A 288,358-nucleotide genomic window follows, 5' to 3' on the forward strand; every position below is an offset into this window, starting at 1 on the left:
GATGAACAGCAGAATGGGTGACATGAGTCCCAGCATGACGGGTGCCAGGATGCCCAGCCTAATGGGTGACATGATGCCCAGCAGGATGGGTGACATGATGCGCAGCAGGATGGGTGACATGAGTCCCAGCAGGATAAGTCACATGATGCCCAGCATGACGGGTGACATGATGCCCAGCATGACGGGTGACATGATGCACAGCAGGATGGGTGACACGATGGCGATGGTGCCAACAACTATGGACCTAACGTTTGATATTACCAAAATGTATGTTCATTGTAAGGCTTTCTTTGTTTTTCCATTTGGAGCAAAGCTATACAACTGATTCGGAGAACCCACTCTAGAGCATGCAACATTTAATTGCCCGTGGGAGAAACATGGAGATTCCAAGTTAACACCACTGCACTTGATTGACTGGCCCTGTGCCTTGTTGATCGTGATACCGAATGCCAGCCTGACCGAGAACTGTAGGGGCTTGAAACTGAACAGCATGTCTGTCAGAATGAGTGGAATGCGTGGGATGAATACATCTTCTCCTTTTCCCTTCCTGGTCAACACTGTCGCTTCAATTACATTGGGTAGAGATTTTTTAATGGTCCATTCACCTCCAATACGCCTTCGCCTCTCATACGCCAATGCTTCACCAAGCCACATATCCACAAACACATTTTGACTTAAAATGATGCAGGTAATTCCATATCTGAAAAGGAAATCTGCCGAACAGACTCCCCTTCAGGACCTGTGCTTCAATGGTTCAGCTCCTATTTTGTCTCTTGGGCTGGACACTCTTCCACTTCTCGCCATTTGCTCTACGGTGTCCTTCAAGGTTCGGTACTTTGCCCCTTAGTTTTCTCTCTCTGTACTCTCCCTCTCTCTTCCTTAATGTAGTCCTTTAACCTCTCTCACCATATTCATGCTGACGATGCTCAAATGATATTTTCCTTTTCTGCGTTTCCTCACTCTTCCTACACATTTGTGTTTTCCAGTCTCACTGCAATACTAAGCTGGATGAATGCTTACTTTCTTGGTATTAATCCATTCAAAGTAGAGGTCCCGTACATGGGACAGGAGTGCATCTAGCACGTTGAAGAGCACACAGGAGAAACAGGGTTGGGAGATACCATGCAGCTGCCCCACTGTGTGCTGGTATGTGCCTGTGGCAAGAAAGTGTAACACAGACACTACCATCAGCAAAGGGGGATGGCTGCCCGGATATGTTTGTGTCTGGCCTTTTCCCAGTCCCACCCTCTCATAACTGACCTTCCCAGGGCAGCCCTCTACCCGGCAGCCCCTGCGGCTAAGGACCCCAAGGCAAAGGGCAATGGCGGCTCCAGAAAGTGTCTGCAGATGTCTGCAGGGGAAGCCAGTGAAGCCAGCAGTGAACAGACACCAACAAAACTGTAAGTGTGGCATGGGTGGGTTGTAGAGCAATTACTCAACTCGAGAAAGCCCCCGCCACTCTACCTTACCTTTCCTTAACGTTAACTGCCATAGACTCACACCATCCATACCTAGAGAGATTTGACCACCAAGCTAAATCTATTCAAGGCATAACATACTAACATACTTACCAATGTTAACTTGTGCCACTCCCAGAGACAATGATGAAGATTAGCCAGCCTCACACCAAGACAGGTGCAACAGTGTTACCAAGAGCCACACTTAGATGGAATTGCGAATTGCAGCATGTCCCACACCTGAAAGGAATTGTGAATGGCAGCATATCCCGCACTTAGATAAACTAGTGAATGATAGCATGTGCCTCATCTAGATAGAAATACGATTGGTAGCATATAGCTCACTTAGTTGGTACTGTAAATGATAGATAGAATTGTGAATGATAGCATATCCCACACGTAGATGGAATTGTGAATGGTAGCATATCCCACACTTAGATGGAATTGTGAATGGTAGCATAGCCCACACTTAGATGGAATGTCAATGATAGCATATCCAACACGTAAATGGAATTGTGAATGATAGCATATCCCACACTTAGATGGAATTGTGAATGATAGCATATCCCACACGTAGATTGAATTGTGAATGATAGCATATCCCACACTTAGATGGAATTGTGAATGATAGCATATCCCACACGTAGATGGAATTGTGAATGATAGCATATCCCACACTTAGATGGAATTGTGAATGATAGCATATCCCACTCTTAGATGGAATTGTAGATGGAATTGTGAATGATAGCATATCCCACACTTAGATGGAATTGTGAATGATAGCATATCCCACACTTAGATGGAATTGTGAATGATAGCATATCCCACACTTAGATGGAATTGTGAATGATAGCATATCCCACTCTTAGATGGAATTGTGAATGATAGCATATCCCACACTTAGATGGAATTGTGAATGATAGCATATCCCACACTTAGATGGAATTGCGAATGATAGCATATCCCACACTTAGATGGAATTGTGAATGATAGCATGTGCCTCATCTAGATAGAATTAAGATTGTAGCATATCCCTCACTTAGTTGGAATTGTGAATGATAGCATATCCCACACTTAGATGGAATTGTGAATGATAGCATATCCCACACTTAGATGGAATTGTGAATGATAGCATATCCCTCACTTAGTTGGAAATGTGAATGATAGCATATCCCACACTTAGATGGAATTGTGAATGATAGCATATCCCACACTTAGATGGAATTGTGAATGATAGTATGTACCTCATCTAGACAGAATTATGACTGGTAGCATATAGCTCACTTAGTTGGTACTGTAAATGATAGATAGAATTGTGAATTATAGCATATCCCACACTTAGAAGGAATGGTGAATGAAAGCATATCCCACACGTAGATGGAATTGTGAATGATAGCATATCGCACACTTAGATGGAATTGTGAATGATAGCATATCCCACACGTAGATGGAATTGTGAATGATAGCATATCCCACACTTAGATGGAATTGTGAATGATAGCATATCCCACACGTAGATGGAATTGTGAATGATAGCATATCCCCCACTTAGATGGAATTGTGAATGATAGCATATCCCAAACTTAGATGGAATTGTGAACGATAGCATATCCCACACTTAGATGGAATTGTAAATGATAGCATATCCCACACGTAGATGGAATTGTGAATGATAGCATATCCCACACTTAGATGGAATTGTGAATGATAGCATATCCCACTCTTAGATGGAATTGTAGGTGGAATTGTAAATGATAGCATATCCCACACTTAGATGGAATTGCGAATGATAGCATATCCCACACTTAGATGGAATTGTGAATGATAGCATGTGCCTCATCTAGATAGAATTAGGATTGTAGCATATCCCTCACTTAGTTGGAATTGTGAATGATAGCATATCCCTCTCTTAGTTGGAATTGTGAATGATAGCATATCCCACACTTAGATGGAATTGTGAATGATAGCATATCCCACACTTAGATGGAATTGTGAATGATAGCATACCCCACTCTTAGATGGAATTGTGAATGATAGCATATCCCACACTTAGATGGAATTGTGAATAATAGCATATCCCAATCTTAGATGGAATTGTGAATGATAGCATATCCCACACTTAGATGGAATTGTGAATGATAGCATGTGCCTCATCTAGATAGAATTAGGATTGTAGCATATCCCTCACTTAGTTGGAATTGTGAATGATAGCATATCCCTCTCTTAGTTGGAATTGTGAATGATAGCATATCCCACACTTAGATGGAATTGTGAATGATAGCATATCCCACACTTAGATGGAATTGTGAATGATAGTATGTACCTCATCTAGACAGAATTATGACTGGTAGCATATAGCTCACTTAGTTGGTACTGTAAATGATAGATAGAATTGTGAATTATAGCATATCCCACACTTAGAAGGAATGGTGAATGAAAGCATATCCCACACGTAGATGGAATTGTGAATGATAGCATATCGCACACTTAGATGGAATTGTGAATGATAGCATATCCCACACGTAGATGGAATTGTGAATGATAGCATATCCCACACTTAGATGGAATTGTGAATGATAGCATATCCCACACGTAGATGGAATTGTGAATGATAGCATATCCCACACTTAGATGGAATTGTGAATGATAGCATATCCCAAACTTAGATGGAATTGTGAATGATAGCATATCCCACACTTAGATGGAATTGTAAATGATAGCATATCCCACACGTAGATGGAATTGTGAATGATAGCATATCCCACACTTAGATGGAATTGTGAATGATAGCATATCCCACTCTTAGATGGAATTGTAGGTGGAATTGTAAATGATAGCATATCCCACACTTAGATGGAATTGCGAATGATAGCATATCCCACACTTAGATGGAATTGTGAATGATAGCATGTGCCTCATCTAGATAGAATTAGGATTGTAGCATATCCCTCACTTAGTTGGAATTGTGAATGATAGCATATCCCTCTCTTAGTTGGAATTGTGAATGATAGCATATCCCACACTTAGATGGAATTGTGAATGATAGCATATCCCACACTTAGATGGAATTGTGAATGATAGCATACCCCACTCTTAGATGGAATTGTGAATGATAGCATATCCCACACTTAGATGGAATTGTGAATAATAGCATATCCCAATCTTAGATGGAATTGTGAATGATAGCATATCCCACACTTAGATGGAATTGTGAATGATAGCATGTGCCTCATCTAGATAGAATTAGGATTGTAGCATATCCCTCACTTAGTTGGAATTGTGAATGATAGCATATCCCTCTCTTAGTTGGAATTGTGAATGATAGCATATCCCACACTTAGATGGAATTGTGAATGATAGCATATCCCACACTTAGATGGAATTGTGAATGATAGCATATCCCACACTTAGATGGAATTGTGAATGATAGCATAACCCACTCTTAGATGGAATTGTGAATGATAGCATATCCCACACTTAGATGGAATTGTGAATGATAGCATATCCCACTCTTAGATGGAATTGTGAATGATAGCATATCCCACACTTAGATGGAATTGTGAATGATAGCATATCCCACACTAAGATGGAATTGCGAATGATAGCATATCCCACACTTAGATGGAATTGTGAATGATAGCATATCCCACACTTAGATGGAATTGTGAATGATAGCATATCCCACACTTAGATGGAATTGTGAATGATAGCATAACCCACTCTTAGATGGAATTGTGAATGATAGCATATCCCACACTTAGATGGAATTGTGAATGATAGCATATCCCACTCTTAGATGGAATTGTGAATGATAGCATATCCCACACTTAGATGGAATTGTGAATGATAGCATATCCCACACTTAGATGGAATTGCGAATGATAGCATATCCCACACTTAGATGGAATTGTGAATGATAGCATGCACCTCACCTAGATAGAATTAGGATTGTAGCATATCCCTCACTTAGTTGGAATTGTGAATGATAGCATATCCCACACTTAGATGGAATTGTGAATGATAGCATATCCCACACTTAGATGGAATTGTGAATGATAGCATATCCCTCACTTAGTTGGAATTGTGAATGATAGCATATCCCACACTTAGATGGAATGGTGAATGATAGCATATCCCACACGTAGATGGAATTGTGAATGATAGCATATCGCACACTTAGATGGAATTGTGAATGGTAGCATAGACCACACTTAGATGGAATTGTGAATGATAGCATATCCCACACGTAGATGGAATTGTGAATGATAGCATATCCCACACTTAGATGGAATTGTGAATGATAGCATATCCCACACGTAGATGGAATTGTGAATGATAGCATATCCCACACTTAGATGGAATTGTGAATGATAGCATATCCCAAACTTAGATGGAATTGTGAATGATAGCATATCCCACACTTAGATGGAATTGTAAATGATAGCATATCCCACACGTAGATGGAATTGTGAATGATAGCATATCCCACACTTAGATGGAATTGTGAATGATAGCATATCCCACTCTTAGATGGAATTGTAGGTGGAATTGTGAAGGATAGCATATCCCACACTTAGATGGAATTGCGAATGATAGCATATCCCACACTTAGATGGAATTGTGAATGATAGCATGTGCCTCATCTAGATAGAATTAGGATTGTAGCATATCCCTCACTTAGATGGAATTGTGAATGATAGCATATCCCTCTCTTAGTTGGAATTGTGAATGATAGCATATCCCACACTTAGATGGAATTGTGAATGATAGCATATCCCACACTTAGATGGAATTGTGAATGATAGCATATCCCACACTTAGATGGAATTGTGAATGATAGCATAACCCACTCTTAGATGGAATTGTGAATGATAGCATATCCCACACTTAGATGGAATTGTGAATGATAGCATATCCCACTCTTAGATGGAATTGTGAATGATAGCATATCCCACACTTAGATGGAATTGTGAATGATAGCATGTGCCTCATCTAGATAGAATTAGGATTGTAGCATATCCCTCACTTAGTTGGAATTGTGAATGATAGCATATCCCTCTCTTAGTTGGAATTGTGAATGATAGCATATCCCACACTTAGATGGAATTGTGAATGATAGCATATCCCACACTTAGATGGAATTGTGAATGATAGCATATCCCACACTTAGATGGAATTATGAATGATAGCATAACCCACTCTTAGATGGAATTGTGAATGATAGCATATCCCACACTTAGATGGAATTGTGAATGATAGCATATCCCACTCTTAGATGGAATTATGAATGATAGCATATCCCACACTTAGATGGAATTGTGAATGATAGCATATCCCACACTTAGATGGAATTGCAAATGATAGCATATCCCACACTTAGATGGAATTGTGAATGATAGCATGCACCTCACCTAGATAGAATTAGGATTGTAGCATATCCCTCACTTAGTTGGAATTGTGAATGATAGCATATCCCACACTTAGATGGAATTGTGAATGATAGCATATCCCACACTTAGATGGAATTGTGAATGATAGCATATCCCTCACTTAGTTGGAATTGTGAATGATAGCATATCCCACACTTAGATGGAATTGTGAATGATAGCATATCCCACACGTAGATGGAATTGTGAATGATAGCATATCGCACACTTAGATGGAATTGTGAATGATAGCATATCCCACACTTAGATGGAATTGTGAATGATAGCATATCCCACACGTAGATGGAATTGTGAATGATAGCATATCCCACACGTAGATGGAATTGTGAATGATAGCATATCCCACACTTAGATGGAATTGTGAATGATAGCATATCCCACACGTAGATGGAATTGTGAATGATAGCATATCCCACACTTAGATGGAATTGTGAATGATAGCATATCCCAAACTTAGATGGAATTGTGAATGATAGCATATCCCACACTTAGATGGAATTGTGAATGATAGCATATCCCACACGTAGATGGAATTGTGAATGATAGCACATCCCACACGTAGATGGAATTGTGAATGATAGCATATCCCACACTTAGATGGAATTGTGAATGATAGCATATCCCACACGTAGATGGAATTGTGAATGATAGCATATCCCACACTTAGATGGAATTGTGAATGATAGCATATCCCAAACTTAGATGGAATTGTGAATGATAGCATATCCCACACTTAGATGGAATTGTAAATGATAGCATATCCCACACGTAGATGGAATTGTGAATGATAGCATATCCCACACTTAGATGGAATTGTGAATGATAGCATATCCCACTCTTAGATGGAATTGTAGATGGAATTGTGAATGATAGCATATCCCACACTTAGATGGAATTGTGAATGATAGCATGTGCCTCATCTAGATAGAATTAGGATTGTAGCATATCCCTCACTTAGTTGGAATTGTGAATGATAGCATATCCCTCTCTTAGTTGGAATTGTGAATGATAGCATATCCCACACTTAGATGGAATTGTGAATGATAGCATATCCCACACTTAGATGGAATTGTGAATGATAGCATATCCCACACTTAGATGGAATTGTGAATGATAGCATAACCCACTCTTAGATGGAATTGTGAATGATAGCATATCCCACACTTAGATGGAATTGTGAATGATAGCATATCCCACTCTTAGATGGAATTGTTAATGATAGCATATCCCACACTTAGATGGAATTGTGAATGATAGCATATGCCACACTTAGATGGAATTGCGAATGATAGCATATCCCACACTTAGATGGAATTGTGAATGATAGCATGCACTTCACCTAGATAGAATTAGGATTGTAGCATATCCCTCACTTAGTTGGAATTGTGAATGATAGCATATCCCTCACTTAGTTGGAATTGTGAATGATAGCATATCCCACACTTAGATGGAATTGTGAATGATAGCATATCCCACACTTAGATGGAATTGTGAATGATAGCATGTACCTCATCTAGACAGAATTATGACTGGTAGCATATAGCTCACTTAGTTGGAATTGTGAATGGTAGCATGTGCCACACTTAGATGGAATTGTGTATGATAGCATGTGCCTCATCTAGATAGAATTAGGATTGTAGCATATCCCTCACTGAGTTGGAATTGTGAATGATAGCATATCCCACACTTAGATGGAATTGTGAATGATAGCATATCCCTCACTTAGTTGGAATTGTGAATGATAGCATATCCCACACTTAGATGGAATTGTGAATGATAGCATATCCCACACTTAGATGGAATTGTGAATGATAGCATATCCCACACTTAGATGGAATTGTGAATGATAGCATATCCCTCACTTAGTTGGAATTGTGAATGATAGCATATCCCACACTTAGATGGAATTGTGAATGATAGCATATCCCTCACTTAGTTGGAATTGTGAATGATAGCATGTACCTCATCTAGACAGAATTATGACTGGTAGCATATAGCTCACTTAGTTGGAATTGTGAATGGTAGCATGTGCCACACTTAGATGGAATTGTGAATGATAGCATATCCCACACTTAGATGGAATTGTGAATGATAGCATATCCCTCACTTAGTTGGAATTGTGAATGATAGCATATCCCACACTTAGATGGAATTGTGAATGATAGCATATCCCACACTTAGATGGAATTGTGAATGATAGCATATCCCACACTTAGATGGAATTGTGAATGATAGCATATCCCACTCTTAGATGGAATTGTGAATGATAGCATATCCCACACTTAGATGGAATTGTGAATGATAGCATATCCCACTCTTAGATGCAATTGTGAATGATAGCATATCCCACACTTAGATGGAATTGTGAATGATAGCATATCCCACACTTAGATGGAATTGCGAATGATAGCATATCCCACACTTAGATGGAATTGTGAATGATAGCATATCCCTCACTTAGTTGGAATTGCGAATGATAGCATATCCCACACTTAGATGGAATTGTGAATGATAGCATATCCCACACTTAGATGGAATTGTGAATGATAGCATATCCCTCACTTAGTTGGAATTGTGAATGATAGCATATCCCACACTTAGATGGAATTGTGAATGATAGCATATCCCACACTTAGATGGAATTGTGAATGATAGCATATCCCTCACTTAGTTGGAATTGTGAATGATAGCATATCCCACACTTAGATGGAATTGTGAATGATAGCATATCCCACACTTAGATGGAATTGTGAATGATAGCATATCCCACACTTAGATGGAATTGTGAATGATAGCATATCCCTCACTTAGTTGGAATTGTGAATGATAGCATATCCCACACTTAGATGGAATTGTGAATGATAGCATATCCCACACTTAGATGGAATTGTGAATGATAGCATATCCCACTCTTAGATGGAATTGTGAATGATAGCATATCCCACACTTAGATGGAATTGTGAATGATAGCATATCCCACTCTTAGATGCAATTGTGAATGATAGCATATCCCACACTTAGATGGAATTGTGAATGATAGCATATCCCACACTTAGATGGAATTGCGAATGATAACATATCCCACACTTAGATGGAATTGTGAATGATAGCATATCCCTCACTTAGTTGGAATTGTGAATGATAGCATATCCCACACTTAGATGGAATTGTGAATGATAGCATATCCCACACTTAGATGGAATTGTGAATGATAGCATGTACCTCATCTAGACAGAATTATGACTGGTAGCATATAGCTCACTTAGTTGGAATTGTGAATGGTAGCATGTGCCACACTTAGATGGAATTGTGAATGATAGCATGTGCCTCATCTAGATAGAATTAGGATTGTAGCATATCCCTCACTGAGTTGGAATTGTGAATGATAGCATATCCCACACTTAGATGGAATTGTGAATGATAGCATATCCCTCACTTAGTTGGAATTGTGAATGATAGCATATCCCACACTTAGATGGAATTGTGAATGATAGCATATCCCACACTTAGATGGAATTGTGAATGATAGCATGTGCCTCATCTAGATAGAATTAGGATTGTAGCATATCCCACACTTAGATGGAATTGTGAATGATAGCATATCCCACACTTAGATGGAATTGCGAATGATAGCATATCCCTCACTTAGTTGGAATTGTGAATGATAGCATATCCCACACTTAGATGGAATTGTGAATGATAGCATATCCCACACTTAGATGGAATTGTGAATGATAGCATGTACCTCATCTAGACAGAATTATGACTGGTAGCATATAGCTCACTTAGTTGGAATTGTGAATGGTAGCATGTGCCACACTTAGATGGAATTGTGAATGATAGCATGTGCCTCATCTAGATAGAATTAGGATTGTAGCATATCCCTCACTGAGTTGGAATTGTGAATGATAGCATATCCTGCACTTAGATAGACTTGTGAATGATATCATGTCTGGGTGTCTCACACTTATTTTTGAACTTAGAAATTGTGCCTAATGTACGCCCCCTGTCCTGCTCTCGTGGTTGGTCGCAGGCGCTTTACTGATAACCACCATATCACACTATTATGCTTACTCTCCCTTATACACCATCATTCAACTAGAACACAGCTGTACTATGACACATTCGGTCTAGCTGTTCTCATAATGACATGACCCCACAAACTCCACATCATCCTAATAAAACACAGCTAGCTGAGCACTTTACGGCTAACATAAGCGTCTCCTCAGGCCTAACGCAGCCAGAACTCAGTCTTGGTGTCCACCCTCCAGACTGAACACCTGATTTCATCAGCACCACACCTACCGCTAAGAAGCAGCTATCATGCTACAACCACACCAGCTGTGCACATATCCGGTGCACCCACGCACCATACCACACTCTCTCTCTCTCTACTGACTGAACTACGGTTCCCAAGGGCGTTTAACCTACCAGCGCTTTGAGATCATACCAATGATACATAAGGCACTACATAAATGCCAAATAACATAACATATTAATGAGGGTCTCCAGGTCTTCATATATCAGGTCCACTATAGTGGTGATGGTGTCCCGAGTCGGTACAGGTTGTGGATCTGACCAGAGGTGAGGTTGCATCGGGTGGCCCTTAGGCGAGGGATTGGTGGCTGCCTGCGGGGTACAACCTGCTGCACATTGGGGATTTGCTGGGCCATGATGGCCCTCCTTCTCCTCATGCGCCTCCGCTGCATCCTCTGCCTCATTGCCTCTTCAATCAGTAGCTCTGCAGGCACGTCCTCCAGCTCGAGTACTACTACAGCTAATGGTAGCATTGTGGTTCTGGAAGGGGTGTGGGGTGTGGGAGTGGTCCTTTTGTGCTATGGCACAGCACATTAGATCCACCTGTGCTGATTTTCAGCACCTGGGGCATGTTTCTGCACACCAGAATCCACTTAACGCCTGTTCCGCGATGCCGGTGTTTCTATCATCATTTTCATGTTGTTACCAGCATGCCCATGCCGGTGGTTGCGTGTCCGTGCATCTCGGAATGTGCACTTACTTACGCCATGCCGGTATCACAGGCACGGCTGCTGCATGTCTCCGCAGATACCAGTAACAGTGTTGCCGGACGCGGTAGGTCCCTTGCGAATGCCGGTGTTACCGGCGTCGCAACTCATCCTACACCGGTCCGGTAAAAGGTGCCGGTACGGATATACTGGCAACAATATTTCCAGACCGCCAAGCTTGTAATGAGGCCCAATGTGTTCTGCCTCTCCCTCACAAAACATCTGCTTACTGATGACATTCACAATAAACTATCTTCTTGTCTTTCCGCTATCAAATCCTGGATGTCCTCTGACTTCCTTACTCTTAATGCTGAAAAAACTGAACTCCTTTTCTTCCCTGCCAACTCTCTTCCTCCTCCCTCCCCTTCCCATTCTCTTTCCCCCCTCCAAGCTCTACTACTCTCCCCATGCCCGTAACCTTGGTCTTCATATTGACCCTCACCTCTCTCTATCTCACCACATATCTCTTACTGCCAAATCTTGTCGCTTTCACCTCTACAACATTTGTAAAATTCGACCCCTCCTTACCTTTCACGCTACTAAACTCTTAATCTCCTCCCTCATCTTCTCCAGACTCTTCTACTGTTCCTCCCTTCTCTTTGGACTCCCCTCCTCTCATCTCTCCCCACTCATATCTGTCTACCACTCTGCCATCCACTCACTCTGCCTTCTCTCACACCTTGATTCCATCTCCTCTTCTCTCACCTCTCTAGGTTGGCTCTCTTTTCACTCCCAGCTCAAATTCAAGTTCCTCTGTCTTGTTTTCAAGTCCCAGTATGGTCTTGCCCCCCCCACCTCTCTTCCCTTCTTACTTTCTATACCCCTTCTCGTTCTCTCTGCTCTGCTAATCTTTTCCTACTCTCTCCTCCTCCTCCACCCTGCACCCCCTCCCGCTTCCTCTCTTTTCAACTCCTCGCTCCCTTTCACTGGAACCACCTCCCCCTCCACATCCGCTCTTCTCCCTCCTACCCTTCCTTTCGCTTTTCTCTAAAATCTTATCTTTTTCACTCCCCTCCCTAACACCCTTTGCTTCCTCTCCTTCTTCTCCCACCCCCTCATTCCTCACCTCTTACTCCTGCTCTTCCTTCCCCCTCTCCATTCTCTCTACCTCCTTCCTCCCCACCCCCTGCTATCATCTAGTCTTACTCTTTCCTCTCTTCTTCCTCACACCTTCTTGCCCTCCCTCTTACTTCCGCTCTTACCTCCACTAATACCTACCATTCCCTCGCACACCTATGCCCCTCCCTACTCCCTCCTCACCTCAGCAATATTGTAAATTGTTCCTTATACTGTTTTCAAGTTGTGATTCAATTGCCATCTTATGCTTGTTGTATTTTTGCTTCTTCTCATGTAAAGCACTTTGGAATAAAGGGCTATATAAATTCAATAAAATACAAATACAAATGAATTAGAACAGGGAAATCCACTGCCGCCTAAAGGAAATCATTTTTTATTGTTGTTAGGGAATTCAAGGAATTGGCAGGCTCATGCCCAGGACCCAGAATGTCCCTGTTGTTGATCAGCAGTGGAAAACCTTTTCCAATTTGTTTTGCTGTGCCCTTTCTACATGGAAATTCGAAAGGAGACGATTATTCCGATATTGAAAGCAAAATTAACTCAATGTTGTCTGGCACTAACTTTGTTACTACAAGCAGAACTGAGTTGTCGCTTGGGCTTTCCTTACTGATTTGAGGAGGCGCTGGAGCGCAAGAAAGCCACCTGGACAATCACACCTGAATGTATTGTATGAGGGGGGACATTTCAGTCTGGTAGCAACTGTATATTTTATATGACCCATGTGTATTATCCTTATTGTATGAACTGCATTTTAATGTCGACACAGTGCTGCCATGTTGTTGTGTATAATGTTTAATGGATTTTATCCGAATAAACTTATTTTGATGATGAAATAATTAACCCTTTGACAGCAAAAAAGAAATGCTTGTAAACAAAACTGCACACATTGCATGCTTCTAGAAGAACAAGAAAATATAATAAAAAGTTAAATAAAAAAGGAACACACCACTCAACAAATGGAGTGTTTCAATCACATATCAATCATTTTTACCACCTATTTACTATTAAATGAGATGAAACATAATGGCTACTATGAATGATGCTCCTAAATTAAGTATACTAAGGGCCCGATTCATGGGAATGTGTGCAGCAATCCCGCAACGGTTGCCTGCTGAGAAGGACACTGGGCGAGCCTGTGGCTATAAAGAATGCATGCCATGCGTATTCATTAAATTTATATTGCAAAGTAACCGTAATTGCAAGTCGTGGCTGCAATGCCCCCAACACGCCCCCATGCAAAGTATAAACAGCAAGAACTGCTACTTTTGCATGCTTCCCTGGGCACGAATACGTGCACCCCTCAAACAGTGCGTGGGGTAACGCAAGCAGGCCTGTACCTCGGGGACCCTGCGCTGGGTCCTCTGTGACTGTATCCGGCACCCTGACAACATGCATTTGTAAAATCATAACTCGCTAATTACTCGGGAAATCTGCGTGAAAAGCCCATAAACCATTACTGCACACCGCTAAACTGCATACGCACACCCCTAAGTTAGATCGGAACCCTGGTTGTTGCAACCCTACCTCTGCACTGAAATTCCGATGCGCAAGTGTACTTATGTCTGCCTTCAGGTGGCGGATAGTATGAAGGAGTGGCCATTTCCCGGCTGAGAGGTTGTGCAATCAAATCCATAAATACATCTCGTGCTGCACAATTGTGGGCATGCAAGGGACAGCCTGCAGGCCCCTTGGAGCGCCCACTTTTTAGCAACTTCTTCCCCAATTTTGTTGTTCCAAGCCTTGCCTGCTCTCTGCAAGCCACGCCCACGCTCTGTGTGGTGTCTCGCGCAAGGCCCTCGACGGCTCGCAGATATTAGGTAAGATTTGCCTTATGTGTAATATTCCCTCCATTTATGGACAACCCACACTTTTTGCTTTTGTTTGGCCAGCCTATCCTGAACCTTTACCAGTGGAGCCCAGCCTTCAGCTGTACTCCCATGGGCTTTTGCTCACTTGTTATGGGGAAACTGACACATCTTTCAGACTATCAGTGCTGGGAAACTATGCTTCCCTTAGTCTTTGACTATGTTGCCAATTCTTGGTTACTGTTTAGCAGTGCACAATGTACCTTTCAGTACCGTGCGCTGGGGTCCTTTTTGCTTTATTGACAACTTTGAAGGATTTCTGGGTGATTGTACGAGTGTGCCTGGGACAAACTGGTGGCAGCAGTTACTTTTTATAAATGTTTTACTTCTATTTACTGAATCACATTGCATTTACCGCAATTGGTTCAAGACTGTGGCCAGGTACGAAAATGGCCGAGCCACAAAGTCTTTCGTTCTGTCCCATGGCCATTTTGTCCCTTGCCTTCACCCAGGTCGAGTTACCTGGGTTTCGCTTTTTTGGGCATACAGCCTCCCGCGAAAACAGATCTCTTTTGCAGGCTTCTGCCTGTCACGTGTGTACGCCTAGGAAGTCCCAAGCCACACTACTGGTGCCAGGATGTCTGGAGTGCCTGAATGACTGAGATCACCCTGGAATGTGATTGGACCATGACGGGGATGCCTGATGAGAGCAGATATTAGATTGGAAGTACTCAATTTTGGCGCAAAGCTAATCTTGTTTAAGAGAATGGGCTCTGCATCCATTCCAGGTCAATCACCTGAGTTCTCACCGAACTACAGAAGGAGTCAAGTATCCTGCACGAAGAAACAGACTTGTGAAACCGTTAGAGATGCTTTGGAAGGTTTTGGCACCCTTCGCCCTCTGCTGTCCCGTTGGACCCCTGCTTTCTTCTTCGATTAAGAAGACCTGCCAAAGTGCTTCACCCCTTTGGAGTAATCGGAACAACCACTCCCGTCGCCCGCTGCTTGCCTACCAAACGAGCCCCTTCGGAAGTGTTCATGGGCCATCCAGTGAACTGTCCAGCTGCACCTCAGGGTATCCTGCCGAACTGCCGCTGTCTCGAGTTCAAATCCAGGACTGGGACATTGCTTACTCCCACCTGTGAATTCTCCCACCAAATTTCACAGGTCCTAGCTCCTGTGGGACACGAATTAGGAGAGTGCGTAACGCGGCCCGCATCTGTGATTCCTGCATCACTACCTGTAGGTGCCTTGCTGTTCTGCTTTCCTGTCCCCTGAAGCCTGCTGCACCGGAATTGTCTTCATACCATCTTCAGAAGTTGAGAAAAGGCAACTGTCCCCTTACAGACAATTGATTTCCTACGCAGCCGCTGAGGGCCGGATTGCTGCAAAACTGCAGTACTCGAACCTACTAGCAATCTCGACTAAACTGGCAAAGTTTGGTGTGGACTGTGCCGAGGATCGGTGAGCATTTGTATCACTTACCGGTGGCCCCCGGCACAACCGATCACTTTTCTTGCTCGAGTATCCCTTAAAGGTATTCGATCTTGGCTGGGTTAGCTCACTAGCTATTCTCATAGACCCTACTCCAATAGTGGAAACCAAGTCTTCATACCCTCAAGCACCTTCCTGACTTGCTACAGCCCTCCCAAGAAGACCCGCTTTTTGTGCTACTTGTGCGATGGTTCCTTTTTAAGCTCAACTGTACTGTTGAGCACAAGGCTGGCTCCACTCTTCTTAGGGCTGGACTCAAAAGTTGGGGACTCTGATGAATTGCCTAATGCTCCTAGTGTGTTAGCTCAACCCTCTCTTCACAGGTTGTGCTGTGTCGCATTATATATGCTTTTTAGTACAAGGATTTTGTGTGGTAACTGTTTTTGCATAACTACATTTTACTTGTGTCTATTGGTCCAGCCGACAATAAATGTATAGACATTTTTCATATACACTTGTCTAAGAGTAATTTGTGGTTTGTTACTGTGTGTGCTCATTGGAGGCTTCCGATCAATCTCACTCCTCCTGAGACTTAGTCTTGACCACCTGCTAAGCTACCTAGATTGGCTTGGCTTGTCCAGAAGGTTCCCCTGTTTCACTAAATTGAAGGTGGTCTCCTAAACTTCTGCCTGCCAAGTCAGAGTTTAGAAATCCATCATAACAGCAGAGAATTGCCGAGCCTGCGTGAACTCCATGCACGTCGGGAAAAGACCAGCACATTAGATTCCATGAATCGACAAGTGTGGATGTAAGTGCAGTTTGGCACGCAAGTACTCTATTTTCCACGCACATAATTCCATGGCGTGTTACAGTCTGTGCAGTGTGCACAGTATTTTTTCTATTCCTTTTGACATCAGCAGTGAAGGAGGAGCCACTCCAACAAAATCACACTGAACCGCGGAGTGGAGTTGGAACGAGTGAACCAGTCTGTGCAGTCTGTGTCTGCCGAGAGACTTCACTGAGGATACCCGATCTCTTGAGACAGGAAAGCTTGCTTCTGCTGCAGGCAGGAGGTAAGGAGGCAGGAGGCAAGTAAAAGGCATGTTTGCATTTCACATTGTCATCCCCATGAAATGACTGTCTTCTGATCCTACCCTGATTTATGAACCGCCAAGTCACACGCTTGCATACGTTGCTTCTCAATTCAAAACCCACTGCCTCTCCACCCTTGCTAAACCCGAATCCTCAATGCGCAGGAAAACCCAGTCACCAGAGAAAGCAGAGAAAGCATTCGTCCTCATTTCTCCGAGTTTGTAAAGTAGCCCCGCTCCCCCCAGGCGCATCAGCGGTGGGCCTTGTGCCTTTGAGCGGCACCAGGTCCGAAGCAGCACTGAAACGCTTTTCCATTTGAAACCTTTGAAAGAACTTTCCTGACTTTATCAGTTGAGACTGTAGATGTATCTATGCTCTTCCCAGGTGCAGCGACTGCAGGCCTTGCACCTTTGAGCTGCACCGGGTCCGACACAGCAGTAAACGCCTTACCCTCCAGCCATAACAAAGAACATCTTCATTTCTTAACGATTTGAAGTGGCAAATATTCCTTTCCTCCTCCAAGTGGAGCAACTGTGGGCTCTGTGCCTTTGAGATGCACCATAGTTGGACTAATAGCGCAACGCTGCCTGGTCAACTACCCATTAAGTGACGCAAATCCAAAACATTTACCAGAGTTATCTGACTCGCCAAGTTGGCAGAGGTCAACAATTGTAACCTGAAAACATCCAGATAGTGAACTCATAGAACATCTATAGCAGACAAATGGTTCTGCTGTACCGCTTGATCGTGAGGTGTTCCTTTCTTCTTCCTCCTCCTCCCGGGACTTTGCGCCAGTGCTTGTGGGCTGTGTGCGTTTTAGCCCCAACCCACGGGGTGTGGCCAAAAACAGTGGCGAACAAGGAAGAAATAAATAAAAACGAAATAAATTAAAAATAAATCTATGGACCATAGGGGGACCTATCTTCTATGGAGCCTGGGTTGACTTATCACAGGCGTTCAATGCCATTACCAGATAACGCCTGTGAAACAAACGCAAAGCCTGGGGAATACCCATGTCCCTCCTTGCAACCATAATCTCGCTTCATAATTTATCAAAACTCCAAGTTAGATTGAAATTGGAAGGGCACTTAACCCAGGACATTATCACCGAAAGGGGAGTCCGGCAAGGCTGCATCAAATCCTCCCTTTTATTCAATCTTTATTTAGCAGATCAGGGAGAGGCTTTGGGTCCTGCTGCCTTAAGTAGCCCTAGAATTGGGGGTGGGAGCCCTAAATTGGATCACATACACAGATGACCTGGTCCTCCTAGATTACAAACCAATTGGACTTCAAAGAATGTTAAATGCCCTGGCGAACTATGCGAACATTAATGATATATCCATCAATCCCGCAAAATCTAACATAGTCAAATTCAAAAGGTCACATAGACAATCTCCGAAATGTACTTGGAAATAATCATATCATTCCAATTGTCAAAGAAATTGCCTATGTGGGCTTCAAATTGATGGCTCATCCCACAGTGGCTGAATTCGACCTGACTCTAGACACTAGACAGATCAATTAAGATGCCAAATGAAAAAGTTGCTCTTCTCCTTCTGTAGTTTTACTCTTCTTCAACTGGACAGGTTTTACAAATCAAAGGTAACTCCATCTTTACTATATGGTGTTGAAGTCAACCACTTGACTAAACACTTGGATTGGGCCCGGCTAGAAGGCCGAAAGTGGAAGAAACCCTCGGCTTAGCCATGAGCCTTCAAATCTCCAGCCTAAGATACGAGTTGGGTCTCCCCTCCATGCAATTCAAATATGTCACGACCCACTTCCTAAACCCCCCCAAGCAGGCCCGTGGACCAGGAGGGGTCTCGGTTCGGGCCCCCAACAAGCTTAGGCATCCTTTGCCTAGGCCCTCTTGGGGCCAGTCCTGGCGCCTTTGGCGCCAGGCTCATTCTTAATGAAGACTTTGTGCTTTGGAACTACTTTATTCGATGCCAGTCAACATGGAGGCATCCACATAGCTTGGCTCCTGAGAACCAAGCTATGTGGTATAGTGTTTTGGGTGTGGTAGCCTAGGGACTATTTTACCTGGACTATTTTCTTGAGGCTATTTAAACCACACCCGATTGGAAGAACACACTTCGCGTTACTTTGCGATCCAGCAACGTGACGCTCACCGTGTCCTGCAGCATCTGCAAACCTCGGATGAACCGCACCTGAAAGACAAAAGGACATTGTTTTTTTTTTTATTTATTTTTATTTTCAATAAAACCAAACAAAATAACACACATTACAACTGTTTAGGACGTACATAATCAGCATCAAACCATCACATTATACAGTATAATTCTCCGTCCTCCCCCCTCCCACCCCACAAACTAGAGCCGGCTCACTCATGTCATCTATGGGAGCATTATCAGGTATCGCAGTGCTTGTGCACTCATCAGAGTCCTCTGATTCGCTATTGTCTCGGTGAGGGTTTGCCATAGAGGTCACCAATTGCCGCCAGGCCAACAAGGGCCCTACTTCCTCCTCTCCCCCCCTAGTAACCGCTTCAAACCAAACTACGGATTCCGCTTCCGCCCATCTGAGGAGGTCCGTCCACCATAGCTCCACCTTGGGTCTGTGGGCCGCCTTCCAACCCATTGCGATCCTGCGCTTGGCCAGGATGTAGGCTAACTCCTTCATTTTGCTTATGTGCTCTAAATCCCGTGGCCTGGGAAAAAACCCGAGCATGCATGGCCAAGCTGATCCCACGTCCAGCTCCACTCCCCCACCACCCTATTTAGTTTTAATCATGTCCCAAAATCTGTGCACCTCCGGGCAAGTCCAGAACATGTGTAGCAGCCCCGCTTCCACCTCCCCACACCTGGGGCATTTCTGCGTAGCCGAGCCTCCAAACCTTGCAATTTTCCCAGGAGTCAAATAAGCCCTTTGGGTGACATACAATTGGAGTTGTTGGAGTCTCGCATTCCGGGATACCTTTTTATGGTACCTTTGGGCTCTCTCCCATTGCCCATCTGTCATGGGTCCTCCTACTTCCTCCTCGTAGTCCTGCCTCAATTGAAGCAGCTCCTTCCCACCTTTGCTCTTAGAAGCTCATATATTCTAGATATCTCGTGCCCGCCCTCCGAAACATCATACATCATTTCCAGGGAGGCATCAGGTTCATCCGCTAGCACTGTCTCAGGCCATCTCTCCCTAACCCGTTTCATGAGCCTAGTGTAGGTTATATACTCACCTCTATGCACCCCTGTCTCTTCTTGCAACCTCTGAAATTCCAATGCCTCCCCTTCCTGCCATGTGTCCCCAAGGGTGGCCAGGCCCACCGGTTCCCAATATCTACAGACCGCTTTGAACAGTTGTGGGTCATTCCCGCATAGTGCCACTAGCGGGGCCTGCTGAGAGAACGTCTCTATGTCACCCATCATTCTCCACATTCTGCGCCAAACCTCCCAGCCCAGCCTCAACAGCCGCCCTCTTCCCACCAGTTTGTTCTTTTGTAACCACACCACTTCATTCAAAAAGTATGGGGCCGAGTCTTCCCGCAGAAGCCTGGCTTCCGCCGAGTCTTCAGTCGACAGCCACCTGGCCACATACAGCAGCTGCCCCGCCAGATAATAAAGCTCAACATTTGGCAGGCCTATGCCCCCCATGTCACATGGGTTCTGGAGTTTCCACAGGGCCACTCTGTTCCTGGAGTTACCCCATATGAAGCCGCTGCACACGCTATGAAGTCTCACAAATAGGCTCCTGGGAATCAAAAACGGGACATTCACAAAGAAGTGCAGGAGTCTGGGCAGGACCACCATTTTAAGCAAGGCCGCTCTCCCCATCATGGTCAGGGGCAATCTGGACCAAAACACCATGCTGTTCTTGACCCCCTCTATTGCTTTCTCTGTATTATGTTGGTGCTCCGCCTCGATCCTGTGGTAAATATTTACTCCCAAATACCTAAATGTCTCAGTCTGCCATGGTATCGGCAGGCTAGGCAGCCTCTGAAGCGGGACATTCCTGTATCTACCCAAGGGGAACAGACTAGACTTCCTAGGGTTCACCGATATGCCCGAGAGGGTGGCATATCGGTCCATCACCTCTAGCACATACTGCAAGTTCTCCTCCGGATAGCGCAGATAAAGGAGCATGTCATCTGCGTACAGCGATACCAGGTGTCTACCACTTACTGTACTAATCCCCACCTCCCCGTATTGTTGCCTCAGACATATTGCCAGCGGCTCTAATGCCAGAATGTATAGAATGGGTGACCAGGGGCATCCCTGTCTGGTCCCCCTGCTGAGTTGCCAAGTATCTGAGATTATGGATCCTGTTTTAACTGTCACCACCGGGGGTGCTGTATAACAACTGAACCCACCTGATATACCAGGTCCGTATCCCCTCAGGGCTGCTTTCAACCACGGCCATCGCACCGAGTCAAAGGCTTTGACCGCGTCTAGCAACACGATGGCCAGCTCACCCATATCTTCCTCAGTGTGGTCAATGATGTGGTGTAGCTTCCTATGGTTATCTGTGATGTTCCTGCCGGGGACATATCCCGTCTGGTCTGGGTGTATCAGCTTACCGATCACCCTCTTCAGCCTATTGGCCAGCACTGCCGTAAGTATTTTGCTGTCCTGATTCAGCATGGACAAGGGTCTGTAAGACCCACACTCCGCGGCCGGCTTGCTTGGTTTTAGGAGTGGGATGATCATCGCCTTGCGAAGGGACAATGGCAGCTCCCCCTGCTCGTAGGCCTCGTTGAACATAGCAAGCAGTGGCTGAAGCAGATCCTGTTTGTATGTCTTGTAAAACTCGCTAGGCAACCCGTCCATCCCGGGTGCCTTACACGTGGGCAAATGTTGGATCGCCACCTCCAGCTCTTCCGAGGTGATAGGGGCGTCCAATTCTGCGCGTTCTAGGTCGTCCAGGGTGGGCAGCTCTATGTCCTCTAACGTGTCCAGTATGTCTTGGCTCCTATCCTCCCCTGCGTCCTCATATAAGTGTCTGTAAAACTTGAGGAACTCCTCGTTCACCCCCTCCTGGGTATTACAGATGCGACCTTCCTCATCCCTTATCTCACTGATCACTATGCGGGGGTCTCACTCTTATACAGCCAGGCCAGCAATCTGCCCGGCTTATCGCCCCCTGCGTGTAGCCTCGCCGTGTATTTCTTGTAATTTAGTCTACATAGCCTATCCCAGAGTCCACTGCAGGTTAACTGTAGGTCTTTTATCTTGGCGCTATTCTCCCGGGCGGTATCCTCATGTCGTGTGAGACCCTCCAGCTCCCTTTCTGTTTCCTGAAGTTCCCTTTCGATGCCCCCCTGGAGCCCTTTAGATTTCGAAATGGCTACTCCACGCACCACCACCTTGAACGCCTCCCATACTGTTCCAACCGAGCACACACTGCCCATGTTTATATCAAAATATTCCTCGATGGCCTCCCTCAAATCCTCCCGGAACCCCTCATCTTGTAATGCCTCAGTCCTAAGTCTCCATGTCGGGATCTGCGCTCTGGGGGGTTGGTGTCGCCACTCTACCACCAACAGCGAGTGGTCAGATAGTACCCTGGCCTTGTATTCCGCTCCCACCATTTCTCCCGCTATCTCAGCCGCTACAAACACATAATCTAGCCTCGTGTGCAGGTCATGTGGTGCTGCATAGTGCGAGTATTGCCTATCCATTGGATGCAACCTTCTCCACACGTCTTCTAGGCCTAGATCTTTTAACAATGTCCCCAGTGTTTTGACTGCCGACGCCGGCTTCCCCGCTTTGTCGACTGACCTATCCATTTTGGGATTCAGGGTGCAATTAAAGTCCCCTGCCCACACCACCGCACCCCCAACCAGGGGGCTAATTTTGCTGTAAAGGGATCTAAAATAAGCCGCTGTATCATGGTTGGGGGCGTACAGATTTATGATATGCACTTCCCTGTTCTCCAGGAGTCCTGTCACCGCAACCATTCTGCCCTCTGGGTCTACCGTTGAGCTAAGCACCTGGAGCAGCACGTGCAGCGCCACCCAAGTGATAACCCCTCTAGCGTATGCGGAATACATAGCCCCCACAACATGTCCCCTCCATTTTTGCCTGACAACCTCCAACTTCTCCCTTGTGAGATGAGTCTCTTGCAGCAGGGCCACATCAATGTGCATCCTTTTTAGATACAGCATCACTTTGTTACGTTTCAGATAGCTATTAAGGCCCCGTCCATTCCAGGCCACAATTCTGAGGTTGCCCGATGCCATCTACTCGGTTTGTTCCCAACCCACCTCTCCCTCCAATGCTTCCCTTGATGGTTTGTTTTCCAGCTCTCCCTCCCCCCACCAACAGTTTCTCCCTCCCTGTTCCCCAACTCCCATCCACTGCACACAACCCAGCCCCTCCCCCCACCCTGCCCTACCCCAACAAATGGCCAGCTCCATCCCTGGATCTCAGGCCCACCCGCGTCTGGTCCTGTCCCGTCGCCGAGGACTAGGACCCCGCGGGGCATCACCGATCTAACAGTGACCTAACTAAGTATATTACTATTGGGTACAAGGGATGCCTCCCAGGAGCTCCCATTTGTCTATTTTAGGATTGGTGCGTCCAGCGGGTCCAGCCAGTTGATACTACAACACACTCCCCACAAGCTTAATACAACTCTATAATCAAGTCCCAATGTCTTGGCCATGTCACCCTAGGTGCCACAGCCATCCGCTATTTATCTCCTGCAGCTCCCATCTGGACATCCGGTTCTTGAGGTCGGCCCTGCATGTCCAGCCAGTCCATTCCCTCGGTCGGCGTCTCGAAAAAAAGGGATCTGTTCTTATAAAACACTTTCAACTTGGCTGGATAGAGCAACATGTAGCGATGGCCTGCGTCCTTCAGCCTCCTTTTCACCGATCCGAAGTTCATCCTACTACGCTGTACAAGCAGCGTGTAGTCCGGGTAGGCCGTGATTTTTGCAGAACCCTTTTCAATCGTTCCTCCCCTCCTGAAAAATTTGAGGATCTTCTCCCAATCCCGATAGTTCAGGATCTTTGCGATCAGCGGCCGCGGGGGAGCTCCAGGGGGCGGTCTCCTTGTCAAGGCCCTGTGCGCCCTTTCAACCGCAAACCCCTGGGTCAGCACCCCACCTGTTATCTCCTGTAAAAGCATGGATTCCACGTATTCTGTGGGGTTTGACCCTTCCATACCTTCCGGCAGGCCCACTATACGGATGTTATTGCGTCTGGCGCGCCCTTCTGCTTGCTCAGATCTGTCCTCCAGATTGCCCACCCGTTGCACGAGGGCATGAAGCTCCTTTTCATGTGCGGCGCTCACCTCCGTGTTCAGGGCCATCTCCTTCTCCAAGGCCCCAGTGCGCTCCGCAATTGTTCGCACGTCCTGTCTCAGCAGGTTCACCTCCTCCTGGACCGCTCCGATCTTGAGGTCCAGGCCCTCCCGCAGCTCTTTCATTGCCTGGCCCAACTTAGTCTCCCAGGCCACCTTTAAGTATGCGATCGCTGCCAGCACCTCCTGGATCGTGCCCAGTGTTTACGCCGCTGCCGTGGGGGTCTCCTTGCTCTTGCCCCCCTCTGCTTCTGGGGGCAACCTGGCGTAGGTCTCCATTGTGGACTGTCGGATCCTGGGTCTAACCACTTTAGAGGACATCCTGCTATGTTAGCTGGGCGAGGGCCTGCCGTGCTTCCCTCCGCACAAAGGTCCGGACCACTCTCAGCAGGCCAAGCATGTACTTCTCTTGTCTCTTGTCTCTTCTCTCGCACCCAAAGTGGGCCGTCTCCTCCCATGTGCTCGTACCTTCTTGGTGTCGTGGCCCGGTCTCGGTCGTGTTCCTTCCGTGGCCAGTGCTCGAGTGCGCTCACCTATTCGCCGCACTCCCTTTGTTCCCCCTCTTCCGCGATCACAAGGCCATCCGGCCCACAATGCCCAGGCCCAGAGGGGCCGCTCTAAGTGCAAGGGATCAGCAATTGTCTCGCATCGGCCCCAACCACTGGCCTGCGCCGATGTTTCGTCTAACTCTATGGGATTTCTCCCATCATCCCGTGTATACAGAGTTAATACTCTGCGCTGTGGAAAACCGCTCTTCGGAGAGACGTATTGGTGACTAAAGAGCACACCGAAGACATTAGCAGGCAAGTCTTGCAATCCCAAGCGGGTCAGACGCCTTTACCTGGGAGCAATCCACCAATGCAAAATCCTAGTATGTCAAACACAGCCTCACCTCTGGTACAAGTCGTGTTACCAGGTAGTGTTCCTTTGGCACCACCGGAGAGGTTTGCTGGAGATCCACGAAAATATGCAACTTTCATGAATCAATGTCGCCTCCATTTTCTCTGCAGACCGGGAGCATTTCCAAATCACCAAGCACGGGTGGCTTTTGTTTTATCATACCTAAGTGGCAGTGCCGCGGATTGGTCGGTACCGTTGGTATCCCATGATGATCCCTTATTACATAACTTTGGGAACTTCCAGAGGGAAATGGAAAAACTCTTTGCACGCCATACCCGAGAGCAAGCTGTGGACAATGAACTCCTTTCCCTCAGACAGGGGAATCAGGACCTGTTAACATATATCGCCACGTTCAACCGATTGGTTGCTGAAGCGAGGTGGCCCAAAAATAAAAGAACCACGCTGTTTCATCGGGGCCTACGAGGCAAATTAAAAGACGTCCTAGCTCAAGTGGTTGACCCCCCCAGGGATTGTTCAGAATTTATAGACTTGGTTGTGCAACTGGACCACCGGTTGCAAGATCGAAAGGCAGACAGTTCGAAAATAGACCTACGGCCAGTGTATGCTAGGCCTAGAGACAATGTACCTCGACTACAAGAGAATTCCGTGGAACCCATGCAAATCAGAGGGGTATGACCCCCTCTAACAAAACAAGAATGAGATAAAAGGAGACAACAGCAACTATGTCTATACTGCAGAAAGTCAGGGCATTTCCTGAAGGACTGCCCAGTAAAACCTCTGAGGAGGATTGTTGGAGCCACTGAAAAGGAAGAAGAGAAGGAGAGTCAGTCGGGAAACTGCCCAGCTCGGCAAACGTAGAGGTCAGTTTGTCGAGTGAGGGAAAAGAGCCACCGACCTCACACTTTGCAATTCCGGTGATCTTAATCGATAACCAACGGTCGTCAAGAATGCATGCCATTGAAGCATACATCGACAGCGGAGTAGTTGGGAACTATATAGATCAGGACTTAGCTGCAGAGATGGGGCTTCCCCTATGTTCCAAGCCGACTACAGACAATGTGACCACAGTGGACAGAACTGAAATCGCTTCCGGACCCGTAACCCAGCGCACAGCTGAAATGACCTTTCTGTGCCAGGATGGACACCGAGAGCTTATTTCGTTTGATCTCATCAAGGCACCTCAATTCCGGCTTATACTAGGGATGCCATGGTTAGTCGCTCACAATGCTTTGATTGACTGGCGGGCAAGAAAATTAACCTTTTCCAGCAACTGTTCTCCAGCCTGTTATTACCAAGAACAGAAACCTGCTTTCAGTATCTCTACGACTCCTGAAGTTGTAACTTTGGGAGTGACCAGTACCTTGCCTGAGGAATACCAAGATTTCCAGGATGTATTCCAGAAGGACCAAGCAAACACGCTGCCGCCGCACAGGCCCTATGATTGCCAGATCGACCTTGTTCCAGGTGCTCAAGTGCCTTGCGGCAGAATCTATGCTCTCACGGAACCCGAAAACCTTCATCTGAAGGCTTATTTAGACCAGTACCTCGCAAATGGATTCATCCGCCCATCCAAGTCCCCTGCAGCCAGTCCTTTGTTCTTCGTACCGAAAGAAGAAGGGGGCCTAAGAACCTGTATTGACTACCGCGCATTAAACCAGATTACACTAAAGAACCGTTACCCCTTGCCGCTCATCCCAGAAATGCTGGACCAGGTCAAAGATGCCCAAATTTACACTAAACTAGACCTTCGAGGAGCGTACCACCTGGTGCGGGTTAGAAGCGGAGACGAATGGAAAACTGCTTTCCGCACCAAATATGGTTTTTTCGAATATCAAGTCATGCCCTTTGGGCTATGCAACGCTCCTGCAGCATTTCAGTATTTTATGAATGACGTTTTGAGAGAGTTAATTGATGTCTGCGCCCTAGTGTACATAGATGATATCTTAGTGTACTCCACTTCAAAACAGGATCACATCAAGCACGTCCTTTCAGTTCTTTCCAAGCTCCGGGAACATCGTTTATATGCAAAGCTGGAAAAGTGCTTTTTTCACGTCACCGAAGTTGAGTTTTTGGGCTTTATTCTTACTCCAGGAGGCATCAGAATGGACCTGCATAAAGTGGACGCCATTTTGAAATGGCCATCACCAATGTCAGTAAAAGGAGTGCACAGCATGTTGGGCTTTGCGAACTTCTATCGCCGGTTCATACCAGACTTCTCACAGGTCATACACCCGATCACCATTTTGCTAAGAAAAAATAACAAGAAATTTGCCTGGACCGAAGAAGCAGAAAAGGATTTCCTGGAACTCAAGAAAAGGTTCACCTCCGCGCCAATCCTGCGACATCCTTGCCCCGATCTTCCTTATATCGTGGAAACAGACGCTTCCAGCATAGCGATGGGAGCTGTCCTCTCGCAAATAGATCCATTAACAGGCCAGCTACATCCAGTGGCCTTTTGGTCGAAGAAATTCTCTCCCCCAGAGATGAATTATGCCATCACGGACAAGGAACTTTTGGCGATCAAATCCGCCTTTAAGGCCTGGCGGCACTACCTTCTGGGGGCCAGACATACCATTACAGTTATCACAGACCACCGAAACCTGAAATACCTTAAGACAGCTAAAGCCCAGTCTTCACGCCAATTGGGGTGGGCCCTTTTCTTAGCTAAATACGACTATGTCATCACTTTTCGACCAGCGGTCAAGAATTGAAAAGCTGACGCACTCTCTCGTACAGGCACCGATGACTTGGTATACACGCCCCCAGATCCAGTCCCCATCATATCATACCGGAAGACAAGCTTTTGGGCCTCACTACGGCCTTAACCCAAGTTGAACTGAGAAATAAGATTCACCGAACCATGAACCCAGATGCCTACTTAGCATGGCAAGTGCGAGGAGAACAATATTCCATTAGAGATCACTTACCCTTTTTTAAGGATCGATTGTATGTACCCACCAAAGATTTACAATAACACATTGTTGCTGGTTATCATGATTCCCAGATCGAAGGGCATCCAGGAATCACCAAGACTCTGGCCAAGGTAAAACAGGACTTCTGGTGGCCAGCCTGGCGAAAAGATGTCATCCAATATATTCAGTCCTGCGGAGTTTGTGCACAAAACAAGTTGCAAAAACAAAAACCATCCGGTCTTCTGCAACCTTTAGACATTCCTCCCACTCCCTGGCAGACTCTCTCCCTCGACTTCATCACTGACCTACCTCCCAGTCATGGATTTAACACCATCCTGGTAGTCGTGGACTTATTCTCAAAGATGGCGTACTTTTTTCCACTCAAAGGTCTCCCTGACGCATCCACTCTAGCCAAGGTGTTCCTGGATGGTATTGTAAAACTACATGGCTTCCCATCAGTCCTGATCTCCGATCGAGGTAGCCAGTTCATCTCCAACATCTGGAAAAAATGTTGTGCAATGGCACAAATTGACATCAGGCTATCCACTAGCCATCACCCCCAAACTGACGGTCAGACCGAGAGGACCAACCAGACCCTCGAACAATACCTACGGTGCATGTTACACCATGAACTAAGAGACTGGAAAGATTTGTTATGGATAGCCGTGTACGCATATAACAACTCCTTGCACTCCAGTACCGGACAAACACCCTTTTATACCCTTTATGGTAGACACCCACGTACCTCAGAACTAGATGTTCCAACACATTTGGAAATGCCAGCAGTAAAAACTCTTCACACCAACATCACCCAGGCTTTCAAAAATGCCAAAGAACATCTTATTTTCGCCAAAGAAAAACAAAAGCAATTTGCCGACCAACACCGGAAAAAGGCCCCAGACTATCAGGTAGGAGACAAGGTTTGGCTGGCTGCCAAGTTTGTACCCATCAAGGGAACCCAGACCTTTCAACCCAGGTACTTAGGACCTTACACCATCAAGGCAATTATCAACCCAGCAGCCATCAAACTGGACTTACCACCTAACCTACAGATTCACCCAGTGTTTCATGTGTCCCTATTAAAACCGTTGCAACCCAGTAGACGGGTTGGGACCCCACCAAAACCCATACTTATTGACGGAGAACCAGAATTCGAAGTCAGAAGCATCTTGGATTCCAAGTATTTGAGGGGAAGGTTATATTACCTAGTCGATTGGAAAGGGTTTGGACCCCAAGACAGATCCTGGGAACCCTGTGAAAACATTCATGCATCACGTCTATCATCGCAACTTTCCAACTAAACCAGGGCCGGACAGAAGGAACTCCTTGAGAGGGGCCTTAGGGGGGGAGTACTGTCACGACCCACTTCCTAAACCCCCCCCCGGCAGGCCCATGGACCAGGAGGGGTCTCTGTTCGGGCCCCCAACAAGCTTAGGCAACCTTTGCCTAGGCCCTCTTGGGGCCAGTCCTGGCGCCTTTAGCGCCAGGCTCATTCTTAATGAAGACTTTGTGCTTTGGAACTACTTTATTCGATGCCAGTCAACATGGAGGCATCCACATAGCTTGGCTCCTGAGAACCAAGCTATGCGGTATAGTGTTTTGGGTGTGGTAGCCTAGGGACTATTTTACCTGGACTATTTTCTTGAGGCTATTTAAACCACACCCGATTGGAAGAACATGCTTTGCGTTACTTTGCGAAGCAGCAACGTGACGCTCACCGTGTCCTGCAGCATCTGCAAACCTCGGATGAACTGCACCTGAAAAGACAAAAGGACATCGTTATTAGCAGCAGCTTACCTGAGATTCCACCGTTAGCAGCTCACTGCTCCTGCGAACAGCATCCAAGGAACAGCGTGCCTCCCGGATCGTTGAACCTGCAAAAGAGAGAAAAGAGACATTAGACTTTACATTTGAGCCGGCAGCTTACCTCAAGTCCCCCCTTCAATCAGCACCGCTCTGGAACTTCTTGCTCTGGCGAACACCACAACCTCCATGAGCAAAAGACAACAGGTTAGCAAGGCAAGACATCATCATAGCGCTGCGCAAGCGCTCACCTGCCGCATCAAGGCGCTCTCGAAACACCATCACCCGCCGGTGAGTCCAAATCCAGCTAACGTTCCACAACGGACTTCCGCGCACCTAAGAGAGAAAAAGCCATTAGAAAATCAAGGAAAGGCTTACAGTACAATAGTAAGAAGACCTACCTGAGAGACTCTAGAAGGGCAGCATCAGTGAAGTAACTAGATCGCATTCGCCCGCAGAGGACAACGCACCCCTGTCAAGAAGGCAGGACGGAGAGCACGGCAAAATCCAAAACAAGGTGAGGAAAGGTCCGGGAGGGGCCGCGGGTATAACGGGTGTTGGGAGGCTCTTACCCCAGTTGCCCAGACTTGAACATTGCCCACCTGTTTTCCAGGCGGAACTTCCTGCTGATAAATCCAGGGAGCGACCGAGAGGGGTGGGAGAGTCCCGGCAGCTGGGTGGCGTCCCCGTCGATACCAGGTGAGCATAACAAAAGATGACTGAAAGGTTCTCTCCTTGTTTAGATCTATTAGGCTCTCCCGTCCGGGTTCCCTCCTTGAAAATATAAATACAGTCTATCAGTATTATAAATAATCTTGCCTCAGAAGCTTGCAAAATGTTGAGACGCAATGATTGCACTATGGACAAGCTCATAAACACTCCCCAAAATGTAAAAACAATCATGCTCAGAAATGATTGGATCAACACCATATCACAAGTTCGTAATTCCAGGGTTTCGAAACATTTGCCCGATCTTGACCAACTGTTAGGCAGAAACCTGTGCAGTTCCCTCTGGGACCACTGCAAAAGATTTAGGACTTCAGGTGTTTGGCAGTAAACCCACTTGGTAGCAGTCTGTACCACACAGATTCACTTGGTAGCTGTGGCTGAGCAGTCAGACTTCCCTCAAGAAGAGTTAGGCAGTATACAGAGTATTCACAATAGGTCAAGAGAACACAGTAGAACAAGTAAACACTGACCAGAGCTTGGTGTAAAAGAGATATAATTATTTATTTAAAACCACATCTAGAAAAACACACAGGCACTAATAGTAAGCAATTCAAAAACACGGTCACTAAAAGATATAAACTCCCTTAGAAGAATTTTAGACAAGTCTTAAGCAAAGCCCCACTTATTTTCAGACAGCAGTGAGCGCTTAACGCAGATGGCACTCTAATAATTCGTTTTAAAAGGGAGAGAAAAGCAGAGTATAATATGAAACAGATCCTAACACTTTCATAAGAACAAAACAAGAGAGGAAGGCAAGTAAAACCGTGAAGTTAGAATTCAGAAGGCCGGATCCACTTTAAGAGGATCAGAACGAAATGTGTCCAAGGTCACATGGTTGAAGTGCACAAGAGTCTTGCAAAGGTTCAAAAAGAGTTGTACCAAAAGAAAGGGACCAGTTAGAAGGTCAAGGCTGCCAGCCCAGTCCAGAAGGTTAAGGGATTATTATTACCTTGTAGCAATCTTTAGAAAGGGAGGCCTGGCGGACACAGTACCTTAAAGTGGTGAGAATACTCCAGTGGGGGCAGTTGTTCCTGGCACCAGATGCAAGTCGGTGCTTCGTCCGGGGGAAGAGAGGATCTCATCGGGGAGGAAGACAGGAGTTTGTTGCGCTGCCAGGGTAGAAACCAACCGCGGAGTTCTCATGTAAAAGGAGCGGTCCTTTTATTCGCGGTCCAGTGGTAAGTGGCTATCCTGTTGCCGGGGTGCTTGGCGCGGGCAATTCGACCACAAGACGGCCTGGGATGCGAAGAGAAGAAGGTAAACTGGTTGTGCCCACCAGTCAGGGGAAGAAGCCTCTCCAGCCGGGAGATCTTCTCTGTCGTCGGGAAGTGGTGAGTCGGTTCCGCAGGGCTCCACCGGTGGTGTCGTCGTGGTAAGTCGGCTCAGCTTTTCCCTCGTCGGATTCTCAGGTCCTGTGGCGACTTTTGAAGTTCCAGTCCCCAAAGCCCTGCTTTTATGCAGCACACCCCCATTCACTCAGCCTAGCTGTCAATCAAACATGCTAAGTGGTGAGCCGGCTGGCTCACCACTTGGGCCAATCACACAAGAGTGCGACTTGAGTTACCAAGGTAACTCAGTCCAGGGTGCCTAAACCCCCTCCCACACCCCCTGTGGTACCCAGACAGAGTGGCACTACTTTTGGAGGCTTCTGTGGAGAAGCCCGCCAAAATGTGGAACAAAGGGCTCGACTTGGGTTGGAGTCACAGAAGAGAACACAAACGCCATTTTAGAATCGAGTCCTGGCAAAAAATACCAACCGGCGAAATTAATATTAAATAAATTAACCGGCAGTATGTTCGAGGCTATGAGAATTAAATAATTAAAGTTGGTAGCCTCGAACAATGGGAAAATCCCATAGGGATATATTCGCGGTCGAATATAAAAAGTAGTATCCACTGCCACCAGCCAAAACTCGATCAGGGGGGACGGAGACGTGCCCCCTCGACTAACAGACCCCGGGGCAATCGAATTGCCCCGACCAGTACGTCCACAATAGAATGGTTTGTACTGGTTTCTGTTAATAATTTGGGACTAGTAAAGCTAATGGTGACTTAACATGCCCTGGGAGACAGTAGTCAGTCCCAGGGTATGGAGTCTATGGTGGAGTGTCACTATGACACCCCTGTGTTACTGCACGCAGGGTGCTGTGTAACACACATAGTAAAAACACATGAGACCCTATGGAGTAAAGGACCCCATAGCCCATAAAACACATTAACAGTCAAAGGAACACCATAAATCATGTCCAAGAGTGGGAGAAAAAGAGTCTCACTATTGGCAGGAGAAAAAAACAAACTCCAGAAATCCAGCAAAGTTACTGAGGGACTCACTAGGTTAGGAAATTCAGCCTAACGAGAGAATTCTCCCTAACACAAACCCAGGGGTCTTTTCACTAAATATCTTAAGTTTCCAAATTCCAGAGGCAGACTCAACTTTATAAGATTTCGCCTAAATCTACTACTGACTGGAGAAATAAGGATGATCAGAAAGTTGGTATCCTCAAAAAGAACAACATGTACATTCTGCAAATTAGACATCACACAGCCTCTGAAACGCACCATGATGGAATATGTTGGTACCAAAGAAACAAAAATCAGACCCGTAAAACGTTGTGTTCACCAAGAGGGAGGACTGTACATTTTTACGATTTTTGGGATAGATTTATTGCAGGGCACGAAATCTCTCTAACCAATTAAGTGTTAAAAGTGCTGCAAACATTCCATTTACTGCTATTTTGACTTTTTAATAATCCAGTGTGCAGATGAATTGTCCTCCATTTTCTTTTAATCTCTTATTTGCAGATTTTCTTTCTTTCATCGTTCTGCTTTGACACTGAATTATGTACCTTTAAAGTTTACATTAATGTACTTTCTGTTATGAAAAGTGGAATTGTTTAAGCTATATCATAATAAAATGTAAATAAATCCATGCATTGGGCCCTATGTCAGCAAAGAGGCAATGATATAGTCAGCAGCCTGCTGACTGTGCACTTGCTCAATGAGCCGGTACCTGATTTCTTAAAAAAAATATTTATAGTAATATAGTAATAAAAAAACAAAAGTAAACCAAAATAATCTATTTTTCTTCAAATTAAAAATGACATCAAGTTATATTTTTCAATTCAATGAGGTATCGCAGTAAAGATGGCTTTAGATGAAGAATGCCAGGTCTAGCGGCTGGCCTCTCTCTGCTCTCCAGGACACCAGGTCCAGCGGCCTGCCTCTCTCTGCTCTGCATGACACCAGGTCTAGTGGCCTGACTCTCTCTGCTCTGCATGACACCAGCTCCATGACACCAGGTCTAGCGGCTGGCCTCTCTCTGCTCTCCATGACACCAGGTCTAGTGGCTGGCCTCTGTCTGCTCTCCAGGACACCAGGTCCACCGGCCTGCCTCTCTCTGCTCTCCATGACACCAGGTCTAGCGGCCTGCCTCTGTCTGCTCTCCAGGACACCAGGTCCACCGGCCTGCCTCTCTCTGCTCTCTATGACACCAGGTCTAGCGGCCTGCCTCTTTCTGCTCTCCATGACACCAGGTCTAGTGGCCTGCCTCTTTCTGCTCTCCATGACACCAGGTCTAGTGGCCTGCCTCTCTCTGCTCTCCATGACACCAGGTCTAGCGGCTGGCCTCTCTCTGCTCTCCAGGACACCAGGTCCAGCGGTCTGCCTCTCTCTGCTCTCCATGACACTAGGTCTAGTAGCCTGCCTCTCTCTGCTCTACATTACACCAGGTCTAGTGGCCTGCCTCTTTCTGCTCTCCATGACACCAGGTCTAGTGGCCTGCCTCTTTCTGCTCTCCATGACACCAGGTCTAGTGGCCTGCCTCTCTCTGCTCCCCATGACACCAGGTCTAGCGGCTGGCCTCTCTCTGCTCTCCAGGACACCAGGTCCAGGGGCTTGCCTCTCTCTGCTCTCCATGACACCAGGTCTAGCGGCCTGCCTCTCTGTACTCTCCATGACACCAGGTGTAGCGGCCTGCCTCTCTCTGCTCTCCATGACACCAGGTCCAGCGGCCTGCCTCTCTCTGCTCTCCATGACACCAGGTCCAGCAGCCTGCCTCTCTCTGCTCTGCATGACACCAGCTCCATGACAGCAGGTATAGCGGCCTGCCTCTCTCTGCTCTCCATGACACCAGGTGTAGCGGAGACTGCCACTCTCTGCTCTCCATGACACCAGGTCTAGCGGCCTGCCTCTCTCTGCTCTCCAATGCACCAGGTCTAGCGGCCTGCCTCTCTCTGCTCTCCATGACACCAGGTCTAGCGGCCTGCCTCTCTCTGCTCTCCAATGCACCAGGTCTAGCGGACTGCCTCTCTCTACTCTCCATGACACCAGGACTAGCGGCCTGCCTCTCTCTGCTCTCCAATGCACCAGGTCTAGCGGACTGCCTCTCTCTGCTCTCCATGATACCAGGTCTAGCGGCCTGCCTCTCTCTGCTGTCCAGGACACCAGATTTAGCGGCCTGACTCTCTCTGCTGTCCATTACACCAACTCCATGACACCAGGTCTAGCGGCCTGCATCTCTCTGCTCTCCATGACACCAGGTCTAGCGGCCTGCCTCTCTCTGCTCTCTATGACACCAGATCTAGTGAAATGCCTCTCTCTGCTCTCCATGACACCAGGTCTAGTGGCCTGCCTCTCTCTGCTCTCCATGAAACCACGTGTAGCGGACTGTTCTCTCTGCTATCCATGAAACCAGGTCTAGCGGCCTGCCTCTTTCTGCTCTCCATCACACCAGGTTTAGTGGCCTGCCTCTTTCTGCTCTCCATGGCACCAGGAGTAGCGGCCTGCCTCTCTCTGCTCTCCATGACACCAGGTGTAGCAGCATGCCTCTCTCTGCTCTCCATGACACCAAGTCTAGAGGCCTGCCTCTTTCAGCTCTCCATGACACCAAGTTGAGCGGCCTGCCTCTCTCTGCTCTCCATGACATCAGGTCCAGCGGCCTGCCTCTCTCTGCTCTCCATGACACCAGGTCTAGCGCCTGCTTCCCTCTGCCTCCATGACACCGGGTCCAGCGGGCTGCCTCTCTCGGCTCCCCATGACACCAGCTCCAAGTCACCAGGTCTAGCGGTCTGCCTCTTTCTGCTCTCCATGAAACCAGGTCTAGTGGCCTGCCTCTTTCTGCTCTCCATGACACCAGGTCTAGTGGCCTGCTTCTCTCTGCTCTCCATGACACCAGGTCTAGTGGCCTGCCTCTCTCTGCTCTCCATGACACCAGGTCTAGCGGCTGGCCGCTCTCTGCTCTCCAGGACACCAGGTTCAGCGGCCTGCCTCTCTCTGCTCTCCATGACACCAGGGCTAGCGGCATGCCTCTCTCTGCTCTCCATGACACCAGGTCCAGCGGCCTGCCTCTCTCTGCTCTCCAGGACACCAGGTCCACCGGCCTGTCTCTCTCTGCTCTCCATGACACCAGGTCTAGCGGCCTGCCTCTCTCTGATCTCCATGACACCAGGTCTAGTGGCCTGCCTCTCTCTGCTCTCCATGAAACCAGGTGTAGCGGCCTGTTCTCTCTGCTATCCATGAAACCAGGTCTAGCGGCCTGCCTCTTTCTGCTCTCCATCACACCAGGTTTAGTGGCCTGCCTCTTTCTGCTCTCCATGGCACCAGGAGTAGCGGCCTGCCTCTCTCTGCTCTCCATGACACCAGGTGTAGCAGCATGCCTCTCTCTGCTCTCCATGACACCAAGTCTAGAGGCCTGCCTCTTTCAGCTCTCCATGGCACCAAGTTGAGCGGCCTGCCTCTCTCTGCTCTCCATGACATCAGGTCCAGCGGCCTGCCTCTCTCTGCTCTGCATGACACCAGCTCCATGACAGCAGGTATAGCGGCCTGCCTCTCTCTGCTCTCCATGACACCAGGTGTAGCGGAGACTGCCGCTCTCTGCTCTCCATGACACCAGGTCTAGCGGCCTGCCTCTCTCTGCTCTCCAATGCACCAGGTCTAGCGGCCTGCCTCTCTCTGCTCTCCATGACACCAGGTCTAGCGGCCTGCCTCTCTGTGCTCTCCAATGCACCAGGTCTAGCGGACTGCCTCTCTCTACTCTCCATGACACCAGGACTAGCGGCCTGCCTCTCTCTGCTCTCCAATGCACCAGGTCTAGCGGACTGCCTCTCTCTGCTCTCCATGATACCAGGTCTAGCGGCCTGCCTCTCTCTGCTGTCCAGGACACCAGATTTAGCGGCCTGACTCTCTGTGCTGTCCATTACACCAACTCCATGACACCAGGTCTAGCGGCCTGCATCTCTCTGCTCTCCATGACACCAGGTCTAGCGGCCTGCCTCTCTCTGCTCTCTATGACACCAGATCTAGTGAAATGCCTCTCTCTGCTCTCCATGACACCAGGTCTAGTGGCCTGCCTCTCTCTGCTCTCCATGAAACCAGGTGTAGCGGACTGTTCTCTCTGCTATCCATGAAACCAGGTCTAGCGGCCTGCCTCTCTCTGCTCTCCATCACACCAGGTTTAGTGGCCTGCCTCTTTCTGCTCTCCATGGCACCAGGAGTAGCGGCCTGCCTCTCTCTGCTCTCCATGACACCAGGTGTAGCAGCATGCCTCTCTCTGCTCTCCATGACACCAAGTCTAGAGGCCTGCCTCTTTCAGCTCTCCATGACACCAAGTTGAGCGGCCTGCCTCTCTCTGCTCTCCATGACATCAGGTCCAGCGGCCTGCCTCTCTCTGCTCTCCATGACACCAGGTCTAGCGCCTGCTTCCCTCTGCCTCCATGACACCGGGTCCAGCGGGCTGCCTCTCTCGGCTCCCCATGACACCAGCTCCAAGTCACCAGGTCTAGTGGTCTGCCTCTTTCTGCTCTCCATGACACCAGGTCTAGTGGCCTGCCTCTTTCTGCTCTCCATGACACCAGGTCTAGTGGCCTGCCTCTCTCTGCTCTCCATGACACCAGGTCTAGTGGCCTGCCTCTCTCTGCTCTCCATGACACCAGGTCTAGCGGCTGGCCGCTCTCTGCTCTCCAGGACACCAGGTCCAGCGGCCTGCCTCTCTCTGCTCTCCATGACACCAGGTCTAGCGGCCTGCCTCTCTGTACTCTCCATGACACCAGGTGTAGCGGCCTGCCTCTCTCTGCTCTCCATGACACCAGGTCTAGTGGCCTGCGACTCTCTGATCTGCCTGACAGCAGCTCCATGACACCACGGCTATCGATCTGCATCTCTCTGCTCTCCATGAAACCAGGGCTAGCGGCCTGCCTCTCTCTGCTCTCCATGACACCAGGTCCAGCGGCCTGCCTCTCTCTGCTCTCCAGGACACCAGGTCCACCGGCCTGCCTCTCTCTGCTCTCCATGACACCAGGTCTAGCGGCCTGCCTCTCTCTGATCTCCATGACACCAGGTCTAGTGGCCTGCCTCTCTCTGCTCTCCATGAAACCAGGTGTAGCGGCCTGTTCTCTCTGCTATCCATGAAACCAGGTCTAGCGGCCTGCCTCTTTCTGCTCTCCATCACACCAGGTTTAGTGGCCTGCCTCTTTCTGCTTTCCATGGCACCAGGAGTAGCGGCCTGCCTCTCTCTGCTCTCCATGACACCAGGTGTAGCAGCATGCCTCTCTCTGCTCTCCATGACACCAAGTCTAGAGGCCTGCCTCTTTCAGCTCTCCATGACACCAAGTTGAGCGGCCTGCCTCTCTCTGCTCTCCATGACATCAGGTCCAGCGGCCTGCCTCTCTCTGCTCTCCATGACACCAGGTCTAGTGCCTGCTTCCCTCTGCCTCCATGACACCGGGTCCAGCAGGCTGCCTCTCTCGGCTCCCCATGACACCAGCTCCAAGACACCAGGTCTAGCGGTCTGCCTCTTTCTGCTCTCCATGACACCAGGTCTAGTGGCCTGCCTCTTTCTGCTCTCCATGACACCAGGTCTAGTGGCCTGCCTCTCTCTGCTCTCCATGACACCAGGTCTAGTGGCCTGCCTCTCTCTGCTCTCCATGACACCAGGTCTAGCGGATGGCCGCTCTCTGCTCTCCAGGACACCAGGTCCAGCGGCCTGCCTCTCTCTGCTCTCCATGACATCAGGTCTAGCGGCCTGCCTCTCTGTACTCTCCATGACACCAGGTGTAGCGGCCTGCCTCTCTCTGCTCTCCATGACACCAGGTCTAGTGGCCTGCCACTCTCTGATCTGCATGACAGCAGCTCCATGACACCACGGCTAGCGATCTGCATCTCTCTGCTCTCCATGAAACCAGGGCTAGCGGCCTGCCTCTCTCTGCTCTCCATGACACCAGGTCCAGCGGCCTGCCTCTCTCTGCTCTCCATGACACCAGGTCTAGTGGCCTGCCTCTCTCTGCTCTCCATGAAACCAGGTGTAGCGGCCTGTTCTCTCTGCTATCCATGAAACCAGGTCTAGCGGCCTGCCTCTCTCTGCTCTCCATGAAACCAGGTGTAGCGGCCTGTTCTCTCTGCTATCCATGAAACCAGGTCTAGCGGCCTGCCTCTTTCTGCTCTCCATCACACCAGGTTTAGTGGCCTGCCTCTTTCTGCTCTCCATGGCACCAGGAGTAGCGGCCTGCCTCTCTCTGCTCTCCATGACACCAGGTGTAGCAGCATGCCTCTCTCTGCTCTCCATGACACCAAGTCTAGAGGCCTGCCTCTTTCAGCTCTCCATGGCACCAAGTTGAGCGGCCTGCCTCTCTCTGCTCTCCATGACATCAGGTCCAGCGGCCTGCCTCTCTCTGCTCTGCATGACACCAGCTCCATGACAGCAGGTATAGCGGCCTGCCTCTCTCTGCTCTCCATGACACCAGGTGTAGCGGAGACTGCCGCTCTCTGCTCTCCATGACACCAGGTCTAGCGGCCTGCCTCTCTCTGCTCTCCAATGCACCAGGTATAGCGGCCTGCCTCTCTCTGCTCTCCATGACACCAGGTCTAGCGGCCTGCCTCTCTGTGCTCTCCAATGCACCAGGTCTAGCGGACTGCCTCTCTCTACTCTCCATGACACCAGGACTAGCGGCCTGCCTCTCTCTGCTCTCCAATGCACCAGGTCTAGCGGACTGCCTCTCTCTGCTCTCCATGATACCAGGTCTAGCGGCCTGCCTCTCTCTGCTGTCCAGGACACCAGATTTAGCGGCCTGACTCTCTGTGCTGTCCATTACACCAACTCCATGACACCAGGTCTAGCGGCCTGCATCTCTCTGCTCTCCATGACACCAGGTCTAGCGGCCTGCCTCTCTCTGCTCTCTATGACACCAGATCTAGTGAAATGCCTCTCTCTGCTCTCCATGACACCAGGTCTAGTGGCCTGCCTCTCTCTGCTCTCTATCACACCAGGTTTAGTGGCCTGCCTCTTTCTGCTCTCCATGGCACCAGGAGTAGCGGCCTGCCTCTCTCTGCTCTCCATGACACCAGGTGTAGCAGCATGCCTCTCTCTGCTCTCCATGACACCAAGTCTAGAGGCCTGCCTCTTTCAGCTCTCCATGACACCAAGTTGAGCGGCCTGCCTCTCTCTGCTCTCCATGACATCAGGTCCAGCGGCCTGCCTCTCTCTGCTCTCCATGACACCAGGTCTAGCGCCTGCTTCCCTCTGCCTCCATGACACCGGGTCCAGCGGGCTGCCTCTCTCGGCTCCCCATGACACCAGCTCCAAGTCACCAGGTCTAGTGGTCTGCCTCTTTCTGCTCTCCATGACACCAGGTCTAGTGGCCTGCCTCTTTCTGCTCTCCATGACACCAGGTCTAGTGGCCTGCCTCTCTCTGCTCTCCATGACACCAGGTCTAGTGGCCTGCCTCTCTCTGCTCTCCATGACACCAGGTCTAGCGGCTGGCCGCTCTCTGCTCTCCAGGACACCAGGTCCAGCGGCCTGCCTCTCTCTGCTCTCCATGACACCAGGTCTAGCGGCCTGCCTCTCTGTACTCTCCATGACACCAGGTGTAGCGGCCTGCCTCTCTCTGCTCTCCATGACACCAGGTCTAGTGGCCTGCGACTCTCTGATCTGCCTGACAGCAGCTCCATGACACCACGGCTATCGATCTGCATCTCTCTGCTCTCCATGAAACCAGGGCTAGCGGCCTGCCTCTCTCTGCTCTCCATGACACCAGGTCCAGCGGCCTGCCTCTCTCTGCTCTCCAGGACACCAGGTCCACCGGCCTGCCTCTCTCTGCTCTCCATGACACCAGGTCTAGCGGCCTGCCTCTCTCTGATCTCCATGACACCAGGTCTAGTGGCCTGCCTCTCTCTGCTCTCCATGAAACCAGGTGTAGCGGCCTGTTCTCTCTGCTATCCATGAAACCAGGTCTAGCGGCCTGCCTCTTTCTGCTCTCCATCACACCAGGTTTAGTGGCCTGCCTCTTTCTGCTCTCCATGGCACCAGGAGTAGCGGCCTGCCTCTCTCTGCTCTCCATGACACCAGGTGTAGCAGCATGCCTCTCTCTGCTCTCCATGACACCAAGTCTAGAGGCCTGCCTCTTTCAGCTCTCCATGACACCAAGTTGAGCGGCCTGCCTCTCTCTGCTCTCCATGACATCAGGTCCAGCGGCCTGCCTCTCTCTGCTCTCCATGACACCAGGTCTAGCGCCTGCTTCCCTCTGCCTCCATGACACCGGGTCCAGCAGGCTGCCTCTCTCGGCTCCCCATGACACCAGCTCCAAGACACCAGGTCTAGCGGTCTGCCTCTTTCTGCTCTCCATGACACCAGGTCTAGTGGCCTGCCTCTTTCTGCTCTCCATGACACCAGGTCTAGTGGCCTGCCTCTCTCTGCTCTCCATGACACCAGGTCTAGTGGCCTGCCTCTCTCTGCTCTCCATGACACCAGGTCTAGCGGATGGCCGCTCTCTGCTCTCCAGGACACCAGGTCCAGCGGCCTGCCTCTCTCTGCTCTCCATGACATCAGGTCTAGCGGCCTGCCTCTCTGTACTCTCCATGACACCAGGTGTAGCGGCCTGCCTCTCTCTGCTCTCCATGACACCAGGTCTAGTGGCCTGCCACTCTCTGATCTGCATGACAGCAGCTCCATGACACCACGGCTAGCGATCTGCATCTCTCTGCTCTCCATGAAACCAGGGCTAGCGGCCTGCCTCTCTCTGCTCTCCATGACACCAGGTCCAGCGGCCTGCCTCTCTCTGCTCTCCATGACACCAGGTCCAGCGGCCTGCCTCTCTCTGCTCTGCATGACACCAGCTCCATGACAGCAGGTATAGCGGCCTGCCTCTCTCTGCTCTCCATGACACCAGGTGTAGCGGAGACTGCCGCTCTCTGCTCGCCATGACACCAGGTCTAGCGGCCTGCCTCTCTCTGCTCTCCAATGCACCAGGTCTAGCGGCCTGCCTCTCTCTGCTCTCCATGACACCAGGTCTAGCAGCCTGCCTCTCTCTGCTCTCCAATGCACCAGGTCTAGCGGACTGCCTCTCTCTGCTCTTCATGACACCAGGTCTAGCGGCCTGCCTGTCTCTGCTCTCCAATGCACCAGGTCTAGCGGACTGCCTCTCTCTGCTCTCCATGATACCAGGTCTAGCGGCCTGCCTCTCTCTGCTGTCCAGGATACCAGATTTAGCGGCCTGACTCTCTCTGCTGTCCATTACACCAACTCCATGACACCAGGTCTAGCGGCCTGCATCTCTCTGCTCTCCATGACACCAGGTCTAGCGGCCTGCCTCTCTCTGCTCTCTATGACACCAGATCTAGTGAAATGCCTCTCTCTGCTCTCCATGACACCAGGTCTAGTGGCCTGCCTCTCTCTGCTCTCCATGAAACCAGGTGTAGCGGCCTGCTTCTCTCTGCTAACCATGAAACCAGGTCTAGCGGCCTGCCTCTTTCTGCTCTCCATCACACCAGGTTTAGTGGCCTGCCTCTTTCTGCTCCCCATGGCACCAGGTGTAGCGGCCTGCCTCTCTCTGCTCTCCATGACACCAGGTGTAGCAGCATGCCTCTCTCTGCTCTCCATGACACCAAGTCTAGAGGCCTGCCTCTTTCAGCTCTCAATAACACCAGGTCCAGCGGCCTGCCTCTCTCTGCTCTCCATGACATCAGGTCCAGCGGCCTGCCTCTCTCTGCTCTCCATGACACCAGGTCTAGCGCCTGCTTCCCTCTGCCTCCATGACACCGGGTCCAGCGGGCTGCCTCTCTCGGCTCCCCATGACACCAGCTCCAAGACACCAGGTCTAGCGGTCTGCCTCTCTCTACTCTCCATGACACTAGGTCTAGCGGTCTGCTTCTCTCTGCTCTCTATGACACCAGGTCTAGCGGCCTGCCTCTCTCTCTGCTCTCTATGACACCAGGTCTAGTGACCTGCCTCTCTCTGCTCCATGAAACCAGGTCTAGCGGCCTGCCTCTCTCTGCTCTCCATGACACCAGGTCTAGCGGCCTGCCTCTCTCTGTTCTCCAGGACACCAGATCTAGCGGCCTGACTCTCTCTGCTCTCCATGACACCAGATCTAGCAGCCTGCTTCTCTCTGCTCTCCATGACACCAGCTCCACGACACCAGATCTAGCTGTCTGCCTCTCTCTGCTCTCCATGACACCAGGTCCAGCGGCCTGCCTATCTCTGATCTCCATGACACCAGGTCCAGTGGCCCGCCTATCTCTGCTCTCAGTGACACCAGATCTAGTGGCCTGCCTCTCTCTGTGCGCTCCATGACACCAGACCTAGCGGCCTGCATCTCTCTGCTCTCGTTGACACCAGGTCTAGCAGCCTGCCTTTCTCTGCTCTCCAATGCACCAGTTCTAGCGGCCTGCCTCTCTCTGCTCTCCATGACACCAGGTCTAGCGGCCTGCCTCTCTCTGCTCTCCAATGCACCAGGACGAGCGGCCTGCCTCTCTCTGCTCTTCATGACAACAGGTCCAGCGGCCTGCCTCTCTCTGCTCTCCATGAAACCAGCTCCACGACACCAGGTCTATTAGCCTGCCTCTCTCTGCTCTCCATGACACCAGACCTAGCGGCCTCCCTCTCTCTGCTCTCGTTGACACCAGGTCTAGCGGCCTGCTTCTCTCTGCTCTCCAATGCACCAGGTCTAGCGGCCTGCCTCTCTGCACTCCATGACACCAGGTCCAGCGGCCTGCCTCTCTCTGCTCTCCATGACACCAGCTCCACGACACCAGGTCTAGCCGTCTGCCTCTCTCTTCTCTCCATGACACCAGATCTAGCAATCTGCCTCTCTCTGGTCTCCATGACACCAGGTCTAGCGGCCTGCCTCTCTCTGCTCTCCATGACACCAGGTGCAGCGGCCTGCCTCTCTCTGATCTCCATGACACCAGCACCACGACACCAGGTCTAGCGGTCTGCATCTCTCTGCTCTCCATGACACCAGGTCTAGCGGCCTGCCTCTCTCTGCTCTCCATGACACCAGATCTACTGATCTGCCTCTCTCTGCTCTCCATGAAACCAGGTGTAGCGGCCTGCTTCTCTCTGCCATCCATGAAACCTGGTCTAGCGGCATGTCTCTCTCTGCTCTCCATGACACCAGGTCTAGTGGCCTGCCTCTTTCTGAACTCCATGACACCACGTCTAGCGGCCTGCCTCTTTCTGCTCTCCATGACACCAGGTGTAGCGGCCTGCCTCTCTCTGATCTCCATAACCCCAGGTGTAGCGGCCTGCCTCTCTCTGCTCTCCATGACACCAAGTCTAGCGGCCTGCCTCTTTCTGCTCTCCATGACACCAGGTCCAGCGGCCTGCCTCTCTCTGCTCTCCATGACACCAGGTCCAGCGGTCTGCCTCTCTCTGGTCTTCATGAAACCAGGTCTAGAGGCCTGCCTCTCTCTGCTCTCCATGACACCAGGTCTAGCAGCCTGCCTCCCTCTGCTCTCCATGACACTAGGTCTAGCGGTCTGCTTCTCTCTGCTCTCTGTGACACCAGCTCTACTGGCCTGCCTCTCTCTGCTCTCCATGACACCAAGTCTAGCGGCCTGCCTCTCTCTGCTCTCCATGAAACCAGGTCTAGTGGCCTGCCTCTCTCTGCTCTCCATGACACCAGGTCTAGCGGCCTGCCTCTCTCTGCTCTCCAGGACACCAGATCTAGCGGCCTGACTCTCTCTGCTCTGCATGACACCAGGTCTAGCAGCCTGCCTCTCTCTGCTCTCCAATGCACCAGGTCTAGCGGCCTGCCTCTCTCTGCTCTCCATGACACCAGGTCCAGCAGCCTGATTCTCTGCTCCCCATGACACCAGCTCCACGACACCAGGTCTAGCTGTCTGCCTCTCTCTGCTCTCCATGACAGCAGGTCCAGCGGCCTGCCTCTATCTGCTCTCCATGACACCAGGTCCAGCGGCCTGCCTATCTCTGCTCTCAATGACACCAGATATAGTGGCCTGCCTCTCTCTGATCTCCATGACACCAGACCTAGCGGGCTGCTTCTCTCTGCTCTTGTTGACACCAGGTCTAGCGGCCTGCCTTTCTCTGCTCTCCAATGCACCAGTTCTAGCGAACTGCCTCTCTCTGCTATCCATGACACCAGGTCTAGCGTCCTGCCTCTCTCTGCTCTCCAATGCACCAGGTCTAGGCCTGCCTCTCTCTGCTCTCCATGACACCAGGTCCAGCGGCCTGCCTCTCTCTGCTCTCCATGACACCAGCTCCACGACACCAGGTCTAGCGGTCTGCCTCTCTCTGCTCTCCACGACACCAGGTCTAGCTGTCTGCCTCTCTCTGCTCTCCATGACACCAGATCTAGCAATCTGCCTCTCTCTGCTCTCCATGACACCAGGTCTAGCGACCTGCCTCTCTCTGCTTTCCATGACACCAGGTCTAGCGGTCTGCCTCTCTCTGCTCTCCATGACACCAGGTCCAGCGGCCTGTCTCTCTCTACTCTCCATGATCCCAGGTCCAGTGGCCTACCTCTCTCTGCTCTCCATGACACCAGGTATAGTGGCCTGCCTCTCTGCTCTCCATGACACCAGGTCTAGCGGCCTGCCTATCTCTGCTCTCCATGACACCAGGTCTAGGGGCCTGACTCTCTCTGTTCTCCATGACACTAGGTCTAGCTGCCTGACTCTCTCTGCTCTCCGATACACCTGGTCTAGCGGTCTGCCTCTCTCTGCTCTCCATGACAGCAGGTCTAGCGGCCTGCCTCTCTCTGCTCTCCATGACACCAGATCTAGTGATCTGCCTCTCTCCGCTCTCCATGACACCAGGTCTAGCGGCCTGCCTCTCTTTGCTCTCCATGGCACCAGGAGTAGCGGCCTGCCTCTCTCTGCTCTCCATGACACCAGGTGTAGCAGCATGCCTCTCTCTGCTCTCCATGACACCAAGTCTAGAGGCCTGCCTCTTTCAGCTCTCCATGACACCAAGTTGAGCGGCCTGCCTCTCTCTGCTCTCCATGACATCAGGTCCAGCGGCCTGCCTCTCTCTGCTCTCCATGACACCAGGTCTAGCGCCTGCTTCCCTCTGCCTCCATGACACCGGGTCCAGCGGGCTGCCTCTCTCGGCTCCCCATGACACCAGCTCCAAGACACCAGGTCTAGCGGTCTGCCTCTTTCTGCTCTCCATGACACCAGGTCTAGTGGCCTGCCTCTTTCTGCTCTCCATGACACCAGGTCTAGTGGCCTGCCTCTCTCTGCTCTCCATGACACCAGGTCTAGTGGCCTGCCTCTCTCTGCTCTCCATGACACCAGGTCTAGCGGCTGGCCGCTCTCTGCTCTCCAGGACACCAGGTCCAGCGGCCTGCCTCTCTCTGCTCTCCATGACACCAGGTCTAGCGGCCTGCCTCTCTGTACTCTCCATGACACCAGGTGTAGCGGCCTGCCTCTCTCTGCTCTCCATGACACCAGGTCTAATGGCCTGCCACTCTCTGATCTGCATGACAGCAGCTCCATGACACCACGGCTAGCGATCTGCATCTCTCTGCTCTCCATGAAACCAGGGCTAGTGGCCTGCCTCTCTCTGCTCTCCATGACACCAGGTCCAGCGGCCTGCCTCTCTCTGCTCTCCATGACACCAGGTCCAGTGGCCTGCCTCTCTCTGCTCTGCATGACACCAGCTCCATGACAGCAGGTATAGCGGCCTGCTTCTCTCTGCTCTCCATGACACCAGGTGTAGCGGAGACTGCCGCTCTCTGCTCTCCATGACACCAGGTCTAGCGGCCTGCCTCTCTCTGCTCTCCAATGCACCAGGTCTAGCGGCCTGCCTCTCTCTGCTCTCCATGACACCAGGTCTAGCAGCCTGCCTCTCTCTGCTCTCCAATGCACCAGGTCTAGCGGACTGCCTCTCTCTGCTCTTCATGACACCAGGTCTAGGGGCCTGCCTCTCTCTGCTCTCCAATGCACCAGGTCTAGCGGACTGCCTCTCTCTGCTCTCCATGATACCAGGTCTAGCGGCCTGCCTCTCTCTGCTGTCCAGGATACCAGATTTAGCGGCCTGACTCTCTCTGCTGTCCATTACACCAACTCCATGACACCAGGTCTAGCGGCCTGTATCTCTCTGCTCTCCATGACACCAGGTCTAGCGGCCTGCCTCTCTCTGCTCTCTATGACACCAGATCTAGTGAAATGCCTCTCTCTGCTCTCCATGACACCAGGTCTAGTGGCCTGCCTCTCTCTGCTCTCCATGAAACCAGGTGTAGCGGCCTGCTTCTCTCTGCTAACCATGAAACCAGATCTAGCGGCCTGACTCTCTCTGCTCTCCATGACACCAGATCTAGCAGCCTGCTTCTCTCTGCTCTCCATGACACCAGCTCCACGACACCAGATCTAGCTGTCTGCCTCTCTCTGCTCTCCATGACACCAGGTCCAGCGGCCTGCCTATCTCTGATCTCCATGACACCAGGTCCAGTGGCCCGCCTATCTCTGCTCTCAGTGACACCAGATCTAGTGGCCTGCCTCTCTCTGTGCGCTCCATGACACCAGACCTAGCGGCCTGCATCTCTCTGCTCTCGTTGACACCAGGTCTAGCAGCCTGCCTTTCTCTGCTCTCCAATGCACCAGTTCTAGCGGCCTGCCTCTCTCTGCTCTCCATGACACCAGGTCTAGCGGCCTGCCTCTCTCTGCTCTCCAATGCACCAGGACGAGCGGCCTGCCTCTCTCTGCGCTTCATGACAACAGGTCCAGCGGCCTGCCTCTCTCTGCTCTCCATGAAACCAGCTCCACGACACCAGGTCTATTAGCCTGCCTCTCTCTGCTCTCCATGACACCAGACCTAGCGGCCTCCCTCTCTCTGCTCTCGTTGACACCAGGTCTAGCGGCCTGCTTCTCTCTGCTCTCCAATGCACCAGGTCTAGCGGCCTGCCTCTCTGCACTCCATGACACCAGGTCCAGCGGCCTGCCTCTCTCTGCTCTCCATGACACCAGCTCCACGACACCAGGTCTAGCCGTCTGCCTCTCTCTTCTCTCCATGACACCAGATCTAGCAATCTGCCTCTCTCTGGTCTCCATGACACCAGGTCTAGCGGCCTGCCTCTCTCTGCTCTCCATGACACCAGGTGCAGCGGCCTGCCTCTCTCTGATCTCCATGACACCAGCACCACGACACCAGGTCTAGCGGTCTGCATCTCTCTGCTCTCCATGACACCAGGTCTAGCGGCCTGCCTCTCTCTGCTCTCCATGACACCAGATCTACTGATCTGCCTCTCTCTGCTCTCCATGAAACCAGGTGTAGCGGCCTGCTTCTCTCTGCCATCCATGAAACCTGGTCTAGCGGCATGTCTCTCTCTGCTCTCCATGACACCAGGTCTAGTGGCCTGCCTCTTTCTGAACTCCATGACACCACGTCTAGCGGCCTGCCTCTTTCTGCTCTCCATGACACCAGGTGTAGCGGCCTGCCTCTCTCTGCTCTCCATAACCCCAGGTGTAGCGGCCTGCCTCTCTCTGCTCTCCATGACACCAAGTCTAGCGGCCTGCCTCTTTCTGCTCTCCATGACACCAGGTCCAGCGGCCTGCCTCTCTCTGCTCTCCATGACACCAGGTCCAGCGGTCTGCCTCTCTCTGGTCTTCATGAAACCAGGTCTAGAGGCCTGCCTCTCTCTGCTCTCCATGACACCAGGTCTAGCAGCCTGCCTCCCTCTGCTCTCCATGACACTAGGTCTAGCGGTCTGCTTCTCTCTGCTCTCTGTGACACCAGCTCTACTGGCCTGCCTCTCTCTGCTCTCCATGACACCAAGTCTAGCGGCCTGCCTCTCTCTGCTCTCCATGAAACCAGGTCTAGTGGCCTGCCTCTCTCTGCTCTCCATGACACCAGGTCTAGCGGCCTGCCTCTCTCTGCTCTCCAGGACACCAGATCTAGCGGCCTGACTCTCTCTGCTCTGCATGACACCAGGTCTAGCAGCCTGCCTCTCTCTGCTCTCCAATGCACCAGGTCTAGCGGCCTGCCTCTCTCTGCTCTCCATGACACCAGGTCCAGCAGCCTGATTCTCTGCTCCCCATGACACCAGCTCCACGACACCAGGTCTAGCTGTCTGCCTCTCTCTGCTCTCCATGACAGCAGGTCCAGCGGCCTGCCTCTATCTGCTCTCCATGACACCAGGTCCAGCGGCCTGCCTATCTCTGCTCTCAATGACACCAGATATAGTGGCCTGCCTCTCTCTGATCTCCATGACACCAGACCTAGCGGGCTGCTTCTCTCTGCTCTTGTTGACACCAGGTCTAGCGGCCTGCCTTTCTCTGCTCTCCAATGCACCAGTTCTAGCGACCTGCCTCTCTCTGCTATCCATGACACCAGGTCTAGCGTCCTGCCTCTCTCTGCTCTCCAATGCACCAGGTCTAGGCCTGCCTCTCTCTGCTCTCCATGACACCAGGTCCAGCGGCCTGCCTCTCTCTGCTCTCCATGACACCAGCTCCACGACACCAGGTCTAGCGGTCTGCCTCTCTCTGCTCTCCACGACACCAGGTCTAGCTGTCTGCCTCTCTCTGCTCTCCATGACACCAGATCTAGCAATCTGCCTCTCTCTGCTCTCCATGACACCAGGTCTAGCGACCTGCCTCTCTCTGCTTTCCATGACACCAGGTCTAGCGGTCTGCCTCTCTCTGCTCTCCATGACACCAGGTCCAGCGGCCTGTCTCTCTCTACTCTCCATGATCCCAGGTCCAGTGGCCTACCTCTCTCTGCTCTCCATGACACCAGGTATAGTGGCCTGCCTCTCTGCTCTCCATGACACCAGGTCTAGCGGCCTGCCTATCTCTGCTCTCCATGACACCAGGTCTAGGGGCCTGACTCTCTCTGTTCTCCATGACACTAGGTCTAGCTGCCTGACTCTCTCTGCTCTCCGATACACCTGGTCTAGCGGTCTGCCTCTCTCTGCTCTCCATGACAGCAGGTCTAGCGGCCTGCCTCTCTCTGCTCTCCATGACACCAGATCTAGTGATCTGCCTCTCTCCGCTCTCCATGACACCAGGTCTAGCGGCCTGCCTCTCTTTGCTCTCCATGGCACCAGGAGTAGCGGCCTGCCTCCCTCTGCTCTCCATGACACCAGGTGTAGCAGCATGCCTCTCTCTGCTCTCCATGACACCAAGTCTAGAGGCCTGCCTCTTTCAGCTCTCCATGACACCAAGTTGAGCGGCCTGCCTCTCTCTGCTCTCCATGACATCAGGTCCAGCGGCCTGCCTCTCTCTGCTCTCCATGACACCAGGTCTAGCGCCTGCTTCCCTCTGCCTCCATGACACCGGGTCCAGCGGGCTGCCTCTCGCGGCTCCCCATGACACCAGCTCCAAGACACCAGGTCTAGCGGTCTGCCTCTTTCTGCTCTCCATGACACCAGGTCTAGTGGCCTGCCTCTTTCTGCTCTCCATGACACCAGGTCTAGTGGCCTGCCTCTCTCTGCTCTCCATGACACCAGGTCTAGTGGCCTGCCTCTCTCTGCTCTCCATGACACCAGGTCTAGCGGCTGGCCGCTCTCTGCTCTCCAGGACACCAGGTCCAGCGGCCTGCCTCTCTCTGCTCTCCATGACACCAGGTCTAGCGGCCTGCCTCTCTGTACTCTCCATGACACCAGGTGTAGCGGCCTGCCTCTCTCTGCTCTCCATGACACCAGGTCTAATGGCCTGCCACTCTCTGATCTGCATGACAGCAGCTCCATGACACCACGGCTAGCGATCTGCATCTCTCTGCTCTCCATGAAACCAGGGCTAGTGGCCTGCCTCTCTCTGCTCTCCATGACACCAGGTCCAGCGGCCTGCCTCTCTCTGCTCTCCATGACACCAGGTCCAGTGGCCTGCCTCTCTCTGCTCTGCATGACACCAGCTCCATGACAGCAGGTATAGCGGCCTGCTTCTCTCTGCTCTCCATGACACCAGGTGTAGCGGAGACTGCCGCTCTCTGCTCTCCATGACACCAGGTCTAGCGGCCTGCCTCTCTCTGCTCTCCAATGCACCAGGTCTAGCGGCCTGCCTCTCTCTGCTCTCCATGACACCAGGTCTAGCAGCCTGCCTCTCTCTGCTCTCCAATGCACCAGGTCTAGCGGACTGCCTCTCTCTGCTCTTCATGACACCAGGTCTAGGGGCCTGCCTCTCTCTGCTCTCCAATGCACCAGGTCTAGCGGACTGCCTCTCTCTGCTCTCCATGATACCAGGTCTAGCGGCCTGCCTCTCTCTGCTGTCCAGGATACCAGATTTAGCGGCCTAACTCTCTCTGCTGTCCATTACACCAACTCCATGACACCAGGTCTAGCGGCCTGTATCTCTCTGCTCTCCATGACACCAGGTCTAGCGGCCTGCCTCTCTCTGCTCTCTATGACACCAGATCTAGTGAAATGCCTCTCTCTGCTCTCCATGACACCAGGTCTAGTGGCCTGCCTCTCTCTGCTCTCCATGAAACCAGGTGTAGCGGCCTGCTTCTCTCTGCTAACCATGAAACCAGGTCTAGCGGCCTGCCTCTTTCTGCTCTCCATCACACCAGGTTTAGTGGCCTGCCTCTTTCTGCTCCCCATGGCACCAGGTGTAGCGGCCTGCCTCTCTCTGCTCTCCATGACACCAGGTGTAGCAGCATGCCTCTCTCTGCTCTCCATGACACCAAGTCTAGAGGCCTGCCTCTTTCAGCTCTCCATGACACCAGGTCCAGCGGCCTGCCTCTCTCTGCTCTCCATGACATCAGGTCCAGCGGCCTGCCTCTCTCTGCTCTCCATGACACCAGGTCTAGCGCCTGCTTCCCTCTGCCTCCATGACACCTGGTCCAGCGGGCTGCCTCTCTCGGCTCCCCATGACACCAGCTCCAAGACACCAGGTCTAGCGGTCTGCCTCTCTCTACTCTCCATGACACTAGGTCTAGCGGTCTGCTTCTCTCTGCTCTCTATGACACCAGGTCTAGCGGCCTGCCTCTCTCTCTGCTCTCTATGACACCAGGTCTAGTGACCTGCCTCTCTCTGCTCCATGAAACCAGGTCTAGCGGCCTGCCTCTCTCTGCTCTCCATGACACCAGGTCTAGCGGCCTGCCTCTCTCTGTTCTCCAGGACACCAGATCTAGCGGCCTGACTCTCTCTGCTCTCCATGACACCAGATCTAGCAGCCTGCCTCTCTCTGCTCTCCATGACACCAGCTCCACAACACCAGATCTAGCTGTCTGCCTCTCTCTGCTCTCCATGACACCAGGTCCAGCGGCCTGCCTATCTCTGATCTCCATGACACCAGGTCCAGTGGCCCGCCTATCTCTGCTCTCAGTGACACCAGATCTAGTGGCCTGCCTCTCTCTGTGCGCTCCATAACACCAGACCTAGCGGCCTGCATCTCTCTGCTCTCGTTGACACCAGGTCTAGCAGCCTGCCTTTCTCTGCTCTCCAATGCACCAGTTCTAGCGGCCTGCCTCTCTCTGCTCTCCATGACACCAGGTCTAGCGGCCTGCCTCTCTCTGCTCTCCAATGCACCAGGACGAGCGGCCTGTCTCTCTCTGCTCTTCATGACAACAGGTCCAGCGGCCTGCCTCTCTCTGCTCTCCATGAAACCAGCTCCACGACACCAGGTCTAGTGGCCTGCCTCTCTCTGCTCTCCATGACACCAGACCTAGCGGCCTCCCTCTCTCTGCTCTCGTTGACACCAGGTCTAGCGGCCTGCTTCTCTCTGCTCTCCAATGCACCAGGTCTAGCGGCCTGCCTCTCTGCACTCCATGACACCAGGTCCAGCGGCCTGCCTCTCTCTGCTCTCCATGACACCAGCTCCACGACACCAGGTCTAGCCGTCTGCCTCTCTCTTCTCTCCATGACACCAGATCTAGCAATCTGCCTCTCTCTGGTCTCCATGACACCAGGTCTAGCGGCCTGCCTCTCTCTGCTCTCCATGACACCAGGTCCAGCGGCCTGCCTCTCTCTGATCTCCATGACACCAGCACCACGACACCAGGTCTAGCGGTCTGCATCTCTCTGCTCTCCATGACACCAGGTCTAGCGGCCTGCCTCTCTCTGCTCTCCATGACACCAGATCTACTGATCTGCCTCTCTCTGCTCTCCATGAAACCAGGTGTAGCGGCCTGCTTCTCTCTGCCATCCATGAAACCTGGTCTAGCGGCATGTCTCTCTCTGCTCTCCATGACACCAGGTCTAGTGGCCTGCCTCTTTCTGAACTCCATGACACCACGTCTAGCGGCCTGCCTCTTTCTGCTCTCTATGACACCAGGTGTAGCGGCCTGCCTCTCTCTGCTCTCCATAACACCAGGTGTAGCGGCCTGCCTCTCTCTGCTCTCCATGACACCAAGTCTAGCGGCCTGCCTCTTTCTGCTCTCCATGACACCAGGTCCAGCGGCCTGCCTCTCTCTGCTCTCCATGACACCAGGTCCAGCGGTCTGCCTCTCTCTGGTCTTCATGAAACCAGGTCTAGAGGCCTGCCTCTCTCTGCTCTCCATGACACCAGGTCTAGCAGCCTGCCTCCCTCTGCTCTCCATGACACTAGGTCTAGCGGTCTGCTTCTCTCTGCTCTCTGTGACACCAGCTCTACTGGCCTGCCTCTCTCTGCTCTCCATGACACCAAGTCTAGCGGCCTGCCTCTCTCTGCTCTCCATGAAACCAGGTCTAGTGGCCTGCCTCTCTCTGCTCTCCATGACACCAGGTCTAGCGGCCTGCCTCTCTCTGCTCTCCAGGACACCAGATCTAGCGGCCTGACTCTCTCTGCTCTGCATGACACCAGGTCTAGCAGCCTGCCTCTCTCTGCTCTCCAATGCACCAGGTCTAGCGGCCTGCCTTTCTCTGCTCTCCATGACACCAGGTCCAGCGGCCTGATTCTCTGCTCCCCATGACACCAGCTCCACGACACCAGGTCTAGCTGTCTGCCTCTCTCTGCTCTCCATGACAGCAGGTCCAGCGGCCTGCCTCTATCTGCTCTCCATGACACCAGGTCCAGCGGCCTGCCTATCTCTGCTCTCAATGACACCAGATATAGTGGCCTGCCTCTCTCTGATCTCCATGACACCAGACCTAGCGGGCTGCCTCTCTCTGCTCTTGTTGACACCAGGTCTAGCGGCCTGCCTTTCTCTGCTCTCCAATGCACCAGTTCTAGCGACCTGCCTCTCTCTGCTATCCATGACACCAGGTCTAGCGTCCTGCCTCTCTCTGCTCTCCAATGCACCAGGTCTAGGCCTGCCTCTCTCTGCTCTCCATGACACCAGGTCCAGCGGCCTGCCTCTCTCTGCTCTCCATGACACCAGCTCCACGACACCAGGTCTAGCGGTCTGCCTCTCTCTGCTCTCCACGACACCAGGTCTAGCTGTCTGCCTCTCTCTGCTCTCCATGACACCAGATCTAGCAATCTGCCTCTCTCTGCTCTCCATGACACCAGGTCTAGCGACCTGCCTCTCTCTGCTTTCCATGACACCAGGTCTAGCGGTCTGCCTCTCTCTGCTCTCCATGACACCAGGTCCAGCGGCCTGTCTCTCTCTACTCTCCATGATCCCAGGTCCAGTGGCCTACCTCTCTCTGCTCTCCATGACACCAGGTATAGTGGCCTGCCTCTCTGCTCTCCATGACACCAGGTCTACCGGCCTGCCTATCTCTGCTCTCCATGACACCAGGTCTAGGGGCCTGACTCTCTCTGTTCTCCATGACACCAGGTCTAGCTGCCTGCCTCTCTCTGCTCTCCAATACACCTGGTCTAGCGGTCTGCCTCTCTCTGCTCTCCATGACAGCAGGTCTAGCGGCCTGCCTCTCTCTGCTCTCCATGACACCAGATCTAGTGATCTGCCTCTCTCCGCTCTCCATGACACCAGGTCTAGCGGCCTGCCTCTCTCTGCTCTCCATGGCACCAGGAGTAGCGGCCTGCCTCTCTCTGCTCTCCATGACACCAGGTGTAGCAGCATGCCTCTCTCTGCTCTCCATGACACCAAGTCTAGAGGCCTGCCTCTTTCAGCTCTCCATGACACCAAGTTGAGCGGCCTGCCTCTCTCTGCTCTCCATGACATCAGGTCCAGCGGCCTGCCTCTCTCTGCTCTCCATGACACCAGGTCTAGCGCCTGCTTCCCTCTGCCTCCATGACACCGGGTCCAGCGGGCTGCCTCTCTCGGCTCCCCATGACACCAGCTCCAAGACACCAGGTCTAGCGTTCTGCCTCTTTCTGCTCTCCATGACACCAGGTCTAGTGGCCTGCCTCTTTCTGCTCTCCATGACACCAGGTCTAGTGGCCTGCCTCTCTCTGCTCTCCATGACACCAGGTCTAGTGGCCTGCCTCTCTCTGCTCTCCATGACACCAGGTCTAGCGGCTGGCCGCTCTCTGCTCTCCAGGACACCAGGTCCAGCGGCCTGCCTCTCTCTGCTCTCCATGACACCAGGTCTAGCGGCCTGCCTCTCTGTACTCTCCATGACACCAGGTGTAGCGGCCTGCCTCTCTCTGCTCTCCATGACACCAGGTCTAGTGGCCTGCCACTCTCTGATCTGCATGACAGCAGCTCCATGACACCACGGCTAGCGATCTGCATCTCTCTGCTCTCCATGAAACCAGGGCTAGCGGCCTGCCTCTCTCTGCTCTCCATGACACCAGGTCCAGCGGCCTGCCTCTCTCTGCTCTCCATGACACCAGGTCCAGCGGCCTGCCTCTCTCTGCTCTGCATGACACCAGCTCCATGACAGCAGGTATAGCGGCCTGCCTCTCTCTGCTCTCCATGACACCAGGTGTAGCGGAGACTGCCGCTCTCTGCTCTCCATGACACCAGGTCTAGAGGCCTGCCTCTCTCTGCTCTCCAATGCACCAGGTCTAGCGGCCTGCCTCTCTCTGCTCTCCATGACACCAGGTCTAGCAGCCTGCCTCTCTCTGCTCTCCAATGCACCAGGTCTAGCGGACTGCCTCTCTCTGCTCTTCATGACACCAGGTCTAGCGGCCTGCCTCTCTCTGCTCTCCAATGCACCAGGTCTAGCGGACTGCCTCTCTCTGCTCTCCATGATACCAGGTCTAGCGGCCTGCCTCTCTCTGCTGTCCAGGACACCAGATTTAGCGGCCTGACTCTCTCTACTGTCCATTACACCAACTCCATGACACCAGGTCTAGCGGCCTGCATCTCTCTGCTCTCCATGACACCAGGTCTAGCGGCCTGCCTCTCTCTGCTCTCTATGACACCAGATCTAGTGAAATGCCTCTCTCTGCTCTCCATGACACCAGGTCTAGTGGCCTGCCTCTCTCTGCTCTCCATGAAACCAGGTGTAACGGCCTGCTTCTCTCTGCTAACCATGAAACCAGGTCTAGCGGCCTGCCTCTTTCTGCTCTCCATCACACCAGGTTTAGTGGCCTGCCTCTTTCTGCTCCCCATGGCACCAGGTGTAGCGGCCTGCCTCTCTCTGCTCTCTATGACACCAGGTCTAGCGGCCTGCCTCTCTCTCTGCTCTCTATGACACCAGGTCTAGTGACCTGCCTCTCTCTGCTCTCCATGAAACCAGGTCTAGCGGCCTGCCTCTCTCTGCTCTCCATGACACCAGGTCTAGCGGCCTGCCTCTCTCTGTTCTCCAGGACACCAGATCTAGCGGCCTGACTCTCTCTGCTCTCCATGACACCAGATCTAGCAGCCTGCCTCTCTCTGCTCTCCATGACACCAGCTCCACGACACCAGATCTAGCTGTCTACCTCTCTCTGCTCTCCATGACACCAGGTCCAGCGGCCTGCCTATCTCTGATCTCCATGACACCAGGTCCAGTGGCCCGCCTATCTCTGCTCTCAGTGACACCAGATCTAGTGGCCTGCCTCTCTCTGTGCGCTCCATGACACCAGACCTAGCGGCCTGCATCTCTCTGCTCTCGTTGACACCAGTTCTAGCAGCCTGCCTTTCTCTGCTCTCCAATGCACCAGTTCTAGCGGCCTGCCTCTCTCTGCTCTCCATGACACCAGGTCTAGCGGCCTGCCTCTCTCTGCTCTCCAATGCACCAGGACGAGCGGCCTGCCTCTCTCTGCTCTTCATGACACCAGGTCCAGCGGCCTGCCTCTCTCTGCTCTCCATGACACCAGGTCCAGCAGCCTGATTCTCTGCTCCCCATGACACCAGCTCCACGACACCAGGTCTAGCTGTCTGCCTCTCTCTGCTCTCCATGACAGCAGGTCCAGCGGCCTGCCTCTATCTGCTCTCCATGACACCAGGTCCAGCGGCCTGCCTATCTCTGCTCTCAATGACACCAGATATAGTGGCCTGCCTCTCTCTGATCTCCATGACACCAGACCTAGCGGGCTGCCTCTCTCTGCTCTTGTTGACACCAGGTCTAGCGGTCTGCCTCTTTCTGCTCTCCATGACACCAGGTCTAGTGGCCTGCCTCTTTCTGCTCTCCATGACACCAGGTCTAGTGGCCTGCCTCTCTCTGCTCTCCATGACACCAGGTCTAGTGGCCTGCCTCTCTCTGCTCTCCATGACAGCAGGTCTAGCGGCTGGCCGCTCTCTGCTCTCCATGACACCAGGTCTAGCTGCCTGACTCTCTCTGCTCTCCAATACACCTGGTCTAGCGGTCTGCCTCTCTCTGCTCTCCATGACAGCAGGTCTAGCGGCCTGCCTCTCTCTGCTCTCCATGACACCAGATCTAGTGATCTGCCTCTCTCCGCTCTCCATGACACCAGGTCTAGCGGCCTGCCTCTCTCTGCTCTCCATGGCACCAGGAGTAGCGGCCTGCCTCTCTCTGCTCTCCATGACACCAGGTGTAGCAGCATGCCTCTCTCTGCTCTCCATGACACCAAGTATAGAGGCCTTCCTCTTTCAGCTCTCCATGACACCAAGTTGAGCGGCCTGCCTCTCTCTGCTCTCCATGACATCAGGTCCAGCGGCCTGCCTCTCTCTGCTCTCCATGACACCAGGTCTAGCGCCTGCTTCCCTCTGCCTCCATGACACCGGGTCCAGCGGGCTGCCTCTCTCGGCTCCCCATGACACCAGCTACAAGACACCAGGTCTAGCGGTCTGCCTCTTTCTGCTCTCCATGACACCAGGTCTAGCTGTCTGCCTCTCTCTGCTCTCCATGACACCAGGTCTAGTGGCCTGCCTCTCTCTGCTCTCCATGACACCAGGTCTAGTGGCCTGCCTCTCTCTGCTCTCCATGACACCAGGTCTAGCGGCTGGCCGCTCTCTGCTCTCCAGGACACCAGATCTAGCGGCCTGACTCTCTCTGCTCTGCATGACACCAGGTCTAGCAGCCTGCCTCTCTCTGCTCTCCAATGCACCAGGTCTAGCGGCCTGCCTTTCTCTGCTCTCCATGACACCAGGTCCAGCGGCCTGATTCTCTGCTCCCCATGACACCAGCTCCACGACACCAGGTCTAGCTGTCTGCCTCTCTCTGCTCTCCATGACAGCAGGTCCAGCGGCCTGCCTCTATCTGCTCTCCATGACACCAGGTCCAGCGGCCTGCCTATCTCTGCTCTCAATGACACCAGATATAGTGGCCTGCCTCTCTCTGATCTCCATGACACCAGACCTAGCGGGCTGCCTCTCTCTGCTCTTGTTGACACCAGGTCTAGCGGCCTGCCTTTCTCTGCTCTCCAATGCACCAGTTCTAGCGACCTGCCTCTCTCTGCTATCCATGACACCAGGTCTAGCGTCCTGCCTCTCTCTGCTCTCCAATGCACCAGGTCTAGGCCTGCCTCTCTCTGCTCTCCATGACACCAGGTCCAGCGGCCTGCCTCTCTCTGCTCTCCATGACACCAGCTCCACGACACCAGGTCTAGCGGTCTGCCTCTCTCTGCTCTCCACGACACCAGGTCTAGCTGTCTGCCTCTCTCTGCTCTCCATGACACCAGATCTAGCAATCTGCCTCTCTCTGCTCTCCATGACACCAGGTCTAGCGACCTGCCTCTCTCTGCTTTCCATGACACCAGGTCTAGCGGTCTGCCTCTCTCTGCTCTCCATGACACCAGGTCCAGCGGCCTGTCTCTCTCTACTCTCCATGATCCCAGGTCCAGTGGCCTACCTCTCTCTGCTCTCCATGACACCAGGTATAGTGGCCTGCCTCTCTGCTCTCCATGACACCAGGTCTACCGGCCTGCCTATCTCTGCTCTCCATGACACCAGGTCTAGGGGCCTGACTCTCTCTGTTCTCCATGACACCAGGTCTAGCTGCCTGCCTCTCTCTGCTCTCCAATACACCTGGTCTAGCGGTCTGCCTCTCTCTGCTCTCCATGACAGCAGGTCTAGCGGCCTGCCTCTCTCTGCTCTCCATGACACCAGATCTAGTGATCTGCCTCTCTCCGCTCTCCATGACACCAGGTCTAGCGGCCTGCCTCTCTCTGCTCTCCATGGCACCAGGAGTAGCGGCCTGCCTCTCTCTGCTCTCCATGACACCAGGTGTAGCAGCATGCCTCTCTCTGCTCTCCATGACACCAAGTCTAGAGGCCTGCCTCTTTCAGCTCTCCATGACACCAAGTTGAGCGGCCTGCCTCTCTCTGCTCTCCATGACATCAGGTCCAGCGGCCTGCCTCTCTCTGCTCTCCATGACACCAGGTCTAGCGCCTGCTTCCCTCTGCCTCCATGACACCGGGTCCAGCGGGCTGCCTCTCTCGGCTCCCCATGACACCAGCTCCAAGACACCAGGTCTAGCGTTCTGCCTCTTTCTGCTCTCCATGACACCAGGTCTAGTGGCCTGCCTCTTTCTGCTCTCCATGACACCAGGTCTAGTGGCCTGCCTCTCTCTGCTCTCCATGACACCAGGTCTAGTGGCCTGCCTCTCTCTGCTCTCCATGACACCAGGTCTAGCGGCTGGCCGCTCTCTGCTCTCCAGGACACCAGGTCCAGCGGCCTGCCTCTCTCTGCTCTCCATGACACCAGGTCTAGCGGCCTGCCTCTCTGTACTCTCCATGACACCAGGTGTAGCGGCCTGCCTCTCTCTGCTCTCCATGACACCAGGTCTAGTGGCCTGCCACTCTCTGATCTGCATGACAGCAGCTCCATGACACCACGGCTAGCGATCTGCATCTCTCTGCTCTCCATGAAACCAGGGCTAGCGGCCTGCCTCTCTCTGCTCTCCATGACACCAGGTCCAGCGGCCTGCCTCTCTCTGCTCTCCATGACACCAGGTCCAGCGGCCTGCCTCTCTCTGCTCTGCATGACACCAGCTCCATGACAGCAGGTATAGCGGCCTGCCTCTCTCTGCTCTCCATGACACCAGGTGTAGCGGAGACTGCCGCTCTCTGCTCTCCATGACACCAGGTCTAGAGGCCTGCCTCTCTCTGCTCTCCAATGCACCAGGTCTAGCGGCCTGCCTCTCTCTGCTCTCCATGACACCAGGTCTAGCAGCCTGCCTCTCTCTGCTCTCCAATGCACCAGGTCTAGCGGACTGCCTCTCTCTGCTCTTCATGACACCAGGTCTAGCGGCCTGCCTCTCTCTGCTCTCCAATGCACCAGGTCTAGCGGACTGCCTCTCTCTGCTCTCCATGATACCAGGTCTAGCGGCCTGCCTCTCTCTGCTGTCCAGGACACCAGATTTAGCGGCCTGACTCTCTCTACTGTCCATTACACCAACTCCATGACACCAGGTCTAGCGGCCTGCATCTCTCTGCTCTCCATGACACCAGGTCTAGCGGCCTGCCTCTCTCTGCTCTCTATGACACCAGATCTAGTGAAATGCCTCTCTCTGCTCTCCATGACACCAGGTCTAGTGGCCTGCCTCTCTCTGCTCTCCATGAAACCAGGTGTAACGGCCTGCTTCTCTCTGCTAACCATGAAACCAGGTCTAGCGGCCTGCCTCTTTCTGCTCTCCATCACACCAGGTTTAGTGGCCTGCCTCTTTCTGCTCCCCATGGCACCAGGTGTAGCGGCCTGCCTCTCTCTGCTCTCTATGACACCAGGTCTAGCGGCCTGCCTCTCTCTCTGCTCTCTATGACACCAGGTCTAGTGACCTGCCTCTCTCTGCTCTCCATGAAACCAGGTCTAGCGGCCTGCCTCTCTCTGCTCTCCATGACACCAGGTCTAGCGGCCTGCCTCTCTCTGTTCTCCAGGACACCAGATCTAGCGGCCTGACTCTCTCTGCTCTCCATGACACCAGATCTAGCAGCCTGCCTCTCTCTGCTCTCCATGACACCAGCTCCACGACACCAGATCTAGCTGTCTACCTCTCTCTGCTCTCCATGACACCAGGTCCAGCGGCCTGCCTATCTCTGATCTCCATGACACCAGGTCCAGTGGCCCGCCTATCTCTGCTCTCAGTGACACCAGATCTAGTGGCCTGCCTCTCTCTGTGCGCTCCATGACACCAGACCTAGCGGCCTGCATCTCTCTGCTCTCGTTGACACCAGTTCTAGCAGCCTGCCTTTCTCTGCTCTCCAATGCACCAGTTCTAGCGGCCTGCCTCTCTCTGCTCTCCATGACACCAGGTCTAGCGGCCTGCCTCTCTCTGCTCTCCAATGCACCAGGACGAGCGGCCTGCCTCTCTCTGCTCTTCATGACACCAGGTCCAGCGGCCTGCCTCTCTCTGCTCTCCATGACACCAGGTCCAGCAGCCTGATTCTCTGCTCCCCATGACACCAGCTCCACGACACCAGGTCTAGAGGCCTGCCTCTTTCAGCTCTCCATGACACCAAGTTGAGCGGCCTGCCTCTCTCTGCTCTCCATGACATCAGGTCCAGCGGCCTGCCTCTCTCTGCTCTCCATGACACCAGGTCTAGCGCCTGCTTCCCTCTGCCTCCATGACACCGGGTCCAGCGGGCTGCCTCTCTCGGCTCCCCATGACACCAGCTCCAAGACACCAGGTCTAGCGTTCTGCCTCTTTCTGCTCTCCATGACACCAGGTCTAGTGGCCTGCCTCTTTCTGCTCTCCATGACACCAGGTCTAGTGGCCTGCCTCTCTCTGCTCTCCATGACACCAGGTCTAGTGGCCTGCCTCTCTCTGCTCTCCATGACACCAGGTCTAGCGGCTGGCCGCTCTCTGCTCTCCAGGACACCAGGTCCAGCGGCCTGCCTCTCTCTGCTCTCCATGACACCAGGTCTAGCGGCCTGCCTCTCTGTACTCTCCATGACACCAGGTGTAGCGGCCTGCCTCTCTCTGCTCTCCATGACACCAGGTCTAGTGGCCTGCCACTCTCTGATCTGCATGACAGCAGCTCCATGACACCACGGCTAGCGATCTGCATCTCTCTGCTCTCCATGAAACCAGGGCTAGCGGCCTGCCTCTCTCTGCTCTCCATGACACCAGGTCCAGCGGCCTGCCTCTCTCTGCTCTCCATGACACCAGGTCCAGCGGCCTGCCTCTCTCTGCTCTGCATGACACCAGCTCCATGACAGCAGGTATAGCGGCCTGCCTCTCTCTGCTCTCCATGACACCAGGTGTAGCGGAGACTGCCGCTCTCTGCTCTCCATGACACCAGGTCTAGAGGCCTGCCTCTCTCTGCTCTCCAATGCACCAGGTCTAGCGGCCTGCCTCTCTCTGCTCTCCATGACACCAGGTCTAGCAGCCTGCCTCTCTCTGCTCTCCAATGCACCAGGTCTAGCGGACTGCCTCTCTCTGCTCTTCATGACACCAGGTCTAGCGGCCTGCCTCTCTCTGCTCTCCAATGCACCAGGTCTAGCGGACTGCCTCTCTCTGCTCTCCATGATACCAGGTCTAGCGGCCTGCCTCTCTCTGCTGTCCAGGACACCAGATTTAGCGGCCTGACTCTCTCTACTGTCCATTACACCAACTCCATGACACCAGGTCTAGCGGCCTGCATCTCTCTGCTCTCCATGACACCAGGTCTAGCGGCCTGCCTCTCTCTGCTCTCTATGACACCAGATCTAGTGAAATGCCTCTCTCTGCTCTCCATGACACCAGGTCTAGTGGCCTGCCTCTCTCTGCTCTCCATGAAACCAGGTGTAACGGCCTGCTTCTCTCTGCTAACCATGAAACCAGGTCTAGCGGCCTGCCTCTTTCTGCTCTCCATCACACCAGGTTTAGTGGCCTGCCTCTTTCTGCTCCCCATGGCACCAGGTGTAGCGGCCTGCCTCTCTCTGCTCTCTATGACACCAGGTCTAGCGGCCTGCCTCTCTCTCTGCTCTCTATGACACCAGGTCTAGTGACCTGCCTCTCTCTGCTCTCCATGAAACCAGGTCTAGCGGCCTGCCTCTCTCTGCTCTCCATGACACCAGGTCTAGCGGCCTGCCTCTCTCTGTTCTCCAGGACACCAGATCTAGCGGCCTGACTCTCTCTGCTCTCCATGACACCAGATCTAGCAGCCTGCCTCTCTCTGCTCTCCATGACACCAGCTCCACGACACCAGATCTAGCTGTCTACCTCTCTCTGCTCTCCATGACACCAGGTCCAGCGGCCTGCCTATCTCTGATCTCCATGACACCAGGTCCAGTGGCCCGCCTATCTCTGCTCTCAGTGACACCAGATCTAGTGGCCTGCCTCTCTCTGTGCGCTCCATGACACCAGACCTAGCGGCCTGCATCTCTCTGCTCTCGTTGACACCAGTTCTAGCAGCCTGCCTTTCTCTGCTCTCCAATGCACCAGTTCTAGCGGCCTGCCTCTCTCTGCTCTCCATGACACCAGGTCTAGCGGCCTGCCTCTCTCTGCTCTCCAATGCACCAGGACGAGCGGCCTGCCTCTCTCTGCTCTTCATGACACCAGGTCCAGCGGCCTGCCTCTCTCTGCTCTCCATGACACCAGGTCCAGCAGCCTGATTCTCTGCTCCCCATGACACCAGCTCCACGACACCAGGTCTAGCTGTCTGCCTCTCTCTGCTCTCCATGACAGCAGGTCCAGCGGCCTGCCTCTATCTGCTCTCCATGACACCAGGTCCAGCGGCCTGCCTATCTCTGCTCTCAATGACACCAGATATAGTGGCCTGCCTCTCTCTGATCTCCATGACACCAGACCTAGCGGGCTGCCTCTCTCTGCTCTTGTTGACACCAGGTCTAGCGGTCTGCCTCTTTCTGCTCTCCATGACACCAGGTCTAGTGGCCTGCCTCTTTCTGCTCTCCATGACACCAGGTCTAGTGGCCTGCCTCTCTCTGCTCTCCATGACACCAGGTCTAGTGGCCTGCCTCTCTCTGCTCTCCATGACACCAGGTCTAGCGGCTGGCCGCTCTCTGCTCTCCATGACACCAGGTCTAGCTGCCTGACTCTCTCTGCTCTCCAATACACCTGGTCTAGCGGTCTGCCTCTCTCTGCTCTCCATGACAGCAGGTCTAGCGGCCTGCCTCTCTCTGCTCTCCATGACACCAGATCTAGTGATCTGCCTCTCTCCGCTCTCCATGACACCAGGTCTAGCGGCCTGCCTCTCTCTGCTCTCCATGGCACCAGGAGTAGCGGCCTGCCTCTCTCTGCTCTCCATGACACCAGGTGTAGCAGCATGCCTCTCTCTGCTCTCCATGACACCAAGTATAGAGGCCTTCCTCTTTCAGCTCTCCATGACACCAAGTTGAGCGGCCTGCCTCTCTCTGCTCTCCATGACATCAGGTCCAGCGGCCTGCCTCTCTCTGCTCTCCATGACACCAGGTCTAGCGCCTGCTTCCCTCTGCCTCCATGACACCGGGTCCAGCGGGCTGCCTCTCTCGGCTCCCCATGACACCAGCTACAAGACACCAGGTCTAGCGGTCTGCCTCTTTCTGCTCTCCATGACACCAGGTCTAGCTGTCTGCCTCTCTCTGCTCTCCATGACACCAGGTCTAGTGGCCTGCCTCTCTCTGCTCTCCATGACACCAGGTCTAGTGGCCTGCCTCTCTCTGCTCTCCATGACACCAGGTCTAGCGGCTGGCCGCTCTCTGCTCTCCAGGACACCAGATCTAGCGGCCTGACTCTCTCTGCTCTGCATGACACCAGGTCTAGCAGCCTGCCTCTCTCTGCTCTCCAATGCACCAGGTCTAGCGGCCTGCCTTTCTCTGCTCTCCATGACACCAGGTCCAGCGGCCTGATTCTCTGCTCCCCATGACACCAGCTCCACGACACCAGGTCTAGCTGTCTGCCTCTCTCTGCTCTCCATGACAGCAGGTCCAGCGGCCTGCCTCTATCTGCTCTCCATGACACCAGGTCCAGCGGCCTGCCTATCTCTGCTCTCAATGACACCAGATATAGTGGCCTGCCTCTCTCTGATCTCCATGACACCAGACCTAGCGGGCTGCCTCTCTCTGCTCTTGTTGACACCAGGTCTAGCGGCCTGCCTTTCTCTGCTCTCCAATGCACCAGTTCTAGCGACCTGCCTCTCTCTGCTATCCATGACACCAGGTCTAGCGTCCTGCCTCTCTCTGCTCTCCAATGCACCAGGTCTAGGCCTGCCTCTCTCTGCTCTCCATGACACCAGGTCCAGCGGCCTGCCTCTCTCTGCTCTCCATGACACCAGCTCCACGACACCAGGTCTAGCGGTCTGCCTCTCTCTGCTCTCCACGACACCAGGTCTAGCTGTCTGCCTCTCTCTGCTCTCCATGACACCAGATCTAGCAATCTGCCTCTCTCTGCTCTCCATGACACCAGGTCTAGCGACCTGCCTCTCTCTGCTTTCCATGACACCAGGTCTAGCGGTCTGCCTCTCTCTGCTCTCCATGACACCAGGTCCAGCGGCCTGTCTCTCTCTACTCTCCATGATCCCAGGTCCAGTGGCCTACCTCTCTCTGCTCTCCATGACACCAGGTATAGTGGCCTGCCTCTCTGCTCTCCATGACACCAGGTCTACCGGCCTGCCTATCTCTGCTCTCCATGACACCAGGTCTAGGGGCCTGACTCTCTCTGTTCTCCATGACACCAGGTCTAGCTGCCTGCCTCTCTCTGCTCTCCAATACACCTGGTCTAGCGGTCTGCCTCTCTCTGCTCTCCATGACAGCAGGTCTAGCGGCCTGCCTCTCTCTGCTCTCCATGACACCAGATCTAGTGATCTGCCTCTCTCCGCTCTCCATGACACCAGGTCTAGCGGCCTGCCTCTCTCTGCTCTCCATGGCACCAGGAGTAGCGGCCTGCCTCTCTCTGCTCTCCATGACACCAGGTGTAGCAGCATGCCTCTCTCTGCTCTCCATGACACCAAGTCTAGAGGCCTGCCTCTTTCAGCTCTCCATGACACCAAGTTGAGCGGCCTGCCTCTCTCTGCTCTCCATGACATCAGGTCCAGCGGCCTGCCTCTCTCTGCTCTCCATGACACCAGGTCTAGCGCCTGCTTCCCTCTGCCTCCATGACACCGGGTCCAGCGGGCTGCCTCTCTCGGCTCCCCATGACACCAGCTCCAAGACACCAGGTCTAGCGTTCTGCCTCTTTCTGCTCTCCATGACACCAGGTCTAGTGGCCTGCCTCTTTCTGCTCTCCATGACACCAGGTCTAGTGGCCTGCCTCTCTCTGCTCTCCATGACACCAGGTCTAGTGGCCTGCCTCTCTCTGCTCTCCATGACACCAGGTCTAGCGGCTGGCCGCTCTCTGCTCTCCAGGACACCAGGTCCAGCGGCCTGCCTCTCTCTGCTCTCCATGACACCAGGTCTAGCGGCCTGCCTCTCTGTACTCTCCATGACACCAGGTGTAGCGGCCTGCCTCTCTCTGCTCTCCATGACACCAGGTCTAGTGGCCTGCCACTCTCTGATCTGCATGACAGCAGCTCCATGACACCACGGCTAGCGATCTGCATCTCTCTGCTCTCCATGAAACCAGGGCTAGCGGCCTGCCTCTCTCTGCTCTCCATGACACCAGGTCCAGCGGCCTGCCTCTCTCTGCTCTCCATGACACCAGGTCCAGCGGCCTGCCTCTCTCTGCTCTGCATGACACCAGCTCCATGACAGCAGGTATAGCGGCCTGCCTCTCTCTGCTCTCCATGACACCAGGTGTAGCGGAGACTGCCGCTCTCTGCTCTCCATGACACCAGGTCTAGAGGCCTGCCTCTCTCTGCTCTCCAATGCACCAGGTCTAGCGGCCTGCCTCTCTCTGCTCTCCATGACACCAGGTCTAGCAGCCTGCCTCTCTCTGCTCTCCAATGCACCAGGTCTAGCGGACTGCCTCTCTCTGCTCTTCATGACACCAGGTCTAGCGGCCTGCCTCTCTCTGCTCTCCAATGCACCAGGTCTAGCGGACTGCCTCTCTCTGCTCTCCATGATACCAGGTCTAGCGGCCTGCCTCTCTCTGCTGTCCAGGACACCAGATTTAGCGGCCTGACTCTCTCTACTGTCCATTACACCAACTCCATGACACCAGGTCTAGCGGCCTGCATCTCTCTGCTCTCCATGACACCAGGTCTAGCGGCCTGCCTCTCTCTGCTCTCTATGACACCAGATCTAGTGAAATGCCTCTCTCTGCTCTCCATGACACCAGGTCTAGTGGCCTGCCTCTCTCTGCTCTCCATGAAACCAGGTGTAACGGCCTGCTTCTCTCTGCTAACCATGAAACCAGGTCTAGCGGCCTGCCTCTTTCTGCTCTCCATCACACCAGGTTTAGTGGCCTGCCTCTTTCTGCTCCCCATGGCACCAGGTGTAGCGGCCTGCCTCTCTCTGCTCTCTATGACACCAGGTCTAGCGGCCTGCCTCTCTCTCTGCTCTCTATGACACCAGGTCTAGTGACCTGCCTCTCTCTGCTCTCCATGAAACCAGGTCTAGCGGCCTGCCTCTCTCTGCTCTCCATGACACCAGGTCTAGCGGCCTGCCTCTCTCTGTTCTCCAGGACACCAGATCTAGCGGCCTGACTCTCTCTGCTCTCCATGACACCAGATCTAGCAGCCTGCCTCTCTCTGCTCTCCATGACACCAGCTCCACGACACCAGATCTAGCTGTCTACCTCTCTCTGCTCTCCATGACACCAGGTCCAGCGGCCTGCCTATCTCTGATCTCCATGACACCAGGTCCAGTGGCCCGCCTATCTCTGCTCTCAGTGACACCAGATCTAGTGGCCTGCCTCTCTCTGTGCGCTCCATGACACCAGACCTAGCGGCCTGCATCTCTCTGCTCTCGTTGACACCAGTTCTAGCAGCCTGCCTTTCTCTGCTCTCCAATGCACCAGTTCTAGCGGCCTGCCTCTCTCTGCTCTCCATGACACCAGGTCTAGCGGCCTGCCTCTCTCTGCTCTCCAATGCACCAGGACGAGCGGCCTGCCTCTCTCTGCTCTTCATGACACCAGGTCCAGCGGCCTGCCTCTCTCTGCTCTCCATGACACCAGGTCCAGCAGCCTGATTCTCTGCTCCCCATGACACCAGCTCCACGACACCAGGTCTAGCTGTCTGCCTCTCTCTGCTCTCCATGACAGCAGGTCCAGCGGCCTGCCTCTATCTGCTCTCCATGACACCAGGTCCAGCGGCCTGCCTATCTCTGCTCTCAATGACACCAGATATAGTGGCCTGCCTCTCTCTGATCTCCATGACACCAGACCTAGCGGGCTGCCTCTCTCTGCTCTTGTTGACACCAGGTCTAGCGGTCTGCCTCTTTCTGCTCTCCATGACACCAGGTCTAGTGGCCTGCCTCTTTCTGCTCTCCATGACACCAGGTCTAGTGGCCTGCCTCTCTCTGCTCTCCATGACACCAGGTCTAGTGGCCTGCCTCTCTCTGCTCTCCATGACACCAGGTCTAGCGGCTGGCCGCTCTCTGCTCTCCATGACACCAAGTCTAGCTGCCTGACTCTCTCTGCTCTCCAATACACCTGGTCTAGCGGTCTGCCTCTCTCTGCTCTCCATGACAGCAGGTCTAGCGGCCTGCCTCTCTCTGCTCTCCATGACACCAGATCTAGTGATCTGCCTCTCTCCGCTCTCCATGACACCAGGTCTAGCGGCCTGCCTCTCTCTGCTCTCCATGGCACCAGGAGTAGCGGCCTGCCTCTCTCTGCTCTCCATGACACCAGGTGTAGCAGCATGCCTCTCTCTGCTCTCCATGACACCAAGTATAGAGGCCTTCCTCTTTCAGCTCTCCATGACACCAAGTTGAGCGGCCTGCCTCTCTCTGCTCTCCATGACATCAGGTCCAGCGGCCTGCCTCTCTCTGCTCTCCATGACACCAGGTCTAGCGCCTGCTTCCCTCTGCCTCCATGACACCGGGTCCAGCGGGCTGCCTCTCTCGGCTCCCCATGACACCAGCTACAAGACACCAGGTCTAGCGGTCTGCCTCTTTCTGCTCTCCATGACACCAGGTCTAGTGGCCTGCCTCTTTCTGCTCTCCATGACACCAGGTCTAGTGGCCTGCCTCTCTCTGCTCTCCATGACACCAGGTCTAGTGGCCTGCCTCTCTCTGCTCTCCATGACACCAGGTCTAGCGGCTGGCCGCTCTCTGCTCTCCAGGACACCAGGTCCAGCGGCCTGCCTCCCTCTGCTCTCCATGACACCAGGTCTAGCGGCCTGCCTCTCTGTACTCTCCATGACACCAGGTGTAGCGGCCTGCCTCTCTCTGCTCTCCATGACACCAGGTCTAGTGGCCTGCCACTCTCTGATCTGCATGACAGCAGCTCCATGACACCACGGCTAGCGATCTGCATCTCTCTGCTCTCCATGAAACCAGGGCTAGTGGCCTGCCTCTCTCTGCTCTCCATGACACCAGGTCCAGCGGCCTGCCTCTCTCTGCTCTCCATGACACCAGGTCCAGCGGCCTGCCTCTCTCTGCTCTGCATGACACCAGCTCCATGACAGCAGGTATAGCGGCCTGCCTCTCTCTGCTCTCCATGACACCAGGTGTAGCGGAGACTGCCGCTCTCTGCTCTCCATGACACCAGGTCTAGCGGCCTGCCTCTCTCTGCTCTCCAATGCACCAGGTCCAGCGGCCTGCCTCTCTCTGCTCTCCATGACACCAGGTCTAGCAGCCTGCCTCTCTCTGCTCTCCAATGCACCAGGTCTAGCGGACTGCCTCTCTCTGCTCTTCATGACACCAGGTCTAGCGGCCTGCCTCTCTCTGCTCTCCAATGCACCAGGTCTAGCGGACTGCCTCTCTCTGCTCTCCATGATACCAGGTCTAGCGGCCTGCCTCTCTCTGCTGTCCAGGATACCAGATTTAGCGGCCTGACTCTCTCTGCTGTCCATTACACCAACTCCATGACACCAGGTCTAGCGGCCTGCATCTCTCTGCTCTCCATGACACCAGGTCTAGCGGCCTGCCTCTCTCTGCTCTCTATGACACCAGATCTAGTGAAATGCCTCTCTCTGCTCTCCATGACACCAGGTCTAGTGGCCTGCCTCTCTCTGCTCTCTATGACACCAGATCTAGTGAAATGCCTCTCTCTGCTCTCCATGACACCAGGTCTAGTGGCCTGCCTCTCTCTGCTCTCCATGAAACCAGGTGTAACGGCCTGCTTCTCTCTGCTAACCATGAAACCAGGTCTAGCGGCCTGCCTCTTTCTGCTCTCCATCACACCAGGTTTAGTGGCCTGCCTCTTTCTGCTCCCCATGGCACCAGGTGTAGCGGCCTGCCTCTCTCTGCTCTCTATGACACCAGGTCTAGCGGCCTGCCTCTCTCTCTGCTCTCTATGACACCAGGTCTAGTGACCTGCCTCTCTCTGCTCTCCATGAAACCAGGTCTAGCGGCCTGCCTCTCTCTGCTCTCCATGACACCAGGTCTAGCGGCCTGCCTCTCTCTGTTCTCCAGGACACCAGATCTAGCGGCCTGACTCTCTCTGCTCTCCATGACACCAGATCTAGCAGCCTGCCTCTCTCTGCTCTCCATGACACCAGCTCCACGACACCAGATCTAGCTGTCTACCTCTCTCTGCTCTCCATGACACCAGGTCCAGCGGCCTGCCTATCTCTGATCTCCATGACACCAGGTCCAGTGGCCCGCCTATCTCTGCTCTCAGTGACACCAGATCTAGTGGCCTGCCTCTCTCTGTGCGCTCCATGACACCAGACCTAGCGGCCTGCATCTCTCTGCTCTCGTTGACACCAGTTCTAGCAGCCTGCCTTTCTCTGCTCTCCAATGCACCAGTTCTAGCGGCCTGCCTCTCTCTGCTCTCCATGACACCAGGTCTAGCGGCCTGCCTCTCTCTGCTCTCCAATGCACCAGGACGAGCGGCCTGCCTCTCTCTGCTCTTCATGACACCAGGTCCAGCGGCCTGCCTCTCTCTGCTCTCCATGACACCAGGTCCAGCAGCCTGATTCTCTGCTCCCCATGACACCAGCTCCACGACACCAGGTCTAGCTGTCTGCCTCTCTCTGCTCTCCATGACAGCAGGTCCAGCGGCCTGCCTCTATCTGCTCTCCATGACACCAGGTCCAGCGGCCTGCCTATCTCTGCTCTCAATGACACCAGATATAGTGGCCTGCCTCTCTCTGATCTCCATGACACCAGACCTAGCGGGCTGCCTCTCTCTGCTCTTGTTGACACCAGGTCTAGCGGTCTGCCTCTTTCTGCTCTCCATGACACCAGGTCTAGTGGCCTGCCTCTTTCTGCTCTCCATGACACCAGGTCTAGTGGCCTGCCTCTCTCTGCTCTCCATGACACCAGGTCTAGTGGCCTGCCTCTCTCTGCTCTCCATGACACCAGGTCTAGCGGCTGGCCGCTCTCTGCTCTCCATGACACCAAGTCTAGCTGCCTGACTCTCTCTGCTCTCCAATACACCTGGTCTAGCGGTCTGCCTCTCTCTGCTCTCCATGACAGCAGGTCTAGCGGCCTGCCTCTCTCTGCTCTCCATGACACCAGATCTAGTGATCTGCCTCTCTCCGCTCTCCATGACACCAGGTCTAGCGGCCTGCCTCTCTCTGCTCTCCATGGCACCAGGAGTAGCGGCCTGCCTCTCTCTGCTCTCCATGACACCAGGTGTAGCAGCATGCCTCTCTCTGCTCTCCATGACACCAAGTATAGAGGCCTTCCTCTTTCAGCTCTCCATGACACCAAGTTGAGCGGCCTGCCTCTCTCTGCTCTCCATGACATCAGGTCCAGCGGCCTGCCTCTCTCTGCTCTCCATGACACCAGGTCTAGCGCCTGCTTCCCTCTGCCTCCATGACACCGGGTCCAGCGGGCTGCCTCTCTCGGCTCCCCATGACACCAGCTACAAGACACCAGGTCTAGCGGTCTGCCTCTTTCTGCTCTCCATGACACCAGGTCTAGTGGCCTGCCTCTTTCTGCTCTCCATGACACCAGGTCTAGTGGCCTGCCTCTCTCTGCTCTCCATGACACCAGGTCTAGTGGCCTGCCTCTCTCTGCTCTCCATGACACCAGGTCTAGCGGCTGGCCGCTCTCTGCTCTCCAGGACACCAGGTCCAGCGGCCTGCCTCCCTCTGCTCTCCATGACACCAGGTCTAGCGGCCTGCCTCTCTGTACTCTCCATGACACCAGGTGTAGCGGCCTGCCTCTCTCTGCTCTCCATGACACCAGGTCTAGTGGCCTGCCACTCTCTGATCTGCATGACAGCAGCTCCATGACACCACGGCTAGCGATCTGCATCTCTCTGCTCTCCATGAAACCAGGGCTAGTGGCCTGCCTCTCTCTGCTCTCCATGACACCAGGTCCAGCGGCCTGCCTCTCTCTGCTCTCCATGACACCAGGTCCAGCGGCCTGCCTCTCTCTGCTCTGCATGACACCAGCTCCATGACAGCAGGTATAGCGGCCTGCCTCTCTCTGCTCTCCATGACACCAGGTGTAGCGGAGACTGCCGCTCTCTGCTCTCCATGACACCAGGTCTAGCGGCCTGCCTCTCTCTGCTCTCCAATGCACCAGGTCCAGCGGCCTGCCTCTCTCTGCTCTCCATGACACCAGGTCTAGCAGCCTGCCTCTCTCTGCTCTCCAATGCACCAGGTCTAGCGGACTGCCTCTCTCTGCTCTTCATGACACCAGGTCTAGCGGCCTGCCTCTCTCTGCTCTCCAATGCACCAGGTCTAGCGGACTGCCTCTCTCTGCTCTCCATGATACCAGGTCTAGCGGCCTGCCTCTCTCTGCTGTCCAGGATACCAGATTTAGCGGCCTGACTCTCTCTGCTGTCCATTACACCAACTCCATGACACCAGGTCTAGCGGCCTGCATCTCTCTGCTCTCCATGACACCAGGTCTAGCGGCCTGCCTCTCTCTGCTCTCTATGACACCAGATCTAGTGAAATGCCTCTCTCTGCTCTCCATGACACCAGGTCTAGTGGCCTGCCTCTCTCTGCTCTCCATGAAACCAGGTGTAGCGGCCTGCTTCTCTCTGCTAACCATGAAACCAGGTCTAGCGGCCTGTCTCTCTCTGCTCTCCATGACACCAGGTCTAGTGGCCTGCCTCTTTCTGAACTCCATGACACCACGTCTAGCGGCCTGCCTCTTTCTGCTCTCTATGACACCAGGTGTAGCGGCCTGCCTCTCTCTGCTCTCCATAACACCAGGTGTAGCGGCCTGCCTCTCTCTGCTCTCCATGACACCAAGTCTAGCGGCCTGCCTCTTTCTGCTCTCCATGACACCAGGTCCAGCGGCCTGCCTCTCTCTGCTCTCCATGACACCAGGTCCAGCGGTCTGCCTCTCTCTGGTCTTCATGAAACCAGGTCTAGAGGCCTGCCTCTCTCTGCTCTCCATGACACCAGGTCTAGCAGCCTGCCTCCCTCTGCTCTCCATGACACTAGGTCTAGCGGTCTGCTTCTCTCTGCTCTCTGTGACACCAGCTCTACTGGCCTGCCTCTCTCTGCTCTCCATGACACCAAGTCTAGCGGCCTGCCTCTCTCTGCTCTCCATGAAACCAGGTCTAGTGGCCTGCCTCTCTCTGCTCTCCATGACACCAGGTCTCGCGGCCTGCCTCTCTCTGCTCTCCAGGACACCAGATCTAGCGGCCTGACTCTCTCTGCTCTGCATGACACCAGGTCTAGCAGCCTGCCTCTCTCTGCTCTCCAATGCACCAGGTCTAGGGGCCTGCCTCTCTCTGCTCTCCATGACACCAGGTCCAGCGGCCTGATTCTCTGCTCCCCATGACACCAGCTCCACGACACCAGGTCTAGCTGTCTGCCTCTCTCTGCTCTCCATGACAGCAGGTCCAGCGGCCTGCCTCTATCTGCTCTCCATGACACCAGGTCCAGCGGCCTGCCTATCTCTGCTCTCAATGACACCAGATATAGTGGCCTGCCTCTCTCTGATCTCCATGACACCAGACCTAGCGGGCTGCCTCTCTCTGCTCTTGTTGACACCAGGTCTAGCGGCCTGCCTTTCTCTGCTCTCCAATGCACCAGTTCTAGCGACCTGCCTCTCTCTGCTATCCATGACACCAGGTCTAGCGTCCTGCCTCTCTCTGCTCTCCAATGCACCAGGTCTAGGCCTGCCTCTCTCTGCTCTCCATGACACCAGGTCCAGCGGCCTGCCTCTCTCTGCTCTCCATGACACCAGCTCCACGACACCAGGTCTAGCGGTCTGCCTCTCTCTGCTCTCCACGACACCAGGTCTAGCTGTCTGCCTCTCTCTGCTCTCCATGACACCAGATCTAGCAATCTGCCTCTCTCTGCTCTCCATGACACCAGGTCTAGCGACCTGCCTCTCTCTGCTTTCCATGACACCAGGTCTAGCGGTCTGCCTCTCTCTGCTCTCCATGACACCAGGTCCAGCGGCCTGTCTCTCTCTACTCTCCATGATCCCAGGTCCAGTGGCCTACCTCTCTCTGCTCTCCATGACACCAGGTATAGTGGCCTGCCTCTCTGCTCTCCATGACACCAGGTCTAGCGGCCTGCCTATCTCTGCTCTCCATGACACCAGGTCTAGGGGCCTGACTCTCTCTGTTCTCCATGACACCAGGTCTAGCTGCCTGCCTCTCTCTGCTCTCCAATACACCTGGTCTAGCGGTCTGCCTCTCTCTGCTCTCCATGACAGCAGGTCTAGCGGCCTGCCTCTCTCTGCTCTCCATGACACCAGATCTAGTGATCTGCCTCTCTCCGCTCTCCATGACACCAGGTCTAGCGGCCTGCCTCTCTCTGCTCTCCATGGCACCAGGAGTAGCGGCCTGCCTCTCTCTGCTCTCCATGACACCAGGTGTAGCAGCATGCCTCTCTCTGCTCTCCATGACACCAAGTCTAGAGGCCTGCCTCTTTCAGCTCTCCATGACACCATGTTGAGCGGCCTGCCTCTCTCTGCTCTCCATGACATCAGGTCCAGTGGCCTGCCTCTCTCTGCTCTCCATGACACCAGGTCTAGCGCCTGCTTCCCTCTGCCTCCATGACACCGGGTCCAGCGGGCTGCCTCTCTCGGCTCCCCATGACACCAGCTCCAAGACACCAGGTCTAGCGGTCTGCCTCTTTCTGCTCTCCATGACACCAGGTCTAGTGGCCTGCCTCTTTCTGCTCTCCATGACACCAGGTCTAGTGGCCTGCCTCTCTCTGCTCTCCATGACACCAGGTCTAGTGGCCTGCCTCTCTCTGCTCTCCATGACACCAGGTCTAGCGGCTGGCCGCTCTCTGCTCTCCAGGACACCAGGTCCAGCGGCCTGCCTCTCTCTGCTCTCCATGACACCAGGTCTAGCGGCCTGCCTCTCTGTACTCTCCATGACACCAGGTGTAGCGGCCTGCCTCTCTCTGCTCTCCATGACACCAGGTCTAGTGGCCTGCCACTCTCTGATCTGCATGACAGCAGCTCCATGACACCACGGCTAGCGATCTGCATCTCTCTGCTCTCCATGAAACCAGGGCTAGCGGCCTGCCTCTCTCTGCTCTCCATGACACCAGGTCCAGCGGCCTGCCTCTCTCTGCTCTCCATGACACCAGGTGCAGCGGCCTGCCTCTCTCTGCTCTGCATGACACCAGCTCCATGACAGCAGGTATAGCGGCCTGCCTCTCTCTGCTCTCCATGACACCAGGTGTAGCGGAGACTGCCGCTCTCTGCTCTCCATGACACCAGGTCTAGAGGCCTGCCTCTCTCTGCTCTCCAATGCACCAGGTCTAGTGGCCTGCCTCTCTCTGCTCTCCATGACACCAGGTCTAGCAGCCTGCCTCTCTCTGCTCTCCAATGCACCAGGTCTAGCGGACTGCCTCTCTCTGCTCTTCATGACACCAGGTCTAGCGGCCTGCCTCTCTCTGCTCTCCAATGCACCAGGTCTAGCGGACTGCCTCTCTCTGCTCTCCATGATACCAGGTCTAGCGGCCTGCCTCTCTCTGCTGTCCAGGACACCAGATTTAGCGGCCTGACTCTCTCTACTGTCCATTACACCAACTCCATGACACCAGGTCTAGCGGCCTGCATCTCTCTGCTCTCCATGACACCAGGTCTAGCGGCCTGCCTCTCTCTGCTCTCTATGACACCAGATCTAGTGAAATGCCTCTCTCTGCTCTCCATGACACCAGGTCTAGTGGCCTGCCTCTCTCTGCTCTCCATGAAACCAGGTGTAACGGCCTGCTTCTCTCTGCTAACCATGAAACCAGGTCTAGCGGCCTGCCTCTTTCTGCTCTCCATCACACCAGGTTTAGTGGCCTGCCTCTTTCTGCTCCCCATGGCACCAGGTGTAGCGGCCTGCCTCTCTCTGCTCTCCATGACACCAGGTGTAGCAGCATGCCTCTCTCTGCTCTCCATGACACCAAGTCTAGAGGCCTGCCTCTTTCAGCTCTCCATGACACCAAGTTGAGCGGCCTGCCTCTCTCTGCTCTCCATGACATCAGGTCCAGCGGCCTGCCTCTCTCTGCTCTCCATGACACCAGGTCTAGCGCCTGCTTCCCTCTGCCTCCATGACACCGGGTCCAGCGGGCTGCCTCTCTCGGCTCCCCATGACACCAGCTCCAAGACACCAGGTCTAGCGGTCTGCCTCTCTCTACTCTCCATGACACTAGGTCTAGCGGTCTGCTTCTCTCTGCTCTCTATGACACCAGGTCTAGCGGCCTGCCTCTCTCTCTGCTCTCTATGACACCAGGTCTAGTGACCTGCCTCTCTCTGCTCTCCATGAAACCAGGTCTAGCGGCCTGCCTCTCTCTGCTCTCCATGACACCAGGTCTAGCGGCCTGCCTCTCTCTGTTCTCCAGGACACCAGATCTAGCGGCCTGACTCTCTCTGCTCTCCATGACACCAGATCTAGCAGCCTGCCTCTCTCTGCTCTCCATGACACCAGCTCCACGACACCAGATCTAGCTGTCTGCCTCTCTCTGCTCTCCATGACACCAGGTCCAGCGGCCTGCCTATCTCTGATCTCCATGACACCAGGTCCAGTGGCCCGCCTATCTCTGCTCTCAGTGACACCAGATCTAGTGGCCTGCCTCTCTCTGTGCGCTCCATGACACCAGACCTAGCGGCCTGCATCTCTCTGCTCTCGTTGACACCAGTTCTAGCAGCCTGCCTTTCTCTGCTCTCCAATGCACCAGTTCTAGCGGCCTGCCTCTCTCTGCTCTCCATGACACCAGGTCTAGCGGCCTGCCTCTCTCTGCTCTCCAATGCACCAGGACGAGCGGCCTGCCTCTCTCTGCTCTTCATGACACCAGGTCCAGCGGCCTGCCTCTCTCTGCTCTCCATGACACCAGGTCCAGCAGCCTGATTCTCTGCTCCCCATGACACCAGCTCCACGACACCAGGTCTAGCTGTCTGCCTCTCTCTGCTCTCCATGACAGCAGGTCCAGCGGCCTGCCTCTATCTGCTCTCCATGACACCAGGTCCAGCGGCCTGCCTATCTCTGCTCTCAATGACACCAGATATAGTGGCCTGCCTCTCTCTGATCTCCATGACACCAGACCTAGCGGGCTGCCTCTCTCTGCTCTTGTTGACACCAGGTCTAGCGGCCTGCCTTTCTCTGCTCTCCAATGCACCAGTTCTAGCGACCTGCCTCTCTCTGCTATCAATGACACCAGGTCTAGCGTCCTGCCTCTCTCTGCTCTCCAATGCACCAGGTCTAGGCCTGCCTCTCTCTGCTCTCCATGACACCAGGTCCAGCGGCCTGCCTCTCTCTGCTCTCCATGACACCAGCTCCACGACACCAGGTCTAGCGGTCTGCCTCTCTCTGCTCTCCACGACACCAGGTCTAGCTGTCTGCCTCTCTCTGCTCTCCATGACACCAGATCTAGCAATCTGCCTCTCTCTGCTCTCCATGACACCAGGTCTAGCGACCTGCCTCTCTCTGCTTTCCATGACACCAGGTCTAGCGGTCTGCCTCTCTCTGCTCTCCAGGACACCAGGTCCAGCGGCCTGCCTCTCTCTGCTCTCCATGACACCAGGTCTAGCGGCCTGCCTCTCTGTACTCTCCATGACACCAGGTGTAGCGGCCTGCCTCTCTCTGCTCTCCATGACACCAGGTCTAGTGGCCTGCCACTCTCTGATCTGCATGACAGCAGCTCCATGACACCACGGCTAGCGATCTGCATCTCTCTGCTCTCCATGAAACCAGGGCTAGCGGCCTGCCTCTCTCTGCTCTCCATGACACCAGGTCCAGCGGCCTGCCTCTCTCTGCTCTCCATGACACCAGGTCCAGCGGCCTGCCTCTCTCTGCTCTGCATGACACCAGCTCCATGACAGCAGGTATAGCGGCCTGCCTCTCTCTGCTCTCCATGACACCAGGTGTAGCGGAGACTGCCGCTCTCTGCTCTCCATGACACCAGGTCTAGAGGCCTGCCTCTCTCTGCTCTCCAATGCACCAGGTCTAGCGGCCTGCCTCTCTCTGCTCTCCATGACACCAGGTCTAGCAGCCTGCCTCTCTCTGCTCTCCAATGCACCAGGTCTAGCGGACTGCCTCTCTCTGCTCTTCATGACACCAGGTCTAGCGGCCTGCCTCTCTCTGCTCTCCAATGCACCAGGTCTAGCGGACTGCCTCTCTCTGCTCTCCATGATACCAGGTCTAGCGGCCTGCCTCTCTCTGCTGTCCAGGACACCAGATTTACCGGCCTGACTCTCTCTACTGTCCATTACACCAACTCCATGACACCAGGTCTAGCGGCCTGCATCTCTCTGCTCTCCATGACACCAGGTCTAGCGGCCTGCCTCTCTCTGCTCTCTATGACACCAGATCTAGTGAAATGCCTCTCTCTGCTCTCCATGACACCAGGTCTAGTGGCCTGCCTCTCTCTGCTCTCCATGAAACCAGGTGTAACGGCCTGCTTCTCTCTGCTAACCATGAAACCAGGTCTAGCGGCCTGCCTCTTTCTGCTCTCCATCACACCAGGTTTAGTGGCCTGCCTCTTTCTGCTCCCCATGGCACCAGGTGTAGCGGCCTGCCTCTCTCTGCTCTCTATGACACCAGGTCTAGCGGCCTGCCTCTCTCTCTGCTCTCTATGACACCAGGTCTAGTGACCTGCCTCTCTCTGCTCTCCATGAAACCAGGTCTAGCGGCCTGCCTCTCTCTGCTCTCCATGACACCAGGTCTAGCGGCCTGCCTCTCTCTGTTCTCCAGGACACCAGATCTAGCGGCCTGACTCTCTCTGCTCTCCATGACACCAGATCTAGCAGCCTGCCTCTTCCAGCTCCACGACACCAGATCTAGCTGTCTACCTCTCTCTGCTCTCCATGACACCAGGTCCAGCGGCCTGCCTATCTCTGATCTCCATGACACCAGGTCCAGTGGCCCGCCTATCTCTGCTCTCAGTGACACCAGATCTAGTGGCCTGCCTCTCTCTGTGCGCTCCATGACACCAGACCTAGCGGCCTGCATCTCTCTGCTCTCGTTGACACCAGTTCTAGCAGCCTGCCTTTCTCTGCTCTCCAATGCACCAGTTCTAGCGGCCTGCCTCTCTCTGCTCTCCATGACACCAGGTCTAGCGGCCTGCCTCTCTCTGCTCTCCAATGCACCAGGACGAGCGGCCTGCCTCTCTCTGCTCTTCATGACACCAGGTCCAGCGGCCTGCCTCTCTCTGCTCTCCATGACACCAGGTCCAGCAGCCTGATTCTCTGCTCCCCATGACACCAGCTCCACGACACCAGGTCTAGCTGTCTGCCTCTCTCTGCTCTCCATGACAGCAGGTCCAGCGGCCTGCCTCTATCTGCTCTCCATGACACCAGGTCCAGCGGCCTGCCTATCTCTGCTCTCAATGACACCAGATATAGTGGCCTGCCTCTCTCTGATCTCCATGACACCAGACCTAGCGGGCTGCCTCTCTCTGCTCTTGTTGACACCAGGTCTAGCGGTCTGCCTCTTTCTGCTCTCCATGACACCAGGTCTAGTGGCCTGCCTCTTTCTGCTCTCCATGACACCAGGTCTAGTGGCCTGCCTCTCTCTGCTCTCCATGACACCAGGTCTAGTGGCCTGCCTCTCTCTGCTCTCCATGACACCAGGTCTAGCGGCTGGCCGCTCTCTGCTCTCCATGACACCAGGTCTAGCTGCCTGACTCTCTCTGCTCTCCAATACACCTGGTCTAGCGGTCTGCCTCTCTCTGCTCTCCATGACAGCAGGTCTAGCGGCCTGCCTCTCTCTGCTCTCCATGACACCAGATCTAGTGATCTGCCTCTCTCCGCTCTCCATGACACCAGGTCTAGCGGCCTGCCTCTCTCTGCTCTCCATGGCACCAGGAGTAGCGGCCTGCCTCTCTCTGCTCTCCATGACACCAGGTGTAGCAGCATGCCTCTCTCTGCTCTCCATGACACCAAGTATAGAGGCCTTCCTCTTTCAGCTCTCCATGACACCAAGTTGAGCGGCCTGCCTCTCTCTGCTCTCCATGACATCAGGTCCAGCGGCCTGCCTCTCTCTGCTCTCCATGACACCAGGTCTAGCGCCTGCTTCCCTCTGCCTCCATGACACCGGGTCCAGCGGGCTGCCTCTCTCGGCTCCCCATGACACCAGCTCCAAGACACCAGGTCTAGCGGTCTGCCTCTTTCTGCTCTCCATGACACCAGGTCTAGTGGCCTGCCTCTTTCTGCTCTCCATGACACCAGGTCTAGTGGCCTGCCTCTCTCTGCTCTCCATGACACCAGGTCTAGTGGCCTGCCTCTCTCTGCTCTCCATGACACCAGGTCTAGCGGCTGGCCGCTCTCTGCTCTCCAGGACACCAGGTCCAGCGGCCTGCCTCCCTCTGCTCTCCATGACACCAGGTCTAGCGGCCTGCCTCTCTGTACTCTCCATGACACCAGGTGTAGCGGCCTGCCTCTCTCTGCTCTCCATGACACCAGGTCTAGTGGCCTGCCACTCTCTGATCTGCATGACAGCAGCTCCATGACACCACGGCTAGCGATCTGCATCTCTCTGCTCTCCATGAAACCAGGGCTAGTGGCCTGCCTCTCTCTGCTCTCCATGACACCAGGTCCAGCGGCCTGCCTCTCTCTGCTCTCCATGACACCAGGTCCAGCGGCCTGCCTCTCTCTGCTCTGCATGACACCAGCTCCATGACAGCAGGTATAGCGGCCTGCCTCTCTCTGCTCTCCATGACACCAGGTGTAGCGGAGACTGCCGCTCTCTGCTCTCCATGACACCAGGTCTAGCGGCCTGCCTCTCTCTGCTCTCCAATGCACCAGGTCTAGCGGCCTGCCTCTCTCTGCTCTCCATGACACCAGGTCTAGCAGCCTGCCTCTCTCTGCTCTCCAATGCACCAGGTCTAGCGGACTGCCTCTCTCTGCTCTTCATGACACCAGGTCTAGCGGCCTGCCTCTCTCTGCTCTCCAATGCACCAGGTCTAGCGGACTGCCTCTCTCTGCTCTCCATGATACCAGGTCTAGCGGCCTGCCTCTCTCTGCTGTCCAGGATACCAGATTTAGCGGCCTGACTCTCTCTGCTGTCCATTACACCAACTCCATGACACCAGGTCTAGCGGCCTGCATCTCTCTGCTCTCCATGACACCAGGTCTAGCGGCCTGCCTCTCTCTGCTCTCTATGACACCAGATCTAGTGAAATGCCTCTCTCTGCTCTCCATGACACCAGGTCTAGTGGCCTGCCTCTCTCTGCTCTCCATGAAACCAGGTGTAGCGGCCTGCTTCTCTCTGCTAACCATGAAACCAGGTCTAGCGGCCTGTCTCTCTCTGCTCTCCATGACACCAGGTCTAGTGGCCTGCCTCTTTCTGAACTCCATGACACCACGTCTAGCGGCCTGCCTCTTTCTGCTCTCTATGACACCAGGTGTAGCGGCCTGCCTCTCTCTGCTCTCCATAACACCAGGTGTAGCGGCCTGCCTCTCTCTGCTCTCCATGACACCAAGTCTAGCGGCCTGCCTCTTTCTGCTCTCCATGACACCAGGTCCAGCGGCCTGCCTCTCTCTGCTCTCCATGACACCAGGTCCAGCGGTCTGCCTCTCTCTGGTCTTCATGAAACCAGGTCTAGAGGCCTGCCTCTCTCTGCTCTCCATGACACCAGGTCTAGCAGCCTGCCTCTCTCTGCTCTCCATGACACCAAGTCTAGCGGCCTGCCTCTCTCTGCTCTCCATGAAACCAGGTCTAGTGGCCTGCCTCTCTCTGCTCTCCATGACACCAGGTCTCGCGGCCTGCCTCTCTCTGCTCTCCAGGACACCAGATCTAGCGGCCTGACTCTCTCTGCTCTGCATGACACCAGGTCTAGCAGCCTGCCTCTCTCTGCTCTCCAATGCACCAGGTCTAGCGGCCTGCCTCTCTCTGCTCTCCATGACACCAGGTCCAGCGGCCTGATTCTCTGCTCCCCATGACACCAGCTCCACGACACCAGGTCTAGCTGTCTGCCTCTCTCTGCTCTCCATGACAGCAGGTCCAGCGGCCTGCCTCTATCTGCTCTCCATGACACCAGGTCCAGCGGCCTGCCTATCTCTGCTCTCAATGACACCAGATATAGTGGCCTGCCTCTCTCTGATCTCCATGACACCAGACCTAGCGGGCTGCCTCTCTCTGCTCTTGTTGACACCAGGTCTAGCGGCCTGCCTTTCTCTGCTCTCCAATGCACCAGTTCTAGCGACCTGCCTCTCTCTGCTATCCATGACACCAGGTCTAGCGTCCTGCCTCTCTCTGCTCTCCAATGCACCAGGTCTAGGCCTGCCTCTCTCTGCTCTCCATGACACCAGGTCCAGCGGCCTGCCTCTCTCTGCTCTCCATGACACCAGCTCCACGACACCAGGTCTAGCGGTCTGCCTCTCTCTGCTCTCCACGACACCAGGTCTAGCTGTCTGCCTCTCTCTGCTCTCCATGACACCAGATCTAGCAATCTGCCTCTCTCTGCTCTCCATGACACCAGGTCTAGCGACCTGCCTCTCTCTGCTTTCCATGACACCAGGTCTAGCGGTCTGCCTCTCTCTGCTCTCCATGACACCAGGTCCAGCGGCCTGTCTCTCTCTACTCTCCATGATCCCAGGTCCAGTGGCCTACCTCTCTCTGCTCTCCATGACACCAGGTATAGTGGCCTGCCTCTCTGCTCTCCATGACACCAGGTCTAGCGGCCTGCCTATCTCTGCTCTCCATGACACCAGGTCTAGGGGCCTGACTCTCTCTGTTCTCCATGACACCAGGTCTAGCTGCCTGCCTCTCTCTGCTCTCCAATACACCTGGTCTAGCGGTCTGCCTCTCTCTGCTCTCCATGACAGCAGGTCTAGCGGCCTGCCTCTCTCTGCTCTCCATGACACCAGATCTAGTGATCTGCCTCTCTCCGCTCTCCATGACACCAGGTCTAGCGGCCTGCCTCTCTCTGCTCTCCATGGCACCAGGAGTAGCGGCCTGCCTCTCTCTGCTCTCCATGACACCAGGTGTAGCAGCATGCCTCTCTCTGCTCTCCATGACACCAAGTCTAGAGGCCTGCCTCTTTCAGCTCTCCATGACACCATGTTGAGCGGCCTGCCTCTCTCTGCTCTCCATGACATCAGGTCCAGTGGCCTGCCTCTCTCTGCTCTCCATGACACCAGGTCTAGCGCCTGCTTCCCTCTGCCTCCATGACACCGGGTCCAGCGGGCTGCCTCTCTCGGCTCCCCATGACACCAGCTCCAAGACACCAGGTCTAGCGGTCTGCCTCTTTCTGCTCTCCATGACACCAGGTCTAGTGGCCTGCCTCTTTCTGCTCTCCATGACACCAGGTCTAGTGGCCTGCCTCTCTCTGCTCTCCATGACACCAGGTCTAGTGGCCTGCCTCTCTCTGCTCTCCATGACACCAGGTCTAGCGGCTGGCCGCTCTCTGCTCTCCAGGACACCAGGTCCAGCGGCCTGCCTCTCTCTGCTCTCCATGACACCAGGTCTAGCGGCCTGCCTCTCTGTACTCTCCATGACACCAGGTGTAGCGGCCTGCCTCTCTCTGCTCTCCATGACACCAGGTCTAGTGGCCTGCCACTCTCTGATCTGCATGACAGCAGCTCCATGACACCACGGCTAGCGATCTGCATCTCTCTGCTCTCCATGAAACCAGGGCTAGCGGCCTGCCTCTCTCTGCTCTCCATGACACCAGGTCCAGCGGCCTGCCTCTCTCTGCTCTCCATGACACCAGGTCCAGCGGCCTGCCTCTCTCTGCTCTGCATGACACCAGCTCCATGACAGCAGGTATAGCGGCCTGCCTCTCTCTGCTCTCCATGACACCAGGTGTAGCGGAGACTGCCGCTCTCTGCTCTCCATGACACCAGGTCTAGAGGCCTGCCTCTCTCTGCTCTCCAATGCACCAGGTCTAGTGGCCTGCCTCTCTCTGCTCTCCATGACACCAGGTCTAGCAGCCTGCCTCTCTCTGCTCTCCAATGCACCAGGTCTAGCGGACTGCCTCTCTCTGCTCTTCATGACACCAGGTCTAGCGGCCTGCCTCTCTCTGCTCTCCAATGCACCAGGTCTAGCGGACTGCCTCTCTCTGCTCTCCATGATACCAGGTCTAGCGGCCTGCCTCTCTCTGCTGTCCAGGACACCAGATTTAGCGGCCTGACTCTCTCTACTGTCCATTACACCAACTCCATGACACCAGGTCTAGCGGCCTGCATCTCTCTGCTCTCCATGACACCAGGTCTAGCGGCCTGCCTCTCTCTGCTCTCTATGACACCAGATCTAGTGAAATGCCTCTCTCTGCTCTCCATGACACCAGGTCTAGTGGCCTGCCTCTCTCTGCTCTCCATGAAACCAGGTGTAACGGCCTGCTTCTCTCTGCTAACCATGAAACCAGGTCTAGCGGCCTGCCTCTTTCTGCTCTCCATCACACCAGGTTTAGTGGCCTGCCTCTTTCTGCTCCCCATGGCACCAGGTGTAGCGGCCTGCCTCTCTCTGCTCTCCATGACACCAGGTGTAGCAGCATGCCTCTCTCTGCTCTCCATGACACCAAGTCTAGAGGCCTGCCTCTTTCAGCTCTCCATGACACCAAGTTGAGCGGCCTGCCTCTCTCTGCTCTCCATGACATCAGGTCCAGCGGCCTGCCTCTCTCTGCTCTCCATGACACCAGGTCTAGCGCCTGCTTCCCTCTGCCTCCATGACACCGGGTCCAGCGGGCTGCCTCTCTCGGCTCCCCATGACACCAGCTCCAAGACACCAGGTCTAGCGGTCTGCCTCTCTCTACTCTCCATGACACTAGGTCTAGCGGTCTGCTTCTCTCTGCTCTCTATGACACCAGGTCTAGCGGCCTGCCTCTCTCTCTGCTCTCTATGACACCAGGTCTAGTGACCTGCCTCTCTCTGCTCTCCATGAAACCAGGTCTAGCGGCCTGCCTCTCTCTGCTCTCCATGACACCAGGTCTAGCGGCCTGCCTCTCTCTGTTCTCCAGGACACCAGATCTAGCGGCCTGACTCTCTCTGCTCTCCATGACACCAGATCTAGCAGCCTGCCTCTCTCTGCTCTCCATGACACCAGCTCCACGACACCAGATCTAGCTGTCTGCCTCTCTCTGCTCTCCATGACACCAGGTCCAGCGGCCTGCCTATCTCTGATCTCCATGACACCAGGTCCAGTGGCCCGCCTATCTCTGCTCTCAGTGACACCAGATCTAGTGGCCTGCCTCTCTCTGTGCGCTCCATGACACCAGACCTAGCGGCCTGCATCTCTCTGCTCTCGTTGACACCAGTTCTAGCAGCCTGCCTTTCTCTGCTCTCCAATGCACCAGTTCTAGCGGCCTGCCTCTCTCTGCTCTCCATGACACCAGGTCTAGCGGCCTGCCTCTCTCTGCTCTCCAATGCACCAGGACGAGCGGCCTGCCTCTCTCTGCTCTTCATGACACCAGGTCCAGCGGCCTGCCTCTCTCTGCTCTCCATGACACCAGGTCCAGCAGCCTGATTCTCTGCTCCCCATGACACCAGCTCCACGACACCAGGTCTAGCTGTCTGCCTCTCTCTGCTCTCCATGACAGCAGGTCCAGCGGCCTGCCTCTATCTGCTCTCCATGACACCAGGTCCAGCGGCCTGCCTATCTCTGCTCTCAATGACACCAGATATAGTGGCCTGCCTCTCTCTGATCTCCATGACACCAGACCTAGCGGGCTGCCTCTCTCTGCTCTTGTTGACACCAGGTCTAGCGGCCTGCCTTTCTCTGCTCTCCAATGCACCAGTTCTAGCGACCTGCCTCTCTCTGCTATCAATGACACCAGGTCTAGCGTCCTGCCTCTCTCTGCTCTCCAATGCACCAGGTCTAGGCCTGCCTCTCTCTGCTCTCCATGACACCAGGTCCAGCGGCCTGCCTCTCTCTGCTCTCCATGACACCAGCTCCACGACACCAGGTCTAGCGGTCTGCCTCTCTCTGCTCTCCACGACACCAGGTCTAGCTGTCTGCCTCTCTCTGCTCTCCATGACACCAGATCTAGCAATCTGCCTCTCTCTGCTCTCCATGACACCAGGTCTAGCGACCTGCCTCTCTCTGCTTTCCATGACACCAGGTCTAGCGGTCTGCCTCTCTCTGCTCTCCATGACACCAGGTCCAGCGGCCTGTCTCTCTCTACTCTCCATGATCCCAGGTCCAGTGGCCTACCTCTCTCTGCTCTCCATGACACCAGGTATAGTGGCCTGCCTCTCTGCTCTCCATGACACCAGGTCTAGCGGCCTGCCTATCTCTGCTCTCCATGACACCAGGTCTAGGGGCCTGACTCTCTCTGTTCTCCATGACACCAGGTCTAGCTGCCTGACTCTCTCTGCTCTCCAATACACCTGGTCTAGCGGTCTGCCTCTCTCTGCTCTCCATGACAGCAGGTCTAGCGGCCTGCCTCTCTCTGCTCTCCATGACACCAGATCTAGTGATCTGCCTCTCTCCGCTCTCCATGACACCAGGTCTAGCGGCCTGCCTCTCTCTGCTCTCCATGGCACCAGGAGTAGCGGCCTGCCTCTCTCTGCTCTCCATGACACCAGGTGTAGCAGCATGCCTCTCTCTGCTCTCCATGACACCAAGTCTAGAGGCCTGCCTCTTTCAGCTCTCCATGACACCAAGTTGAGCGGCCTGCCTCTCTCTGCTCTCCATGACATCAGGTCCAGCGGCCTGCCTCTCTCTGCTCTCCATGACACCAGGTCTAGCGCCTGCTTCCCTCTGCCTCCATGACACCGGGTCCAGCGGGCTGCCTCTCTCGGCTCCCCATGACACCAGCTCCAAGACACCAGGTCTAGCGGTCTGCCTCTTTCTGCTCTCCATGACACCAGGTCTAGTGGCCTGCCTCTCTCTGCTCTCCATGACACCAGGTCTAGTGGCCTGCCTCTCTCTGCTCTCCATGACACCAGGTCTAGCGGCTGGCCGCTCTCTGCTCTCCATGACACCAGGTCTAGCTGCCTGACTCTCTCTGCTCTCCAATACACCTGGTCTAGCGGTCTGCCTCTCTCTGCTCTCCATGACAGCAGGTCTAGCGGCCTGCCTCTCTCTGCTCTCCATGACACCAGATCTAGTGATCTGCCTCTCTCCGCTCTCCATGACACCAGGTCTAGCGGCCTGCCTCTCTCTGCTCTCCATGGCACCAGGAGTAGCGGCCTGCCTCTCTCTGCTCTCCATGACACCAGGTGTAGCAGCATGCCTCTCTCTGCTCTCCATGACACCAAGTCTAGAGGCCTGCCTCTTTCAGCTCTCCATGACACCAAGTTGAGCGGCCTGCCTCTCTCTGCTCTCCATGACATCAGGTCCAGCGGCCTGCCTCTCTCTGCTCTCCATGACACCAGGTCTAGCGCCTGCTTCCCTCTGCCTCCATGACACCGGGTCCAGCGGGCTGCCTCTCTCGGCTCCCCATGACACCAGCTCCAAGACACCAGGTCTAGCGGTCTGCCTCTTTCTGCTCTCCATGACACCAGGTCTAGTGGCCTGCCTCTTTCTGCTCTCCATGACACCAGGTCTAGTGGCCTGCCTCTCTCTGCTCTCCATGACACCAGGTCTAGTGGCCTGCCTCTCTCTGCTCTCCATGACACCAGGTCTAGCGGCTGGCCGCTCTCTGCTCTCCAGGACACCAGGTCCAGCGGCCTGCCTCCCTCTGCTCTCCATGACACCAGGTCTAGCGGCCTGCCTCTCTGTACTCTCCATGACACCAGGTGTAGCGGCCTGCCTCTCTCTGCTCTCCATGACACCAGGTCTAGTGGCCTGCCACTCTCTGATCTGCATGACAGCAGCTCCATGACACCACGGCTAGCGATCTGCATCTCTCTGCTCTCCATGAAACCAGGGCTAGTGGCCTGCCTCTCTCTGCTCTCCATGACACCAGGTCCAGCGGCCTGCCTCTCTCTGCTCTCCATGACACCAGGTCCAGCGGCCTGCCTCTCTCTGCTCTGCATGACACCAGCTCCATGACAGCAGGTATAGCGGCCTGCCTCTCTCTGCTCTCCATGACACCAGGTGTAGCGGAGACTGCCGCTCTCTGCTCTCCATGACACCAGGTCTAGCGGCCTGCCTCTCTCTGCTCTCCAATGCACCAGGGCTAGCGGCCTGCCTCTCTCTGCTCTCCATGACACCAGGTCTAGCAGCCTGCCTCTCTCTGCTCTCCAATGCACCAGGTCTAGCGGACTGCCTCTCTCTGCTCTTCATGACACCAGGTCTAGCGGCCTGCCTCTCTCTGCTCTTCAATGCACCAGGTCTAGCGGACTGCCTCTCTCTGCTCTCCATGATACCAGGTCTAGCGGCCTGCCTCTCTCTGCTGTCCAGGATACCAGATTTAGCGGCCTGACTCTCTCTGCTGTCCATTACACCAACTCCATGACACCAGATCTAGCGGCCTGCATCTCTCTGCTCTCCATGACACCAGGTCTAGCGGCCTGCCTCTCTCTGCTCTCTATGACACCAGATCTAGTGAAATGCCTCTCTCTGCTCTCCATGACACCAGGTCTAGTGGCCTGCCTCTCTCTGCTCTCCATGAAACCAGGTGTAGCGGCCTGCTTCTCTCTGCTAACCATGAAACCAGGTCTAGCGGCCTGCCTCTTTCTGCTCTCCATCACACCAGGTTTAGTGGCCTGCCTCTTTCTGCTCCCCATGGCACCAGGTGTAGCGGCCTGCCTCTCTCTGCTCTCCATGACACCAGGTGTAGCAGCATGCCTCTCTCTGCTCTCCATGACACCAAGTCTAGAGGCCTGCCTCTTTCAGCTCTCCATGACACCAGGTCCAGCGGCCTGCCTCTCTCTGCTCTCCATGACATCAGGTCCAGCGGCCTGCCTCTCTCTGCTCTCCATGACACCAGGTCTAGCGCCTGCTTCCCTCTGCCTCCATGACACCGGGTCCAGCGGGCTGCCTCTCTCGGCTCCCCATGACACCAGCTCCAAGACACCAGGTCTAGCGGTCTGCCTCTCTCTACTCTCCATGACACTAGGTCTAGCGGTCTGCTTCTCTCTGCTCTCTATGACACCAGGTCTAGCGGCCTGCCTCTCTCTCTGCTCTCTATGACACCAGGTCTAGTGACCTGCCTCTCTCTGCTCCATGAAACCAGGTCTAGCGGCCTGCCTCTCTCTGCTCTCCATGACACCAGGTCTAGCGGCCTGCCTCTCTCTGTTCTCCAGGACACCAGATCTAGCGGCCTGACTCTCTCTGCTCTCCATGACACCAGATCTAGCAGCCTGCCTCTCTCTGCTCTCCATGACACCAGCTCCACGACACCAGATCTAGCTGTCTGCCTCTCTCTGCTCTCCATGACACCAGGTCCAGCGGCCTGCCTATCTCTGATCTCCATGACACCAGGTCCAGTGGCCCGCCTATCTCTGCTCTCAGTGACACCAGATCTAGTGGCCTGCCTCTCTCTGTGCGCTCCATGACACCAGACCTAGCGGCCTGCATCTCTCTGCTCTCGTTGACACCAGGTCTAGCAGCCTGCCTTTCTCTGCTCTCCAATGCACCAGTTCTAGCGGCCTGCCTCTCTCTGCTCTCCACGACACCAGGTCTAGCGGCCTGCCTCTCTCTGCTCTCCAATGCACCAGGACGAGCGGCCTGCCTCTCTCTGCTCTTCATGACAACAGGTCCAGCGGCCTGCCTCTCTCTGCTCTCCATGAAACCAGCTCCACGACACCAGGTCTAGTGGCCTGCCTCTCTCTGCTCTCCATGACACCAGACCTAGCGGCCTCCCTCTCTCTGCTCTCGTTGACACCAGGTCTAGCGGCCTGCTTCTCTCTGCTCTCCAATGCACCAGGTCTAGCGGGCTGCCTCTCTGCACTCCATGACACCAGGTCCAGCGGCCTGCCTCTCTCTGCTCTCCATGACACCAGCTCCACGACACCAGGTCTAGCCGTCTGCCTCTCTCTTCTCTCCATGACACCAGATCTAGCAATCTGCTTCTCTCTGGTCTCCATGACACCAGGTCTAGCGGCCTGCCTCTCTCTGCTCTCCATGACACCATGTCCAGCGGCCTGCCTCTCTCTGATCTCCATGACACCAGCACCACGACACCAGGTCTAGCGGTCTGCATCTCTCTGCTCTCCATGACACCAGGTCTAGCGGCCTGCCTCTCTCTGCTCTCCATGACACCAGATCTACTGATCTGCCTCTCTCTGCTCTCCATGAAACCAGGTGTAGCGGCCTGCTTCTCTCTGCCATCCATGAAACCTGGTCTAGCGGCATGTCTCTCTCTGCTCTCCATGACACCAGGTCTAGTGGCCTGCCTCTTTCTGAACTCCATGACACCACGTCTAGCGGCCTGCCTCTTTCTGCTCTCCATGACACCAGGTGTAGCGGCCTGCCTCTCTCTGCTCTCCATAACACCAGGTGTAGCGGCCTGCCTCTCTCTGCTCTCCATGACACCAAGTCTAGCGGCCTGCCTCTTTCTGCTCTCCATGACACCAGGTCCAGCGGCCTGCCTCTCTCTGCTCTCCATGACACCAGGTCCAGCGGTCTGCCTCTCTCTGGTCTTCATGAAACCAGGTCTAGAGGCCTGCCTCTCTCTGCTCTCCATGACACCAGGTCTAGCAGCCTGCCTCCCTCTGCTCTCCATGACACTAGGTCTAGCGGTCTGCTTCTCTCTGCTCTCTGTGACACCAGCTCTACTGGCCTGCCTCTCTCCGCTCTCCATGACACCAAGTCTAGCGGCCTGCCTCTCTCTGCTCTCCATGAAACCAGGTCTAGTGGCCTGCCTCTCTCTGCTCTCCATGACACCAGGTCTAGCGGCCTGCCTCTCTCTGCTCTCCAGGACACCAGATCTAGCGGCCTGACTCTCTCTGCTCTGCATGACACCAGGTCTAGCAGCCTGCCTCTCTCTGCTCTCCAATGCACCAGGTCTAGCGGCCTGCCTCTCTCTGCTCTCCATGACACCAGGTCCAGCGGCCTGATTCTCTGCTCCCCATGACACCAGCTCCACGACACCAGGTCTAGCTGTCTGCCTCTCTCTGCTCTCCATGACAGCAGGTCCAGCGGCCTGCCTCTATCTGCTCTCCATGACACCAGGTCCAGCGGCCTGCCTATCTCTGCTCTCAATGACACCAGATATAGTGGCCTGCCTCTCTCTGATCTCCATGACACCAGACCTAGCGGGCTGCCTCTCTCTGCTCTTGTTGACACCAGGTCTAGCGGCCTGCCTTTCTCTGCTCTCCAATGCACCAGTTCTAGCGACCTGCCTCTCTCTGCTATCCATGACACCAGGTCTAGCGTCCTGACTCTCTCTGCTCTCCAATGCACCAGGTCTAGGCCTGCCTCTCTCTGCTCTCCATGACACCAGGTCCAGCGGCCTGCCTCTCTCTGCTCTCCATGACACCAGCTCCACGACACCAGGTCTAGCGGTCTGCCTCTCTCTGCTCTCCACGACACCAGGTCTAGCTGTCTGCCTCTCTCTGCTCTCCATGACACCAGATCTAGCAATCTGCCTCTCTCTGCTCTCCATGACACCAGGTCTAGCGACCTGCCTCTCTCTGCTTTCCATGACACCAGGTCCAGCGGCCTGCCTCTCTCTGGTCTCCATGACACCAGCTCCACGACACCAGGTCTAGCCGTCTGCCTCTCTCTTCTCTCCATGACACCAGATCTAGCAATCTGCCTCTCTCTGCTCTCCATGACACCAGGTCTAGCGGCCTGCCTCTCTCTGCTCTCCATGACACCAGGTCCAGCGGCCTGCCTCTCTCTGATCTCCATGACACCAGCTCCACGACACCAGGTCTAGCGGTCTGCATCTCTCTGCTCTCCATGACACCAGGTCTAGCGGCCTGCCTCTCTCTGCTCTCCATGACACCAGATCTACTGATCTGCCTCTCTCTGCTCTCCATGAAACCAGGTGTAGCGGCCTGCTTCTCTCTGAAATCCATGAAACCTGGTCTAGCGGCATGTCTCTCTCTGCTCTCCATGACACCAGGTCTAGTGGCCTGCCTCTTTACGAACTCCATGACACCACATCTAGCGGCCTGCCTCTTTCTGCTCTCCATGACACCAGGTGTAGCGGCCTGCCTCTCTCTGCTCTCCATGACACCAGGTGTAGTGGCCTGCCTCTCTCTGCTCTCCATGACACCAAGTCTAGCGGCCTGCCTCTTTCTGCTCTCCATGACACCAGGTCCAGCGGCCTGCCTCTCTCTGCTCTCCATGACACCAGGTCCAGCGGTCTGCCTCTCTCTGCTCTCCATGACAGCAGGTCCAGCGGCCTGCCTCTATCTGCTCTCCATGACACCAGGTCCAGCGGCCTGCCTATCTCTGCTCTCAGTGACACCAGATCAAGTGGCCTGCCTCTCTCTGCTCTCCATGACACCAGACCTAGCAGGCTGCCTCTCTCTGCTCTTGTTGACACCAGGTCCAGCGGCCTGCCTCTCTCTGCTCTCAATGACACCAGCTCCACGACACCAGGTCTAGCGGTCTGCCTCTCTCTGCTCTCCACCACACCAGGTCTAGCTGTCTGCCTCTCTCTGCTCTCCATGACACCAGGTCTAGGCCTGCCTCTCTCTGCTCTCCATGACACCAGGTCCAGCGGCCTGCCTCTCTCTGCTCTCAATGACACCAGCTCCACGACACCAGGTCTAGCGGTCTGCCTCTCTCTGCTCTCCACGACACCAGGTCTAGCTGTCTGCCTCTCTCTGCTCTCCATGACACCAGGTCTAGCAGCCTGCCTCTCTCTGCTCTCCATGACACCAGGTCTAGCGGTCTGCCTCTCTCTGCTCTCCATGACACCAGGTCCAGCGGCCTGTCTCTCTCTACTCTCCATGATCCCAGGTCCAGTGGCCTACCTCTCTCTGCTCTCCATGACACCAGGTATAGTGGCCTGCCTCTCTGCTCTCCATGACACCAGGTCTAGCGGCCTGCCTATCTCTGCTCTCCATGACACCAGGTCTAGCTGCCTGCCTCTCTCTGCTCTCCAATACACCTGGTCTAGCGGTCTGCCTCTCTCTGCTCTCCATGACAGCAGGTCTAGCGGCCTGCCTCTCTCTGCTCTCCATGACACCAGATCTAGTGATCTGCCTCTCTCCGCTCTCCATGACACCAGGTCTAGCGGCCTGCCTCTCTCTGCTGTCCATGAAACCAGGTGTAGCGGCCTGCTTCTCTCTGCTATCCATGAAACCAGGTCTAGCAGTATGTCTCTCTCTGCTCTCCATGACACCAGGTCTAGTGGTCTGCCTCTCTCTGCTCTCCATGATACCAGGTCCAGCGGCCTGCCTCTCTCTGGTCTTCATGAAACCAGGTCTAGAGGCCTGCCTCTCTCTGCTCTCCATGACACCAGGTCTAGCGGCCTGCCTCCCTCTGCTCTCCATGACACCAGGTCTAGCAGCCTGCCTCTCTCTGCTCTCCATGACACCAGGTCTAGTGGCCTGCCTCTCTCTCTGCTCTCCATGACACCATATCTAGTGATATGCCTCTCTCTGCTCTCCATGACACCAGGTCTAGCGGCCTGCCTCTCTCTGCTCTCCATGAAACCAGGTGTAGTGGCCTGCTTCTCTCTGCTCTCCATGACACCAGGTCCAGCGGTCTGCGTCTCTGCTCTCCATGACACCAACTCCACGACTCCAGGTCTAGCTGTCTGCCTCTCTCTGCTCTCCATGACAGCAGGTCCAGCGGCCTGCCTCTCTCTGCTCTCCATGACACCACGTCCAGCGGCCTGCCTATCTCTGCTCTCAGTGACACCAGATCTAGTGGCCTGCCTCTCTCTGCTCTCCATGACACCAGACCTAGCAGCCAGCCTCTCTCTGCTCTCCATGACACCAGGTCTAGTGGCCTGCCTCTCTCTGATCTCCATGACACCAGATCTAGTGATCTGCCTCTCTCTGCTCTCCATGACACCAGGTCTAGCGGCCTGCCTCTCTCTGCTCTCCATGAAACCAGGTGTAGAGGCCTGCTTCTCTCTGCTCTCCATGACACCAGGTCCAGCGGCCTGTGTCTCTGCTCTCCATGACACCAACTCCACGACTCCAGGTCTAGCTGTCTGCCTCTCTCTGCTCTCCATGACAGCAGGTCCAGCGGCCTGCCTCTCTCTGCTCTCCATGACACCACGTCCAGCGGCCTGCCTATCTCTGCTCTCAGTGACACCAGATCTAGTGGCCTGCCTCTCTCTGCTCTCCATGACACCAGACCTAGCGGCCTGCCTCTCTCTGCTCTCGTTGACACCAGGTCTAGTGGCCTGCCTTTCTCTGCTCTCCAATGCACCAGGTCTAGCGGCCTGCCTCTCTCTGCTCTCCAATGCACCAGGTCTAGGCCTGCCTCTCTCTGCTCTCCATGACACCAGCTCCACGACAACAGGTCTAGCGGTCTGCCTCTCTCTGCTCTCCACGACACCAGGTCTGGCGGCCTGCCTCTCTCTACTCTCCATGACACCAGGTCTAGCGGCCTGCCTCTCTCTGCTCTCCATGACACCAGGTCTAGCGGCCTGCCTCTCTCTGCTCTCCATGACACCAGGTCCAGCGGCCTGTCTCTCTCTACCCTCCATGACCGCAGGTCCAGTGGCCTGCCTCTCGCTGCTCTCCATGACACCAGGTCTAGTGGCCTGCCTCTTTCTGAACTCCATGACACCAAGTCTAGCGGCCTGCCTCTTTCTGCTCTCCATGACACCAGGTCCAGCGGCCTGCCTCTCTCTGCTCTCCATGATACCAGGTCCAGCGGCCTGCCTCTCTCTGGTCTTCATGAAACCAGGTCTTGAGGCCTGCCTCTCTCTGCTCTCCATGACACCAGGACTAGCGGCCTGCCTCCCTCTGCTCTCCATGACACTAGGTCTAGCGGTCTGCTTCTCTCTGCTCTCTGTGACACCAGGTCTAGCGGCCTGCCTCTCTCTGCTCACCATGACACCAGGTCTAGCGGCCTGCCTCTCTCTACTCTCCATGAAACCAGGTCTAGCAGCCAGCCTCTCTCTGCTCTCCATGACACCAGGACTAGCGGCCTGCCTCTCTCTGCTCTCCATGACACCAGGTCTAGTGGCCTGCCTCTCTCTCTGCTCTCCATGACACCAGATCTAGTGATCTGCCTCTCTCTGCTCTCCATGACAGCAGGTCTAGCGGCCTGCCTCTCTCTGCTCTCCATGACACCAGATCTAGTGATCTGCCTCTCTCCGCTCTCCATGACACCAGGTCTAGCGGCCTGCCTCTCTCTGCTCTCCATGGCACCAGGAGTAGCGGCCTGCCTCTCTCTGCTCTCCATGACACCAGGTGTAGCAGCATGCCTCTCTCTGCTCTCCATGACACCAAGTCTAGAGGCCTGCCTCTTTCAGCTCTCCATGACACCAAGTTGAGCGGCCTGCCTCTCTCTGCTCTCCATGACATCAGGTCCAGCGGCCTGCCTCTCTCTGCTCTCCATGACACCAGGTCTAGCGCCTGCTTCCCTCTGCCTCCATGACACCGGGTCCAGCGGGCTGCCTCTCTCGGCTCCCCATGACACCAGCTCCAAGACACCAGGTCTAGCGGTCTGCCTCTTTCTGCTCTCCATGACACCAGGTCTAGTGGCCTGCCTCTTTCTGCTCTCCATGACACCAGGTCTAGTGGCCTGCCTCTCTCTGCTCTCCATGACACCAGGTCTAGTGGCCTGCCTCTCTCTGCTCTCCATGACACCAGGTCTAGCGGCTGGCCGCTCTCTGCTCTCCAGGACACCAGGTCCAGCGGCCTGCCTCCCTCTGCTCTCCATGACACCAGGTCTAGCGGCCTGCCTCTCTGTACTCTCCATGACACCAGGTGTAGCGGCCTGCCTCTCTCTGCTCTCCATGACACCAGGTCTAGTGGCCTGCCACTCTCTGATCTGCATGACAGCAGCTCCATGACACCACGGCTAGCGATCTGCATCTCTCTGCTCTCCATGAAACCAGGGCTAGTGGCCTGCCTCTCTCTGCTCTCCATGACACCAGGTCCAGCGGCCTGCCTCTCTCTGCTCTCCATGACACCAGGTCCAGCGGCCTGCCTCTCTCTGCTCTGCATGACACCAGCTCCATGACAGCAGGTATAGCGGCCTGCCTCTCTCTGCTCTCCATGACACCAGGTGTAGCGGAGACTGCCGCTCTCTGCTCTCCATGACACCAGGTCTAGCGGCCTGCCTCTCTCTGCTCTCCAATGCACCAGGGCTAGCGGCCTGCCTCTCTCTGCTCTCCATGACACCAGGTCTAGCAGCCTGCCTCTCTCTGCTCTCCAATGCACCAGGTCTAGCGGACTGCCTCTCTCTGCTCTTCATGACACCAGGTCTAGCGGCCTGCCTCTCTCTGCTCTCCAATGCACCAGGTCTAGCGGACTGCCTCTCTCTGCTCTCCATGATACCAGGTCTAGCGGCCTGCCTCTCTCTGCTGTCCAGGATACCAGATTTAGCGGCCTGACTCTCTCTGCTGTCCATTACACCAACTCCATGACACCAGGTCTAGCGGCCTGCATCTCTCTGCTCTCCATGACACCAGGTCTAGCGGCCTGCCTCTCTCTGCTCTCTATGACACCAGATCTAGTGAAATGCCTCTCTCTGCTCTCCATGACACCAGGTCTAGTGGCCTGCCTCTCTCTGCTCTCCATGAAACCAGGTGTAGCGGCCTGCTTCGCTCTGCTAACCATGAAACCAGGTCTAGCGGCCTGCCTCTTTCTGCTCTCCATCACACCAGGTTTAGTGGCCTGCCTCTTTCTGCTCCCCATGGCACCAGGTGTAGCGGCCTGCCTCTCTCTGCTCTCCATGACACCAGGTGTAGCAGCATGCCTCTCTCTGCTCTCCATGACACCAAGTCTAGAGGCCTGCCTCTTTCAGCTCTCCATGACACCAGGTCCAGCGGCCTGCCTCTCTCTGCTCTCCATGACATCAGGTCCAGCGGCCTGCCTCTCTCTGCTCTCCATGACACCAGGTCTAGCGCCTGCTTCCCTCTGCCTCCATGACACCGGGTCCAGCGGGCTGCCTCTCTCGGCTCCCCATGACACCAGCTCCAAGACACCAGGTCTAGCGGTCTGCCTCTCTCTACTCTCCATGACACTAGGTCTAGCGGTCTGCTTCTCTCTGCTCTCTATGACACCAGGTCTAGCGGCCTGCCTCTCTCTCTGCTCTCTATGACACCAGGTCTAGTGACCTGCCTCTCTCTGCTCCATGAAACCAGGTCTAGCGGCCTGCCTCTCTCTGCTCTCCATGACACCAGGTCTAGCGGCCTGCCTCTCTCTGTTCTCCAGGACACCAGATCTAGCGGCCTGACTCTCTCTGCTCTCCATGACACCATATCTAGCAGCCTGCCTCTCTCTGCTCTCCATGACACCAGCTCCACGACACCAGATCTAGCTGTCTGCCTCTCTCTGCTCTCCATGACACCAGGTCCAGCGGCCTGCCTATCTCTGATCTCCATGACACCAGGTCCAGTGGCCCGCCTATCTCTGCTCTCAGTGACACCAGATCTAGTGGCCTGCCTCTCTCTGTGCGCTCCATGACACCAGACCTAGCGGCCTGCATCTCTCTGCTCTCGTTGACACCAGGTCTAGCAGCCTGCCTTTCTCTGCTCTCCAATGCACCAGTTCTAGCGGCCTGCCTCTCTCTGCTCTCCATGACACCAGGTCTAGCGGCCTGCCTCTCTCTGCTCTCCAATGCACCAGGACGAGCGGCCTGCCTCTCTCTGCTCTTCATGACAACAGGTCCAGCGGCCTGCCTCTCTCTGCTCTCCATGAAACCAGCTCCACGACACCAGGTCTAGTGGCCTGCCTCTCTCTGCTCTCCATGACACCAGACCTAGCGGCCTCCCTCTCTCTGCTCTCGTTGACACCAGGTCTAGCGGCCTGCTTCTCTCTGCTCTCCAATGCACCAGGTCTAGCGGGCTGCCTCTCTGCACTCCATGACACCAGGTCCAGCGGCCTGCCTCTCTCTGCTCTCCATGACACCAGCTCCACGACACCAGGTCTAGCCGTCTGCCTCTCTCTTCTCTCCATGACACCAGATCTAGCAATCTGCTTCTCTCTGGTCTCCATGACACCAGGTCTAGCGGCCTGCCTCTCTCTGCTCTCCATGACACCATGTCCAGCGGCCTGCCTCTCTCTGATCTCCATGACACCAGCACCACGACACCAGGTCTAGCGGTCTGCATCTCTCTGCTCTCCATGACACCAGGTCTAGCGGCCTGCCTCTCTCTGCTCTCCATGACACCAGATCTACTGATCTGCCTCTCTCTGCTCTCCATGAAACCAGGTGTAGCGGCCTGCTTCTCTCTGCCATCCATGAAACCTGGTCTAGCGGCATGTCTCTCTCTGCTCTCCATGACACCAGGTCTAGTGGCCTGCCTCTTTCTGAACTCCATGACACCACGTCTAGCGGCCTGCCTCTTTCTGCTCTCCATGACACCAGGTGTAGCGGCCTGCCTCTCTCTGCTCTCCATAACACCAGGTGTAGCGGCCTGCCTCTCTCTGCTCTCCATGACACCAAGTCTAGCGGCCTGCCTCTTTCTGCTCTCCATGACACCAGGTCCAGCGGCCTGCCTCTCTCTGCTCTCCATGACACCAGGTCCAGCGGTCTGCCTCTCTCTGGTCTTCATGAAACCAGGTCTAGAGGCCTGCCTCTCTCTGCTCTCCATGACACCAGGTCTAGCAGCCTGCCTCCCTCTGCTCTCCATGACACTAGGTCTAGCGGTCTGCTTCTCTCTGCTCTCTGTGACACCAGCTCTACTGGCCTGCCTCTCTCCGCTCTCCATGACACCAAGTCTAGCGGCCTGCCTCTCTCTGCTCTCCATGAAACCAGGTCTAGTGGCCTGCCTCTCTCTGCTCTCCATGACACCAGGTCTAGCGGCCTGCCTCTCTCTGCTCTCCAGGACACCAGATCTAGCGGCCTGACTCTCTCTGCTCTGCATGACACCAGGTCTAGCAGCCTGCCTCTCTCTGCTCTCCAATGCACCAGGTCTAGCGGCCTGCCTCTCTCTGCTCTCCATGACACCAGGTCCAGCGGCCTGATTCTCTGCTCCCCATGACACCAGCTCCACGACACCAGGTCTAGCTGTCTGCCTCTCTCTGCTCTCCATGACAGCAGGTCCAGCGGCCTGCCTCTATCTGCTCTCCATGACACCAGGTCCAGCGGCCTGCCTATCTCTGCTCTCAATGACACCAGATATAGTGGCCTGCCTCTCTCTGATCTCCATGACACCAGACCTAGCGGGCTGCCTCTCTCTGCTCTTGTTGACACCAGGTCTAGCGGCCTGCCTTTCTCTGCTCTCCAATGCACCAGTTCTAGCGACCTGCCTCTCTCTGCTATCCATGACACCAGGTCTAGCGTCCTGACTCTCTCTGCTCTCCAATGCACCAGGTCTAGGCCTGCCTCTCTCTGCTCTCCATGACACCAGGTCCAGCGGCCTGCCTCTCTCTGCTCTCCATGACACCAGCTCCACGACACCAGGTCTAGCGGTCTGCCTCTCTCTGCTCTCCACGACACCAGGTCTAGCTGTCTGCCTCTCTCTGCTCTCCATGACACCAGATCTAGCAATCTGCCTCTCTCTGCTCTCCATGACACCAGGTCTAGCGACCTGCCTCTCTCTGCTTTCCATGACACCAGGTCCAGCGGCCTGCCTCTCTCTGGTCTCCATGACACCAGCTCCACGACACCAGGTCTAGCCGTCTGCCTCTCTCTTCTCTCCATGACACCAGATCTAGCAATCTGCCTCTCTCTGCTCTCCATGACACCAGGTCTAGCGGCCTGCCTCTCTCTGCTCTCCATGACACCAGGTCCAGCGGCCTGCCTCTCTCTGATCTCCATGACACCAGCTCCACGACACCAGGTCTAGCGGTCTGCATCTCTCTGCTCTCCATGACACCAGGTCTAGCGGCCTGCCTCTCTCTGCTCTCCATGACACCAGATCTACTGATCTGCCTCTCTCTGCTCTCCATGAAACCAGGTGTAGCGGCCTGCTTCTCTCTGAAATCCATGAAACCTGGTCTAGCGGCATGTCTCTCTCTGCTCTCCATGACACCAGGTCTAGTGGCCTGCCTCTTTACGAACTCCATGACACCACATCTAGCGGCCTGCCTCTTTCTGCTCTCCATGACACCAGGTGTAGCGGCCTGCCTCTCTCTGCTCTCCATGACACCAGGTGTAGTGGCCTGCCTCTCTCTGCTCTCCATGACACCAAGTCTAGCGGCCTGCCTCTTTCTGCTCTCCATGACACCAGGTCCAGCGGCCTGCCTCTCTCTGCTCTCCATGACACCAGGTCCAGCGGTCTGCCTCTCTCTGCTCTCCATGACAGCAGGTCCAGCGGCCTGCCTCTATCTGCTCTCCATGACACCAGGTCCAGCGGCCTGCCTATCTCTGCTCTCAGTGACACCAGATCAAGTGGCCTGCCTCTCTCTGCTCTCCATGACACCAGACCTAGCAGGCTGCCTCTCTCTGCTCTTGTTGACACCAGGTCCAGCGGCCTGCCTCTCTCTGCTCTCAATGACACCAGCTCCACGACACCAGGTCTAGCGGTCTGCCTCTCTCTGCTCTCCACCACACCAGGTCTAGCTGTCTGCCTCTCTCTGCTCTCCATGACACCAGGTCTAGGCCTGCCTCTCTCTGCTCTCCATGACACCAGGTCCAGCGGCCTGCCTCTCTCTGCTCTCAATGACACCAGCTCCACGACACCAGGTCTAGCGGTCTGCCTCTCTCTGCTCTCCACGACACCAGGTCTAGCTATCTGCCTCTCTCTGCTCTCCATGACACCAGGTCTAGCAGCCTGCCTCTCTCTGCTCTCCATGACACCAGGTCTAGCGGTCTGCCTCTCTCTGCTCTCCATGACACCAGGTCCAGCGGCCTGTCTCTCTCTACTCTCCATGATCCCAGGTCCAGTGGCCTACCTCTCTCTGCTCTCCATGACACCAGGTATAGTGGCCTGCCTCTCTGCTCTCCATGACACCAGGTCTAGCGGCCTGCCTATCTCTGCTCTCCATGACACCAGGTCTAGCTGCCTGCCTCTCTCTGCTCTCCAATACACCTGGTCTAGCGGTCTGCCTCTCTCTGCTCTCCATGACAGCAGGTCTAGCGGCCTGCCTCTCTCTGCTCTCCATGACACCAGATCTAGTGATCTGCCTCTCTCCGCTCTCCATGACACCAGGTCTAGCGGCCTGCCTCTCTCTGCTGTCCATGAAACCAGGTGTAGCGGCCTGCTTCTCTCTGCTATCCATGAAACCAGGTCTAGCAGTATGTCTCTCTCTGCTCTCCATGACACCAGGTCTAGTGGTCTGCCTCTCTCTGCTCTCCATGATACCAGGTCCAGCGGCCTGCCTCTCTCTGGTCTTCATGAAACCAGGTCTAGAGGCCTGCCTCTCTCTGCTCTCCATGACACCAGGTCTAGCGGCCTGCCTCCCTCTGCTCTCCATGACACCAGGTCTAGCAGCCTGCCTCTCTCTGCTCTCCATGACACCAGGTCTAGTGGCCTGCCTCTCTCTCTGCTCTCCATGACACCATATCTAGTGATATGCCTCTCTCTGCTCTCCATGACACCAGGTCTAGCGGCCTGCCTCTCTCTGCTCTCCATGAAACCAGGTGTAGTGGCCTGCTTCTCTCTGCTCTCCATGACACCAGGTCCAGCGGTCTGCGTCTCTGCTCTCCATGACACCAACTCCACGACTCCAGGTCTAGCTGTCTGCCTCTCTCTGCTCTCCATGACAGCAGGTCCAGCGGCCTGCCTCTCTCTGCTCTCCATGACACCACGTCCAGCGGCCTGCCTATCTCTGCTCTCAGTGACACCAGATCTAGTGGCCTGCCTCTCTCTGCTCTCCATGACACCAGACCTAGCAGCCAGCCTCTCTCTGCTCTCCATGACACCAGGTCTAGTGGCCTGCCTCTCTCTGATCTCCATGACACCAGATCTAGTGATCTGCCTCTCTCTGCTCTCCATGACACCAGGTCTAGCGGCCTGCCTCTCTCTGCTCTCCAGGAAACCAGGTGTAGAGGCCTGCTTCTCTCTGCTCTCCATGACACCAGGTCCAGCGGCCTGTGTCTCTGCTCTCCATGACACCAACTCCACGACTCCAGGTCTAGCTGTCTGCCTCTCTCTGCTCTCCATGACAGCAGGTCCAGCGGCCTGCCTCTCTCTGCTCTCCATGACACCACGTCCAGCGGCCTGCCTATCTCTGCTCTCAGTGACACCAGATCTAGTGGCCTGCCTCTCTCTGCTCTCCATGACACCAGACCTAGCGGCCTGCCTCTCTCTGCTCTCGTTGACACCAGGTCTAGTGGCCTGCCTTTCTCTGCTCTCCAATGCACCAGGTCTAGCGGCCTGCCTCTCTCTGCTCTCCAATGCACCAGGTCTAGGCCTGCCTCTCTCTGCTCTCCATGACACCAGCTCCACGACAACAGGTCTAGCGGTCTGCCTCTCTCTGCTCTCCACGACACCAGGTCTGGCGGCCTGCCTCTCTCTACTCTCCATGACACCAGGTCTAGCGGCCTGCCTCTCTCTGCTCTCCATGACACCAGGTCTAGCGGCCTGCCTCTCTCTGCTCTCCATGACACCAGGTCCAGCGGCCTGTCTCTCTCTACCCTCCATGACCCCAGGTCCAGTGGCCTGCCTCTCGCTGCTCTCCATGACACCAGGTCTAGTGGCCTGCCTCTTTCTGAACTCCATGACACCAAGTCTAGCGGCCTGCCTCTTTCTGCTCTCCATGACACCAGGTCCAGCGGCCTGCCTCTCTCTGCTCTCCATGATACCAGGTCCAGCGGCCTGCCTCTCTCTGGTCTTCATGAAACCAGGTCTTGAGGCCTGCCTCTCTCTGCTCTCCATGACACCAGGACTAGCGGCCTGCCTCCCTCTGCTCTCCATGACACTAGGTCTAGCGGTCTGCTTCTCTCTGCTCTCTGTGACACCAGGTCTAGCGGCCTGCCTCTCTCTGCTCACCATGACACCAGGTCTAGCGGCCTGCCTCTCTCTACTCTCCATGAAACCAGGTCTAGCAGCCAGCCTCTCTCTGCTCTCCATGACACCAGGACTAGCGGCCTGCCTCTCTCTGCTCTCCATGACACCAGGTCTAGTGGCCTGCCTCTCTCTCTGCTTTCCATGACACCAGATCTAGTGATCTGCCTCTCTCTGCTCTCCATGACACCAGGTCTAGCGGCCGGCCTCTCTCTGCTCTCCATGAAACCAGGTGTAGCGGCCTGCTTCTCTCTGCTCTCCATGACACCAGGTCCAGCGGCCTGCGTCTCTGCTCTCCATGACACCAACTCCACGACTCCAGGTCTAGCTGTCTGCCTCTCTCTGCTCTCAGTGACACCAGATCTAGTGGCCTGCCTCTCTCTGCTCTCCATGACACCAGACCTAGCGGCCTGCCTCTCTCTGCTCTCGTTGACACCAGGTCTAGTGGCCTGCCTTTCTCTGCTCTCCAATGCACCAGGTCTACCGGCCTGCCTCTCTCTGCTCTCCAATGCACCAGGTCTAGGCCTGCCTCTCTCTGCTCTCCATGACACCAGCTCCACAACAACAGGTCTAGCGGTCTGCCTCTCTCTGCTCTCCACGACACCAGGTCTGGCGGCCTGCCTCTCTCTACTCTCCATGACACCAGGTCTAGCGGCCTGCCTCTCTCTGCTCTCCATGACACCAGGTCTAGCGGCCTGCCTCTCTCTGCTCTCCATGACACCAGGTCCAGCGGCCTGTCTCTCTCTACCCTCCATGACCCCAGGTCCAGTGGCCTGCCTCTCGCTGCTCTCCATTACACCAGGTCTAGTGGCCTGCCTCTCTGCTCTCCATGACACCAGGTCTAGCGGCCTGCCTATCTCTGCTCTCAATTACACCAGATCTAGCGGCCTGCCTCTCTCTGCTCTCCATGAAACCACGTCTAGCGGCCTGCCTCTCTCTGCTCTCCATGACAACAGTTCTAGCGGCCTGCCTATCTCTGCTCTCCATGACACCAGGTCTAGTGGACTGACTCTCTCTGTTCTCCATGACACCAGGTCTAGCTGCCTGCCTCTCTCTGCTCTCCAATACACCTGGTCTAGTGGTCTGCATCTCTCTGCTCTCCATGACACATGGTCTAGCGGCCTGCCTCTCTCTGCTCTCCATGACACCAGATCTAGTGATCTACCTCTCTCTGCTCTCCATGACACCAGGTCTAGCGACCTGCCTCTCTCTGCTCTCCATGACACCAGCTCCACGACACCAGGTCTAGCTGCCTGCCTATCTCTGCTCTCAGTGACACCAGATGTAGTGGCCTGCCTCTCTCTGCTCTCCATGACACCAGACCTAGCGGGCTGCCTCTCTCTGCTCTCATTGACACCAGGCAAAACAGAAAGGTGATGGCTGGAAGGTTTTGAATTAATCATAACCAGTGGCAAAGCTCTGGGCAACCCTCCAGACCATCGTTTTTCAGCCTGCCAAGCCATTACAGAAGGGGAAAAACCATATGCAAATCAGGCCTGGTCCTACCCCAAAAGGGGCAGTCCAGCCCGAACTGCTAGGTCACATCCCTTCTGCACGAGACCACAAGCATCCCCAGACATGTTTCAGCCTTGTTGGGCGTCATCAGTGAGGAGTAGCTTGGGTCTCTAGGCCCGGCAGACTCGGGACCCACATCTGGGCATACCCGTCCAACTCGGGGTGACTTTGGCAAAACAGAAAGGTGATTGCTGGAAGGTTTTGAATTAATCATAACCACGGGCAAAGCTCTGGGCAACCCTCCAGACCATCGTTTTTCAGCCTGCCAAGCCATTACAGAAGGGGAAAAACCATATGCAAATCAGGCCTGGTCCTACCCCAAAAGGGGCAGTCCAGCCCGAACTGCTAGGTCACATCCCTTCTGCACGAGACCACAAGCATCCCCAGACATGTTTCAGCTTTGTTGGGCGTCATCAGTGAGGAGTAGCTTGGGTCTCTAGGCCCGGCAGACTCGGGACCCACGTCTGGGCATACCCGTCCAACTCGGGGTGACTTTGGCAAAACAGAAAGGTGATGGCTGGAAGGTTTTGAATTAATCATAACCACGGGCAAAGCTCTGGGCAACCCTCCAGACCATCGTTTTTCAGCCTGCCAAGCCATTACAGAAGGGGAAAAACCATATGCAAATCAGGCCTGGTCCTACCCCAAAAGGGGCAGTCCAGCCAGAGCCTTGCCAGTGGTTAAGATTAATTCTAAACCTTCCAGCCATCACCTCTTTGTTTTTGCTATGTCACCCCGAGTGGGACGGGTATGCCCAGACGTGGGTCCCGTGCCTGCTGGGCCTAGAGACCCAAGCTACTCTTCACTGATGAGCCCCAACAAGGGCGAAACATGTTTGGGGATGCTTGTGGTCTCGTGCAGAAGGGATGTGGCCTAGCAGTTCGGGCTGGACTGCCCCTTTTGGGGTGGGGCCAAGCCTGATTTGCATATGGTCTTTCCCTTCTGTAATGGCTTGGCAGGCGAAGAACGGTGGTCTGGAGGGTTGCCCAGAGCCTTGCCAGTGGTTAAGATTAATTCTAAACCTTCCAGCCATCACCTCTTTGTTTTTGCTATGTCACCCCGAGTGGGACGGGTATGCCCAGACGTGGGTCCCGTGCCTGCTGGGCCTAGAGACCCAAGCTACTCCTCACTGATGAGCCCCAACAAGGGCGAAACATGTTTGGGGATGCTTGTGGTCTCGTGCAGAAGGGATGTGGCCTAGCAGTTCGGGCTGGACTGCTCCTTTTGGGGTGGGGCCAAGCCTGATTTGCATATGGTCTTTCCCTTCTGTAATGGCTTGGCAGGTGAAGAACGGTGGTCTGGAGGGTTGCCCAGAGCCTAGCCAGTGGTTAAGATTAATTCTAAACCTTCCAGCCATCACCTCTTTGTTTTTGCTATGTCACCCCGAGTGGGACGGGTATGCCCAGACGTGGGTCCCGTGCCTGCTGGGCCTGGAGACCCAAGCTACTCCTCACTGATGAGCCCCAACAAGGGCGAAACATGTTTGGGGATGCTTGTGGTCTCGTGCAGAAGGGATGTGGCCTAGCAGTTCGGGCTGGACTGCCCCTTTTGGGGTGGGGCCAAGCCTGATTTGCATATGGTCTTTCCCTTCTGTAATGGCTTGGCAGGCGAAGAACGGTGGTCTGGAGGGTTGGCCAGAGCCTTGCCAGTGGTTAAGATTAATTCTAAACCTTCCAGCCATCACCTCTTTGTTTTTGCTATGTCACCCCGAGTGGGACGGGTATGCCCAGACGTGGGTCCCGTGCCTGCTGGGCCTAGAGACCCAAGCTACTCCTCACTGATGAGCCCCAACAAGGGCAAAACATGTTTGGGGATGCTTGTGGTCTCGTGCAGAAGGGATGTGGCCTAGCAGTTCGGGCTGGACTGCCCCTTTTGGGGTGGGGCCAAGCCTGATTTGCATATGGTCTTTCCCTTCTGTAATGGCTTGGCAGGCGAAGAACAGTGGTCTGGAGGGTTGCCCAGAGCCTTGCCAGTGGTTAAGATTAATTCTAAACCTTCCAGCCATCACCTCTTTGTTTTTGCTATGTCACCCCGAGTGGGACGGGTATGCCCAGACGTGGGTCCCGTGCCTGCTGGGAGTAGAGACCCAAGCTACTCCTCACTGATGAGCCCCAACAAGGGCGAAACATGTTTGGGGATGCTTGTGGTCTCGTGCAGAAGGGATGTGGCCTAGCAGTTCGGGCTGGACTGCCTCTTTTGGGGTGGGGCCAAGCCTGATTTGCATATGGTCTTTCCCTTCTGTAATGGCTTGGCAGGCGAAGAACGGTGGTCTGGAGGGTTGCCCAGAGCCTTGCCAGTGGTTAAGATTAATTCTAAACCTTCCAGCCATCACCTCTTTGTTTTTGCTATGTCACCCCGAGTGGGACGGGTATGCCCAGACATGGGTCCCGTGCCTGCTGGGCCTAGAGACCCAAGCTACTCCTCACTGATGAGCCCCAACAAGGGCGAAACATGTTTGGGGATGCTTGTGGTCTCGTGCAGAAGGGATGTGGCCTAGCAGTTCGGGCTGGACTGCCCCTTTTGGGGTGGGGCCAAGCCTGATTTGCATATGGTCTTTCCCTTCTGTAATGGCTTGGCAGGCGAAGAACGGTGGTCTGGAGGGTTGCCCAGAGCCTTGCCAGTGGTTAAGATTAATTCTAAACCTTCCAGCCATCACCTCTTTGTTTTTGCTATGTCACCCCGAGTGGGACGGGTATGCCCAGACGTGGGTCCCGTGCCTGCTGGGCCTAGAGACCCAAGCTACTCCTCACTGATGAGCCCCAACAAGGGCGAAACATGTTTGGGGATGCTTGTGGTCTCGTGCAGAAGGGATGTGGCCTAGCAGTTCGGGCTGGACTGCCCCTTTTGGGGTGGGGCCAAGCCTGATTTGCATATGGTCTTTCCCTTCTGTAATGGCTTGGCAGGCGAAGAACGGTGGTCTGGAGGGTTGCCCAGAGCCTTGCCAGTGGTTAAGATTAATTCTAAACCTTCCAGCCATCACCTCTTTGTTTTTGCTCATTGACACCAGGTCTAGCGGCCTGCCTTTCTCTGCTCTCCAATGCACCAGTTCTAGCGGCCTGCCTCTCTCTGCTATCCATGACACCAGGTCTAGCGTCCTGCCTCTCTCTGCTCTCCAATGCACCAGGTCTAGGCCTGCCTCTCCATGCTCTCCATGACACCAGGTCCAGCGGCCTGCCTCTCTCTGCTCTCCATGACTCCAGCTCCACGACACCAGGTCTAGCGGTCTGCCTCTTTCTGCTCTCCACGACACCAGGTCTAGCTGTCTGCCTCTCTCTGCTCTCCATGACACCAGGTCTAGCGGCCTGCCTCTCTCCGCTCTCCATGACACCAGGTCTAGCGGCCTGCCTCTCTCTGCTCTCAATGACACCAGGTCCAGCGGCCTGTCTCTCTCTACTCTCCATGACCCCAGGTCCAGTGGCCTGCCTCTCTCTACTCTCCATGACACCAGGTCTAGCAGCCTGCCTCTCTGCTCTCCATGACACCAGGTCTAGTGGCCTGCCTATCTCTGATCTCAATGACACCAGATCTAGCGGCCTGCCTTTCTCTGCTCTCCATGACACCAGGTCCAGCGGCCTGTCTCTCTTTACTCTCCATGACCCCAGGTCCAGTGGCCTGCCTCTCTCTGCTCTCCATGACACCAGACCTAGCGGGCTGCCTCTCTCTGCTCTCGTTGACACCAGGTCTAGCGGCCTGCCTTTCTCTGCTCTCCAATGCACCAGTTCTAGCGGCCCGCCTCTCTCTGCTATCCATGACACCAGGTCTAGTGTCCTGCCTCTCTCTGCTCTCCAATGCACCAGGTCTAGGCCTGCCTCTCTCTGCTCTCCATGACACCAGGTCCAGCAGCCTGCCTCTCTCTGCTCTCCATGACACCAGCTCCACGACACCAGGTGTAGCGGTCTGCCTCTTTCTGCTCTCCACGACACCAGGTCTAGCTGTCTGCCTCTCTCTGCTCTCCATGACACCAGATCTAGCAATCTGCCTCTCTCTGCTCTCCATGACACCAAGTCTAGTGGCCTGCCTCTCTCTGCTCTCCATGACACCAGGTCTAGCGGCCTGCCTCTCTCTGCTCTCAATGACACCAGGTCCAGCGGCCTGTCTCTCTCTACTCTCCATGACCCCAGGTCCAGTGGCCTGCCTCTCTCTGCTCTCCATGACACCAGGTCTAGCAGCCTGCCTCTCTGCTCTCCATGACACCAGGTCTAGTGGCCTGCCTATCTCTGATCTCAATGACACCAGATATAGCAGCCTGCCTTTCTCTGCTCTCCATGACACCAGGTCCAGCGGCTTGTCTCTCTTTACTCTCCATGACCCCAGGTCCAGTGGCCTGCCTCTCTCTGCTCTCCATGACACAAGGTATAGCGGCCTGCCTCTCTGCTCTCCATGACACCAGGTCTAGCGGCCTGCCTATCTATGCTCTCCATGACACCAGGTCTAGTGGCCTGCCTCTCTCTGCTCTCCAATACACCTGGTCTAGCGGTCTGCCTCTCTCTGCTCTCCATGAAACCAGGTCTAGCGGCCTGCCTCTCTCTGCTCTCCATGACACCAGATCTAGTGATCTGCCTCTCTCCGCTCTCCATGACACCAGGTCTAGCGGCCTGCCTCTCTCTGCTCTCCATGAAACCAGGTGTAAGTGGCCTGCTTCTCTCTGCTCTCCATGACACCAGGTCTAGTGGCCTGACTCTCTCTCTGCTCTGCATGCCACCAGATCTAGTGATCTGCCTCTCACTGCTCTCCATGACACCAGGTCTAGCGGCCTGCCTCTCTCTGCTCTCCATGAAACCAGGTGTAGCGGCCTGACTATCTCTACTCTCATTGACACCAGATCTAGCGGCCTGCCTCTCTCTGCTCTCCATGAAACCACGTCTAGCGGCCTGCCTCTCTCTGCTCTCCATGACAACAGGTCTAGTGGCCTGCCTATCTCTGCTCTCCATGACACCAGGTCTAGTGGCCTGACTCTCTCTGTTCTCCATGACACCAGGTCTAGAGTCCTGCCTCTCTCTGCTCTCCAATGCACCAGGTCTAGGCCTGCCTCTCTCTGCTCTCCATGACACCAGGTCCAGCAGCCTGCCTCTCTCTGCTCTCCATGACACCAGCTCCACGACACCAGGTCTAGCGGTCTGCCTCTTTCTGCTCTCCACGACACCAGGTCTAGCTGTCTGCCTCTCTCTGCTCTCCATGACACCAGATCTAGCAATCTGCCTCTCTCTGCTCTCCATGACACCAGGTCTAGTGGCCTGCCTCTTTCTGAACTCCATGACACCAAGTCTAGCGGCCTGCCTCTTTCTGCTCTCCATGACACCAGGTCCAGCGGCCTGCCTTTCTCTGCTCTCCATGATACCAGGTCCAGCGGCCTGCCTCTCTCTTGACTTCATGAAACCAGGTCTAGAGGCCTGCCTCTCTCTGCTCTACATGACACCAGGTCTAGCGGCCTGCCTTCCTCTGCTATCCATGACACTAGGTCTAGCGGTCTGCTTCTCTCTGCTCTCCGTGACACCAGGTCTAGCTGCCTGCCTCTCTCTGCTCTCCATGACACCAGGTCTAGCGGCCTGCCTCTCTCTGCTCTCCATGAAACCAGGTCTAGCGGCCTGCCTCTCTCTGCTCTCCATGACACCAGGTCTAGCGGCCTGCCTCTCTCTGCTCTCCATGACACCAGGTCTAGTGGCCTGCCTCTCTCTCTGCTCTGCATGCCACCAGATCTAGTGATCTGCCTCTCTCTGCTCTCCATGACACCAGGTCTAGCGGCCTGCCTCTCTCTGCTCTCCATGAAACCAGGTGTAGCGGCCTGCCTCTCTGCTCTCCATGACACCAGGTCTAGCGGCCTGACTATCTCTGCTCTCATTGACACCAGATCTAGCGGCCTGCCTCTCTCTGCTCTCCATGAAACCACGTCTAGCGGCCTGCCTCTCTCTGCTCTCCATGACAACAGGTCTAGTGGCCTGCCTATCTCTGCTCTCCATGACACCAGGTCTAGTGGCCTGACTCTCTCTGTTCTCCATGACACCAGGTCTAGAGTCCTGCCTCTCTCTGCTCTCCAATGCACCAGGTCTAGGCCTGCCTCTCTCTGCTCTCCATGACACCAGGTCCAGCAGCCTGCCTCTCTCTGCTCTCCATGACACCAGCTCCACGACACCAGGTCTAGCGGTCTGCCTCTTTCTGCTCTCCACGACACCAGGTCTAGCTGTCTGCCTCTCTCTGCTCTCCATGACACCAGATCTAGCAATCTGCCTCTCTCTGCTCGCCATGACACCAGGTCTAGTGGCCTGCCTCTCTCTGCTCTCCATGACACCAGGTCTAGCGGCCTGCCTCTCTCTGCTCTCAATGACACCAGGTCCAGCGGCCTGTCTCTCTCTACTCTCCATGACCCCAGGTCCAGTGGCCTGCCTCTCTCTGCTCTCCATGACACCAGGTCTAGCAGCCTGCCTCTCTGCTCTCCATGACACCAGGTCTAGTGGCCTGCCTATCTCTGATCTCAATGACACCAGATCTAGCAGCCTGCCTTTCTCTGCTCTCCATGACACCAGGTCCAGCGGCCTGTCTCTCTTTACTCTCCATGAGCCCAGGTCCAGTGGCCTGCCTCTCTCTGCTCTCCATGACACAAGGTATAGCGGCCTGCCTCTCTGCTCTCCATGACACCAGGTCTAGCGGCCTGCCTATCTATGCTCTCCATGACACCAGGTCTAGTGGCCTGCCTCTCTCTGCTCTCCAATACACCTGGTCTAGCGGTCTGCCTCTCTCTGCTCTCCATGAAACCAGGTCTAGCGGCCTGCCTCTCTCTGCTCTCCATGACACCAGATCTAGTGATCTGCCTCTCTCCGCTCTCCATGACACCAGGTCTAGCGGCCTGCCTCTCTCTGCTCTCCATGAAACCACGTGTAGTGGCCTGCTTCTCTCTGCTATCCATGAAACCAGGTGTAGCGGCATGTCTCTCTCTGCTCTCCATGACACCAGGTCTAGTGGCCTGCCTCTTTCTGAACTCCATGACACCAAGTCTAGCGGCCTGCCTCTTTCTGCTCTCCATGACACCAGGTCCAGCGGCCTGCCTTTCTCTGCTCTCCATGATACCAGGGCCAGCGGCCTGCCTCTCTCTTGACTTCATGAAACCAGGTCTAGAGGCCTGCCTCTCTCTGCTCTCCATGACACCAGGTCTAGCGGCCTGCCTCCCTCTGCTCTCCATGACACTAGGTCTAGTGGTCTGCTTCTCTCTGCTCTCCGTGACACCAGGTCTAGCTGCCTGCCTCTCTCTGCTCTCCATGACACCAGGTCTAGCGGCCTGCCTCTCTCTGCTCTCCATGAAACCAGGTCTAGCGGCCTGCCTCTCTCTGCTCTCCATGACACCAGGTCTAGCGGCCTGCCTCTCTCTGCTCTCCATGACACCAGGTCTAGTGGCCTGCCTCTCTCTCTGCTCTGCATGCCACCAGATCTAGTGATCTGCCTCTCTCTGCTCTCCATGACACCAGGTCTAGCGGCCTGCCTCTCTCTGCTCTCCATGAAACCAGGTGTAGCGGCCTGCTTCTCTCTGCTCTCCATGACACTCGGTCCAGCGGCCTGCGTCTCTGCTCTCCATGACACCAACTCCACGACACCAGGTCTAGCTGTCTGCCTCTCTCTACTCTCCATGACCCCAGGTCCAGTGGCCTGCCTCTCGCTGCTCTCCATGACACCAGGTCTAGCGGCCTGACTATCTCTGCTCTCATTGACACCAGATCTAGCGGCCTGCCTCTCTCTGCTCTCCATGAAACCACGTCTAGCGGCCTGCCTCTCTCTGCTCTCCATGACAACAGGTCTAGTGGCCTGCCTATCTCTGCTCTCCATGACACCAGGTCTAGTGGCCTGACTCTCTCTGTTCTCCATGACACCAGGTCTAGAGTCCTGCCTCTCTCTGCTCTCCAATGCACCAGGTCTAGGCCTGCCTCTCTCTGCTCTCCATGACACCAGGTCCAGCAGCCTGCCTCTCTCTGCTCTCCATGACACCAGCTCCACGACACCAGGTCTAGCGGTCTGCCTCTTTCTGCTCTCCACGACACCAGGTCTAGCTGTCTGCCTCTCTCTGCTCTCCATGACACCAGATCTAGCAATCTGCCTCTCTCTGCTCGCCATGACACCAGGTCTAGTGGCCTGCCTCTCTCTGCTCTCCATGACACCAGGTCTAGCGGCCTGCCTCTCTCTGCTCTCAATGACACCAGGTCCAGCGGCCTGTCTCTCTCTACTCTCCATGACCCCAGGTCCAGTGGCCTGCCTCTCTCTGCTCTCCATGACACCAGGTCTAGCAGCCTGCCTCTCTGCTCTCCATGACACCAGGTTTAGTGGCCTGCCTATCTCTGATCTCAATGACACCAGATCTAGCAGCCTGCCTTTCTCTGCTCTCCATGACACCAGGTCCAGCGGCCTGTCTCTCTTTACTCTCCATGACCCCAGGTCCAGTGGCCTGCCTCTCTCTGCTCTCCATGACACAAGGTATAGCGGCCTGCCTCTCTGCTCTCCATGACACCAGGTCTAGCGGCCTGCCTATCTATGCTCTCCATGACACCAGGTCTAGTGGCCTGCCTCTCTCTGCTCTCCAATACACCTGGTCTAGCGGTCTGCCTCTCTCTGCTCTCCATGAAACCAGGTCTAGCGGCCTGCCTCTCTCTGCTCTCCATGACACCAGATCTAGTGATCTGCCTCTCTCCGCTCTCCATGACACCAGGTCTAGCGGCCTGCCTCTCTCTGCTCTCCATGAAACCACGTGTAGTGGCCTGCTTCTCTCTGCTATCCATGAAACCAGGTCTAGCGGCATGTCTCTCTCTGCTCTCCATGACACCAGGTCTAGTGGCCTGCCTCTTTCTGAACTCCATGACACCAAGTCTAGCGGCCTGCCTCTTTCTGCTCTCCATGACACCAGTTCCAGCGGCCTGCCTTTCTCTGCTCTCCATGATACCAGGGCCAGCGGCCTGCCTCTCTCTTGACTTCATGAAACCAGGTCTAGAGGCCTGCCTCTCTCTGCTCTCCATGACACCAGGTCTAGCGGCCTGCCTCCCTCTGCTCTCCATGACACTAGGTCTAGTGGTCTGCTTCTCTCTGCTCTCCGTGACACCAGGTCTAGCTGCCTGCCTCTCTCTGCTCTCCATGACACCAGGTCTAGCGGCCTGCCTCTCTCTGCTCTCCATGAAACCAGGTCTAGCGGCCTGCCTCTCTCTGCTCTCCATGACACCAGGTCTAGTGGCCTGCCTCTCTCTCTGCTCTGCATGCCACCAGATCTAGTGATCTGCCTCTCTCTGCTCTTCATGACACCAGGTCTAGCGGCCTGCCTCTCTCTGCTCTCCATGAAACCAGGTGTAGCGGCCTGCTTCTCTCTGCTCTCCATGACACTAGGTCCAGCGGCCTGCGTCTCTGCTCTCCATGACACCAACTTCACGACACCAGGTCTAGCTGTCTGCCTCTCTCTGCTCTCCATGACAGCAGGTCCAGTGGCCTGCCTCTCTCTGCTCTCCATGACACCAGGTCCAGCGGCCTGCCTATCTCTTCTCTCAGTGACACCAGATCTAGTGGCCTGCCTCTCTCTGCTCTCCATGACACCAGACCTAGCGGCCTGCCTCTCTCTGCTCTCGTTGATACCAGGTCTAGCGGCCTGCCTTTCTCTGCTCTCCAATGCACCAGGTCTAGCGGCCTGCCTCTCTCTGCTCTCCAATGCACCAGGTCTAGGCCTGCCTCTCTCTGCTCTCCATGACACCAGGTCCAGCGGCCTGACTCTCTCTGCTCTCCATGACACCAGCTCCACGACACCAGGTCTAGCGGTCTGCCTCTCTCTGCTCTCCACGACACCAGGTCTGGCTGTCTGCCTCTCTCTGCTCTCCATGACATCAGATCTAGCAATCAGCCTCTCTCTGCTCTCCATGACACCAGATCTAGCAATCAGCCTCTCTCTGCTCTCCATGACACCAGGTCCAGCGACCTGTCTCTCTCTACTCTCCATGACCCCAGGTCCAGTGGCCTGCCTCTCTCTGCTCTCCAAGACACCAGGTCTAGCGGCCTTCCTCTCTCTGCTCTCCATGACACCAGGTCTAGCGACCTGCCTCTCTCTGCTCTCCATGACACCAGGTCCAGCGGCCTGTCTCTCTCTACTCTCCATGACCCCAGGTCCAGTGGCCTGCCTCTCGCTGCTCTCCATTACACCAGGTCTAGCGGCCTGCCTCTCTGCTCTCCATGACACCAGGTCTAGCGGCCTGACTATCTCTGCTCTCATTGACACCAGATCTAGCGGCCTGCCTCTCTCTGCTCTCCATGAAACCATGTCTAGCGGCCTGCCTCTCTCTGCTCTCCATGACAACAGGTCTAGTGGCCTGCCTATCTTTGCTCTCCATGACACCAGGTCTAGTGGCCTGACTCTCCCTGTTCTCCATGACACCAGGTCTAGCGTCCTGCCTCTCTCTGCTCTCCAATGCACCAGGTCTAGGCCTGCCTCTCTCTGCTCTCCATGACACCAGGTCCAGCAGCCTGCCTCTCTCTGCTCTCCATGACACCAGCTCCACGACACCAGGTCTAGCGGTCTGCCTCTTTCTGCTCTCCACGACACCAGGTCTAGCTGTCTGCCTCTCTCTGCTCTTCATGACACCAGATCTAGCAATCTGCCTCTCTCTGCTCTCCATGACACCAGGTCTAGTGGCCTGCCTCTCTCTGCTCTCCATGACACCAGGTCTAGCGGCCTGCCTCTCTCTGCTCTCAATGACACCAGGTCCAGCGGCCTGTCTCTCTCTACTCTCCATGACCCCAGGTCCAGTGGCCTGCCTCTCTCTGCTCTCCATGACACCAGGTCTAGCAGCCTGCCTCTCTGCTCTCCATGACACCAGGTCTAGTGGCCTGCCTATCTCTGATCTCAATGACACCAGATCTAGCAGCCTGCCTTTCTCTGCTCTCCATGACACCAGGTCCAGCGGCCTGTCTCTCTTTACTCTCCATGAGCCCAGGTCCAGTGGCCTGCCTCTCTCTGCTCTCCATGACACAAGGTATAGCAGCCTGCCTCTCTGCTCTCCATGACACCAGGTCTAGCGGCCTGCCTATCTATGCTCTCCATGACACCAGGTCTAATGGCCTGCCTCTCTCTGCTCTCCAATACACCTGGTCTAGCGGTCTGCCTCTCTCTGCTCTCCATGAAACCAGGTCTAGCGGCCTGCCTCTCTCTGCTCTCCATGACACCAGATCTAGTGATCTGGCTCTCTCCGCTCTCCATGACACCAGGTCTAGCGGCCTGCCTCTCTCTGCTCTCCATGAAACCAGGTGTAGTGGCCTGCTTCTCTTTGCTATCCATGAAACCAGGTCTAGCGGCATGTCTCTCTCTGCTCTCCATGACACCAGGTCTAGTGGCCTGCCTCTTTCTGAACTCCATGACACCAAGTCTAGCTGCCTGCCTCTTTCTGCTCTCCATGACACCAGGTCCAGCCGCCTGCCTTTCTCTGCTCTCCATGATACCAGGTCCAGCGGCCTGCCTCTCTCTTGACTTCATGAAACCAGGTCTAGAGGCCTGCCTCTCTCTGCTCTCCATGACACCAGGTCTAGCGGCCTGCCTCCCTCTGCTCTCCATGACACTAGGTCTAGCGGTCTGCTTCTCTCTGCTCTCCGTGACACCAGGCCTAGCTGCCTGCCTCTCTCTGCTCTCCATGACACCAGGTCTAGCGGCCTGCCTCTCTCTGCTCTCCATGGAACCAGGTCTAGCAGCCTGCCTCTCTCTGCTCTCCATGACACAAGGTCTAGCGGCCTGCCTCTCTCTGCTCTCCATGACACCAGGTCTAGTGGCCTGCCTCTCTCTCTGCTCTGCATGCCACCAGATCTAGTGATCTGCCTCTCTCTGCTCTCCATGACACCAGGTCTAGTGGCCTGCCTCTCTCTGCTCTCCATGAAACCAGGTGTAGCGGCCTGCTTCTCTCTGCTCTCCATGACACTAGGTCCAGCGGCCTGCGTCTCTGCTCTCCATGTCACCAACTCCACGACACCAGGTCTAGCTGTCTGCCTCTCTCTGCTCTCCATGACAGCAGGTCCAGCGGCCTGCCTCTCTCTGCTCTCCATGACACCAGGTCCAGCGGCCTGTCTATCTCTGCTCTCAGTGACACCAGATCTAGTGGCCTGCCTCTCTCTGCTCTCAATGACCCAAGACCTAGCGGCCTGCCTCTCTCTGCTCTCGTTGATACCAGGTCTAGCGGCCTGCCTTTCTCTGCTCTCCAATGCACCAGGTCTAGCGGCCTGCCTCTGTCTGCTCTCCAATGCACCAGGTCTAGGCCTGCCTCTCTCTGCTCTCCATGACACCAGGTCCAGCGGCCTGACTCTCTCTGCTCTCCATGACACCAGCTCCACGACACCAGGTCTAGCGGTCTGCCTCTCTCTGCTCTCCACGACACCAGGTCTGGCTGTCTGCCTCCCTCTGCTCTCCATGACACCAGATCTAGCAATCAGCCTCTCGCTGCTCTCCATGACACCAGGTCCAGCGGCCTGTCTCTCTCTACTCTCCATGACCCCAGGTCCAGTGGCCTGCCTCTCTCTGCTCTCCATGACACCAGGTCTAGCGGCCTGCCTCTCTCTGCTCTCCATGACACCAGGTCTAGCGGCCTGCCTCTCTCTGCTCTCCATGACACCAGGTCCAGCGGCCTGTCTCTCTCTACTCTCCATGACCCCAGGTCCAGTGGCCTGCCTCTCGCTGCTCTCCATTACACCAGGTCTAGCGGCCTGCCTCTCTGCTCTCCATGACACCAGGTCTAGCGGCCTGACTATCTCTGCTCTCATTGACACCAGATCTAGCGGCCTGCCTCTCTCTGCTCTCCATGAAACCACGTCTAGCGGCCTGCCTCTCTCTGCTCTCCATGACAACAGGTCTAGTGGCCTGCCTATCTCTGCTCTCCATGACACCAGGTCTAGTGGCCTGACTCTCTCTGTTCTCCATGACACCAGGTCTAGCTGCCTGCCTCTCTCTGCTCTCCAATACACCTGGTCTAGCGGTCTGCATCTCTCTGCTCTCCATGACACATGGTCTAGCGGCCTGCCTCTCTCTGCTCTCCATGAAACCAGGTGTAGCGGCCTGCTTCGCTCTGCTATCCATGAAACCAGGTCTCGCGGCATGTCTCTCTCTGCACTCCATGACACCAGGTCAAGTGGCCTGCCTCTTTCTGAACTCCATGACAGCAAATATAGCGGCCTGCCGCTTTCTGCTCTCCATGACACCAGGTCCAGCGGCCTGCCTCTCTCTGCTCTCCATTACACCAGGTTCAGCGGCCTGCCTCTCCCTGGTCTTCATGAAACCAGGTCTAGAGGCCTGCCTCTCTCTGCTCTCCATGACACCAGGTCTAGCGGCCTGCCTCCCTCTGCTCTCCATGACACTAGGTCTAGCGGTCTGCTTCTCTTTGCTCTCCGTGACACCAGGTCTAGCGGCCTGCCTCTCTCTGCTCTCCATGACACCAGGTCTCGCGGCCTGCCTCTCTCTGCTCTCCATGAAACCAGGTCTAGCGGCCTGCCTCTCTCTGCTCTCCATGACACCTGGTCTAGCGGCCTGCCTCTCTCTGCTCTCCATGACACCAGGTCTAGCGACCTGCCTCTCTCTGCTCTCCATGAAACCAGGTGGAGCGGCCTGCTTCTCTCTGCTCTCCATGAAGCCAGGTCTAGCGGTATGTCTCTCTCTGCTCTCCATGACACCAGGTCTAGTGGCCTGCCTCTTTTTCTGAACCCCATGACACCAAGTCTAGTGGCCTGCCTCTTTCTGCTCTCCATGACACCAGGTCCAGCGGCCTGCCTCTCTCTGCTCTCCATGACACCAGGTCCAGCGGCCTGCCTCTCTCTGGTCTTCATGAAACCAGGTCTAGAGGCCTGCCTCTCTCTGCTCTCCATGACACCAGGTCTAGCAACCTGCCTCTCTCTGCTCCCCATGACACTAGGTCTAGCGGTCTGCTTCTCTCTGCTCTCCGTGACACCAGGTCTAGCGGCCTGCCTCTCTTTGCTCTCCAATACACCTGGTCTAGTGGTCTGCATCTCTCTGCTCTCCATGACACATGGTCTAGCGGCATGCCTCTCTCTGCTCTCCATGACACCAGATCTAGTGATCTACCTCTCTCTGCTCTCCATGACACCAGGTCTAGCGACCTGCCTCTCTCTGCTCTCCATGACACCAGCTCCACGACACCAGGTCTAGCTGTCTGCCTCTCTCTGCTCTCCATGACAGCAGGTCCAGCGGCCTGCCTCTCTCTGCTCTCCATGACAGCAGGTCCAGCGGCCTGCCTATCTCTGCTCTCAGTGACACCAGATGTAGTGGCCTGCCTCTCTCTGCTCTCCATGACACCAGACCTAGCGGGCTGCCTCTCTCTGCTCTCATTGACACCAGGTCTAGAGGCCTGCCTTTCTCTGCTCTCCAATGCACCAGTTCTAGCGGCCCGCCTCTTTCTGCTATCCATGACACCAGGTCTAGCGTCCTGCCTCTCTCTGCTCTCCAATGCACCAGGTCTAGGCCTGCCTCTCTCTGCTCTCCATGACACCAGGTCCAGCAGCCTGCCTCTCTCTGCTCTCCATGACACCAGCTCCACGACACCAGGTCTAGCGGTCTGTCTCTTTCTGCTCTCCATGACACCAGGTCTAGCTGTCTGCCTCTCTCTGCTCTCCATGACACCAGATCTAGCAATCTGCCTCTCTCTGCTCTCCATGACACCAGGTCTAGTGGCCTGCCTCTCTCTGCTCTCCATGACACCAGGTCTAGCGGCCTGCCTCTCTCTGCTCTCAATGACACCAGGTCCAGCGGCCTGTCTCTCTCTACTCTCCATGACCCCAGGTCCAGTGGCCTGCCTCTCTCTGCTCTCCATGACACCAGGTCTAGCAGCCTGCCTCTCTGCTCTCCATGACACCAGGTCTAGTGGCCTGCCTATCTCTGATCTCAATGACACCAGATCTAGCGGCCTGCCTTTCTCTGCTCTCCATGACACCAGGTCCAGCGGCCTGTCTCTCTTTACTCTCCATGACCCCAGGTCCAGTGGCCTGCCTCTCTCTGCTCTCCATGACACAAGGTATAGCGGCCTGCCTCTCTGCTCTCCATGACACCAGGTCTAGCGGCCTGCCTATCTATGCTCTCCATGACACCAGGTCTAGTAGCCTGCCTCTCTCTGCTCTCCAATACACCTGGTCTAGCGGTCTGCCTCTCTCTGCTCTCCATGAAACCAGGTCTAGCGGCCTGCCTCTCTCTGCTCTCCATGACACCAGATCTAGTGATCTGCCTCTCTCCGCTCTCCATGACACCAGGTCTAGCAGCCTGCCTCTCTCTGCTCTCCATGAAACCAGGTGTAGTGGCCTGCTTCTCTCTGCTATCCATGAAACCAGGTCTAGCGGCATGTCTCTCTCTGCTCTCCATGACACCAGGTCTAGTGGCCTGCCTCTTTCTGAACTCCATGACACCAAGTCTAGCGGCCTGTCTCTTTCTGCTCTCAATGACACCAGGTCCAGCGGCCTGCCTTTCTCTGCTCTCCATGGTACCAGGTCCAGCGGCCTGCCTCTCTCTTGACTTCATGAAACCAGGTCTAGAGGCCTGCCTCTCTCTGCTCTCCATGACACCAGGTCTAGCGTCCTGCCTCCCTCTGCTCTCCATGACACTAGGTCTAGCGGTCTGCTTCTCTCTGCTCTCCGTGACACCAGCTCCAGCTGCCTGCCTCTCTCTGCTCTCCATGACACCAGGTCTAGCGGCCTGCCTCTCTCTGCTCTCCATGACACCAGATCTAGTGATCTACCTCTCTCTGCTCTGCATGCCACCAGATCTAGTGATCTGCCTCTCTCTGCTCTCCATGACACCAGGTCTAGCGGCCTGCCTCTCTCTGCTCTCCATGAAACCAGGTGTAGCGGCCTGCCTCTCTGCTCTCCATGACACCAGGTCTAGCGGCCTGACTATCTCTGCTCTCATTGACACCAGATCTAGCGGCCTGCCTCTCTCTGCTCTCCATGAAACCACGTCTAGCGGCCTGCCTCTCTCTGCTCTCCATGACAACAGGTCTAGTGGCCTGCCTATCTCTGCTCTCCATGACACCAGGTCTAGTGGCCTGACTCTCTCTGTTCTCCATGACACCAGGTCTAGAGTCCTGCCTCTCTCTGCTCTCCAATGCACCAGGTCTAGGCCTGCCTCTCTCTGCTCTCCATGACACCAGGTCCAGCAGCCTGCCTCTCTCTGCTCTCCATGACACCATCTCCACGACACCAGGTCTAGCGGTCTGCCTCTTTCTGCTCTCCACGACACCAGGTCTAGCTGTCTGCCTCTCTCTGCTCTCCATGACACCAGATCTAGCAATCTGCCTCTCTCTGCTCGCCATGACACCAGGTCTAGTGGCCTGCCTCTCTCTGCTCTCCATGACACCAGGTCTAGCGGCCTGCCTCTCTCTGCTCTCAATGACACCAGGTCCAGCGGCCTGTCTCTCTCTACTCTCCATGACCCCAGGTCCAGTGGCCTGCCTCTCTCTGCTCTCCATGACACCAGGTCTAGCAGCCTGCCTCTCTGCTCTCCATGACACCAGGTCTAGTGGCCTGCCTATCTCTGATCTCAATGACACCAGATCTAGCAGCCTGCCTTTCTCTGCTCTCCATGACACCAGGTCCAGCGGCCTGTCTCTCTTTACTCTCCATGAGCCCAGGTCCAGTGGCCTGCCTCTCTCTGCTCTCCATGACACAAGGTATAGCGGCCTGCCTCTCTGCTCTCCATGACACCAGGTCTAGCGGCCTGCCTATCTATGCTCTCCATGACACCAGGTCTAGTGGCCTGCCTCTCTCTGCTCTCCAATACACCTGGTCTAGCGGTCTGCCTCTCTCTGCTCTCCATGAAACCAGGTCTAGCGGCCTGCCTCTCTCTGCTCTCCATGACACCAGATCTAGTGATCTGCCTCTCTCCGCTCTCCATGACACCAGGTCTAGCGGCCTGCCTCTCTCTGCTCTCCATGAAACCACGTGTAGTGGCCTGCTTCTCTCTGCTATCCATGAAACCAGGTGTAGCGGCATGTCTCTCTCTGCTCTCCATGACACCAGGTCTAGTGGCCTGCCTCTTTCTGAACTCCATGACACCAAGTCTAGCGGCCTGCCTCTTTCTGCTCTCCATGACACCAGGTCCAGCGGCCTGCCTTTCTCTGCTCTCCATGATACCAGGGCCAGCGGCCTGCCTCTCTCTTGACTTCATGAAACCAGGTCTAGAGGCCTGCCTCTCTCTGCTCTCCATGACACCAGGTCTAGCGGCCTGCCTCCCTCTGCTCTCCATGACACTAGGTCTAGTGGTCTGCTTCTCTCTGCTCTCCGTGACACCAGGTCTAGCTGCCTGCCTCTCTCTGCTCTCCATGACACCAGGTCTAGCGGCCTGCCTCTCTCTGCTCTCCATGAAACCAGGTCTAGCGGCCTGCCTCTCTCTGCTCTCCATGACACCAGGTCTAGCGGCCTGCCTCTCTCTGCTCTCCATGACACCAGGTCTAGTGGCCTGCCTCTCTCTCTGCTCTGCATGCCACCAGATCTAGTGATCTGCCTCTCTCTGCTCTCCATGACACCAGGTCTAGCGGCCTGCCTCTCTCTGCTCTCCATGAAACCAGGTGTAGCGGCCTGCTTCTCTCTGCTCTCCATGACACTCGGTCCAGCGGCCTGCGTCTCTGCTCTCCATGACACCAACTCCACGACACCAGGTCTAGCTGTCTGCCTCTCTCTACTCTCCATGACCCAAGGTCCAGTGGCCTGCCTCTCGCTGCTCTCCATGACACCAGGTCTAGCGGCCTGACTATCTCTGCTCTCATTGACACCAGATCTAGCGGCCTGCCTCTCTCTGCTCTCCATGAAACCACGTCTAGCGGCCTGCCTCTCTCTGCTCTCCATGACAACAGGTCTAGTGGCCTGCCTATCTCTGCTCTCCATGACACCAGGTCTAGTGGCCTGACTCTCTCTGTTCTCCATGACACCAGGTCTAGAGTCCTGCCTCTCTCTGCTCTCCAATGCACCAGGTCTAGGCCTGCCTCTCTCTGCTCTCCATGACACCAGGTCCAGCAGCCTGCCTCTCTCTGCTCTCCATGACACCAGCTCCACGACACCAGGTCTAGCGGTCTGCCTCTTTCTGCTCTCCACGACACCAGGTCTAGCTGTCTGCCTCTCTCTGCTCTCCATGACACCAGATCTAGCAATCTGCCTCTCTCTGCTCGCCATGACACCAGGTCTAGTGGCCTGCCTCTCTCTGCTCTCCATGACACCAGGTCTAGCGGCCTGCCTCTCTCTGCTCTCAATGACACCAGGTCCAGCGGCCTGTCTCTCTCTACTCTCCATGACCCCAGGTCCAGTGGCCTGCCTCTCTCTGCTCTCCATGACACCAGGTCTAGCAGCCTGCCTCTCTGCTCTCCATGACACCAGGTTTAGTGGCCTGCCTATCTCTGATCTCAATGACACCAGATCTAGCAGCCTGCCTTTCTCTGCTCTCCATGACACCAGGTCCAGCGGCCTGTCTCTCTTTACTCTCCATGACCCCAGGTCCAGTGGCCTGCCTCTCTCTGCTCTCCATGACACAAGGTATAGCGGCCTGCCTCTCTGCTCTCCATGACACCAGGTCTAGCGGCCTGCCTATCTATGCTCTCCATGACACCAGGTCTAGTGGCCTGCCTCTCTCTGCTCTCCAATACACCTGGTCTAGCGGTCTGCCTCTCTCTGCTCTCCATGAAACCAGGTCTAGCGGCCTGCCTCTCTCTGCTCTCCATGACACCAGATCTAGTGATCTGCCTCTCTCCGCTCTCCATGACACCAGGTCTAGCGGCCTGCCTCTCTCTGCTCTCCATGAAACCACGTGTAGTGGCCTGCTTCTCTCTGCTATCCATGAAACCAGGTCTAGCGGCATGTCTCTCTCTGCTCTCCATGACACCAGGTCTAGTGGCCTGCCTCTTTCTGAACTCCATGACACCAAGTCTAGCGGCCTGCCTCTTTCTGCTCTCCATGACACCAGGTCCAGCGGCCTGCCTTTCTCTGCTCTCCATGATACCAGGGCCAGCGGCCTGCCTCTCTCTTGACTTCATGAAACCAGGTCTAGAGGCCTGCCTCTCTCTGCTCTCCATGACACCAGGTCTAGCGGCCTGCCTCCCTCTGCTCTCCATGACACTAGGTCTAGTGGTCTGCTTCTCTCTGCTCTCCGTGACACCAGGTCTAGCTGCCTGCCTCTCTCTGCTCTCCATGACACCAGGTCTAGCGGCCTGCCTCTCTCTGCTCTCCATGAAACCAGGTCTAGCGGCCTGCCTCTCTCTGCTCTCCATGACACCAGGTCTAGTGGCCTGCCTCTCTCTCTGCTCTGCATGCCACCAGATCTAGTGATCTGCCTCTCTCTGCTCTTCATGACACCAGGTCTAGCGGCCTGCCTCTCTCTGCTCTCCATGAAACCAGGTGTAGCGGCCTGCTTCTCTCTGCTCTCCATGACACTAGGTCCAGCGGCCTGCGTCTCTGCTCTCCATGACACCAACTCCACGACACCAGGTCTAGCTGTCTGCCTCTCTCTGCTCTCCATGACAGCAGGTCCAGTGGCCTGCCTCTCTCTGCTCTCCATGACACCAGGTCCAGCGGCCTGCCTATCTCTGCTCTCAGTGACACCAGATCTAGTGGCCTGCCTCTCTCTGCTCTCCATGACACCAGACCTAGCGGCCTGCCTCTCTCTGCTCTCGTTGATACCAGGTCTAGCGGCCTGCCTTTCTCTGCTCTCCAATGCACCAGGTCTAGCGGCCTGCCTCTCTCTGCTCTCCAATGCACCAGGTCTAGGCCTGCCTCTCTCTGCTCTCCATGACACCAGGTCCAGCGGCCTGACTCTCTCTGCTCTCCATGACACCAGCTCCACGACACCAGGTCTAGCGGTCTGCCTCTCTCTGCTCTCCACGACACCAGGTCTGGCTGTCTGCCTCTCTCTGCTCTCCATGACACCAGATCTAGCAATCAGCCTCTCTCTGCTCTCCATGACACCAGATCTAGCAATCAGCCTCTCTCTGCTCTCCATGACACCAGGTCCAGCGACCTGTCTCTCTCTACTCTCCATGACCCCAGGTCCAGTGGCCTGCCTCTCTCTGCTCTCCAAGACACCAGATCTAGCGGCCTTCCTCTCTCTGCTCTCCATGACACCAGGTCTAGCGACCTGCCTCTCTCTGCTCTCCATGACACCAGGTCCAGCGGCCTGTCTCTCTCTACTCTCCATGACCCCAGGTCCAGTGGCCTGCCTCTCGCTGCTCTCCATTACACCAGGTCTAGCGGCCTGCCTCTCTGCTCTCCATGACACCAGGTCTAGCGGCCTGACTATCTCTGCTCTCATTGACACCAGATCTAGCGGCCTGCCTCTCTCTGCTCTCCATGAAACCATGTCTAGCGGCCTGCCTCTCTCTGCTCTCCATGACAACAGGTCTAGTGGCCTGCCTATCTCTGCTCTCCATGACACCAGGTCTAGTGGCCTGACTCTCTCTGTTCTCCATGACACCAGGTCTAGCGTCCTGCCTCTCTCTGCTCTCCAATGCACCAGGTCTAGGCCTGCCTCTCTCTGCTCTCCATGACACCAGGTCCAGCAGCCTGCCTCTCTCTGCTCTCCATGACACCAGCTCCACGACACCAGGTCTAGCGGTCTGCCTCTTTCTGCTCTCCACGACACCAGGTCTAGCTGTCTGCCTCTCTCTGCTCTTCATGACACCAGATCTAGCAATCTGCCTCTCTCTGCTCTCCATGACACCAGGTCTAGTGGCCTGCCTCTCTCTGCTCTCCATGACACCAGGTCTAGCGGCCTGCCTCTCTCTGCTCTCAATGACACCAGGTCCAGCGGCCTGTCTCTCTCTACTCTCCATGACCCCAGGTCCAGTGGCCTGCCTCTCTCTGCTCTCCATGACACCAGGTCTAGCAGCCTGCCTCTCTGCTCTCCATGACACCAGGTCTAGTGGCCTGCCTATCTCTGATCTCAATGACACCAGATCTAGCAGCCTGCCTTTCTCTGCTCTCCATGACACCAGGTCCAGCGGCCTGTCTCTCTTTACTCTCCATGAGCCCAGGTCCAGTGGCCTGCCTCTCTCTGCTCTCCATGACACAAGGTATAGCAGCCTGCCTCTCTGCTCTCCATGACACCAGGTCTAGCGGCCTGCCTATCTATGCTCTACATGACACCAGGTCTAATGGCCTGCCTCTCTCTGCTCTCCAATACACCTGGTCTAGCGGTCTGCCTCTCTCTGCTCTCCATGAAACCAGGTCTAGCGGCCTGCCTCTCTCTGCTCTCCATGACACCAGATCTAGTGATCTGGCTCTCTCCGCTCTCCATGACACCAGGTCTAGCGGCCTGCCTCTCTCTGCTCTCCATGAAACCAGGTGTAGTGGCCTGCTTCTCTCTGCTATCCATGAAACCAGGTCTAGCGGCATGTCTCTCTCTGCTCTCCATGACACCAGGTCTAGTGGCCTGCCTCTTTCTGAACTCCATGACACCAAGTCTAGCTGCCTGCCTCTTTCTGCTCTCCATGACACCAGGTCCAGCCGCCTGCCTTTCTCTGCTCTCCATGATACCAGGTCCAGCGGCCTGCCTCTCTCTTGACTTCATGAAACCAGGTCTAGAGGCCTGCCTCTCTCTGCTCTCCATGACACCAGGTCTAGCGGCCTGCCTCCCTCTGCTCTCCATGACACTAGGTCTAGCGGTCTGCTTCTCTCTGCTCTCCGTGACACCAGGCCTAGCTGCCTGCCTCTCTCTGCTCTCCATGACACCAGGTCTAGCGGCCTGCCTCTCTCTGCTCTCCATGGAACCAGGTCTAGCAGCCTGCCTCTCTCTGCTCTCCATGACACAAGGTCTAGCGGCCTGCCTCTCTCTGCTCTCCATGACACCAGGTCTAGTGGCCTGCCTCTCTCTCTGCTCTGCATGCCACCAGATCTAGTGATCTGCCTCTCTCTGCTCTCCATGACACCAGGTCTAGTGGCCTGCCTCTCTCTGCTCTCCATGAAACCAGGTGTAGCGGCCTGCTTCTCTCTGCTCTCCATGACACTAGGTCCAGCGGCCTGCGTCTCTGCTCTCCATGTCACCAACTCCACGACACCAGGTCTAGCTGTCTGCCTCTCTCTGCTCTCCATGACAGCAGGTCCAGTGGCCTGCCTCTCTCTGCTCTCCATGACACCAGGTCCAGCGGCCTGTCTATCTCTGCTCTCAGTGACACCAGATCTAGTGGCCTGCCTCTCTCTGCTCTCAATGACCCAAGACCTAGCGGCCTGCCTCTCTCTGCTCTCGTTGATACCAGGTCTAGCGGCCTGCCTTTCTCTGCTCTCCAATGCACCAGGTCTAGCGGCCTGCCTCTGTCTGCTCTCCAATGCACCAGGTCTAGGCCTGCCTCTCTCTGCTCTCCATGACACCAGGTCCAGCGGCCTGACTCTCTCTGCTCTCCATGACACCAGCTCCACGACACCAGGTCTAGCGGTCTGCCTCTCTCTGCTCTCCACGACACCAGGTCTGGCTGTCTGCCTCTCTCTGCTCTCCATGACACCAGATCTAGCAATCAGCCTCTCTCTGCTCTCCATGACACCAGGTCCAGCGGCCTGTCTCTCTCTACTCTCCATGACCCCAGGTCCAGTGGCCTGCCTCTCTCTGCTCTCCATGACACCAGGTCTAGCGGCCTGCCTCTCTCTGCTCTCCATGACACCAGGTCTAGCGGCCTGCCTCTCTCTGCTCTCCATGACACCAGGTCCAGCGGCCTGTCTCTCTCTACTCTCCATGACCCCAGGTCCAGTGGCCTGCCTCTCGCTGCTCTCCATTACACCAGGTCTAGCGGCCTGCCTCTCTGCTCTCCATGACACCAGGTCTAGCGGCCTGACTATCTCTGCTCTCATTGACACCAGATCTAGCGGCCTGCCTCTCTCTGCTCTCCATGAAACCACGTCTAGCGGCCTGCCTCTCTCTGCTCTCCATGACAACAGGTCTAGTGGCCTGCCTATCTCTGCTCTCCATGACACCAGGTCTAGTGGCCTGACTCTCTCTGTTCTCCATGACACCAGGTCTAGCTGCCTGCCTCTCTCTGCTCTCCAATACACCTGGTCTAGCGGTCTGCATCTCTCTGCTCTCCATGACACATGGTCTAGCGGCCTGCCTCTCTCTGCTCTCCATGAAACCAGGTGTAGCGGCCTGCTTCGCTCTGCTATCCATGAAACCAGGTCTCGCGGCATGTCTCTCTCTGCACTCCATGACACCAGGTCAAGTGGCCTGCCTCTTTCTGAACTCCATGACAGCAAATATAGCGGCCTGCCGCTTTCTGCTCTCCATGACACCGGGTCCAGCGGCCTGCCTCTCTCTGCTCTCCATTACACCAGGTTCAGTGGCCTGCCTCTCCCTGGTCTTCATGAAACCAGGTCTAGAGGCCTGCCTCTCTCTGCTCTCCATGACATCAGGTCTAGCGGCCTGCCTCCCTCTGCTCTCCATGACACTAGGTCTAGCGGTCTGCTTCTCTTTGCTCTCCGTGACACCAGGTCTAGCGGCCTGCCTCTCTCTGCTCTCCATGACACCAGGTCTCGCGGCCTGCCTCTCTCTGCTCTCCATGAAACCAGGTCTAGCGGCCTGCCTCTCTCTGCTCTCCATGACACCTGGTCTAGCGGCCTGCCTCTCTCTGCTCTCCATGACACCAGGTCTAGCGACCTGCCTCTCTCTGCTCTCCATGAAACCAGGTGGAGCGGCCTGCTTCTCTCTGCTCTCCATGAAGCCAGGTCTAGCGGTATGTCTCTCTCTGCTCTCCATGACACCAGGTCTAGTGGCCTGCCTCTTTTTCTGAACCCCATGACACCAAGTCTAGTGGCCTGCCTCTTTCTGCTCTCCATGACACCAGGTCCAGCGGCCTGCCTCTCTCTGCTCTCCATGACACCAGGTCCAGCGGCCTGCCTCTCTCTGGTCTTCATGAAACCAGGTCTAGAGGCCTGCCTCTCTCTGCTCTCCATGACACCAGGTCTAGCAACCTGCCTCTCTCTGCTCCCCATGACACTAGGTCTAGCGGTCTGCTTCTCTCTGCTCTCCGTGACACCAGGTCTAGCGGCCTGCCTCTCTTTGCTCTCCAATACACCTGGTCTAGTGGTCTGCATCTCTCTGCTCTCCATGACACATGGTCTAGCGGCATGCCTCTCTCTGCTCTCCATGACACCAGATCTAGTGATCTACCTCTCTCTGCTCTCCATGACACCAGGTCTAGCGACCTGCCTCTCTCTGCTCTCCATGACACCAGCTCCACGACACCAGGTCTAGCTGTCTGCCTCTCTCTGCTCTCCATGACAGCAGGTCCAGCGGCCTGCCTCTCTCTGCTCTCCATGACAGCAGGTCCAGCGGCCTGCCTATCTCTGCTCTCAGTGACACCAGATGTAGTGGCCTGCCTCTCTCTGCTCTCCATGACACCAGACCTAGCGGGCTGCCTCTCTCTGCTCTCATTGACACCAGGTCTAGAGGCCTGCCTTTCTCTGCTCTCCAATGCACCAGTTCTAGCGGCCCGCCTCTTTCTGCTATCCATGACACCAGGTCTAGCGTCCTGCCTCTCTCTGCTCTCCAATGCACCAGGTCTAGGCCTGCCTCTCTCTGCTCTCCATGACACCAGGTCCAGCAGCCTGCCTCTCTCTGCTCTCCATGACACCAGCTCCACGACACCAGGTCTAGCGGTCTGTCTCTTTCTGCTCTCCATGACACCAGGTCTAGCTGTCTGCCTCTCTCTGCTCTCCATGACACCAGATCTAGCAATCTGCCTCTCTCTGCTCTCCATGACACCAGGTCTAGTGGCCTGCCTCTCTCTGCTCTCCATGACACCAGGTCTAGCGGCCTGCCTCTCTCTGCTCTCAATGACACCAGGTCCAGCGGCCTGTCTCTCTCTACTCTCCATGACCCCAGGTCCAGTGGCCTGCCTCTCTCTGCTCTCCATGACACCAGGTCTAGCAGCCTGCCTCTCTGCTCTCCATGACACCAGGTCTAGTGGCCTGCCTATCTCTGATCTCAATGACACCAGATCTAGCGGCCTGCCTTTCTCTGCTCTCCATGACACCAGGTCCAGCGGCCTGTCTCTCTTTACTCTCCATGACCCCAGGTCCAGTGGCCTGCCTCTCTCTGCTCTCCATGACACAAGGTATAGCGGCCTGCCTCTCTGCTCTCCATGACACCAGGTCTAGCGGCCTGCCTATCTATGCTCTCCATGACACCAGGTCTAGTAGCCTGCCTCTCTCTGCTCTCCAATACACCTGGTCTAGCGGTCTGCCTCTCTCTGCTCTCCATGAAACCAGGTCTAGCGGCCTGCCTCTCTCTGCTCTCCATGACACCAGATCTAGTGATCTGCCTCTCTCCGCTCTCCATGACACCAGGTCTAGCAGCCTGCCTCTCTCTGCTCTCCATGAAACCAGGTGTAGTGGCCTGCTTCTCTCTGCTATCCATGAAACCAGGTCTAGCGGCATGTCTCTCTCTGCTCTCCATGACACCAGGTCTAGTGGCCTGCCTCTTTCTGAACTCCATGACACCAAGTCTAGCGGCCTGTCTCTTTCTGCTCTCCATGACACCAGGTCCAGCGGCCTGCCTTTCTCTGCTCTCCATGATACCAGGTCCAGCGGCCTGCCTCTCTCTTGACTTCATGAAACCAGGTCTAGAGGCCTGCCTCTCTCTGCTCTCCATGATACCAGGTCTAGCGTCCTGCCTCCCTCTGCTCTCCATGACACTAGGTCTAGCGGTCTGCTTCTCTCTGCTCTCCGTGACACCAGCTCCAGCTGCCTGCCTCTCTCTGCTCTCCATGACACCAGGTCTAGCGGCCTGCCTCTCTCTGCTCTCCATGACACCAGGTCTAGCGGCCTGCCTCCCTCTGCTCTCCATGACACCAGGTGCAGCAGCCTGCTTCGCTCTGCTCTCCATGACACCAGGTCCAGCGGCCAGCCTCTCTCTTCTCTCCATGACACCAGGTCTAGCAGCCTACCTCTCTCTGCTCTCCATGACACCAGGTCCAGCGGCCTGCCTCTCTCTGCTCTCCATGACACCAGGTGCAGCAGCCTGCCTCTCTCTGCTCTCCATGACATCAGCTCCAGCGGATTGTCTCTCTCTCTGCTCTCCATGCTTTTGAATGTTTGAGGGTGGTAATGATGTCCATATTTCATCATTTCTGTTAGGGGGGTTTTCATAAAAAGTCCTACTGGCAGTAAGACATTAGTAAGATATCCCCCAACTCTTAGCACCAGTCTGTACTAGCTCAGGACCTTGGTAGTCGGGCAGAGCAGTCAGGATTATAAGACAAAGATGTGAGCTGTAGGTAAGTACACTGAATATTAGCTAGACAGGCACAACAAAAAGCACGTACACTTATATTTATATAAAAGATATATTTACTTGTATTTACACCAGAATCACTTTGAATACTACAGCCGTTTACGATAGAGCACTTAGGAATACTAGATAATACACTTCAAAGGGCACTTTCACTTTTATGTTTGCTCACGGTTACATTTGTAGCAACGTTAGAAAGGGAAAAGAGAAGGTTATCGTATTGTCGGTTAATGTGCACTCATGCGATTTTCAACAGGTCATAACGTAATGCATTTACTCTGCAAACACATATACAAAAGTCACTTCAAGGGAGGAAAATAAGTGGTTAGTGCAACATGAGCTTAGTTCAAGTTTCTAGAGATGGTTTCTTCACCTGGCAAGTCTTTTAAGTCCAAAAACACAACCCTAGATAGAGGCAGTTCGGAGAGGGCTTGAAGTCTTGACAAACATTGAATTATGAAGAGCACCAGTGGCTTTCTTCGAGTGTCTAACATTATTGAAGCAGCAAGTTAGCAACTAACAAAGCAGACCTAAAAAGGGACTTGAGAAGAGGACAGAAGCAGCTGCTTAGGGCAGAGTGGGTTTCCCTGCACACCTCTACGTTCATTCCAATGCTCTAAAGCAACTTCTTGGAAACAGGAAAGCAATACCTTTTTACCCACAGTACCTTTGGTCTGAAGGAAGTGTTTGTGTTGGCTTCTCTGCTATGTGGCGGCTCTGGACCCGACCTCCGGATTCCATGGTCTGGTGATGAAAGGCAGGACAATGGACGGGATCTCTCAGCAGCAGTCTCGAGGGAAGACCTAGCACATGACTTAACAACTTCTCGGTTCACTCTGCGGTTTTGGCACCTTTTCTGCAGCACCAACAAAGGACACGGATCACCCGGTCAGTCTTCTTCGCTTCCTGTAGTCCCGCACTCTGATGAGGGGGTCTGGGTGAGTTGGATCGGATCTCTGGAGTGTCTATACGGGTTCAGAAAAGATTTGGACGGATTTGGCGTTTCCACAATGGTGCTGTCGAAATGTGCAGAAGGTCTTCTGGTATTGGGGTTTCACAGCTCTGGAAGCTCCTAGGAACTCGGGAGATGGCTTGTTTCAAAATTCTTCTTGGGACTGGTTGTTCCCCCAAGCCAAAGGGATGACATCATCTTCTTCGGAGCTCATCTGTTACATAGAAACCCGGGTTAGGACAGCAATGGTTGCTTCGCAGTCTTGCAAAGGGTCGGCAAGCATCTCTGGTCGTCTTCTTCTTTGGTTACTTCTATTTCCTGTGGTCGACTTGCTTTTCACTCCAGAAGCCTCACCTTTTATACAGTTACAGCACACACTCCTCTACAATCTCTCTCAGCATTGTACAGAAAGCAGCGTTTGGCTGTCCAATCAGGACAGCCTGACCCCATGTGGGAGCTGGACCTATTCAGGCACTCTGGCAGACAACGGACAGAGGGGTGGAAGACTCCTCTCCCACTTCCTGCCTGTGCAGACTCTCTTGAGGCCAGGTTTGGAACCCTACTGGTTCCCGTCAAAGGCAAAACACACACACAGAGCCCCTCTCCCAGAATGGTAGAAGGGCTAACAAAGAATAACCACGCTAGTAATGGTGAAAAAAGAAGGGAGGCCCCAAGTTGGTACTTGGGTGCACCTATTGTGCACTACCGTGGCTATGGACATAGCCTGCGCTATAAGAAATACGCAATAGTTGGTAGAACACGTCCACTGCCACCAGCCATTATTAGGTGATTTTCTATGTAACTAAAAAGTCACAGGAGCAGAGAGAAGGGGGATAGCAAGTATCCCTTTGGCACTACACTGAAGGTGGTGTGTGCCAATGTCTCACACTATAGAGTTTTGGGAGAGATAGTAATTATCTTTCTATCCTTAAGAACGGAAGTTCCTTGAGGATATAGAAAAATAATCTTAAAGGAGGACCCTAAGGGTCCCCACCAGCACTGCTCATAAAGATGTCTTTAAGAGCTGTGGAGCAGACAGACTCCATAGTACAGGTAGAATACAAAGAACAGTGTTCCAAAAGACGGAGCCCACAAGAATGAATGAGAGGAAAAAGGCTGCACTCATTCAGGAATTAAAGAAAAAGGCCCAGAAGTCCAGCAAAAGGTGCTGGGGGTCTCACTAGGAGAGGGGATGAAGAATGAACATGATACATCTCCCCAACAATTTCCTAAAATACCAATATCAGGGACGTCAGTTAGGGATCTCTGAGGTCTCCCTTGCTACCCATGTTATCTCCCTTGCTACCCCTAAACATTTTTTTTTAAACTTTTGTTTGTTTTTTTACACAAATTGAAGCTTTTGCGCTGCATCCAGTGCTATGTAGCTCTTTGTTTCTAGAGTGTCTGGCTTTCTTGTTCAGGCTTCTTAAGAAACAGGGGGTGCCACAAGTGTAACACTTTGAGCAGTGACCCTAAATAAGGAATAATAGGAATAACACATTCGTTTTTCTGGAATTCCATACAATAATTGCAAGACTCATTAAAGGTTTATTTCAGGCACGCTTCAGGGGGTGAGTCACTGATTTAGTCTGTTCGTCAACACCTCAAATTCACTATGCAGATAAAAAACTCCAAAAAGCATTTAGAGTAGAATAAGCATCCATTTTGGCATATGTATTTTGCTTTTCGCAAGTTGCAGTCCTAGCATGTTTTTTCTGCTGGTACATATGGTGATCCATTCTTGTATGAAACGTTTATCATGTTACAGTGATATTGTAACTGTATTTATAATAGTGTACTTACGAACAATGCTATGTGATGCCACTTCGTGTTTTGTCAAGGGGTAAAAAATTGTGTTCCATCGCTTCCCATGATGTCACTTCGGGGTGGGGTCAAATGACATCAATTCCTCTGCTGTCACCAGAGGTCACCCATGATGTCACTTCGGGGTGGGGTCAAATGACATCAATTCCTCTGCTGTCACCAGAGGTCAAAGGTCATGTGATGTCACTTCTGCTACCTCTAGCATTTTGGTGAATACCGTCCCTTGCCAATATCCCATAATTCAGTATTACCTTTGAGCATCATTTGAGCTGAGTCAAGACATCAAATACTCAAACTGAGATGTGCCCCATTGTTTAAGTAGCCTCAAATCTGAGGAGCAGGCTTGTCCCTCCCTATCCAAGTTCCACACACCCTGATCCATGACAGCTGGCAGTGCAGACTCCACACCACACACCCTGCTCCATCACAGCTGGCAGTGCAGACTGGGCCCACCCTGCTCCACCACAGCTGACAGTGCAGACTCCACACCACACACCCTGCTCCAGCTCAGCTGGCAGTGCAGACACCATACACCCTGCTCCACCACAGCTGGCAGTGCAGACTGGCCCCACCCTGCTCCACCACAGCCGGCAGTGCATACTCCACACTACACACCCTGCTCCAGGTCAGCTGGCAGTGCAGACTACACACCACACACCCTGCTCCACCACAGCTGGCAGTGCCGACTGGCCCCACCCAGCACCACCACAGCTGGCAGTGCAGACTCCATACCACACACCCTGCTCGACCACCACTGGCAGGGCAGACTGGCCCCACCCAGCACCACCACAGCTGGCAGTGCAGACTGGCCGGCCCTTTAGTTTGCTGCTAGTTAGGTCTCATGGACATTTCTCTTTGAAAAAGTGGAGGTACACTGAAAATGTTCAGTGAATAGACGGCCTTATTTATGGCACAAGACCTGAGGATAATGTCATATGCTAATGCTACAACATACGAAAACCTAAAAACTCTTCATGTGAGGGAGGCAGTGACTAGCTGACGTCATCATATCATTGGGCCTCATTCAGGGTTGGGAGGTAAAGGTTAACGGGCACCGGTAACGAGACCGGTGCCGTAAAACCCTTACCGCCCAATTCCGAGTTCCCTTTGCGGGTCCTTCCTTACCTCCTGCTTTTAGCAGGATTTAAGTACGGGACCCGCAAAGGTACTTCGGAGGTAATTACGGTACCGTAATTTACGGTGCCGTAATTACATCCTTCCCCATTCCCATTGAGCCCTATGGGGCAGAGATGGGAATGGGGAAGGGCAAAAGGTGAATGGGGAATTACCGGTCCCTCCAACCTTGGAATGGACCGGTAATTCACCATGCCGGATTTGGGACGGTTTTGGAGGCAACCATGGAGCTAATTACGCCATGGTTAGCTCCAAACCCGGAATAACCCCCATTGTGTCTTAACTTTGAATTGTGTACTTAATTTGAGTTAATGTTGCTATTAATGCCTCCTACATATGTCCCCTCCTGTTGAGAGTGTCACCTTTCCTCTGACAGCTTCTTCCGCATCTGAGGAGAGTGCATTTCACCAACACCGCCGGGGAAGAGGTCTTCTCTGGAGAGAACCATGACTCCATGCTGGGATTTGATCTTCTGAACTGGCAATTCCATGGAAGCAGGATAAAGCGAGCGGTCACGGTCGGACGCTTTAACCCTTTGTCACCCACAAGTGAGGAACTGACCATCAACGAGAGCCTCATTACGTGGAACAGCCTGTTTAATGGGGTCAGTCACGAGGAAATGTTTATTCATTTAAAAAACAAATGTGATGAGCCTATTCGTGTATTGATGTTTTTTTTAAGTCCTGAGGATGTAGGGCAGGTGGCTTCTGGGCACTATGAAAAGGTGGGTAGAGACTATGATCAGGAGGAAAAAGAACAGAGGAAGGGGGGGGGATAAGATTATTTAGCAGAAAAACAGAAGCCACATTTCAGTTGGGAAACCCTAAGAACGATGGTGCTCTGGCCCCCAACGTGGCATTACATGGAACATTTTCAGGTACAGGACGATAGCCTTCAGGTTGGTGGTCACAGTCAGACCAACTCTGTGCAGTCACATGGCCAGCCACCTTGGCAACCCCTCCAGGTAGATCAGTAGCCCATTAATCTGTTTACAGATTTGGTAGAACCTAGAAGGAAGATCCTTCTGTCATCTCTCTTTCTCTAGGATTAAAATCCAGCAGAAGCCCAGATGTTGCTGATGCAAGGTTCCATTAGGGCAGTAGAGTTGGGCAAGATTTTACAGATGTTTGGGGCCTCTTCCCCAGGGATCCCAATGCATAGCGTAGAGATTCTTGTAGTCCAGCCTCTGCCTGGTGGGAAATGTTTCGAGGGACTTAAGAGGTGAAGTCACATGACCACCGTTCTTCAGACCGGTGACCATGTGAACCGCCCGATCCCGGGTGGCTTTTAACTATTTCAGGGATTTAAAGGCTGGCATGTAGACCATTGCAATGGTCCATGCACTGGTGTGTCTGGACTCCTATTACTTCCACTTGCTTTGGAAAATCACGCAGGGGGTGGGTCTTCAAGGCGAAGTGTTTGAATAAAACGTGGACTTCTGGTGTAAAAAGTTGAAATGCGGTCAACAGGGAGGTCACCAATGGTTTGCGTAGGAATTGGGATATTAAATTCAATGTTCTAGGGATTTGGAGTCTAGAATGTGTAAAATATATATTTTTTAATAATGACAATGTATGCAAAATAGAAGTTTGGAATAGATTCCTGTACCTGTGTCCCTTCCTTCCTGCTAGACCCCTCAGTCTCGCTGCAGTGAGCCGTGTCTGCCTGGATATCGAAAACTAATGTTGGAAGGTGTCCTATCACGCAGGTGATGAGCGGGGCTGTGTTCAGAGCTCGGCCAAGCTTATGGAGTCTGCTGTGTTCAGAGCTTGGTACAGTCGATGTTTGCTGGGTTCCATGTCCTTTTACCGACACCCATTTTTACGACAAGTGTTGTGCCGCGGGTGTTTTTCCGAAGAACTTCATCAAATTGTTTTACATTTATTTTTGGGGGTTTTCCCCCTCCAAGCTCCCCTTCATTTAACTATGCTTTTATTTCCCACCCAACCCTTTATTTGTCCTTTCCCACCCCCCCTAAAAAATGTCGATTGAGTTTTTGGGAAAAACTCCTGCGGCAAAACACCTGTTGGAAAAACGTGTGTCAGTAAAAAGATGCTATACTGTTTGCTGTGTCGAGAGCTCCATACAGATAATGAAGGCTGCTGTGTTCAGAGCTTGGCACAGGTGATGATGTCTGCTGTGTTCAAAGCTCCACACAGATAATGAAGGCTGCTGTGTTCAAAGCTCGGCACAGGTGATGATGTCTGCAATGTTGAGAACTCCACACAGATAAAGAAGGCTGCTGTGTTCAAAGCTCGGCACAGGTGATGATGTCTGGTGTGTTGAGAGTTCCACACAGATAATGAAGGCTGCTGTGTTCAGAGCTCAGCACAGGTGATGATGTGAACAGGTGATGATGTCTGCTGTGTTGAGAGCTCCACACAGCTAATGAAGGCTGCTGTGTTCAGAGCTCGACACAGGTGATGATGTGTACAGGTGATGATGTCTGCTGTGTTGAGAGCTCCATACAGATAATGAAGGCTGCTGTGTTCAGAGCTGGGCACAGGTGATGATGTCTGCTGTGTTGAGAACTCCACACAGCTAATGAAGGCTGCTGTGTTCAGAGCTCGGCACAGGTGATGTGACTTGCTGTGTTGAGAGCTCCATACAGATAATGAAGGCTGCTGTGTTCAGAGATCAGCACAGGTGATGATGTGTACAGGTGATGATGTCTGCTGTGTTGAGAGTTCCATACAGATAATGAAGGCTGCTGTGTTCAGAGCTGGGCACAGGTGATGATGCTTGCTGTGTTGAGAGCTCCACATAGATAATGAAGGCTGCTGTGTTCAGAGCTCAGCACAGGTGATGATGTGTACAGTTGATGATGTCTGCTGTGTTAAGAGCTCCACACAGATAATGAAGGCTGCTGTGTTCAGAGCTTGGTACAGGTGAGGATGTTTGCTGTGTTTCGAGCTCCACACAGATAATGAAGGCTGCTGTGTTCAGAGCTTGGTACAGGTGATGATGTGTACAGGTGTTGATGTCTGCTGTGTTGAGAGCTCCACACAGATAATCAAGTCTGCTGTGTTCAGAGCTCGGCACAGGTGATGATGTTTGCTGTGTTGAGAGCTCCATACAGATAATGAAGGCTGCTGTGTTCAGAGCTGGGCAAAGGCCATGGTGTCTGCTGTGTTGAGAACTCCACACAGCTAATGAAGGCTGCTGTGTTCAGAGCTCGGCACAGGTGATGTGACTTGCTGTGTTCAGAGCTCCATACAGATAATGAAGGCTGCTGTGTTCAGAGCTCGGCACAGGTGATGATGTGTACAGGAGATGATGTCTGCTGTGTTGAGAGTTCCATACAGATAATGAAGGCTGCTGTGTTCAGAGCTGGCCACAGTTGATGATGTCTGCTGTGTTCAGAGCTCCACACAGATAATGAAGGCTGCTGTGTTCAGAGCTTGGTACAGGTGATGATGTTTGCTGTGTTGAGAGCTCCACACAGATAATGAAGGCTGCTGTGTTCAGAGCTTGGTACAGGTGATGATGTGTACAGGTGTTGATGTCTGCTGTGTTGAGAGCTCCACACATATAATCAAGTCTGCTGTCTTCAGAGCTCGGCACAGGTGATGATGTTGGCTGTGTTGAGAGCTCCATACAGATAATAAAGTCTGCTGTGTTCAGAGCTCGGCACATGTGAAGATGTTTGCTGTGTTGATAGTTCCATACAGATAATGAAGTCTGCTGTGTTCAGAGCTCGGCACATGTGATGATGTTTGCTGTGTTGATAGTTCCATATAGATAATGAAGTTTGCTGTATTGATAGTTCCATACAGATAATGAAGTCTGCTGTGTTCAGAGCTCGGCACAGGTGATGATATTGGCTGTGTTGAGAGCTCCATACAGATAATGAAGGCTGCTGTGTTCAGAGCTCGGCACAGGTGATGATGTCGGCTATGTTCAGAGCTCCACACAGATAATGAAGGCTGCTGTGTTCAGAGCTCAGCACAGGTGATGATGTGTGTAGGTGATGATGTTTGCTGTGTTCAGAGCTCCACACAGATAATGACAGCTGCTGTGTTCAGAGCTTTGTACATGTGATGATGTTTGCTGTGTTGAGAGCTCCATACAGATAATGATGGCTGCCGTGTTCAGAGCTTGGTACAAGTGATGATGTGCACATGTGTTCATGTTTGCTGTGTTGACAGTTCCATACAGATAATTAAGTCTTATGTGTTCAGAGCTTGGCACAGGTGATGATGTGTACAGGTGATGATGTGTACAGGTGATGATGTGTACAGGTGATGATGTTTGCTGTTTTCAGAGCTCCACACAGATAATGAAGTCTGCTATGTTCAGAGCTCGACACAGGTGATGATGTGTACAGGTGATGATGTCTGCTGTGTTGAGAGCACCACACAGATAATGAAGGCTGCCGTGTTCAGAACTTAGTACAGGTGATGATGTTTGCTGTGTTGAGAGCTCCATACAGATAATGAAGTCTTCGATGTTCAGAGCTCGACACAGGGGATGATGTGTACAGGTGATGATGTCGGCTGTGTTCAGAGCTCCACACAGATGATGAAGGCTGCTGTGTTCAGAGCTCCACACAGATAATGAAGGCTGCTGTGTTCAGAGCTCAGCACAGGTGATGATGCTTGCTGTGTTCAGAGCTGCACACAGAATGAAGTCTCCTGTGTTCAGAGCTCGGCACAGGTGATGATGTTTGCTGTGTTGAGAGCTCCATACAGACAATGAAGTCTGCTATGTTCAGAGCTCGGCACAGGTGATGATGTTTCCTGTGTTGTGAGCTCCACACAGATAATGGAAGGCTGCTGTGTTCAGAGCTCGGCACAGGTGATGATGCTTGCTGTGTTGAGAGCTCCACACAGATAATGAAGTCTGCTGTGTTCAGAGCTTTGTACAGGTGATGATGTGTACATGTGTTCATGTTTTCTGTGTTGACAGTTCCATACAGATAATTAAGTTTTATGTGTTCATAGCTTGGCACAGGTGATGTGTACAGGTGATTATATTTGCTGTGTTGAGACTTCCATTCAGATAATGAAGGCTGCTGTGTTCAGAACTTGGTACAGATGATGATGTGAACAGGAGATAATGTCTGCTGTGTTGAGAGCTCCACACACATAAGGAAGGCTGCTGTGTTCAGAACTTAGTACAGGTGATGATGTTTGCTGTGTTGAGAGCTCCATAAAGATAATGAAGGCTGCTGTGTTCAGAGCTCGGCACAGGTGATGATGTTGGCTGTGTTGAGAGCTCCATACAGATAATGAAGGCTGCTGTGTTCAGAACTTAGTACAGGTGATGATGTTTGCTGTGTTGAGAGCTCCATACAGATAATGAAGTCTGCTATGGTCAGGGCTCGGCACAGGTGATGATGTTTGCTGTGTTGAGAGCTGCATACAGATAATGAAGTATGCTGTGTTCAGAGCTCGGCACAGGTGATGATGTGTACAGGAGATGATGTCTGCTGTGTTGAGAGTTCCATACAGATAATGAAGGCTGCTGTGTTCAGAGCTGGCCACAGGTGATGATGCTTGCTGTGTTCAGAGCTCCACACAGATAATGAAGGCTGCTGTGTTTAGAGCTCGGCACAGGTGATGATGTGTACAGTTGATGATGTCTGCTGTGTTCAGAGCTCCACACAGATAATGAAGGCTGCTGTGTTCAGAGCTTGGTACAGGTGATGATGTTTGCTGTGTTGAGAGCTCCACACAGATAATGAAGGCTGCTGTGTTCAGAGCTTGGTACAGGTGATGATGTGTACAGGTGTTGATGTCTGCTGTGTTGAGAGCTCCACACATATAATCAAGTCTGCTGTCTTCAGAGCTCGGCACAGGTGATGATGTTGGCTGTGTTGAGAGCTCCATACAGATAATAAAGTCTGCTGTGTTCAGAGCTCGGCACATGTGAAGATGTTTGCTGTGTTGATAGTTCCATACAGATAATGAAGTCTGCTGTGTTCAGAGCTCGGCACATGTGATGATGTTTGCTGTGTTGATAGTTCCATATAGATAATGAAGTTTGCTGTATTGATAGTTCCATACAGATAATGAAGTCTGCTGTGTTCAGAGCTCGGCACAGGTGATGATATTGGCTGTGTTGAGAGCTCCATACAGATAATGAAGGCTGCTGTGTTCAGAGCTCGGCACAGGTGATGATGTCGGCTATGTTCAGAGCTCCACACAGAAAATGAAGGCTGCTGTGTTCAGAGCTCAGCACAGGTGATGATGTGTGTAGGTGATGATGTTTGCTGTGTTCAGAGCTCCACACAAATAATGACAGCTGCTGTGTTGAGAGCTTTGTACATGTGATGATGTTTGCTGCGTTGAGAGCTCCATACAGATAATGATGGCTGCCGTGTTCAGAGCTTGGTACAAGTGATGATGTGTACATGTGTTCATGTTTGCTGTGTTGACAGTTCCATACAGATAATTAAGTCTTATGTGTTCAGAGCTTGGCACAGGTGATGATGTGTACAGGTGATGATGTGTACAGGTGATGATGTGTACAGGTGATGATGTTTGCTGTTTTCAGAGCTCCACACAGATAATGAAGTCTGCTATGTTCAGAGCTCGACACAGGTGATGATGTGTACAGGTGATGATGTCTGCTGTGTTGAGAGCACCACACAGATAATGAAGGCTGCCGTGTTCAGAACTTAGTACAGGTGATGATGTTTGCTGTGTTGAGAGCTCCATACAGATAATGAAGTCTTCGATGTTCAGAGCTCGACACAGGGGATGATGTGTACAGGTGATGATGTCGGCTGTGTTCAGAGCTCCACACAGATGATGAAGGCTGCTGTGTTCAGAGCTCCACACAGATAATGAAGGCTGCTGTGTTCAGAGCTCAGCACAGGTGATGATGCTTGCTGTGTTCAGAGCTGCACACAGAATGAAGTCTCCTGTGTTCAGAGCTCGGCACAGGTGATGATGTTTGCTGTGTTGAGAGCTCCATACAGACAATGAAGTCTGCTATGTTCAGAGCTCGGCACAGGTGATGATGTTTCCTGTGTTGTGAGCTCCACACAGATAATGGAAGGCTGCTGTGTTCAGAGCTCGGCACAGGTGATGATGCTTGCTGTGTTGAGAGCTCCACACAGATAATGAAGTCTGCTGTGTTCAGAGCTTTGTACAGGTGATGATGTGTACATGTGTTCATGTTTTCTGTGTTGACAGTTCCATACAGATAATTAAGTTTTATGTGTTCATAGCTTGGCACAGGTGATGTGTACAGGTGATTATATTTGCTGTGTTGAGACTTCCATTCAGATAATGAAGGCTGCTGTGTTCAGAACTTGGTACAGATGATGATGTGAACAGGAGATAATGTCTGCTGTGTTGAGAGCTCCACACACATAATGAAGGCTGCTGTGTTCAGAACTTAGTACAGGTGATGATGTTTGCTGTGATGAGAGCTCCATAAAGATAATGAAGGCTGCTGTGTTCAGAGCTCGGCACAGGTGATGATGTTGGCTGTGTTGAGAGCTCCATACAGATAATGAAGGCTGCTGTGTTCAGAACTTAGTACAGGTGATGATGTTTGCTGTGTTGAGAGCTCCATACAGATAATGAAGTCTGCTATGGTCAGGGCTCGGCACAGGTGATGATGTTTGCTGTGTTGAGAGCTGCATAGAGATAATGAAGTATGCTGTGTTCAGAGCTCGGCACAGGTGAGGATGTTTGCTGTGTTTCGAGCTCCATACAGATAATGAAGACTGCTGTGTTCAGAGCTCGGCACATGTGATGATGTTTGCTGTGTTGATAGTTCCATACAGGTAATGAAGTCTGCTGTGTTCAGAGCTCGGCACATGTGATGATGTTTGCTGTGTTGATAGTTCCATACAGATAATGAAGTCTGCTGTGTTCAGAGTTTGGCTCAGGTGATGATGTGTACAGGTGATGATGTTTGCTGTGTTGAGACTTCCATACAGATAATAGTCTGCTGAGTTCAGAGCTCGGCACAGGTGATTATGTTTGCTGTGTTGAGAGCTCCATACAGATAATGAAGTCTGCTGTGTTCAGAGCCCCATACAGATAATGAAGGCTGCTGTGTTGAGAGCTCGGCACAGGTGATGATGCTTGCTGTGTTAAGAGCTCCACACAGATAATGAAGGCTGCTGTGTTCAGAGCTTGGCACAGGTGATGATGTGTACAGGTGATGATGTGTACATTTGATGATGTTGGCTGTGTTCAGCGCTCCACACAGATAATGAAGGCTGCTGTGTCCAGTGCTCAGCACAGGTGATGATGTGTACAGGTGATGATGTTTGCTGTGTTGAGAGCTCCACACAGATAATGGCGGCTGCTGTGTTCAGAGCTGTGTACATGTGATGATGTTTGCTGTGTTGAGAGCTCCAAACAAGATAATGAAGTCTGCTATGTTCAGAGCTCGACACAGGTGATGATGTTGGCTGTGTTGAGAACCCCATACAGATAATGAAGGCTGCTTTGTTCAAAGCTCAGCACAGGTGATGATGCTTGCTGTGTTGAGAGCTCCACACAGATAATGAAGGCTGCTGTGTTCTGAGCTTGGCACATTTGATGATGTGTACAGGTGATGATGTTTGCTGTGTTGAAACTTCCATACAGATAATGAAGGCTGCTGTGTTCAGAACTTAGTACAGGTGATGATGTTTGATGTGTTGAGAGCTCCATACAGATAATGAAGTCTGCTGTGTTCAGAGCTCGGCACAGGTGATGATATTTGCTGTGTTCAGAGCTCCATACAGATAATGAAGTCTGCTGTGTTCAGAGCTTGGCATAGGTGATGATGTTTGCTGTGTTGAGAGCTCCATACAGATAATGAAGTCTGCTGTGTTCAGAGCTCGGCCATTGTGATGATGTTTGCTGTGTTGATAGTTCCATACAGATAATAAAGTCTGCTGTGTTCAGAGCTCAACACAGGTGATAATGTTTGCTGTGTTGAGAGCTCCATACAGATAATGAAGTCTGCTCTGTTCAGAGCTCGGCACAGGTGATGATGTTGGCTGTGTTGAGAGCTCCATACAGATAATGAAGTCTGCTGTGTTCAGAGCATGGCACATGTGATGATGTTCGCTGTGTTGATAGTTCATTACAGATAATGAAGGCTGCTGTGTTCAGAGCTCGGCACAGGTGATGATGTGTACAGGTGACGATGTTTGCTGTGTTGAGAGCACCATACAGATAATGAAGTCTGCTGTGTTGAGAGCTCAGCACTGGTGATGATGTTGGCTGTGTTGAGAGCCCCATACAGATAATGAAGTCTGCTGTGTTCAGAGCTCGGCACAGGTGATGATGTGTACAGGTGATAATGTCTGCTGTGTCGAGAGCTCCATACAGATAATGATGGCAGCCGTGTTCAGAGCTTGGTACAGGTGATGATGTGTACATGTGTTCATGTTTGCTGTGTTGACAGTTCCATACAGATAATTAAGTTTTATGTGTTCAGAGCTTGGCACAGGTGATGATGTGTACAGGTGATGATGTGTACAGGTGATGATGTTTGCTGTATTCAGAGCTCCACACAGATAATGAAGTCTGCTATGTCCAGAGCTCGGCACAGGTGATGATGTTTGCTGTGTTGTGAGCTCTATGCAGATCATTAAGTCTTATGTGTTCAGAGCTTGGCACAGGTGATGCGTACAAGTGATGATGTTTGCTGTGTTGAGACTTCCATACAGATAATGAAGGCTGCTGTGTTCAGAACTTGGTACAGGTGATGATGTGTACAGGTGATAATGTCTGCTGTGTTGGGAGCTTCACAGAGATAATGAAGGCTGCTGTGTTCAGAACTTAGGACAGGTGATGATGTTTGCTGTGTTAATAGTTCCATACAGATATTGAAGTCTGCTGTGTTCAAAGCTCTGCACATGTGATGATGTTTGCTGTGTTGATAGTTCCATACAGATAATGAAGTCTGGTATGTTCAGGGCTTGGCCCAGGTGATGATGTTTGCTGTGTTGAGAGATCCATACAGATAATGAAGTCTGCTGTGTTCAGAGCTCAGCACAGGTGAGGATGTTTGCTGTGTTGCGAGCTCCATACAGATAATGAAGTCTGCTGTGTTCAGAGCTCGGCACATGTGATGATGTTTGCTGTGTTAATAGTTCCATACAGATATTGAAGTCTGCTGTGTTCAAAGCTCTGCACATGTGATGATGTTTGCTGTGTTGATAGTTCCATACAGATAATGAAGTCTGCTGTGTTCATAGCTTGGCACAGGTGATGATGTGTATAGGTGATGATGTTTGCTGTGTTGAGACTTCCATACAGATAATAAAGTCTGCTGTGTTCAGAGCTCGGCACGGGTGATTATGTTTGCTGTGTTGAGAGCTCAATACAGATAATGAAGTCTGCTGTGTTCAGAGCTCGGCAACTGTGATGATGTTTGCTGTGTTGATAGTTCCATACAGATAATGAAGTTTGCTGTGTTGATAGTTCCATACAGATAATGAAGTCTGCTGTGTTCAGAGCTCGGCACAGGTAATGATATCAGCTGTGTTGAGAGCTCCATACAGATAATGATGTCTGCTGTTTTCAGAGCTCGGCACATGTGATGATGTTTGCTGTGTTGATAGTTCCATACAGATAATGAAGTCTCCTGTCTTCAGAGCTCGGCACAGGTGATTATATTTGCTGTGTTGATAGTTCCATACAGATAATGAAGGCTGCTGTGTTCAGTGCTCGGCACAGGTGATGATGTGTACAGGTGATGATGTTTGCTGTGCTGAGAACTCCATACAGATAATGAAGGCTGCTGTGTTTAGAGCTCGACACAGGTGATCATGTGTACAGGTGATGATGTCGGCAGTGTTCAGAGCTCCACGCAGATAATGAAGGCTGCTGTGTTCAGAGCTCAGCATAGGTGATGATGTGTACAGGTGATGATGTTTGCTGTGTTGAGAGCTCCACACAGATAATGAAGTCTGCTGTGTTCAGAGCCCCATACAGATAATGAAGGCTGCTGTGTTGAGAGCTCGGCACAGGTGATGATGCTTGCTGTGTTAAGAGCTCCACACAGATAATGAAGGCTGCTGTGTTCAGAGCTTGGCACAGGTGATGATGTGTACAGGTGATGATGTGTACATTTGATGATGTTGGCTGTGTTCAGCGCTCCACACAGATAATGAAGGCTGCTGTGTCCAGTGCTCAGCACAGGTGATGATGTGTACAGGTGATGATGTTTGCTGTGTTGAGAGCTCCACACAGATAATGGCGGCTGCTGTGTTCAGAGCTGTGTACATGTGATGATGTTTGCTGTGTTGAGAGCTCCAAACAAGATAATGAAGTCTGCTATGTTCAGAGCTCGACACAGGTGATGATGTTGGCTGTGTTGAGAACCCCATACAGATAATGAAGGCTGCTTTGTTCAAAGCTCAGCACAGGTGATGATGCTTGCTGTGTTGAGAGCTCCACACAGATAATGAAGGCTGCTGTGTTCTGAGCTTGGCACATTTGATGATGTGTACAGGTGATGATGTTTGCTGTGTTGAAACTTCCATACAGATAATGAAGGCTGCTGTGTTCAGAACTTAGTACAGGTGATGATGTTTGATGTGTTGAGAGCTCCATACAGATAATGAAGTCTGCTGTGTTCAGAGCTCGGCACAGGTGATGATATTTGCTGTGTTCAGAGCTCCATACAGATAATGAAGTCTGCTGTGTTCAGAGCTCGGCATAGGTGATGATGTTTGCTGTGTTGAGAGCTCCATACAGATAATGAAGTCTGCTGTGTTCAGAGCTCGGCCATTGTGATGATGTTTGCTGTGTTGATAGTTCCATACAGATAATAAAGTCTGCTGTGTTCAGAGCTCAACACAGGTGATTATGTTTGCTGTGTTGAGAGCTCCATACAGATAATGAAGTCTGCTCTGTTCAGAGCTCGGCACAGGTGATGATGTTGGCTGTGTTGAGAGCTCCATACAGATAATGAAGTCTGCTGTGTTCAGAGCATGGCACATGTGATGATGTTCGCTGTGTTGATAGTTCATTACAGATAATGAAGGCTGCTGTGTTCAGAGCTCGGCACAGGTGATGATGTGTACAGGTGACGATGTTTGCTGTGTTGAGAGCACCATACAGATAATGAAGTCTGCTGTGTTGAGAGCTCAGCACTGGTGATGATGTTGGCTGTGTTGAGAGCCCCATACAGATAATGAAGTCTGCTGTGTTCAGAGCTCGGCACAGGTGATGATGTGTACAGGTGATAATGTCTGCTGTGTCGAGAGCTCCATACAGATAATGATGGCAGCCGTGTTCAGAGCTTGGTACAGGTGATGATGTGTACATGTGTTCATGTTTGCTGTGTTGACAGTTCCATACAGATAATTAAGTTTTATGTGTTCAGAGCTTGGCACAGGTGATGATGTGTACAGGTGATGATGTGTACAGGTGATGATGTTTGCTGTATTCAGAGCTCCACACAGATAATGAAGTCTGCTATGTCCAGAGCTCGGCACAGGTGATGATGTTTGCTGTGTTGTGAGCTCTATGCAGATCATTAAGTCTTATGTGTTCAGAGCTTGGCACAGGTGATGCGTACAAGTGATGATGTTTGCTGTGTTGAGACTTCCATACAGATAATGAAGGCTGCTGTGTTCAGAACTTGGTACAGGTGATGATGTGTACAGGTGATAATGTCTGCTGTGTTGGGAGCTTCACAGAGATAATGAAGGCTGCTGTGTTCAGAACTTAGGACAGGTGATGATGTTTGCTGTGTTAATAGTTCCATACAGATATTGAAGTCTGCTGTGTGCAAAGCTCTGCACATGTGATGATGTTTGCTGTGTTGATAGTTCCATACAGATAATGAAGTCTGGTATGTTCAGGGCTTGGCCCAGGTGATGATGTTTGCTGTGTTGAGAGCTCCATACAGATAATGAAGTCTGCTGTGTTCAGAGCTCAGCACAGGTGAGGATGTTTGCTGTGTTGCGAGCTCCATACAGATAATGAAGTCTGCTGTGTTCAGAGCTCGGCACATGTGATGATGTTTGCTGTGTTAATAGTTCCATACAGATATTGAAGTCTGCTGTGTTCAAAGCTCTGCACATGTGATGATGTTTGCTGTGTTGATAGTTCCATACAGATAATGAAGTCTGCTGTGTTCATAGCTTGGCACAGGTGATGATGTGTATAGGTGATGATGTTTGCTGTGTTGAGACTTCCATACAGATAATAAAGTCTGCTGTGTTCAGAGCTCGGCACGGGTGATTATGTTTGCTGTGTTGAGAGCTCAATACAGATAATGAAGTCTGCTGTGTTCAGAGCTCGGCAACTGTGATGATGTTTGCTGTGTTGATAGTTCCATACAGATAATGAAGTTTGCTGTGTTGATAGTTCCATACAGATAATGAAGTCTGCTGTGTTCAGAGCTCGGCACAGGTAATGATATCAGCTGTGTTGAGAGCTCCATACAGATAATGATGTCTGCTGTTTTCAGAGCTCGGCACATGTGATGATGTTTGCTGTGTTGATAGTTCCATACAGATAATGAAGTCTCCTGTCTTCAGAGCTCGGCACAGGTGATTATATTTGCTGTGTTGATAGTTCCATACAGATAATGAAGGCTGCTGTGTTCAGTGCTCGGCACAGGTGATGATGTGTACAGGTGATGATGTTTGCTGTGCTGAGAACTCCATACAGATAATGAAGGCTGCTGTGTTTAGAGCTCGACACAGGTGATCATGTGTAAAGGTGATGATGTCGGCAGTGTTCAGAGCTCCACGCAGATAATGAAGGCTGCTGTGTTCAGAGCTCAGCATAGGTGATGATGTGTACAGGTGATGATGTTTGCTGTGTTGAGAGCTCCACACAGATAATGACGGCTGCTGTGTTCAGAGCTTTGTACATGTGATGATGTTTGCTGTGTTGAGAGCTCCATACAGATAATGAAGTCTGCTATGTTCAGAGCTTGGCACAGGTGATGTTTGCTGTGTTGATAGTTCCATACAGATAATGATGTCTGCTGTGTTCAGAGCTCGGCACAGGTGATGATATTTGCTGTGTTGATAGATCCATACAGATAATGAAGGCTGCTGTGTTCAGAGCTCGGTACAGGTGATGATGTGTACAGGTGATGATGTTTGCTGTGTTGAGAGCTCCACACAGCTAATGAAGCTGCTCTGTTCAGAGCTCGACACAGGTGAAGATGTGTACAGGTGATGATGTCTGCTGTGTTGAGAGCTCCATACAGATAATGAAGGCTGCTGTGTTCAGAGCTGGGCACATGTGATGATGTCTGCTGATTTGAGAACTCCACACAGCTAATGAAGGCTGCTGTGTTCAGAGCTCGGCACAGGTGATGTGACTTGCTGTGTTGAGAGCTCCATACAGATAATGAAGGCTGCTGTGTTCAGAGCTCGACAAAGGTGATGATGTGTACAGGTGAGGATGTCTGCTGTGTTGAGAGCTCCATACAGATAATGAAGGCTGCTGTGTTCAGAGCTGGGCACATGTGATGATGTCTGCTGTTTTGAGACGTCCACACAGCTAATGAAGGCTGCTGTGTTCAGAGCTCGGCACAGGTGATGTGACTTGCTGTGTTGAGAGCTCCATACAGATAATGAAGGCTGCTGTGTTCAGAGATCGGCACAGGTGATGATGTGTACAGGTGATGATATTTGCTGTGTTGATAGTTCCATACAGATAATGAAGGCTGCTGTGTTCAGAACTTGGTACAGGTGATGATGTGTACAGGAGATAATGTCTGCTGTGTTGAGAGCTCCACACACATAATGAAGGCTGCTGTGTTCAGAACTTAGTACAGGTGATGATGTTTGCTGTGTTGAGAGCTCCATACAGATAATGAAGGCTGCTGTGTTCAGAGCTCAGCACAGGTGATGATGTTGGCTGTGTTGAGAGCTCCATACAGATAATGAAGGCTGCTGTGTTCAGAACTTAGTACAGGTGATGATGTTTGCTGTGTTGAGAGCTCCATACAGATAATGAAGTCTGCTATGGACAGAGCTCGGCACAGGTGATGATGTTTGCTGTGTTGTGAGCTGCATACAGATAATGAAGTATGCAGTGTTCAGAGCTCGGCACAGGTGAGGATGTTTGCTGTGTTGTGAGCTCCATACAGATAATGAAGTCTGCTGTGTTCAGAGCTCGGCACATGTGATGATGTTTGCTGTGTTGATAGTTCCATACAGATAATGAAGTCTGCTGTGTTCAGAGCTTGGCTCAGGTGATGATGTGTACAGGTGATGATTTTTGCTGTGTTGAGACTTCCATACAGATAATAGTCTGCTGAGTTCTGAGCTCGGCACAGGTGATTATGTTTGCTGTGTTGAGAGCTCCATACAGATAATGATGTCCGCTGTGTTCAGAGCTCGGCACTGGTGATGATGTTGGCTGTGTTGAGTGCCCCATACAGATAATGAAGGCTGCTGTGTTGAGAGCTCGGCACAGGTGATGATGCTTGCTGTGTTGAGAGCTCCACACAGATAATGAAGGCTGCTGTGTTCAGAGCTTGGCACAGGTGATGATGTGTACAGGTGATGATGTGTACATTTGATGATGTTGGCTGTGTTCAGCGCTCCACACAGATAATGAAGGCTGCTGAGTCCAGAGCTCAGCACATGTGATGATGTGTACAGGTGATGATGTTTGCTGTGTTGAGAGCTCCACACAGATAATGACGGCTGCTGTGTTCAGAGCTGTGTACATGTGATGATGTTTGCTGTGTTGAGGGCTCCAAACAAGATAATGAAGTCTGCTGTGTTCAGAGCTCGGCACAGGTGATGATGTTGGCTGTGTTGAGAGCCCCATACAGATAATGAAGGCTGCTGTGTTGTGAGCTCGGCACAGGTGATGATGATTGCTGTGTTGAGAGCTCCACACAGATAATGAAGGCTTCTGTGTTCAGAGCTTGGCACATTTGATGATGTGTACAGGTGATGATGTTTGCTGTGTTGAGACTTCCATACAGATAATGAAGGCTGCTGTGTTCAGAAATTAGTACAGGTGATGATGTTTGATGTGTTGAGAGCTCCATACAGATAATGAAGTCTTCTGTGTTCAGAGCTCGGCACAGGTGATGATGTTTGCTGTGTTCAGAGCTCCATACAGATAATGAAGTCTGCTGTGTTCAGAGCTCGGCATAGGTGATGATGTTTGCTGTGTTGAGAGCTCCATACAGATAATGAAGTCTGCTGTGTTCAGAGCTCGGCACATGTGATGATGTTTGCTGTGTTGATAGTTCCATACAGATAATAAAGTCTGCTGTGTTCAGAGCTCAGCACAGGTGATTATGTTTGCTGTGTTGAGAGCTCCATACAGATAATGAAGTCTGCTCTCTTCAGAGCTCGGCACAGGTGATGATATTGGCTGTGTTGAGAGCTCCATACAGATAATGAAGTCTGCTGTGTTCAGAGCATGGCACATGTGATGATGTTTGCTGTGTTGATAGTTCCATACAGATAATGAAGTCTGCTGTTTTCAGAGCTCGGCACATGTGATGATGTTCGCTGTGTTGATAGTTCATTACAGATAATGAAGGCTGCTGTGTTCAGAGCTTGGCACAGCTGATGATGTGTACAGGTGACGATGTTTGCTGTGTTGAGAGCACCATACAGATAATGAAGTCTGCTGTGTTGAGAGCTAGGCACAGGTGATGATGTGTACAGGTGATGATGTCTGCTATGTCAAGAGCTCCATACAGATAATGATGGCTGCCGTGTTCAGAGCTTGGTACAGGTGATGATGTGTACATGTGTTCATGTTTGCTGTGTTGACAGTTCCATACAGATAATTAAGCTTTATGTGTTCAGAGCTTGGCACAGGTGATGATGTGTATAGGTGATGATGTGTACAGGTGATGATGTGCACAGGTGATGATGTTTGCTGTATTCAGAGCTCCACACAGATAATGAAGTCTGCTATGTTCAGAGCTCGACACAGGTGATGATGTGGACAGGTGTTGATGTCGGCTGTGCTCAGAGCTCCAGACAGATAATGAAGGTTGCTGTGTTCAGAGCTCAGCACAGGTGATGATGCTTGCTGTGTTGAGAGCTCCACACAGATAATGAAGTCTGCTGTGTTCAGAGCTCGGCACAGGTGATGATGTTTGCTGTGTTGAGAGCTCCATAAAGATAATGAAGTCTGCTATGTTCAGAGCTCGGCACAGGTGATGATGTTTGCTGTGTTGTGAGCTCTATGCAGATAATTAAGTCTTATGTGTTCAGAGCTTGGCACAGGTGATGTGTACAGGTGATGATGTTTGCTGTGTTGAGACTTCCATACAGTTAATGAAGGCTGCTGTGTTCAGAACCTGGTACAGGTGATGATGTGTACAGGTGATAATGTCTTCTTTGTTGAGAGCTTCACACAGATAATGAAGGCTGCTGTGTTCAGAACTTAGGACAGGTGATGATGTTTGCTGTGTTGAGAGCCCCATACAGATAATGAAGTCTGGTATGTTCAGAGCTTGGCACAGGTGATGATGTTTGCTGTGTTGAGAGCTCCATACAGATAATGAAGTCTGCTGTGTTCAGAGCTCAGCACAGGTGAGGATGTTTGCTGTGTTGCGAGCTCCATACAGATAATGAAGTCTGCTGTGTTCAGAGCTCGGCACATGTGATGATGTTTGCTGTGTTTATAGTTCCATACAGATAATGAAGTCTGCTGTGTTCAGAGCTCGGCACATGTGATGATGTTTGCTGTGTTGATAGTTCCATACAGATAATGAAGTCTGCTGTGTTCATAGCTTGGCACAGGTGATGATGTGTATAGGTGATGATGTTTGCTGTGTTGAGACTTCCATACAGATAATAAAGTCTGCTGTGTTCAGAGCTTGGCACAGGTGATTATGTTTGCTGTATTGAGAGCTCCATACAGATAATGAAGTCTGCTGTGTTCAGAGCTCGGCAACTGTGATGATGTTTGCTGTGTTGATAGTTCCATACAGATAATGAAGTTTGCTGTGTTGATAGTTCCATACAGATAATGAAGTCTGCTGTGTTCAGAGCTCGGCACAGGTAATGATATCAGCTGTGTTGAGAGCTCCATACAGATAATGAAGTCTGCTGTGTTCAGACCTCGGCACATGTGATGATGTTTGCTGTGTTGATAGTTCCATACAGATAATGAAGTCTCCTATCTTCAGAGCTCGGCACATGTGATGATGTTTGCTGTGTTTATAGTTCCATACAGATAATGAAGTCTGCTGTGTTCAGAGCTCGGCACATGTGATGATGTTTGCTGTGTTGATAGTTCCATAAAGATAATGAAGGCTGCTGTGTTCAGAGCTCGGCACAGGTGATGATGTGTACAGGTGATGATGTTTGCTGTGTTGAGAGCTCCATACAGATAATGAAGGCTGCTGTGTTCAGAGCTCGGCACAGGTGATCATGTGTACAGGTGATGGTGTCGGCTGTGTTCAGAGCTCCACACAGATAATGAAGGCTGCTGTGTTCAGAGCTCAGCACAGGTGATGATGTGTACAGATGATGATGTTTGCTGTGTTGAGAGCTCCACGCAGATAATGACGGCTGCTGTGTTCAGAGCTTTGTACATGTGATAATGTTTGCTGTGTTGAGAGCTCCACACAGCTAATGAAGTCTGCTATGTTCAGAGCTTGGCACAGGTGATGTTTGCTGGGTTGATAGTTCCATACAGATAATGATGTCTGCTGTGTTCAGAGCTCGGCACAGGTGATGATATTTGCTGTGTTGATAGTTCCATACAGATAATGAAGGCTGCTGTGTTCAGAGCTCGGCACAGGTGATGATGTGCACAGGTGATGATGTTTGCTGTGTTGAGAGCTCCACACAGCTAATGAAGCTGCTCTGTTCAGAGCTCGACAAAGGTGATGATGTGTACAGGTGATGATGTCTGCTGTGTTGAGAGCTCCATACAGATAATGAAGGCTGCTGTGTTCAGAGCTGGGCACATGTGATGATGTCTGCTGTTTTGAGAACTCCACACAGCTAATGAAGGCTGCTGTGTTCAGAGCTCGGCACAGGTGATGTGACTTGCTGTGTTGAGAGCTCCATACAGATAATAAAGGCTGCTGTGTTCAGAGATCGGCACAGGTGATGATGTGTAGAGGTGATGATGTCTGCTGTGTTCAGAGTTCCATACAGATAATGAAGGCTGCTGTGTTCAGTGCTGGGAACAGGTGATGATGCTTGCTGTGTTGAGTGCTCCACACAGATAATGAAGGCTGCTGTGTTCAGAGCTCGGCACAGGTGATGATGTGTACAGTTGATGATGTCTGCTGTGGTCAGAGCTCCACACAGATAATGAAGGCTGCTGTGTTCAGAGCTTGGTACAGGTGATGATGTTTGCTGTGTTGAGAGCTCCACACAGATAATGAAGGCTGCTGTGTTGAGAGCTCGGCACAGGTGATGTTTGCTGTGTTGATAGTTCCATACAGATAATGAGGTCTGCTGTGTTCAGAGGTCGGCACAGGTGATGATATTTGCTGTGTTGATAGTTCCATACAGATAATGAAGGCTGCTGTGTTCAGAGTTCGGCGTAGGTGATGATGTGTACAGGTGATGATGTTTGCTGTGTTGAGAGCTCAACACAGCTAATGAAGCTGCTGTGTTCAGAGCTCGACACAGGTGATGATGTGTACAGGTGATGATGTCTGCTGTGTTGAGAGCTCCATACAGTTAATGAAGGCTGCTGTGTTTAGAGCTGGGCACATGTGATGATGTCTGCTGTTTTGAGAACTCCATACAGCTAATGAAGGCTGCTGTGTTCAGAGCTCGGCACAGGTGATGATGTGTACAGTTGATGATGTCTGCTGTGTTCAGAGCTCCACACAGATAATGAAGGCTGCTGTGTTCAGAGCTTGGTACAGGTGATGATGTTTGCTGTGTTGAGAGCCCCGCACAGATAATGAAGGCTGCTGTGTTCAGAGCTTGGTACAGGTGATGATGTGTACAGGTGTTGATGTCTGCTGTGTTGAGAGCTCCACACAGATAATCAAGTCTGCTGTGTTCAGAGCTCGGCACAGGTGATGATGTCTGATGTGTTGAGAGCTCCATACAGATAATGAAGGCTGCTGTGTTCAGAGCTGGGCAAAGGACATGGTGTCTGCTGTGTTGAGAACTCCACACAGCTAATGAAGGCTGCTGTGTTCAGAGCTCGGCACAGGTGATGTGACTTGCTTTGTTGAGAGCTCCATACAGATAATGAAGGCTGCTGTGTTCAGAGCTCGGCAGAGGTGATGATGTGTACAGGAAATGATGTCTGCTGTGTTGAGAGTTCCATACAGATAATGAAGGCTACTGTGTTCAGAGCTGGGCACAGGTGATGATGCTTGCTGTGTTCAGAGCTCGGCACAGCTGATGATGTTTGCTGTGTTGAGAGCCCCGCACAGATAATGAAGGCTGCTGTGTTCAGAGCTTGGTACAGGTGATGATGTGTACAGGTGTTGATGTCTGCTGTGTTGAGAGCTCCACACAGATAATCAAGTCTCCTGTGTTCAGAGCTCGGCACAGGTGATGATGTCTGATGTGTTGAGAGCTCCATACAGATAATGAAGGCTGCTGTGTTCAGAGCTGGGCAAAGGACATGGTGTCTGCTGTGTTGAGAACTCCACACAGCTAATGAAGGCTGCTGTGTTCAGAGCTCGGCACAGGTGATGTGACTTGCTTTGTTGAGAGCTCCATACAGATAATGAAGGCTGCTGTGTTCAGAGCTCGGCAGAGGTGATGATGTGTACAGGAAATGAAGTCTGCTGTGTTGAGAGTTCCATACAGATAATGAAGGCTACTGTGTTCAGAGCTGGGCACAGGTGATGATGCTTGCTGTGTTCAGAGTTCGGCACAGGTGATGATGTGTACAGTTGATGTTGTCTGCTGTGTTCAGAGCTCCACACAGATAATGAAGGCTGCTGTGTTCAGAGCTTGGTACAGGTGATGATGTTTGCTGTGTTGAGAGCTCCACACAGATTATGAAGGCTGCTGTGTTCAGAGCTTGGTACAGGTGATGATGTGTACAGGTGTTGATGTCTGCTGTGTTGAGAGCTCCACACATATAATCAAGTCTGCTGTGTTCAGAGCTCGGCACAGGTGATGATGTTGGCTGTGTTGAGAGCTCCATATAGATAATGAAGTCTGCTGTGTTCAGAGCTCGGCACATGTGAAGATGTTTGCTGTGTTGATAGTTCCATACAGATAATGAAGTCTGCTGTGTTCAGAGCTCGGCACATGTGATGATGTTTGCTGTGTTGATACTTCCATACAGATAATGAAGTTTGCTGTGTTGTTAGTTCCATACAGATAATGAAGTCTGCTGTGTTCAGAGCTCGGCACAGGTGATGATGCTTGCTGTGTTGTGAGCTCCACACAGATAATGAAGACTGCTGTGTTCAGAGCTCGGCACAGGTGATGATGTGTACAGTTGATGATGTCTGCTGTTTTCAGAGCTCCACACAGATAATGAAGGCTGCTGTGTTCAGAACTTGGAACTGTAAGAGGATAAAATTCAACACTACAGCTAAGTCATTGCCTAGTCTGGGATACTGAATGGAAACCCTTATTGATATATCTTTACGTCCAGTTCATAAGTTCTGGATGACTACCTCTATATAACACCCCTCTCTTGGAATCCCCCTGACCCCACTGAGTCAAGAAGTAGATCTGTTTTGCAAGTTTAAAAGGTTTATTTGATAATTTAAACAATATATATATATATATATATATCACACTTTATGATAAATTAATAATTGAATATCACACTTAATCTGAGCAGTAATCAATAATGGATAGTCCGGCACTAGCACACTTCTTTATAATCAATGATGAGTGGGTATAGGATGGATAGGATAACAACAATACTTTTATGGTTTCAAAGAGATGCAATGTGGAATGAAAATGCAGTACAGAAAATAACTTGATAGGATTTCAGCAAAAGACAATGTAATCACTTTCTTGGACAATTCACCCCCCCTTAATGCAATGTAAGGAGATGAATAGAATGGGACTCAGTTCTTAGGAATGCAATCAAATAGAATTCAGTTCAATTCCCCCCCAGCAGCTTATACAACAGATAGGAGTTTTGAAACACAGACCCAAGTGCTTTGAATATGGTGACAATGCAGTGAGAAATATGCTGAAAATGCTTTTAATTCCCTTCAGGAGGTTCAGGGTGAGTGGTATCTATTTAATATTAGTCCAGGCTCACTCTAGCAATGATTCAGGGATGGTTCTTAAGAGGCAAACGAAATTTAGTAGTTCAGGCAAAAGCAGCTATCTTTTTACAAGTAAAGAAATCGGGCCAAATCGCAAATCGCGGCAAAATTCGCGCGTGCCAGAATCGTGATTACGGAGAAAGTATAGGCAGTAGGAAGTCGGTTCTAAGCTCGTTGAGAGGCTGAGATTCTAAGCTTTCGGAGGAAAGTTAAACCAAGTTTCTAGCCCAAACGGTTCCACAGATACGAACGATTAAATAAAGGTAGTTTTTCGGATTTGAAATTTTAAAAGTTCAAAGCGACAGGTTACAGCTTGCAGCTAGAAAATGACAGGTGACAGCTTTGCAAATGACAGGTGACAGTTAGGAGGCAGTTCTACTTAGATTAAAATAGTTTGGATTAGATTATTTTAACTAAGAGATTGGTTCTGCACAGTTCTGCTAGGTACTCACAATATATTTAGAAATAGGCCTCGCCACGGATCTGGTCAGGTTTTGGACTGGACTCCGGTTCTGGTCTCGGCACTTCACAGTGATCTGGGTCAGCTCTCTGGTTCTGCGAACAGCGGTCTGGGTCAGCTCTGCTCTGCTGGGTACTGCTCTGCTTTCTGGGTACTGCTACAGGTTCTGGAGATTGATGGATTTGAAGTCTGGATCTCTGGATGTGAAGTCGTCGGTCTGCATGCTCCGCAGCAAATGGAATTGAATCTCCTCTCTAGCTTCCAGTGGCTCTTTTTATGTCTTTTGAAAGTGGGTGTGTGTGCAGCATCACTAGCCAGCCCCTCTTTCAACTTGTCATTGGCCCAATTCTCCGCTCTCCCATGATTGGGGAAGGAACTGTGAGTCAGAGTGATGCTGTAGGTTTTATGGGTCAGAGGATCCTCCCCTGGTCAGTTTGCCCACAAATCTATATTTGATCAAAATGCACATTTCTCAAATACATAGTGGTTTGTCATTGCATGTACATATTACCTATCACATGAGGTAGTCTCTGTCCCAAATCTGCTCTTCCTGAGGGCTTGCATTCAGAAACGGCAACATTTTCGATTTTAGTGGGTTATGCAACCTTGGTTCTTCATTAAAAATTATACACATATACACGGCCTGTCCATATATACTCCAGTAAATTCCCATGTCTCTAGCTTAAACACAGAGTCTGTAGTATCCATAAATAGCGGGGTTTTGCCCCAGAACATCACACAAATTCCCAACGCGTCTTAAAACGTGCACAGAAAATTCACAAGAATTATGGTATCATTTAAATAATTTTGACAAGTCCGCACTGTGAGTTATACATCTTTCTTAGAATCATATTCTGGCCATCAGGGGTGTGTCTTTTCAGGTCACATGGTGTAGAAACCAGTTTATCCAGTTTCTGCCAAGCTCAGAGACCCTGCCCCTCCCAGCTTCTGCCAAGAGGAAGCTATTTTACGGCCACCCTAATAAACCATCTGCCTGGGCCCAGGACAGGCCTTTGTTCAACTCCCTGTAGCTGCTCCACCCCTAATCTAATCAGAGAGGTGACAACTCCTTTTGGCAAGGGGAAGAGTGGCTGAGCAGGTTTTAACTCCTGTGGGGGTAGATGTCAGGCAGAATTCAGTTTCATTAAGCCAGGTTTCAGATAAAATGTCACTTTTTGTTCCCCAGTTTAAGTCAAGACAATTTTTACATATGCAGCTAGAATGCTGATTCTAAGTTCAAAACTATGACATTTCAACAGTGACAAACTATGTGACACTCGAAGTAGGTCACTCAGTTAATTTAAACATTTTTGATTTTTGGTAGTTTTAAATCCAGTTTCAGTTAGGCTGCTGCAGACCTGCAGAGCTCAGCCAGTCTTGTTATGAACATTGTTTTGGGGCTCTTCAACTTCCCAGATTTAGTATGCACACATACTTCATTCTGCCAGATGTCCGCTGGTGTTCAGTGAGATTTTTGGATATGTTGCAATGTTTGAAAATAGGCATTTTGAGCTGGCATTCAGGGAAACAAAAGGTGATTTTTAAAGTGCGGTTTTTCCTTTGGCAGACATTTCACTCATGGCACCCCGGCCCATCCTGCTCGCACTGGTGGGTGGCAAGTTAGGCAACCATTTTAGTGTGCACAAACTGCGTGGTTCTCCTGGATTTTGGCGCACATGTGGGCTTTTTGGCCATCTTGGATTTTCTAAGCCCACAGCACCAAATGTTGCAGCATGATAGCTCAAACGTGGGTCAGGACACCTAACAGTACAGGTGATGATGTTGCTGTGTTGAGAGCCCCACACAGATAATGAAGGCTGCTGTGTTCAGAGCTTGGTACAGGTGATGATGTGTACAGGTGTTGATGTCTGCTGTGTTGAGAGCTACACACAGATAATCAACTCTGCTGTGTTCAGAGCTCGGCACAGGTGATGATGTCTGATGTGTTGAGAGCTCCATACAGATAATGAAGGCTGCTGTGTTCAGAGCTGGGCAAAGAAAATGGTGTCTGCTGTGTTGAGAACTCCACACAGCTAATGAAGGCTGCTATGTTCAGAGCTCGGCACAGGTGATGTGACTTGCTTTGTTGAGAGCTCCATACAGATAATGAAGGCTGCTGTGTTCAGAGCTCGGCACAGGTGATGATGTGTACAGGAAATGATGTCTGCTGTGTTGAGAGTTCCATACAGATAATGAAGGCTACTGTGTTCAGAGCTGGGCACAGGTGATGATGCTTGCTGTGTTCAGAGCTCGGCACAGGTGATGATGTTTGCTGTGTTGAGAGCCCCACACAGATAATGAAGGCTGCTGTGTTCAGAGCTTGGTACAGGTGATGATGTGTACAGGTGTTGATGTCTGCTGTGTTGAGAGCTCCACACAGATAATCAAGTCTGCTGTGTTCAGAGCTCGGCACAGGTGATGATGTCTGATGTGTTGAGAGCTCCATACAGATAATGAAGGCTGCTGTGTTCAGAGCTGGGCAAAGGACATGGTGTCTGCTGTGTTGAGAACTCCACACACCTAATGAAGGCTGCTGTGTTCAGAGCTCGGCACAGGTGATGTGACTTGCTTTGTTGAGAGCTCCATACAGATAATGAAGGCTGCTGTGTTCAAAGCTCGGCAGAGGTGATGATGTGTACAGGAAATGATGTCTGCTGTGTTGAGAGTTCCATACAGATAATGAAGGCTACTGTGTTCAGAGCTGGGCACAGGTGATGATGCTCGCTGTGTTCAGAGTTCGGCACAGGTGATGATGTGTACAGTTGATGTTGTCTGCTGTGTTCAGAGCTCCACACAGATAATGAAGGCTGCTGTGTTCAGAGCTTGGTACTGTAAGAGGATTCAATTCAACACTACAGCTAAGTCATTGCCTAGTCTGGGATACTGAATGGAAACCCTTATTGATATATCTTTACGTCCAGTTCATGAGTTCTGGATGACTACCCCTATATAACACCCCTCTCTTGGAATCCCCCTGACCCCACTGAGCCAAGAAGTAGTTCTGTTTTGCAAGTTTAAAAGGTTTATTTGATAATTTAAACAATATATATATATATATATATCACACTTTATAATAAATTAATAATTGAATATCACACTTAATCTGAGCAGTAATCAATAATGGATAGTCCGGCACTAGCACACTTCTTTATAACCAATGATGAGTGGGTATAGGATGGATAGGATAACAACAATACTTTTATGGTTTCAAAGAGATGCAATGTGGAATGAAAATGCAGTACAGAAAATAACTTGATAGGATTTCAGCAAAAGACAATGTAATCACTTTCTTGGACAATTCACCCCCCCTTAATGCAATGTAAGGAGATGAATAGAATGGGACTCAGTTCTTAGGAATGCAATCAAATAGAATTCAGTTCAATTCCCCCCCAGCAGCTTATACAACAGATAGGAGTTTTGAAACACAGACCCAAGTGCTTTGAATATGGTGACAATGCAGTGAGAAATATGCTGAAAATGCTTTTAATTCCCTTCAGGAGGTTCAGGGTGAGTGGTATCTAGTTAATATTAGTCCAGGCTCACTCTAGCAATGATTCAGGGATGGTTCTTAAGAGGCAAACGAAATTTAGTAGTTCAGGCAAAAGCAGCTATCTTTTTACAAGTAAAGAAATCGGGCCAAATCGCAAATCGCGGCAAAATTCGCGGGTGCGAGAATCGTGATTACGGAGAAAGTATAAGCAGTAGGAAGTCGGTTCTAGGCTTGTTGAAAGGCTGAGAATCTAAGCTTTTGGAGGAAAGTTAAACCAAGTTTCTAGCCCAAACGGTTCCACAGATACGAACGATTAAATAAAGGTAGTTTTTCGGATTTGAAATTTTAAAAGTTCAAAGCGACAGGTTACAGCTTGCAGCTAGAAAATGACAGGTGACAGCTTTGCAAATGACAGGTGACAGTTAGGAGGCAGTTCTACTTAGATTAAAATAGTTTGGATTAGATTATTTTAACTAAGAGATTGGTTCTGCACAGTTCTGCTAGGTACTCACAATATATTTAGAAATAGGCCTCGCCACGGATCTGGTCAGGTTTTGGACTGGACTCCGGTTCTGGTCTCGGCACTTCACAGTGATCTGGGTCAGCTCTCTGGTTCTGCGAACAGCGGTCTGGGTCAGCTCTGCTCTGCTGGGTACTGCTCTGCTTTCTGGGTACTGCTACAGGTTCTGGAGATTGATGGATTTGAAGTCTGGATCTCTGGATGTGAAGTCGTCGGTCTGCATGCTCCGCAGCAAATGGAATTGAATCTCCTCTCTAGCTTCCAGTGGCTCTTTTTATGTCTTTTGAAAGTGGGTGTGTGTGCAGCATCACTAGCCAGCCCCTCTTTCAACTTGTCATTGGCCCAATTCTCCGCTCTCCCATGATTGGGGAAGGAACTGTGAGTCAGAGTGATGCTGTAGGTTTTATGGGTCAGAGGATCCTCCCCTGGTCAGTTTGCCCACAAATCTATATTTGATCAAAATGCACATTTCTCAAATACATAGTGGTTTGTCATTGCATGTACATATTACCTATCACATGAGGTAGTCTCTGTCCCAAATCTGCTCTTCCTGAGGGCTTGCATTCAGAAACGGCAACATTTTCGATTTTAGTGGGTTATGCAACCTTGGTTCTTCATTAAAAATTATACACATATACACGGCCTGTCCATACATACTCCAGTAAATTCCCATGTCTCTAGCTTAAACACAGAGTCTGTAGTACTCATAAATAGCGGGGTTTTGCCCTAGAACATCACACAAATTCCCAACGCGTCTTAAAACGTGCACAGAAAATTCACAAGAATTATGGTATCATTTAAATAATTTTGACAAGTCCGCACTGTGAGTTATACATCTTTCTTAGAATCATATTCTGGCCATCTGGGGTGTGTCTTTTCAGGTCACATGGTGTAGAAACCAGTTTATCCAGTTTCTGCCAAGCTCAGAGACCCTGCCCCTCCCAGCTTCTGCCAAGAGGAAGCTATTTTACGGCCACCCTAATAAACCATCTGCCTGGGCCCAGGACAGGCCTTTGTTCAACTCCCTGTAGCTGCTCCACCCCTAATCTAATCAGAGAGGTGACAACTCCTTTTGGCAAGGGGAAGAGTGGCTGAGCAGGTTTTAACTCCTGTGGGGGTAGATGTCAGGCAGAATTCAGTTTCATTAAGCCAGGTTTCAGATAAAATGTCACTTTTTGTTCCCCAGTTTAAGTCAAGACAATTTTTACATATGCAGCTAGAATGCTGATTCTAAGTTCAAAACTATGACATTTCAACAGTGACAAACTATGTGACACTCGAAGTTGGTCACTCAGTTAATTTAAACATTTTTGATTTTTGGTAGTTTAAAATCCAGTTTCAGTTAGGCTGCTGCAGACCTGCAGAGCTCAGCCAGTCTTGTTATGAACATTGTTTTGGGGCTCTTCAACTTCCCAGATTTAGTATGCACACATACTTCATTCTGCCAGATGTCCGCTGGTGTTCAGTGAGATTTTTGGATATGTTGCAATGTTTGAAAATAGGCATTTTGAGCTGGCATTCAGGGAAACAAAAGGTGATTTTTAAAGTGCGGTTTTTCCTTTGGCACACATTTCACTCATGGCACCCCGGCCCATCCTGCTCGCACTGGTGGGTGGCAAGTTAGGCAACCATTTTAGTGTGCACAAACTGCGTGGTTCTCCTGGATTTTGGCGCACATGTGGGCTTTTTGGCCATCTTGGATTTTCTAAGCCCACAGCACCAAATGTTGCAGCATGATAGCTCAAACGTGGGTCAGGACACCCAACAGTACAGGTGATGATGTTGCTGTGTTGAGAGCCCCACACAGATAATGAAGGCTGCTGTGTTCAGAGCTTGGTACAGGTGATGATGTGTACAGGTGTTGATGTCTGCTGTGTTGAGAGCTCCACACAGATAATCAACTCTGCTGTGTTCAGAGCTCGGCACAGGTGATGATGTCTGATGTGTTGAGAGCTCCATACAGATAATGAAGGCTGCTGTGTTCAGAGCTGGGCAAAGAAAATGGTGTCTGCTGTGTTGAGAACTCCACACAGCTAATGAAGGCTGCTGTGTTCAGAGCTCGGCACAGGTGATGTGACTTGCTTTGTTGAGAGCTCCATACAGATAATGAAGGCTGCTGTGTTCAGAGCTCGGCACAGGTGATGATGTGTACAGGAAATGATGTCTGCTGTGTTGAGAGTTCCATACAGATAATGAAGGCTACTGTGTTCAGAGCTGGGCACAGGTGATGATGCTTGCTGTGTTCAGAGCTCGGCACAGGTGATGATGTCTGATGTGTTGAGAGCTCCATACAGATAATGAAGGCTGCTGTGTTCAGAGCTGGGCAAAGGACATGGTGTCTGCTGTGTTGAGAACTCCACACAGCTAATGAAGGCTGCTGTGTTCAGAGCTCGGCACAGGTGATGTGACTTGCTTTGTTGAGAGCTCCATACAGATAATGAAGGCTGCTGTGTTCAGAGCTCGGCAGAGGTGATGATGTGTACAGGAAATGATGTCTGCTGTGTTGAGAGTTCCATACAGATAATGAAGGCTACTGTGTTCAGAGCTGGGCACAGGTGATGATGCTTGCTGTGTTCAGAGTTCGGCACAGGTGATGATGTGTACAGTTGATGTTGTCTGCTGTGTTCAGAGCTCCACACAGATAATGAAGGCTGCTGTGTTCAGAGCTTGGTACAGGTGATGATGTTTGCTGTGTTGAGAGCTCCACACAGATTATGAAGGCTGCTGTGTTCAGAGCTTGGTACAGGTGATGATGTGTACAGGTGATGATGCTTGCTGTGTTGTGAGCTCCACACAGATAATGAAGACTGCTGTGTTCAGAGCTCGGCACAGGTGATGATGTGTACAGTTGATGATGTCTGCTGTGTTCAGAGCTCCACACAGATAATGAAGGCTGCTGTGTTCAGAGCTTGGTACTGTAAGAGGATTCAATTCAACACTACAGCTAAGTCATTGCCTAGTCTGGGATACTGAATGGAAACCCTTATTGATATAGCTTTACGTCCAGTTCATGAGTTCTGGATGACTACCCCTATATAACACCCCTCTCTTGGAATCCCCCTGACCCCACTGAGCCAAGAAGTAGTTCTGTTTTGCAAGTTTAAAAGGTTTATTTGATAATTTAAACAATATATATATATATATCACACTTTATAATAAATTAATAATTGAATATCACACTTAATCTGAGCAGTAATCAATAATGGATAGTCCGGCACTAGCACACTTCTTTATAATCAATGATGAGTGGGTATAGGATGGATAGGATAACAACAATACTTTTATGGTTTCAAAGAGATGCAATGTGGAATGAAAATGCAGTACAGAAAATAACTTGATAGGATTTCAGCAAAAGACAATGTAATCACTTTCTTGGACAATTCACCCCCCCTTAATGCAATGTAAGGAGATTAATAGAATGGGACTCAGTTCTTAGGAATGCAATCAAATATAATTCAGTTCAATTCCCCCCCAGCAGCTTATACAACAGATAGGAGTTTTGAAACACAGACGCAAGTGCTTTGAATATGGTGACAATGCAGTGAGAAATATGCTGAAAATGCTTTTAATTCCCTTCAGGAGGTTCAGGGTGAGTGGTATCTAGTTAATATTAGTCCAGGCTCACTCTAGCAATGATTCAGGGATGGTTCTTAAGAGGCAAACGAAATTTAGTAGTTCAGGCAAAAGCAGCTATCTTTTTACAAGTAAAGAAATCGGGCCAAATCGCAAATCGCGGCAAAATTCGCGGGTGCGAGAATCGTGATTACGGAGAAAGTATAAGAAGTAGGAAGTCGGTTCTAGGCTCGTTGAAAGGCTGAGATTCTAAGCTTTCGGAGGGAAGTTAAACCAAGTTTCTAGCCCAAACGGTTCCACAGATACGAACGATTAAATAAAGGTAGTTTTTCGGATTTGAAATTTTAAATGTTCAAAGCGACAGGTTACAGCTTGCAGCTAGAAAATGACAGGTGACAGCTTTGCAAATGACAGGTGACAGTTAGGAGGCAGTTCTACTTAGATTAAAATAGTTTGGATTAGATTATTTTAACTAAGAGATTGGTTCTGCACAGTTCTGCTAGGTACTCACAATATATTTAGAAATAGGCCTCGCCACGGATCTGGTCAGGTTTTGGACTGGACTCCGGTTCTGGTCTCGGCACTTCACAGTGATCTGGGTCAGCTCTCTGGTTCTGCGAACAGCGGTCTGGGTCGGCTCTGCTCTGCTGGGTACTGCTCTGCTTTCTGGGTACTGCTACAGGTCTGGAGATTGATGGATTTGAAGTCTGGATCTCTGGATGTGAAATCGTCGGTCTGCATGCTCCGCAGCAAATGGAATTGAATCTCCTCTCTAGCTTCCAGTGGCTCTTTTTATGTCTTTTGAAAGTGGGTGTGTGTGCAGCATCACTAGCCAGCCCCTCTTTTAACTTGTCATTGGCCCAATTCTCCGCTCTCCCATGATTGGGGAAGGAACTGTGAGTCAGAGTGATGCTGTAGGTTTTATGGGTCAGAGGATCCTCCCCTGGTCAGTTTGCCCACAAATCTATATTTGATCAAAATGCACATTTCTCAAATACATAGTGGTTTGTCATTGCATGTACATATTACCTATCACATGACGTAGTCTCTGTCCCAAATCTGCTCTTCCTGAGGGCTTGCATTCAGAAACGGCAACATTTTCGATTTTAGTGGGTTATGCAACCTTGGTTCTTCATTAAAAATTATACACATATACACGGCCTGTCCATACATACTCCAGTAAATTCCCATGTCTCTAGCTTAAACACAGAGTCTGTAGTATCCATAAATAGCGGGGTTTTGCCCCAGAACATCACACAAATTCCCAACGCGTCTTAAAACGTGCACAGAAAATTCACAAGAATTATGGTATCATTTAAATAATTTTGACAAGTCCGCACTGTGAGTTATACATCTTTCTTAGAATCATATTCTGGCCATCAGGGGTGTGTCTTTTCAGGTCACATGGTGTAGAAACCAGTTTATCCAGTTTCTGCCAAGCTCAGAGACCCTGCCCCTCCCAGCTTCTGCCAAGAGGAAGCTATTTTACGGCCACCCTAATAAACCATCTGCCTGGGCCCAGGACAGGCCTTTGTTCAACTCCCTGTAGCTGCTCCACCCCTAATCTAATCAGAGAGGTGACAACTCCTTTTGGCAAGGGGAAGAGTGGCTGAGCAGGTTTTAACTCCTGTGGGGGTAGATGTCAGGCAGAATTCAGTTTCATTAAGCCAGGTTTCAGATAAAATGTCACTTTTTGTTCCCCAGTTTAAGTCAAGACAATTTTTACATATGCAGCTAGAATGCTGATTCTAAGTTCAAAACTATGACATTTCAACAGTGACAAACTATGTGACACTCGAAGTAGGTCACTCAGTTAATTTAAACATTTTTGATTTTTGGTAGTTTTAAATCCAGTTTCAGTTAGGCTACTGCAGACCTGCAGAGCTCAGCCAGTATTGTTATGAACATTGTTTTGGGGCTCTTCAACCTCCCAGATTTAGTATGCACACATACTTCATTCTGCCAGATGTCCGCTGGTGTTCAGTGAGATTTTTGGATATGTTGCAATGTTTGAAAATAGGCATTTTGAGCTGGCATTCAGGGAAACAAAAGGTGATTTTTAAAGTGCGGTTTTTCCTTTGGCACACATTTCACTCATGGCACCCCGGCCCATCCTGCTCGCACTGGTGGGTGGCAAGTTAGGCAACCATTTTAGTGTGCACAAACTGCGTGGTTCTCCTGGATTTTGGCGCACATGTGGGCTTTTTGGCCATCTTGGATTTTCTAAGCCCACAGCACCAAATGTTGCAGCATGATAGCTCAAACGTGGGTCAGGACACCCAACAGTACAGGTGATGATGTTGCTGTGTTGAGAGCCCCACACAGATAATGAAGGCTGCTGTGTTCAGAGCTTGGTACAGGTGATGATGTGTACAGGTGTTGATGTCTGCTGTGTTGAGAGCTCCACACAGATAATCAACTCTGCTGTGTTCAGAGCTCGGCACAGGTGATGATGTCTGATGTGTTGAGAGCTCCATACAGATAATGAAGGCTGCTGTGTTCAGAGCTGGGCAAAGAAAATGGTGTCTGCTGTGTTGAGAACTCCACACAGCTAATGAAGGCTGCTGTGTTCAGAGCTCGGCACAGGTGATGTGACTTGCTTTGTTGAGAGCTCCATACAGATAATGAAGGCTGCTGTGTTCAGAGCTCGGCACAGGTGATGATGTGTACAGGAAATGATGTCTGCTGTGTTGAGAGTTCCATACAGATAATGAAGGCTACTGTGTTCAGAGCTGGGCACAGGTGATGATGCTTGCTGTGTTCAGAGCTCAGCACAGGTGATGATGTCTGATGTGTTGAGAGCTCCATACAGATAATGAAGGCTGCTGTGTTCAGAGCTGGGCAAAGGACATGGTGTCTGCTGTGTTGAGAACTCCACACAGCTAATGAAGGCTGCTGTGTTCAGAGCTCGGCACAGGTGATGTGACTTGCTTTGTTGAGAGCTCCATACAGATAATGAAGGCTGCTGTGTTCAGAGCTCGGCAGAGGTGATGATGTGTACAGGAAATGATGTCTGCTGTGTTGAGAGTTCCATACAGATAATGAAGGCTACTGTGTTCAGAGCTGGGCACAGGTGATGATGCTTGCTGTGTTCAGAGTTCGGCACAGGTGATGATGTGTACAGTTGATGTTGTCTGCTGTGTTCAGAGCTCCACACAGATAATGAAGGCTGCTGTGTTCAGAGCTTGGTACAGGTGATGATGTTTGCTGTGTTGAGAGCTCCACACAGATTATGAAGGCTGCTGTGTTCAGAGCTTGGTACAGGTGATGATGTGTACAGGTGATGATGCTTGCTGTGTTGTGAGCTCCACACAGATAATGAAGACTGCTGTGTTCAGAGCTCGGCACAGGTGATGATGTGTACAGTTGATGATGTCTGCTGTGTTCAGAGCTCCACACAGATAATGAAGGCTGCTGTGTTCAGAGCTTGGTACTGTAAGAGGATTCAATTCAACACTACAGCTAAGTCATTGCCTAGTCTGGGATACTGAATGGAAACCCTTATTGATATAGCTTTACGTCCAGTTCATGAGTTCTGGATGACTACCCCTATATAACACCCCTCTCTTGGAATCCCCCTGACCCCACTGAGCCAAGAAGTAGTTCTGTTTTGCAAGTTTAAAAGGTTTATTTGATAATTTAAACAATATATATATATATATCACACTTTATAATAAATTAATAATTGAATATCACACTTAATCTGAGCAGTAATCAATAATGGATAGTCCGGCACTAGCACACTTCTTTATAATCAATGATGAGTGGGTATAGGATGGATAGGATAACAACAATACTTTTATGGTTTCAAAGAGATGCAATGTGGAATGAAAATGCAGTACAGAAAATAACTTGATAGGATTTCAGCAAAAGACAATGTAATCACTTTCTTGGACAATTCACCCCCCCTTAATGCAATGTAAGGAGATTAATAGAATGGGACTCAGTTCTTAGGAATGCAATCAAATATAATTCAGTTCAATTCCCCCCCAGCAGCTTATACAACAGATAGGAGTTTTGAAACACAGACGCAAGTGCTTTGAATATGGTGACAATGCAGTGAGAAATATGCTGAAAATGCTTTTAATTCCCTTCAGGAGGTTCAGGGTGAGTGGTATCTAGTTAATATTAGTCCAGGCTCACTCTAGCAATGATTCAGGGATGGTTCTTAAGAGGCAAACGAAATTTAGTAGTTCAGGCAAAAGCAGCTATCTTTTTACAAGTAAAGAAATCGGGCCAAATCGCAAATCGCGGCAAAATTCGCGGGTGCGAGAATCGTGATTACGGAGAAAGTATAAGAAGTAGGAAGTCGGTTCTAGGCTCGTTGAAAGGCTGAGATTCTAAGCTTTCGGAGGGAAGTTAAACCAAGTTTCTAGCCCAAACGGTTCCACAGATACGAACGATTAAATAAAGGTAGTTTTTCGGATTTGAAATTTTAAATGTTCAAAGCGACAGGTTACAGCTTGCAGCTAGAAAATGACAGGTGACAGCTTTGCAAATGACAGGTGACAGTTAGGAGGCAGTTCTACTTAGATTAAAATAGTTTGGATTAGATTATTTTAACTAAGAGATTGGTTCTGCACAGTTCTGCTAGGTACTCACAATATATTTAGAAATAGGCCTCGCCACGGATCTGGTCAGGTTTTGGACTGGACTCCGGTTCTGGTCTCGGCACTTCACAGTGATCTGGGTCAGCTCTCTGGTTCTGCGAACAGCGGTCTGGGTCGGCTCTGCTCTGCTGGGTACTGCTCTGCTTTCTGGGTACTGCTACAGGTCTGGAGATTGATGGATTTGAAGTCTGGATCTCTGGATGTGAAGTCGTCGGTCTGCATGCTCCGCAGCAAATGGAATTGAATCTCCTCTCTAGCTTCCAGTGGCTCTTTTTATGTCTTTTGAAAGTGGGTGTGTGTGCAGCATCACTAGCCAGCCCCTCTTTTAACTTGTCATTGGCCCAATTCTCCGCTCTCCCATGATTGGGGAAGGAACTGTGAGTCAGAGTGATGCTGTAGGTTTTATGGGTCAGAGGATCCTCCCCTGGTCAGTTTGCCCACAAATCTATATTTGATCAAAATGCACATTTCTCAAATACATAGTGGTTTGTCATTGCATGTACATATTACCTATCACATGACGTAGTCTCTGTCCCAAATCTGCTCTTCCTGAGGGCTTGCATTCAGAAACGGCAACATTTTCGATTTTAGTGGGTTATGCAACCTTGGTTCTTCATTAAAAATTATACACATATACACGGCCTGTCCATACATACTCCAGTAAATTCCCATGTCTCTAGCTTAAACACAGAGTCTGTAGTATCCATAAATAGCGGGGTTTTGCCCCAGAACATCACACAAATTCCCAACGCGTCTTAAAACGTGCACAGAAAATTCACAAGAATTATGGTATCATTTAAATAATTTGGACAAGTCCGCACTGTGAGTTATACATCTTTCTTAGAATCATATTCTGGCCATCAGGGGTGTGTCTTTTCAGGTCACATGGTGTAGAAACCAGTTTATCCAGTTTCTGCCAAGCTCAGAGACCCTGCCCCTCCCAGCTTCTGCCAAGAGGAAGCTATTTTACGGCCACCCTAATAAACCATCTGCCTGGGCCCAGGACAGGCCTTTGTTCAACTCCCTGTAGCTGCTCCACCCCTAATCTAATCAGAGAGGTGACAACTCCTTTTGGCAAGGGGAAGAGTGGCTGAGCAGGTTTTAACTCCTGTGGGGGTAGATGTCAGGCAGAATTCAGTTTCATTAAGCCAGGTTTCAGATAAAATGTCACTTTTTGTTCCCCAGTTTAAGTCAAGACAATTTTTACATATGCAGCTAGAATGCTGATTCTAAGTTCAAAACTATGACATTTCAACAGTGACAAACTATGTGACACTCGAAGTAGGTCACTCAGTTAATTTAAACATTTTTGATTTTTGGTAGTTTTAAATCCAGTTTCAGTTAGGCTACTGCAGACCTGCAGAGCTCAGCCAGTATTGTTATGAACATTGTTTTGGGGCTCTTCAACCTCCCAGATTTAGTATGCACACATACTTCATTCTGCCAGATGTCCGCTGGTGTTCAGTGAGATTTTTGGATATGTTGCAATGTTTGAAAATAGGCATTTTGAGCTGGCATTCAGGGAAACAAAAGGTGATTTTTAAAGTGCGGTTTTTCCTTTGGCACACATTTCACTCATGGCACCCCGGCCCATCCTGCTCGCACTGGTGGGTGGCAAGTTAGGCAACCATTTTAGTGTGCACAAACTGCGTGGTTCTCCTGGATTTTGGCGCACATGTGGGCTTTTTGGCCATCTTGGATTTTCTAAGCCCACAGCACCAAATGTTGCAGCATGATAGCTCAAACGTGGGTCAGGACACCCAACAGTACAGGTGATGATGTTGCTGTGTTGAGAGCCCCACACAGATAATGAAGGCTGCTGTGTTCAGAGCTTGGTACAGGTGATGATGTGTACAGGTGTTGATGTCTGCTGTGTTGAGAGCTCCACACAGATAATCAACTCTGCTGTGTTCAGAGCTCGGCACAGGTGATGATGTCTGATGTGTTGAGAGCTCCATACAGATAATGAAGGCTGCTGTGTTCAGAGCTGGGCAAAGAAAATGGTGTCTGCTGTGTTGAGAACTCCACACAGCTAATGAAGGCTGCTGTGTTCAGAGCTCGGCACAGGTGATGTGACTTGCTTTGTTGAGAGCTCCATACAGATAATGAAGGCTGCTGTGTTCAGAGCTCGGCACAGGTGATGATGTGTACAGGAAATGATGTCTGCTGTGTTGAGAGTTCCATACAGATAATGAAGGCTACTGTGTTCAGAGCTGGGCACAGGTGATGATGCTTGCTGTGTTCAGAGCTCGGCACAGGTGATGATGTTTGCTGTGTTGAGAGCCCCGCACAGATAATGAAGGCTGCTGTGTTCAGAGCTTGGTACAGGTGATGATGTGTACAGGTGTTGATGTCTGCTGTGTTGAGAGCTCCACACAGATAATCAAGTCTGCTGTGTTCAGAGCTCGGCACAGGTGATGATGTCTGATGTGTTGAGAGCTCCATACAGATAATGAAGGCTGCTATGTTCAGAGCTGGGCAAAGGACATGGTGTCTGCTGTGTTGAGAACTCCACACAGCTAATGAAGGCTGCTGTGTTCAGAGCTCGGCACAGGTGATGTGACTTGCTTTGTTGAGAGCTCCATACAGCTAATGAAGGCTGCTGTGTTCAGAGCTCGGCACAGGTGATGTGACTTGCTGTGTTGAGAGTTCCATACAGATAATGAAGGCTACTGTGTTCAGAGCTGGGCACAGGTGATGATGCTTGCTGTGTTCAGAGTTCGGCACAGGTGATGATGTGTACAGTTGATGTTGTCTGCTGTGTTCAGAGCTCCACACAGATAATGAAGGCTGCTGTGTTCAGAGCTTGGTACAGGTGATGATGTTTGCTGTGTTGAGAGCTCCACACAGATTATGAAGGCTGCTGTGTTCAGAGCTTGGTACAGGTGATGATGTGTAGGGTGATGATGCTTGCTGTGTTGTGAGCTCCACACAGATAATGAAGACTGCTGTGTTCAGAGCTCGGCACAGGTGATGATGTGTACAGTTGATGATGTCTGCTGTGTTCAGAGCTCCACACAGATAATGAAGGCTGCTGTGTTCAGAGCTTGGTACTGTAAGAGGATTCAATTCAACACTACAGCTAAGTCATTGCCTAGTCTGGGATACTGAATGGAAACCCTTATTGATATATCTTTACGTCCAGTTCATGAGTTCTGGATGACTACCCCTATATAACACCCCTCTCTTGGAATCCCCCTGACCCCACTGAGCCAAGAAGTAGTTCTGTTTTGCAAGTTTAAAAGATTTATTTGATAATTTAAACAATATATATATATATATATCACACTTTATAATAAATTAATAATTGAATATCACACTTAATCTGAGCAGTAATCAATAATGGATAGTCCGGCACTAGCACACTTCTTTATAATCAATGATGAGTGGGTATAGGATGGATAGGATAACAACAATACTTTTATGGTTTCAAAGAGATGCAATGTGGAATGAAAATGCAGTACAGAAAATAACTTGATAGGATTTCAGCAAAAGACAATGTAATCACTTTCTTGGACAATTCACCCCCCCTTAATGCAATGTAAGGAGATGAATAGAATGGGACTCAGTTCTTAGGAATGCAATCAAATAGAATTCAGTTCAATTCCCCCCCAGCAGCTTATACAACAGATAGGAGTTTTGAAACACAGACCCAAGTGCTTTGAATATGGTGACAATGCAGTGAGAAATATGCTGAAAATGCTTTTAATTCCCTTCAGGAGGTTCAGGGTGAGTGGTATCTAGTTAATATTAGTCCAGGCTCACTCTAGCAATGATTCAGGGATGGTTCTTAAGAGGCAAACGAAATTTAGTAGTTCAGGCAAAAGCAGCTATCTTTTTACAAGTAAAGAAATCGGGCCAAATCGCAAATCGCGGCAAAATTCGCGGGTGCAAGAATCGTGATTACGGAGAAAGTATAAGAAGTAGGAAGTCGGTTCTAGGCTCGTTGAAAGGCTGAGATTCTAAGCTTTCGGAGGGAAGTTAAACCAAGTTTCTAGCCCAAACGGTTCCACAGATACGAACGATTAAATAAAGGTAGTTTTTCGGATTTGAAATTTTAAATGTTCAAAGCGACAGGTTACAGCTTGCAGCTAGAAAATGACAGGTGACAGCTTTGCAAATGACAGGTGACAGTTAGGAGGCAGTTCTACTTAGATTAAAATAGTTTGGATTAGATTATTTTAACTAAGAGATTGGTTCTGCACAGTTCTGCTAGGTACTCACAATATATTTAGAAATAGGCCTCGCCACGGATCTGGTCAGGTTTTGGACTGGACTCCGGTTCTGGTCTCGGCACTTCACAGTGATCTGGGTCAGCTCTCTGGTTCTGCGAACAGCGGTCTGGGTCGGCTCTGCTCTGCTGGGTACTGCTCTGCTTTCTGGGTACTGCTACAGGTCTGGAGATTGATGAATTTGAAGTCTGGATCTCTGGATGTGAAGTCGTCGGTCTGCATGCTCCGCAGCAAATGGAATTGAATCTCCTCTCTAGCTTCCAGTGGCTCTTTTTATGTCTTTTGAAAGTGGGTGTGTGTGCAGCATCACTAGCCAGCCCCTCTTTCAACTTGTCATTGGCCCAATTCTCCGCTCTCCCATGATTGGGGAAGGAACTGTGAGTCAGAGTGATGCTGTAGGTTTTATGGATCAGAGGATCCTCCCCTGGTCAGTTTGCCCACAAATCTATATTTGATCAAAATGCACATTTCTCAAATACATAGTGGTTTGTCATTGCATGTACATATTACCTATCACATGACGTAGTCTCTGTCCCAAATCTGCTCTTCCTGAGGGCTTGCATTCAGAAACGGCAACATTTTCGATTTTAGTGGGTTATGCAACCTTGGTTCTTCATTAAAAATTATACATATATACACGGCCTGTCCATACATACTCCAGTAAATTCCCATGTCTCTAGCTTAAACACAGAGTCTGTAGTATCCATAAATAGCGGGGTTTTGCCCCAGAACATCACACAAATTCCCAACGCGTCTTAAAACGTGCACAGAAAATTCACAAGAATTATGGTATCATTTAAATAATTTTGACAAGTCCGCACTGTGAGTTATACATCTTTCTTAGAATCATATTCTGGCCATCAGGGGTGTGTCTTTTCAGGTCACATGGTGTAGAAACCAGTTTATCCAGTTTCTGCCAAGCTCAGAGACCCTGCCCCTCCCAGCTTCTGCCAAGAGGAAGCTATTTTACGGCCACCCTAATAAACCATCTGCCTGGGCCCAGGACAGGCCTTTGTTCAACTCCCTGTAGCTGCTCCACCCCTAATCTAATCAGAGAGGTGACAACTCCTTTTGGCAAGGGGAAGAGTGGCTGAGCAGGTTTTAACTCCTGTGGGGGTAGATGTCAGGCAGAATTCAGTTTCATTAAGCCAGGTTTCAGATAAAATGTCACTTTTTGTTCCCCAGTTTAAGTCAAGACAATTTTTACATATGCAGCTAGAATGCTGATTCTAAGTTCAAAACTATGACATTTCAACAGTGACAAACTATGTGACACTCGAAGTAGGTCACTCAGTTAATTTAAACATTTTTGATTTTTGGTAGTTTTAAATCCAGTTTCAGTTAGGCTGCTGCAGACCTGCAGAGCTCAGCCAGTCTTGTTATGAACATTGTTTTGGGGCTCTTCAACTTCCCAGATTTAGTATGCACACATACTTCATTCTGCCAGATGTCCGCTGGTGTTCAGTGAGATTTTTGGATATGTTGCAATGTTTGAAAATAGGCATTTTGAGCTGGCATTCAGGGAAACAAAAGGTGATTTTTAAAGTGCGGTTTTTCCTTTGGCACACATTTCACTCATGGCACCCCGGCCCATCCTGCTCGCACTGGTGGGTGGCAAGTTAGGCAACCATTTTAGTGTGCACAAACTGCGTGGTTCTCCTGGATTTTGGCGCACATGTGGGCTTTTTGGCCATCTTGGATTTTCTAAGCCCACAGCACCAAATGTTGCAGCATGATAGCTCAAACGTGGGTCAGGACATCCAACAGTACAGGTGATGATGTTGCTGTGTTGAGAGCCCCACACAGATAATGAAGGCTGCTGTGTTCAGAGCTTGGTACAGGTGATGATGTGTACAGGTGTTGATGTCTGCTGTGTTGAGAGCTCCACACAGATAATCAACTCTGCTGTGTTCAGAGCTCGGCACAGGTGATGATGTCTGATGTGTTGAGAGCTCCATACAGATAATGAAGGCTGCTGTGTTCAGAGCTGGGCAAAGAAAATGGTGTCTGCTGTGTTGAGAACTCCACACAGCTAATGAAGGCTGCTGTGTTCAGAGCTCGGCACAGGTGATGTGACTTGCTTTGTTGAGAGCTCCATACAGATAATGAAGGCTGCTGTGTTCAGAGCTCGGCACAGGTGATGATGTGTACAGGAAATGATGTCTGCTGTGTTGAGAGTTCCATACAGATAATGAAGGCTACTGTGTTCAGAGCTGGGCACAGGTGATGATGCTTGCTGTGTTCAGAGCTCGGCACAGGTGATGATGTTTGCTGTGTTGAGAGCCCCGCACAGATAATGAATGCTGCTGTGTTCAGAGCTTGGTACAGGTGATGATGTGTACAGGTGTTGATGTCTGCTGTGTTGAGAGCTCCACACAGATAATCAAGTCTGCTGTGTTCAGAGCTCGGCACAGGTGATGATGTCTGATGTGTTGAGAGCTCCATACAGATAATGAAGGCTGCTGTGTTCAGAGCTGGGCAAAGGACATGGTGTCTGCTGTGTTGAGAACTCCACACAGCTAATGAAGGCTGCTGTGTTCAGAGCGCGGCACAGGTGATGTGACTTGCTTTGTTGAGAGCTCCATACAGATAATGAAGGCTGCTGTGTTCAGAGCTCGGCAGAGGTGATGATGTGTACAGGAAATGATGTCTGCTGTGTTGAGAGTTCCATACAGATAATGAAGGCTACTGTGTTCAGAGCTGGGCACAGGTGATGATGCTTGCTGTGTTCAGAGTTCCGCACAGGTGATGATGTGTACAGTTGATGTTGTCTGCTGTGTTCAGAGCTCCACACAGATAATGAAGGCTGCTGTGTTCAGAGCTTGGTACAGGTGATGATGTTTGCTGTGTTGAGAGCTCCACACAGATTATGAAGGCTGCTGTGTTCAGAGCTTGGTACAGGTGATGATGTGTACAGGTGTTGATGTCTGCTGTGTTGAGAGCTCCACACATATAATCAAGTCTGCTGTGTTCAGAACTCGGCACAGGTGATGATGTTGGCTGTGTTGAGAGCTCCATATAGATAATGAAGTCTGCTGTGTTCAGAGCTCGGCACATGTGAAGATGTTTGCTGTGTTGATAGTTCCATACAGATAATGAAGTCTGCTGTGTTCAGAGCTCGGCACATGTGATGATGTTTGCTGTGTTGATACTTCCATACAGATAATGAAGTTTGCTGTGTTGTTAGTTCCATACAGATAATGAAGTCTGCTGTGTTCAGAGCTCGGCACAGGTGATGATGCTTGCTGTGTTGTGAGCTCCACACAGATAATGAAGACTGCTGTGTTCAGAGCTCGGCACAGGTGATGATGTGTACAGTTGATGATGTCTGCTGTGTTCAGAGCTCCACACAGATAATGAAGGCTGCTGTGTTCAGAGCTTGGAACTGTAAGAGGATTCAATTCAACACTACAGCTAAGTCATTGCCTTGTCTGGGATACTGAATGGAAACCCTTATTGATATATCTTTACGTCCAGTTCATAAGTTCTGGATGACTACCTCTATATAACACCCCTCTCTTGGAATCCCCCTGACCCCACTGAGCCAAGAAGTAGTTCTGTTTTGCAAGTTTAAAAGGTTTATTTGATAATTTAAACAATATACATATATATATCACACTTTATAATAAATTAATAATTGAATATCACACTTAATCTGAGCAGTAATCAATAATGGATAGTCCGGCACTAGCACACTTCTTTATAATCAATGATGAGTGGGTATAGGATGGATAGGATAACAACAATACTTTTATGGTTTCAAAGAGATGCAATGTGGAATGAAAATGCAGTACAGAAAATAACTTGATAGGATTTCAGCAAAAGACAATGTAATCACTTTCTTGGACAATTCACCCCCCCCCTTAATGCAATGTAAGGAGATGAATAGAATGGGACTCAGTTCTTAGGAATGCAATCAAATAGAATTCAGTTCAATTCCCCCCCAGCAGCTTATACAACAGATAGGAGTTTTGAAACACAGACCCAAGTGCTTTGAATATGGTGACAATGCAGTGAGAAATATGCTGAAAATGCTTTTAATTCCCTTCAGGAGGTTCAGGGTGAGTGGTATCTAGTTAATATTAGTCCAGGCTCACTCTAGCAATGATTCAGGGATGGTTCATAAGAGGCAAACGAAATTTAGTAGTTCAGGCAGAAGCAGCTATCTTTTTACAAGTAAAGAAATCGGGCCAAATCGCAAATCGCGGCAAAATTCGCGGGTGCGAGAATCGTGATTACGGAGAAAGTATAAGCAGTAGGAAGTCGGTTCTAAGCTCGTTGAGAGGCTGAGATTCTAAGCTTTCGGAGGAAAGTTAAACCAAGTTTCTAGCCCAAACGGTTCCACAGATACGAACAATTAAATAAAGGTAGTTTTTCGGATTTGAAATTTTAAAAGTTCAAAGCGACAGGTTACAGCTTGCAGCTAGAAAATGACAGGTGACAGCTTTGCAAATGACAGGTGACAATTAGGAGGCAGTTCTACTTAGATTAAAATAGTTTGGATTAGATTATTTTAACTAAGAGATTGGTTCTGCACAGTTCTGCTAGGTACTCACAATATATTTAGAAATAGGCCTCGCCACGGATCTGGTCAGGTTTTGGACTGGACTCCGGTTCTGGTCTCGGCACTTCACAGTGATCTGGGTCAGCTCTCTGGTTCTGCGAACAGCGGTCTGGGTCAGCTCTGCTCTGCTGGGTACTGCTCTGCTTTCTGGGTACTGCTACAGGTTCTGGAGATTGATGGATTTGAAGTCTGGATCTCTGGATGTGAAGTCGTCGGTCTGCATGCTCCGCAGCAAATGGAATTGAATCTCCTCTCTAGCTTCCAGTGGCTCTTTTTATGTCTTTTGAAAGTGGGTGTGTGTGCAGCATCACTAGCCAGCCCCTCTTTTAACTTGTCATTGGCCCAATTCTCCGCTCTCCCATGATTGGGGAAGGAACTGTGAGTCAGAGTGATGCTGTAGGTTTTATGGGTCAGAGGATCCTCCCCTGGTCAGTTTGCCCACAAATCTATATTTGATCAAAATGCACATTTCTCAAATACATAGTGGTTTGTCATTGCATGTACATATTACCTATCACATGACGTAGTCTCTGTCCCAAATCTGCTCTTCCTGAGGGCTTGCATTCAGAAACGGCAACATTTTCGATTTTAGTGGGTTATGCAACCTTGGTTCTTCATTAAAAATTATACACATATACACGGCCTGTCCATACATACTCCAGTAAATTCCCATGTCTCTAGCTTAAACACAGAGTCTGTAGTATCCATAAATAGCGGGGTTTTGCCCCAGAACATCACACAAATTCCCAACGCGTCTTAAAACGTGCACAGAAAATTCACAAGAATTATGGTATCATTTAAATAATTTTGACAAGTCCGCACTGTGAGTTATACATCTTTCTTAGAATCATATTCTGGCCATCAGGGGTGTGTCTTTTCAGGTCACATGGTGTAGAAACCAGTTTATCCAGTTTCTGCCAAGCTCAGAGACCCTGCCCCTCCCAGCTTCTGCCAAGAGGAAGCTATTTTACGGCCACCCTAATAAACCATCTGCCTGGGCCCAGGACAGGCCTTTGTTCAACTCCCTGTAGCTGCTCCACCCCTAATCTAATCAGAGAGGTGACAACTCCTTTTGGCAAGGGGAAGAGTGGCTGAGCAGGTTTTAACTCCTGTGGGGGTAGATGTCAGGCAGAATTCAGTTTCATTAAGCCAGGTTTCAGATAAAATGTCACTTTTTGTTCCCCAGTTTAAGTCAAGACAATTTTTACATATGCAGCTAGAATGCTGATTCTAAGTTCAAAACTATGACATTTCAACAGTGACAAACTATGTGACACTCGAAGTAGGTCACTCAGTTAATTTAAACATTTTTGATTTTTGGTAGTTTTAAATCCAGTTTCAGTTAGGCTGCTGCAGACCTGCAGAGCTCAGCCAGTCTTGTTATGAACATTGTTTTGGGGCTCTTAAACCTCCCAGATTTAGTATGCACACATACTTCATTCTGCCAGATGTCCGCTGGTGTTCAGTGAGATTTTTGGATATGTTGCAATGTTTGAAAATAGGCATTTTGAGCTGGCATTCAGGGAAACAAAAGGTGATTTTTAAAGTGCGGTTTTTCCTTTGGCACACATTTCACTCATGGCACCCCGGCCCATCCTGCTCGCACTGGTGGGTGGCAAGTTAGGCAACCATTTTAGTGTGCACAAACTGCGTGGTTCTCCTGGATTTTGGCGCACATGTGGGCTTTTTGGCCATCTTGGATTTTCTAAGGCCACAGCACCAAATGTTGCAGCATGATAGCTCAAACGTGGGTCAGGACACCCAACAGTACAGGTGATGATGTTGCTGTGTTGAGAGCCCCACACAGATAATGAAGGCTGCTGTGTTCAGAGCTTGGTACAGGTGATGATGTGTACAGGTGTTGATGTCTGCTGTGTTGAGAGCTCCACACAGATAATCAACTCTGCTGTGTTCAGAGCTCGGCACAGGTGATGATGTCTGATGTGTTGAGAGCTCCATACAGATAATGAAGGCTGCTGTGTTCAGAGCTGGGCAAAGAAAATGGTGTCTGCTGTGTTGAGAACTCCACACAGCTAATGAAGGCTGCTGTGTTCAGAGCTCGGCACAGGTGATGTGACTTGCTTTGTTGAGAGCTCCATACAGATAATGAAGGCTGCTGTGTTCAGAGCTCGGCACAGGTGATGATGTGTACAGGAAATGATGTCTGCTGTGTTGAGAGTTCCATACAGATAATGAAGGCTACTGTGTTCAGAGCTGGGCACAGGTGATGATGCTTGCTGTGTTCAGAGCTCGGCACAGGTGATGATGTTTGCTGTGTTGAGAGCCCCGCACAGATAATGAAGGCTGCTGTGTTCAGAGCTTGGTACAGGTGATGATGTGTACAGGTGTTGATGTCTGCTGTGTTGAGAGCTCCACACAGATAATCAAGTCTGCTGTGTTCAGAGCTCGGCACAGGTGATGATGTCTGATGTGTTGAGAGCTCCATACAGATAATGAAGGCTGCTGTGTTCAGAGCTGGGCAAAGGACATGGTGTCTGCTGTGTTGAGAACTCCACACAGCTAATGAAGGCTGCTGTGTTCAGAGCTCGGCACAGGTGATGTGACTTGCTTTGTTGAGAGCTCCATACAGATAATGAAGGCTGCTGTGTTCAGAGCTCGGCAGAGGTGATGATGTGTACAGGAAATGATGTCTGCTGTGTTGAGAGTTCCATACAGATAATGAAGGCTACTGTGTTCAGAGCTGGGCACAGATGATGATGCTTGCTGTGTTCAGAGTTCAGCACAGGTGATGATGTGTACAGTTGATGTTGTCTGCTGTGTTCAGAGCTCCACACAGATAATGAAGGCTGCTGTGTTCAGAGCTTGGTACAGGTGATGATGTTTGCTGTGTTGAGAGCTCCACACAGATTATGAAGGCTGCTGTGTTCAGAGCTTGGTACAGGTGATGATGTGTAGGGTGATGATGCTTGCTGTGTTGTGAGCTCCACACAGATAATGAAGACTGCTGTGTTCAGAGCTCGGCACAGGTGATGATGTGTACAGTTGATGATGTCTGCTGTGTTCAGAGCTCCACACAGATAATGAAGGCTGCTGTGTTCAGAGCTTGGTACTGTAAGAGGATTCAATTCAACACTACAGCTAAGTCATTGCCTAGTCTGGGATACTGAATGGAAACCCTTATTGATATATCTTTACGTCCAGTTCATGAGTTCTGGTTGACTACCCCTATATAACACCCCTCTCTTGGAATCCCCCTGACCCCACTGAGCCAAGAAGTAGTTCTGTTTTGCAAGTTTAAAAGATTTATTTGATAATTTAAACAATATATATATATATATATCACACTTTATAATAAATTAATAATTGAATATCACACTTAATCTGAGCAGTAATCAATAATGGATAGTCCGGCACTAGCACACTTCTTTATAATCAATGATGAGTGGGTATAGGATGGATAGGATAACAACAATACTTTTATGGTTTCAAAGAGATGCAATGTGGAATGAAAATGCAGTACAGAAAATAACTTGATAGGATTTCAGCAAAAGACAATGTAATCACTTTCTTGGACAATTCACCCCCCCTTAATGCAATGTAAGGAGATGAATAGAATGGGACTCAGTTCTTAGGAATGCAATCAAATAGAATTCAGTTCAATTCCCCCCCAGCAGCTTATACAACAGATAGGAGTTTTGAAACACAGACCCAAGTGCTTTGAATATGGTGACAATGCAGTGAGAAATATGCTGAAAATGCTTTTAATTCCCTTCAGGAGGTTCAGGGTGAGTGGTATCTAGTTAATATTAGTCCAGGCTCACTCTAGCAATGATTCAGGGATGGTTCTTAAGAGGCAAACGAAATTTAGTAGTTCAGGCAAAAGCAGCTATCTTTTTACAAGTAAAGAAATCGGGCCAAATCGCAAATCGCGGCAAAATTCGCGGGTGCGAGAATCGTGATTACGGAGAAAGTATAAGCAGTAGGAAGTCGGTTCTAGGCTCGTTGAAAGGCTGAGATTCTAAGCTTTCGGAGGAAAGTTAAACCAAGTTTCTAGCCCAAACGGTTCCACAGATACGAACGATTAAATAAAGGTAGTTTTTCGGATTTGAAATTTTAAAAGTTCAAAGCGACAGGTTACAGCTTGCAGCTAGAAAATGACAGGTGACAGTTAGGAGGCAGTTCTACTTAGATTAAAATAGTTTGGATTAGATTATTTTAACTAAGAGATTGGTTCTGCACAGTTCTGCTAGGTACTCACAATATATTTAGAAATAGGCCTCGCCACGGATCTGGTCAGGTTTTGGACTGGACTCCGGTTCTGGTCTCGGCACTTCACAGTGATCTGGGTCAGCTCTCTGGTTCTGCGAACAGCGGTCTGGGTCAGCTCTGCTCTGCTGGGTACTGCTCTGCTTTCTGGGTACTGCTACAGGTTCTGGAGATTGATGGATTTGAAGTCTGGATCTCTGGATGTGAAGTCGTCGGTCTGCATGCTCCGCAGCAAATGGAATTGAATCTCCTCTCTAGCTTCCAGTGGCTCTTTTTATGTCTTTTGAAAGTGGGTGTGTGTGCAGCATCACTAGCCAGCCCCTCTTTCAACTTGTCATTGGCCCAATTCTCCGCTCTCCCATGATTGGGGAAGGAACTGTGAGTCAGAGTGATGCTGTAGGTTTTATGGGTCAGAGGATCCTCCCCTGGTCAGTTTGCCCACAAATCTATATTTGATCAAAATGCACATTTCTCAAATACATAGTGGTTTGTCATTGCATGTACATATTACCTATCACATGAGGTAGTCTCTGTCCCAAATCTGCTCTTCCTGAGGGCTTGCATTCAGAAACGGCAACATTTTCGATTTTAGTGGGTTATGCAACCTTGGTTCTTCATTAAAAATTATACACATATACACGGCCTGTCCATACATACTCCAGTAAATTCCCATGTCTCTAGCTTAAACACAGAGTCTGTAGTATCCATAAATAGCGGGGTTTTGCCCCAGAACATCACACAAATTCCCAACGCGTCTTAAAACGTGCACAGAAAATTCACAAGAATTATGGTATCATTTAAATAATTTTGACAAGTCCGCACTGTGAGTTATACATCTTTCTTAGAATCATATTCTGGCCATCAGGGGTGTGTCTTTTCAGGTCACATGGTGTAGAAACCAGTTTATCCAGTTTCTGCCAAGCTCAGAGACCCTGCCCCTCCCAGCTTCTGCCAAGAGGAAGCTATTTTACGGCCACCCTAATAAACCATCTGCCTGGGCCCAGGACAGGCCTTTGTTCAACTCCCTGTAGCTGCTCCACCCCTAATCTAATCAGAGAGGTGACAACTCCTTTTGGCAAGGGGAAGAGTGGCTGAGCAGGTTTTAACTCCTGTGGGGGTAGATGTCAGGCAGAATTCAGTTTCATTAAGCCAGGTTTCAGATAAAATGTCACTTTTTGTTCCCCAGTTTAAGTCAAGACAATTTTTACATATGCAGCTAGAATGCTGATTCTAAGTTCAAAACTATGACATTTCAACAGTGACAAACTATGTGACACTCGAAGTAGGTCACTCAGTTAATTTAAACATTTTTGATTTTTGGTAGTTTTAAATCCAGTTTCAGTTAGGCTGCTGCAGACCTGCAGAGCTCAGCCAGTCTTGTTATGAACATTGTTTTGGGGCTCTTCAACCTCCCAGATTTAGTATGCACACATACTTCATTCTGCCAGATGTCCGCTGGTGTTCAGTGAGATTTTTGGATATGTTGCAATGTTTGAAAATAGGCATTTTGAGCTGGCATTCAGGGAAACAAAAGGTGATTTTTAAAGTGCGGTTTTTCCTTTGGCACACATTTCACTCATGGCACCCCGGCCCATCCTGCTCGCACTGGTGGGTGGCAAGTTAGGCAACCATTTTAGTGTGCACAAACTGCGTGGTTCTCCTGGATTTTGGCGCACATGTGGGCTTTTTGGCCATCTTGGATTTTCTAAGCCCACAGCACCAAATGTTGCAGCATGATAGCTCAAACGTGGGTCAGGACACCCAACAGTACAGGTGATGATGTTGCTGTGTTGAGAGCCCCACACAGATAATGAAGGCTGCTGTGTTCAGAGCTTGGTACAGGTGATGATGTGTACAGGTGTTGATGTCTGCTGTGTTGAGAGCTCCACACAGATAATCAACTCTGCTGTGTTCAGAGCTCGGCACAGGTGATGATGTCTGATGTGTTGAGAGCTCCATACAGATAATGAAGGCTGCTGTGTTCAGAGCTGGGCAAAGAAAATGGTGTCTGCTGTGTTGAGAACTCCACACAGCTAATGAAGGCTGCTGTGTTCAGAGCTCGGCACAGGTGATGTGACTTGCTTTGTTGAGAGCTCCATACAGATAATGAAGGCTGCTGTGTTCAGAGCTCGGCACAGGTGATGATGTGTACAGGAAATGATGTCTGCTGTGTTGAGAGTTCCATACAGATAATGAAGGCTACTGTGTTCAGAGCTGGGCACAGGTGATGATGCTTGCTGTGTTCAGAGCTCGGCACAGGTGATGATGTTTGCTGTGTTGAGAGCCCCGCACAGATAATGAAGGCTGCTGTGTTCAGAGCTTGGTACAGGTGATGATGTGTACAGGTGTTGATGTCTGCTGTGTTGAGAGCTCCACACAGATAATCAAGTCTGCTGTGTTCAGAGCTCGGCACAGGTGATGATGTCTGATGTGTTGAGAGCTCCATACAGATAATGAAGGCTGCTGTGTTCAGAGCTGGGCAAAGGACATGGTGTCTGCTGTGTTGAGAACTCCACACAGCTAATGAAGGCTGCTGTGTTCAGAGCTCGGCACAGGTGATGTGACTTGCTTTGTTGAGAGCTCCATACAGATAATGAAGGCTGCTGTGTTCAGAGCTCGGCAGAGGTGATGATGTGTACAGGAAATGATGTCTGCTGTGTTGAGAGTTCCATACAGATAATGAAGGCTACTGTGTTCAGAGCTGGGCACAGGTGATGATGCTTGCTGTGTTCAGAGTTCAGCACAGGTGATGATGTGTACAGTTGATGTTGTCTGCTGTGTTCAGAGCTCCACACAGATAATGAAGGCTGCTGTGTTCAGAGCTTGGTACAGGTGATGATGTTTGCTGTGTTGAGAGCTCCACACAGATTATGAAGGCTGCTGTGTTCAGAGCTTGGTACAGGTGATGATGTGTAGGGTGATGATGCTTGCTGTGTTGTGAGCTCCACACAGATAATGAAGACTGCTGTGTTCAGAGCTCGGCACAGGTGATGATGTGTACAGTTGATGATGTCTGCTGTGTTCAGAGCTCCACACAGATAATGAAGGCTGCTGTGTTCAGAGCTTGGTACTGTAAGAGGATTCAATTCAACACTACAGCTAAGTCATTGCCTAGTCTGGGATACTGAATGGAAACCCTTATTGATATATCTTTACGTCCAGTTCATGAGTTCTGGATGACTACCCCTATATAACACCCCTCTCTTGGAATCCCCCTGACCCCACTGAGCCAAGAAGTAGTTCTGTTTTGCAAGTTTAAAAGATTTATTTGATAATTTAAACAATATATATATATATATATCACACTTTATAATAAATTAATAATTGAATATCACACTTAATCTGAGCAGTAATCAATAATGGATAGTCCGGCACTAGCACACTTCTTTATAATCAATGATGAGTGGGTATAGGATGGATAGGATAACAACAATACTTTTATGGTTTCAAAGAGATGCAATGTGGAATGAAAATGCAGTACAGAAAATAACTTGATAGGATTTCAGCAAAAGACAATGTAATCACTTTCTTGGACAATTCACCCCCCTTAATGCAATGTAAGGAGATGAATAGAATGGGACTCAGTTCTTAGGAATGCAATCAAATAGAATTCAGTTCAATTCCCCCCCAGCAGCTTATACAACAGATAGGAGTTTTGAAACACAGACCCAAGTGCTTTGAATATGGTGACAATGCAGTGAGAAATATGCTGAAAATGCTTTTAATTCCCTTCAGGAGGTTCAGGGTGAGTGGTATCTAGTTAAAATTAGTCCAGGCTCACTCTAGCAATGATTCAGGGATGGTTCTTAAGAGGCAAACGAAATTTAGTAGTTCAGGCAAAAGCAGCTATCTTTTTACAAGTAAAGAAATCGGGCCAAATCGCAAATCGCGGCAAAATTCGCGGGTGCGAGAATCGTGATTACGGAGAAAGTATAAGCAGTAGGAAGTCGGTTCTAGGCTCGTTGAAAGGCTGAGATTCTAAGCTTTCGGAGGAAAGTTAAACCAAGTTTCTAGCCCAAACGGTTCCACAGATACGAACGATTAAATAAAGGTAGTTTTTCGGATTTGAAATTTTAAAAGTTCAAAGCGACAGGTTACAGCTTGCAGCTAGAAAATGACAGGTGACAGTTAGGAGGCAGTTCTACTTAGATTAAAATAGTTTGGATTAGATTATTTTAACTAAGAGATTGGTTCTGCACAGTTCTGCTAGGTACTCACAATATATTTAGAAATAGGCCTCGCCACGGATCTGGTCAGGTTTTGGACTGGACTCCGGTTCTGGTCTCGGCACTTCACAGTGATCTGGGTCAGCTCTCTGGTTCTGCGAACAGCGGTCTCGGTCAGCTCTGCTCTGCTGGGTACTGCTCTGCTTTCTGGGTACTGCTACAGGTTCTGGAGATTGATGGATTTGAAGTCTGGATCTCTGGATGTGAAGTCGTCGGTCTGCATGCTCCGCAGCAAATGGAATTGAATCTCCTCTCTAGCTTCCAGTGGCTCTTTTTATGTCTTTTGAAAGTGGGTGTGTGTGCAGCATCACTAGCCAGCCCCTCTTTCAACTTGTCATTGGCCCAATTCTCCGCTCTCCCATGATTGGGGAAGGAACTGTGAGTCAGAGTGATGCTGTAGGTTTTATGGGTCAGAGGATCCTCCCCTGGTCAGTTTGCCCACAAATCTATATTTGATCAAAATGCACATTTCTCAAATACATAGTGGTTTGTCATTGCATGTACATATTACCTATCACATGAGGTAGTCTCTGTCCCAAATCTGCTCTTCCTGAGGGCTTGCATTCAGAAACGGCAACATTTTCGATTTTAGTGGGTTATGCAACCTTGGTTCTTCATTAAAAATTATACACATATACACGGCCTGTCCATACATACTCCAGTAAATTCCCATGTCTCTAGCTTAAACACAGAGTCTGTAGTATCCATAAATAGCGGGGTTTTGCCCCAGAACATCACACAAATTCCCAACGCGTCTTAAAACGTGCACAGAAAATTCACAAGAATTATGGTATCATTTAAATAATTTTGACAAGTCCGCACTGTGAGTTATACATCTTTCTTAGAATCATATTCTGGCCATCAGGGGTGTGTCTTTTCAGGTCACATGGTGTAGAAACCAGTTTATCCAGTTTCTGCCAAGCTCAGAGACCCTGCCCCTCCCAGCTTCTGCCAAGAGGAAGCTATTTTACGGCCACCCTAATAAACCATCTGCCTGGGCCCAGGACAGGCCTTTGTTCAACTCCCTGTAGCTGCTCCACCCCTAATCTAATCAGAGAGGTGACAACTCCTTTTGGCAAGGGGAAGAGTGGCTGAGCAGGTTTTAACTCCTGTGGGGGTAGATGTCAGGCAGAATTCAGTTTCATTAAGCCAGGTTTCAGATAAAATGTCACTTTTTGTTCCCCAGTTTAAGTCAAGACAATTTTTACATATGCAGCTAGAATGCTGATTCTAAGTTCAAAACTATGACATTTCAACAGTGACAAACTATGTGACACTCGAAGTAGGTCACTCAGTTAATTTAAACATTTTTGATTTTTGGTAGTTTTAAATCCAGTTTCAGTTAGGCTGCTGCAGACCTGCAGAGCTCAGCCAGTCTTGTTATGAACATTGTTTTGGGGCTCTTCAACCTCCCAGATTTAGTATGCACACATACTTCATTCTGCCAGATGTCCGCTGGTGTTCAGTGAGATTTTTGGATATGTTGCAATGTTTGAAAATAGGCATTTTGAGCTGGCATTCAGGGAAACAAAAGGTGATTTTTAAAGTGCGGTTTTTCCTTTGGCACACATTTCACTCATGGCACCCCGGCCCATCCTGCTCGCACTGGTGGGTGGCAAGTTAGGCAACCATTTTAGTGTGCACAAACTGCGTGGTTCTCCTGGATTTTGGCGCACATGTGGGCTTTTTGGCCATCTTGGATTTTCTAAGCCCACAGCACCAAATGTTGCAGCATGATAGCTCAAACGTGGGTCAGGACACCCAACAGTACAGGTGATGATGTTGCTGTGTTGAGAGCCCCACACAGATAATGAAGGCTGCTGTGTTCAGAGCTTGGTACAGGTGATGATGTGTACAGGTGTTGATGTCTGCTGTGTTGAGAGCTCCACACAGATAATCAACTCTGCTGTGTTCAGAGCTCGGCACAGGTGATGATGTCTGATGTGTTGAGAGCTCCATACAGATAATGAAGGCTGCTGTGTTCAGAGCTGGGCAAAGAAAATGGTGTCTGCTGTGTTGAGAACTCCACACAGCTAATGAAGGCTGCTGTGTTCAGAGCTCGGCACAGGTGATGTGACTTGCTTTGTTGAGAGCTCCATACAGATAATGAAGGCTGCTGTGTTCAGAGCTCGGCACAGGTGATGATGTGTACAGGAAATGATGTCTGCTGTGTTGAGAGTTCCATACAGATAATGAAGGCTACTGTGTTCAGAGCTGGGCACAGGTGATGATGCTTGCTGTGTTCAGAGCTCGGCACAGGTGATGATGTTTGCTGTGTTGAGAGCCCCGCACAGATAATGAAGGCTGCTGTGTTCAGAGCTTGGTACAGGTGATGATGTGTACAGGTGTTGATGTCTGCTGTGTTGAGAGCTCCACACAGATAATCAAGTCTGCTGTGTTCAGAGCTCGGCACAGGTGATGATGTCTGATGTGTTGAGAGCTCCATACAGATAATGAAGGCTGCTGTGTTCAGAGCTGGGCAAAGGACATGGTGTCTGCTGTGTTGAGAACTCCACACAGCTAATGAAGGCTGCTGTGTTCAGAGCTCGGCACAGGTGATGTGACTTGCTTTGTTGAGAGCTCCATACAGATAATGAAGGCTGCTGTGTTCAGAGCTCGGCAGAGGTGATGATGTGTACAGGAAATGATGTCTGCTGTGTTGAGAGTTCCATACAGATAATGAAGGCTACTGTGTTCAGAGCTGGGCACAGGTGATGATGCTTGCTGTGTTCAGAGTTCAGCACAGGTGATGATGTGTACAGTTGATGTTGTCTGCTGTGTTCAGAGCTCCACACAGATAATGAAGGCTGCTGTGTTCAGAGCTTGGTACAGGTGATGATGTTTGCTGTGTTGAGAGCTCCACACAGATTATGAAGGCTGCTGTGTTCAGAGCTTGGTACAGGTGATGATGTGTAGGGTGATGATGCTTGCTGTGTTGTGAGCTCCACACAGATAATGAAGACTGCTGTGTTCAGAGCTCGGCACAGGTGATGATGTGTACAGTTGATGATGTCTGCTGTGTTCAGAGCTCCACACAGATAATGAAGGCTGCTGTGTTCAGAGCTTGGTACTGTAAGAGGATTCAATTCAACACTACAGCTAAGTCATTGCCTAGTCTGGGATACTGAATGGAAACCCTTATTGATATATCTTTACGTCCAGTTCATGAGTTCTGGATGACTACCCCTATATAACACCCCTCTCTTGGAATCCCCCTGACCCCACTGAGCCAAGAAGTAGTTCTGTTTTGCAAGTTTAAAAGATTTATTTGATAATTTAAACAATATATATATATATATATCACACTTTATAATAAATTAATAATTGAATATCACACTTAATCTGAGCAGTAATCAATAATGGATAGTCCGGCACTAGCACACTTCTTTATAATCAATGATGAGTGGGTATAGGATGGATAGGATAACAACAATACTTTTATGGTTTCAAAGAGATGCAATGTGGAATGAAAATGCAGTACAGAAAATAACTTGATAGGATTTCAGCAAAAGACAATGTAATCACTTTCTTGGACAATTCACCCCCCTTAATGCAATGTAAGGAGATGAATAGAATGGGACTCAGTTCTTAGGAATGCAATCAAATAGAATTCAGTTCAATTCCCCCCCAGCAGCTTATACAACAGATAGGAGTTTTGAAACACAGACCCAAGTGCTTTGAATATGGTGACAATGCAGTGAGAAATATGCTGAAAATGCTTTTAATTCCCTTCAGGAGGTTCAGGGTGAGTGGTATCTAGTTAATATTAGTCCAGGCTCACTCTAGCAATGATTCAGGGATGGTTCTTAAGAGGCAAACGAAATTTAGTAGTTCAGGCAAAAGCAGCTATCTTTTTACAAGTAAAGAAATCGGGCCAAATCGCAAATCGCGGCAAAATTCGCGGGTGCGAGAATCGTGATTACGGAGAAAGTATAAGCAGTAGGAAGTCGGTTCTAGGCTCGTTGAAAGGCTGAGATTCTAAGCTTTCGGAGGAAAGTTAAACCAAGTTTCTAGCCCAAACGGTTCCACAGATACGAACGATTAAATAAAGGTAGTTTTTCGGATTTGAAATTTTAAAAGTTCAAAGCGACAGGTTACAGCTTGCAGCTAGAAAATGACAGGTGACAGTTAGGAGGCAGTTCTACTTAGATTAAAATAGTTTGGATTAGATTATTTTAACTAAGAGATTGGTTCTGCACAGTTCTGCTAGGTACTCACAATATATTTAGAAATAGGCCTCGCCACGGATCTGGTCAGGTTTTGGACTGGACTCCGGTTCTGGTCTCGGCACTTCACAGTGATCTGGGTCAGCTCTCTGGTTCTGCGAACAGCGGTCTGGGTCAGCTCTGCTCTGCTGGGTACTGCTCTGCTTTCTGGGTACTGCTACAGGTTCTGGAGATTGATGGATTTGAAGTCTGGATCTCTGGATGTGAAGTCATCGGTCTGCATGCTCCGCAGCAAATGGAATTGAATCTCCTCTCTAGCTTCCAGTGGCTCTTTTTATGTCTTTTGAAAGTGGGTGTGTGTGCAGCATCACTAGCCAGCCCCTCTTTCAACTTGTCATTGGCCCAATTCTCCGCTCTCCCATGATTGGGGAAGGAACTGTGAGTCAGAGTGATGCTGTAGGTTTTATGGGTCAGAGGATCCTCCCCTGGTCAGTTTGCCCACAAATCTATATTTGATCAAAATGCACATTTCTCAAATACATAGTGGTTTGTCATTGCATGTACATATTACCTATCACATGAGGTAGTCTCTGTCCCAAATCTGCTCTTCCTGAGGGCTTGCATTCAGAAACGGCAACATTTTCGATTTTAGTGGGTTATGCAACCTTGGTTCTTCATTAAAAATTATACACATATACACGGCCTGTCCATACATACTCCAGTAAATTCCCATGTCTCTAGCTTAAACACAGAGTCTGTAGTATCCATAAATAGCGGGGTTTTGCCCCAGAACATCACACAAATTCCCAACGCGTCTTAAAACGTGCACAGAAAATTCACAAGAATTATGGTATCATTTAAATAATTTTGACAAGTCCGCACTGTGAGTTATACATCTTTCTTAGAATCATATTCTGGCCATCAGGGGTGTGTCTTTTCAGGTCACATGGTGTAGAAACCAGTTTATCCAGTTTCTGCCAAGCTCAGAGACCCTGCCCCTCCCAGCTTCTGCCAAGAGGAAGCTATTTTACGGCCACCCTAATAAACCATCTGCCTGGGCCCAGGACAGGCCTTTGTTCAACTCCCTGTAGCTGCTCCACCCCTAATCTAATCAGAGAGGTGACAACTCCTTTTGGCAAGGGGAAGAGTGGCTGAGCAGGTTTTAACTCCTGTGGGGGTAGATGTCAGGCAGAATTCAGTTTCATTAAGCCAGGTTTCAGATAAAATGTCACTTTTTGTTCCCCAGTTTAAGTCAAGACAATTTTTACATATGCAGCTAGAATGCTGATTCTAAGTTCAAAACTATGACATTTCAACAGTGACAAACTATGTGACACTCGAAGTAGGTCACTCAGTTAATTTAAACATTTTTGATTTTTGGTAGTTTTAAATCCAGTTTCAGTTAGGCTGCTGCAGACCTGCAGAGCTCAGCCAGTCTTGTTATGAACATTGTTTTGGGGCTCTTCAACCTCCCAGATTTAGTATGCACACATACTTCATTCTGCCAGATGTCCGCTGGTGTTCAGTGAGATTTTTGGATATGTTGCAATGTTTGAAAATAGGCATTTTGAGCTGGCATTCAGGGAAACAAAAGGTGATTTTTAAAGTGCGGTTTTTCCTTTGGCACACATTTCACTCATGGCACCCCGGCCCATCCTGCTCGCACTGGTGGGTGGCAAGTTAGGCAACCATTTTAGTGTGCACAAACTGCGTGGTTCTCCTGGATTTTGGCGCACATGTGGGCTTTTTGGCCATCTTGGATTTTCTAAGCCCACAGCACCAAATGTTGCAGCATGATAGCTCAAACGTGGGTCAGGACACCCAACAGTACAGGTGATGATGTTGCTGTGTTGAGAGCCCCACACAGATAATGAAGGCTGCTGTGTTCAGAGCTTGGTACAGGTGATGATGTGTACAGGTGTTGATGTCTGCTGTGTTGAGAGCTCCACACAGATAATCAACTCTGCTGTGTTCAGAGCTCGGCACAGGTGATGATGTCTGATGTGTTGAGAGCTCCATACAGATAATGAAGGCTGCTGTGTTCAGAGCTGGGCAAAGAAAATGGTGTCTGCTGTGTTGAGAACTCCACACAGCTAATGAAGGCTGCTGTGTTCAGAGCTCGGCACAGGTGATGTGACTTGCTTTGTTGAGAGCTCCATACAGATAATGAAGGCTGCTGTGTTCAGAGCTCGGCACAGGTGATGATGTGTACAGGAAATGATGTCTGCTGTGTTGAGAGTTCCATACAGATAATGAAGGCTACTGTGTTCAGAGCTGGGCACAGGTGATGATGCTTGCTGTGTTCAGAGCTCGGCACAGGTGATGATGTTTGCTGTGTTGAGAGCCCCGCACAGATAATGAAGGCTGCTGTGTTCAGAGCTTGGTACAGGTGATGATGTGTACAGGTGTTGATGTCTGCTGTGTTGAGAGCTCCACACAGATAATCAAGTCTGCTGTGTTCAGAGCTCGGCACAGGTGATGATGTCTGATGTGTTGAGAGCTCCATACAGATAATGAAGGCTGCTGTGTTCAGAGCTGGGCAAGGAAAATGGTGTCTGCTGTGTTGAGAACTCCACACAGCTAATGAAGGCTGCTGTGTTCAGAGCTCGGCACAGGTGATGTGACTTGCTTTGTTGAGAGCTCCATACAGATAATGAAGGCTGCTGTGTTCAGAGCTCGGCAGAGGTGATGATGTGTACAGGAAATGATGTCTGCTGTGTTGAGAGTTCCATACAGATAATGAAGGCTACTGTGTTCAGAGCTGGGCACAGGTGATGATGCTTGCTGTGTTCAGAGCTCGGCACAGGTGATGATGTGTACAGTTGATGATGTCTGCTGTGTTCAGAGCTCCACACAGATAATGAAGGCTGCTGTGTTCAGAGCTTGGTACAGGTGATGATGTTTGCTGTGTTGAGAGCTCCACACAGATTATGAAGGCTGCTGTGTTCAGAGCTTGGTACAGGTGATGATGTGTAGGGTGATGATGCTTGCTGTGTTGTGAGCTCCACACAGATAATGAAGACTGCTGTGTTCAGAGCTCGGCACAGGTGATGATGTGTACAGTTGATGATGTCTGCTGTGTTCAGAGCTCCACACAGATAATGAAGGCTGCTGTGTTCAGAGCTTGGTACTGTAAGAGGATTCAATTCAACACTACAGCTAAGTCATTGCCTAGTCTGGGATACTGAATGGAAACCCTTATTGATATATCTTTACGTCCAGTTCATGAGTTCTGGATGACTACCCCTATATAACACCCCTCTCTTGGAATCCCCCTGACCCCACTGAGCCAAGAAGTAGTTCTGTTTTGCAAGTTTAAAAGATGTATTTGATAATTTAAACAATATATATATATATATATATATCACACTTTATAATAAATTAATAATTGAATATCACACTTAATCTGAGCAGTAATCAATAATGGATAGTCCGGCACTAGCACACTTCTTTATAATCAATGATGAGTGGGTATAGGATGGATAGGATAACAACAATACTTTTATGGTTTCAAAGAGATGCAATGTGGAATGAAAATGCAGTACAGAAAATAACTTGATAGGATTTCAGCAAAAGACAATGTAATCACTTTCTTGGACAATTCACCCCCCCTTAATGCAATGTAAGGAGATGAATAGAATGGGACTCAGTTCTTAGGAATGCAATCAAATAGAATTCAGTTCAATTCCCCCCCAGCAGCTTATACAACAGATAGGAGTTTTGAAACACAGACCCAAGTGCTTTGAATATGGTGACAATGCAGTGAGAAATATGCTGAAAATGCTTTTAATTCCCTTCAGGAGGTTCAGGGTGAGTGGTATCTAGTTAATATTAGTCCAGGCTCACTCTAGCAATGATTCAGGGATGGTTCTTAAGAGGCAAACGAAATTTAGTAGTTCAGGCAAAAGCAGCTATCTTTTTACAAGTAAAGAAATCGGGCCAAATCGCAAATCGCGGCAAAATTCGCGGGTGCGAGAATCGTGATTACGGAGAAAGTATAAGCAGTAGGAAGTCGGTTCTAGGCTCGTTGAAAGGCTGAGATTCTAAGCTTTCGGAGGAAAGTTAAACCAAGTTTCTAGCCCAAACGGCTCCACAGATACGAACGATTAAATAAAGGTAGTTTTTCGGATTTGAAATTTTAAAAGTTCAAAGCGACAGGTTACAGCTTGCAGCTAGAAAATGACAGGTGACAGTTAGGAGGCAGTTCTACTTAGATTAAAATAGTTTGGATTAGATTATTTTAACTAAGAGATTGGTTCTGCACAGTTCTGCTAGGTACTCACAATATATTTAGAAATAGGCCTCGCAACGGATCTGGTCAGGTTTTGGACTGGACTCCGGTTCTGGTCTCGGCACTTCACAGTGATCTGGGTCAGCTCTCTGGTTCTGCGAACAGCGGTCTGGGTCAGCTCTGCTCTGCTGGGTACTGCTCTGCTTTCTGGGTACTGCTACAGGTTCTGGAGATTGATGGATTTGAAGTCTGGATCTCTGGATGTGAAGTCGTCGGTCTGCATGCTCCGCAGCAAATGGAATTGAATCTCCTCTCTAGCTTCCAGTGGCTCTTTTTATGTCTTTTGAAAGTGGGTGTGTGTGCAGCATCACTAGCCAGCCCCTCTTTCAACTTGTCATTGGCCCAATTCTCCGCTCTCCCATGATTGGGGAAGGAACTGTGAGTCAGAGTGATGCTGTAGGTTTTATGGGTCAGAGGATCCTCCCCTGGTCAGTTTGCCCACAAATCTATATTTGATCAAAATGCACATTTCTCAAATACATAGTGGTTTGTCATTGCATGTACATATTACCTATCACATGAGGTAGTCTCTGTCCCAAATATGCTCTTCCTGAGGGCTTGCATTCAGAAACGGCAACATTTTCGATTTTAGTGGGTTATGCAACCTTGGTTCTTCATTAAAAATTATACACATATACACGGCCTGTCCATACATACTCCAGTAAATTCCCATGTCTCTAGCTTAAACACAGAGTCTGTAGTATCCATAAATAGCGGGGTTTTGCCCCAGAACATCACACAAATTCCCAACGCGTCTTAAAACGTGCACAGAAAATTCACAAGAATTATGGTATCATTTAAATAATTTTGACAAGTCCGCACTGTGAGTTATACATCTTTCTTAGAATCATATTCTGGCCATCAGGGGTGTGTCTTTTCAGGTCACATGGTGTAGAAACCAGTTTATCCAGTTTCTGCCAAGCTCAGAGACCCTGCCCCTCCCAGCTTCTGCCAAGAGGAAGCTATTTTACGGCCACCCTAATAAACCATCTGCCTGGGCCCAGGACAGGCCTTTGTTCAACTCCCTCTAGCTGCTCCACCCCTAATCTAATCAGAGAGGTGACAACTCCTTTTGGCAAGGGGAAGAGTGGCTGAGCAGGTTTTAACTCCTGTGGGGGTAGATGTCAGGCAGAATTCAGTTTCATTAAGCCAGGTTTCAGATAAAATGTCACTTTTTGTTCCCCAGTTTAAGTCAAGACAATTTTTACATATGCAGCTAGAATGCTGATTCTAAGTTCAAAACTATGACATTTCAACAGTGACAAACTATGTGACACTCGAAGTAGGTCACTCAGTTAATTTAAACATTTTTGATTTTTGGTAGTTTTAAATCCCGTTTCAGTTAGGCTGCTGCAGACCTGCAGAGCTCAGCCAGTCTTGTTATGAACATTGTTTTGGGGCTCTTCAACTTCCCAGATTTAGTATGCACACATACTTCATTCTGCCAGATGTCCGCTGGTGTTCAGTGAGATTTTTGGATATGTTGCAATGTTTGAAAATAGGCATTTTGAGCTGGCATTCAGGGAAACAAAAGGTGATTTTTAAAGTGCGGTTTTTCCTTTGGCACACATTTCACTCATGGCACCCCGGCCCATCCTGCTCGCACTGGTGGGTGGCAAGTTAGGCAACCATTTTAGTGTGCACAAACTGCGTGGTTCTCCTGGATTTTGGCGAACATGTGGGCTTTTTGGCCATCTTGGATTTTCTAAGCCCACAGCACCAAATGTTGCAGCATGATAGCTCAAACGTGGGTCAGGACACCCAACAGTACAGGTGATGATGTTGCTGTGTTGAGAGCCCCACACAGATAATGAAGGCTGCTGTGTTCAGAGCTTGGTACAGGTGATGATGTGTACAGGTGTTGATGTCTGCTGTGTTCAGAGCCCCACACAGATAATCAACTCTGCTGTGTTCAGAGCTCGGCACAGGTGATGATGTCTGATGTGTTGAGAGCTCCATACAGATAATGAAGGCTGCTGTGTTCAGAGCTGGGCAAAGAAAATGGTGTCTGCTGTGTTGAGAACTCCACACAGCTAATGAAGGCTGCTGTGTTCAGAGCTCGGCACAGGTGATGTGACTTGCTTTGTTGAGAGCTCCATACAGATAATGAAGGCTTCTGTGTTCAGAGCTCGGCACAGGTGATGATGTGCACAGGAAATGATGTCTGCTGTGTTGAGAGTTCCATACAGATAATGAAGGCTACTGTGTTCAGAGCTGGGCACAGGTGATGATGCTTGCTGTGTTCAGAGCTCGGCACAGGTGATGATGTGTACAGTTGATGATGTCTGCTGTATTCAGAGCTCCACACAGATAATGAAGGCTGCTGTGTTCAGAGCTTGATACAGGTGATGATGTTTGCTGTGTTGAGAGCTCCACACAGATAATGAAGGCTGCTGTGTTCAGAGCTTGGTACAGGTGATGATGTGTACAGGTATTGATGTCTGCTGTGTTGAGAGCTCCACACATATAATCAAGTCTGCTGTGTTCAGAGCTCGGCAGAGGTGATGATGTTGACTGTGTTCAGAGCCCCACACAGATAATCAAATCTGCTGTGTTCAGAGCTCGGCACAGGTGATGATGTCTGATGTGTTGAGAGCTCCATACAGATAATGAAGGCTGCTGTGTTCAGAGCTGGGCAAGGAAAATGGTGTCTGCTGTGTTGAGAACTCCACACAGCTAATGAAGGCTGCTGTGTTCAGAGCTCGGCACAGGTGATGTGACTTGCTTTGTTGAGAGCTCCATACAGATAATGAAGGCTGCTGTGTTCAGAGCTCGGCACAGGTGATGATGTGCACAGGAAATGATGTCTGCTGTGTTGAGAGTTCCATACAGATAATGAAGGCTACTGTGTTCAGAGCTGGGCACAGGTGATGATGCTTGCTGTGTTCAGAGCTCGGCACAGGTGATGATGTGTACAGTTGATGATGTCTGCTGTATTCAGAGCTCCACACAGATAATGAAGGCTGCTGTGTTCAGAGCTTGATACAAGTGATGATGTTTGCTGTGTTGAGAGCTCCACACAGATAATGAAGGCTGCTGTGTTCAGAGCTTGGTACAGGTGATGATGTGTACAGGTATTGATGTCTGCTGTGTTGAGAGCTCCACACATATAATCAAGTCTGCTGTGTTCAGAGCTCGGCAGAGGTGATGATGTTGACTGTGTTGAGAGCTCCATTTAGATAATGAAGTCTGCTATGTTCAGAGCTCGGCACATGTGAAGATGTTTGCTGTGTTGATAGTTCCATGCAGATAATGAAGTCTGCTGTGTTCAGAGCTCGGCACATGTGATGATGTTTGCTGTGTCGATACTTCCATACATATAATGAAGTTTGCTGTGTTGTTAGTTCCATACAGATAATGAAGTCTGCTGTGTTCAGAGCTCGGCACAGGTGATGATATTGGCTGTGTTGAGAGCTCCATACAGATAATGAAGGCTGCTGTGTTCAGAGCTCGGCACAGGTGATGATGTGTACAGGTGATGATGTCGGCTGTGTTCAGAGCTCGGCACATGTGAAGATGTTTGCTGTGTTGATAATTCCATACAGATAATGAAGTCTGCTGTGTTCAGAGCTCGGCACATGTGATGATGTTTGCTGTGTTGATAGTTCCATACAGATAATGAAGGCTGCTGTGTTCAGAGCTTGGTACAGGTGATGATGTGTACAGGTGTTGATGTCTGCTGTGTTGAGAGCTCCACACATATAATCAAGTCTGCTGTGTTCAGAGCTCGGCACAGGTGATGATGTTGGCTGTGTTGAGAGCTCCATACAGATAATGAAGTCTGCTGTGATCAGAGCTCGGCACATGTGAAGATGTTTGCGGTGTTGATAGTTTCATACAGATAATGAAGTCTGCTGTGTTCAGAGCTCGGCACATGTGATGATGTTTGCTGTGTTGATAGTTCCATACAGATAATGAAGTTTGCTGTGTTGATAGTTCCATACAGATAATGAAGTCTGCTGTGTTCAGAGCTCGGCACAGGTGATGATGTTTGCTGTGTTGAGAGCCCCACACAGATAATAAAGGCTGCTGTGTTCAGAGCTTGGTACAGGTGATGATGTGTACAGGTGTTGATGTCTGCTGTGTTGAGAGCTCCACACAGATAATCAAGTCTGCTGTGTTCAGAGCTCGGCACAGGTGATGATGTCTGATGTGTTGAGAGCTCCATACAGATAATGAAGGCTGCTGTGTTCAGAGCTGGGCAAAGGACATGGTGTCTGTTGTGTTGAGAACTCCACACAGCTAATGAAGGCTGCTGTGTTCAGAGCTCGGCACAGGTGAGTTGACTTGCTTTGTTGAGAGCTAGATACAGATAATGAAGGCTGCTGTGTTCAGAGCTCGGCACAGGTGATGATGTGTTGAGGAAATGATGTCTGCTGTGTTGAGAGTTCCATACAGATAATGAAGGCTACGGTGTTCAGAGCTGGGCACAGGTGATGATGCTTGCTGTGTTCAGAGCTCAGCACAGGTGATGATGTGTACAGTTGATGATGTCTGCTGTGTTCAGAGCTCCACACAGATAATGAAGGCTGCTGTGTTCAGAGCTTGATACAGGTGATGATGTTTGCTGTGTTGAGAGATCCACACAGATAATGAAGGCTGCTGTGTTCAGAGCTTGGTACAGGTGATGATGTGTACAGGTGTTGATGTCTGCTGTGTTGAGAGCTCCACACATATAATCAAGTCTGCTGTGTTCAGAGCTCGGCACAGGTGATGATGTTGGCTGTGTTGAGAGCTCCATATAGATAATGAAGTTTGTTGTGTTCAGAGCTCGGCACATGTGAAGATGTTTGCTGTGTTGATAGTTCCATACAGATAATGAAGTCTGCTGTGTTCAGAGCTCGGCACATGTGATGATGTTTGCTCTGTTGATACTTCCATACAGATAATGAAGTTTGCTGTGTTGTTAGTTCCATACAGATAATGAAGTCTGCTGTGTTCAGAGCTCGGCACAGGTGATGATATTGGCTGTGTTGAGAGCTCCATACAGATAATGAAGGCTGCTGTGTTCAGAGCTCGGCACAGGTGATGATGTGTACAGGTGATGATGTCGGCTGTGTTCAGAGCTCGGCACATGTGAAGATGTTTGCTGTGTTGATAGTTCCATACAGATAATGAAGGCTGCTGTGTTCAGAGCTTGGTACAGGTGATGATGTGTACAAGTGTTGATGTCTGCTGTGTTGAGAGCTCCACACATATAATCAAGTCTGCTGTGTTCAGAGCTCGGCACAGGTGATGATGTTGGCTGTGTTGAGAGCTCCATACAGATAATGAAGTCTGCTGTGTTCAGAGCTCGGCACATGTGAAGATGTTTGCTGTGTTGATAGTTCCATACAGATAATGAAGTCTGCTGTGTTCAGAGCTCGGCACATGTGATGATGTTTGCTGTGTTGATAGTTCCATACAGATAATGAAGTTTGCTGTGTTGATAGTTCCATACAGATAATGAAGTCTGCTGTGTTGAGAGCTCGGCACAGGTGATGATATTGGCTGTGTTGAGAGCTCCATACAGATAATGAAGGCTGCTGTGTTCAGAGCTCGGCACAGGTGATGATGTGTACAGGTGATGATGTCGGCTGTGTTCTGAGCTCCACACAGATAATGAAGGCTGCTGTGTTCAGAGTTCAGCACAGGTGATGATGTTTGCTGTGTTGAGAGCTCCACATAGATAATGACGGCTGCTCTGTTTAGAGCTTTGTACATGTGATGATGTTTGCTGTGTTGAGAGCTCCATACAGATAATGAAGTCTGCTATTTTCAGAGCTCGGCACAGGTGATGATATTTGCTGTGTTGATAGTTCCATACAGATAATGAAGGCTGCTGTGTTCAGAGCTCGGCACAGGTGATGATGTGTACAGGTGAAGATGTTTGCTGGGTTGAGAGCTCCATACAGATAATGAAGTCTGCCATGTTCAGAGCTCGGCACAGGTGATTATGTTTGCTGTATTGAAAGCTCCATACAGATAATGAAGTGTGCTGTGTTCAGAGCTCGGCACAGGTGATGACGTTGGCTGTTTTGAGAGCCCCATACAGATAATAAAGGCTGCTGTGTTGAGAGCTTGGCACAGGTGATGATGCTTGCTGTGTTGAGAGCTCCACACAGACAATGAAGACTGCTGTGTTCAGAGCTTGGCACAGGTGATGATGTGTACAGGTGATGATGTTTGCTGTGTTGAGACTTCCATACACATAATGAAGGCTGCTGTGTTCAGAACTTAGTACAGGTGATGATGTTTGCTGTGCTGAGAGCTCCATACAGATAATGAAGTCTGCGATGTTCAGAGCTCGGCATAGGTGATGATGTTTGCTGTGTTGAGAGCTCCATACAGATAATGAAGTCTGCTGTGTTCAGAACTTAGTACAGGTGATGATGTTTGCTGTACTGAGAGCTCCATACAGATAATGAAGTCTGCGATGTTCAGAGCTCGGCACAGGTGATGATGTTTGCTGTGTTTAGAGCTCCATATAGATAATGAAGTCTGCTGTGTTCAGAGCTCGGCACAGGTGTTGATCTTTGCTGTGTTGAGAGCTCCATACAGATAATGAAGGCTGCTGTGTTCAGATCGCGGCACAGGTGATTATGTTTGCTGTGTTGAGAGCTCCATACAGATAATGAAGTCTGCTGTGCTCAGAGCTCGGCACAGGGGATGATGTTGGCTGTGTTGAGAGCTCCATACAGATAATGAAGTCTGCTGTGTTCAGAGCTTGGCACATGTGATGATGTTTGCTGTGTTGATAGTTCCATACAGATAATGAAGTCTGCTGTGTTCAGAGCTCGGCACATGTGATGATGTTTGCTGTGTTGATAGATCCATACAGATAATGAAGGCTGCTGTGTTCAGAGCTCAGCACAGGTGATGATGCACAGGTGATGATGTGTACAGGTGAGCTCGGCACAGGTGATGATGTGTACAGATGACGATGTTTTCTGTGTTTAGAGCACCATACAGATAATGATGTCTGCAGTGTTGAGAGCTCAGCACTGGTGATGATGTTGGCTGTGTTGAATGCTCCATACAGATAACGAAGTCTGTGTTTTCAGAGCTCAGCAGAGGTGATAATGTGTACAGGGGATGATGTCTGCTGTGTCGAGAGCTCCACATAGATAATGATGGCTGCCGTGTTCAGAGCTTGGTACAGGTGATGATGTGGACATGTGTTCATGTTTGCTGTTTTGACAGTTAAATAGAGATAATTAAGTCTTATGTGTTCAGAGCTTGGCACAGGTGATGATGTGTACAGGTGATGATTTTTGATGTATTCAAAGCTCCACACAGATAATGAAGGCTGCTGTGTTCAGAACTTGGTCCAGGTGATGATGTGTACAGGTGATAATGTCTGCTGTGTTGAGAACTCCACACAGATAATGAAGGCTGCTGTGTTCAGAACTTAGTACAGGTGATGATGTTTGCTGTGTTGAGAGCTCCATACAGATAATGAAGTCTGCTATGTTCAGAGCTCGACACAGGTGATGATGTGTACAGGTGATAATGTCTGCTGTGTTGAGAACTCCACACAGATAATGAAGGCTGCTGTGTTCAGAACTTAGTACAGGTGATGATGTTTGCTGTGTTGAGAGCTCCACACAGATAATGAAGGCTGCTGTGTTCAGAGCTCCACACAGATAATGAAGGCTGCTGTGTTCAGAGCTCAGCACAGGTGATGATGCTTGCTGTGTTGAGAGCTGCACACAGAATGAAGTCTCCTGTGTTCAGAGCTTGGCACAGGTGATGATGTCTGCTGTGTTGAGAGCTCCATACAGATAATTAAGTCTGCTATGTTCAGAGCTCGGCACAGGTGATGATGTTTCCTGTGTTGTGAGCTCCATACAGATAATGAAGGCTGCTGTGTTCAGAGCTCGGCACAGGTGATGATACTTGCTGTGTTGAGAGCTCCACACAGATAATGAAGTCTGCTGTGTTCAGAGCTTTGTACAGGTGATGATGTGTACATGTGTTAATGTTTTCTGTGTTGACAGTTCCATACAGATAATTAAGTCTTATGTGTTCAGAGCTTGGCACAGGTGATGATATTTGCTGTGTTGAGACTTCCATACAGATAGTGAAGGCTGCTGTGTTCAGAACTTGGTACAGGTGATGATGTGTACATGAGATAATGTCTGCTGTGTTGAGAGCTCCACACAGATAATGAAGGCTGCTGTGTTCAGAACTTAGTACAGGTGAGGATGTTTGCTGTGTTGAGAGCTCCATACAGATAATGAAGTCTGCTATGGTCAGAGCCCGGCACAGGTGATGATGTTTGTTGTGTTGAGAGCTGCATACAGATAATGAAGTCTGCTGTGTTGAGAGCTCGGCACAGGTGATGATACTTGCTGTGTTGAGAGCTCCACACAGATAATGAAGGCTGCTGTGTTCACAGCTTGGCACAGGTGATGATGTGTACAGGTGATGATCTTTGCTGTGTTGAGATCTCCATACAGATAATGAAGGCTGCTGTGTTCAGACCTCGGCACAGGTGATGATGTGTACAGGTGATGATGTCGGCTGTGTTCAGTGCTCCACACAGATAATGAAGGCTGCTGTGTTCAGAGCTTGGCACAGGTGATGATGTGTACAGGTGATGATGTTTGCTGTGTTGAGAGCTCCATACAGAAAATGAAGTCTGCTGTGTTCAGAGCTCGGCACAGGTGATGATGTTTGCTGTATTGAGAGCTCCATACAGATAATGAAGTCTGCTGTGTTCAGTTCTCGGCACAGGTGATGATGTTGGCTGTGTTGAGAGCCCCATACAGATAATAAAGGCTGCTGTGTTGAGAGCTCGGCACAGGTGATGATGCTTGCTGTGTTGAGAGCTCCACACAGATAATGAAGACTGCTGTGTTCAGAGCTTGGCACAGGTGATAATGTGTACAGGTGATGATGTTTGCTGTGTTGAGACTTCCATACAGATAATGAAGGCTGCTGTGTTCAGAACTTAGTACAGGTGATGATGTTTGCTGTGCTGAGAGCTCCATACAGATAATGAAGTCTGCGATGTTCAGAGCTCGGCACAGGTGATGATGTTTGCTGTGTTGAGAGTTCCATACAGATAATGAAGTCTGCTGTGTTCAGAGCTCGGCACAGGTGATGATCTTTCCTGTGTTGAGAGCTCCATACAGATAATGAAGGCTGCTGTGTTCAGAGCTTGGCACATGTGATGATGTTTGCTGTGTTGATGGTTCCATACAGATAATGAAATCTGCTGTGTTCAGAGCTCGGAACATGTGATGATGTTTGCTGTGTTGATAGTTCCATACAGATAATGAAGGCTGCTGTGTTCAGAGCTCGGCACAGGTGATGATGTGTACAACTGAGCTCGGCACAGGTGATGGTGTGTGCAGATGACGATGTTTGCTGTGGTTAGAGCACCATACAGATAATGATGTCTGCTCTGTTGAGAGCTCAGCACTGGTGATGATGTTGGCTGTGTTGAGAGCTCCATACAGATAATGAAGTCTGCTGTGTTCAGAGCTCGGCACAGGTGATGATGTGTACAGGTGATGATGTCGGCTTGTTCAAAGCTCCAAAGAGATAATGAAGGCTGCTGTGTTCAGAGCTCAGCAGAGGTGATGATGTGTACATGTGTTCATGTTTTCTGTGTTGACAGTTCCATACAGATAATTAAGTCTTATGTGTTCAGAGCTTGGCACAGGTGATGTGTACAGGTGATGATATTTGCTGTGTTGAGACTGCCATACAGATAATGAAGGCTGCTGTGTTCAGAACTTGGTACAGGTGATGATGTGTACAGGAGATAATGTCTGCTGTGTTGAGAGCTCCACACAGATAATGAAGGCTGCTGTGTTCAGAACTCAGTACAGGTGATGATGTTTGCTGTGTTGAGAGCTCCATACAGATAATGAAGTCTGCTGTGTTCAGAGCTCGGCACATGTGATGATGTTTGCTGTGTTGATAGTTCCATACAAATATTGAAGTCAGCTGTGTTCAGAGCTTGGCACATGTGATGATGTTTGCTGTGTTGATAGTTCCATACAGATAATGAAGTCTGCTGTGTTCAGAGCTTGGCACAGGTGATGATGTTTGCTGTATTGAGAGCTCCATACAGATAATGAAGTCTGCTGTGTTCAGAGCTCGGCACAGGTGATGATGTTGGCTGTGTTGAGTGCCCCATACAGATAATGAAGGCTGCTGTGTTGAGAGCTTGGCACAGGTGATGATGCTTGCTGTGTTGAGAGCTCCACACAGATAATGAAGGCTGCAGTGTTCAGAGCTTGGCACAGGTGATGATGTGTATAGGTGATGATGTGTACAGGAGATGATGTTGGCCGTGTTCAGCGCCCCACACAGATAATGAAGGCTGCTGTGTCCAGAGCCCAGCACAGGTGATGATGTGTACAGGTGATGATGTTTGCTGTGTTGAGAGCTCCACACAGATAATGACGGCTGCTGTGTTCAGAGCTGTGTACATGTGATGATGTTTGCTGTGTTGAGAGCTCCATACAGATAAGGAAGTCTGCTATGTTCAGAGCTCGGCACAGGTGATGATGTTGGCTGTGTTGAGAGCCCCATACAGATAATTGAGGCTGCTGTGTTGAGAGCTCGGCACAGGTGATGATGCTTGCTGTGTTGAGAGCTCCACACAGATAATGAAGGCTGCTGTGTTCAGAGCTTGGCACAGGTGATGATGTGTACAGGTGATGATGTTTGCTGTGTTGAGACTTCCATACAGATAATGAAGGCTGCTGTGTTCAGAACTTATTACAGGTGATGATGTTTGATGTGTTGAGAGCTCCATACAGATAATGAAGTCTGCTGTGTTCAGAGGTCGGCACAGGTGATGATGTTTGCTGTGTTCAGAGCTCCATACAGATAATGAAGTCTGCTGTGTTGAGAGCTCAGCACAGGTGATGAAGTCTGCTGTGTTCAGAGCTCGGCACATGTGATGATGTTTGCTGCGTTGAGAGCTCCATACAGATAATGAAGTCTGCTATGTTCAGAGCTCGGCACAGGTGATGATGTTTGCTGTATTGAGAGCTCCATACAGATAATGAAGTCTGCTGTGTTCAGAGCTCGGCACAGGTGATGATGTTGGCTGTGTTGAGAGCCCCATACATATAATAAAGGCTGCTGCGTTGGGAGCTCAGCACAGGTGATGATGCCTGTTGTGTTGAGAGCTCCACACAGATAATGAAGACTGCTGTGTTCAGAGTTTGGCACAGGTGATGATGTGTACAGGTGATGCTGTTTGCTGTGTTGAGACTTCCATACAGATAATGAAGGCTGCTGTGTTCAGAACTTAGCACAGGTGATGATGTTTGCTGTGCTGAGAGCTCCATACAGATAATGAAGTCTGCGATGTTCAGAGCTCGGCACATGTGATGATGTTTGCTGTGTTGATAGTTCCATACAAATATTGAAGTCTGCTGTGTTCAGAGCTTGGCACATGTGATGATGTTTGCTGTGTTGATAGTTCCATACAGATAATGAAGTCTGCTGTGTTCAGAGCTTGGCACAGGTGATGATGTTTGCTGTATTGAGAGCTCCATACAGATAATGAAGTCTGCTGTGTTCAGAGCTCGGCACAGGTGATGATGTTGGCTGTGTTGAGTGCCCCATACAGATAATGAAGGCTGCTGTGTTGAGAGCTTGGCACAGGTGATGATGCTTGCTGTGTTGAGAGCTCCACACAGATAATGAAGGCTGCAGTGTTCAGAGCTTGGCACAGGTGATGATGTGTATAGGTGATGATGTGTACAGGAGATGATGTTGGCCGTGTTCAGCGCTCCACACAGATAATGAAGGCTGCTGTGTCCAGAGCCCAGCACAGGTGATGATGTGTACAGGTGATGATGTTTGCTGTGTTGAGAGCTCCACACAGATAATGACGGCTGCTGTGTTCAGAGCTGTGTACATGTGATGATGTTTGCTGTGTTGAGAGCTCCATACAGATAAGGAAGTCTGCTATGTTCAGAGCTCGGCACAGGTGATGATGTTGGCTGTGTTGAGAGCCCCATACAGATAATTGAAGCTGCTGTGTTGAGAGCTCGGCACAGGTGATGATGCTTGCTGTGTTGAGAGCTCCACACAGATAATGAAGGCTGCTGTGTTCAGAGCTTGGCACAGGTGATGATGTGTACAGGTGATGATGTTTGCTGTGTTGAGACTTCCATACAGATAATGAAGGCTGCTGTGTTCAGAACTTAGTACAGGTGATGATGTTTGATGTGTTGAGAGCTCCATACAGATAATGAAGTCTGCTGTGTTCAGAGGTCGGCACAGGTGATGATGTTTTCTGTGTTCAGAGCTCCATACAGATAATGAAGTCTGCTGTGTTGAGAGCTCAGCACAGGTGATGAAGTCTGCTGTGTTCAGAGCTCGGCACATGTGATGATGTTTGCTGTGTTGAGAGCTCCATACAGATAATGAAGTCTGCTATGTTCAGAGCTCGGCACAGGTGATGATGTTTGCTGTATTGAGAGCTCCATACAGATAATGAAGTCTGCTGTGTTCAGAGCTCGGCACAGGTGATGATGTTGGCTGTGTTGAGAGCCCCATACATATAATAAAGGCTGCTGCTTTGGGAGCTCAGCACAGGTGATGATGCCTGTTGTGTTGAGAGCTCCACACAGATAATGAAGACTGCTGTGTTCAGAGTTTGGCACAGGTGATGATGTGTACAGGTGATGCTGTTTGCTGTGTTGAGACTTCCATACAGATAATGAAGGCTGCTGTGTTCAGAACTTAGTACAGGTGATGATGTTTGCTGTGCTGAGAGCTCCATACAGATAATGAAGTCTGCGATGTTCAGAGCTCGGCACAGGTGATGATGTTTGCTGTGTTGAGAGCTCCATACAGATAATGAAGTCTGCTGTGTTCAGAGCTCGGCACAGGTGATGATCTTTGCTGTGTTGAGAGCTCCATACAGGGAATGAAGGCTGCTGTGTTCAGAGCTCGGCACAGGTGATTATGTTTGCTGTGTTGAGAGCTCCATACAGATAATGAAGTCTGCTGTGTTCAGAGCTTGGCACATGTGATGATGTTTGCTGTGTTGATGGTTCCATACAGATAATGAAATCTGCTGTGTTCAGAGCTCGGAACATGTGATGATGTTTGCTGTGTTGATAGTTCCATACAGATAATGAAGGCTGCTGTGTTCAGAGCTCGGCACAGGTGATGATGTGTACAACTGAGCTCGGCACAGGTGATGATGTGTACAGATGACGATGTTTGCTGTGGTTAGAGCACCATACAGATAATGATGTCTGCTGTGTTGAGAGCTCAGCACTGGTGATGATGTTGGCTGTGTTGAGAGCTCCATACAGATAATGAAGTCTGCTGTGTTCAGAGCTCGGCACAGGTGATGATGTGTACAGGTGATGATGTCGGCTTGTTCAAAGCTCCAAAGAGATAATGAAGGCTGCTGTGTTCAGAGCTCAGCAGAGGTGATGATGTGTACATGTGTTCATGTTTTCTGTGTTGACAGTTCCATACAGATAATTAAGTCTTATGTGTTCAGAGCTTGGCACAGGTGATGTGTACAGGTGATGATATGTGCTGTGTTGAGACTGCCATACAGATAATGAAGGCTGCTGTGTTCAGAACTTGGTACAGGTGATGATGTGTACAGGAGATAATGTCTGGTGTGTTGAGAGCTCCACACAGATAATGAAGGCTGCTGTGTTCAGAACTCAGTACAGGTGATGTTTGCTGTGTTGAGAGCTCCATACAGATAATGAAGTCTGCGATGTTCAGAGCTCGGCACAGGTGATGATGTTTGCTGTGTTGAGAGCTACATACAGATAATGAAGTATGCTGTGTTCAGAACTCGGCACAGGTGAGGATGTTTGCTGTGTTGTGAGCTCCATACAGATAATGAAGTCTGCTGTGTTCAGAGCTCGGCACATGTGATGATGTTTGCTGTGTTGATAGTTCCATACAAATATTGAAGTCTGCTGTGTTCAGAGCTTGGCACATGTGATGATGTTTGCTGTGTTGATAGTTCCATACAGATAATGAAGTCTGCTGTATTCAGAGCTTGGCACATGTGATGATGTTTGCTGTGTTGATAGTTCCCTACAGATAATAAAGTCTGCTGAGTTCAGAACTTGGCACAGGTGATGATGTTTGCTGTATTGAGAGCTCCATAGAGATAATGAAGTCTGCTGTGTTCAGAGCTCGGCACATGTGATGATGTTTGCTGTGTTGATAGTTCCATACAGATAATAAAGTCTGCTGAGTTCAGAACTTGGCACAGGTGATGATGTTTGCTGTATTGAGAGCTCCATAGAGATAATGAAGTCTGCTGTGTTCAGAGCTCGGCACAGGTGATGATGTTGGCTGTGTTGAGTGCCCCATACAGATAATGAAGGCTGCTGTGTTGAGAGCTTGGCACAGGTGATGATGCTTGCTGTGTTGAGAGCTCCACACAGATAATGAAGGCTGCTGTGTTCAGAGCTTGGCACAGGTGATGATGTGTATAGGTGATGATGTGTACAGGAGATGATGTTGGCCATGTTCAGCGCTCCACACAGATAATGAAGGCTGCTGTGTCCAGAGCCCAGCACAGGTGATGATGTGTACAGGTGATGATGTTTGCTGTGTTGAGAGCTCCACACAGATAATGACGGCTGCTGTGTTCAGAGCTGTGTACATGTGATGATGTTTGCTGTGTTGAGAGCTCCATACAGATAAGGAAGTCTGCTATGTTCAGAGCTCGGCACAGGTGATGATGTTGGCTGTGTTGAGAGCCCCATACAGATAATTGAGGCTGCTGTGTTGAGAGCTCGGCACAGGTGATGATGCTTGCTGTGTTGAGAGCTCCACACAGATAATTAAGGCTGCTGTGTTCAGAGCTTGGCACAGGTGATGATGTGTACAGGTGATGATGTTTGCTGTGTTGAGACTTCCATACAGATAATGAAGGCTGCTGTGTTCAGAACTTAGTACAGGTGATGATGTTTGATGTGTTGAGAGCTCCATACAGATAATGAAGTCTGCTGTGTTCAGAGGTCGGCACAGGTGATGATGTTTGCTGTGTTCAGAGCTCCATACAGATAATGAAGTCTGCTGTGTTGAGAGCTCGGCACAGGTGATGAAGTCTGCTGTGTTCAGAGCTCGGCACATGTGATGATGTTTGCTGCGTTGAGAGCTCCATACAGATAATGAAGTCTGCTATGTTCAGAGCTCGGCACAGGTGATGATGTTTGCTGTATTGAGAGCTCCATACAGATAATGAAGTCTGATGTGTTCAGAGCTCGGCACAGGTGATGATGTTGGCTGTGTTGAGAGCCCCATACATATAATAAAGGCTGCTGCGTTGAGGGCTCAGCACAGGTGATGATGCCTGTTGTGTTGAGAGCTCCACACAGATAATGAGGACTGCTGTGTTCAGAGTTTGGCACAGGTGATGATGTGTACAGGTGATGCTGTTTGCTGTGTTGAGACTTCCATACAGATAATGAAGGCTGCTGTGTTCAGAACTTAGTACAGGTGATGATGTTTGCTGTGCTGAGAGCTCCAGACAGATAATGAAGTATGCGATGTTCAGAGCTCAGCACAGGTGATGATGTTTGCTGTGTTGAGAGCTCCATACAGAGAATTAAGTCTGCTGTGTTCAGAGCTCGGCACAGGTGATGATCTTTGCTTTGTTGAGAGCTCCATACAGATAATGAAGGCTGCTGTGTTCAGAGCTCGGCACAGGTGATTATGTTTGCTGTGTTGAGAGCTCCATACAGATAATGAAGTCTGCTGTGTTCAGAGCTTGGCACATGTGATGATGTTTGCTGTGTTGATGGTTCCATACAGATAATGAAGTCTGCTGTGTTCAGAGCTCGGCACATGTGATGATGTTTGCTGTGTTGATAGTTCCATACAGATAATGAAGGCTGCTGTGTTCAGAGCTCAGCACAGGTGATGATGTGTACAGGTGAGCTCGGCACAGGTGATGATGTGTACAGATGACGATGTTTTTGTGTTTAGAGCACAATACAGATAATGATGTCTGCTGTGTTGAGAGCCCAGCACTGGTGATGATGTTGGCTGTGTTGAGAGCTCTATACAGATAATGAAGTCTGCTGTGTTCAGAGCTCGGCACAGGTGATGATGTGTACAGGTGATGATGTCGGCTTGTTCGAAGCTCCACAGAGATAATGAAGGCTGCTGTGTTCAGAGCTCAGCAGAGATGATGATGGGTACATGTGTTCATGTTTTCTGTGTTGACAGTTCCATACAGATAATTAAGTCTTATGTGTTCAGAGCTTGGCACAGGTGATGTGTATAGGTGATGATATTTGCTGTGTTGAGACTTCCATACAGATAATGAAGGCTGCTGTGTTCAGAACTTGGTACAGGTGATGATGTGTACAGGAGATAATGTCTTCTGTGTTGAGAGCTCCACACAGATAATGAAGGCTGCTGTGTTCAGAACTTAGTACAGGTGATGATGTTTGCTGTGTTGAGAGCTCCATACAGATAATGAAGTCTGCTATGGTCAGAGCTCGGCACAGGTGATGATGTTTGCTGTGTTGAGAGCTGCATACAGATAATGAAGTATGCTGTGTTCAGAGCTCGGCACAGGTGAGGATGTTTGCTGTGTTGCGAGCTCCATACAGATAATGAAGTCTGCTGTGTTCAGAGCTCGGCACATGTGATGATGTTTGCTGTGTTGATAGTTCCATACAGATATTGAAGGCTGCTGTGTTCAGAGCTCGGCACATGTGATGATGTTTGCTGTGTTGATAGTTCCATACAGATAATGAAGTCTGCTGTGTTCAGAGCTTGGCACATGTGATGATGTTTGCTGTGTTGATAGTCCCATACAGATAATAAAGTCTGCTGAGTTCAGAACTTGGCACAGGTGATGATGTTTGCTGTATTGAGAGCTCCATAGAGATAATGAAGTCTGCTGTGTTCAGAGCTCGGCACAGGTGATGATGTTGGCTGTGTTGAGTGCCCCATACAGATAATGAAGGCTGCTGTGTTGAGAGCTTGGCACAGGTGATGATGCTTGCTGTGTTGAGAGCTCCACACAGATAATGAAGGCTGCTGTGTTCAGAGCTTGGCACAGGTGATGATGTGTATAGGTGATGATGTGTACAGGAGATGATGTTGGCCGTGTTCAGCGCTCCACACAGATAATGAAGGCTGCTGTGTCCAGAGCCCAGCACAGGTGATGATGTGTACAGGTGATGATGTTTGCTGTGTTGAGAGCTCCACACAGATAATGACGGCTGCTGTGTTCAGAGCTGTGTACATGTGATGATGTTTGCTGTGTTGAGAGCTCCATACAGATAAGGAAGTCTGCTATGTTCAGAGCTCGGCACAGGTGATGATGTTGGCTGTGTTGAGAGCCCCATACAGATAATTGAGGCTGCTGTGTTGAGAGCTCGGCACAGGTGATGATGCTTGCTGTGTTGAGAGCTCCACACAGATAATTAAGGCTGCTGTGTTCAGAGCTTGGCACAGGTGATGATGTGTACAGGTGATGATGTTTGCTGTGTTGAGACTTCCATACAGATAATGAAGGCTGCTGTGTTCAGAACTTAGTACAGGTGATGATGTTTGATGTGTTGAGAGCTCCATACAGATAATGAAGTCTGCTGTGTTCAGAGGTCGGCACAGGTGATGATGTTTGCTGTGTTCAGAGCTCCATACAGATAATGAAGTCTGCTGTGTTGAGAGCTCGGCACAGGTGATGAAGTCTGCTGTGTTCAGAGCTCGGCACATGTGATGATGTTTGCTGCGTTGAGAGCTCCATACAGATAATGAAGTCTGCTATGTTCAGAGCTCGGCACAGGTGATGATGTTTGCTGTATTGAGAGCTCCATACAGATAATGAAGTCTGATGTGTTCAGAGCTCGGCACAGGTGATGATGTTGGCTGTGTTGAGAGCCCCATACATATAATAAAGGCTGCTGCGTTGAGGGCTCAGCACAGGTGATGATGCCTGTTGTGTTGAGAGCTCCACACAGATAATGAGGACTGCTGTGTTCAGAGTTTGGCACAGGTGATGATGTGTACAGGTGATGCTGTTTGCTGTGTTGAGACTTCCATACAGATAATGAAGGCTGCTGTGTTCAGAACTTAGTACAGGTGATGATGTTTGCTGTGCTGAGAGCTCCAGACAGATAATGAAGTATGCGATGTTCAGAGCTCAGCACAGGTGATGATGTTTGCTGTGTTGAGAGCTCCATACAGAGAATTAAGTCTGCTGTGTTCAGAGCTCGGCACAGGTGATGATCTTTGCTTTGTTGAGAGCTCCATACAGATAATGAAGGCTGCTGTGTTCAGAGCTCGGCACAGGTGATTATGTTTGCTGTGTTGAGAGCTCCATACAGATAATGAAGTCTGCTGTGTTCAGAGCTTGGCACATGTGATGATGTTTGCTGTGTTGATGGTTCCATACAGATAATGAAGTCTGCTGTGTTCAGAGCTCGGCACATGTGATGATGTTTGCTGTGTTGATAGTTCCATACAGATAATGAAGGCTGCTGTGTTCAGAGCTCAGCACAGGTGATGATGTGTACAGGTGAGCTCGGCACAGGTGATGATGTGTACAGATGACGATGTTTTTGTGTTTAGAGCACAATACAGATAATGATGTCTGCTGTGTTGAGAGCCCAGCACTGGTGATGATGTTGGCTGTGTTGAGAGCTCTATACAGATAATGAAGTCTGCTGTGTTCAGAGCTCGGCACAGGTGATGATGTGTACAGGTGATGATGTCGGCTTGTTCGAAGCTCCACAGAGATAATGAAGGCTGCTGTGTTCAGAGCTCAGCAGAGATGATGATGGGTACATGTGTTCATGTTTTCTGTGTTGACAGTTCCATACAGATAATTAAGTCTTATGTGTTCAGAGCTTGGCACAGGTGATGTGTATAGGTGATGATATTTGCTGTGTTGAGACTTCCATACAGATAATGAAGGCTGCTGTGTTCAGAACTTGGTACAGGTGATGATGTGTACAGGAGATAATGTCTTCTGTGTTGAGAGCTCCACACAGATAATGAAGGCTGCTGTGTTCAGAACTTAGTACAGGTGATGATGTTTGCTGTGTTGAGAGCTCCATACAGATAATGAAGTCTGCTATGGTCAGAGCTCGGCACAGGTGATGATGTTTGCTGTGTTGAGAGCTGCATACAGATAATGAAGTATGCTGTGTTCAGAGCTCGGCACAGGTGAGGATGTTTGCTGTGTTGCGAGCTCCATACAGATAATGAAGTCTGCTGTGTTCAGAGCTCGGCACATGTGATGATGTTTGCTGTGTTGATAGTTCCATACAGATATTGAAGGCTGCTGTGTTCAGAGCTCGGCACATGTGATGATGTTTGCTGTGTTGATAGTTCCATACAGATAATGAAGTCTGCTGTGTTCAGAGCTTGGCACATGTGATGATGTTTGCTGTGTTGATAGTCCCATACAGATAATAAAGTCTGCTGAGTTCAGAACTTGGCACAGGTGATGATGTTTGCTGTATTGAGAGCTCCATAGAGATAATGAAGTCTGCTGTGTTCAGAGCTCGGCACAGGTGATGATGTTGGCTGTGTTGAGTGCCCCATACAGATAATGAAGGCTGCTGTGTTGAGAGCTTGGCACAGGTGATGATGCTTGCTGTGTTGAGAGCTCCACACAGATAATGAAGGCTGCTGTGTTCAGAGCTTGGCACAGGTGATGATGTGTATAGGTGATGATGTGTACAGGAGATGATGTTGGCCGTGTTCAGCGCTCCACACAGATAATGAAGGCTGCTGTGTCCAGAGCCCAGCACAGGTGATGATGTGTACAGGTGATGATGTTTGCTGTGTTGAGAGCTCCACACAGATAATGACGGCTGCTGTGTTCAGAGCTGTGTACATGTGATGATGTTTGCTGTGTTGAGAGCTCCATACAGATAAGGAAGTCTGCTATGTTCAGAGCTCGGCACAGGTGATGATGTTGGCTGTGTTGAGAGCCCCATACAGATAATTGAGGCTGCTGTGTTGAGAGCTCGGCACAGGTGATGATGCTTGCTGTGTTGAGAGCTCCACACAGATAATGAAGGCTGCTGTGTTCAGAGCTTGGCACAGGTGATGATGTGTACAGGTGATGATGTTTGCTGTGTTGAGACTTCCATACAGATAATGAAGGCTGCTGTGTTCAGAACTTAGTACAGGTGATGATGTTTGATGTGTTGAGAGCTCCATACAGATAATGAAGTCTGCTGTGTTCAGAGGTCGGCACAGGTGATGATGTTTGCTGTGTTCAGAGCTCCATACAGATAATGAAGTCTGCTGTGTTGAGAGCTCGGCACAGGTGATGAAGTCTGCTGTGTTCAGAGCTCGGCACATGTGATGATGTTTGCTGCGTTGAGAGCTCCATACAGATAATGAAGTCTGCTATGTTCAGAGCTCGGCACAGGTGATGATGTTTGCTGTATTGAGAGCTCCATACAGATAATGAAGTCTGCTGTGTTCAGAGCTCGGCACAGGTGATGATGTTGGCTGTGTTGAGAGCCCCATACATATAATAAAGGCTGCTGCGTTGAGGGCTCAGCACAGGTGATGATGCCTGTTGTGTTGAGAGCTCCACACAGATAATGAGGACTGCTGTGTTCAGAGTTTGGCACAGGTGATGATGTGTACAGGTGATGCTGTTTGCTGTGTTGAGACTTCCATACAGATAATGAAGGCTGCTGTGTTCAGAACTTAGTACAGGTGATGATGTTTGCTGTGCTGAGAGCTCCAGACAGATAATGAAGTATGCGATGTTCAGAGCTCAGCACAGGTGATGATGTTTGCTGTGTTGAGAGCTCCATACAGAGAATTAAGTCTGCTGTGTTCAGAGCTCGGCACAGGTGATGATCTTTGCTTTGTTGAGAGCTCCATACAGATAATGAAGGCTGCTGTGTTCAGAGCTCGTCACAGGTGATTATGTTTGCTGTGTTGAGAGCTCCATACAGATAATGAAGTCTGCTGTGTTCAGAGCTTGGCACATGTGATGATGTTTGCTGTGTTGATGGTTCCATACAGATAATGAAATCTGCTGTGTTCAGAGCTCGGCACATGTGATGATGTTTGCTGTGTTGATAGTTCCATACAGATAATGAAGGCTGCTGTGTTCAGAGCTCAGCACAGGTGATGATGTGTACAGGTGAGCTCGGCACAGGTGATGATGTGTACAGATGACGATGTTTTTGTGTTTAGAGCACAATACAGATAATGATGTCTGCTGTGTTGAGAGCTCAGCACTGGTGATGATGTTGGCTGTGTTGAGAGCTCTATACAGATAATGAAGTCTGCTGTGTTCAGAGCTCGGCACAGGTGATGATGTGTACAGGTGATGATGTCGGCTTGTTCGAAGCTCCACAGAGATAATAAAGGCTGCTGTGTTCAGAGCTCAGCAGAGATGATGATGGGTACATGTGTTCATGTTTTCTGTGTTGACAGTTCCATACAGATAATTAAGTCTTATGTGTTCAGAGCTTGGCACAGGTGATGTGTATAGGTGATGATATTTGCTGTGTTGAGACTTCCATACAGATAATGAAGGCTGCTGTGTTCAGAACTTGGTACAGGTGATGATGTGTACAGGAGATAATGTCTGCTGTGTTCAGAGCTCCACACAGATAATGAAGGCTGCTGTGTTCAGAACTTAGTACAGGTGATGATGTTTGCTGTGTTGAGAGCTCCATACAGATAATGAAGTCTGCTATGGTCAGAGCTCGGCACAGGTGATGATGTTTGCTGTGTTGAGAGCTGCATACAGATAATGAAGTATGCTGTGTTCAGAGCTCGGCACAGGTGAGGATGTTTGCTGTGTTGCGAGCTCCATACAGATAATGAAGTCTGCTGTGTTCAGAGCTCGGCACATGTGATGATGTTTGCTGTGTTGATAGTTCCATACAGATATTGAAGGCTGCTGTGTTCAGAGCTCGGCACATGTGATGATGTTTGCTGTGTTGATAGTTCCATACAGATAATGAAGTCTGCTGTGTTCAGAGCTTGGCACATGTGATGATGTTTGCTGTGTTGATAGTCCCATACAGATAATAAAGTCTGCTGAGTTCAGAACTTGGCACAGGTGATGATGTTTGCTGTTTTGAGAGCTCCATAGAGATAATGAAGTCTGCTGTGTTCAGAGCTCGGCACAGGTGATGATGTTGGCTGTGTTGAGTGCCCCATACAGATAATGAAGGCTGCTGTGTTGAGAGCTTGGCACAGGTGATGATGCTTGCTGTGTTGAGAGCTCCACACAGATAATGAAGGCTGCAGTGTTCAGAGCTTGGCACAGGTGATGATGTGTATAGGTGATGATGTGTACAGGAGATGATGTTGGCCATGTTCAGCGCTACACACAGATAATGAAGGCTGCTGTGTCCAGAGCCCAGCACAGGTGATGATGTGTACAGGTGATGATGTTTGCTGTGTTGAGAGCTCCACACAGATAATGACGGCTGCTGTGTTCAGAGCTGTGTACATGTGATGATGTTTGCTGTGTTGAGAGCTCCATACAGATAAGGAAGTCTGCTATGTTCAGAGCTCGGCACAGGTGATGATGTTGGCTGTGTTGAGAGCCCCATACAGATAATTGAGGCTGCTGTGTTGAGAGCTCGGCACAGGTGATGATGCTTGCTGTGTTGAGAGCTCCACACAGATAATGAAGGCTGCTGTGTTCAGAGCTTGGCACAGGTGATGATGTGTACAGGTGATGATGTTTGCTGTGTTGAGACTTCCATACAGATAATGAAGGCTGCTGTGTTCAGAACTTAGTACAGGTGATGATGTTTGATGTGTTGAGAGCTCCATACAGATAATGAAGTCTGCTGTGTTCAGAGGTCGGCACAGGTGATGATGTTTGCTGTGTTCAGAGCTCCACACAGATAATGAAGTCTGCTGTGTTGAGAGCTCAGCACAGGTGATGAAGTCTGCTGTGTTCAGAGCTCGGCACATGTGATGATGTTTGCTGCGTTGAGAGCTCCATACAGATAATGAAGTCTGCTATGTTCAGAGCTCGGCACAGGTGATGATGTTTGCTGTATTGAGAGCTCCATACAGATAATGAAGTCTGCTGTGTTCAGAGCTCGGCACAGGTGATGATGTTGGCTGTGTTGAGAGCCCCATACATATAATAAAGGCTGCTGCTTTGGGAGCTCAGCACAGGTGATGATGCCTGTTGTGTTGAGAGCTCCACACAGATAATGAAGACTGCTGTGTTCAGAGTTTGGCACAGGTGATGATGTGTACAGGTGATGCTGTTTGCTGTGTTGAGACTTCCATACAGATAATGAAGGCTGCTGTGTTCAGAACTTAGTACAGGTGATGATGTTTGCTGTGCTGAGAGCTCCATACAGATAATGACGTCTGCGATGTTCAGAGCTCGGCACAGGTGATGATGTTTGCTGTGTTGAGAGCTCCATACAGATAATGAAGTCTGCTGTGTTCAGAGCTCGGCACAGGTGATGATCTTTGCTGTGTTGAGAGCTCCATACAGGGAATGAAGGCTGCTGTGTTCAGAGCTCGGCACAGGTGATTATGTTTGCTGTGTTGAGAGCTCCATACAGATAATGAAGTCTGCTGTGTTCAGAGCTTGGCACATGTGATGATGTTTGCTGTGTTGATGGTTCCATACAGATAATGAAATCTGCTGTGTTCAGAGCTCGGAACATGTGATGATGTTTGCTGTGTTGATAGTTCCATACAGATAATGAAGGCTGCTGTGTTCAGAGCTCGGCACAGGTGATGATGTGTACAACTGAGCTCGGCACAGGTGATGATGTGTACAGATGACGATGTTTGCTGTGGTTAGAGCACCATACAGATAATGATGTCTGCTGTGTTGAGAGCTCAGCACTGGTGATGATGTTGGCTGTGTTGAGAGCTCCATACAGATAATGAAGTCTGCTGTGTTCAGAGCTCGGCACAGGTGATGATGTGTACAGGTGATGATGTCGGCTTGTTCAAAGCTCCAAAGAGATAATGAAGGCTGCTGTGTTCAGAGCTCAGCAGAGGTGATGATGTGTACATGTGTTCATGTTTTCTGTGTTGACAGTTCCATACAGATAATTAAGTCTTATGTGTTCAGAGCTTGGCACAGGTGATGTGTACAGGTGATGATATATGCTGTGTTGAGACTGCCATACAGATAATGAAGGCTGCTCTGTTCAGAACTTGGTACAGGTGATGATGTGTACAGGAGATAATGTCTGCTGTGTTGAGAGCTCCACACAGATAATGAAGGCTGCTGTGTTCAGAACTCAGTACAGGTGATGATGTTTGCTGTGTTGAGAGCTCCATACAGATAATGAAGTCTGCGATGTTCAGAGCTCGGCACAGGTGATGATGTTTGCTGTGTTGAGAGCTACATACAGATAATGAAGTATGCTGTGTTCAGAACTCGGCACAGGTGAGGATGTTTGCTGTGTTGTGAGCTCCATACAGATAATGAAGTCTGCTGTGTTCAGAGCTCGGCACATGTGATGATGTTTGCTGTGTTGATAGTTCCATACAAATATTGAAGTCTGCTGTGTTCAGAGCTTGGCACATGTGATGATGTTTGCTGTGTTGATAGTTCCATACAGATAATGAAGTCTGCTGTATTCAGAGCTTGGCACATGTGATGATGTTTGCTGTGTTGATAGTTCCATACAGATAATAAAGTCTGCTGAGTTCAGAACTTGGCACAGGTGATGATGTTTGCTGTATTGAGAGCTCCATAGAGATAATGAAGTCTGCTGTGTTCAGAGCTCGGCACAGGTGATGATGTTGGCTGTGTTGAGTGCCCCATACAGATAATGAAGGCTGCTGTGTTGAGAGCTTGGCACAGGTGATGATGCTTGCTGTGTTGAGAGCTCCACACAGATAATGAAGGCTGCTGTGTTCAGAGCTTGGCACAGGTGATGATGTGTATAGGTGATGATGTGTACAGGAGATGATGTTGGCCGTGTTCAGCGCTCCACACAGATAATGAAGGCTGCTGTGTCCAGAGCCCAGCACAGGTGATGATGTGTACAGGTGATGATGTTTGCTGTGTTGAGAGCTCCACACAGATAATGACGGCTGCTGTGTTCAGAGCTGTGTACATGTGATGATGTTTGCTGTGTTGAGAGCTCCATACAGATAAGGAAGTCTGCTATGTTCAGAGCTCGGCACAGGTGATGATGTTGGCTGTGTTGAGAGCCCCATACAGATAATTGAGGCTGCTGTGTTGAGAGCTCGGCACAGGTGATGATGCTTGCTGTGTTGAGAGCTCCACACAGATAATGAAGGCTGCTGTGTTCAGAGCTTGGCACAGGTGATGATGTGTACAGGTGATGATGTTTGCTGTGTTGAGACTTCCATACAGATAATGAAGGCTGCTGTGTTCAGAACTTAGTACAGGTGATGATGTTTGATGTGTTGAGAGCTCCATACAGATAATGAAGTCTGCTGTGTTCAGAGGTCGGCACAGGTGATGATGTTTGCTGTGTTCAGAGCTCCATACAGATAATGAAGTCTGCTGTGTAGAGAGCTCGGCACAGGTGATGAAGTCTGCTGTGTTCAGAGCTCGGCACATGTGATGATGTTTGCTGCGTTGAGAGCTCCATACAGATAATGAAGTCTGCTATGTTCAGAGCTCGGCACAGGTGATGATGTTTGCTGTATTGAGAGCTCCATACAGATAATGAAGTCTGATGTGTTCAGAGCTCGGCACAGGTGATGATGTTGGCTGTGTTGAGAGCCCCATACATATAATAAAGGCTGCTGCGTTGAGGGCTCAGCACAGGTGATGATGCCTGTTGTGTTGAGAGCTCCACACAGATAATGAGGACTGCTGTGTTCAGAGTTTGGCACAGGTGATGATGTGTACAGGTGATGCTGTTTGCTGTGTTGAGACTTCCATACAGATAATGAAGGCTGCTGTGTTCAGAACTTAGTACAGGTGATGATGTTTGCTGTGCTGAGAGCTCCAGACAGATAATGAAGTATGCGATGTTCAGAGCTCAGCACAGGTGATGATGTTTGCTGTGTTGAGAGCTCCATACAGAGAATTAAGTCTGCTGTGTTCAGAGCTCGGCACAGGTGATGATCTTTGCTTTGTTGAGAGCTCCATACAGATAATGAAGGCTGCTGTGTTCAGAGCTCGGCACAGGTGATTATGTTTGCTGTGTTGAGAGCTCCATACAGATAATGAAGTCTGCTGTGTTCAGAGCTTGGCACATGTGATGATGTTTGCTGTGTTGATGGTTCCATACAGATAATGAAGTCTGCTGTGTTCAGAGCTCGGCACATGTGATGATGTTTGCTGTGTTGATAGTTCCATACAGATAATGAAGGCTGCTGTGTTCAGAGCTCAGCACAGGTGATGATGTGTACAGGTGAGCTCGGCACAGGTGATGATGTGTACAGATGACAATGTTTTTGTGTTTAGAGCACAATACAGATAATGATGTCTGCTGTGTTGAGAGCTCAGCACTGGTGATGATGTTGGCTGTGTTGAGAGCTCTATACAGATAATGAAGTCTGCTGTGTTCAGAGCTCGGCACAGGTGATGATGTGTACAGGTGATGATGTCGGCTTGTTCGAAGCTCCACAGAGATAATGAAGGCTGCTGTGTTCAGAGCTCAGCAGAGATGATGATGGGTACATGTGTTCATGTTTTCTGTGTTGACAGTTCCATACAGATAATTAAGTCTTATGTGTTCAGAGCTTGGCACAGGTGATGTGTATAGGTGATGATATTTGCTGTGTTGAGACTTCCATACAGATAATGAAGGCTGCTGTGTTCAGAACTTGGTACAGGTGATGATGTGTACAGGAGATAATGTCTGCTGTGTTGAGAGCTCCACACAGATAATGAAGGCTGCTGTGTTCAGAACTTAGTACAGGTGATGATGTTTGCTGTGTTGAGAGCTCCATACAGATAATGAAGTCTGCTATGGTCAGAGCTCGGCACAGGTGATGATGTTTGCTGTGTTGAGAGCTGCATACAGATAATGAAGTATGCTGTGTTCAGAGCTCGGCACAGGTGAGGATGTTTGCTGTGTTGCGAGCTCCATACAGATAATGAAGTCTGCTGTGTTCAGAGCTCGGCACATGTGATGATGTTTGCTGTGTTGATAGTTCCATACAGATATTGAAGGCTGCTGTGTTCAGAGCTCGGCACATGTGATGATGTTTGCTGTGTTGATAGTTCCATACAGATAATGAAGTCTGCTGTGTTCAGAGCTTGGCACATGTGATGATGTTTGCTGTGTTGATAGTCCCATACAGATAATAAAGTCTGCTGAGTTCAGAACTTGGCACAGGTGATGATGTTTGCTGTATTGAGAGCTCCATAGAGATAATGAAGTCTGCTGTGTTCAGAGCTCGGCACAGGTGATGATGTTGGCTGTGTTGAGTGCCCCATACAGATAATGAAGGCTGCTGTGTTGAGAGCTTGGCACAGGTGATGATGCTTGCTGTGTTGAGAGCTCCACACAGATAATGAAGGCTGCTGTGTTCAGAGCTTGTCACAGGTGATGATGTGTATAGGTGATGATGTGTACAGGAGATGATGTTGGCCGTGTTCAGCGCTCCACACAGATAATGAAGGCTGCTGTGTCCAGAGCCCAGCACAGGTGATGATGTGTACAGGTGATGATGTTTGCTGTGTTGAGAGCTCCACACAGATAATGACGGCTGCTGTGTTCAGAGCTGTGTACATGTGATGATGTTTGCTGTGTTGAGAGCTCCATACAGATAAGGAAGTCTGCTATGTTCAGAGCTCGGCACAGGTGATGATGTTGGCTGTGTTGAGAGCCCCATACAGATAATTGAGGCTGCTGTGTTGAGAGCTCGGCACAGGTGATGATGCTTGCTGTGTTGAGAGCTCCACACAGATAATGAAGGCTGCTGTGTTCAGAGCTTGGCACAGGTGATGATGTGTACAGGTGATGATGTTTGCTGTGTTGAGACTTCCATACAGATAATGAAGGCTGCTGTGTTCAGAACTTAGTACAGGTGATGATGTTTGATGTGTTGAGAGCTCCATACAGATAATGAAGTCTGCTGTGTTCAGAGGTCGGCACAGGTGATGATGTTTGCTGTGTTCAGAGCTCCATACAGATAATGAAGTCTGCTGTGTTGAGAGCTCGGCACAGGTGATGAAGTCTGCTGTGTTCAGAGCTCGGCACATGTGATGATGTTTGCTGCGTTGAGAGCTCCATACAGATAATGAAGTCTGCTATGTTCAGAGCTCGGCACAGGTGATGATGTTTGCTGTATTGAGAGCTCCATACAGATAATGAAGTCTGATGTGTTCAGAGCTCGGCACAGGTGATGATGTTGGCTGTGTTGAGAGCCCCATACATATAATAAAGGCTGCTGCGTTGAGGGCTCAGCACAGGTGATGATGCCTGTTGTGTTGAGAGCTCCACACAGATAATGAGGACTGCTGTGTTCAGAGTTTGGCACAGGTGATGATGTGTACAGGTGATGCTGTTTGCTGTGTTGAGACTTCCATACAGATAATGAAGGCTGCTGTGTTCAGAACTTAGTACAGGTGATGATGTTTGCTGTGCTGAGAGCTCCAGACAGATAATGAAGTATGCGATGTTCAGAGCTCAGCACAGGTGATGATGTTTGCTGTGTTGAGAGCTCCATACAGAGAATTAAGTCTGCTGTGTTCAGAGCTCGGCAGAGGTGATGATCTTTGCTTTGTTGAGAGCTCCATACAGATAATGAAGGCTGCTGTGTTCAGAGCTCGGCACAGGTGATTATGTTTGCTTTGTTGAGAGCTCCATACAGATAATGAAGTCTGCTGTGTTCAGAGCTTGGCACATGTGATGATGTTTGCTGTGTTGATGGTTCCATACAGATAATGAAGTCTGCTGTGTTCAGAGCTCGGCACATGTGATGATGTTTGCTGTGTTGATAGTTCCATACAGATAATGAAGGCTGCTGTGTTCAGAGCTCAGCACAGGTGATGATGTGTACAGGTGAGCTCGGCACAGGTGATGATGTGTACAGATGACAATGTTTTTGTGTTTAGAGCACAATACAGATAATGATGTCTGCTGTGTTGAGAGCTCAGCACTGGTGATGATGTTGGCTGTGTTGAGAGCTCTATACAGATAATGAAGTCTGCTGTGTTCAGAGCTCGGCACAGGTGATGATGTGTACAGGTGATGATGTCGGCTTGTTCGAAGCTCCACAGAGATAATGAAGGCTGCTGTGTTCAGAGCTCAGCAGAGATGATGATGGGTACATGTGTTCATGTTTTCTGTGTTGACAGTTCCATACAGATAATTAAGTCTTATGTGTTCAGAGCTTGGCACAGGTGATGTGTATAGGTGATGATATTTGCTGTGTTGAGACTTCCATACAGATAATGAAGGCTGCTGTGTTCAGAACTTGGTACAGGTGATGATGTGTACAGGAGATAATGTCTGCTGTGTTGAGAGCTCCACACAGATAATGAAGGCTGCTGTGTTCAGAACTTAGTACAGGTGATGATGTTTGCTGTGTTGAGAGCTCCATACAGATAATGAAGTCTGCTATGGTCAGAGCTCGGCACAGGTGATGATGTTTGCTGTGTTGAGAGCTGCATACAGATAATGAAGTATGCTGTGTTCAGAGCTCGGCACAGGTGAGGATGTTTGCTGTGTTGCGAGCTCCATACAGATAATGAAGTCTGCTGTGTTCAGAGCTCGGCACATGTGATGATGTTTGCTGTGTTGATAGTTCCATACAGATATTGAAGGCTGCTGTGTTCAGAGCTCGGCACATGTGATGATGTTTGCTGTGTTGATAGTTCCATACAGATAATGAAGTCTGCTGTGTTCAGAGCTTGGCACATGTGATGATGTTTGCTGTGTTGATAGTCCCATACAGATAATAAAGTCTGCTGAGTTCAGAACTTGGCACAGGTGATGATGTTTGCTGTATTGAGAGCTCCATAGAGATAATGAAGTCTGCTGTGTTCAGAGCTCGGCACAGGTGATGATGTTGGCTGTGTTGAGTGCCCCATACAGATAATGAAGGCTGCTGTGTTGAGAGCTTGGCACAGGTGATGATGCTTGCTGTGTTGAGAGCTCCACACAGATAATGAAGGCTGCTGTGTTCAGAGCTTGGCACAGGTGATGATGTGTATAGGTGATGATGTGTACAGGAGATGATGTTGGCCGTGTTCAGCGCTCCACACAGATAATGAAGGCTGCTGTGTCCAGAGCCCAGCACAGGTGATGATGTGTACAGGTGATGATGTTTGCTGTGTTGAGAGCTCCACACAGATAATGACGGCTGCTGTGTTCAGAGCTGTGTACATGTGATGATGTTTGCTGTGTTGAGAGCTCCATACAGATAAGGAAGTCTGCTATGTTCAGAGCTCGGCACAGGTGATGATGTTGGCTGTGTTGAGAGCCCCATACAGATAATTGAGGCTGCTGTGTTGAGAGCTCGGCACAGGTGATGATGCTTGCTGTGTTGAGAGCTCCACACAGATAATGAAGGCTGCTGTGTTCAGAGCTTGGCACAGGTGATGATGTGTACAGGTGATGATGTTTGCTGTGTTGAGACTTCCATACAGATAATGAAGGCTGCTGTGTTCAGAACTTAGTACAGGTGATGATGTTTGATGTGTTGAGAGCTCCATACAGATAATGAAGTCTGCTGTGTTCAGAGCTCGGCACATGTGATGATGTTTGCTGCGTTGAGAGCTCCATACAGATAATGAAGTCTGCTATGTTCAGAGCTCGGCACAGGTGATGATGTTTGCTGTATTGAGAGCTCCATACAGATAATGAAGTCTGCTGTGTTCAGAGCTCGGCACAGGTGATGATGTTGGCTGTGTTGAGAGCCCCATACATATAATAAAGGCTGCTGCGTTGAGGGCTCAGCACAGGTGATGATGCCTGTTGTGTTGAGAGCTCCACACAGATAATGAGGACTGCTGTGTTCAGAGTTTGGCACAGGTGATGATGTGTACAGGTGATGCTGTTTGCTGTGTTGAGAGCTCCAGACAGATAATGAAGTATGCGATGTTCAGAGCTCAGCACAGGTGATGATGTTTGCTGTGTTGAGAGCTCCATACAGAGAATTAAGTCTGCTGTGTTCAGAGCTCGGCACAGGTGATGATCTTTGCTTTGTTGAGAGCTCCATATAGATAATGAAGGCTGCTGTGTTCAGAGCTCGGCACAGGTGATTATGTTTGCTGTGTTGAGAGCTCCATACAGATAATGAAGTCTGCTGTGTTCAGAGCTTGGCACATGTGATGATGTTTGCTGTGTTGATGGTTCCATACAGATAATGAAGTCTGCTGTGTTCAGAGCTCGGCACATGTGATGATGTTTGCTGTGTTGATAGTTCCATACAGATAATGAAGGCTGCTGTGTTCAGAGCTCAGCACAGGTGATGATGTGTACAGGTGAGCTCGGCACAGGTGATGATGTGTACAGATGACGATGTTTTTGTGTTTAGAGCACAATACAGATAATGATGTCTGCTGTGTTGAGAGCTCAGCACTGGTGATGATGTTGGCTGTGTTGAGAGCTCTATACAGATAATGAAGTCTGCTGTGTTCAGAGCTCGGCACAGGTGATGATGTGTACAGGTGATGATGTCGGCTTGTTCGAAGCTCCACAGAGATAATGAAGGCTGCTGTGTTCAGAGCTCAGCAGAGATGATGATGGGTACATGTGTTCATGTTTTCTGTGTTGACAGTTCCATACAGATAATTAAGTCTTATGTGTTCAGAGCTTGGCACAGGTGATGTGTATAGGTGATGATATTTGCTGTGTTGAGACTTCCATACAGATAATGAAGGCTGCTGTGTTCAGAACTTGGTACAGGTGATGATGTGTACAGGAGATAATGTCTGCTGTGTTCAGAGCTCCACACAGATAATGAAGGCTGCTGTGTTCAGAACTTAGTACAGGTGATGATGTTTGCTGTGTTGAGAGCTCCATACAGATAATGAAGTCTGCTATGGTCAGAGCTCGGCACAGGTGATGATGTTTGCTGTGTTGAGAGCTGCATACAGATAATGAAGTATGCTGTGTTCAGAGCTCGGCACAGGTGAGGATGTTTGCTGTGTTGCGAGCTCCATACAGATAATGAAGTCTGCTGTGTTCAGAGCTCGGCACATGTGATGATGTTTGCTGTGTTGATAGTTCCATACAGATATTGAAGGCTGCTGTGTTCAGAGCTCGGCACATGTGATGATGTTTGCTGTGTTGATAGTTCCATACAGATAATGAAGTCTGCTGTGTTCAGAGCTTGGCACATGTGATGATGTTTGCTGTGTTGATAGTCCCATACAGATAATAAAGTCTGCTGAGTTCAGAACTTGGCACAGGTGATGATGTTTGCTGTATTGAGAGCTCCATAGAGATAATGAAGTCTGCTGTGTTCAGAGCTCGGCACAGGTGATGATGTTGGCTGTGTTGAGTGCCCCATACAGATAATGAAGGCTGCTGTGTTGAGAGCTTGGCACAGGTGATGATGCTTGCTGTGTTGAGAGCTCCACACAGATAATGAAGGCTGCTGTGTTCAGAGCTTGGCACAGGTGATGATGTGTATAGGTGATGATGTGTACAGGAGATGATGTTGGCCGTGTTCAGCGCTCCACACAGATAATGAAGGCTGCTGTGTCCAGAGCCCAGCACAGGTGATGATGTGTACAGGTGATGATGTTTGCTGTGTTGAGAGCTCCACACAGATAATGACGGCTGCTGTGTTCAGAGCTGTGTACATGTGATGATGTTTGCTGTGTTGAGAGCTCCATACAGATAAGGAAGTCTGCTATGTTCAGAGCTCGGCACAGGTGATGATGTTGGCTGTGTTGAGAGCCCCATACAGATAATTGAGGCTGCTGTGTTGAGAGCTCGGCACAGGTGATGATGCTTGCTGTGTTGAGAGCTCCACACAGATAATGAAGGCTGCTGTGTTCAGAGCTTGGCACAGGTGATGATGTGTACAGGTGATGATGTTTGCTGTGTTGAGACTTCCATACAGATAATGAAGGCTGCTGTGTTCAGAACTTAGTACAGGTGATGATGTTTGATGTGTTGAGAGCTCCATACAGATAATGAAGTCTGCTGTGTTCAGAGCTCGGCACATGTGATGATGTTTGCTGCGTTGAGAGCTCCATACAGATAATGAAGTCTGCTATGTTCAGAGCTCGGCACAGGTGATGATGTTTGCTGTATTGAGAGCTCCATACAGATAATGAAGTCTGCTGTGTTCAGAGCTCGGCACAGGTGATGATGTTGGCTGTGTTGAGAGCCCCATACATATAATAAAGGCTGCTGCGTTGAGGGCTCAGCACAGGTGATGATGCCTGTTGTGTTGAGAGCTCCACACAGATAATGAGGACTGCTGTGTTCAGAGTTTGGCACAGGTGATGATGTGTACAGGTGATGCTGTTTGCTGTGTTGAGAGCTCCAGACAGATAATGAAGTATGCGATGTTCAGAGCTCAGCACAGGTGATGATGTTTGCTGTGTTGAGAGCTCCATACAGAGAATTAAGTCTGCTGTGTTCAGAGCTCGGCACAGGTGATGATCTTTGCTTTGTTGAGAGCTCCATATAGATAATGAAGGCTGCTGTGTTCAGAGCTCGGCACAGGTGATTATGTTTGCTGTGTTGAGAGCTCCATACAGATAATGAAGTCTGCTGTGTTCAGAGCTTGGCACATGTGATGATGTTTGCTGTGTTGATGGTTCCATACAGATAATGAAGTCTGCTGTGTTCAGAGCTCGGCACATGTGATGATGTTTGCTGTGTTGATAGTTCCATACAGATAATGAAGGCTGCTGTGTTCAGAGCTCAGCACAGGTGATGATGTGTACAGGTGAGCTCGGCACAGGTGATGATGTGTACAGATGACGATGTTTTTGTGTTTAGAGCACAATACAGATAATGATGTCTGCTGTGTTGAGAGCTCAGCACTGGTGATGATGTTGGCTGTGTTGAGAGCTCTATACAGATAATGAAGTCTGCTGTGTTCAGAGCTCGGCACAGGTGATGATGTGTACAGGTGATGATGTCGGCTTGTTCGAAGCTCCACAGAGATAATGAAGGCTGCTGTGTTCAGAGCTCAGCAGAGATGATGATGGGTACATGTGTTCATGTTTTCTGTGTTGACAGTTCCATACAGATAATTAAGTCTTATGTGTTCAGAGCTTGGCACAGGTGATGTGTATAGGTGATGATATTTGCTGTGTTGAGACTTCCATACAGATAATGAAGGCTGCTGTGTTCAGAACTTGGTACAGGTGATGATGTGTACAGGAGATAATGTCTGCTGTGTTCAGAGCTCCACACAGATAATGAAGGCTGCTGTGTTCAGAACTTAGTACAGGTGATGATGTTTGCTGTGTTGAGAGCTCCATACAGATAATGAAGTCTGCTATGGTCAGAGCTCGGCACAGGTGATGATGTTTGCTGTGTTGAGAGCTGCATACAGATAATGAAGTATGCTGTGTTCAGAGCTCGGCACAGGTGAGGATGTTTGCTGTGTTGCGAGCTCCATACAGATAATGAAGTCTGCTGTGTTCAGAGCTCGGCACATGTGATGATGTTTGCTGTGTTGATAGTTCCATACAGATATTGAAGGCTGCTGTGTTCAGAGCTCGGCACATGTGATGATGTTTGCTGTGTTGATAGTTCCATACAGATAATGAAGTCTGCTGTGTTCAGAGCTTGGCACATGTGATGATGTTTGCTGTGTTGATAGTCCCATACAGATAATAAAGTCTGCTGAGTTCAGAACTTGGCACAGGTGATGATGTTTGCTGTATTGAGAGCTCCATACAGATAATGAAGTCTGCTGTGTTCAGAGCTCGGCACAGGTGATGATGTTGGCTGTGTTGAGTGCCCCATACAGATAATGAAGGCTGCTGTGTTGAGAGCTTGGCACAGGTGATGATGCTTGCTGTGTTGAGAGCTCCACACAGATAATGAAGGCTGCTGTGTTCAGAGCTTGGCACAGGTGATGATGTATATAGGTGATGATGTGTACAGGAGATGATGTTGGCCGTGTTCAGCGCTCCACACAGATAATGAAGGCTGCTGTGTCCAGAGCCCAGCACAGGTGATTATGTGTACAGGTGATGATGTTTGCTGTGTTAAGAGCTCCACACAGATAATGACGGCTGCTGTGTTCAGAGCTGTGTACATGTGATGATGTTTGCTGTGTTGAGAGCTCCATACAGATAAGGAAGTCTGCTATGTTCAGAGCTCGGCACAGGTGATGATGTTGGCTGTGTTGAGAGCCCCATACAGATAATTGAGGCTGCTGTGTTGAGAGCTCGGCACAGGTGATGATGCTTGCTGTGTTGAGAGCTCCACACAGATAATGAAGGCTGCTGTGTTCAGAGCTCGGCACAGGTGATGATGTGTACAGGTGATGATGTCGGCTTGTTCGAAGCTCCACAGAGATAATGAAGGCTGCTGTGTTCAGAGCTCAGCAGAGGTGATGATGGGTACATGTGTTCATGTTTTCTGTGTTGACAGTTCCATACAGATAATTAAGTCTTATGTGTTCAGAGCTTGGCACAGGTGATGTGTATAGGTGATGATATTTGCTGTGTTGAGACTTCCATACAGATAATGAAGGCTGCTGTGTTCAGAACTTGGTACAGGTGATGATGTGTGCAGGAGATAATGTCTGCTGTGTTGAGAGCTCCACACAGATAAAGAAGGCTGCTGTGTTCAGAACTTAGTACAGGTGATGATGTTTGCTGTGTTGAGAGCTCCATACAGATAATGAAGTCTGCTATGGTCAGAGCTCGGCACAGGTGATGATGTTTGCTGTGTTCAGAGCTCCATACAGATAATGAAGTCTGCTGTGTTGAGAGCTCGGCACAGATGATGAAGTCTGCTATGTTCAGAGCTCGGCACAGGTGATGATGTTTGCTGTATTGAGAGCTCCATACAGATAATGAAGTCTGCTGTGTTCAGAGCTCGGCACAGGTGATAATGTTGGCTGTGTTGAGAGCCCCATACATATAATAAAGGCTGCTGTGTTGAGAGCTCGGCACAGGTGATGATGCTTGTTGTGTTGAGAGCTCCACACAGATAATGAAGACTGCTGTGTTCAGAGTTTGGCACAGGTGATGATGTGTACAGGTGATGATGTTTGCTGTGTTGAGACTTCCATACAGATAATGAAGGCTGCTGTGTTCAGAACTTAGTACAGGTGATGATGTTTGCTGTGCTGAGAGCTCCAGACAGATAATGAAGTATGCGATGTTCAGAGCTCAGCACAGGTGATGATGTTTGCGGTGTTGAGAGCTCCATACAGAGAATTAAGTCTGCTGTGTTCAGAGCTCGGCACAGGTGATGATCTTTGCTTTGTTGAGAGCTCCATACAGATAATGAAGGCTGCTGTGTTCAGAGCTCGGCACAGGTGATTATGTTTGCTGTGTTGAGAGCTCCATACAGATAATGAAGTCTGCTGTGTTCAGAGCTTGGCACATGTGATGATGTTTGCTGTGTTGATGGTTCCATACAGATAATGAAGTCTGCTGTGTTCAGAGCTCGGCACATGTGATGATGTTTGCTGTGTTGATAGTTCCATACAGATAATGAAGGCTGCTGTGTTCAGAGCTCAGCACAGGTGATGATGTGTACAGGTGAGCTCGGCACAGGTGATGATGTGTACAGATGACGATGTTTGCTGTGTTTAGAGCACAATACAGATAATGATGTCTGCTGTGTTGAGAGCTCAGCACTGGTGATGATGTTGGCTGTGTTGAGAGCTCCATACAGATATTGAAGTCTGCTGTGTTCAGAGCTCGGCACAGGTGATGATGTGTACAGGTGATGATGTCGGCTTGTTCGAAGCTCCACAGAGATAATGAAGGCTGCTGTGTTCAGAGCTCAGCAGAGGTGATGATGGGTACATGTGTTCATGTTTTCTGTGTTGACAGTTCCATACAGATAATTAAGTCTTATGTGTTCAGAGCTTGGCACAGGTGATGTGTATAGGTGATGATATTTGCTGTGTTGAGACTTCCATACAGATAATGAAGGCTGCTGTGTTCAGAACTTGGTACAGGTGATGATGTGTGCAGGAGATAATGTCTGCTGTGTTGAGAGCTCCACACAGATAATGAAGGCTGCTGTGTTCAGAACTTAGTACAGGTGATGATGTTTGCTGTGTTGAGAGCTCCATACAGATAATGAAGTCTGCTATGGTCAGAGCTCGGCACAGGTGATGATGTTTGCTGTGTTGAGAGCTGCATACAGATAATGAAGTATGCTGTGTTCAGAGCTCGGCACAGGTGAGGATGTTTGCTGTGTTGCGAGCTCCATACAGATAATGAAGTCTGCTGTGTTCAGAGCTCGGCACATGTGATGATGTTTGCTGTGTTGATAGTTCCATACAGATATTGAAGGCTGCTGTGTTCAGAGCTCGGCACATGTGAGGATGTTTGCTGTGTTGTTAGTTCCATACAGATAATGAAGTTTGCTGTGTTGATAGTTCCATACAGATAATGAAGTCTGCTGTGTTCAGAGCTCGGCACAGGTGATGATATTGGCTGTGTTGAGAGCTCCATACAGATAATGAAGGCTGCTGTGTTCAGAGCTCGGCACAGGTGATTATGTGTACAGGTGATGATGTCGGCTGTGTTCAGAGCTCCACACAGATAATGAAGGCTGCTGTGTTCAGAGTTCAGCACAGGTGATGATGTTTGCTGTGTTAAGAGCTCCACATAGATAATGACGGCTGCTCTGTTTAGAGCTTTGTAGATGTGATGATGTTTGCTGTGTTGAGAGCTCCATACAGATAATGAAGTCTGCTATTTTCAGAGCTCGGCACAGGTGATGATATTTGCTGTGTTGATAGTTCCATACAGATAATGAAGGCTGCTGTGTTCAGAGCTCGGCACAGGTGATGATGTGTACAGGTGAAGATGTTTGCTGTGTTGAGAGATCCATACAGATAATGAAGGCTGCTGTGTTCAGAGCTCGGCTCAGGTGGTGATGTGTACAGGTGATGATGTCGGCTGTGTTCAGCGCTCCACACAGATAATGAAGGCTGCTATTTTCAGAGCTGTATACATGTGATGATGTTTGCTGGGTTGAGAGCTCCATACAGATAATGAAGTCTGCCATGTTCAGAGCTCGGCACAGGTGATTATGTTTGCTGTATTGAAAGCTCCATACAGATAATGAAGTCTGCTGTGTTCAGAGCTCGGCACAGGTGATGACGTTGGCTGTTTTGAGAGCCCCATACAGATAATAAAGGCTGCTGTGTTGAGAGCTTGGCACAGGTGATGATGCTTGCTGTGTTGAGAGCTCCACACAGACAATGAAGACTGCTGTGTTCAGAGCTTGGCACAGGTGATGATGTGTACAGGTGATGATGTTTGCTGTGTTGAGACTTCCATACACATAATGAAGGCTGCTGTGTTCAGAACTTAGTACAGGTGATGATGTTTGCTGTGCTGAGAGCTCCATACAGATAATGAAGTCTGCGATGTTCAGAGCTCGGCATAGGTGATGATGTTTGCTGTGTTGAGAGCTCCATACAGATAATGAAGTCTGCTGTGTTCAGAACTTAGTACAGGTGATGATGTTTGCTGTGCTGAGAGCTCCATACAGATAATGAAGTCTGCGATGTTCAGAGCTCGGCACAGGTGATGATGTTTGCTGTGTTTAGAGCTCCATACAGATAATGAAGTCTGCTGTGTTCAGAGCTCGGCACAGGTGTTGATCTTTGCTGTGTTGAGAGCTCCATACAGATAATGAAGGCTGCTGTGTTCAGATCGCGGCACAGGTGATTATGTTTGCTGTGTTGAGAGCTCCATACAGATAATGAAGTCTGCTGTGCTCAGAGTTCGGCACAGGTGATGATGTTGGCTGTGTTGAGAGCTCCATACAGATAATGAAGTCTGCTGTGTTCAGAGCTTGGCACATGTGATGATGTTTGCTGTGTTGATAGTTCCATACAGATAATGAAGTCTGCTGTGTTCAGAGCTCGGCACATGTGATGATGTTTGCTGTGTTGATAGATCCATACAGATAATGAAGGCTGCTCTGTTCAGAGCTCAGCACAGGTGATGATGCACAGGTGATGATGTGTACAGGTGAGCTCGGCACAGGTGATGATGTGTACAGATGACGATGTTTTCTGTGTTTAGAGCACCATACAGATAATGATGTCTGCAGTGTTGAGAGCTCAGCACTGGTGATGATGTTGGCTGTGTTGAATGCTCCATACAGATAACGAAGTCTGCTGTTTTCAGAGCTCAGCAGAGGTGATGATGTGTACAGGGGATGATGTCTGCTGTGTCGAGAGCTCCACACAGATAATGATGGCTGCCGTGTTCAGAGCTTGGTACAGGTGATGATGTGGACATGTGTTCATGTTTGCTGTTTTGACAGTTAAATAGAGATAATTAAGTCTTATGTGTTCAGAGCTTGGCACAGGTGATGATGTGTACAGGTGATGATGTTTGATGTATTCAAAGCTCCACACAGATAATGAAGGCTGCTGTGTTCAGAACTTGGTCCAGGTGATGATGTGTACAGGTGATAATGTCTGCTGTGTTGAGAACTCCACACAGATAATGAAGGCTGCTGTGTTCAGAACTTAGTACAGGTGATGATGTTTGCTGTGTTGAGAGCTCCATACAGATAATGAAGTCTGCTATGTTCAGAGCTCGACACAGGTGATGATGTGTACAGGTGATGATGTCGGCTGTGTTCAGAGCTCCACACAGATAATGAAGGCTGCTGTGTTCAGAGCTCCACACAGATAATGAAGGCTGCTGTGTTCAGAGCTCAGCACAGGTGGTGATGCTTGCTGTGTTGAGAGCTGCACACAGAATGAAGTCTCCTGTGTTCAGAGCTTGGCACAGGTGATGATGTCTGCTGTGTTGAGAGCTCCATACAGATAATTAAGTCTGCTATGTTCAGAGCTCGGCACAGGTGATGATGTTTCCTGTGTTGTGAGCTCCATACAGATAATGAAGGCTGCTGTGTTCAGAGCTCGGCACAGGTGATGATGCTTGCTGTGTTGAGAGCTCCACACAGATAATGAAGTCTGCTGTGTTCAGAGCTTTGTACAGGTGATGATGTGTACATGTGTTAATGTTTTCTGTGTTGACAGTTCCATACAGATAATTAAGTCTTATGTGTTCAGAGCTTGGCACAGGTGATGATATTTGCTGTGTTGAGACTTCCATACAGATAGTGAAGGCTGCTGTGTTCAGAACTTGGTACAGGTGATGATGTGTACATGAGATAGTGTCTGCTGTGTTGAGAGCTCCACACAGATAATGAAGGCTGCTGTGTTCAGAACTTAGTACAGGTGATGATGTTTGCTGTGTTGAGAGCTCCATACAGATAATGAAGTCTGCTATGGTCAGAGCCCGGCACAGGTGATGATGTTTGTTGTGTTGAGAGCTGCATACAGATAATGAAGTCTGCTGTGTTGAGAGCTCGGCACAGGTGATGATACTTGCTGTGTTGAGAGCTCCACACAGATAATGAAGGCTGCTGTGTTCACAGCTTGGCACAGGTGATGATGTGTACAGGTGATGATCTTTGCTGTGTTGAGATCTCCATACAGATAATGAAGGCTGCTGTGTTCAGACCTCGGCACAGGTGATGATGTGTACAGGTGATGATGTCGGCTGTGTTCAGCGCTCCACACAGATAATGAAGGCTGCTGTGTTCAGAGCTTGGCACAGGTGATGATGTGTACAGGTGATGATGTTTGCTGTGTTGAGAGCTCCATACAGATAATGAAGTATGCTGTGTTCAGAGCTCGGCACAGGTGATGATGTTTGCTGTATTGAGAGCTCCATACAGATAATGAAGTCTGCTGTGTTCAGTTCTCGGCACAGGTGATGATGTTGGCTGTGTTGAGAGCCCCATACAGATAATAAAGGCTGCTGTGTTGAGAGCTCGGCACAGGTGATGATGCTTGCTGTGTTGAGAGCTCCACACAGATAATGAAGACTGCTGTGTTCAGAGCTTGGCACAGGTGATAATGTGTACAGGTGATGATGTTTGCTGTGTTGAGACTTCCATACAGATAATGAAGGCTGCTGTGTTCAGAACTTAGTACAGGTGATGATGTTTGCTGTGCTGAGAGCTCCATACAGATAATGAAGTCTGCGATGTTCAGAGCTCGGCACAGGTGATGATGTTTGCTGTGTTGAGAGCTCCATACAGATAATGAAGTCTGCTGTGTTCAGAGCTCGGCACAGGTGATGATCTTTGCTGTGTTGAGAGCTCCATACAGATAATGAAGGCTGCTGTGTTCAGAGCTCGGCACAGGTGATTATGTTTGCTGTGTTGAGAGCTCCATACAGATAATGAAGTCTGCTGTGTTAAGAGCTTGGCACATGTGATGATGTTTGCTGTGTTGATGGTTCCATACAGATAATGAAATATGCTGTGTTCAGAGCTCGGAACATGTGATGATGTTTGCTGTGTTGATAGTTCCATACAGATAATGAAGGCTGCTGTTTTCAGAGCTCGGCACAGGTGATGATGTGTACAACTGAGCTCGGCACAGGTGATGATGTGTACAGATGACGATGTTTGCTGTGTTTAGAGCACCATACAGATAATGATGTCTGCTGTGTTGAGAGCTCAGCACTGGTGATGATGTTGGCTGTGTTGAGAGCTCCATACAGATAATGAAGTCTGCTGTGTTCAGAGCTCGGCACAGGTGATGATGTGTACAGGTGATGATGCCGGCTTGTTCAAAGCTCCAAAGAGATAATGAAGGCTGCTGTGTTCAGAGCTCAGCAGAGGTGATGATGTGTACATGTGTTCATGTTTTCTGTGTTGACAGTTCCATACAGATAATTAAGTCTTATGTGTTCAGAGCTTGGCACAGGTGATGTGTACAGGTGATGATATTTGCTGTGTTGAGACTGCCATACAGATAATGAAGGCTGCTGTGTTCAGAACTTGGTACAGGTGATGATGTGTACAGGAGATAATGTCTGCTGTGTTGAGAGCTCCACACAGATAATGAAGGCTGCTGTGTTCAGAACTCAGTACAGGTGATGATGTTTGCTGTGTTGAGAGCTCCATACAGATAATGAAGTCTGCGATGTTCAGAGCTCGGCACAGGTGATGATGTTTGCTGTGTTGAGAGCTACATACAGATAATGAAGTATGCTGTGTTCAGAACTCGGCACAGGTGAGGATGTTTGCTGTGTTGTGAGCTCCATACAGATAATGAAGTCTGCTGTGTTCAGAGCTCGGCACATGTGATGATGTTTGCTGTGTTGATAGTTCCATACAAATATTGAAGTCTGCTGTGTTCAGAGCTTGGCACATGTGATGATGTTTGCTGTGTTGATAGTTCCATACAGATAATGAAGTCTGCTGTGTTCAGAGCTCGGCACAGGTGATGATGTTGGCTGTGTTGAGTGCCCCATAGAGATAATGAAGGCTGCTGTGTTGAGAGCTTGGCACTGGTGATGATGCTTGCTGTGTTGAGAGCTCCACACAGATAATGAAGGCTGCTGTGTTCAGAGCTTGGCACAGGTGATGATGTGTATAGGTGATGATGTGTACAGGAGATGATGTTGGCCGTGTTCAGCGCTCCACACAGATAATGAAGGCTGCTGTGTCCAGAGCCCAGCACAGGTGATGATGTGTACAGGTGATGATGTTTGCTGTGTTGAGAGCTCCACACAGATAATGACGGCTGCTGTGTTCAGAGCTGTGTACATGTGATGATGTTTGCTGTGTTGAGAGCTCCATAAAGATAATGAAGTCTGCTATGTTCAGAGCTCGGCACAGGTGATGATGTTGGCTGTGTTGAGAGCCCCATACAGATAATTGAGGCTGCTGTGTTGAGAGCTCGGCACAGGTGAAGATGTTGGCTGTGTTGAGAGCTCCATACAGATAATGAAGTCTGCTGTGTTCAGAGCTCGGCACAGGTGATGATGTGTACAGGTGATGATGCCGGCTTGTTCAAAGCTCCAAAGAGATAATGAAGGCTGCTGTGTTCAGAGCTCAGCAGAGGTGATGATGTGTACATGTGTTCATGTTTTCTGTGTTGACAGTTCCATACAGATAATTAAGTCTTATGTGTTCAGAGCTTGGCACAGGTGATGTGTACAGGTGATGATATTTGCTGTGTTGAGACTGCCATACAGATAATGAAGGCTGCTGTGTTCAGAACTTGGTACAGGTGATGATGTGTACAGGAGATAATGTCTGCTGTGTTGAGAGCTCCACACAGATAATGAAGGCTGCTGTGTTCAGAACTCAGTACAGGTGATGATGTTTGCTGTGTTGAGAGCTCCATACAGATAATGAAGTCTGCGATGTTCAGAGCTCGGCACAGGTGATGATGTTTGCTGTGTTGAGAGCTACATACAGATAATGAAGTATGCTGTGTTCAGAACTCGGCACAGGTGAGGATGTTTGCTGTGTTGTGAGCTCCATACAGATAATGAAGTCTGCTGTGTTCAGAGCTCGGCACATGTGATGATGTTTGCTGTGTTGATAGTTCCATACAAATATTGAAGTCTGCTGTGTTCAGAGCTTGGCACATGTGATGATGTTTGCTGTGTTGATAGTTCCATACAGATAATGAAGTCTGCTGTGTTCAGAGCTCGGCACAGGTGATGATGTTGGCTGTGTTGAGTGCCCCATAGAGATAATGAAGGCTGCTGTGTTGAGAGCTTGGCACTGGTGATGATGCTTGCTGTGTTGAGAGCTCCACACAGATAATGAAGGCTGCTGTGTTCAGAGCTTGGCACAGGTGATGATGTGTATAGGTGATGATGTGTACAGGAGATGATGTTGGCCGTGTTCAGCGCTCCACACAGATAATGAAGGCTGCTGTGTCCAGAGCCCAGCACAGGTGATGATGTGTACAGGTGATGATGTTTGCTGTGTTGAGAGCTCCACACAGATAATGACGGCTGCTGTGTTCAGAGCTGTGTACATGTGATGATGTTTGCTGTGTTGAGAGCTCCATAAAGATAATGAAGTCTGCTATGTTCAGAGCTCGGCACAGGTGATGATGTTGGCTGTGTTGAGAGCCCCATACAGATAATTGAGGCTGCTGTGTTGAGAGCTCGGCACAGGTGAAGATGCTTGCTGTGTTGAGAGCTCCACACAGATAATGAAGGCTGCTGTGTTCAGAGCTTGGCACAGGTGATGATGTGTACAGGTGATGATGTTTGCTGTGTTGAGACTTCCATACAGATAATGAAGGCTGCTGTGTTCAGAACTTAGTACAGGTGATGATGTTTGATGTGTTGAGAGCTCCATACAGATAATGAAGTCTGCTGTGTTCAGAGGTCGGCACAGGTGATGATGTTTGCTGTGTTCAGAGCTCCATACAGATAATGAAGTCTGCTGTGTTGAGAACTCGGCACAGGTGATGAAGTCTGCTGTGTTCAGAGCTCGGCACATGTGATGATGTTTGCTCCGTTGAGAGCTCCATACAGATAATGAAGTCTGCTATGTTCAGAGCTCGGCACAGGTGATGATGTTTGCTGTATTGAGAGCTCCATACAGATAATGAAGTCTGCTGTGTTCAGAGCTCGGCACAGGTGATGATGTTGGCTGTGTTGAGAGCCCCATACATATAATAAAGGCTGCTGTGTTGAGAGCTCAGCACAGGTGATGATGCTTGTTGTGTTGAGAGCTCCACACAGATAATGAAGACTGCTGTGTTCAGAGTTTGGCACAGGTGATGATGTGTACAGGTGATGCTGTTTGCTGTGTTGAGACTTCCATACAGATAATGAAGGCTGCTGTGTTCAGAACTTAGTACAGGTGATGATGTTTGCTGTGCTGAGAGCTCCAGACAGATAATGAAGTATGCGATGTTCAGAGCTCAGCACAGGTGATGATGTTTGCTGTGTTGAGAGCTCCATACAGAGAATTAAGTCTGCTGTGTTCAGAGCTCGGCACAGGTGATGATCTTTGCTTTGTTGAGAGCTCCATACAGATAATGAAGGCTGCTGTGTTCAGAGCTCGGCACAGGTGATTATGTTTGCTGTGTTGAGAGCTCCATACAGATAATGAAGTCTGCTGTGGTCAGAGCTTGGCACATGTGATGATGTTTGCTGTGTTGATGGTTCCATACAGATAATGAAGTCTGCTGTGTTCAGAGCTCGGCACATGTGATGATGTTTGCTGTGTTGATAGTTCCATACAGATAATGAAGGCTGCTGTGTTCAGAGCCCAGCACAGGTGATGATGTGTACAGGTGAGCTCGGCACAGGTGATGATGTGTACAGATGACGATGTTTTTGTGTTTAGAGCACAATACAGATAATGATGTCTGCTGTGTTGAGAGCTCAGCACTGGTGATGATGTTGGCTGTGTTGAGAGCTCCATACAGATAATGAAGTCTGCTGTGTTCAGAGCTCGGCACAGGTGATGATGTGTACAGGTGATGATGTCGGCTTGTTCGAAGCTCCACAGAGATAATGAAGGCTGCTGTGTTCAGAGCTCAGCAGAGGTGATGATGGGTACATGTGTTCATGTTTTCTGTGTTGACAGTTCCATACAGATAATTAAGTCTTATGTGTTCAGAGCTTGGCACAGGTGATGTGTATAGGTGATGATATTTGCTGTGTTGAGACTTCCATACAGATAATGAAGGCTGCTGTGTTCAGAACTTGGTACAGGTGATGATGTGTACAGGAGATAATGGGCCTCATTAGGACCCTGGCGGAGAGGGTATTACGCCAGCGTAGTGCATGGCGTACCTCTCCGCCATACTACGAGTTCCCGTAGCGCCATGGAGGTTTTCTCCGCCTGGTTTTACCAGCCGGAGAAAACCATGGCGCTACGGGACCTCGTTGTTAATTACGCCACCGTATTTTACGGTGGCGTAATTAACTCCTTCCCCACTCCCATTATACCCTATGGGGCAAGAATGGGAATGGGGAAGGGCAGAATGGGGATTGGGGATTTACCGCTCCGCCGAGGTCGGAATGGGGCGGTAAATCCGCCAACCCCCATGGCGCTATCGGCGGCTTTCCGCCATGCTTCGCGGTGCATTTAGCACCGCGAAATCCGCCTGGGTCGTAATGAGGCCCAATGTCTGCTGTGTTGAGAGCTCCACACAGATAATGAAGGCTGCTGTGTTCAGAACTTAGTACAGGTGATGATGTTTGCTGTGTTGAGAGCTCCATACAGATAATGAAGTCTGCTATGGTCAGAGCTCGGCACAGGTGATGATGTTTGCTGTGTTGAGAGCTGCATACAGATAATGAAGTATGCTGTGTTCAGAGCTCGGCACAGGTGAGGATGTTTGCTGTGTTGCGAGCTCCATACAGATAATGAAGTCTGCTGTGTTCAGAGCTCGGCACAGGTGATGATGTTGGCTGTGTTGAGTGCTCCATACAGATATTGAAGGCTGCTGTGTTCAGAGCTTGGCACATGTGATGATGTTTGCTGTGTTGATAGTTCCATACAGATAATGAAGTCTGCTGTGTTCAGAGCTTGGCACATGTGATGATGTTTGCTGTGTTGATAGTCCCATACAGATAATAAAGTCTGCTGAGTTCAGAACTTGGCACAGGTGATGAAGTTTGCTGTATTGAGAGCTCCATACAGATAATGAAGTCTGCTGTGTTCAGAGCTCGGCACAGGTGATGATGTTGGCTGTGTTGAGTGGCCCATACAGATAATGAAGGCTGCTGTGTTGGGAGCTTGGCACAGGTGATGATGCTTGCTGTGTTGAGAGCTCCACACAGATAATGAAGGCTGCTGTGTTCAGAGCTTGGCACAGGTGATGATGTATATAGGTGATGATGTGTACAGGAGATGACGTTGGCCGTGTTCAGCACTCCACACAGATAATGAAGGCTGCTGTGTCCAGAGCCCAGCACAGGTGATGATGTGTACAGGTGATGATGTTTGCTGTGTTGAGAGCTCCACACAGATAATGACGGCTGCTGTGTTCAGAGCTGTGTACATGTGATGATGTTTGCTGTGTTGAGAGCTCCATACAGATAAGGAAGTCTGCTATGTTCAGAGCTTGGCACAGGTGATGATGTTGGCTGTGTCGAGAGCCCCATACAGATAATTGAGGCTGCTGTGTTGAGAGCTCGGCACAGGTGATGATGCTTGCTGTGTTGAGAGCTCCACACAGATAATGAAGGCTGCTGTGTTCAGAGCTTGGCACAGGTGATGATGTGTACAGGTGATGATGTTTGCTGTGTTGAGACTTCCATACAGATAATGAAGGCTGCTGTGTTCAGAACTTAGTACAGGTGATGATGTTTGATGTGTTGAGAGCTCCATACAGATAATGAAGTCTGCTGTGTTCAGAGGTCGGCACAGGTGATGATGTTTGCTGTGTTCAGAGCTCCATACAGATAATGAAGTCTGCTGTGTTGAGAGCTCGGCACAGATGATGAAGTCTGCTATGTTCAGAGCTCAGCACAGGTGATGATGTCTGCTGTATTGAGAGCTCCATACAGATAATGAAGTCTTCTGTGTTCAGAGCTCGGCACAGGTGATGATGTTGGCTGTGTTGAGAGCCCCATACATATAATAAAGGCTGCTGTGTTGAGAGCTCGGCACAGGTGATGATGTTGGCTGTGTTGATTGCCCCATACAGATAATGAAGGCTGCTGTGTTGGGAGCTTGGCACAGGTGATGATGCTTGCTGTGTTGAGAGCTCCACACAGATAATGAAGGCTGCTGTGTTCAGAGCTTGGCACAGGTGATGATGTATATAGGTGATGATGTGTACAGGAGATGATGTTGGCCGTGTTCAGCGCTCCACACAGATAATGAAGGCTGCTGTGTCCAGAGCCCAGCACAGGTGATGATGTGTACAGGTGATGATGTTTGCTGTGTTGAGAGCTCCACACAGATAATGATGGCTGCTGTGTTCAGAGCTGTGTACATGTGATGATGTTTGCTGTGTTGAGAGCTCCATACAGATAAGGAAGTCTGCTATGTTCAGAGCTCGGCACAGGTGATGATGTTGGCTGTGTCGAGAGCCCCATACAGATAATTGAGGCTGCTGTGTTGAGAGCTCGGCACAGGTGATGATGCTTGCTGTGTTGAGAGCTCCACACAGATAATGAAGGCTGCTGTGTTCAGAGCTTGGCACAGGTGATGATGTGTACAGGTGATGATGTTTGCTGTGTTGAGACTTCCATACAGATAATGAAGGCTGCTGTGTTCAGAACTTAGTACAGGTGATGATGTTTGATGTGTTGAGAGCTCCATACAGATAATGAAGTCTGCTGTGTTCAGAGGTCGGCACAGGTGATGATGTTTGCTGTGTTCAGAGCTCCATACAGATAATGAAGTCTGCTGTGTTGAGAGCTCGGCACAGATGATGAAGTCTGCTATGTTCAGAGCTCGGCACAGGTGATGATGTTTGCTGTATTGAGAGCTCCATACAGATAATGAAGTCTGCTGTGTTCAGAGCTCGGCACAGGTGATGATGTTGGCTGTGTTGAGAGCCCCATACATATAATAAAGGCTGCTGTGTTGAGAGCTCGGCACAGGTGATGATGCTTGTTGTGTTGAGAGCTCCACACAGATAATGAAGACTGCTGTGTTCAGAGTTTGGCACAGGTGATGATGTGTACAGGTGATGATGTTTGCTGTGCTGAGAGCTCCAGACAGATAATGAAGTATGCGATGTTCAGAGCTCAGCACAGGTGATGATGTTTGCGGTGTTGAGAGCTCCATACAGAGAATTAAGTCTGCTGTGTTCAGAGCTCGGCACAGGTGATGATCTTTGCTTTGTTGAGAGCTCCATACAGATAATGAAGTCTGCTGGTGTTCAGAGCTTGGCACATGTGATGATGTTTGCTGTGTTGATGGTTCCATACAGATAATGAAGTCTGCTGTGTTCAGAGCTCGGCACATGTGATGATCTTTGCTGTGTTGATAGTTCCATACAGATAATGAAGGCTGCTGTGTTCAGAGCTCAGCACAGGTGATGATGTGTACAGGTGAGCTCGGCACAGGTGATGATGTGTACAGATGACGATGTTTGCTGTGTTTAGAGCACAATACAGATTATGATGTCTGCTGTGTTGAGAGCTCAGCACTGGTGATGATGTTGGCTGTGTTGAGAGCTCCATACAGATAATGATGTCTGCTGTGTTCAGAGCTCGGCACAGGTGATGATGTGTACAGGTGATGATGTCGGCTTGTTCGAAGCTCCACAGAGATAATGAAGGCTGCAGTGTTCAGAGCTCAGCAGAGGTGATGATGGGTACATGTGTTCATGTTTTCTGTGTTGACAGTTCCATACAGATAATTAAGTCTTATGTGTTCAGAGCTTGGCACAGGTGATGTGTATAGGTGATGATATTTGCTGTGTTGAGACTTCCATACAGATAATGAAGGCTGCTGTGTTCAGAACTTGGTACAGGTGATGATGTGTGCAGGAGATAATGTCTGCTGTGTTGAGAGCTCCACACAGATAATGAAGGCTGCTGTGTTCAGAACTTAGTACAGGTGATGATGTTTGCTGTGTTGAGAGCTCCATACAGATAATGAAGTCTGCTATGGTCAGAGCTCGGCACAGGTAATGATGTTTGCTGTGTTGAGAGCTGCATACAGATAATGAAGTATGCTGTGTTCAGAGCTCGGCACAGGTGAGGATGTTTGCTGTGTTGCGAGCTCCATACAGATAATGAAGTCTGCTGTGTTCAGAGCTCGGCACATGTGATGATGTTTGCTGTGTTGATAGTTCCATGCAGATGTTGAAGGCTGCTGTGTTCAGAGCTCGGCACATGTGATGATGTTTGCTGTGTTGATAGTTCCATACAGATAATGAAGTCTGCTGTGTTCAGAGCTCGGCACAGGTGAGGATATTTGCTGTGTTGCGAGCTCCATACAGATAATGAAGTCTGCTGTGTTCAGAGCTCGGCACATGTGATGATGTTTGCTGTGTTGATAGTTCCATACAGATATTGAAGGCTGCTGTGTTCAGAGCTCGGCACATGTGATGATGTTTGCTGTGTTGATAGTTCCATACAGATATTGAAGGCTGCTGTGTTCAGAGCTCGGCACATGTGATGATGTTTGCTGTGTTGAGACTTCCATACAGATAATAAAGTCTGCTGAGTTCAGAACTCGGCACAGGTGATTATGTTTGCTGTGATGAGAGCTCCATACAGATAATGAAGTCTGCTGTGTTCAGAGCTCGGCACAGGTGATGATGTTGGCTGTGTTGAGTGCCCCATACAGATAATGAAGGCTGCTGTGTTGAGAGCTCGGCACAGGTGATGATGCTTGCTGTGTTGAGAGCTCCACACAGATAATGAAGGCTGCTGTGTTCAGAGCTTGGCACAGGTGATGATGTGTACAGGTGATGATGTGTACAGGAGATGATGTTGGCTGTGTTCAGCGCTCCACACAGATAATGAAGGCTGCTGTGTCCAGAGCTCAGCACAGGTGATGATGTGTACAGGTGATGATGTTTGCTGTGTTGAGAGCTATACACAGATAATGACGGCTGCTGTGTTCAGAGCTGTGTACATGTGATGATGTTTGCTGTGTTGAGAGCTCCATACAGATAATGAAGTCTGCTATGTTCAGAGCTCTGCACAGGTGATGATGTTGGCTGTGTTGAGAGCCCCATACAGATAATTGAGGCTGCTGTGTTGAGAGCTCGGCACAGGTAATGATGCTTGCTGTTTTGAGAGCTCCACACAGATAATGAAGGCTGCTGTGTTCAGAGCTTGGCACAGGTGATGATGTGTACAGGTGATGATGTTTGCTGTGTTGAGACTTCCATACAGATAATGAAGGCTGCTGTGTTCAGAACTTAGTACAGGTGATGATGTTTGATGTGTTGAGAGCTCCATACAGATAATGAAGTCTGCTATGGTCAGAGCTCGGCACAGGTGATGATGTTTGCTGTGTTGAGAGCTGCATACAGATAATGAAGTATGCTGTGTTCAGAGCTCGGCACAGGTGAGGATGTTTGCTGTGTTGCGAGCTCCATACAGATAATGAAGTCTGCTGTGTTCAGAGCTCGGCACAGGTGATGATGTTGGCTGTGTTGAGTGCTCCATACAGATATTGAAGGCTGCTGTGTTCAGAGCTTGGCACATGTGATGATGTTTGCTGTGTTGATAGTTCCATACAGATAATGAAGTCTGCTGTGTTCAGAGCTTGGCACATGTGATGATGTTTGCTGTGTTGATAGTCCCATACAGATAATAAAGTCTGCTGAGTTCAGAACTTGGCACAGGTGATGAAGTTTGCTGTATTGAGAGCTCCATACAGATAATGAAGTCTGCTGTGTTCAGAGCTCGGCACAGGTGATGATGTTGGCTGTGTTGAGTGCCCCATACAGATAATGAAGGCTGCTGTGTTGGGAGCTTGGCACAGGTGATGATGCTTGCTGTGTTGAGAGCTCCACACAGATAATGAAGGCTGCTGTGTTCAGAGCTTGGCACAGGTGATGATGTATATAGGTGATGATGTGTACAGGAGATGATGTTGGCCGTGTTCAGCACTCCACACAGATAATGAAGGCTGCTGTGTCCAGAGCCCAGCACAGGTGATGATGTGTACAGGTGATGATGTTTGCTGTGTTGAGAGCTCCACACAGATAATGACGGCTGCTGTGTTCAGAGCTGTGTACATGTGATGATGTTTGCTGTGTTGAGAGCTCCATACAGATAAGGAAGTCTGCTATGTTCAGAGCTTGGCACAGGTGATGATGTTGGCTGTGTCGAGAGCCCCATACAGATAATTGAGGCTGCTGTGTTGAGAGCTCGGCACAGGTGATGATGCTTGCTGTGTTGAGAGCTCCACACAGATAATGAAGGCTGCTGTGTTCAGAGCTTGGCACAGGTGATGATGTGTACAGGTGATGATGTTTGCTGTGTTGAGACTTCCATACAGATAATGAAGGCTGCTGTGTTCAGAACTTAGTACAGGTGATGATGTTTGATGTGTTGAGAGCTCCATACAGATAATGAAGTCTGCTGTGTTCAGAGGTCGGCACAGGTGATGATGTTTGCTGTGTTCAGAGCTCCATACAGATAATGAAGTCTGCTGTGTTGAGAGCTCGGCACAGATGATGAAGTCTGCTATGTTCAGAGCTCAGCACAGGTGATGATGTCTGCTGTATTGAGAGCTCCATACAGATAATGAAGTCTTCTGTGTTCAGAGCTCGGCACAGGTGATGATGTTGGCTGTGTTGAGAGCCCCATACATATAATAAAGGCTGCTGTGTTGAGAGCTCGGCACAGGTGATGATGTTGGCTGTGTTGATTGCCCCATACAGATAATGAAGGCTGCTGTGTTGGGAGCTTGGCACAGGTGATGATGCTTGCTGTGTTGAGAGCTCCACACAGATAATGAAGGCTGCTGTGTTCAGAGCTTGGCACAGGTGATGATGTATATAGGTGATGATGTGTACAGGAGATGATGTTGGCCGTGTTCAGCGCTCCACACAGATAATGAAGGCTGCTGTGTCCAGAGCCCAGCACAGGTGATCATGTGTACAGGTGATGATGTTTGCTGTGTTGAGAGCTCCACACAGATAATGATGGCTGCTGTGTTCAGAGCTGTGTACATGTGATGATGTTTGCTGTGTTGAGAGCTCCATACAGATAAGGAAGTCTGCTATGTTCAGAGCTCGGCACAGGTGATGATGTTGGCTGTGTCGAGAGCCCCATACAGATAATTGAGGCTGCTGTGTTGAGAGCTCGGCACAGGTGATGATGCTTGCTGTGTTGAGAGCTCCACACAGATAATGAAGGCTGCTGTGTTCAGAGCTTGGCACAGGTGATGATGTGTACAGGTGATGATGTTTGCTGTGTTGAGACTTCCATACAGATAATGAAGGCTGCTGTGTTCAGAACTTAGTACAGGTGATGATGTTTGATGTGTTGAGAGCTCCATACAGATAATGAAGTCTGCTGTGTTCAGAGGTCGGCACAGGTGATGATGTTTGCTGTGTTCAGAGCTCCATACAGATAATGAAGTCTGCTGTGTTGAGAGCTCGGCACAGATGATGAAGTCTGCTATGTTCAGAGCTCGGCACAGGTGATGATGTTTGCTGTATTGAGAGCTCCATACAGATAATGAAGTCTGCTGTGTTCAGAGCTCGGCACAGGTGATGATGTTGGCTGTGTTGAGAGCCCCATACATATAATAAAGGCTGCTGTGTTGAGAGCTCGGCACAGGTGATGATGCTTGTTGTGTTGAGAGCTCCACACAGATAATGAAGACTGCTGTGTTCAGAGTTTGGCACAGGTGATGATGTGTACAGGTGATGATGTTTGCTGTGCTGAGAGCTCCAGACAGATAATGAAGTATGCGATGTTCAGAGCTCAGCACAGGTGATGATGTTTGCGATGTTGAGAGCTCCATACAGAGAATTAAGTCTGCTGTGTTCAGAGCTCGGCACAGGTGATGATCTTTGCTTTGTTGAGAGCTCCATACAGATAATGAAGTCTGCTGGTGTTCAGAGCTTGGCACATGTGATGATGTTTGCTGTGTTGATGGTTCCATACAGATAATGAAGTCTGCTGTGTTCAGAGCTCGGCACATGTGATGATCTTTGCTGTGTTGATAGTTCCATACAGATAATGAAGGCTGCTGTGTTCAGAGCTCAGCACAGGTGATGATGTGTACAGGTGAGCTCGGCACAGGTGATGATGTGTACAGATGACGATGTTTGCTGTGTTTAGAGCACAATACAGATTATGATGTCTGCTGTGTTGAGAGCTCAGCACTGGTGATGATGTTGGCTGTGTTGAGAGCTCCATACAGATAATGAAGTCTGCTGTGTTCAGAGCTCGGCACAGGTGATGATGTGTACAGGTGATGATGTCGGCTTGTTCGAAGCTCCACAGAGATAATGAAGGCTGCAGTGTTCAGAGCTCAGCAGAGGTGATGATGGGTACATGTGTTCATGTTTTCTGTGTTGACAGTTCCATACAGATAATTAAGTCTTATGTGTTCAGAGCTTGGCACAGGTGATGTGTATAGGTGATGATATTTGCTGTGTTGAGACTTCCATACAGATAATGAAGGCTGCTGTGTTCAGAACTTGGTACAGGTGATGATGTGTGCAGGAGATAATGTCTGCTGTGTTGAGAGCTCCACACAGATAATGAAGGCTGCTGTGTTCAGAACTTAGTACAGGTGATGATGTTTGCTGTGTTGAGAGCTCCATACAGATAATGAAGTCTGCTATGGTCAGAGCTCGGCACAGGTAATGATGTTTGCTGTGTTGAGAGCTGCATACAGATAATGAAGTATGCTGTGTTCAGAGCTCGGCACAGGTGAGGATGTTTGCTGTGTTGCGAGCTCCATACAGATAATGAAGTCTGCTGTGTTCAGAGCTCGGCACATGTGATGATGTTTGCTGTGTTGATAGTTCCATGCAGATGTTGAAGGCTGCTGTGTTCAGAGCTCGGCACATGTGATGATGTTTGCTGTGTTGATAGTTCCATACAGATAATGAAGTCTGCTGTGTTCAGAGCTCGGCACAGGTGAGGATATTTGCTGTGTTGCGAGCTCCATACAGATAATGAAGTCTGCTGTGTTCAGAGCTCGGCACATGTGATGATGTTTGCTGTGTTGATAGTTCCATACAGATATTGAAGGCTGCTGTGTTCAGAGCTCGGCACATGTGATGATGTTTGCTGTGTTGATAGTTCCATACAGATATTGAAGGCTGCTGTGTTCAGAGCTCGGCACATGTGATGATGTTTGCTGTGTTGAGACTTCCATACAGATAATAAAGTCTGCTGAGTTCAGAACTCGGCACAGGTGATTATGTTTGCTGTGATGAGAGCTCCATACAGATAATGAAGTCTGCTGTGTTCAGAGCTCGGCACAGGTGATGATGTTGGCTGTGTTGAGTGCCCCATACAGATAATGAAGGCTGCTGTGTTGAGAGCTCGGCACAGGTGATGATGCTTGCTGTGTTGAGAGCTCCACACAGATAATGAAGGCTGCTGTGTTCAGAGCTTGGCACAGGTGATGATGTGTACAGGTGATGATGTGTACAGGAGATGATGTTGGCTGTGTTCAGCGCTCCACACAGATAATGAAGGCTGCTGTGTCCAGAGCTCAGCACAGGTGATGATGTGTACAGGTGATGATGTTTGCTGTGTTGAGAGCTATACACAGATAATGACGGCTGCTGTGTTCAGAGCTGTGTACATGTGATGATGTTTGCTGTGTTGAGAGCTCCATACAGATAATGAAGTCTGCTATGTTCAGAGCTCTGCACAGGTGATGATGTTGGCTGTGTTGAGAGCCCCATACAGATAATTGAGGCTGCTGTGTTGAGAGCTCGGCACAGGTAATGATGCTTGCTGTTTTGAGAGCTCCACACAGATAATGAAGGCTGCTGTGTTCAGAGCTTGGCACAGGTGATGATGTGTACAGGTGATGATGTTTGCTGTGTTGAGACTTCCATACAGATAATGAAGGCTGCTGTGTTCAGAACTTAGTACAGGTGATGATGTTTGATGTGTTGAGAGCTCCATACAGATAATGAAGTCTGCTGTGTTCAGAGCTCGGCACAGGTGATGATGTTTGCTGTGTTCAGAGCTCCATACAGATAATGAAGTCTGCTGTGTTCAGAGCTCGGCACAGGTGATGATGTTTGCTGTGTTGAGAGCTCCATATAGATAATGAAGTCTGCTGTGTTCAGAGCTCGGCACATGTGATGATGTTTGCTGTGTTGAGAGCTCCATACAGATAATGAAGTCTGCTATGTTCAGAACTTGGCACAGGTGATGATGTTTGCTGTATTGAGAGCTCCATACAGATAATGAAGTCTGCTGTGTTCAGAGCTCGGCACAGGTGATGATGTTGACTGTGTTGAGAGCCCCATACAGATAATAAAGGCTGCTGTGTTGAGAGCTCGGCACAGGTGATGATGCTTGCTGTGTTGAGAGCTCCACACAGATAATGAAGACTGCTGTGTTCAGAGCTTGGCACAGGTGATGATGTGTACAGGTGATGATGTTTGCTGTGTTGCGACTTCCATACAGATAATGAAGGCTGCTGTGTTCAGAGCTTGGCACATGTGATGATGTTTGCTGTGTTGATAGTTCCATACAGATAATGAAGTCTGCTGTGTTCAGAGCTCGGCACATGTGATTATGTTTGCTGTGATGATAGTTCCATACAGATAATGAAGGCTGCTGTGTTCAGAGCTCGGCACAGGTGATGATGTTGGCTGTGTTGAGTGCCCCATACAGATAATGAAGGCTGCTGTGTTGAGAGCTCGGCACAGGTGATGATGCTTGCTGTGTTGAGAGCTCCACACAGATAATGAAGGCTGCCGTGTTCAGAGCTTGGCACATGTGATGATGTGTACAGGTGATGATGTGTACAGGAGATGATGTTGGCTGTGTTCAGCGCTCCACACAGATGATGAAGGCTGCTGTGTCCAGAGCTCAGCACAGGTGATGATGTGTACAGGTGATGATGTTTGCTGTGTTGAGAGCTCCACACAGATAATGACGGCTGCTGTGTTCAGAGCTGTGTACATGTGATGATGTTTGCTGTGTTGAGAGCTCCATACAGATAATGAAGTCTGCTATGTTCAGAGCTCGGCACAGGTGATGATGTTGGCTGTGTTGAGAGCCCCATACAGATAATGAAGGCTGCTGTGTTCAGAACTTAGTACAGGTGATGATGTTTGATGTGTTGAGAGCTCCATACAGATAGTGAAGTCTGCTGTGTTCAGAGCTCGGCACAGGTGATAATGTTTGCTGTGTTCAGAGCTCCATACAGATAATGAAGTCTGCTGTGTTCAGAGCTCGGCACAGGTGATGATGTTTGCTGTGTTGAGAGCTCCATACAGATAATGAAGTCTGCTGTGTTCAGAGCTCGGCACATGTGATGATATTTGTTGTATTGAGAGCTCCATACAGATAATGAAGTCTGCTGTGTTCAGAGCTCGGCACAGGTGATGATGTTGGCTGTGTTGAGAGCCCCATACAGATAATAAAGGCTGCTGTGTTGAGAGCTTGGCACAGGTGATGATGCTTGCTGTGTTGAGAGCTCCACACAGATAATGAAGACTGCTGTGTTCAGAGTTTGGCACAGGTGATGATGTGTACAGGTGAGCTCGGCACAGGTGATGATGTGTACAGGTGATGATGTTTGCTGTGTTGAGACTTCCATACAGATAATGAAGGCTGCTGTGTTCAGAACTTAGTACAGGTGATGATGTTTGCTGTGCTGAGAGCTCCATACAGATAATGAAGTATGCGATGTTCAGAGCTCGGCACAGGTGATGATGTGTACAGGTGAGCTCGGCACAGGTGATGATGTGTACAGGTGATGATGTTTGCTGTGTTGAGACTTCCATATAGATAATGAAGGCTGCTGTGTTCAGAACTTAGTACAGGTGATGATGTTTGCTGTGCTGAGAGCTCCATACAGATAATGGCCCTCATTACGACCCTGGCGGAAAGTGACTGACCGGACCGCCACAGCGTAAATAGCGTTTCCGCCATTGCACGAAGGAGCAAAGTGCGGCCCATTCCGACCCATCGGGCACGAGCACCACGGCATGGCGGAAGTGCAAAGTCCGCGATGGCGGAAATGACCCCAAAACGGCCCACACCGCCGCCGTAGGGCGCCCTAGGTGCAATACCGCCACCCATCACAGCGGACACCGCAGTGTGCGCCTACCGGAAAGTACGGTGACCGGAAATATACGGAAACGGAAGTAAAAACATGGGCCCGGAACGGGAAACATCCCGCCGTACACCTATAAAACCACTAAAACCACACAACCACTAAAATCACTACCCTGAGACACACCCCAACCCGTCATCCACCCTAGCGAAACCAAGAAAAATGGGAAAAGTAGCGAAGAAAGCGTGCGACCGCAAGCGGCAGGTCCACTTCTCCCGTGAGGAACTCACCGTGCTAACAGAGACCCTCCAGGAGAATGCTGCCGTCGTCTTCTCCACGCAAATGACCAGGACGGCACTTGCAAACAAGAAGGCCATATGGGCTCTGGTGGCACAGCGGGTAAGTGCGGTGGGGACCGCACCCCGCACCCCACAGCAATGCCGTAAGCGATGGGACGACCTGCGGATACGCGTCCGCAGCATACTCTCTGCCAACCGCAACATTGCCACAGCCACCGGGGGCGGTCCTGAATCACCCATCAAGTTGACCCCCTGGGAAGAAATCTGTGCCTCCACCATCGGAATGGAGAGCATAGAGGGAGTCGGAGGGATGGAGAAAGGAGTGCAGACATCCGAAGATTCAGGTAGGTGGGCCAAATAAAACAATGCCAAATCCACAAAGTCCATCCATGTGAAGTACCATGCGTCCACATAGTGCAACAGAAACACATGTCCAGGAGAACGTCCACACACATCGGCCTGATAGCGCACGTTAAAACCCACAATAAATACATAAATAATTAAAAACCCCTAAAACACGCACTACACGTGCAGCAGGCACACCCTAACTGCAGGCTGCCAAACAACTGCACCCTCACTCCACACACAAATGAAAGCACCTCCAAGGCCCCGACCAAAATCACCCTCAGGTACCACCCCAATGCATGTGATACAATGCCATTCCAATTCCCACAGACCCATCAATAACCCTCGCCCTCCTTTACTCCACCACAGGGTCCGATCCAAACGACGAGCTCCAGGACACCCCTACCAGCACAACTGCAAAGAGGGCCAAGACCAACGGCCAAAGACCCTCCACCTCAGCTGCACGCATCAAGACACGGCAGCAGCACAAATCAGGTGGCAGCACAGAGGAGGGAACATCAACAGGCACCCCAGCAGCCAGCATGCCCACACCACCACCACCACAGGTCCCCCCAACGGATGCCACAGAAGGCACTGCCTCCGGTGGCAGCAGCACCATAGGTGACACCCCATTGATGGCAGCATGCTCCGACACAGAAGACGGGGATGTCGAAGTCAGATCCATCCATGACCTGTCCCAATCCCCCTGTCTGTCCCATCCCGTACAACATGAGGATACCACGCAGGGGCACCCACAAGACGACGACTGGCCATCCCCCACAAGCCCTGTGGCAAGGCAACATGAGGACAACAGCCCCTCTGTGACACCCCCGCAAATGGCCATGGCCCAGCAGAGGCAACAGTCCCTCGAACAGTTAATCGTGCAACAGCAGCAACTGGCCACGCTCCTCAAGGACCATGCCGATGAATGTGGGGGCACTAAGGCAGACATAGAAACATCAACTGAGACACTTAGGGCACAAATGGAGAGTAGCACCGAGAGCCTGAGAGTCCAAATGGAGAGAAGCACCGAGAGCCTGAGGGGGGAACTGCATGCGACGTCCAAGGACGTATGTGCCGAACTTGCCGCAGTGCGCCGTGTGCTCACTGAGCTCTCGCAAACCCTTAGGGACATGCATGGACGTGAGCAGGCAGAGACATCATCCGTTGCAAGTTCCGTCCAGGGCAGCCCCCAACGTAGATCTGGGAGGAACCTGCGCTCCACAGGCAGGGGTGCCCCTGATACCCGCAGAGGGGGCTTGCAATAGCGACTGCCCACTGACAATGAGCATCTTTGGACACTGGTGTTCGGGGGGGAGGTAGGAGGGTGGAGGGGGTGTGTTGGGCTCACTTGGGTGGCGGCTCGATAGGGTGTTTAACATGATATCACATATGCCATAAACAATGCACGATCAACCAATGAGATGTGTGGACATTGATCTTTGTGTACTAGGCCATCATAGGCGTACAGTCCATATTGTGCATGTCCCAGACACACACAGTGCCACGAGTCCCGTGTCCATGTATCAGCCACCAGGCGTGAGTGCTAGAAGCATACATCAATGAGATGCTGACGCATTTCACGGGCCTCCTGTGCCTCGCGGACTCCTTGAGGTGCTGCCACATCCCCACCCTCATCATGACCATCTTCAGGTGGATGCAGTTCTGCGTCAGGGGGCATGGGCACATTTCTACGTACGCACATGTTGTGTAGCATGACACATGCCATGACCATCTTTGCAACCTTCTCATGGCGGTACAGGAGTGCCCCGCCAGACCTGCTGAGGCAGCGGAAACGACCCTTCAGTAGGCCGAATGCCTGTTCTATGACTACACGGGTACGTGAGTGGGCATGGTTGTAGTCCTCCTCATGCTGGTCCCGTGGGTTCCGGACTGGTGTGAGGAGCCATCTCTTCAGTGGATATACAGCATCACCTGTATGTGGACGAGAAACGTATGATGTGGAATGCCATTGCTACGTACGCACACCCCCCCCCCTTCCTGCCAGGTCATTGCCGAATCACATAGCCCACATTATCATGCATGTAATGAGACTCACCGAGTAGCCAGGATCTGTTCCCTGCGTGTCGCTCCATGTAGCGTGGTATTGTAGAGTTCCTCAAGACCATAGAATCATGGGTTGATCCAGGGAATCGGGCACAACAATGTGTAATGATCCTGTTGGAGTCACACACCATTTGTACATTCAGGGAATGAAATTGTTTTCGGTTGCGGTACTGGGCCTCCATGGCATGTGGGACGACCAATTCCACATGGGTGCAGTCGATGGCACCAATGCAACCCGGTATGCCGGCAAGTGCATGGAATCCCACTTTTGTGTTGGTAATTTCCTGCTCCGAGCGTGGTAGGGAGATGTAGTCGTCTGCGTGCTGCAGGAGGGCATCGAGCACTTGCAATAGTGTCCGTGAGAACAGTGGCTGAGAAATGCCATGCAACTGTCCGACTGTGTGCTGGTAGGTGCCTGTGGCCAGGAAGTGGAGTACAGACACCACCTTCAGTAGGGGTGGGATGGCGGTTGGGCTATCTATCATGCTGACAAGGTCAGCCTGTGTCATGGCCACAATGGCGGCTATGGTGTCCCGGTCCAGACGGTAGAGGGTGTGGATCTGCTCATCAGTGAGGTTGAACGGATGTGCTCGGAGGCGTGGGATTGCGGGCTGCCTGCGTGGTGGTAGTGGCTGTGCTGGCGGCCCTTGCTGGCCCTGCCTTGGCCTCCTCCTCCTCCTGCGTCTCCTCCGTGCGGCCGGTTGTAGTTGGTGTTCGTCTTCTTCTTGGAGTTGGAGTACTTGCAGTGCTATCAGGTCCCCCAGGGCCAACATCGCGAGTCCTGGCGGTAGCATTTCGGAGTGGGTGTGGTTGTGGGAGGAGACTGGCTGTGCAATTTATGTGTTTTCAGGCTGTATGGCCTCCACCTGTGGTGATTCATTCCACCTGTGCAAACTGCTCTCCCCTTTGGCCGAGCACGTCCAGCGCACAACGCTGCAATTCGGGGAATGGCATCTTGCTATTGCAATCATGTATTTGTACCCGATGGCCGTGTAACATTGGTTGACATGTTCATTCTGCTGTGGTCCCATTGTTTCACATACTATCTGTGCAGTCGCGAACAGACTTGTGAAGGGTCAGTGGAACGTGGTACTCGAGTAACGGTGGGCCCTCATGCATCACTGTACCGAGTTGCAACGACGGGCGGGGCGTCCCATTTGTGGGTGAAGGCAGTTGCCATTTTCACACACAGCCGCACTAGATGGATTAATTTGTGATTTCAAGCGGCCACAGATGCCTTTTCGACGTGATGTTGCAAATGAGGAATTCGAAGGCCGGCGCTTTCGGTTATCAGCTAGCGGCGAGGAGATGCCCACAGGTCTGACTGCAAATATAACGTTCTATTGTTCAATGTCCTTGGGACAGGGGCCATGGCGAGGATGCAATGATTGACATGAATAGTTTGGGATGCGCAATAGCGACGTGGGCGATGAGGCCGGACGTTCCCAAATACATGTTACTTCACTACACTGGAATTACGGGCTGGGGCACAGTGGATTTTGCAGGCTGCATAACGCACAGACTCAATGGATATTTCTAATGTCATGTGAGTAAATATTCAGGCGTTTTCATACCGGGATGAGGGAATGATGAATGGATGCATGGGCAGGTGATTTTATACAGAGTTTGCCATGTACAGGGCTTCTTGGGATCTATCCGCCTCCCCTACGCTATGTGATGCAGGGCTGCCATAGTGGGACCATCGTCTATCTGGCCTTGTTGAGCCCTCCCTGTCTCGACGCGCCCTCAGACACTTGTGTCCATGCACGTTAACATTCCCATCTGATGGATTCTGTTTTCACAGACGCATGCACAGGTACACTCGTTTGTGATGGTGTTTGCACCTCGATATAGATGGTTATGAGTCGCAAGTGGTTTTGGGGTGGTGATGATCCTTTGGAGTGGGCTAGCATGCATATGGCTGTGGATTTAGTGTGATCATTGAAGTGAGTTGTTCGAATGTAGTTCTGATGGCCATTCTGTTCTTTTTCTTTTCTTATGGTTGACAGGTATCTCCTCCCCTTTTGCCACTGCCATCTGTATGCCACTCCTGCCGATGGGTTTTAATCCCGACACCTGCTGCTTCGTGTTAATCAGTGGAGCAGCATTACGATCTTATGGGACGATCGCCAATGGGCCACATGCCCTTACGCAGTACTGGTGGCTCGGAGCAACATTTCGGCCTTTCAGCTGGACTAGTGCCTCCCCATTGGGACGGCCCTGCGGTTCTGTGCGCTTCCATGTTGCCTTTTCGTACGTGAATGTGGCTCTGTGTACCATGAGGGAACAGGGCGTCACACAAGTAGTGGCTGGTCATTTCTTGCGGATGCAGCCCACAATGGTGAAGAGTGTTTTGGAGTTCATGGCCTGATGGCTGTATGGGCTTGGTGATTTTGATGTGCATTAAATTTCTATTCTGATTTGGCCCGTGTAGCGTTCTTCTTTGCAAGTGATGTGGCATATGCCTATTTGGGGAGCGATGTATTGTGAGGAGATCTGCATTGGGTTCCAGCTTCGGAGTTTAGTTGCGTGGTACTGTACTGGACGCGTTTGCCTACGAAGCCCGTGAGGTCAGGGATGGGGGCTGCCAATATGACTGTTTGAATGTTGTCATGCTCAGGGGCGGGGGATTGGGTTTTGTGTAACAGATGCCGGTCAGCCAGGTGGACTGGTGGAATGATGTGATTCTCGGAATATTGCTGGTCACAGGTGCCTGTGTTTGCGTGCATTTCTTGATGGGGGACTGTGGTCATGTCCATTGGGATGGCTTCTGTATTCGTGCCATCTGTGCCCTGCAGCTCCCATTGGCCCCTGTTGTGTTTCTTTTGTTCGTTTGCATGCATGGGTGACTTGTACATTTCAATGGTTGCATTGTGACTTCATCGCACCTACGGGGAGTTGGACTTTGTGGGCAGGGAGCGGTGTACAGGCACTCAGTGGGGCCGTTTACGGTTGATTCGCGATGCCGTACTTCTCACCATGGCGGTATGGTACATTCCGCCATGCTTGATGGCGTTAGGTACATGTCCGCTAGGGTCGGAATTGGCGTACCCTTGCGCCATGGTGGTGTTTGCGGTTTGGCATGGCGGGCGCGCGCGTGCTTGGTGCAGTTAGCGTTGGCGTTCACTACGGTGTCGCTAATGGCTTCGTACTTTGCGGTGACGAGTCATAATCGCACCGAGCGCTATTCGATGGCGGTATTGCATTTCCGCCATCGTTTTTCGATTTCCGCCAGGGTCGTAATGAGGGCCAATGAAGTATGCGATGTTCAGAGCTCGGCATAGGTGATGATGTTTGCTGTGTTGAGAGCTCCATACAGATAATGAAGTCTGCTGTGTTCAGAGCTCGGCACAGGTGATGATCTTTGCTGTGTTGAGAGCTCCATAGAGACAATGAAGGCTGCTGTGTTCAGAGCTCGGCACAGGTGATTATGTTTGCTGTGTTGAGAGCTCCATACAGATAATGAAGTCTGCTGTGTTCAGAGCTCGGCACAGGTGATGATGTTGGCTGTGTTGATAGTTTCATACAGATAATGAAGGCTGCTGTGTTTAGAGCTCGGCACAGGTGATGATGTGAACAGGTGAGCTCGGCAGGTGATGATGTGTACAGATGACGATGTTTGCTGTGTTTAGAGCACCATACAGATAATGAAGTCTGCTGTGTTGAGAGCTCAGCACTGGTGATGATGTTGGCTGTGTTGAGGGCTCCATACAGATAATGAAGTCTGCTGTGTTCAGAGCTCGGCACAGGTGATGATGTGTACAGGTGATGATGTCGGCTTGTTCGAAGCTCCACAGAGATAATGAAGGCTGCTGTTTTCAGAGCTCAGCAGAGGTGATGATGTGTACAGGGGATGATGTCTGCTGTGCTGAGAGCTCCATACAGATAATGAAGTCTGCTGTGTTCAGAGCTCGGCACAGGTGATGATCTTTGCTGTGTTGAGAGCTCCATACAGATAATGAAGGCTGCTGTGTTCAGAGCTCGGCACAGGTGATTATGTTTGCTGTGTTGAGAGCTCCATACAGATAATGAAGTCTGCTGTGTTCAGAGCTCAGCACAGGTGATGATGTTGGCTGTGTTGAGAGCTCCATACAGATAATGAAGTCTGCTGTGTTCAGAGCTTGGCACATGTGATGATGTTTGCTGTGTTGATAGTTCCATACAGATAATGAAGTCTGCTGTGTTCAGAGCTTGGCACATGTGATGATGTTTGCTGTGTTGATAGTTCCATACAGATAATGAAGGCTGCTGTGTTCAGAGCTCGGCACAGGTGATGATGTGTACAGGTGAGCTCGGCACAGGTGATGATGTGTACAGGTGATGATGTTTGCTGTGTTGAGACTTCCATACAGATAATGAAGGCTGCTGTGTTCAGAACTTAGTACAGGTGATGATGTTTGCTGTGCTGAGAGCTCCATACAGATAATGAAGTCTGCTGTGTTCAGAGCTCAGCACAGGTGATGATGTTGGCAGTGTTGAGAGCTCCATACAGATAATGAAGTCTGCTGTGTTCAGAGCTCGGCACATGTGATGATGTTTGCTGTGTTGATAGTTCCATACAGATAATGAAGGCTGCTGTGTTCAGAGCTTGGCACAGGTGATGATGTGTACAGGTGATGATGTTTGCTGTGTTGAGACTTCCATACAGATAATGAAGGCTGCTGTGTTCAGAGCTCGGCACATGTGATGATGTTTGCTGTGTTGATAGTTCCATGCAGATATTGAAGGCTGCTGTGTTCAGAGCTCGGCACATGTGATGATGTTTGCTGTGTTGATAGTTCCATACAGATAATGAAGTCTGCTGTGTTCAGAGCTTGGCTCAGGTGATGATGTGTACAGGTGATGATGTTTGCTGTCTTGAGACTTCCATACAGATAATAAAGTCTGCTGAGTTCAGAGCTCGGCACAGGTGATTATGTTTGCTGTGATGAGAGCTCCATACAGATAATGAAGTCTGCTGTGTTCAGAGCTCGGCACAGGTGATGATGTTGGCTGTGTTGAGTGCCCCATACAGATAATGAAGGCTGCTGTGTTGAGAGCTCGGCATAGGTGATGATGCTTGCTGTGTTAAGAGCTCCACACAGATAATGAAGGCTGCTGTGTTCAGAGCTTGGCACAGGTGATGATGTGTACAGGAGATGATGTTGGCTGTGTTCAGCGCTCCACACAGATAATGAAGGCTGCTGTGTCCAGAGCTCAGCACAGGTGATGATGTGTACAGGTGATGATGTTTGCTGTGTTGAGAGCTATACACAGATAATGACGGCTGCTGTGTTCAGAGCTGTGTACATGTGATGATGTTTGCTGTGTTGAGAGCTCCATACAGATAATGAAGTCTGCTATGTTCAGAGCTCGGCACAGGTGATGATGTTGGTTGTGTTGAGAGCCCCATACAGATAATTGAGGCTGCTGTGTTGAGAGCTAGGCACAGGTAATGATGCTTGCTGTTTTGAGAGCTCCACGCAGATAATGAAGGCTGCTGTGTTCAGAGCTTGGCACAGGTGATGATGTGTACAGGTGATGATGTTTGCTGTGTTGAGACTTCCATACAGATAATGAAGGCTGCTGTGTTCAGAACTTAGTACAGGTGATGATGTTTGATGTGTTGAGAGCTCCATATAGATAATGAAGTCTGCTGTGTTCAGAGCTCGGCACAGGTGATGATGTTTGCTGTGTTCAGAGCTTCATACAGATAATGAAGTCTGCTGTGTTCAGAGCTCGGCACAGGTGATGATGTTTGCTGTGTTGAGAGCCCCATACAGATAATAAAGGCTGCTGTGTTGAGAGCTCGGCACAGGTGATGATGCTTGCTGTGTTGAGAGCTCCACACAGATAATGAAGACTGCTGTGTTCAGAGCTTGGCACAGGTGATGATGTGTACAGGTGATGATGTTTGCTGTGTTGAGACTTCCATACAGATAATGAAGGCAGCTGTGTTCAGAGCTTGGCACATGTGATGATGTTTGCTGTGTTGATAGTTCCATACAGATAATGAAGTCTGCTGTGTTCAGAGCTCGGCACATGTGATGATGTTTGCTGTGTTGATAGTTCCATACAGATAATGAAGGCTGCTGTGATCAGAGCTCGGCACAGGTGATGATGTTTGCTGTGTTCAGAGCTCCATACAGATAATGAAGTCTGCTGTGTTTAGAGCTCGGCACAGGTGATGATGTTTGCTGTGTTGAGAGCTCCATACAGATAATGAAGTCTGCTGTGTTCAGAGCTCGGCACATGTGATGATATTTGCTGTGTTGAGAGCTCCATACAGATAATGAAGTCTGCTATGTTCAGAGCCCGGCACAGGTGATGATGTTTGCTGTATTGAGAGCTCCATACAGATAATGAAGTCTGCTGTGTTCAGAGCTCGGCACAGGTGATGATGTTGGCTGTGTTGAGAGCCCCATACAGATAATAAAGGCTGCTGTGTTGAGAGCTCGGCACAGGTGATGATGCTTGCTGTGTTGAGAGATCCACACAGATAATGAAGACTGCTGTGTTCAGAGTTTGGCACAGGTGATGATGTGTACAGGTGATGATGTTTGCTGTGTTGAGACTTCCATACAGATAATTAAGGCTGCTGTGTTCAGAGCTTGGCACATGTGATGATGTTTGCTGTGTTGATAGTTCCATACAGATAATGAAGTCTGCTGTGTTCAGAGCTCGGCACAGGTAATGATGCTTGCTGTTTTGAGAGCTCCACGCAGATAATGAAGGCTGCTGTGTTCAGAGCTTGGCACAGGTGATGATGTGTACAGGTGATGATGTTTGCTGTGTTGAGACTTCCATACAGATAATGAAGGCTGCTGTGTTCAGAACTTAGTACAGGTGATGATGTTTGATGTGTTGAGAGCTCCATATAGATAATGAAGTCTGCTGTGTTCAGAGCTCGGCACAGGTGATGATGTTTGCTGTGTTGAGAGCCCCATACAGATAATAAAGGCTGCTGTGTTGAGAGCTCGGCACAGGTGATGATGCTTGCTGTGTTGAGAGCTCCACACAGATAATGAAGACTGCTGTGTTCAGAGCTTGGCACAGGTGATGATGTGTACAGGTGATGATGTTTGCTGTGTTGAGACTTCCATACAGATAATGAAGGCAGCTGTGTTCAGAGCTTGGCACATGTGATGATGTTTTCTGTGTTGATAGTTCCATACAGATAATGAAGTCTGCTGTGTTCAGAGCTCGGCACATGTGATGATGTTTGCTGTGTTGATAGTTCCATACAGATAATGAAGGCTGCTGTGATCAGAGCTCGGCACAGGTGATGATGTTTGCTGTGTTCAGAGCTCCATACAGATAATGAAGTCTGCTGTGTTTAGAGCTCGGCACAGGTGATGATGTTTGCTGTGTTGAGAGCTCCATACAGATAATGAAGTCTGCTGTGTTCAGAGCTCGGCACATGTGATGATATTTGCTGTGTTGAGAGCTCCATACAGATAATGAAGTCTGCTATGTTCAGAGCCCGGCACAGGTGATGATGTTTGCTGTATTGAGAGCTCCATACAGATAATGAAGTCTGCTGTGTTCAGAGCTCGGCACAGGTGATGATGTTGGCTGTGTTGAGAGCCCCATACAGATAATAAAGGCTGCTGTGTTGAGAGCTCGGCACAGGTGATGATGCTTGCTGTGTTGAGAGATCCACACAGATAATGAACACTGCTGTGTTCAGAGTTTGGCACAGGTGATGATGTGTACAGGTGATGATGTTTGCTGTGTTGAGACTTCCATACAGATAATTAAGGCTGCTGTGTTCAGAGCTTGGCACATGTGATGATGTTTGCTGTGTTGATAGTTCCATACAGATAATGAAGTCTGCTGTGTTCAGAGCTCGGCACATGTGATGATGTTTGCTGTGTTGATAGTTCCATACAGATAATGAAGGCTGCTGTGTTCAGAGCTCGGCACAGGTGATGATGTGTACAGGTGAGCTCGGCACAGGTGATGATGTGTACAGGTGATGATGTTTGCTGTGTTGAGACTTCCATACAGATAATGAAGGCTGCTGTGTTCAGAACTTAGTACAGGTGATGATGTTTGCTGTGCTGAGAGCTCCATACAGATAATGAAGTATGCAATGTTCAGAGCTCGGCATAGGTGGTGATGATTTTTGCTGTGTTGAGAGCTCCATACAGATAATGAAGTCTGCTGTGTTCAGAGCTCGGCACAGGTGATGATCTTTGCTGTGTTGAGAGCTCCATACAGATAATGAAGTCTGCTGTGTTCAGAGCTCGGCGCAGGTGATGATGTTGGCTGTGTTGATAGTTCCATACAGATAATGAAGGCTGCTGTGTTCAGAGCTCGGCACAGGTGATGATGTGTACAGGTGAGCTCGGCAGGTCATGATGTGTACAGATGACTATGTTTGCTGTGTTTAGAGCACCATACAGATAATGAAGTCTGCTGTGTTGAGAGCTCAGCACTGGTGATGATGTTGGCTGTGTTGAGGGCTCCATACAGATAATGAAGTCTGCTGTGTTCAGAGCTCGGCACAGGTGATTATGTTTGCTGTGTTGAGAGCTCCATACAGATAATGAAGTCTGCTGTGTTCAGAGCTTGGCACATGTGATGATGTTTGCTGTGTTGATGGTTCCATACAGATAATGAAGTCTGCTGTGTTCAGAGCTCGGCACATGTGATGATGTTTGCTGTGTTGATAGTTCCATACAGATAATGAAAGCTGCTGTGTTCAGAGCCCAGCACAGGTGATGATGTGTACAGGTGAGCTCGGCACAGGTGATGACGTTGTTTTTGTGTTTAGAGCACAATACAGATAATGATGTCTGCTGTGTTGAGAGCTCAGCACTGGTGATGATGTTGGCTGTGTTGAGAGCTCCATACAGATAATGAAGTCTGCTGTGTTCAGAGCTCGGCACAGGTGATGATGTGTACAGGTGATGATGTCGGCTTGTTCGAAGCTCCACAGAGATAATGAAGGCTGCTGTGTTCAGAGCTCAGCAGAGGTGATGATGGGTACATGTGTTCATGTTTTCTGTGTTGACAGCTCCATACAGATAATTAAGTCTTATGTGTTCAGAGCTTGGCACAGGTGATGTGTATAGGTGATGATATTTGCTGTGTTGAGACTTCCATACAGATAATGAAGGCTGCTGTGTTCAGAACTTGGTACAGGTGATGATGTGTACAGGAGATAATGTCTGCTGTGTTGAGAGCTCCACACAGATAATGAAGGCTGCTGTGTTCAGAACTTAGTACAGGTGATGATGTTTGCTGTGTTGAGAGCTCCATACAGATAATGAAGTCTGCTATGGTCAGAGCTCGGCACAGGTGATGATGTTTGCTGTGTTGAGAGCTGCATACAGATAATGAAGTATGCTGTGTTCAGAGCTCGGCACAGGTGAGGATGTTTGCTGTGTTGCGAGCTCCATACAGATAATGAAGTCTGCTGTGTTCAGAGCTCGGCACAGGTGATGATGTTGGCTGTGTTGAGTGCTCCATACAGATATTGAAGGCTGCTGTGCTCAGAGCTTGGCACATGTGATGATGTTTGCTGTGTTGATAGTTCCATACAGATAATGAAGTCTGCTGTGTTCAGAGCTTGGCACATGTGATGATGTTTGATGTGTTGATAGTCCCATACAGATAATAAAGTCTGCTGAGTTCAGAACTTGGCACAGGTGATGATGTTTGCTGTATTGAGAGCTCCATACAGATAATGAAGTCTGCTGTGTTCAGAGGTCGGCACAGGTGATGATGTTGGCTGTGTTGAGTGCCCCATACAGATAATGAAGGCTGCTGTGTTGGGAGCTTGGCACAGGTGATGATGCTTGCTGTGTTGAGAGCTCCACACAGATAATGAAGGCTGCTGTGTTCAGAGCTTGGCACAGGTGATGATGTATATAGGTGATGATGTGTACAGGAGATGATGTTGGCCGTGTTCAGCGCTCCACACAGATAATGAAGGCTGCTGTGTCCAGAGCCCAGCACAGGTGATGATGTGTACAGGTGATGATGTTTGCTGTGTTGAGAGCTCCACACAGATAATGACGGCTGCTGTGTTCAGAGGTGTGTACATGTGATGATGTTTGCTGTGTTGAGAGCTCCATACAGATAAGGAAGTCTGCTATGTTCAGAGCTCGGCACAGGTGATGATGTTGGCTGTGTCGAGAGCCCCATACAGATAATTGAGGCTGCTGTGTTGAGAGCTCGGCACAGGTGATGATGCTTGCTGTGTTGAGAGCTCCACACAGATAATGAAGGCTGCTGTGTTCAGAGCTTGGCACAGGTGATGATGTGTACAGGTGATGATGTTTGCTGTGTTGAGACTTCCATACAGATAATGAAGGCTGCTGTGTTCAGAACTTAGTACAGGTGATGATGTTTGATGTGTTGAGAGCTCCATACAGATAATGAAGTCTGCTGTGTTCAGAGGTCGGCACAGGTGATGATGTTTGCTGTGTTCAGAGCTCCATACAGATAATGAAGTCTGCTGTGTTGAGAGCTCGGCACAGATGATGAAGTCTGCTATGTTCAGAGCTCAGCACAGGTGATGATGTTTGCTGTATTGAGAGCTCCATACAGATAATGAAGTCTGCTGTGTTCAGAGCTCAGCACAGGTGATGATGTTGGCTGTGTTGAGAGCCCCATACATATAATAAAGGCTGCTGTGTTGAGAGCTCGGCACAGGTGATGATGTTGGCTGTGTTGAGTGCCCCATACAGATAATGAAGGCTGCTGTGTTGGGAGCTTGGCACAGGTGATGATGCTTGCTGTGTTGAGAGCTCCACACAGATAATGAAGGCTGCTGTGTTCAGAGCTTGGCACAGGTGATGATGTATATAGGTGATGATGTGTACAGGAGATGATGTTGGCCGTGTTCAGCGCTCCACACAGATAATGAAGGCTGCTGTGTCCAGAGCCCAGCACAGGTGATGATGTGTACAGGTGATGATGTTTGCTGTGTTGAGAGCTCCACACAGATAATGATGGCTGCTGTGTTCAGAGCTGTGTACATGTGATGATGTTTGCTGTGTTGAGAGCTCCATACAGATAAGGAAGTCTGCTATGTTCAGAGCTCGGCACAGGTGATGATGTTGGCTGTGTCGAGAGCCCCATACAGATAATTGAGGCTGCTGTGTTGAGAGCTCGGCACAGGTGATGATGCTTGCTGTGTTGAGAGCTCCACACAGATAATGAAGGCTGCTGTGTTCAGAGCTTGGCACAGGTGATGATGTGTACAGGTGATGATGTTTGCTGTGTTGAGACTTCCATACAGATAATGAAGGCTGCTGTGTTCAGAACTTAGTACAGGTGATGATGTTTGATGTGTTGAGAGCTCCATACAGATAATGAAGTCTGCTGTGTTCAGAGGTCGGCACAGGTGATGATGTTTGCTGTGTTCAGAGCTCCATACAGATAATGAAGTCTGCTGTGTTGAGAGCTCGGCACAGATGATGAAGTCTGCTATGTTCAGAGCTCGGCACAGGTGATGATGTTTGCTGTATTGAGAGCTCCATACAGATAATGAAGTCTGCTGTGTTCAGAGCTCGGCACAGGTGATGATGTTGGCTGTGTTGAGAGCCCCATACATATAATAAAGGCTGCTGTGTTGAGAGCTCGGCACAGGTGATGATGCTTGTTGTGTTGAGAGCTCCACACAGATAATGAAGACTGCTGTGTTCAGAGTTTGGCACAGGTGATGATGTGTACAGGTGATGATGTTTGCTGTGTTGAGACTTCCATACAGATAATGAAGGCTGCTGTGTTCAGAACTTAGTACAGGTGATGATGTTTGCTGTGCTGAGAGCTCCAGACAGATAATGAAGTATGCGATGTTCAGAGCTCAGCACAGGTGATGATGTTTGCGGTGTTGAGAGCTCCATACAGAGAATTAAGTCTGCTGTGTTCAGAGCTCGGCACAGGTGATGATCTTTGCTTTGTTGAGAGCTCCATACAGATAATGAAGGCTGCTGTGTTCAGAGCTCGGCACAGGTGATTATGTTTGCTGTGTTGAGAGCTCCATACAGATAATGAAGTCTGCTGTGTTCAGAGCTTGGCACATGTGATGATGTTTGCTGTGTTGATGGTTCCATACAGATAATGAAGTCTGCTGTGTTCAGAGCTCGGCACATGTGATGATCTTTGCTGTGTTGATAGTTCCATACAGATAATGAAGGCTGCTGTGTTCAGAGCTCAGCACAGGTGATGATGTGTACAGGTGAGCTCGGCACAGGTGATGATGTGTACAGATGACGATGTTTGCTGTGTTTAGAGCACAATACAGATTATGATGTCTGCTGTGTTGAGAGCTCAGCACTGGTGATGATGTTGGCTGTGTTGAGAGCTCCATACAGATAATGAAGTCTGCTGTGTTCAGAGCTCGGCACAGGTGATGATGTGTACAGGTGATGATGTCGGCTTGTTCGAAGCTCCACAGAGATAATGAAGGCTGCAGTGTTCAGAGCTCAGCAGACGTGATGATGGGTACATGTGTTCATGTTTTCTGTGTTGACAGTTCCATACAGATAATTAAGTCTTATGTGTTCAGGGCTTGGCACAGGTGATGTGTATAGGTGATGATATTTGCTGTGTTGAGACTTCCATACAGATAATGAAGGCTGCTGTGTTCAGAACTTGGTACAGGTGATGATGTGTGCAGGAGATAATGTCTGCTGTGTTGAGAGCTCCACACAGATAATGAAGGCTGCTGTGTTCAGAACTTAGTACAGGTGATGATGTTTGCTGTGTTGAGAGCTCCATACAGATAATGAAGTCTGCTATGGTCAGAGCTCGGCACAGGTAATGATGTTTGCTGTGTTGAGAGCTGCATACAGATAATGAAGTATGCTGTGTTCAGAGCTCGGCACAGGTGAGGATGTTTGCTGTGTTGCGAGCTCCATACAGATAATGAAGTCTGCTGTGTTCAGAGCTCGGCACATGTGATGATGTTTGCTGTGTTGATAGTTCCATACAGATGTTGAAGGCTGCTGTGTTCAGAGCTCGGCACATGTAATGATGTTTGCTGTGTTGATAGTTCCATACAGATAATGAAGTCTGCTGTGTTCAGAGCTCGGCACAGGTGAGGATGTTTGCTGTGTTGCGAGCTCCATACAGATAATGAAGTCTGCTGTGTTCAGAGCTCGGCACATGTGATGATGTTTGCTGTGTTGATAGTTCCATACAGATATTGAAGGCTGCTGTGTTCAGAGCTCGGCACATGTGATGATGTTTGCTGTGTTGATAGTTCCATACAGATATTGAAGGCTGCTGTGTTCAGAGCTCGGCACATGTGATGATGTTTGCTGTGTTGAGACTTCCATACAGATAATAAAGTCTGCTGAGTTCAGAACTCGGCACAGGTGATTATGTTTGCTGTGATGAGAGCTCCATACAGATAATGAAGTCTGCTGTGTTCAGAGCTCGGCACAGGTGATGATGTTGGCTGTGTTGAGTGCCCCATACAGATAATGAAGGCTGCTGTGTTGAGAGCTCGGCACAGGTGATGATGCTTGCTGTGTTGAGAGCTCCACACAGATAATGAAGGCTGCTGTGTTCAGAGCTTGGCACAGGTGATGATGTGTACAGGTGATGATGTGTACAGGAGATGATGTTGGCTGTGTTCAGCGCTCCACACAGATAATGAAGGCTGCTGTGTCCAGAGCTCAGCACAGGTGATGATGTGTACAGGTGATGATGTTTGCTGTGTTGAGAGCTATACACAGATAATGACGGCTGCTGTGTTCAGAGCTGTGTACATGTGATGATGTTTGCTGTGTTGAGAGCTCCATACAGATAATGAAGTCTGCTATGTTCAGAGCTCTGCACAGGTGATGATGTTGGCTGTGTTGAGAGCCCCATACAGATAATTGAGGCTGCTGTGTTGAGAGCTCGGCACAGGTAATGATGCTTGCTGTTTTGAGAGCTCCACACAGATAATGAAGGCTGCTGTGTTCAGAGCTTGGCACAGGTGATGATGTGTACAGGTGATGATGTTTGCTGTGTTGAGACTTCCATACAGATAATGAAGGCTGCTGTGTTCAGAACTTAGTACAGGTGATGATGTTTGATGTGTTGAGAGCTCCATATAGATAATGAAGTCTGCTGTGTTCAGAGCTCGGCACATGTGATGATGTTTGCTGTGTTGAGAGCTCCATACAGATAATGAAGTCTGCTATGTTCAGAACTTGGCACAGGTGATGATGTTTGCTGTATTGAGAGCTCCATACAGATAATGAAGTCTGCTGTGTTCAGAGCTCGGCACAGGTGATGATGTTGACTGTGTTGAGAGCCCCATACAGATAATAAAGGCTGCTGTGTTGAGAGCTCGGCACAGGTGATGATGCTTGCTGTGTTGAGAGCTCCACACAGATAATGAAGACTGCTGTGTTCAGAGCTTGGCACAGGTGATGATGTGTACAGGTGATGATGTTTGCTGTGTTGCGACTTCCATACAGATAATGAAGGCTGCTGTGTTCAGAGCTTGGCACATGTGATGATGTTTGCTGTGTTGATAGTTCCATACAGATAATGAAGTCTGCTGTGTTCAGAGCTCGGCAGATGTGATTATGTTTGCTGTGATGATAGTTCCATACAGATAATGAAGGCTGCTGTGTTCAGAGCTCGGCACAGGTGATGATGTTGGCTGTGTTGAGTGCCCCATACAGATAATGAAGGCTGCTGTGTTGAGAGCTCGGCACAGGTGATGATGCTTGCTGTGTTGAGAGCTCCACACAGATAATGAAGGCTGCCGTGTTCAGAGCTTGGCACATGTGATGATGTGTACAGGTGATGATGTGTACAGGAGATGATGTTGGCTGTGTTCAGCGCTCCACACAGATAATGAAGGCTGCTGTGTCCAGAGCTCAGCACAGGTGATGATGTGTACAGGTGATGATGTTTGCTGTGTTGAGAGCTCCTCACAGATAATGACGGCTGCTGTGTTCAGAGCTGTGTACATGTGATGATGTTTGCTGTGTTGAGAGCTCCATACAGATAATGAAGTCTGCTATGTTCAGAGCTCGGCACAGGTGATGATGTTGGCTGTGTTGAGAGCCCCATACAGATAATGAAGGCTGCTGTGTTCAGAACTTAGTACAGGTGATGATGTTTGATGTGTTGAGAGCTCCATACAGATAATGAAGTCTGCTGTGTTCAGAGCTCGGCACAGGTGATAATGTTTGCTGTGTTCAGAGCTCCATACAGATAATGAAGTCTGCTGTGTTCAGAGCTCGGCACAGGTGATGATGTTTGATGTGTTGAGAGCTCCATACAGATAATGAAGTCTGCTGTGTTCAGAGCTCGGCACATGTGATGATATTTGCTGTGTTGAGAGCTCCATACAGATAATGAAGTCTGCTATGTTCAGAGCCCGGCACAGGTGATGATGTTTGTTGTATTGAGAGCTCCATACAGATAATGAAGTCTGCTGTGTTCAGAGCTCGGCACAGGTGATGATGTTGGCTGTGTTGAGAGCCCCATACAGATAATAAAGGCTGCTGTGTTGAGAGCTTGGCACAGGTGATGATGCTTGCTGTGTTGAGAGCTCCACACAGATAATGAAGACTGCTGTGTTCAGAGTTTGGCACAGGTGATGATGTGTACAGGTGAGCTCGGCACAGGTGATGATGTGTACAGGTGATGATGTTTGCTGTGTTGAGACTTCCATACAGATAATGAAGGCTGCTGTGTTCAGAACTTAGTACAGGTGATGATGTTTGCTGTGCTGCGAGCTCCATACAGATAATGAAGTATGCGATGTTCAGAGCTCGGCACAGGTGATGATGTGTACAGGTGAGCTCGGCACAGGTGATGATGTGTACAGGTGATGATGTTTGCTGTGTTGAGACATCCATACAGATAATGAAGGCCGCTGTGTTCAGAACTTAGTACAGGTGATGATGTTTGCTGTGCTGAGAGCTCCATACAGATAATGAAGTATGCGATGTTCAGAGCTCGGCATAGGTGATGATGTTTGCTGTGTTGAGAGCTCCATACAGATAATGAAGTCTGCTGTGTTCAGAGCTCGGCACAGGTGATGATCTTTGCTGTGTTGAGAGCTCCATAGAGACAATGAAGGCTGCTGTGTTCAGAGCTCGGCACAGGTGATTATGTTTGCTGTGTTGAGAGCTCCATACAGATAATGAAGTCTGCTGTGTTCAGAGCTCGGCACAGGTGATGATGTTGGCTGTGTTGATAGTTTCATACAGATAATGAAGGCTGCTGTGTTTAGAGCTCGGCACAGGTGATGATGTGTACAGGTGAGCTTGGCAGGTGATGATGTGTACAGATGACGATGTTTGCTGTGTTTAGAGCACCATACAGATAATGAAGTCTGCTGTGTTGAGAGCTCAGCACTGGTGATGATGTTGGCTGTGTTGAGGGCTCCATACAGATAATGAAGTCTGCTGTGTTCAGAGCTCGGCACAGGTGATGATGTGTACAGGTGATGATGTCGGCTTGTTCGAAGCTCCACAGAGATAATGAAGGCTGCTGTTTTCAGAGCTCAGCAGAGGTGATGATGTGTACAGGGGATGATGTCTGCTGTGCTGAGAGCTCCATACAGATAATGAAGTCTGCTGTGTTCAGAGCTCGGCACAGGTGATGATCTTTGCTGTGTTGAGAGCTCCATACAGATAATGAAGGCTGCTGTGTTCAGAGCTCGGCACAGGTGATTATGTTTGCTGTGTTGAGAGCTCCATACAGATAATGAAGTCTGCTGTGTTCAGAGCTCGGCACAGGTGATGATGTTGGCTGTGTTGAGAGCTCCATACAGATAATGAAGTCTGCTGTGTTCAGAGCTTGGCACATGTGATGATGTTTGCTGTGTTGATAGTTCCATACAGATAATGAAGTCTTCTGTGTTCAGAGCTTGGCACATGTGATGATGTTTGCTGTGTTGATAGTTCCATACAGATAATGAAGGCTGCTGTGTTCAGAGCTCGGCACAGGTGATGATGTGTACAGGTGAGCTCGGCACAGGTGATGATGTGTACAGGTGATGATGTTTGCTGTGTTGAGACTTCCATACAGATAATGAAGGCTGCTGTGTTCAGAACTTAGTACAGGTGATGATGTTTGCTGTGCTGAGAGCTCCATACAGATAATGAAGTCTGCTGTGTTCAGAGCTCAGCACAGGTGATGATGTTGGCAGTGTTGAGAGCTCCATACAGATAATGAAGTCTGCTGTGTTCAGAGCTCGGCACATGTGATGATGTTTGCTGTGTTGATAGTTCCATACAGATAATGAAGGCTGCTGTGTTCAGAGCTTGGCACAGGTGATGATGTGTACAGGTGATGATGTTTGCTGTGTTGAGACTTCCATACAGATAATAAAGTCTGCTGAGTTCAGAGCTCGGCACAGGTGATTATGTTTGCTGTGATGAGAGCTCCATACAGATAATGAAGTCTGCTGTGTTCAGAGCTCGGCACAGGTGATGATGTTGGCTGTGTTGAGTGCCCCATACAGATAATGAAGGCTGCTGTGTTGAGAGCTCGGCACAGGTGATGATGCTTGCTGTGTTAAGAGCTCCACACAGATAATGAAGGCTGCTGTGTTCAGAGCTTGGCACAGGTGATGATGTGTACAGGAGATGATGTTGGCTGTGTTCAGCGCTCCACACAGATAATGAAGGCTGCTGTGTCCAGAGCTCAGCACAGGTGATGATGTGTACAGGTGATGATGTTTGCTGTGTTGAGAGCTATACACAGATAATGACGGCTGCTGTGTTCAGAGCTGTGTACATGTGATGATGTTTGCTGTGTTGAGAGCTCCATACAGATAATGAAGTCTGCTATGTTCAGAGCTCGGCACAGGTGATGATGTTGGTTGTGTTGAGAGCCCCATACAGATAATTGAGGCTGCTGTGTTGAGAGCTCGGCACAGGTAATGATGCTTGCTGTTTTGAGAGCTCCACGCAGATAATGAAGGCTGCTGTGTTCAGAGCTTGGCACAGGTGATGATGTGTACAGGTGATGATGTTTGCTGTGTTGAGACTTCCATACAGATAATGAAGGCTGCTGTGTTAAGAACTTAGTACAGGTGATGATGTTTGATGTGTTGAGAGCTCCATATAGATAATGAAGTCTGCTGTGTTCAGAGCTCGGCACAGGTGATGATGTTTGCTGTGTTCAGAGCTCCATACAGATAATGAAGTCTGCTGTGTTCAGAGCTCGGCACAGGTGATGATGTTTGCTGTGTTGAGAGCCCCATACAGATAATAAAGGCTGCTGTGTTGAGAGCTCGGCACAGGTGATGATGCTTGCTGTGTTGAGAGCTCCACACAGATAATGAAGACTGCTGTGTTCAGAGCTTGGCACAGGTGATGATGTGTACAGGTGATGATGTTTGCTGTGTTGAGACTTCCATACAGATAATGAAGGCAGCTGTGTTCAGAGCTTGGCACATGTGATGATGTTTGCTGTGTTGATAGTTCCATACAGATAATGAAGTCTGCTGTGTTCAGAGCTCGGCACATGTGATGATGTTTGCTGTGTTGATAGTTCCATACAGATAATGAAGGCTGCTGTGATCAGAGCTCGGCACAGGTGATGATGTTTGCTGTGTTCAGAGCTCCATACAGATAATGAAGTCTGCTGTGTTTAGAGCTCGGCACAGGTGATGATGTTTGCTGTGTTGAGAGCTCCATACAGATAATGAAGTCTGCTGTGTTCAGAGCTCGGCACATGTGATGATATTTGCTGTGTTGAGAGCTCCATACAGATAATGAAGTCTGCTATGTTCAGAGCCCGGCACAGGTGATGATGTTTGCTGTATTGAGAGCTCCATACAGATAATGAAGTCTGCTGTGTTCAGAGCTCGGCACAGGTGATGATGTTGGCTGTGTTGAGAGCCCCATACAGATAATAAAGGCTGCTGTGTTGAGAGCTCGGCACAGGTGATGATGCTTGCTGTGTTGAGAGATCCACACAGATAATGAAGACTGCTGTGTTCAGAGTTTGGCACAGGTGATGATGTGTACAGGTGATGATGTTTGCTGTGTTGAGACTTCCATACAGATAATTAAGGCTGCTGTGTTCAGAGCTTGGCACATGTGATGATGTTTGCTGTGTTGATAGTTCCATACAGATAATGAAGTCTGCTGTGTTCAGAGCTCGGCACATGTGATGATGTTTGCTGTGTTGATAGTTCCATACAGATAATGAAGGCTGCTGTGTTCAGAGCTCGGCACAGGTGATGATGTGTACAGGTGAGCTCGGCACAGGTGATAATGTGTATAGGTGATGATGTTTGCTGTGTTGAGACTTCCATACAGATAATGAAGGCTGCTGTGTTCAGAACTTAGTACAGGTGATGATGTTTGCTGTGCTGAGAGCTCCATACAGATAATGAAGTATGCAATGTTCAGAGCTCGGCATAGGTGGTGATGATTTTTGCTGTGTTGAGAGCTCCATACAGATAATGAAGTCTGCTGTGTTCAGAGCTCGGCACAGGTGATGATCTTTGCTGTGTTGAGAGCTCCATACAGATAATGAAGTCTGCTGTGTTCAGAGCTCGGCGCAGGTGATGATGTTGGCTGTGTTGATAGTTCCATACAGATAATGAAGGCTGCTGTGTTCAGAGCTCGGCACAGGTGATGATGTGTACAGGTGAGCTCGGCAGGTCATGATGTGTACAGATGACTATGTTTGCTGTGTTTAGAGCACCATACAGATAATGAAGTCTGCTGTGTTGAGAGCTCAGCACTGGTGATGATGTTGGCTGTGTTGAGGGCTCCATACAGATAAAGAAGTCTGCTGTGTTCAGAGCTCGGCACAGGTGATGATGTGTACAGGTGATGATGTCGGCTTGTTCGAAGCTCCACAGAGATAATGAAGGCTGCTGTGTTCAGAGCTCAGCAGAGGTGATGATGTGTACAGGGGATGATGTCTGCTGTGTTGAGAGCTCCATACAGATAATGAAGTCTGCTGTGTTCAGAGCTCGGCACAGGTGATGATCTTTGCTGTGTTGAGAGCTCCATACAGATAATGAAGGCTGCTGTGTTCAGAGCTCGGCACAGGTGATTATGTTTGCTGTGTTGAGAGCTCCATACAGATAATGAAGTCTGCTGTGTTCAGAGCTCGGCACAGGTGATGATGTTGGCTGTGTTGAGAGCTCCATACAGATAATGAAGTCTGCTGTGTTCAGAGCTTGGCACATGTGATGATGTTTGCTGTGTTGATAGTTCCATACAGATAATGAAGTCTGCTGTGTTCAGAGCTCGGCACATGTGATGATGTTTGCTGTGTTGATAGTTCTATACAGATAATGAAGGCTGCTGTGTTCAGAGCTCGGCACAGGTGATGATGTGTACAGGTGAGCTCGGCACAGGTGATGATGTGTACAGATGACGATGTTTGCTGTGTTTAGAGCACCATACAGATAATGAAGGCTGCTGTGTTCAGAACTAAGTACAGGTGATGATCTTTGCTGTGTTGAGAGCTCCATACAGATAATGAAGGCTGCTGTGTTCAGAGCTCGGCACAGGTGATTATGTTTGCTGTGTTGAGAGCTCCATACAGATATTGAAGTCTGCTGTGTTCAGAGCTCGGCACATGTGATGATGTTTGCTGTGTTGATAGTTCTATACAGATAATGAAGGCTGCTGTGTTCAGAGCTCGGCACAGGTGATGATGTGTACAGATGACGATGTTTGCTGTGTTTAGAGAGCCATACAGATAATGAAGTCTGCTGTGTCGAGAGCTCCATATAGATAATGATGGCTGCCGTGCTCAGAGCTTGGTACTGGTGATGATGTGTACATGTGTTCATGTTTGCTGTTTTGACAGTTAGAGATAATAAAGTCTTATGTGTTCAGAGCTTGGCACAGGTGATGGTGTTTGCTGTATTCAGAGCTCCACACAGATAATGAAGGCTGTTGTGTCCAGAGCTTAGTACAGGTTATGATGTTAGCTGTGTTGAGAGCTCCATACAGATAATGAAGTCTGCTATGTTCAGAGCTCGACACAGTTGATGATGTGTACAGGTGATGATGTCGGCTGTGTTCAGAGCTCCACACAGATAATGAAGGCTGCTGTGTTCGGAGCTCAGCACAGGTGATGATGCTTGCTGTGTTGAAAGCTGCACACAGAATGAAGTCTCCTGTGTTCAGAGCTTGGCATAGGTGATGATGTTTGCTGTGTTGAGAGCTCCATACAGATAATTAAGTCTGCTCTGTTCAGAGCTCGGCACAGGTGATGATGTTTCCTGTGTTGTGAGCTCCATACAGATAATGAAGGCTGCTGTGTTCAGAGCTCGGCACAGGTGATGATGCTTGCTGTGTTGAGAGCTCCACACAGATAATGAAGTCTGCTGTGTTCAGAGCTTTGTACAGGTGATGATGTGTACATGTGTTAATGTTTTCTGTGTTGACAGTTCCATACAGATAATTAAGTCTTATGTGTTCAGAGCTTGGCACAGGTGATGTGTACAGGTGATGATATTTGCTGTGTTGAGACTTCCATACAGATAATGAAGGCCGCTGTGTTCAGAACTTGGTACAGGTGATGATGTGTACAGGAGATAATGTCTGCTGTGTTGAGAGCTCCACACAGATAATGATGGCTGCTGTGTTCAGAACTTAGTACAGGTGATGATGTTTGCTGTGTGGAGAGCTCCACACAGATAATGAAGGCTGCTGTGTTCAGATCTCGGCACAAGTGATGATGTTGGCTGTGTTGAGTGCCCCATACAGATAATGAAGGCTGCTGTGTTGAGAGCTTGGCACAGGTGATGATGCTTGCTGTGTTGAGAGCTCCACACAGATAATGAAGGCTGCTGTGTTCAGAGCTTGGCACAGGTGATGATATGTACAGGTGATGATGTCGGCTGTGTTCAGCGCTCCACACAGATAATGAAGGCTGCTGTGTCCAGAGCTCAGCACAGGTGATGATGTGTAGAGGTGATGATGTTTGCTGTGTTGAGAGCTCCACACAGATAATGACGGCTGCTGTGTTCAGAGATGTGTACATGTGATGATGTTTGCTGTGTTGAGAGCTCCACACAGATAATGAAGTCTGCTATGTTCAGAGCTCGGCACAGGTGATGATGCTTGCTGTGTTGAGAGCTCCACACAGATAATGAAGGCTGCTGTGTTCAGAGCTTGGCAGAGGTGATGATGTGTACAGATGATGATGTTTGCTGTGTTGAGACTTCCATACAGATAATGAAGTCTGCTGTGTTCAGAGCTCGGCACAGGTGATGATGTTGGCTGTGTTGAGAGCCCCATACAGATAATAAAGGCTGCTGTGTTGAGAGCTCGGCACAGGTGATGATGCTTGCTGTGTTGAGAGCTCCACACAGATAATGAAGACTGCTGTGTTCAGAGTTTGGCACAGGTGATGATGTGTACAGGTGATGATGTTTGCTGTGTTGAGACTTCCATACAGATAATTAAGGCTGCTGTGTTCAGAGCTTGGCACATGTGATGATGTTTGCTGTGTTGATAGTTCCATACAGATAATGAAGTCTGCTGTGTTCAGAGCTCGGCACATGTGATGATGTTTGCTGTGTTGATAGTTCCATACAGATAATGAAGGCTGCTGTGTTCAGAGCTCGGCACAGGTGATGATGTGTACAGGTGAGCTCAGCACAGGTGATGATGTGTACAGGTGATGATGTTTGCTGTGTTGAGACTTCCATACAGATAATGAAGGCTGCTGTGTTCAGAACTTAGTATAGGTGATGATGTTTGCTGTGCTGAGAGCTCCATACAGATAATGAAGTATGCAATGTTCAGAGCTCGGCATAGGTGATGATGTTTGCTGTGTTGAGAGCTCCATACAGATAATGAAGTCTGCTGTGTTCAGAGCTCGGCACAGGTGATGATCTTTGCTGTGTTGAGAGCTCCATACAGATAATGAAGTCTGCTGTGTTCAGAGCTCGGCGCAGGTGATGATGTTGGCTGTGTTGATAGTTCCATACAGATAATGAAGGCTGCTGTGTTCAGAGCTCGGCACAGGTGATGATGTGTACAGGTGAGCTCGGCAGGTGATGATGTGTACAGATGACTATGTTTGCTGTGTTTAGAGCACCATACAGATAATGAAGTCTGCTGTGTTGAGAGCTCAGCACTGGTGATGATGTTGGCTGTGTTGAGGGCTCCATACAGATAATGAAGTCTGCTGTGTCCAGAGCTCGGCACAGGTGATGATGTGTACAGGTGATGATGTCGGCTTGTTCGAAGCTCCACAGAGATAATGAAGGCTGCTGTGTTCAGAGCTCAGCAGAGGTGATGATGTGTACAGGGGATGATGTCTGCTGTGTTGAGAGCTCCATACAGATAATGAAGTCTGCTGTGTTCAGAGCTCGGCACAGGTGATGATCTTTGATGTGATGAGAGCTCCATACAGATAATGAAGTCTGCTGTGTTCAGAGCTCGGCACAGGTGATGATGTTGGCTGTGTTGAGAGCCCCATACAGATAATAAAGGCTGCTGTGTTGAGAGCTTGGCACAGGTGATGATGCTTGCTGTGTTGAGAGCTCCACACAGATAATGAAGACTACTGTGTTCAGAGTTTGGCACAGGTGATGATGTGTACAGGTGATGATGTTTGCTGTGTTGAGACTTCCATACAGATAATGAAGTCTGCTGTGTTCAGAGCTCGGCACAGGTGATGATGTTGGCTGTGTTGAGAGCCCCATACAGATAATAAAGGCTGCTGTGTTGAGAGCTCGGCACAGGTGATGATGCTTGCTGTGTTGAGAGCTCCACACAGATAATGAAGACTGCTGTGTTCAGAGTTTGGCACAGGTGATGATGTGTACAGGTGATGATGTTTGCTGTGTTGAGACTTCCATACAGATAATTAAGGCTGCTGTGTTCAGAGCTTGGCACATGTGATGATGTTTGCTGTGTTGATAGTTCCATACAGATAATGAAGTCTGCTGTGTTCAGAGCTCGGCACATGTGATGATGTTTGCTGTGTTGATAGTTCCATACAGATAATGAAGGCTGCTGTGTTCAGAGCTCGGCACAGGTGATGATGTGTACAGGTGAGCTCGGCACAGGTGATGATGTGTACAGGTGATGATGTTTGCTGTGTTGAGACTTCCATACAGATAATGAAGGCTGCTGTGTTCAGAGCTTAGTACAGGTGATGATGTTTGCTGTGCTGAGAGCTCCATACAGATAATGAAGTATGCAATGTTCAGAGCTCGGCATAGGTGGTGATGATTTTTGCTGTGTTGAGAGCTCCATACAGATAATGAAGTCTGCTGTGTTCAGAGCTCGGCACAGGTGATGATCTTTGCTGTGTTGAGAGCTCCATACAGATAATGAAGTCTGCTGTGTTCAGAGCTCGGCGCAGGTGATGATGTTGGCTGTGTTGATAGTTCCATACAGATAATGAAGGCTGCTGTGTTCAGAGCTCGGCACAGGTGATGATGTGTACAGGTGAGCTCGGCAGGTCATGATGTGTACAGATGACTATGTTTGCTGTGTTTAGAGCACCATACAGATAATGAAGTCTGCTGTGTTGAGAGCTCAGCACTGGTGATGATGTTGGCTGTGTTGAGGGCTCCATACAGATAATGAAGTCTGCTGTGTTCAGAGCTCGGCACAGGTGATGATGTGTACAGGTGATGATGTCGGCTTGTTCGAAGCTCCACAGAGATAATGAAGGCTGCTGTGTTCAGAGCTCAGCAGTGGTGATGATGTGTACAGGGGATGATGTCTGCTGTGTTGAGAGCTCCATACAGATAATGAAGTCTGCTGTGTTCAGAGCTCGGCACAGGTGATGATCTTTGCTGTGTTGAGAGCTCCATACAGATAATGAAGGCTGCTGTGTTCAGAGCTCGGCACAGGTGATTATGTTTGCTGTGTTGAGAGCTCCATACAGATAATGAAGTCTGCTGTGTTCAGAGCTCGGCACAGGTGATGATGTTGGCTGTGTTGAGAGCTCCATACAGATAATGAAGTCTGCTGTGTTCAGAGCTTGGCACATGTGATGATGTTTGCTGTGTTGATAGTTCCATACAGATAATGAAGTCTGCTGTGTTCAGAGCTCGGCACATGTGATGATGTTTGCTGTGTTGATAGTTCTATACAGATAATGAAGGCTGCTGTGTTCAGAGCTCGGCATAGGTGATGATGTGTACAGGTGAGCTCGGCACAGGTGATGATGTGTACAGATGAAGATGTTTGCTGTGTTTAGAGCACCATACAGATAATGAAGGCTGCTGTGTTCAGAACTAAGTACAGGTGATGATCATTGCTGTGTTGAGAGCTCCATACAGATAATGAAGGCTGCTGTGTTCAGAGCTCGGCACAGGTGATTATGTTTGCTGTGTTGAGAGCTCCATACAGATAATGAAGTCTGCTGTGTTCAGAGCTCGGCACATGTGATGATGTTTGCTGTGTTGATAGTTCTATACAGATAATGAAGGCTGCTGTGTTCAGAGCTCGGCACAGGTGATGATGTGTACAGATGACAATGTTTGCTGTGTTTAGAGAGCCATACAGATAATGAAGTCTGCTGTGTTGAGAGCTCAGCACTGGTGATGATGTGTACAGGTGATGATGTCGGCTTGTTCGAAGCTCCACAGAGATAATGAAGGCTGCTGTGTTAAGAGCTCAGCAGAGGTGATGATGTGTACAGGGGATGATGTCTGCTGTGTCGAGAGCTCCATACAGATAATGATGGCTGCCGTGCTCAGAGCTTGGTACAGGTGATGATGTGTACATGTGTTCATGTTTGCTGTTTTGACAGTTAGAGATAATAAAGTCTTATGTGTTCAGAGCTTGGCACAGGTGATGATGTTTGCTGTATTCAGAGCTCCACACAGATAATGAAGGCTGTTTTGTCCAGAGTTTAGTACAGGTTATGATGTTAGCTGTGTTGAGAGCTCCATACAGATAATGAAGTCTGCTATGTTCAGAGCTCGACACAGTTGATGATGTGTACAGGTGATGATGTCGGCTGTGTTCAGAGCTCCACACAGATAATGAAGGCTGCTGTGTTCGGAGCTCAGCACAGGTGATGATGCTTGCTGTGTTGAAAGCTGCACACAGAATGAAGTCTCCTGTGTTCAGAGCTTGGCATAGGTGATGATGTTTGCTGTGTTGAGAGCTCCATACAGATAATTAAGTCTGCTATGTTCAGAGCTCGGCACAGGTGATGATGTTTCCTGTGTTGTGAGCTCCATACAGATAATGAAGGCTGCTGTGTTCAGAGCTCGGCACAGGTGATGATGCTTGCTGTGTTGAGAGCTCCACACAGATAATGAAGTCTGCTGTGTTCAGAGCTTTGTACAGGTGATGATGTGTACATGTGTTAATGTTTTCTGTGTTGACAGTTCCATACAGATAATTAAGTCTTACGTGTTCAGAGCTTGGCACAGGTGATGTGTACAGGTGATGATATTTGCTGTGTTGAGACTTCCATACAGATAATGAAGGCCGCTGTGTTCAGAACTTGGTACAGGTGATGATGTGTACAGGAGATAATGTCTGCTGTGTTGAGAGCTCCACACAGATAATGATGGCTGCTGTGTTCAGAACTTAGTACAGGTGATGATGTTTGCTGTGTTGAGAGCTCCACACAGATAATGAAGGCTGCTGTGTTCAGATCTCGGCACAAGTGATGATGTTGGCTGTGTTGAGTGCCCCATACAGATAATGAAGGCTGCTGTGTTGAGAGCTTGGCACAGGTGATGATGCTTGCTGTGTTGAGAGCTCCACACAGATAATGAAGGCTGCTGTGTTCAGAGCTTGGCACAGGTGATGATATGTACAGGTGATGATGTCGGCTGTGTTCAGCGCTCCACACAGATAATGAAGGCTGCTGTGTCCAGAGCTCAGCACAGGTGATGATGTGTAGAGGTGATGATGTTTGCTGTGTTGAGAGCTCCACACAGATAATGACGGCTGCTGTGTTCAGAGATGTGTACATGTGATGATGTTTGCTGTGTTGACAGCTCCACACAGATAATGAAGTCTGCTATGTTCAGAGCTCGGCACAGTTGATGATGCTTGCTGTGTTGAGAGCTCCACACAGATAATGAAGGCTGCTGTGTTCAGAGCTTGGCACAGGTGATGATGTGTACAGATGATGATGTTTGCTGTGTTGAGACTTCCATACAGATAATGAAGTCTGCTGTGTTCAGAGCTCGGCACAGGTGATGATGTTGGCTGTGTTGAGAGCCCCATACAGATAATAAAGGCTGATGTGTTGAGAGCTCAGCACAGGTGATGATGCTTGCTGTGTTGAGAGCTCCACACAGATAATGAAGACTGCTGTGTTCAGAGTTTGGCACAGGTGATGATGTGTACAGGTGATGATGTTTGCTGTGTTGAGACTTCCATACAGATAATTAAGGCTGCTGTGTTCAGAGCTTGGCACATGTGATGATGTTTGCTGTGTTGATAGTTCCATACAGATAATGAAGTCTGCTGTGTTCAGAGCTCGGCACATGTGATGATGTTTGCTGTGTTGATAGTTCCATACAGATAATGAAGGCTGCTGTGTTCAGAGCTCGGCACAGGTGATGATGTGTACAGGTGAGCTCGGCACAGGTGATGATGTGTACAGGTGATGATGTTTGCTGTGTTGAGACTTCCATACAGATAATGAAGGCTGCTGTGTTCAGAACTTAGTACAGGTGATGATGTTTGCTGTGCTGAGAGCTCCATACAGATAATGAAGTATGCAATGTTCAGAGCTCGGCATAGGTGATGATGTTTGCTGTGTTGAGAGCTCCATACAGATAATGAAGTCTGCTGTGTTGAGAGCTCGGCACAGGTGATGATCTTTGCTGTGTTGAGAGCTCCATACAGATAATGAAGTCTGCTGTGTTCAGAGCTCGGCGCAGGTGATGATGTTGGCTGTGTTGATAGTTCCATACAGATAATGAAGGCTGCTGTGTTCAGAGCTCGGCACAGGTGATGATGTGTACAGGTGAGCTCGGCAGGTGATGATGTGTACAGATTACTATGTTTGCTGTGTTTAGAGCACCATACAGATAATGAAGTCTGCTGTGTTGAGAGCTCAGCACTGGTGATGATGTTGGCTGTGTTGAGGGCTCCATACAGATAATGAAGTCTGCTGTGTCCAGAGCTCGGCACAGGTGATGATGTGTACAGGTGATGATGTCGGCTTGTTCGAAGCTCCACAGAGATAATGAAGGCTGCTGTGTTCAGAGCTCAGCAGAGGTGATGATGTGTACAGGGGATGATGTCTGCTGTGTTGAGAGCTCCATGCAGATAATGAAGTCTGCTGTGTTCAGAGCTCGGCACAGGTGATGATCTTTGATGTGATGAGAGCTCCATACAGATAATGAAGTCTGCTGTGTTCAGAGCTCGGCACAGGTGATGATGTTGGCTGTGTTGAGAGCCCCATACAGATAACAAAGGCTGCTGTGTTGAGAGCTTGGCACAGGTGATGATGCTTGCTGTGTTGAGAGCTCCACACAGATAATGAAGACTGCTGTGTTCAGAGTTTGGCACAGGTGATGATGTGTACAGGTGATGATGTTTGCTGTGTTGAGACTTCCATACAGATAATGAAGGCTGCTGTGTTCAGAGCTTGGCACATGTGATGATGTTTGCTGTGTTGATAGTTCCATACAGATAATGAAGTCTGCTGTGTTCAGAGCTCGGCACATGTGATGATGTTTGCTGTGTTGATAGTTCCATACAGATAATGAAGGCTGCTGTGTTCAGAGCTCGGCACAGGTGATGATGTGTACAGGTGAGCTCGGCACATGTGATGATGTTTGCTGTGTTGATAGTTCCATACAGATAATGAAGGCTGCTGTGTTCAGAGCTCGGCACAGGTGATGATGTGTACAGGTGAGCTCGGCACAGGTGATGATGTGTACAGGTGATGATGTTTGCTGTGTTGAGACTTCCATACAGATAATGAAGGCTGCTGTGTTCAGAACTTAGTACAGGTGATGATCTTTGCTGTGTTGAGAGCTCCATAGAGACAATGAAGGCTGCTGTGTTCAGAGCTCGGCACAGGTGATTATGTTTGCTGTGTTGAGAGCTCCATACAGATAATGAAGTCTGCTGTGTTCAGAGCTCGGCACAGGTGATGATGTTGGCTGTGTTGATAGTTCCATACAGATAATGAAGGCTGCTGTGTTTAGAGCTCGGCACAGGTGATGATGTGTACAGGTGAGCTCGGCAGGTGATGATGTGTACAGATGACGATGTTTGCTGTGTTTAGAGCACCATACAGATAATGAAGTCTGCTGTGTTGAGAGCTCAGCACTGGTGATGATGTTGGCTGTGTTGAGGGCTCCATACAGATAATGAAGTCTGCTGTGTTCAGAGCTCGGCACAGGTGATGATGTGTACATGTGATGATGTTGGCTTGTTCGAAGCTCCACAGAGATAATGAAGGCTGCTGTTTTCAGAGCTCAGCGGAGGTGATGATGTGTGCAGGGGATGATGTCTGCTGTGTTGAGAGCTCCATACAGATAATGAAGTCTGCTGTGTTCAGAGCTCGGCACAGGTGATGATCTTTGCTGTGTTGAGAGCTCCATACAGATAATGAAGGCTGCTGTGTTCAGAGATTGGCACAGGTGATTATGTTTGCTGTGTTGAGAGCTCCATACAGATAATGAAGTCTGCTGTGTTCAGAGCTCGGCACAGGTGATGATGTTGGCTGTGTTGAGAGCTCCATACAGATAATGAAGTCTGCTGTGTTCAGAGCTTGGCACATGTGATGATGTTTGCTGTGTTGATAGTTCCATACAGATAATGAAGTCTGCTGTGTTCAGAGCTTGGCACATGTGATGATGTTTGCTGTGTTGATAGTTCCATACAGATAATGAAGGCTGCTGTGTTCAGAGCTCGGCACAGGTGATGATGTGTACAGGTGAGCTCGGCACAGGTGATGATGTATACAGGTGATGATGTTTGCTGTGCTGAGACTTCCATACAGATAATGAAGGCTGCTGTGTTCAGAACTTAGTACAGGTGATGATGTTTGCTGTGCTGAGAGCTCCATACAGATAATGAAGTCTGCTGTGTTCAGAGCTCAGCACAGGTGATGATGTTGGCAGTGTTGAGAGCTCCATACAGATAATGAAGTCTGCTGTGTTCAGAGCTCGGCACATGTGATGATGTTTGCTGTGTTGATAGTTCCATACAGATAATGAAGGCTGCTGTGTTCAGAGCTTGGCACAGGTGATGATGTGTACAGGTGATGATGTTTGCTGTGTTGAGACTTCCATACAGATAATGAAGGCTGCTGTGTTGAGAGCTCGGCACATGTGATAATGTTTGCTGTGTTGATAGTTCCATGCAGATATTGAAGGCTGCTGTGTTCAGACCTCGGCACATGTGATGATGTTTGCTGTGTTGATAGTTCCATACAGATAATGAAGTCTGCTGTGTTCAGAGCTTGGCTCAGGTGATGATGTGTACAGGTGATGATGTTTGCTGTGTTGAGACTTCCATACAGATAATAAAGTCTGCTGAGTTCAGAGCTCGGCACAGGTGATTATGTTTGCTGTGATGAGAGCTCCATACAGATAATGAAGTCTGCTGTGTTCAGAGCTCGGCACAGGTGATGATGTTGGCTGTGTTGAGTGCCCCATACAGATAATGAAGGCTGCTGTGTTGAGAGCTCGGCACAGGTGATGATGCTTGCTGTGTTGAGAGCTCCACACAGATAATGAAGGCTGCTTTGTTCAGAGCTTGGCAAAGGTGATGATGTGTACAGGAGATGATGTTGGCTGTGTTCAGCGCTCCACACAGATAATGAAGGCTGCTGTGTCCAGAGCTCAGCACAGGTGATGATGTGTACAGGTGATGATGTTTGCTGTGTTGAGAGCTATACACAGATAATGACGGCTGCTGTGTTCAGAGCTGTGTACATGTGATGATGTTTGCTGTGTTGAGAGCTCCATACAGATGATGAAGTCTGCTATGTTCAGAGCTCGGCACAGGTGATGATGTTGGTTGTGTTGAGAGCCCCATACAGATAATTGAGGCTGCTGTGTTGAGAGCTCGGCACAGGTAATGATGCTTGCTGTTTTGAGAGCTCCACGCAGATAATGAAGGCTGCTGTGTTCAGAGCTTGGCACAGGTGATGATGTGTACAGGTGATGATGTTTGCTGTGTTGAGACTTCCATACAGATAATGAAGGCTGCTGTGTTCAGAACTTAGTACAGGTGATGATGTTTGATGTGTTGAGAGCTCCATATAGATAATGAAGTCTGCTGTGTTCAGAGCTCGGCACAGGTGATGATGTTTGCTGTGTTCAGAGCTCCATACAGATAATGAAGTCTGCTGTGTTCAGAGCTCGGCACAGGTGATGATGTTTGCTGTGTTGAGAGCCCCATACAGATAATAAAGGCTGCTGTGTTGAGAGCTCGGCACAGGTGATGATGCTTGCTGTGTTGAGTGCCCCATACAGATAATGAAGGCTGCTGTGTTCAGAGCTTGGCACAGGTGATGATGTGTACAGGTGATGATGTTTGCTGTGTTGAGACTTCCATACAGATAATGAAGGCTGCTGTGTTCAGAGCTTGGCACATGTGATGATGTTTGCTGTGTTGATAGTTCCATACAGATAATGAAGTCTGCTGTGTTCAGAGCTCGGCACATGTGATGATGTTTGCTGTGTTGATAGTTCCATACAGATAATGATGGCTGCTGTGTTCAGAGCTCGGCACAGGTGATGATGTTGGCTGTGTTGAGTGCCCTATACAGATAATGAAGGCTGCTGTGTTGAGAGCTCGGCACAGGTGATGATGCTTGCTGTGTTGAGAGCTCTACACAGATAATGAAAGCTGCTGTGTTCAGAGCTTGGCACATGTGATGATGTGTACAGGTGATGATGTGTACAGGAGATGATGTTGGCTGTGTTCAGCGCTCCACACAGATAATGAAGGCTGCTGTGTCCAGAGCTCAGCACAGGTGATGATGTGTACAGGTGATGATGTTTGCTGTGTTGAGAGCTCCACACAGATAATGACGGCTGCTGTGTTCAGAGCTGTGTACATGTGATGATGTTTGCTGTGTTGAGAGATCCATACAGATAATGAAGTCTGCTATGTTCAGAGCTCGGCACAGGTGATGATGTTGGCTGTGTTGAGAGCCCCATACAGATAATTGAGGCTGCTGTGTTGAGAGCTCGGCACAGGTAATGATGCTTGCTGTGTTGGGAGCTCCACACAGATAATGAAGGCTGCTGTGTTCAGAGCTTGGCACAGGTGATGATGTGTACAAGTGATGATGTTTGCTGTGTTAAGACTTCCATACAGATAATGAAGGCTGCTGTGTTCAGAACTTAGTACAGGTGATGATGTTTGATGTGTTGAGAGCTCCATACAGATAATGAAGTCTGCTGTGATCAGAGCTCGGCACAGGTGATGATGTTTGCTGTGTTCAGAGCTCCATACAGATAATGAAGTCTGCTGTGTTCAGAGCTCGGCACAGGTGATGATGTTTGCTGTGTTGAGAGCTCCATACAGATAATGAAGTCTGCTGTGTTCAGAGCTCGGCACATGTGATGATATTTGCTGTGTTGAGAGCTCCATACAGATAATGAAGTCTGCTATGTTCAGAGCCCGGCACAGGTGATGATGTTTGCTGTATTGAGAGCTCCATACAGATAATGAAGTCTGCTGTGTTCAGAGCTCGGCACAGGTGATGATGTTGGCTGTGTTGAGAGCCCCATACAGATAATAAAGGCTGCTGTGTTGAGAGCTTGGCAAAGGTGATGATGCTTGCTGTGTTGAGAGCTCCACACAGATAATGAAGACTGCTGTGTTCAGAGTTTGGCACAGGTGATGATGTGTACAGGTGATGATGTTTGCTGTGTTGAGACTTCCATACAGATAATGAAGTCTGCTGTGTTCAG

Source organism: Ambystoma mexicanum, chromosome 4p (genome assembly GCF_040938575.1).
Source record: "Ambystoma mexicanum isolate Mex_15411 chromosome 4p, UKY_AmexF1_1, whole genome shotgun sequence".
Lineage (NCBI taxonomy): Eukaryota > Metazoa > Chordata > Amphibia > Caudata > Ambystomatidae > Ambystoma > Ambystoma mexicanum.